General features: G+C 41.6%; 22 protein-coding genes, 6 long non-coding RNA genes and 7 pseudogenes across 39 annotated transcripts in view; 10 read left to right on the top strand and 25 right to left on the bottom strand.

The window, feature by feature from the left end:
* Positions 1 to 1,448: 1,448 nt before the first annotated feature.
* LOC117193530 lies at positions 1,449 to 2,761 on the bottom strand. 2 transcript variants are annotated; one of them, XM_033398277.1, is made up of 5 exons: positions 2,732 to 2,749; positions 2,473 to 2,673; positions 2,235 to 2,415; positions 1,923 to 2,181; positions 1,449 to 1,867 (listed from the first exon to the last, which is right to left on the bottom strand). In XM_033398277.1, coding segments are annotated over exons 2-5 (804 nt in total). In that variant the 5' UTR covers positions 2,475 to 2,673; positions 2,732 to 2,749; the 3' UTR covers positions 1,449 to 1,505. The 2 variants fall into 2 exon arrangements, with proteins under 2 accessions (XP_033254168.1, XP_033254167.1); XM_033398276.1 differs by having other exon boundaries at positions 2,473 to 2,761.
* Positions 2,762 to 5,603: 2,842 nt separating this feature from the next.
* On the bottom strand, positions 5,604 to 7,377 carry LOC117193570 (annotated as a pseudogene).
* A 3,067-nt stretch (positions 7,378 to 10,444) lies between these two features.
* On the bottom strand, positions 10,445 to 30,584 carry LOC117192607. Of its 5 annotated transcripts, XM_033397324.1 has the most exons (5): positions 11,728 to 11,785; positions 11,469 to 11,669; positions 11,231 to 11,411; positions 10,919 to 11,177; positions 10,445 to 10,863 (listed from the first exon to the last, which is right to left on the bottom strand). In XM_033397324.1, coding segments are annotated over exons 2-5 (804 nt in total). In that variant the 5' UTR covers positions 11,471 to 11,669; positions 11,728 to 11,785; the 3' UTR covers positions 10,445 to 10,501. The 5 variants fall into 5 exon arrangements, with proteins under 5 accessions (XP_033253215.1, XP_033253216.1, XP_033253214.1 ...); XM_033397325.1 differs by lacking the exons at positions 11,469 to 11,669; positions 11,728 to 11,785 and adding an exon at positions 30,462 to 30,584; XM_033397323.1 differs by having other exon boundaries at positions 11,469 to 11,760.
* Positions 15,802 to 16,097, bottom strand: LOC117192611. Its single transcript, XR_004474390.1, has 2 exons — positions 16,045 to 16,097; positions 15,802 to 15,987 (listed from the first exon to the last, which is right to left on the bottom strand). It is a non-coding gene; the product is annotated as an uncharacterized LOC117192611 (long non-coding RNA).
* Positions 30,585 to 33,378: 2,794 nt separating the features above from the next.
* On the bottom strand, positions 33,379 to 35,177 carry LOC117192609. 2 transcript variants are annotated; one of them, XM_033397328.1, is made up of 5 exons: positions 35,108 to 35,177; positions 34,851 to 35,049; positions 34,613 to 34,793; positions 34,301 to 34,559; positions 33,379 to 34,245 (listed from the first exon to the last, which is right to left on the bottom strand). In XM_033397328.1, coding segments are annotated over exons 2-5 (804 nt in total). In that variant the 5' UTR covers positions 34,853 to 35,049; positions 35,108 to 35,177; the 3' UTR covers positions 33,379 to 33,883. The 2 variants fall into 2 exon arrangements, with proteins under 2 accessions (XP_033253219.1, XP_033253218.1); XM_033397327.1 differs by having other exon boundaries at positions 34,851 to 35,145.
* A 2,182-nt stretch (positions 35,178 to 37,359) lies between these two features.
* Positions 37,360 to 39,066, bottom strand: LOC117192610 (annotated as a pseudogene).
* Positions 39,067 to 41,854: 2,788 nt separating this feature from the next.
* Positions 41,855 to 43,503, bottom strand: LOC117193235 (annotated as a pseudogene).
* A 2,823-nt stretch (positions 43,504 to 46,326) lies between these two features.
* Positions 46,327 to 48,089, bottom strand: LOC117193234 (annotated as a pseudogene).
* Positions 48,090 to 61,718: 13,629 nt separating this feature from the next.
* Positions 61,719 to 65,619, bottom strand: LOC117192741 (annotated as a pseudogene).
* Positions 65,620 to 67,805: 2,186 nt separating this feature from the next.
* LOC117193053 lies at positions 67,806 to 68,120 on the bottom strand. The gene has a single exon (XM_033397787.1). It carries the CDS (start codon positions 68,118 to 68,120, stop codon positions 67,806 to 67,808), a length of 315 nt encoding a protein of 104 aa, XP_033253678.1.
* Positions 68,121 to 72,624: 4,504 nt separating this feature from the next.
* Positions 72,625 to 79,569, bottom strand: LOC117192744. The gene is made up of 4 exons (XM_033397490.1): positions 79,445 to 79,569; positions 79,207 to 79,387; positions 78,895 to 79,153; positions 72,625 to 73,230 (listed from the first exon to the last, which is right to left on the bottom strand). Coding segments are annotated over exons 1-4 (804 nt in total). The 5' UTR covers positions 79,447 to 79,569; the 3' UTR covers positions 72,625 to 72,868.
* A 2,988-nt stretch (positions 79,570 to 82,557) lies between these two features.
* Positions 82,558 to 84,182, bottom strand: LOC117192747. Its single transcript, XM_033397493.1, has 4 exons — positions 84,003 to 84,182; positions 83,765 to 83,945; positions 83,453 to 83,711; positions 82,558 to 83,397 (listed from the first exon to the last, which is right to left on the bottom strand). Coding segments are annotated over exons 1-4 (804 nt in total). The 5' UTR covers positions 84,005 to 84,182; the 3' UTR covers positions 82,558 to 83,035.
* Positions 84,183 to 92,556: 8,374 nt separating this feature from the next.
* LOC117192743 lies at positions 92,557 to 94,219 on the bottom strand. The gene is made up of 5 exons (XM_033397489.1): positions 94,202 to 94,219; positions 93,943 to 94,143; positions 93,705 to 93,885; positions 93,393 to 93,651; positions 92,557 to 93,337 (listed from the first exon to the last, which is right to left on the bottom strand). Coding segments are annotated over exons 2-5 (816 nt in total). The 5' UTR covers positions 93,945 to 94,143; positions 94,202 to 94,219; the 3' UTR covers positions 92,557 to 92,963.
* Positions 92,892 to 103,033, top strand: LOC117192755. Its single transcript, XR_004474439.1, has 2 exons — positions 92,892 to 92,982; positions 102,906 to 103,033. It is a non-coding gene; the product is annotated as an uncharacterized LOC117192755 (long non-coding RNA).
* On the bottom strand, positions 102,901 to 104,201 carry LOC117192745. Its single transcript, XM_033397491.1, has 5 exons — positions 104,184 to 104,201; positions 103,925 to 104,125; positions 103,687 to 103,867; positions 103,375 to 103,633; positions 102,901 to 103,319 (listed from the first exon to the last, which is right to left on the bottom strand). Coding segments are annotated over exons 2-5 (804 nt in total). The 5' UTR covers positions 103,927 to 104,125; positions 104,184 to 104,201; the 3' UTR covers positions 102,901 to 102,957.
* An 8,792-nt stretch (positions 104,202 to 112,993) lies between these two features.
* On the bottom strand, positions 112,994 to 114,264 carry LOC117192746. Its single transcript, XM_033397492.1, has 4 exons — positions 114,018 to 114,264; positions 113,780 to 113,960; positions 113,468 to 113,726; positions 112,994 to 113,412 (listed from the first exon to the last, which is right to left on the bottom strand). Coding segments are annotated over exons 1-4 (804 nt in total). The 5' UTR covers positions 114,020 to 114,264; the 3' UTR covers positions 112,994 to 113,050.
* A 3,526-nt stretch (positions 114,265 to 117,790) lies between these two features.
* On the bottom strand, positions 117,791 to 125,574 carry LOC117192750 (annotated as a pseudogene).
* On the bottom strand, positions 121,877 to 122,512 carry LOC117192749. The gene is made up of 2 exons (XM_033397496.1): positions 122,172 to 122,512; positions 121,877 to 122,114 (listed from the first exon to the last, which is right to left on the bottom strand). Exons 1-2 carry the CDS (start codon positions 122,270 to 122,272, stop codon positions 121,892 to 121,894), a joined length of 324 nt encoding a protein of 107 aa, XP_033253387.1. The 5' UTR covers positions 122,273 to 122,512; the 3' UTR covers positions 121,877 to 121,891.
* A 7,755-nt stretch (positions 125,575 to 133,329) lies between the features above and the next one.
* On the bottom strand, positions 133,330 to 133,644 carry LOC117193059. The gene has a single exon (XM_033397792.1). The coding sequence runs from the start codon at positions 133,642 to 133,644 to the stop codon at positions 133,330 to 133,332; it is 315 nt and encodes a 104-aa protein (XP_033253683.1).
* Positions 133,645 to 134,478: 834 nt separating this feature from the next.
* On the bottom strand, positions 134,479 to 134,912 carry LOC117192754. Of its 2 annotated transcripts, XR_004474438.1 has the most exons (3): positions 134,895 to 134,912; positions 134,637 to 134,836; positions 134,479 to 134,579 (listed from the first exon to the last, which is right to left on the bottom strand). It is a non-coding gene; the product is annotated as an uncharacterized LOC117192754 (long non-coding RNA). The 2 variants fall into 2 exon arrangements; XR_004474437.1 differs by lacking the exon at positions 134,895 to 134,912 and having other exon boundaries at positions 134,637 to 134,879.
* A 5,709-nt stretch (positions 134,913 to 140,621) lies between these two features.
* Positions 140,622 to 140,936, bottom strand: LOC117193060. The gene has a single exon (XM_033397793.1). It carries the CDS (start codon positions 140,934 to 140,936, stop codon positions 140,622 to 140,624), a length of 315 nt encoding a protein of 104 aa, XP_033253684.1.
* A 339-nt stretch (positions 140,937 to 141,275) lies between these two features.
* On the bottom strand, positions 141,276 to 142,203 carry LOC117192752. Of its 2 annotated transcripts, XR_004474434.1 has the most exons (4): positions 142,187 to 142,203; positions 141,929 to 142,128; positions 141,442 to 141,871; positions 141,276 to 141,384 (listed from the first exon to the last, which is right to left on the bottom strand). It is a non-coding gene; the product is annotated as an uncharacterized LOC117192752 (long non-coding RNA). The 2 variants fall into 2 exon arrangements; XR_004474433.1 differs by lacking the exon at positions 142,187 to 142,203 and having other exon boundaries at positions 141,929 to 142,176.
* A 5,192-nt stretch (positions 142,204 to 147,395) lies between these two features.
* LOC117192742 lies at positions 147,396 to 149,283 on the bottom strand (annotated as a pseudogene).
* A 3,764-nt stretch (positions 149,284 to 153,047) lies between these two features.
* On the top strand, positions 153,048 to 153,362 carry LOC117193061. The gene has a single exon (XM_033397794.1). It carries the CDS (start codon positions 153,048 to 153,050, stop codon positions 153,360 to 153,362), a length of 315 nt encoding a protein of 104 aa, XP_033253685.1.
* Positions 153,363 to 163,201: 9,839 nt separating this feature from the next.
* Positions 163,202 to 164,127, top strand: LOC117192753. 2 transcript variants are annotated; one of them, XR_004474436.1, is made up of 4 exons: positions 163,202 to 163,218; positions 163,277 to 163,476; positions 163,534 to 163,963; positions 164,021 to 164,127. It is a non-coding gene; the product is annotated as an uncharacterized LOC117192753 (long non-coding RNA). The 2 variants fall into 2 exon arrangements; XR_004474435.1 differs by lacking the exon at positions 163,202 to 163,218 and having other exon boundaries at positions 163,232 to 163,476.
* A 333-nt stretch (positions 164,128 to 164,460) lies between these two features.
* LOC117193062 lies at positions 164,461 to 164,775 on the top strand. Its single transcript, XM_033397795.1, has one exon. It carries the CDS (start codon positions 164,461 to 164,463, stop codon positions 164,773 to 164,775), a length of 315 nt encoding a protein of 104 aa, XP_033253686.1.
* Positions 164,776 to 186,440: 21,665 nt separating this feature from the next.
* Positions 186,441 to 197,525, bottom strand: LOC117192751 (Fanconi anemia group I protein-like). Its single transcript, XM_033397497.1, is given in 17 exon segments — positions 186,441 to 187,792; positions 188,480 to 188,552; positions 188,610 to 188,667; positions 191,297 to 192,004; positions 192,074 to 192,138; positions 192,140 to 192,400; positions 192,460 to 192,803; positions 192,868 to 193,107; positions 194,996 to 195,099; positions 195,163 to 195,428; positions 195,506 to 195,612; positions 195,677 to 195,765; positions 195,819 to 196,269; positions 196,325 to 196,434; positions 196,502 to 196,737; positions 196,793 to 197,247; positions 197,375 to 197,525. Coding segments are annotated over 17 exon segments (4,419 nt in total). The 5' UTR covers positions 197,474 to 197,525; the 3' UTR covers positions 186,441 to 187,039.
* A 652-nt stretch (positions 197,526 to 198,177) lies between these two features.
* LOC117192748 lies at positions 198,178 to 199,540 on the bottom strand. 2 transcript variants are annotated; one of them, XM_033397495.1, is made up of 5 exons: positions 199,469 to 199,540; positions 199,210 to 199,410; positions 198,972 to 199,152; positions 198,660 to 198,918; positions 198,178 to 198,602 (listed from the first exon to the last, which is right to left on the bottom strand). In XM_033397495.1, coding segments are annotated over exons 2-5 (591 nt in total). In that variant the 5' UTR covers positions 199,212 to 199,410; positions 199,469 to 199,540; the 3' UTR covers positions 198,178 to 198,453. The 2 variants fall into 2 exon arrangements, with proteins under 2 accessions (XP_033253386.1, XP_033253385.1); XM_033397494.1 differs by having other exon boundaries at positions 199,210 to 199,509.
* Positions 199,541 to 202,147: 2,607 nt separating this feature from the next.
* On the top strand, positions 202,148 to 206,961 carry LOC117193362. Of its 2 annotated transcripts, XM_033398077.1 has the most exons (6): positions 202,148 to 202,195; positions 203,862 to 205,267; positions 205,443 to 205,575; positions 205,638 to 205,780; positions 205,842 to 206,186; positions 206,244 to 206,961. In XM_033398077.1, the coding sequence occupies exons 2-6, from the start codon at positions 203,908 to 203,910 to the stop codon at positions 206,780 to 206,782; spliced, it is 2,520 nt and encodes an 839-aa protein (XP_033253968.1). In that variant the 5' UTR covers positions 202,148 to 202,195; positions 203,862 to 203,907; the 3' UTR covers positions 206,783 to 206,961. The 2 variants fall into 2 exon arrangements, with proteins under 2 accessions (XP_033253968.1, XP_033253967.1); XM_033398076.1 differs by lacking the exon at positions 202,148 to 202,195 and having other exon boundaries at positions 203,878 to 205,267; positions 205,842 to 206,135.
* A 99-nt stretch (positions 206,962 to 207,060) lies between these two features.
* LOC117185918 lies at positions 207,061 to 208,459 on the top strand. Its single transcript, XM_033398079.1, has 4 exons — positions 207,061 to 207,185; positions 207,247 to 207,389; positions 207,455 to 207,802; positions 207,870 to 208,459. The coding sequence occupies exons 1-4, from the start codon at positions 207,067 to 207,069 to the stop codon at positions 208,208 to 208,210; spliced, it is 951 nt and encodes a 316-aa protein (XP_033253970.1). The 5' UTR covers positions 207,061 to 207,066; the 3' UTR covers positions 208,211 to 208,459.
* A 35,096-nt stretch (positions 208,460 to 243,555) lies between these two features.
* Positions 243,556 to 245,019, top strand: LOC117194087 (ejaculatory bulb-specific protein 1-like). The gene is made up of 2 exons (XM_033398726.1): positions 243,556 to 243,666; positions 243,725 to 245,019. The coding sequence occupies exons 1-2, from the start codon at positions 243,652 to 243,654 to the stop codon at positions 244,823 to 244,825; spliced, it is 1,116 nt and encodes a 371-aa protein (XP_033254617.1). The 5' UTR covers positions 243,556 to 243,651; the 3' UTR covers positions 244,826 to 245,019.
* A 726-nt stretch (positions 245,020 to 245,745) lies between these two features.
* Positions 245,746 to 246,319, top strand: LOC117193693 (glycine-rich cell wall structural protein-like). Its single transcript, XM_033398420.1, has 2 exons — positions 245,746 to 245,845; positions 245,908 to 246,319. The coding sequence occupies exons 1-2, from the start codon at positions 245,831 to 245,833 to the stop codon at positions 246,196 to 246,198; spliced, it is 306 nt and encodes a 101-aa protein (XP_033254311.1). The 5' UTR covers positions 245,746 to 245,830; the 3' UTR covers positions 246,199 to 246,319.
* A 2,125-nt stretch (positions 246,320 to 248,444) lies between these two features.
* Positions 248,445 to 248,930, top strand: LOC117193752. Its single transcript, XR_004474679.1, has 2 exons — positions 248,445 to 248,544; positions 248,609 to 248,930. It is a non-coding gene; the product is annotated as an uncharacterized LOC117193752 (long non-coding RNA).
* A 2,780-nt stretch (positions 248,931 to 251,710) lies between these two features.
* On the bottom strand, positions 251,711 to 273,937 carry LOC108158254. The gene is given in 6 exon segments (XM_033397806.1): positions 251,711 to 251,876; positions 271,978 to 272,148; positions 272,150 to 272,231; positions 272,288 to 272,398; positions 272,401 to 272,478; positions 273,440 to 273,937. Coding segments are annotated over 6 exon segments (795 nt in total). The 5' UTR covers positions 273,627 to 273,937.
* A 12,856-nt stretch (positions 273,938 to 286,793) lies between these two features.
* LOC108158330 (zinc finger CCHC domain-containing protein 10) overlaps positions 286,794 to 287,208 on the top strand; it is a 934-nt gene continuing 519 nt past the window's right edge. Inside the window, exons 1-2 of the mRNA XM_017290570.2 lie at positions 286,794 to 286,969; positions 287,019 to 287,208. The exon at positions 287,019 to 287,208 is cut by the window's right edge and continues 120 nt beyond it. Of these exons, the coding sequence (XP_017146059.2) occupies positions 286,854 to 286,969; positions 287,019 to 287,208 (306 nt within the window). The 5' untranslated portion in view covers positions 286,794 to 286,853. The remainder of the gene's footprint in view (positions 286,970 to 287,018) is intronic.

Consider the following 287,208-nt stretch of genomic DNA (forward strand, 5'->3'; position numbering starts at 1 on the left):
AACAATTCTAGAACATCCATTTCCCCAGGGTATCCAAAATGTTGCATGAGTCTGGCCCATACAAATTGAATGTTGGGACACTGTTGAGCTGAAAAAGGACATTGTGGCGAGGAAAAATCCCATCAGAGGAAATCCCAAAAAAATCCCACCAAACTTAAGCGCCAAATAGAAATTGGTTTTTGGTTTTCTCGTATCTTTAAAATTGTGGATGCCACAGATTTTCGTGCCTTGTGGGGGCGGGAGGGGGCGGGGGCGAAGTTTTGAAATATTTTTGTAGCAGTGACATATCACAGAAGTCTGGATACAAAACATCGTTGCTCTAGCTCTTATAGTCTTTGAGCACTAGGCGCTGAAGGGGACGGACAGACGGACAGACGGACGGACGGACAGACAGACATGGCTCAATCGACTCGGCTATTGATGCTGATCAAAAATATATATACTTTATGGGGTCGGAAACGATTCCTTCTGGACGTTACACACATCCACTTTTATCACAAATCTAATATACCCCAATACTCATTTTGAGTATCGGGTATAAAAATGAAATCCGCGCCAGCTGGCTTGCTCAGAAATATACCGAAATACACTTCACAGTTTCAAAAAATACCAATAATATACCAAACTCCATCATACTCCTCGTTTTCTATATTCGGTTCAATATTACTAGCTAGCTGGGACCCCCTTCCTTGGAAAAATAATTGTATCTGACTGATGAATCTACTCTCAACAAGATAGGTTAATTCTAAGGACACCTTTTATTTTATTGCTTATAAAATTAAAATTTGTACATTGCTGCATTGGACAAGAGGGTGACTCCAAAGCGCGTCTTGAAAAATACTTGAAAATTCTACAAAAAGCATACAAATTTGCAAGGTGTGTGAGCTAGACATGGTGTTTAAAATAAATTATAGAATTAAATATATTTAAAAATAGTAAAATCGTGACATATAGAGGCTCATATTTATGTTAATGCGCTTAAATTATATATGTGCAACTATATATATATGAACTTTATTTCATTTTGCAAGCCTAACTAGCAATACTATAAAAGCAGCTTATTTAAGAATTGTATAGTTCATAGTCATTAATGCATAATTTTCCCATTCATATGCTCATCAATAATTGTATTCGTGAGCCTCTGACCCGGAAACCGTTGAACGAAAGACCCAGAAACGATATTGGGATTAAAAAACAGTACACTACACAATTTTGACAAGAAAATTCAATTCAAAAGGTTCCCGCCAAAACCAACTGCGTGTCTGTTGAGTATCAAAATATTTGACAAAGCAAACAAATTGTTTATTTTATCGTTTGTCCAATCGACGTTTCACATCTCTCAAAAATGCCCATGGTTCCCCATTATGCGCCTAGTTTACATTAATTATAATAATCTTAAATGTTTGAAAAAGTGGACAGATCTTTCTTTCCTGGTCAAACATTAGGTCTTGAGGGACACTTTCAATATTTTCTTTAGCAAACCATAATTAAAATAGTGGAACTAGTTAGTCGGCTGTTTCGATTTTGAGAACAAATTTCTCCATTATAGCAATAAGACGCTTGCGCTCCTTGAGCTGTTGCTGCATTAGGTCTGAGATCTGTGTGCCTAGAGCCAAAAGCGCGTCCGTATTGGCTTCTGTGCGCTGGGCGTTCAAGCGAGTTTGTCTATTCATGTCCCGCATCTCCTTTGCAATGTCCATTAGCATCGGCACCGTGCTCTCGTGTTCAATTTCTAATTCATTTACATCATTTTGAACCAGCTTGCGCTTTTTGGCAGATGGAGTTTGCGAAGTGCTAGTGCGCTCCAATTTCACGCCCATATGTCTGTCATTGATCCGGCTGGAGCAGTCATCTTCTTCCTCATCATCTTTACATAAAAAAAAATAGTATACATTTTTTGCGGCTTGATATTTTTGTCTTACCGTCATCTGTGGCTGTGACCTCGTCGTGGTCGGTCTTGATGTCCTGCAGTTGCAAACGGTTGGAAATTTCAGGACGTGCCTTTGGACGAGATTCGACTACTCTGTCGGGCTTATCATACAAGTCACAGATCACGGCCACTGCATCCTCTAGAGCAGGGAGTGTATCCTGATACAGCGAGCCTTTGCCGCAGGCATTTGAATCTTCCAGCCTGTTATTGTTAATCTTTTTACGAATGCAGCTTTTCCAGTCTTTCCATACCTATCAAGAGCCAAGTGAGATGACGGAACATAGCGCAATTTCTCGGCACTTACTCTTTTCCACTCACAAACTTCTTTGACAGGCGGACCCACGCTATTTAACTCCTTTGAAAGCCGCTTCCAGGCGGCTTCAGCTGCCAGCTTATCACCCTTGAGGTAGTTTTTGGCTATCATTGGGTGTCTCTCCATAAATGCGATGAATATGGCATCTTGCTGCGCAGTTCTGTGTTTGCCCCTGTATACAATGAGGTGGTAAGTATAAATTTTTACGAACATTTTCAACATTATTTACATGTTCCGTGGTTTTTTGTTTGACTGATTGGTCAGTTTGGCCTTTGGATTCGTTGTCACAAATCTGTGTTTTTGTATCTATTAGCAGGAGTTGGACCCACTTTTACGCCCACTATCTCCACCACGCCAAGCAGCACAGCCTGCAGCGCACGGGGAGAGGACAATCCGGCGTTCACTTCAGCAGTAGCAGGGACTTGAATCTCTCCAGATTTACATAAATCGGATCTATTAATTTATTTATTTACGAAATATTTATTTACCTTATCAGTGTTACCGTGAACTTATCGATCAAATATACGGTCGGACTCTTAGAAATATACCAAAATACACCGTCTCATTTTAAAAATATACCGTAAATATACTGACGAATTCAAGTTCTATTTTATATATTCCTCGTTTTTGATATTCCGTCGAATATTACCAGCTATATAGAACATTTAGCCGTGCCCACATAATTTTAGCTCATTGATGAATACATTTTCTACACAATTGGTTAGTTTTTAGTCCTTGCTTTTATTGTATTTTGACTAAAACAAGGTTTAAACAAAATAGTTCAACAAAAAAAACAGTCGCAATGTTGCTAGTATTTGAAGACATGATACGTGTATAGGCCTTTGTGCACCCTATTTCGTTAATTTTATATGTAGATCAACCGCAATTTATTAAGACCTTTTCTCAAATTGATATGTTTTTGACTTATTCATGTGTATTATTAGTATCTTGTATATATTTATCTCGATCCTGATACCTACTGAGCCTTGGAAGACAAACATATTCACAAATCTATAACATCCAATTTCCCCCAGGTTATGTGTGCATGGAATTAGCAACATGTTTGTGTATGGAATGAGACTCATTATTGCAAAAGCGAAACTGCGGCGAATCGGGTGTTGCCTATATTTCAAGCTATATAGATGCCCACTTAGCTTTATCCCATAGATAAATACATTTTTTACAAGATTGCTTCTTTTAATTACCTTAATGTATTTTATTTTTACTAAAATACAGTTTTCAAGGAAATGGTGCCGCAACAGTGTGTATGGAATAGGACTCATTGTTGCTAAAGCGAACTGTGGCGAACTCAAAATCGATTCAAAAAACGACCAGTTCTTTGTTCCGTTGAATTATACTATCTATACAGAACATTTAGCCATGCCCACTCAATTTTGTACGATTGATGAATCAATTTTATACATGATTGGCCTATTCGAAATACTTGCTTTTATTGGATTTCTATATAGCATTGAAAATTAAATTAATAGATTGATGAAATTGACAAAAATACCATGCGAGCGCGGCGAAAACCAGTATTTCTACAGTATGACCCTCAGAACAGCACCGAAATATACCGCCTCATTTTAAAAATATACCGTAAATATACAGACGAATTCAAGTTCTATTTTACATATTCCTCGTTTTTGATATTCCGACGAATATTACTAGCTATATAGAACATTTATCCAGGCCCACATAATTTTATACGCTTTATCAATCAATTTTTTACTTAACTGGCTTATTCTTAATACTTGCTTTTATTGGATTTTGCGTAAAAAGAGGTTTTAGCGAAATAAGTTAAACAAAAAACAAGTAGCGAAATAGGTCTATCAAAACAAACGAAAAAGGAAATTGCTCAATTTTGATATCCCTTGAATAATGCTGACTAACTAAATCTCTCAGCAATGCCCACATAGTTTTATCCTGTTGATGAATAAATTTTCTACAAGATTGGATAGTTTTTAATCCTTGCTTTTATTGTATTTATTGTAAAAAAAGGTTAAAACGAAAAAGTTCACCAAAAAAAAGAGTCGCTATATTGCGTGTAAGCCGTAGTATAGGCCTTTGTACACACTATTTTGTTAATTTTATATGAAAGTATAAATATTGATATGAAGATAAAACGTAACTAATAAAGACCTTTTCTCAAATTTACATTTTTTTAGACATATTCATGTATATGATGAGTGTTTTGTATATATATCTCGATCCTGATACCTATTCTTGTAGGGACCAAGAAGACAATAAGCTTTAAAATATCGTTGAAATATTGAAAATAAAATTAAATAATATTGAATAATATTAAAATATATTGAAAATAAATTGTTTTTGCCTGGGATGACAAACATATTAACAATTCTAGAACATCCATTTCCCCAGGGTATCCAAAATGTTGCATGAGTCTGGCCCATACAAATTGAATGTTGGGACACTGTTGAGCTGAAAAAGGACATTGTGGCGAGGAAAAATCCCATCAGAGGAAATCGCAAAAAAATCCCACCAAACTTAGGCGCCAAATAGAAATTGGTTTTTGGTTTTCTCGTATCTTTAAAATTGTGGATGCCACAGATTTTCGTCCTTTGTGGGGGCGGAAGTGGGCGGGGCGAAGTTTTGAAATATTTTTGTAGCAGTGACATATCACAGAAGTCTGGATACAAAACATCGTTGCTCTAGCTCTTATAGTCTTTGAGCACTAGGCGCTGAAGGGGACGGACAGACGGACAGACGGACGGACGGACAGACAGACATGGCTCAATCGACTCGGCTATTGATGCTGATCAAAAATATATATACTTTATGGGGTCGGAAACGATTCCTTCTGGACGTTACACACATCCACTTTTACCACAAATCTAATATACCCCAATACTCATTTTGAGTATCGGGTATAAAAATGAAATCCGCGCCAGCTGGCTTGCTCAGAAATATACCGAAATACACTTCACAGTTTCAAAAAATACCAATAATATACCAAACTCCATCATACTCCTCGTTTTCTATATTCGGTTCAATATTACTAGCTAGCTGGGACCCCCTTCCTTGGAAAAATAATTGTATCCGATTGATGAATCTACTCTCAACAAGATTGGTTAATTCTAAGGACACCTTTTATTTTATTGCTTATAAAATTAAAATTTGTACATTGCTGCATTGGACAAGAGGGTGACTCCAAAGCGCGTCTTGAAAAATACTGGAAAATTCTACAAAAAGCATAAAAATTTGCAAGCATACAAATTTGTGAGCTAGACATGGTGTTTAAAATAAATTATAGAATTAAATATATTTAAACATAGTAAAATCGTGACATATAGAGGCTCATATTTATGTTAATGCGCTTAAATTATATATGTGCAACTATATATATATGAACTTTATTTCATTTTGCAAGCCTAACTAGCAATACTATAAAAGCAGCTTATTTAAGAATTGTATAGTTCATAGTCATTAATGCATAATTTTCCCATTCATATGCTCATCAATAATTGTATTCGTGAGCCTCTGACCCGGAAACCGTTGAACGAAAGACCCAGAAACGATATTGGGATTAAAAAACAGTACACTACACAATTTTGACAAGAAAATTCAATTCAAAAGGTTCCCGCCAAAACCAACTGCGTGTCTGTTGAGTATCAAAATATTTGCCAAAGCAAACAAATTGTTTATTTTATCGTTTGTCCAATCGACGTTTCACATCTCTCAAAAATGCCCATGGTTCCCCATTATGCGCCTAGTTTACATTAATTATAATAATCTTAAATGTTTGAAAAAGTGGACAGATCTTTCTTTCCTGGTCAAACATTAGGTCTTGAGGGACACTTTCAATATTTTCTTTAGCAAACCATAATTAAAATAGTGGAACTAGTTAGTCGGTTGTTTCGATTTTGAGAACAAATTTCTCCATTATAGCATTAAGACGCTTGCGCTCCTTGAGCTGTTGCCGCATTAGGTCTGAGATCTGTGTGCCTAGAGCCAAAAGCGCGTCCGTATTGGCTTCTGTGCGCTGGGCGGTCAAGCGAGTTTGTCTATTCATGTCCCGCAGCTCCTTTGCAATGTCCATTAGCATCGGCACCGTGCTCTCGTGTTCAATTTCTAATTCATTTACATCATTTTGAACCAGCTTGCGCTTTTTGGCAGATGGAGTTTGCGAAGTGCTAGTGCGCTCCAATTTCACGCCCATATATCTGTCATTGATCCGGCTGGAGCAGTCTTCTTCCTCATCATCTTTACATAAAAAAAAATAGTACATACATTTTTTGCGGCTTGATATTTTTGTCTTACCGTCATCTGTGGCTGTGACCTCGTCGTGGTCGGTCTTGATGTCCTGCAGTTGCAAACGGTTGGAAATTTCAGGACGTGCCTTTGGACGAGATTCGACTACTCTGTCGGGCTTATCATACAAGTCACAGATCACGGCCACTGCATCCTCTAGAGCAGGGAGTGTATCCTGATACAGCGAGCCTTTGCCGCAGGCATTTGAATCTTCCAGCCTGTTATTGTTAATCTTTTTACGAATGCAGCTTTTCCAGTCTTTCCATACCTATCAAGAGCCAAGTGAGATGACGGAACATAGCGCAATTGCTCGGCACTTACTCTTTTCCACTCACAAACTTATTTGACAGGCGGACCCACGCTATTTAACTCCTTTGGAAGCCGCTTCCAGGCGGCTTCAGCTGCCAGCTTATCACCCTTGAGGTAGTTTTTGGCTATCATTGGGTGTCTCTCCATAAATGCGATGAATATGGCATCTTGCTGCGCAGTTCTGTGTTTGCCCCTGTATACAATGAGGTGGTAAGTATAAATTTTTACGAACATTTTCAACATTATTTACATGTTCCGTGGTTTTTTGTTTGACTGATTGGTCAGTTTGGCCTTTGGATTCGTTGTCACAAATCTGTGTTTTTGTATCTATTAGCAGGAGTTGGACCCACTTTTACGCCCACTATCTCCACCACGCCAAGCAGCACAGCCTGCAGCGCACGGGGAGAGGACAATCCGGCGTTCACTTCAGCAGTAGCAGGGACTTGAATCTCTCCAGATTTACATAAATCGGATCTATTAATTTATTTATTTACGAAATATTTATTTACCTTATCAGTGTTACCGTGAACTTATCGATCAAATATACGGTCGGACTCTTAGAAATATACCAAAATACACCGTCTCATTTTAAAAATATACCGTAAATATACTGACGAATTCAAGTTCTATTTTATATATTCCTCGTTTTTGATATTCCGTCGAATATTACCAGCTATATAGAACATTTAGCCGTGCCCACATAATTTTAGCTCATTGATGAATACATTTTCTACACAATTGGTTAGTTTTTAGTCCTTGCTTTTATTGTATTTTGACTAAAACAAGGTTTAAACAAAATAGTTCAACAAAAAAAACAGTCGCAATGTTGCTAGTATTTGAAGACATGATACGTGTATAGGCCTTTGTGCACCCTATTTCGTTAATTTTATATGTAGATCAACCGCAATTTATTAAGACCTTTTCTCAAATTGATATGTTTTTGACTTATTCATGTGTATTATTAGTATCTTGTATATATTTATCTCGATCCTGATACCTACTGAGACTTGGAAGACAAACATATTCACAAATCTATAACATCCAATTTCCCCCAGGTTATGTGTGCATGGAATTAGCAACATGTTTGTGTATGGAATGAGACTCATTATTGCAAAAGCGAAACTGCGGCGAATCGGGTGTTGCCTATATTTCAAGCTATATACATAGATGCCCACTTAGCTTTATCCCATAGATAAATACATTTTTTACAAGATTGCTTCTTTTAATTACCTTAATGTATTTTATTTTGACTAAAATACAGTTTTCAAGGAAATGGTGCCGCAACAGTGTGTATGGAATAGGACTCATTGTTGCTAAAGCGAACTGTGGCGAACTCAAAATCGATTCAAAAAACGACCAGTTCTTTGTTCCGTTGAATTATACTATCTATACAGAACATTTAGCCATGCCCACTCAATTTTGTACGATTGATGAATCAATTTTATACATGATTGGCCTATTCGAAATACTTGCTTTTATTGGATTTCTATATAGCATTGAAAATTAAATTAATAGATTGATGAAATTGACAAAAGTACCATGCGAGCGCGGCGAAAAACAGTATTTCTACAGTATGACCCTCAGAACAGCACCGAAATATACCGCCTCATTTTAAAAATATACCGTAAATATACAGACGAATTCAAGTTCTATTTTACATATTCCTCGTTTTTGATATTCCGACGAATATTACTAGCTATATAGAACACTTATTCAGGCCCACATAATTTTATACGCTTTATCAATCAATTTTTTACTTAACTGGCTTATTCTTAATACTTGCTTTTATTGGATTTTGCGTAAAAAGAGGTTTTAGCGAAATAAGTTAAACAAAAAACAAGTAGCGAAATAGGTCTATCAAAACAAACGAAAAAGGAAATTGCTCAATTTTGATATCCCTTGAATAATGCTGACTAACTAAATCTCTCAGCAATGCCCACATAGTTTTATCCTGTTGATGAATAAATTTTCTACAAGATTGGATAGTTTTTAATCCTTGCTTTTATTGTATTTATTGTAAAAAAAGGTTAAAACGAAAAATTTCACAAAAAAAAAAAGAGTCGCTATATTGCGTGTAAGCCGTAGTATAGGCCTTTGTACACACTATTTTGTTAATTTTATATGAAAGTATAAATATTGATATGAAGATAAAACGTGGGACGACAAACATATTAACAATTCTAGAACATCCATTTCCCCAGGGTATCCAAAATGTTGCATGAGTCTGGCCCATACAAATTGAATGTTGGGACACTGTTGAGCTGAAAAAGGACATTGTGACGAGGAAAAATCCCATCAGAGGAAATCCCAAAAAAATCCCACCAAACTTAAGCGCCAAATAGAAATTGGTTTTTGGTTTTCTCGTATCTTTAAAATTGTGGATGCCACAGATTTTCGTCCTTTGTGGGGGCGGAAGTGGGCGGGGCGAAGTTTTGAAATATTTTTGTAGCAGTGACATATCACAGAAGTCTGGAAACAAAACATCGTTGCTCTAGCTCTTATAGTCTTTGAGCACTAGGCGCTGAAGGGGACGGACAGACGGACAGACGGACGGACGGACAGACAGACATGGCTCAATCGACTCGGCTATTGATGCTGATCAAGAATATATATACTTTATGGGGTCGGAAACGATTCCTTCTGGACGTTACACACATCCACTTTAACCACAAATCTAATATACCCCAATACTCATTTTGAGTATCGGGTATAAAAATGAAATCCGCGCCAGCTGGCTTGCTCAGAAATATACCGAAATACACTTCACAGTTTCAAAAAATACCAATAATATACCAAACTCCATCATACTCCTCGTTTTCTATATTCGGTTCAATATTACTAGCTAGCTGGGACCCCCTTCCTTGGAAAAATAATTGTATCCGATTGATGAATCTACTCTCAACAAGATTGGTTAATTCTAAGGACACCTTTTATTTTATTGCTTATAAAATTAAAATTTGTACATTGCTGCATTGGACAAGAGGGTGACTCCAAAGCGCGTCTTGAAAAATACTGGAAAATTCTACAAAAAGCATACAAATTTGCAAGGTGTGTGAGCTAGACATGGTGTTTAAAATAAATTATAGAATTAAATATATTTAAAAATAGTAAAATCGTGACATATAGAGGCTCATATTTATGTTAATGCGCTTAAATTATATATGTGCAACTATATATATATGAACTTTATTTCATTTTGCAAGCCTAACTAGCAATACTATAAAAGCAGCTTATTTAAGAATTGTATAGTTCATAGTCATTAATGCATAATTTTCCCATTCATATGCTCATCAATAATTGTATTCGTGAGCCTCTGACCCGGAAACCGTTGAACGAAAGACCCAGAAACGATATTGGGATTAAAAAACAGTACACTACACAATTTTGACAAGAAAATTCAATTCAAAAGGTTCCCGCCAAAACCAACTGCGTGTCTGTTGAGTTTCAAAATATTTGCCAAAGCAAACAAATTGTTTATTTTATCGTTTGTCCAATCGACGTGTCACATCTCTCAAAAATGCCCATGGTTCCCCATTATGCGCCTAGTTTACATTAATTATAATAATCTTAAATGTTTGAAAAAGTGGACAGATCTTTCTTTCCTGGTCAAACATTAGGTCTTGAGGGACACTTTCAATATTTTCTTTAGCAAACCATAATTAAAATAGTGGAACTAGTTAGTCGGCTGTTTCGATTTTGAGAACAAATTTCTCCATTATAGCATTAAGACGCTTGCGCTCCTTGAGCTGTTGCTGCATTAGGTCTGAGATCTGTGTGCCTAGAGCCAAAAGCGCGTCCGTATTGGCTTCTGTGCGCTGGGCGTTCAAGCGAGTTTGTCTATTCATGTCCCGCATCTCCTTTGCAATGTCCATTAGCATCGGCACCGTGCTCTCGTGTTCAATTTCTAATTCATTTACATCATTTTGAACCAGCTTGCGCTTTTTGGCAGATGGAGTTTGCGAAGTGCTAGTGCGCTCCAATTTCACGCCCATATGTCTGTCATTGATCCAGCTGGAGCAGTCATCTTCTTCCTCATCATCTTTACATAAAAAAAAATAGTATACATTTTTTGCGGCTTGATATTTTTGTCTTACCGTCATCTGTGGCTGTGACCTCGTCGTGGTCGGTCTTGATGTCCTGCAGTTGCAAACGGTTGGAAATTTCAGGACGTGCCTTTGGACGAGATTCGACTACTCTGTCGGGCTTATCACACAAGTCACAGATCACGGCCACTGCATCCTCTAGAGCAGGGAGTGTATCCTGATACAGCGAGCCTTTGCCGCAGGCATTTGAATCTTCCAGCCTGTTATTGTTAATCTTTTTACGAATGCAGCTTTTCCAGTCTTTCCATACCTATCAAGAGCCAAGTGAGATGACGGAACATAGCGCAATTGCTCGGCACTTACTCTTTTCCACTCACAAACTTCTTTGACAGGCGGACCCACGCTATTTAACTCCTTTGAAAGCCGCTTCCAGGCGGCTTCAGCTGCCAGCTTATCACCCTTGAGGTAGTTTTTGGCTATCATTGGGTGTCTCTCCATAAATGCGATGAATATGGCATCTTGCTGCGCAGTTCTGTGTTTGCCCCTGTATACAATGAGGTGGTAAGTATAAATTTTTACGAACATTTTCAACATTATTTACATGTTCCGTGGGTTTTTGTTTGACTGATTGGTCAGTTTGGCCTTTGGATTCGTTGTCACAAATCTGTGTTTTTGTATCTATTAGCAGGAGTTGGACCCACTTTTACGCCCACTATCTCCACCACGCCAAGCAGCACAGCCTGCAGCGCACGGGGAGAGGACAATCCGGCGTTCACTTCAGCAGTAGCAGGGACTTGAATCTCTCCAGATTTACATAAATCGGATCTATTAATTTATTTATTTACGAAATATTTATTTACCTTATCAGTGTTACCGTGAACTTATCGATCAAATATACGGTCGGACTCTTAGAAATATACCAAAATACACCGTCTCATTTTAAAAATATACCGTAAATATACTGACGAATTCAAGTTCTATTTTATATATTCCTCGTTTTTGATATTCCGTCGAATATTACCAGCTATATAGAACATTTAGCCGTGCCCACATAATTTTAGCTCATTGATGAATACATTTTCTACACAATTGGTTAGTTTTTAGTCCTTGCTTTTATTGTATTTTGACTAAAACAAGGTTTAAACAAAATAGTTCAACAAAAAAAACAGTCGCAATGTTGCTAGTATTTGAAGACATGATACGTGTATAGGCCTTTGTGCACCCTATTTCGTTAATTTTATATGTAGATCAACCGCAATTTATTAAGACCTTTTCTCAAATTGATATGTTTTTGACTTATTCATGTGTATTATTAGTATCTTGTATATATTTATCTCGATCCTGATACCTACTGAGCCTTGGAAGACAAACATATTCACAAATCTATAACATCCAATTTCCCCCAGGTTATGTGTGCATGGAATTAGCAACATGTTTGTGTATGGAATGAGACTCATTATTGCAAAAGCGAAACTGCGGCGAATCGGGTGTTGCCTATATTTCAAGCTATATAGATGCCCACTTAGCTTTATCCCATAGATAAATACATTTTTTACAAGATTGCTTCTTTTAATTACCTTAATGTATTTTATTTTGACTAAAATACAGTTTTCAAGGAAATGGTGCCGCAACAGTGTGTATGGAATAGGACTCATTGTTGCTAAAGCGAACTGTGGCGAACTCAAAATCGATTCAAAAAACGACCAGTTCTTTGTTCCGTTGAATTATACTATCTATACAGAACATTTAGCCATGCCCACTCAATTTTGTACGATTGATGAATCAATTTTATACATGATTGGCCTATTCGAAATACTTGCTTTTATTGGATTTCTATATAGCATTGAAAATTAAATTAATAGATTGATGAAATTGACAAAAATACCATGCGAGCGCGGCGAAAACCAGTATTTCTACAGTATGACCCTCAGAACAGCACCGAAATATACCGCCTCATTTTAAAAATATACCGTAAATATACTGACGAATTCAAGTTCTATTTTACATATTCCTCGTTTTTGATATTCCGACGAATATTACTAGCTATATAGAACATTGAGCCATGCCCACATAGTTTTATACGCTTTATCAATCAATTTTTTACTTAACTGGCTTATTCTTAATACTTGCTTTTATTGGATTTTGCTTAAAAAGAGGTTTTAGCGAAATAAGTCAAACAAAAAACAAGTAGCGAAATAGGTCTATCAAGACAAACGAAAGAGGAAATTGCTCAATTTTGATATCCCTTGAATAATGCTGACTAACTAAATCTCTCAGCAATGCCCACATTGCTCCTGCCCACATTCATCCTGTTGATGAATAAATTTTCTACAAGATTGGATAGTTTTTAATCCTTGCTTTTATTGTATTTATTGTAAAAAAAGGTTAAAACGAAAAAGTTCACCAAAAAAAAGAGTCGCTATATTGCGTGTAAGCCGTAGTATAGGCCTTTGTACACACTATTTTGTTAATTTTATATGAAAGTATAAATATTGATATGAAGATAAAACGTAACTAATAAAGACCTTTTCTCAAATTTACATTTTTTTAGACATATTCATGTATATGATGAGTGTTTTGTATATATATATCTCGATCCTGATACCTATTCTTGTAGGGACCAAGAAGACAATAAGCTTTAAAATATCGTTGAAATATTGAAAATAATATTAAATAATATTGAATAATATTAAAATATATTGAAAATAAATTGTTTTTGCCTGGGATGACAAACATATTCACAATTCTAGAACATCCATTTCCCCAGGGTATCCAAAATGTTGCATGAGTCTGGCCCATACAAATTGAATGTTGGGACACTGTTGAGCTGAAAAAGGACATTGTGGCGAGGAAAAATCCCATCAGAGGAAATCCCAAAAAAATCCCACCAAACTTAAGCGCCAAATAGAAATTGGTTTTTGGTTTTCTCGTATCTTTAAAATTGTGGATGCCACAGATTTTCGTCCTTTGTGGGGGCGGAAGTGGGCGGGGCGAAGTTTTGAAATATTTTTGTAGCAGTGACATATCACAGAAGTCTGGATACAAAACATCGTTGCTCTAGCTCTTATAGTCTTTGAGCACTAGGCGCTGAAGGGGACGGACAGACGGACGGACGGACAGACAGAGCTCAATCGACTCGGCTATTGATGCTGATCAAGAATATATATACTTTATGGGGTCGGAAACGATTCCTTCTGGACGTTACACACATCCACTTTTACCACAAATCTAATATACCCCAATACTCATTTTGAGTATCGGGTATAAAAATGAAATCCGCGCCAGCTGGCTTGCTCAGAAATATACCGAAATACACTTCACAGTTTCAAAAAATACCAATAATATACCAAACTCCATCATACTCCTCGTTTTCTATATTCGGTTCAATATTACTAGCTAGCTGGGACCCCCTTCCTTGGAAAAATAATTGTATCCGATTGATGAATCTACTCTCAACAAGATTGGTTAATTCTAAGGACACCTTTTATTTTATTGCTTATAAAATTAAAATTTGTACATTGCTGCATTGGACAAGAGGTTGACTCCAAAGCGCGTCTTGAAAAATACTGGAAAATACTACAAAAAGCATACAAATTTGCAAGGTGTGTGAGCTAGACATGGTGTTTAAAATAAATTATAGAATTAAATATATTTAAAAATAGTAAAATCGTGACATATAGAGGCTCATATTTATGTTAATGCGCTTAAATTATATATGTGCAACTATATATATATGAACTTTATTTCATTTTGCAAGCCTAACTAGCAATACTATAAAAGCAGCTTATTTAAGAATTGTATAGTTCATAGTCATTAATGCATAATTTTCCCATTCATATGCTCATCAATAATTGTATTCGTGAGCCTCTGACCCGGAAACCGTTGAACCAAAGACCCAGAAACGATATTGGGATTAAAAAACAGTACACTACACAATTTTGACAAGAAAATTCAGTTCAAAAGGTTCCCGCCAAAACCAACTGCGTGTCTGTTGAGTATCAAAATATTTGCCAAAGCAGACAAATTGTTTATTTTATCGTTTGGCCAATCGACGTTTCACATCTCTCAAAAATGCCCATGGTTCCCCATTATGCGCCTAGTTTACATTAATTATAATAATCTTAAATGTTTGAAAAAGTGGACAGATCTTTCTTTCCTGGTCAAACATTAGGTCTTGAGGGACACTTTCAATATTTTCTTTAGCAAACCATAATTAAAATAGTGGAACTAGTTAGTCGGTTGTTTCGATTTTGAGAACAAATTTCTCCATTATAGCATTAAGACGCTTGCGCTCCTTGAGCTGTTGCTGCATTAGGTCTGAGATCTGTGTGCCTAGAGCCAAAAGCGCGTCCGTATTGGCTTCTGTGCGCTGGGCGTTCAAGCGAGTTTGTCTATTCATGTCCCGCAGCTCCTTTGCAATGTCCATTAGCATCGGCACCGTGCTCTCGTGTTCAATTTCTAATTCATTTACATCATTTTGAACCAGCTTGCGCTTTTTGGCAGATGGAGTTTGCGAAGTGCTAGTGCGCTCCAATTTCACGCCCATATATCTGTCATTGATCCGGCTGGAGCAGTCTTCTTCCTCATCATCTTTACATAAAAAAAAATAGTACATACATTTTTTGCGGCTTGATATTTTTGTCTTACCGTCATCTGTGGCTGTGACCTCGTCGTGGTCGGTCTTGATGGCCTGCAGTTGCAAACGGTTGGAAATTTCAGGACGTGCCTTTGGACGAGATTCGACTACTCTGTCGGGCTTATCATACAAGTCACAGATCACGGCCACTGCATCCTCTAGAGCAGGGAGTGTATCCTGATACAGCGAGCCTTTGCCGCAGGCATTTGAATCTTCCAGCCTGTTATTGTTAATCTTTTTACGAATGCAGCTTTTTCAGTCTTTCCATACCTATCAAGAGCCAAGTGAGATGACGGAACATACTCTTTTCCACTCACAAACTTCTTTGACAGGCGGACCCACGCTATTTAACTCCTTTGAAAGCCGCTTCCAGGCGGCTTCAGCTGCCAGCTTATCACCCTTGAGGTAGTTTTTGGCTATCATTGGGTGTCTCTCCATAAATGCGATGAATATGGCATCTTGCTGCGCAGTTCTGTGTTTGCCCCTGTATACAATGAGGTGGTAAGTATAAATTTTTACGAACATTTTCAACATTATTTACATGTTCCGTGGTTTTTTGTTTGACTGTTTGGACTGTTTGTCCTTTGGATTCGTTGTCACAAATCTGTGTTTATTAGTTTATTATCTATTAGCAGCAGTTGGACTCACTTTTACGCCCACTATCTACACCACGCCAAGCAGCACAGCCTGCAGCGCACGGAGAGAGGACAATCCGGCGTTCACTTCAGCAGTAGCAGGGACTTGAATCTCTCCAGATTTACATAAATCGGATCTATTAATTTATTTATTTACGAAATATTTATTTACCTTATCAGTGTTACCGTGAACTTATCGATCAAATATACGGTCGGACTCTTAGAAATATACCAAAATACACCGTCTCATTTTAAAAATATACCGTAAATATACTGACGAATTCAAGTTCTCTTTTATATATTTCTCGTTTTTGATATTCCGTCGAATATTACCAGCTATATAGAACATTTAGCCGTGCCCACATAATTTTAGCTCATTGATGAATACATTTTCTACACAATTGGTTAGTTTTTAGTCCTTGCTTTTATTGTATTTTGACTAAAACAAGGTTTAAACAAAATAGTTCAACAAAAAAAACAGTCGCAATGTTGCTAGTATTTGAAGACATGATACGTGTATAGGCCTTTGTGCACCCTATTTCGTTAATTTTATATGTAGATCAACCGCAATTTATTAAGACCTTTTCTCAAATTGATATGTTTTTGACTTATTCATGTGTATTATTAGTATCTTGTATATATTTATCTCGATCCTGATACCTACTGAGCCTTGGAAGACAAACATATTCACAAATCTATAACATCCAATTTCCCCCAGGTTATGAGTGCATGGAATTAGCAACATGTTTGTGTATGGAATGAGACTCATTATTGCAAAAGCGAAACTGCGGCGAATCGGGTATTGCCTATATTTCAAGCTATATAGATGCCCACTTAGCTTTATCCCATAGATAAATACATTTTTTACAAGATTGCTTCTTTTAATTACCTTAATGTATTTTATTTTGACTAAAATACGGTTTTCAAGGAAATGTTGCCGCAACAGTGTGTATGGAATAGGACTCATTGTTGCTAAAGCGAACTGTGGCGAACGCAAATTTGATTCAAAAAACGACCAGTTCTTTGTTCCGTTGAATAATACTATCTATATAGAACATTTAGCCATGCCCACTCAATTTTGTACGATTGATGAATCAATTCTATACATGATTGTCCTATTCGAAATACTTGCTTTTATTGGATTTCTATATAGCATTGAAAATTAAATTAATAGATTGATGAAATTGACAAAAATACCATGGGAGCGCGGCGAAAACCAGTATTTCTACAGTATAACCCTCAGAACAGCACCGAAATATACCGCCTCATTTTAAAAATATACCGTAAATATACTGACGAATTCAAGTTCTATTTTACATATTCCTCGTTTTTGATATTCCGACGAATATTACTATCTATATATACCATTGAGCCATGCCCACATATTTTATACGCTTTATCAATCAATTTTTTACTTAACTGGCTTATTCTTAATACTTGCTTTTATTGGATTTTGCGTAAAAAAAGGTTTTAGCGAAATACGTCAAACAAAAAATAATTAGCGAAATGAAAAGGAAATTGCTCAATTTTGATATTCCCTTGAATAATGCTGACTAACTAAATCTCTCAGCAATGCCCACATAGTTTTATCCTGTTGATGAATAAATTTTCTACAAGATTGGATAGTTTTTAATCCTTGCTTTTATTGTATTTATTGTAAAAAAAGGTTAAAACGAAAAAGTTCACAAAAAAAAAAAGAGTCGCTATATTGCGTGTAAGCCGTAGTATAGGCCTTTGTACACACTATTTTGTTAATTTTATATGAAAGTATAAATATTGATATGAAGATAAAACGTAACTAATAAAGACCTTTTCTCAAATTTACATTTTTATAGACATATTCATGTATATGATGAGTGTTTTGTATATATATCTCGATCCTGATACCTATTCTTGTAGGGACCAAGAAGACAATAAGCTTTAAAATATCGTTGAAATATTGAAAATAATATTAAATAATATTGAATAATAATAAAATATATTGAAAATAAATTGTTTTTGCCTGGGATGCCAAACATATTAACAATTCTAGAACATCCATTTCCCCAGGGTATCCAAAATGTTGCATGAGTCTGGCCCATACAAATTGAATGTTGGGACACTGTTGAGCTGAAAAAGGACATTGTGGCGAGGAAAAATCCCATCAGAGGAAATCCAAAAAAAATCCCACCAAACTTAAGCGCCAAATAGAAATTGGTTTTTGGTTTTCTCGTATCTTTAAAATTGGGGATGCCACAGATTTTCGTCCTTTGTGGGGGCGGAAGTGGGCGGGGCGAAGTTTTGAAATATTTTTGTAGCAGTGACATATCACAGAAGTCTGGATACAAAACATCGTTGCTCTAGCTCTTATAGTCTTTGAGCACTAGGCTATTGATGCTGATCAAGAATATATATACTTTATGGGGTCGGAAACGATTCCTTCTAGACGTTACACACATCCACTTTTACTACAAATCTAATATACCCCAATACTCATTTTGAGTATCGGGTATAAAAATAAAGTTCAACCTCTCTGTTCATGTATTCATCATTTTTTTACTGGGTGTAAAGAGTGTAGTAGGATGTAGCCTTAGGATTCCTCTCATCGTCATCAGCACCTTTTGTCTTGCTCTTGTTTGCTAAAAAACTCAGAATCGTAGAAGATGACTATATCTTTAAGACTGCGGAATCTGAATTGGATCGTATTATTATTATAGCCAGCATCAAGAAAACAATTTCATTTTTTCTCGCCCTGTCTCTCTCTAACACACACGTAGCATAGGCGGCTTTGCTTAGAGTAAAACATTAGCGCCTAGATCTCAGAGACTACAAAAGCTAGTGCAACCAAATTTGGTATCCACACTCCTAATATATCGGACCGAGACGAGTTTGTTTCAAAATTTCGCCACACCCCCTTCCGCCCCCGCAAAGGACGAAAATCTGGGGATATTCAAAAATCTCAGAGACTATTAAGGCTAGAGTAACCAAATTTGGTATCCGCACTTCTGTTAGATCTCACTTTAAAACGTATATCTCAGAATTTCGCCCCACCCTTTTCCGCCCCCACAAAGGACGAAAATCTGTTGCATCCACAATATTGCACATCCGAGAAAACTAAAAACGCAGAATCAGTAAAAGTGGATGTGTGTAACGTCCAGAAGGAATCGTTTCCGACCCCATAAAGTATATATATTCTTGATCAGCATCAATAGCCGAGTCGATTGAGCCCTGTCTGTCTGTCCGTCTGTCCGTCCGTCCGTCCGTCCGTCCGTCCGTCCGTCCGTCCGTCCGTCCGTCCGTCCCCTTCAGCGCCTAGTGCTTAAAGACTATAAGAGCTAGAGCAACGATGTTTTGGATCCAGACTTCTGTGACATGTCACTGCTACAAAAATATTTCAAAACTTCGCCCCGCCCACTTCCGCCCCCACAAAGGACGAAAATCTGTGGCATCCACATTTTTAAAGATACGATAAAACAAAAAACGCAGAATCGGTGAGGATGACCATATCTTCTACAGTACAAAATCTGAACCAGATCGTATAATGATTATAGCCAGAATCAAAAAAACAATTTCATTCTTTCTCGCTCTGTCTCTCTCTAACACACAGGTTTCATGGTCGGTTTTGTCAATTGCAAAATATGAGTTCAAGGATCTCAGAACCTATAAGAGCCAGAGCAACCAAATTTGGTATCCACACTCCTGTGATATCGGACCTTGACCGTTTCGTGTTCCAAATTTCGCCACACCCCCTTCCGCCCCCGCAAAGGACGAAAATCTGGGGCATCCACAAATCTCAGAGACTATTAAGGCTAGAGTAACCAAATTTGGTATCCGCACTTCTGTTAGATCTCACTATAAAACATATATCTCAGAATTTCGCCCCACCCCCTTCCGCCCCCACAAAGAACGAAAATCTGTTGCATCCACAATATTGAACATTCGAGAAAACTAAAAACGCAGAATCATAGATAATGACCATATCTATCAGATTGCTGAATCTGGATCAGATCAGATCATTTTTATAGCCAATAGGAACAAATCAATTTGCAGTGGCTACGCAGCGCTCGACGTCACGCTCAGACTGATTTTCTGTCTCTCTCGCACGCACTCTTTGTCGTGTCGTTTAATATTAGCGGCGTCTGCCGGAGGAGAGCCATACTGACTAAGTATCGGGTATAAATGTAGAGTTGCGGTTCCACAGCAACTCACAAAGAACGAAAATCTGTTGCATCCACAATATTGCACATTCGAGAAAACTAAAAACGCAGAATCATAGATAATGACCATATCTATCAGATTGCTGAATCTGGATCAGATCGGATCATTTTTGTAGCCAAAAGCAAGAAATCAATTTTCAGTGGCTACGCAGCGCCCGACGTCACGCTCAGACTCATTTTTAGTATCGGGTATAAAAATAAAGTTCAAGCTCTCTGTTCATGTATGTATCATTTTTTTACTGGGTGTAAAGAGTGTAGTAGGATGTAGCCTTAGGATTCCTCTCATCGTCATCAGCACCTTTTGTCTTGCTCTTGTTTGCTTCGAATGAGTATTGGGGTATATTAGATTTGTGGTAAAAGTGGATGTGTGTAACGTCCAGAAGGAATCGTTTCCGACCCCATAAAGTATATATATTCTTGATCAGCATCAATAGCCGAGTCGATTGAGCCCTGTCTGTCTGTCCGTCCGTCCGTCCGTCCGTCCGTCCCCTTCAGCGCCTAGTGCTCAAAGACTATAAGAGCTAGAGCAACGATGTTTTGTATCCAGACTTCTGTGATATGTCACTGCTACAAAGATATTTCAAAACTTCGCCCCGCCCACTTCCGCCCCCACAAAGGACGAAAATCTGTGGCATCTACATTTTTAAAGATACGATAAAACCAAAAACGCAGAATCGTAGAGGATGACTATATACTCTAAAGTGTAAGATCTCAACCAGATCGTATAATTATTATAGCCAGAATCAAGAAAACAATTTCATTCTTTCTCGCTCTGTCTCTCTCTAACACACAGGTTTCAAAGTCGGTTTTGCCAATTGCAAAATATGAGTTCAAGGATCTCAGAACCTATAAGAGCCAGAGCAACCAAGTTTGGTGTCCACACTCCTAAGATATCGGACCTTGACCGTTTTGTGTCAAAATTTCGAAACACCCCCTTCCGCCCCCGCAAAGAACGAAAATCTGGGGCATCCACAAATCTCAGAGACTATTAAGGCTAGAGTAACCAAATTTGGTATCCGCACTTCTGTTAGATCTCACTATAAAACGTATATCTCAGAATTTCGCCCCACCCCCTTCCGCCCCCACAAAGAACGAAAATCTGTTGAACCCACAATATTGCACATTCGAGAAAACTAAAAACGCAGAATCATAGATAATGACCATATCTATCAGATTGCTGAATCTGGATCAGATCGGATCATTTTTGTAGCCAATAGGAACAAATCAATTTGCAGTGGCTACGCAGCGCCCGACGTCACGCTCAGACTGATTTTCTGTCTCTCTCGCACGCACTCTTTGTCGTGTGGTTCAATATTAGCGGCGTCTGCCGGAGGAGAGCCATACTGACTTAGTATCGGGTATAGCTATAGAGTTGCGGTGTCCGCAGCAACTCACAACGTTCCACCTCGTTTTGTTTTGCACTTTGCTACAAACTAATAATACTAATAAATTAATAATAATAATGCTTCGAATGCATATTGAGTTCTAATATTGAAAGCAATAAAAGCTTAAATAAATATGTATCGGAATTTAAATTCAATGTACTTTTATTGGGAAGCCCATCAAATGGGCAAAACTAAATTAATTTCCTTCGGACATTCAAGCACAGGGAACCTTGGCACCCAGTGCTCGTCAGAACTGCTGGCACTATGAATGTATGTATGTTATGTATGTGTTCGAGTTCTTAGACTGCAATGTTAACGAGGGGGAACGTTGTGAGTTGCTGTGGAACCGCAACTCTACATTTATACCCGATACTTAGTCAGTATGGCTCTCCTCCGGCAGACGCCGCTAATATTAAACGACACGACAAAGAGTGCGTGCGAGAGAGACAGAAAATCAGTCTGAGCGTGACGTCGAGCGCTGCGTAGCCACTGCAAATTGATTTGTTCCTATTGGCTACAAAAATAATCCGATCTGATCCAGATTCAGCAAGCTGATAGATATGGTCATTATCTATGATTCTGCGTTTTTAGTTTTCTCGAATGTGCAATATTGTGGATGCAACAGATTTTCGTTCTTTGTGGGGGCGGAAGGGGGTGGGGCGAAATTCTGAGATATACGTTTTGTAGTGTGATCTAACAGAAGTGCGGATACCAAATTTGGTTACTCTAGCCTTAATAGTCTCTGAGATTTGTGGATGCCCCAGATTTTCGTTCTTTGCGGGGGCGGAAGGGGGTGTGGCGAAATTTGGACACGGATCGGTCAAGGTCCGATATCACAGGAGTGTGGATACCAAAATTTGGTTGCTCTGGCTCTTATAGGTTCTGAGATCCTTGAACTCATATTTTGCAATTGGCAAAACCGACTTTGAAACCTGTGTGTTAGAGAGAGACAGAGCGAGAAAGAATGAAATTGTTTTCTTGATTCTGGCTATAATAATTATACGATCTGGTTGAGATCTTACACTCTAGAGTATATAGTCATCCTCTACGATTCTGCGTTTTTGGTTTTATCGTATCTTTAAAAATGTAGATGCCACAGATTTTCGTCCTTTGTGGGGGCGGAAGTGGGCGGGGCGAAGTTTTGAAATATCTTTGTAGCAGTGACATATCACAGAAGTCTGGATACAAAACATCGTTGCTCTAGCTCTTATAGTCTTTGAGCACTAGGCGCTGAAGGGGACGGACGGACGGACGGACGGACGGACAGACAGACAGGGCTCAATCGACTCGGCTATTGATGCTGATCAAGAATATATATACTTTATGGGGTCGGAAACGATTCCTTCTGGACGTTACACACATCCACTTTTACCACAAATCTAATATACCCCAATACTCATTCGAAGCAAACAAGAGCAAGACAAAAGGTGCTGATGACGATGAGAGGAATCCTAAGGCTACATCCTACTACACTCTTTACACCCAGTAAAAAAATGATGAATACATGAACAGAGAGCTTGAACTTTATTTTTATACCCGATACTCAAAATGAGTATTGGGGTATATTAGATTTGTGGTAAAAGTGGATGTGTGTAACGTCCAGAAGGAATCGTTTCAGACCCCATAAAGTATATATATTCTTGATCAGCATCAATAGCCGAGTCGATTGAGCCATGTCTGTCTGTCCGTCCGTCCCCTTCGGCGCCTAGTGCTCAAAGACTATAAGAGCTAGAGCAACGATGTTTTGGATCCAGACTTCTGTGATATGTCACTGCTACAAAAATATTTCAAAACTTCGCCCCGCCCACTTCCGCCTCCACAAAAGACGAAAATCTGTGGCATCCACAATTTCGACGATACGAGAAAACTAAAAACGCAGAATCGTAGAAGATGACTATATCTTCTAGAGTGCAAAATCTGAACCAGATCGTATAATTATTATAGCCATAATCAAGAAAACAATTTCATTTTTTCTCGCCCTGTCTCTCTCTAACACACACGTAGCATAGGCGGCTTTGCTTAGAGTAAAACATTAGCGCCTAGATCTCAGAGACTACAAAAGCTAGAGAAACCAAATTTGGTATCCACACTCCTAATATATCGGACCGAGACGAGTTTGTTTCAAAATTTCGCCACACCCCCTTCCGCCCCCGCAAAGGACGAAAATCTGGGGATATTCAAAAATCTCAGAGACTATTAAGGCTAGAGTAACCAAATTTGGTATCCGCACTCCTGTTAGATTTTACTATAAAACGTGTATCTCAAAATTTCGCCCCACCCCTTTCCGCCCACACAAAGAACGAAAATCTGTTGCATCCACAATCTTGCACATTCGAGAAAACTAAAAACGCAGAATCATAGATAATGACCATATCTATCAGATTGCTGAATCTGGATCAGATCGGATCAATTTTATAGCCAATAGGAACAAATCAATTTGCAGTGGCTACGCAGCGCTCGACGTCACGCTCAGACTGATTTTCTGTCTCTCTCGCACGCACTCTTTGTCGTGTCGTTTAATATTAGCGGCGTCTGCCGGAGGAGAGCCATACTGACTAAGTATCGGGTATAAATGTAGAGTTGCGGTTCCACAGCAACTCACAAAGAACGAAAATCTGTTGCATCCACAATATTGCACATTCGAGAAAACTAAAAACGCAGAATCATAGATAATGACCATATCTATCAGATTGCTGAATCTGGATCAGATCGGATCAATTTTATAGCCAATAGGAACAAATCAATTTGCAGTGGCTACGCAGCGCTCGACGTCACGCTCAGACTGATTTTCTGTCTCTCTCGCACGCACTCTTTGTCGTGTCGTTTAATATTAGCGGCGTCTGCCGGAGGAGAGCCATACTGACTTAGTATCGGGTATAACCGTAGAGTTGCGGTGTCCGCAGCAACTCACAACGTTCCCCCTCGTTTTGTTTTGCACTTTGCTACAAACTAATAATACTAATAAATTAATAATAATAATGCTTCGAATGCATATTGAGTTCTAATATTGAAAGCAATAAAAGCTTAAATAAATATGTATCGGAATTTAAATTCAATGTATTTTTATTGGGAAGCCCATCAAATGGGCAAAACTAAATTAATTTCCTTCGGACATTCAAGCACAGGGAACCTTGGCACCCAGTGCTCGTCAGAACTGCTGGCACTATGAATGTATGTATGTTATGTATGTGTTCGAGTTCTTAAACTGCAATGTTAACGAGGGGGAACGTTGTGAGTTGCTGTGGAACCGCAACTCTACATTTATACCCGATACTTAGTCAGTATGGCTCTCCTCCGGCAGACGCCGCTAATATTAAACGACACGACAAAGAGTGCGTGCGAGAGAGACAGAAAATCAGTCTGAGCGTGACGTCGAGCGCTGCGTAGCCACTGCAAATTGATTTGTTCCTTTTGGCTACAAAAATGATCCGATCTGATCCAGATTCAGCAATCTGATAGATATGGTCATTATCTATGATTCTGCGTTTTTAGTTTTCTCGAATGTGCAATATTGTGGATGCAACAGATTTTCGTTCTTTGTGGAGGCGAAAGGGGGTGGGGCGAAATTCTGAGATATACGTTTTGTAGTGAGATCTAACAGAAGTGCGGCTACCAAATTTGGTTACTCTAGCCTTAATAGTCCTTGAGATTTGTGGATGCCCCAGATTTTCGTCCTTTGCGGGGGCGGAAGGGGTGTGGCGAAATTTGGACACGATCAGCATCAATAGCCGAGACGATTGAGCCATGTCTGTCTGTCCGTCCGTCCGTCTGTCCGTCTGTCCGTCCCCTTCAGCGCCTAGTGCTCAAAGACTATAAGAGCTAGAGCAACGATGTTTTGGATCCAGACTTCTGTGATATGTCACTGCTACAAAAATATTTCAAAACTTCGCCCCGCCCACTTCCGCCCCCACAAAGGACGAAAATCTGTGGCATCCACAATTTCGACGATACGAGAAAACTAAAAACGCAGAATCGTAGAAGATGACTATATCTTCTAGAGTGCAAAATCTGAACCAGATCGTATAATTATTATAGCCAGAATCAAGAAAACAATTTCATTTTTTCTCACCCTGTCTCTCTCTAACACACACGTAGCATAGGCGGCTTTGCTTAGAGTAAAACATTAGCGCCTAGAACTCAGAGACTACAAAAGCTAGAGCAACCAAATTTGGTATCCACACTCCTAATATATCGGACCGAGACGAGTTTGTTTCAAAGCTTCGCCACACCCCTTCCGCCCCCGCAAAGGACGAAAATCTGGGGATATTCAAAAATCTCAGAGACTATTAAGGCTAGAGTAACCAAGTTTAATATCCGCACTCCTGTTAGATCTCACTATAAAACGTATATCTCAAAATTTCGCCCCACCCCCTTCCGCCCCCACAAAGGGCGAAAATCTGTGGAATCTACAATTTCGACGATACGAGAAAACTAAAAACGCAGAATCGTAGAAGATGACTATATCTTCTAGAGTGCAAAATCTGAACAAGATCGTATAATTATTATAGCCAGAATCAAGAAAACAATTTAATTTTTTCTCGCCCTGTCTCTCTCTAACACACACGTAGCATAGCCGGCTTTGCTTAGAGTAAAACATTAGCGCCTAGATCTCAGAGACTATAAAAGCTAGAGCAACCATATTTGGTATCCACACTCCTAATATATCGGACCGAGACGAGTTTGTTTCAAAATTTCGCCACACCCCCTTCCGCCCCCGCAAAGGATGAAAATCTGGGGATATGCACAAATCTCAGAGACTATTAAAGCTAGAGTAACCAAAATTAGTATCCGCACTCCTGTTAGATCTCACTATAAAACGTATATCTTAAATTTCGCCCCACCCCCTTCCGCCCCCACAAAGGACGAAAATCTGTTGCATCCACAATATTGAGGATACGAGAAAACTAAAAACGCAGAATCGTAGAAGATGACTATATCTTCTAGAGTGCAAAATCTGAACCAGATCGTATAATTATTATAGCCAGAATCAAGAAAACAATTTCATTTTTTCTCACCCTGTCTCTCTCTAACACACACGTAGCATAGGCGGCTTTGCTTAGAGTAAAACATTAGCGCCTAGAACTCAGAGATTACAAAAGCTAGAGCAACCAAATTTGGTATCCACACTCCTAATATATCGGACCGAGACGAGTTTGTTTCAAAGCTTCGCCACACCCCCTTCCGCCCCGCAAAGGACGAAAATCTGGGGATATTCAAAAATCTCAGAGACTATTAAGGCTAGAGTAACCAAGTTTGGTATCCGCACTCCTGTTAGATCTTACTATTAAACGTGTATCTCAAAATTAAGCCCCACCCCTTTTCGCCCACACAAAGGACGAAAATCTGTTGCATCCACAATATTGCACATTCGAGAAAACTAAAAACGCAGAATCATAGATAATGACCATATCTATCAGATTGCTGAATCTGGATCAGATCGGATCATTTTTGTAGCCAAAAGGAACAAATCAATTTGCAGTGGCTACGCAGCCACCGACGTCACGCTCAGACTGATTTTCTGTCTCTCTCGCACGCACTCTTTGTCGTGTCGTTTAATATTAGCGGCGTCTGCCGGAGGAGAGCCATACTGACTTAGTATCGGGTATAACCGTAGAGTTGCGGTGTCCGCAGCAACTCACAACGTTCCCCTCGTTTTGTTTTGCACTTTGCTACAAACTAATAATACTAATAAATTAATAATAACGAGGTGGAACGTTGTGAGTTGGTGCGGACACCGCAACTCTACAGTTATACCCGATACTAAGTCAGTATGGCTCTCTCCGGCAGACGCCGCTAATACTGAACGACAGTCTGAGCGTGACGTCGGTGGCTGCTTAGCCACTGCAAATTGATTTGTTCCTTTTGGCTACAAAAATGATCCGATCTGATCCAGATTCAGCAATCTGATAGATATGGTCATTATCTATGATTCTGCGTTTTTAGTTTTCTCGAATGTGCAATATTGTGGGTTCAACAGATTTTCGTTCTTTGTGGAGGCGGAAGGGGGTGGGGCGAAATTCTGAGATATACGTTTTGTAGTGAGATCTAACAGAAGTGCGGATACCAAATTTGGTTACTCTAGCCTTAATAGTCTCTGAGATTTGTGGATGCCCCAGATTTCCGTTCTTTGCGGGGGCGGAAGGGGGTGTGGCGAAATTTGGACACGAAACGGTCAAGGTCCGATATCACAGGAGTGTGGATACCAAATTTGGTTGCTCTGGCTCTTATAGGTTCTGAGATCCTTGAACTCATATTTTGCAATTGGCAAAACCGACTATGAAACCTGTGTGTTAGAGAGAGACAGAGCGAGAAAGAATGAAATTGTTTTCTTGATTCTGGCTATAATAATTATACGATCTGGTTGAGATCTTACACTCTAGAGTATATAGTCATCCTCTACGATTCTGCGTTTTTGGTTTTATCGTATCTTTAAAAATGTAGATGCCACAGATTTTCGTCTTTTGTGAGCGCGGAAGTGGGCGGGGCGAAGTTTTGAAATATTTTTGTAGCAGTGACATATCACAGAAGTCTGGATCCAAAACATCGTTGCTCTAGCTCTTATAGTCTTTGAGCACTAGGCGCTGAAGGGGACGGACGGACGGACGGACGGACGGACGGACGGACGGACGGACGGACGGACGGACGGACAGACGGACAGACAGACAGGGCTCAATCGACTCGGCTATTGATGCTGATCAAGAATATATATACTTTATGGGGTCGGAAACGATTCCTTCTGGACGTTACTCACATCCACTTTTACCACAAATCTAATATACCCCAATACTCATTTTGAGTATCGGGTATAAAAATGAAATCCGCGCCAGCTGGCTTGCTCAGAAATATACCGAAATACACTTCACAGTTTCAAAAAATACCAATAATATACCAAACTCCATCATACTCCTCGTTTTCTATATTCGGTTCAATATTACAAGCTAGCTGGGACCCCCTTCCTTGGAAAAATAATTGTATCCGATTGATGAATCTACTCTCAACAAGATTGGTTAATTCTAAGGACACCTTTTATTTTATTGCTTATAAAATTAAAATTTGTACATTGCTGCATTGGACAAGAGGGTGACTCCAAAGCGCGTCTTGAAAAATACTGGAAAATTCTACAAAAAGCATACAAATTTGCAAGGTGTGTGAGCTAGACATGGTGTTTAAAATAAATTATAGAATTAAATATATTTAAAAATAGTAAAATCGTGACATATAGAGGCTCATATTTATGTTAATGCGCTTAAATTATATATGTGCAACTATATATATATGAACTTTATTTCATTTTGCAAGCCTAACTAGCAATACTATAAAAGCAGCTTATTTAAGAATTGTATAGTTCATAGTCATTAATGCATAATTTTCCCATTCATATGCTCATCAATAATTGTATTCGTGAGCCTCTGACCCGGAAACCGTTGAACGAAAGACCCAGAAACGATATTGGGATTAAAAAACAGTACACTACACAATTTTGACAAGAAAATTCAATTCAAAAGGTTCCCGCCAAAACCAACTGCGTGTCTGTTGAGTATCAAAATATTTGCCAAAGCAAACAAATTGTTTATTTTATCGTTTGTCCAATCGACGTTTCACATCTCTCAAAAATGCCCATGGTTCCCCATTATGCGCCTAGTTTACATTAATTATAATAATCTTAAATGTTTGAAAAAGTGGACAGATCTTTCTTTCCTGGTCAAACATTAGGTCTTGAGGGACACTTTCAATATTTTCTTTAGCAAATCATAATTAAAATAGTGGAACTAGTTAGTCGGTTGTTTCGATTTTGAGAACAAATTTCTCCATTATAGCATTAAGACGCTTGCGCTCCTTGAGCTGTTGCTGCATTAGGTCTGAGATCTGTGTGCCTAGAGCCAAAAGCGCGTCCGTATTGGCTTCTGTGCGCTGGGCGTTCAAGCGAGTTTGTCTATTCATGTCCCGCAGCTCCTTTGCAATGTCCATTAGCATCGGCACCGTGCTCTCGTGTTCAATTTCTAATTCATTTACATCTTTTTGAACCAGCTTGCGCTTTTTGGCAGATGGAGCTTGCGAAGTGCTAGTGCACTCCAATTTCACGCCCATATGTCTGTCATTGATCCGGCTGGAGCAGTCATCTTCTTCCTCATCATCTTTACATAAAAAAAAATAGTACATACATTTTTTGCGGCTTGATATTTTTGTCTTACCGTCATCTGTGGCTGTGACCTCGTCGTGGTCGGTCTTGATGTCCTGCAGTTGCAAACGGTTGGAAATTTCAGGACGTGCCTTTGGACGAGATTCGACGACTCTGTCGGGCTTATCATACAAGTCACAGATCACGGCCACTGCATCCTCTAGAGCAGGGAGTGTATCCTGATACAGCGAGCCTTTGCCGCAGGCATTTGAATCTTCCAGCCTGTTATTGTTAATCTTTTTACGAATGCAGCTTTTCCAGTCTTTCCATACCTATCAAGAGCCAAGTGAGATGACGGAACATAGCGCAATTGCTCGGCACTTACTCTTTTCCACTCACAAACTTCTTTGACAGGCGGACCCACGCTATTTAACTCCTTTGAAAGCCGCTTCCAGGCGGCTTCAGCTGCCAGCTTATCACCCTTGAGGTAGTTTTTGGCTATCATTGGGTGTCTCTCCATAAATGCGATGAATATGGCATCTTGCTGCGCAGTTCTGTGTTTGCCCCTGTATACAATGAGGTGGTAAGTATAAATTTTTACGAACATTTTCAACATTATTTACATGTTCCGTGGTTTTTTGTTTGACTGATTGGTCAGTTTGGCCTTTGGATTCGTTGTCACAAATCTGTGTTTATTAGTTTATTATCTATTAGCAGCAGTTGGACCCACTTTTACGCCCACTATTTACACCACGCCAAGCAGCACAGCCTGCAGCGCACGGAGAGAGGACAATCCGGCGTTCACTTCAGCAGTAGCAGGGACTTGAATCTCTCCAGATTTACATAAATCGGATCTATTAATTTATTTATTTACGAAATATTTATTTACCTTATCAGTGTTACCGTGAACTTATCGATCAAATATACGGTCGGACTCTTAGAAATATACCAAAATACACCGTCTCATTTTAAAAATATACCGTAAATATACTGACGAATTCAAGTTCTCTTTTATATATTTCTCGTTTTTGATATTCCGTCGAATATTACCAGCTATATAGAACATTTAGCCGTGCCCACATAATTTTAGCTCATTGATGAATACATTTTCTACACAATTGGTTAGTTTTTAGTCCTTGCTTTTATTGTATTTTGACTAAAACAAGGTTTAAACAAAATAGTTCAACAAAAAAAACAGTCGCAATGTTGCTAGTATTTGAAGACATGATACGTGTATAGGCCTTTGTGCACCCTATTTCGTTAATTTTATATGTAGATCAACCGCAATTTATTAAGACCTTTTCTCAAATTGATATGTTTTTGACTTATTCATGTGTATTATTAGTATCTTGTATATATTTATCTCGATCCTGATACCTACTGAGCCTTGGAAGACAAACATATTCACAAATCTATAACATCCAATTTCCCAGGTTATGTGTGCATGGAATTAGCAACATGTTTGTGTATGGAATGAGACTCATTATTGCAAAAGCGAAACTGCGGCGAATCGGGTGTTGCCTATATTTCAAGCTATATAGATGCCCACTTAGCTTTATCCCATAGATAAATACATTTTTTACAAGATTGCTTCTTTTAATTACCTTAATGTATTTTATTTTGACTAAAATACAGTTTTCAAGGAAATGGTGCCGCAACAGTGTGTATGGAATAGGACTCATTGTTGCTAAAGCGAACTGTGGCGAACTCAAAATCGATTCAAAAAACGACCAGTTCTTTGTTCCGTTGAATAATACTATCTATACAGAACATTTAGCCATGCCCACTCAATTTTGTACGATTGATGAATCAATTTTATACATGATTGGCCTATTCGAAATACTTGCTTTTATTGGATTTCTATATAGCATTGAAAATTAAATTAATAGATTGATGAAATTGACAAAAATACCATGGGAGCGCGGCGAAAACCAGTATTTCTACAGTATGACCCTCAGAACAGCACCGAAATATACCGCCTCATTTTAAAAATATACCGTAAATATACTGACGAATTCAAGTTCTATTTTACATATTCCTCGTTTTTGATATTCCGACGAATATTACTAGCTATATAAAACATTTAGCCAGGCCCACATAATTTTATACGCTTTATCAATCAATTTTTTACTTAACTGGCTTATTCTTAATACTTGCTTTTATTGGATTTTGCGTAAAAAGAGGTTTTAGCGAAATAAGTCAAACAAAAAACAAGTAGCGAAATAGGTCTATCAAAACAAACGAAAAAGGAAATTGCTCAATTTTGATATCCCTTGAATAATGCTGACTAACTAAATCTCTCAGCAATGCCCACATTGCTCCTGCCCACATTCATCCTGTTGATGAATAAATTTTCTACAAGATTGGATAGTTTTTAATCCTTGCTTTTATTGTATTTATTGTAAAAAAAGGTTAAAACGAAAAAGTTCACCAAAAAAAAGAGTCGCTATATTGCGTGTAAGCCGTAGTATAGGCCTTTGTACACACTATTTTGTTAATTTTATATGAAAGTATAAATATTGATATGAAGATAAAACGTGGGATGACAAACATATTAACAATTCTAGAACATCCATTTCCCCAGGGTATCCAAAATGTTGCATGAGTCTGGCCCATACAAATTGAATGTTGGGACACTGTTGAGCTGAAAAAGGACATTGTGGCGAGGAAAAATCCCAAAAAAATCCCACCAAACTTAAGCGCCAAATAGAAATTGGTTTTTGGTTTTCTCGTATCTTTAAAATTGTGGATGCCACAGATTTTCGTCCTTTGTGGGGGCGGAAGTGGGCGGGGCGAAGTTTTGAAATATTTTTGTAGCAGTGACATATCACAGAAGTCTGGATACAAAACATCGTTGCTCTAGCTCTTATAGTCTTTGAGCACTAGGCGCTGAAGGGGACGGACAGACGGACAGACGGACGGACGGACAGACAGACATGGCTCAATCGACTCGGCTATTGATGCTGATCAAGAATATATATACTTTATGGGGTCGGAAACGATTCCTTCTGGACGTTACACACATCCACTTTTACCACAAATCTAATATACCCCAATACTCATTTTGAGTATCGGGTATAAAAATGAAATCCGCGCCAGCTGGCTTGCTCAGAAATATACCGAAATACACTTCACAGTTTCAAAAAATACCAATAATATACCAAACTCCATCATACTCCTCGTTTTCTATATTCGGTTCAATATTACCAGCTAGCTGGGACCCCCTTCCTTTGAAAAATAATTGTATCCGATTGATGAATCTACTCTCAACAAGATTGGTTAATTCTAAGGACACCTTTTATTTTATTGCTTATAAAATTAAAATTTGTACATTGCTGCATTGGACAAGAGGGTGACTCCAAAGCGCGTCTTGAAAAATACTGGAAAATTCTACAAAAAGCATACAAATTTGCAAGGTGTGTGAGCTAGACATGGTGTTTAAAATAAATTATAGAATTAAATATATTTAAAAATAGTAAAATCGTGACATATAGAGGCTCATATTTATGTTAATGCGCTTAAATTATATATGTGCAACTATATATATATGAACTTTATTTCATTTTGCAAGCCTAACTAGCAATACTATAAAAGCAGCTTATTTAAGAATTGTATAGTTCATAGTCATTAATGCATAATTTTCCCATTCATATGCTCATCAATAATTGTATTCGTGAGCCTCTGACCCGGAAACCGTTGAACGAAAGACCCAGAAACGATATTGGGATTAAAAAACAGTACACTCCACAATTTTGACAAGAAAATTCAATTCAAAAGGTTCCCGCCAAAACCAACTGCGTGTCTGTTGAGTATCAAAATATTTGCCAAAGCAGACAAATTGTTTATTTTATCGTTTGGCCAATCGACGTTTCACATCTCTCAAAAATGCCCATGGTTCCCCATTATGCGCCTAGTTTACATTAATTATAATAATCTTAAATGTTTGAAAAAGTGGACAGATCTTTCTTTCCTGGTCAAACATTAGGTCTTGAGGGACACTTTCAATATTTTCTTTAGCAAACCATAATTAAAATAGTGGAACTAGTTAGTCGGTTGTTTCGATTTTGAGAACAAATTTCTCCATTATAGCATTAAGACGCTTGCGCTCCTTGAGCTGTTGCTGCATTAGGTCTGAGATCTGTGTGCCTAGAGCCAAAAGCGCGTCCGTATTGGCTTCTGTGCGCTGGGCGTTCAAGCGAGTTTGTCTATTCATGTCCCGCAGCTCCTTTGCAATGTCCATTAGCATCGGCACCGTGCTCTTGTGTTCAATTTCTAATTCATTTACATCATTTTGAACCAGCTTGCGCTTTTTGGCAGATGGAGTTTGCGAAGTGCTAGTGCGCTCCAATTTCACGCCCATATGTCTGTCATTGATCCGGCTGGAGCAGTCATCTTCTTCCTCATCATCTTTACATAAAAAAAAATAGTATACATTTTTTGCGGCTTGATATTTTTGTCTTACCGTCATCTGTGGCTGTGACCTCGTCGTGGTCGGTCTTGACGTCCTGCAGTTGCAAACGGTTGGAAATTTCAGGACGTGCCTTTGGACGAGATTCGACTACTCTGTCGGGCTTATCATACAAGTCACAGATCACGGCCACTGCATCCTCTAGAGCAGGGAGTGTATCCTGATACAGCGAGCCTTTGCCGCAGGCATTTGAATCTTCCAGCCTGTTATTGTTAATCTTTTTACGAATGCAGCTTTTCCAGTCTTTCCATACCTATCAAGAGCCAAGTGAGATGACGGAACATAGCGCAATTGCTCGGCACTTACTCTTTTCCACTCACAAACTTCTTTGACAGGCGGACCCACGCTATTTAACACCTTTGAAAGCCGCTTCCAGGCGGCTTCAGCTGCCAGCTTATCACCCTTGAGGTAGTTTTTGGCTCTCATTGGGTGTCTCTCCATAAATGCGATGAATATGGCATCTTGCTGCGCAGTTCTGTGTTTGCCCCTGTATACAATGAGGTGGTAAGTATAAATTTTTACGAACATTTTCAACATTATTTACATGTTCCGTGGTTTTTTGTTTGACTGATTGGTCAGTTTGGCCTTTGGATTCGTTGTCACAAATCTGTTTTTGTATCTATTAGCAGGAGTTGGACCCACTTTTACGCCCACTATCTCCACCACGCCAAGCAGCACAGCCTGCAGCGCACGGGGAGAGGACAATCCGGCGTTCACTTCAGCAGTAGCAGGGACTTGAATCTCTCCAGATTTACATAAATCGGATCTATTAATTTATTTATTTACGAAATATTTATTTACCTTATCAGTGTTACCGTGAACTTATCGATCAAATATACGGTCGGACTCTTAGAAATATACCAAAATACACCGTCTCATTTTAAAAATATACCGTAAATATACTGACGAATTCAAGTTCTATTTTATATATTCCTCGTTTTTGATATTCCGTCGAATATTACCAGCTATATAGAACATTTAGCCGTGCCCACATAATTTTAGCTCATTGATGAATACATTTTCTACACAATTGGTTAGTTTTTAGTCCTTGCTTTTATTGTATTTTGACTAAAACAAGGTTTAAACAAAATAGTTCAACAAAAAAAACAGTCGCAATGTTGCTAGTATTTGAAGACATGATACGTGTATAGGCCTTTGTGCACCCTATTTCGTTAATTTTATATGTAGATCATCCGCAATTTATTAAGACCTTTTCTCAAATTGATATGTTTTTGACTTATTCATGTGTATTATTAGTATCTTGTATATATTTATCTCGATCCTGATACCTACTGAGCCTTGGAAGACAAACATATTCACAAATCTATAACATCCAATTTCCCCCAGGTTATGTGTGCATGGAATTAGCAACATGTATGTGTATGGAATGAGACTCATTATTGCAAAAGCGAAACTGCGGCGAATCGGGTGTTGCCTATATTTCAAGCTATATAGATGCCCACTTAGCTTTATCCCATAGATAAATACATTTTTTACAAGATTGCTTCTTTTAATTACCTTAATGTATTTTATTTTGACTAAAATACAGTTTTCAAGGAAATGGTGCCGCAACAGTGTGTATGGAATAGAACTCATTGTTGCTAAAGCGAACTGTGGCGACTGTACGCTTTATCAATCAATTTTTTACTTAACGGGCTTATTCTTAATACTTGCTTTTATTGGATTTTGCGTAAAAAGAGGTTTTAGCGAAATAAGTCAAACAAAAAACAAGTAGCGAAATAGGTCTATCAAAACAAACGAAAAAGGAAATTGCTCAATTTTGATATCCCTTGAATAATGCTGTCTAACTAAATCTCTCAGCAATGCCCACATAGTTTTATCCTGTTGATGAATAAATTTTCTACAAGATTGGATAGTTTTTAATCCTTGCTTTTATTGTATTTATTGTAAAAAAAGGTTAAAACGAAAAAGTTCACCAAAAAAAAGAGTCGCTATATTGCGTGTAAGCCGTAGTATAGGCCTTTGTACACACTATTTTGTTAATTTTATATGAAAGTATAAATATTGATATGAAGATAAAACGTGGGATGACAAACATATTAACAATTCTAGAACATCCATTTCCCCAGGGTATCCAAAATGTTGCATGAGTCTGGCCCATACAAATTGAATGTTGGGACACTGTTGAGCTGAAAAAGGACATTGTGGCGAGGAAAAATCCCAAAAAAATCCCACCAAACTTAAGCGCCAAATAGAAATTGGTTTTTGGTTTTCTCGTATCTTTAAAATTGTGGATGCCACAGATTTTCGTCCTTTGTGGGGGCGGAAGTGGGCGGGGCGAAGTTTTGAAATATTTTTGTAGCAGTGACATATCACAGAAGTCTGGATACAAAACATCGTTGCTCTAGCTCTTATAGTCTTTGAGCACTAGGCGCTGAAGGGGACGGACAGACGGACAGACGGACGGACGGACAGACGGACGGACGGACAGACAGACATGGCTCAATCGACTCGGCTATTGATGCTGATCAAGAATATATATACTTTATGGGGTCGGAAACGATTCCTTCTGGACGTTACACACATCCACTTTTACCACAAATCTAATATACCCCAATACTCATTTTGAGTATCGGGTATAAAAATGAAATCCGCGCCAGCTGGCTTGCTCAGAAATATACCGAAATACACTTCACAGTTTCAAAAAATACCAATAATATACCAAACTCCATCATACTCCTCGTTTTCTATATTCGGTTCAATATTACTAGCTAGCTGGGACCCCCTTCCTTGGAAAAATAATTGTATCCGATTGATGAATCTACTCTCAACAAGATTGGTTAATTCTAAGGACACCTTTTATTTTATTGCTTATAAAATTAAAATTTGTACATTGGACAAGAGGGTGACTCCAAAGCGCGTCTTGAAAAATACTGGAAAATTCTACAAAAGCATACAAATTTGCAAGGTGTGTGAGCTAGACATGGTGTTTAAAATAAATTATAGAATTAAATATATTTAAAAATAGTAAAATCGTGACATATAGAGGCTCATATTTATGTTAATGCGCTTAAATTATATATGTGCAACTATATATATATGAACTTTATTTCATTTTGCAAGCCTAACTAGCAATACTATAAAAGCAGCTTATTTAAGAATTGTATAGTTCATAGTCATTAATGCATAATTTTCCCATTCATATGCTCATCAATAATTGTATTCGTGAGCCTCTGACCCGGAAACCGTTGAACGAAAGACCCAGAAACGATATTGGGATTAAAAAACAGTACACTACACAATTTTGACAAGAAAATTCAATTCAAAAGGTTCCCGCCAAAACCAACTGCCCATGGTTCCCCATTATGCGCCTAGTTTACATTAATTATAATAATCTTAAATGTTTGAAAAAGTGGACAGATCTTTCTTTCCTGGTTAAACATTAGGTCTTGAGGGACACTTTCAATATTTTCTTTAGCAAACCATAATTAAAATAGTGGAACTAGTTAGTCGGTTGTTTCGATTTTGAGAACAAATTTCTCCATTATAGCATTAAGACGCTTGCGCTCCTTGAGCTGTTGCTGCATTAGGTCTGAGATCTGTGTGCCTAGAGCCAAAAGCGCGTCCGTATTGGCTTCTGTGCGCTGGGCGTTCAAGCGAGTTTGTCTATTCATGTCCCGCAGCTCCTTTGCAATGTCCATTAGCATCGGCACCGTGCTCTCGTGTTCAATTTCTAATTCATTTACATCTTTTTGAACCAGCTTGCGCTTTTTGGCAGATGGAGCTTGCGAAGTGCTAGTGCACTCCAATTTCACGCCCATATGTCTGTCATTGATCCGGAGCAGTCATCTTCTTCCTCATCATCTTTATATAAAAAAAAATAGTACATACATTTTTTGCGGCTTGATATTTTTGTCTTACCGTCATCTGTGGCTGTGACCTCGTCGTGGTCGGTCTTGATGTCCTGCAGTTGCAAACGGTTGGAAATTTCAGGACGTGCCTTTGGACGAGATTCGACTACTCTGTCGGGCTTATCATACAAGTCACAGATCACGGCCACTGCATCCTCTAGAGCAGGGAGTGTATCCTGATACAGCGAGCCTTTGCCGCCGGCATTTGAATCTTCCAGCCTGTTATTGTTAATCTTTTTACGAATGCAGCTTTTCCAGTCTTTCCATACCTATCAAGAGCCAAGTGAGATGACGGAACATAGCGCAATTGCTCGGCACTTACTCTTTTCCACTCACAAACTTCTTTGACAGGCGGACCCACGCTATTTAACTCCTTTGAAAGCCGCTTCCAGGCGGCTTCAGCTGCCAGCTTATCACCCTTGAGGTAGTTTTTGGCTATCATTGGGTGTCTCTCCATAAATGCGATGAATATGGCATCTTGCTGCGCAGTTCTGTGTTTGCCCCTGTATACAATGAGGTGGTAAGTATAAATTTTTACGAACATTTTCAACATTATTTACATGTTCCGTGGTTTTTTGTTTGACTGATTGGTCAGTTTGGCGTTTGGATTCGTTGTCACAAATCTGTGTTTTTGTATCTATTAGCAGGAGTTGGACCCACTTTTACGCCCACTATCTCCACCACGCCAAGCAGCACAGCCTGCAGCGCACGGGGAGAGGACAATCCGGCGTTCACTTCAGCAGTAGCAGGGACTTGAATCTCTCCAGATTTACATAAATCGGATCTATTAATTTATTTATTTACGAAATATTTATTTACCTTATCAGTGTTACCGTGAACTTATCGATCAAATATACGGTCGGACTCTTAGAAATATACCAAAATACACCGTCTCATTTTAAAAATATACCGTAAATATACTGACGAATTCAAGTTCTATTTTATATATTCCTCGTAATATTCGAATATTACCAGCTATATAGAACATTTAGCCGTGCCCACATAATTTTAGCTCATTGATGAATACATTTTCTACACAATTGGTTAGTTTTTAGTCCTTGCTTTTATTGTATTTTGACTAAAACAAGGTTTAAACAAAATAGTTCAACAAAAAAAACAGTCGCAATGTTGCTAGTATTTGAAGACATGATACGTGTATAGGCCTTTGTGCACCCTATTTCGTTAATTTTATATGTAGATCAACCGCAATTTATTAAGACCTTTTCTCAAATTGATATGTTTTTGACTTATTCATGTGTATTATTAGTATCTTGTATATATTTATCTCGATCCTGATACCTACTGAGCCTTGGAAGACAAACATATTCACAAATCTATAACATCCAATTTCCCCAGGTTATGTGTGCATGGAATTAGCAACATGTTTGTGTATGGAATGAGACTCATTATTGCAAAAGCGAAACTGCGGCGAATCGGGTGTTGCCTATATTTCAAGCTATATAGATGCCCACTTAGCTTTATCCCATAGATAAATACATTTTTTACAAGATTGCTTCTTTTAATTACCTTAATGTATTTTATTATGACTAAAATACAGTTTTCAAGGAAATGGTGCCGCAACAGTGTGTATGGAATAGGACTCATTGTTGCTAAAGCGAACTGTGGCGAACTCAAAATCGATTAAAAAAACGACCAGTTCTTTGTTCCGTTGAATAATACTATCTATACAGAACATTTAGCCATGCCCACTCAATTTTGTACGATTGATGAATCAATTCTATACATGATTGGCCTATTCGAAATACTTGCTTTTATTGGATTTCTATATAGCATTGAAAATTAAATTAATAGATTGATGAAATTGACAAAAATACCATGGGAGCGCGGCGAAAACCAGTATTTCTACAGTATGACCCTCAGAAGAGCACCGAAATATACCGCCTCATTTTAAAAATATACCGTAAATATACTGACGAATTCAAGTTCTATTTTACATATTCCTCGTTTTTGATATTCCGACGAATATTACTAGCTATATAGAACATTGAGCCATGCCCACATAGTTTTATACGCTTTATCAATCAATTTTTTACTTAACTGGCTTATTCTTAATACTTGCTTTTATTGGATTTTGCGTAAAAAAAGGTTTTAGCGAAATACGTCAAACAAAAAACAATTAGCGAAATGAAAAGGAAATTGCTCAATTTTGATATTCCCTTGAATAATGCTGACTAACTAAATCTCTCAGCAATGCCCACATAGTTTTTTCCTGTTGATGAATAAATTTTCTACAAGATTGGATAGTTTTTAATCCTTGCTTTTATTGTATTTATTGTAAAAAAAGGTTAAAACGAAAAAGTTCACAAAAAAAAAGAGTCGCTATATTGCGTGTAAGCCGTAGTATAGGCCTTTGTACACACTATTTTGTTAATTTTATATGAAAGTATAAATATTGATATGAAGATAAAACGTAACTAATAAAGACCTTTTCTCAAATTTACATTTTTATAGACATATTCATGTATATGATGAGTGTTTTGTATATATATCTCGATCCTGATACCTATTCTTGTAGGGACCAAGAAGACAATAAGCTTTAAAATATCGTTGAAATATTGAAAATAATATTAAATAATATTGAATAATAATAAAATATATTGAAAATAAATTGTTTTTGCCTGGGATGCCAAACATATTAACAATTCTAGAACATCCATTTCCCCAGGGTATCCAAAATGTTGCATGAGTCTGGCCCATACAAATTGAATGTTGGAACATTGTTGAGCTGAAAAAGGACATTGTGGCGAGGAAAAATCCCATCAGAGGAAATCCCAAAAAAATCCCACCAAACTTAAGCGCCAAATAGAAATTGGTTTTTGGTTTTCTCGTATCTTTAAAATTGTGGATGCCACAGATTTTCGTCCTTTGTGGGGGCGGAAGTGGGCGGGGCGAAGTTTTGAAATATTTTTGTAGCAGTGACATATCACAGAAGTCTGGATACAAAACATCGTTGCTCTAGCTCTTATAGTCTTTGAGCACTAGGCGCTGAAGGGGACGGACAGACGGACAGACGGACGGACGGACAGACAGACATGGCTCAATCGACTCGGCTATTGATGCTGATCAAGAATATATATACTTTATGGGGTCGGAAACGATTCCTTCTGGACGTTACACACATCCACTTTTACCACAAATCTAATATACCCCAATACTCATTTTGAGTATCGGGTATAAAAATGAAATCCGCGCCAGCTGGCTTGCTCAGAAATATACCGAAATACACTTCACAGTTTCAAAAAATACCAATAATATACCAAACTCCATCATACTCCTCGTTTTCTATATTCGGTTCAATATTACTAGCTAGCTGGGACCCCCTTCCTTGGACAAATAATTGTATTGATGAATCTACTCTCAACAAGATTGGTTAATTCTAAGGACACCTTTTATTTTATTGCTTATAAAATTAAAATTTGTACATTGCTGCATTGGACAAGAGGGTGACTCCAAAGCGCGTCTTGAAAAATACTGGAAAATACTACAAAAAGCATACAAATTTGCAAGGTGTGTGAGCTAGACATGGTGTTTAAAATAAATTATAGAATTAAATATATTTAAAAATAGTAAAATCGGGACATATAGAGGCTCATATTTATGTTAATGCGCTTAAATTATATATGTGCAACTATATATATATATGAACTTTATTTCATTTTGCAAGCCTAACTAGCAATACTATAAAAGCAGCTTATTTAAGAATTGTATAGTTCATAGTCATTAATGCATAATTTTCCCATTCATATGCTCATCAATAATTGTATTCGTGAGCCTCTGACCCGGAAACCGTTGAACGAAAGACCCAGAAACGATATTGGGATTAAAAAACAGTACACTACACAATTTTGACAAGAAAATTCAATTCAAAAGGTTCCCGCCAAAACCAACTGCCCATGGTTCCCCATTATGCGCCTAGTTTACATTAATTATAATAATCTTAAATGTTTGAAAAAGTGGACAGATCTTTCTTTCCTGGTCAAACATTAGGTCTTGAGGGACACTTTCAATATTTTCTTTAGCAAACCATAATTAAAATAGTGGAACTAGTTAGTCGGTTGTTTCGATTTTGAGAACAAATTTCTCCATTATAGCATTAAGACGCTTGCGCTCCTTGAGCTGTTGCTGCATTAGGTCTGAGATCTGTGTGCCTAGAGCCAAAAGCGCGTCCGTATTGGCTTCTGTGCGCTGGGCGTTCAAGCGAGTTTGTCTATTCATGTCCCGCAGCTCCTTTGCAATGTCCATTAGCATCGGCACCGTGCTCTCGTGTTCAATTTCTAATTCATTTACATCTTTTTGAACCAGCTTGCGCTTTTTGGCAGATGGAGCTTGCGAAGTGCTAGTGCACTCCAATTTCACGCCCATATGTCTGTCGTTGATCCGGAGCAGTCATCTTCTTCCTCATCATCTTTATATAAAAAAAAATAGTACATACATTTTTTGCGGCTTGATATTTTTGTCTTACCGTCATCTGTGGCTGTGACCTCGTCGTGGTCGGTCTTGATGTCCTGCAGTTGCAAACGGTTGGAAATTTCAGGACGTGCCTTTGGACGAGATTCGACTACTCTGTCGGGCTTATCATACAAGTCACAGATCACGGCCACTGCATCCTCTAGAGCAGGGAGTGTATCCTGATACAGCGAGCCTTTGCCGCAGGCATTTGAATCTTCCAGCCTGTTATTGTTAATCTTTTTACGAATGCAGCTTTTCCAGTCTTTCCATACCTATCAAGAGCCAAGTGAGATGACGGAACATAGCGCAATTGCTCGGCACTTACTCTTTTCCACTCACAAACTTCTTTGACAGGCGGACCCACGCTATTTAACTCCTTTGAAAGCCGCTTCCAGGCGGCTTCAGCTGCCAGCTTATCACCCTTGAGGTAGTTTTTGGCTATCATTGGGTGTCTCTCCATAAATGCGATGAATATGGCATCTTGCTGCGCAGTTCTGTGTTTGCCCCTGTATACAATGAGGTGGTAAGTATAAATTTTTACGAACATTTTCAACATTATTTACATGTTCCGTGGTTTTTTGTTTGACTGATTGGTCAGTTTGGCCTTTGGATTCGTTGTCACAAATCTGTGTTTTTGTATCTATTAGCAGGAGTTGGACCCACTTTTACGCCCACTATCTCCACCACGCCAAGCAGCACAGCCTGCAGCGCACGGGGAGAGGACAATCCGGCGTTCACTTCAGCAGTAGCAGGGACTTGAATCTCTCCAGATTTACATAAATCGGATCTATTAATTTATTTATTTACGAAATATTTATTTACCTTATCAGTGTTACCGTGAACTTATCGATCAAATATACGGTCGGACTCTTAGAAATATACCAAAATACACCGTCTCATTTTAAAAATATACCGTAAATATACTGACGAATTCAAGTTCTATTTTATATATTCCTCGTTTTTGATATTCCGTCGAATATTACCAGCTATATAGAACATTTAGCCGTGCCCACATAATTTTAGCTCATTGATGAATACATTTTCTACACAATTGGTTAGTTTTTAGTCCTTGCTTTTATTGTATTTTGACTAAAACAAGGTTTAAACAAAATAGTTCAACAAAAAAAACAGTCGCAATGTTGCTAGTATTTGAAGACATGATACGTGTATAGGCCTTTGTGCACCCTATTTCGTTAATTTTATATGTAGATCAACCGCAATTTATTAAGACCTTTTCTCAAATTGATATGTTTTTGACTTATTCATGTGTATTATTAGTATCTTGTATATATTTATCTCGATCCTGATACCTACTGAGCCTTGGAAGACAAACATATTCACAAATCTATAACATCCAATTTCCCCCAGGTTATGTGTGCATGGAATTAGCAACATGTTTGTGTATGGAATGAGACTCATTATTGCAAAAGCGAAACTGCGGCGAATCGGGTGTTGCCTATATTTCAAGCTATATAGATGCCCACTTAGCTTTATCCCATAGATAAATACATTTTTTACAAGATTGCTTCTTTTAATTACCTTAATGTATTTTATTATGACTAAAATACAGTTTTCAAGGAAATGGTGCCGCAACAGTGTGTATGGAATAGGACTCATTGTTGCTAAAGCGAACTGTGGCGAACTCAAAATCGATTCAAAAAACGACCAGTTCTTTGTTCCGTTGAATAATACTATCTATACAGAACATTTAGCCATGCCCACTCAGTTTTGTACGATTGATGAATCAATTCTATACATGATTGGCCTATTCGAAATACTTGCTTTTCTTGGATTTCTATATAGCATTGAAAATTAAATTAATAGATTGATGAAATTGACAAAAATACCATGGGAGCGCGGCGAAAACCAGTATTTCTACAGTATGACCCTCAGAAGAGCACCGAAATATACCGCCTCATTTTTAAAATATACCGTAAATATACTGACGAATTCAAGTTCTATTTTACATATTCCTCGTTTTTGATATTCCGACGAATATTACTAGCTATATAGAACATTGAGCCATGCCCACATAGTTTTATACGCTTTATCAATCAATTTTTTACTTAACTGGCTTATTCTTAATACTTGCTTTTATTGGATTTTGCGTAAAAAGAGGTTTTAGCGAAATAAGTCAAACAAAAAACAAGTAGCGAAATAGGTCTATCAAAACAAACGAAAAAGGAAATTGCTCAATTTTGATATCCCTTGAATAATGCTGACTAACTAAATCTCTCAGCAATGCCCACATTGCTCCTGCCCACATTCATCCTGTTGATGAATAAATTTTCTACAAGATTGGATAGTTTTTAATCCTTGCTTTTATTGTATTTATTGTAAAAAAAGGTTAAAACGAAAAAGTTCACCAAAAAAAAGAGTCGCTATATTGCGTGTAAGCCGTAGTATAGGCCTTTGTACACACTATTTTGTTAATTTTATATGAAAGTATAAATATTGATATGAAGATAAAACGTAACTAATAAAGACCTTTTCTCAAATTTACATTTTTTTAGACATATTCATGTATATGATGAGTGTTTTGTATATATATCTCGATCCTGATACCTATTCTTGTAGGGACCAAGAAGACAATAAGCTTTAAAATATCGTTGAAATATTGAAAATAATATTAAATAATATTGAATAATATTAAAATATATTGAAAATAAATTGTTTTTGCCTGGGATGACAAACATATTCACAATTCTAGAACATCCATTTCCCCAGGGTATCCAAAATGTTGCATGAGTCTGGCCCATACAAATTGAATGTTGGGACACTGTTGAGCTGAAAAAGGACATTGTGGCGAGGAAAAATCCCATCAGAGGAAATCCCAAAAAAATCCCACCAAACTTAAGCGCCAAATAGAAATTGGTTTTTGGTTTTCTCGTATCTTTAAAATTGTGGATGCCACAGATTTTCGTCCTTTGTGGGGGCGGAAGTGGGCGGGGCGAAGTTTTGAAATATTTTTGTAGCAGTGACATATCACAGAAGTCTGGATACAAAACATCGTTGCTCTAGCTCTTATAGTCTTTGAGCACTAGGCGCTGAAGGGGACGGACAGACGGACGGACGGACAGACAGAGCTCAATCGACTCGGCTATTGATGCTGATCAAGAATATATATACTTTATGGGGTCGGAAACGATTCCTTCTGGACGTTACACACATCCACTTTTACCACAAATCTAATATACCCCAATACTCATTTTGAGTATCGGGTATAAAAATGAAATCCGCGCCAGCTGGCTTGCTCAGAAATATACCGAAATACACTTCACAGTTTCAAAAAATACCAATAATATACCAAACTCCATCATACTCCTCGTTTTCTATATTCGGTTCAATATTACTAGCTAGCTGGGACCCCCTTCCTTGGAAAAATAATTGTATCCGATTGATGAATCTACTCTCAACAAGATTGGTTAATTCTAAGGACACCTTTTATTTTATTGCTTATAAAATTAAAATTTGTACATTGGACAAGAGGGTGACTCCAAAGCGCGTCTTGAAAAATACTGGAAAATACTACAAAAAGCATACAAATTTGCAAGGTGTGTGAGCTAGACATGGTGTTTAAAATAAATTATAGAATTAAATATATTTAAAAATAGTAAAATCGTGACATATAGAGGCTCATATTTATGTTAATGCGCTTAAATTATATATGTGCAACTATATATATATGAACTTTATTTCATTTTGCAAGCCTAACTAGCAATACTATAAAAGCAGCTTATTTAAGAATTGTATAGTTCATAGTCATTAATGCATAATTTTCCCATTCATATGCTCATCAATAATTGTATTCGTGAGCCTCTGACCCGGAAACCGTTGAACGAAAGACCCAGAAACGATATTGGGATTAAAAAACAGTACACTACACAATTTTGACAAGAAAATTCAATTCAAAAGGTTCCCGCCAAAACCAACTGCGTGTCTGTTGAGTATCAAAATATTTGCCAAAGCAGACAAATTGTTTATTTTATCGTTTGGCCAATCGTCGTTTCACATCTCTCAAAAATGCCCATGGTTCCCCATTATGCGCCTAGTTTACATTAATTATAATAATCTTAAATGTTTGAAAAAGTGGACAGATCTTTCTTTCCTGGTCAAACATTAGGTCTTGAGGGACACTTTCAATATTTTCTTTAGCAAACCATAATTAAAATAGTGGAACTAGTTAGTCGGTTGTTTCGATTTTGAGAACAAATTTCTCCATTATAGCATTAAGACGCTTGCGCTCCTTGAGCTGTTGCTGCATTAGGTCTGAGATCTGTGTGCCTAGAGCCAAAAGCGCGTCCGTATTGGCTTCTGTGCGCTGGGCGTTCAAGCGAGTTTGTCTATTCATGTCCCGCAGCTCCTTTGCAATGTCCATTAGCATCGGCACCGTGCTCTCGTGTTCAATTTCTAATTCATTTACATCATTTTAAACCAGCTTGCGCTTTTTGGCAGATGGAGTTTGCGAAGTGATAGTGCGCTCCAATTTCACGCCCATATGTCTGTCATTGATCCGGCTGGAGCAGTCATCTTCTTCCTCATCATCTTTACATAAAAAAAAATAGTATACATTTTTTGCGGCTTGATATTTTTGTCTTACCGTCATCTGTGGCTGTGACCTCGTCGTGGTCGGTCTTGATGTCCTGCAGTTGCAAACGGTTGGAAATTTCAGGACGTGCCTTTGGACGAGATTCGACTACTCTGTCGGGCTTATCATACAAGTCACAGATCACGGCCACTGCATCCTCTAGAGCAGGGAGTGTATCCTGATGCAGCGAGCCTTTGCCGCAGGCATTTGAATCTTCCAGCCTGTTATTGTTAATCTTTTTACGAATGCAGCTTTTCCAGTCTTTCCATACCTATCAAGAGCCAAGTGAGATGACGGAACATAGCGCAATTGCTCGGCACTTACTCTTTTCCACTCACAAACTTCTTTGACAGGCGGACCCACGCTATTTAACTCCTTTGAAAGCCGCTTCCAGGCGGCTTCAGCTGCCAGCTTATCACCCTTGAGGTAGTTTTTGGCTATCATTGGGTGTCTCTCCATAAATGCGATGAATATGGCATCTTGCTGCGCAGTTCTGTGTTTGCCCCTGTATACAATGAGGTGGTAAGTATAAATTTTTACGAACATTTTCAACATTATTTACATGTTCCGTGGTTTTTTGTTTGACTGATTGGTCAGTTTGGCCTTTGGATTCGTTGTCACAAATCTGTGTTTTTGTATCTATTAGCAGGAGTTGGACCCACTTTTACGCCCACTATCTCCACCACGCCAAGCAGCACAGCCTGCAGCGCACGGGGAGAGGACAATCCGGCGTTCACTTCGGCAGTAGCAGGGACTTGAATCTCTCCAGATTTACATAAATCGGATCTATTAATTTATTTATTTACGAAATATTTATTTACCTTATCAGTGTTACCGTGAACTTATCGATCAAATATACGGTCGGACTCTTAGAAATATACCAAAATACACCGTCTCATTTTAAAAATATACCGTAAATATACTGACGAATTCAAGTTCTATTTTATATATTCCTCGTTTTTGATATTCCGTCGAATATTACCAGCTATATAGAACATTTAGGCGTGCCCACATAATTTTAGCTCATTGATGAATACATTTTCTACACAACTGGTTAGTTTTTAGTCCTTGCTTTTATTGTATTTTGACTAAAACAAGGTTTAAACAAAATAGTTCAACAAAAAAAACAGTCGCAATGTTGCTAGTATTTGAAGACATGATACGTGTATAGGCCTTTGTGCACCCTGTTTCGTTAATTTTATATGTAGATCAACCGCAATTTATTAGGACCTTTTCTCAAATTGATATGTTTTTGACTTATTCATGTGTATTATTAGTATCTTGTATATATTTATCTCGATCCTGATACCTACTGAGCCTTGGAAGACAAACATATTCACAAATCTATAACATCCAATTTCCCCCAGGTTATGAGTGCATGGAATTAGCAACATGTTTGTGTATGGAATGAGACTCATTATTGCAAAAGCGAAACTGCGGCGAATCGGGTATTGCCTATATTTCAAGCTATATAGATGCCCACTTAGCTTTATCCCATAGATAAATACATTTTTTACAAGATTGCTTCTTTTAATTACCTTAATGTATTTTATTTTGACTAAAATACGGTTTTCAAGGAAATATTGCCGCAACAGTGTCTATGGAATAGGACTAATTGTTGCTAAAGCGAACTGTGGCGAACTCAAAATCGATTCAAAAAACGACCAGTTCTTTGTTCCGTTGAATAATACTATCTATATAGAACATTTAGCCATGCCCACTCAATTTTGTACGATTGATGAATCAATTCTATACATGATTGGCCTATTCGAAATACTTGCTTTTATTGGATTTCTATATAGCATTGAAAATTAAATTAATAGATTGATTAAATTGACAAAAATACCATGGGAGCGCGGCGAAAACCAGTATTTCTACAGTATGTCCCTCAGAAGAGCACCGAAATATACCGCCTCATTTTAAAAATATACCGTAAATATACTGACGAATTCAAGTTCTATTTTACATATTCCTCGTTTTTGATATTCCGACGAATATTACTAGCTATATAGAACATTGAGCCATGCCCACGTAGTTTTATACGCTTTATCAATCAATTTTTTACTTAACTGGCTTATTCTTAATACTTGCTTTTATTGGATTTTGCGTAAAAAAAGGTTTTAGCGAAATACGTCAAACAAAAAACAATTAGCGAAATGAAAAGGAAATTGCTCAATTTTGATATTCCCTTGAATAATGCTGACTAACTAAATCTCTCAGCAATGCCCACATAGTTTTATCCTGTTGATGAATAAATTTTCTACAAGATTGGATAGTTTTTAATCCTTGCTTTTATTGTATTTATTGTAAAAAAAGGTTAAAACGAAAAAGTTCACAAAAAAAAAGAGTCGCTATATTGCGTGTAAGCCGTAGTATAGGCCTTTGTACACACTATTTTGTTAATTTTATATGAAAGTATAAATATTGATATGAAGATAAAACGTAACTAATAAAGACCTTTTCTCAAATTTACATTTTTATAGACATATTCATGTATATGATGAGTGTTTTGTATATATATCTCGATCCTGATACCTATTCTTGTAGGGACCAAGAAGACAATAAGCTTTAAAATATCGTTGAAATATTGAAAATAATATTAAATAATATTGAATAATAATAAAATATATTGAAAATAAATTGTTTTTGCCTGGGATGCCAAACATATTAACAATTCTAGAACATCCATTTCCCCAGGGTATCCAAAATGTTGCATGAGTCTGGCCCATACAAATTGAATGTTGGAACATTGTTGAGCTGAAAAAGGACATTGTGGCGAGGAAAAATCCCATCAGAGGAAATCCCAAAAAAATCCCACCAAACTTAAGCGCCAAATAGAAATTGGTTTTTGGTTTTCTCGTATCTTTAAAATTGTGGATGCCACAGATTTTCGTCCTTTGTGGGGGCGGAAGTGGGCGGGGCGAAGTTTTGAAATATTTTTGTAGCAGTGACATATCACAGAAGTCTGGATACAAAACATCGTTGCTCTAGCTCTTATAGTCTTTGATGCTGATCAAGAATATATATACTTTATGGGGTCGGAAACGATTCCTTCTGGACGTTACACACATCCACTTTTACCACAAATCTAATATACCCCAATACTCATTCGAAGCAAACTAGAGCAAGACAAAAGGTGCTGATGACGATGAGAGGAATCCGAAGGCTACATCCTACTACACTCCTTACACCCAGTAAAAAAATGATGAATACATGAACAGAGAGGTTGAACTTTATTTTTATACCCGATACTCAAAATGAGTATTGGGGTATATTAGATTTGTAGTAAAAGTGGATGTGTGTAACGTCTAGAAGGAATCGTTTCCGACCCCATAAAGTATATATATTCTTGATCAGCATCAATAGCCTAGTGCTCAAAGACTATAAGAGCTAGAGCAACGATGTTTTGGATCCAGACTTCTGTGATATGTCACTGCTACAAAAATATTTCAAAACTTCGCCCCGCCCACTTCGGCCACCACAAAGAACGAAAATCTGTGGCATCCACAATTTCGACGATACGAGAAAACTAAAAACGCAGAATCGTAGAAGATGACTATATCTTTAAGACTGCGGAATCTGAATTGGATCGTATTATTATTATAGCCAGCATCAAGAAAACAATTTCATTTTTTCTCGCCCTGTCTCTCTCTAAACACACGTAGCATAGGCGGCTTTGCTTAGAGTAAAACATTAGCGCCTAGATCTCAGAGACTACAAAAGCTAGTGCAACCAAATTTGGTATCCACACTCCTAATATATCGGACCGAGACGAGTTTGTTTCAAAATTTCGCCACACCCCCTTCCGCCCCGCAAAGGACGAAAATCTGGGGATATTCAAAAATCTCAGAGACTATTAAGGCTAGAGTAACCAAATTTGGTATCCGCACTTCTGTTAGATCTCACTATAAAACGTATATCTCAGAATTTCGCCCCACCCTTTTCCGCCCCCACAAAGGACGAAAATCTGTTGCATCCACAATATTGCACATCCGAGAAAACTAAAAACGCAGAATCAGTAAAAGTGGATGTGTGTAACGTTCAGAAGTAATCGTTTCCGACCCCATAAAGTATATATATTCTTGATCAGCATCAATAGCCGAGTCGATTGAGCCCTGTCTGTCTGTCCGTCTGTCCGTCCGTCCGTCCGTCCGTCCGTCCGTCCGTCCGTCCGTCCCCTTCAGCGCCTAGTGCTCAAAGACTATAAGAGCTAGAGCAACGATGTTTTGGATCCAGACTTCTGTGATATGTCACTGCTACAAAAATATTTCAACACTTCGCCCCGCCCACTTCCGCCCCCACAAAGGACGAAAATCTGTGGCATCCACATTTTTAAAGATACGATAAAACAAAAAACGCAGAATCGGTGAGGATGACCATATCTTCTACAGTACAAAATCTGAACCAGATCGTATAATGATTATAGCCAGAATAAAAAAAACAATTTCATTCTTTCTCGCTCTGTCTCTCTCTAACACACAGGTTTCATGGTCGGTTTTGTCAATTGCAAAATATGAGTTCAAGGATCTCAGAACCTATAAGAGCCAGAGCAACCAAATTTGGTATCCACACTCCTGTGATATCGGACCTTGACCGTTTCGTGTCCAAATTTCGCCACACCCCCTTCCGCCCCCGCAAAGGACGAAAATCTGGGGCATCCACAAATCTCAGAGACTATTAAGGCTAGAGTAACCAAATTTGGTATCCGCACTTCTGTTAGATCTCACTATAAAACATATATCTCAGAATTTCGCCCCACCCCCTTCCGCCCCCACAAAGAACGAAAATCTGTTGCATCCACAATATTGCACATTCGAGAAAACTAAAAACGCAGAATCATAGATAATGACCATATCTATCAGATTGCTGAATCTGGATCAGATCAGATCATTTTTATAGCCAATAGGAACAAATCAATTTGCAGTGGCTACGCAGCGCTCGACGTCACGCTCAGACTGATTTTCTGTCTCTCTCGCACGCACTCTTTGTCGTGTCGTTTAATATTAGCGGCGTCTGCCGGAGGAGAACCATACTGACTATGTATCGGGTATAAATGTAGAGTTGCGGTTCCACAGCAACTCACAACTCACAACTCATTTTGAGTATCGGGTATAAAAGTTCAAGCTCTCTGTTCATGTATTCATCATTTTTTTACTGGGTGTAAAGAGTGTAGTAGGATGTAGCCTTAGGATTCCTCTCATCGTCATCAGCACCTTTTGTCTTGCTCTTGTTTGCTTCGAATGAGTATTGGGGTATATTAGATTTGTGGTAAAAGTGGATGTGTGTAACGTCCAGAAGGAATCGTTTCCTACCCCATAAAGTATATATATTCTTGATCAGCATCAATAGCCGAGTCGATTGAGCCCTGTCTGTCTGTCCGTCCGTCCGTCCGTCCGTCCGTCCCCTTCAGCGCCTAGTGCTCAAAGACTATAAGAGCTAGAGCAACGATGTTTTGTATCCAGACTTCTGTGATATGTCACTGCTACAAAGATATTTCAAAACTTCGCCCCGCCCACTTCCGCCCCCACAAAGGACGAAAATCTGTGGCATCTACATTTTTAAAGATACGATAAAACCAAAAACGCAGAATCGTAGAGGATGACTATATACTCTAGAGTGTAAAATCTCAACCAGATCGTATAATTATTATAGCCAGAATCAAGAAAACAATTTCATTCTTTCTCGCTCTGTCTCTCTCTAACACACAGGTTTCATGGTCGGTTTTGCCAATTGCAAAATATGAGTTCAAGGATCTCAGAACCTATAAGAGCCAGAGCAACCAAATTTGGTATCCACACTCCTGTGATATCGGACCTTAACCGTTTCGTGTCCAAATTTCGCCACACCCCCTTCCGCCCCCGCAAAGGACGAAAATCTGGGGCATCCACAAATCTCAGAGACTATTAAGGCTAGTGTAACCAAATTTGGTATCCGCACTTCTGTTGGAACTCACTATAAAACGTATATCTCAGAATTTCGACCCACCCTTTTCCGCCCCCACAAAGGACGAAAATCTGTTGCATCCACAATATTGCACATCCGAGAAAACTAAAAACGCAGAATCAGTAAAAGTGGATGTGTGTAACGTCCAGAAGGAATCGTTTCCGACCCCATAAAGTATATATATTCTTGATCAGCATCAATAGCCGAGTCGATTGAGCCCTGTCTGTCTGTCCGTCTGTCCGTCCGTCCGTCCGTCCGTCCCCTTCAGCGCCTAGTGCTCAAAGACTATAAGAGCTAGAGCAACGATGTTTTGGATCCAGACTTCTGTGATATGTCACTGCTACAAAAATATTTCAAAACTTCGCCCCGCCCACTTCCGCCCCCACAAAGGACGAAAATCTGTGGCATCCACATTTTTAAAGATACGATAAAACAAAAAACGCAGAATCGGTGAGGATGACCATATCTTCTACAGTACAAAATCTGAACCAGATCGTATAATGATTATAGCCAGAATCAAAAAAACATATTCATTCTTTCTCGCTCTGTCTCTCTCTAACACACAGGTTTCATGGTCGGTTTTGTCAATTGCAAAATATGAGTTCAAGGATCTCAAGAACTGCTGCGGACACCGCAACTCTACAGTTATACCCGATACTAAGTCAGTATGGCTCTCCTCCGGCAGACGCCGCTAATATTGAACCACACGACAAAGAGTGCGTGCGAGAGAGACAGAAAATCAGTCTGAGCGTGACGTCGGGCGCTGCGTAGCCACTGAAAATTGATTTCTTGCTTTTGGCTACAAAAATGATCCGATCTGAACTTGATTCAGCAATCTGATAGATATGGTCATTATCTATGATTCTGCGTTTTTAGTTTTCTCGAATGTGCAATATTGTGGATGCAACAGATTTTCGTTCTTTGTGGGGGCGGAAGAGGGTGGGGCGAAATTCTGAGATATACGTTTTGTAGTGAGATCTAACAGAAGTGCGGATACCAAATTTGGTTACTCTAGCCTTAATAGTCTCTGAGATTTGTGGATGCCCCAGATTTTCGTTCTTTGCGGGGGCGGAAGGGGGTGTGGCGAAATTTTGAAACAAACTCGTCTCGGTCCGATATATTAGGAGTGTGGATACCAAATTTGGTTGCACTAGCTTTTGTAGTCTCTGAGATCTAGGCGCTAATGTTTTACTCTAAGCAAAGCCGCCTATGCTACGTGTGTGTTAGAGAGAGACAGGGCGAGAAAAAATGAAATTGTTTTCTTGATGCTGGCTATAATAAAAATACGATCCAATTCAGATTCCGCAGTCTTAAAGATATAGTCATCTTCTACGATTCTGCGTTTTTAGTTTTCTCGTATCGTCGAAATTGTGGATGCCACAGATTTTCGTCCTTTGTGGGGGCGGAAGTGGGCGGGGCGAAGTTTTGAAATATTTTTGTAGCAGTGACATATCACAGAAGTCTGGATCCAAAACATCGTTGCTCTAGCTCTTATAGTCTTTGAGCACTAGGCTATTGATGCTGATCAAGAATATATATACTTTATGGGGTCGGAAACGATTCCTTCTGGACGTTACACACATCCACTTTTACCACAAATCTAATATACCCCAATACTCATTTTGAGTATCGGACTTGAGACTGATTTTCTGTCTCTCTCGCACGCACTCTTTGTCGTGTCGTTTAATATTAGCGGCGTCTGCCGGAGGAGAGCCATACTGACTTAGTATCGGGTATAACCGTAGAGTTGCGGTGTCCGCAGCAACTCACAACGGAATCTGAATTGGATCGTATTATTATTATAGCCAGCATCAAGAAAATAATTTCATTTTTCTCGCCCTGTCTCTCTGTAACACACACGTAGCATAGGCGGCTTTGCTTAGAGTAAAACATTAGCGCCTAGATCTCAGAGACTACAAAAGGTAGAGCAACCAAATTTGGTGTCCACACTCCTAAGATATCGGACCTTGACCGTTTCGTGTCAAAATTTCGAAACACCCCCTTCCGACCCGCAAAGAACGAAAATCTGGGGCATCCACAAATCTCAGAGACTATTAAGGCTAGAGTAACCAAATTTGGTATCCGCACTTCTGTTAGATCTCACTACAAAACGTATATCTCAGAATTTCGCCCCACCCCCTTCCGCCCCCACAAAGAACGAAAATCTGTTGCATCCACAATATTGCACATTCGAGAAAACTAAAAACGCAGAATCATAGATAATGACCATATCTATCAGTTTGATGAATCTGGATCAGATCGGATCATTTTTGTAGCCAATAGGAACAAATCAATTTGCAGTGGCTACGCAGCGCCCGACGTCACGCTCAGACTGATTTTCTGTCTCTCTCGCACGCACTCTTTGTCGTGTGGTTCAATATTAGCGGCGTCTGCCGGAGGAGAGCCATACTGACTTAGTATCGGGTATAGCTATAGAGTTGCGGTGTCCGCAGCAACTCACAACGTTCCACCTCGTTTTGTTTTGCATTTTGCTACAAACTAATAATACTAATAAATTAATAATAATAATGCTTCGAATGCATATTGAGTTCTAATATTGAAAGCAATAAAAGCTTAAATAAATATGTATCGGAATTTAAATTCAATGTATTTTTATTGGGAAGCCCATCAAATGGGCAAAACTAAATTAATTTCCTTCGGACATTCAAGCACAGGGAACCTTGGCACCCAGTGCTCGTCAGAACTGCTGGCACTATAAATGTATGTATGTTATGTATGTGTTCGAGTTCTTAAACTGCAATGTTAACGAGGGGGAACGTTGTGAGTTGCTGTGGAACCGCAACTCTACATTTATACCCGATACTTAGTCAGTATGGCTCTCCTCCGGCAGACTCCGCTAATATTAAACGACACGACAAAGAGTGCGTGCGAGAGAGACAGAAAATCAGTCTGAGCGTGACGTCGAGCGCTGCGTAGCCACTGCAAATTGATTTGTTCTTATTGGCTATAAAAATGATTTGATCTGATCCAGATTCAGCAATCTGATAGATATGGTCATTAACTATGATTCTGCGTTTTTAGCTTTCTCGAATGTGCAATATTGTGGATGCAACAGATTTTCGTTCTTTGTGGGGGCGGAAGGGGGTGGGGCGAAATTCTGAGATATACGTTTTGTAGTGAGATCTAACAGAAGTGCGGACACCAAATTTGGTTACTCTAGCCTTAATAGTCTCTGAGATTTGTGGATGCCCCAGATTTTCGTTCTTTGCGGGGGCGGAAGGGGGTGTGGCGAAATTTGGACACGAAACGGTCAAGGTCCGATATCACAGGAGTGTGGATACCAAAATTTGGTTGCTCTGGCTCTTATAGGTTCTGAGATCCTTGAACTCATATTTTGCAATTGGCAAAACCGACTTTGAAACCTGTGTGTTAGAGAGAGACAGAGCGAGAAAAAATGAAATTGTTTTCTTGATTCTGGCTATAATAATTATACGATCTGGTTGAGATTTTACACTCTAGAGTATATAGTCATCCTCTACGATTCTGCGTTTTTGGTTTTATCGTATCTTTAAAAATGTAGATGCCACAGATTTTCGTCCTTTGTGGGGGCGGAAGTGGGCGGGGCGAAGTTTTGAAATATCTTTGTAGCAGTGACATATCACAGAAGTCTGGATACAAAACATCGTTGCTCTAGCTCTTATAGTCTTTGAGCACTAGGCGCTGAAGGGGACGGACGGACGGACGGACGGACGGACAGACAGACAGGGCTCAATCGACTCGGCTATTGATGCTGATCGTGTCCAAATTTCGCCACACCCCCTTCCGCCCCCGCAAAGGACGAAAATCTGGGGCATCCACAAATCTCAAAGACTATTAAGGCTAGAGTAACCAAATTTGGTATCCGCACTTCTGTTAGATCTCACTACAAAACGTATATCTCAGAATTTCGCCCCACCCCCTTCCGCCCCCACAAAGGACGAAAATCTGTTGCATCCAGAATATTGCACATTCAAGAAAACTAAAAACGCAGAATCATAGATAATGACCATATCTATCAGATTGCTGAATCTGGATCAGATCAGATCATTTTTATAGCCAATAGGAACAAATCAATTTGCAGTGGCTACGCAGCGCTCGACGTCACGCTCAGACTGATTTTCTGTCTCTCTCGCACGCACTCTTTGTCGTGTCGTTTAATATTAGCGGCGTCTGCCGGAGGAGAGCCATACTGACTTAGTATCGGGTATAACCGTAGAGTTGCGGTGTCCGCAGCAACTCACAACGTTCCCCCTCGTTTTGTTTTGCACTTTGCTACAAACTAATAATACTAATAAATTAATAATAATAATGCTTCGAATGCATATTGAGTTCTAATATTGAAAGCAATAAAAGCTTAAATAAATATGTATCGGAATTTAAATTCAATGTATTTTTATTGGGAAGCCCATCAAATGGGCAAAACTAAATTAATTTCCTTCGGACATTCAAGCACAGGGAACCTTGGCACCCAGTGCTCGTCAGAACTGCTGGCACTATGAATGTATGTATGTTATGTATGTGTTCGAGTTCTTAAACTGCAATGTTAACGAGGGGGAACGTTGTGAGTTGCTGTGGAACCGCAACTCTACATTTATACCCGATACTTAGTCAGTATGGCTCTCCTCCGGCAGACGCCGCTAATATTAAACGACACGACAAAGAGTGCGTGCGAGAGAGACAGAAAATCAGTCTGAGCGTGACGTCGAGCGCTGCGTAGCCACTGCAAATTGATTTGTTCCTATTGGCTATAAAAATGATCTGATCTGATCCAGATTCAGCAATCTGATAGATATGGTCATTATCTATGATTCTGCGTTTTTAGTTTTCTTGAATGTGCAATATTCTGGATGCAACAGATTTTCGTCCTTTGTGGGGGCGGAAGGGGGTGGGGCGAAATTCTGAGATATACGTTTTGTAGTGAGATCTAACAGAAGTGCGGATACCAAATTTGGTTACTCTAGCCTTAATAGTCTTTGAGATTTGTGGATGCCCCAGATTTTCGTCCTTTGCGGGGGCGGAAGGGGGTGTGGCGAAATTTGGACACGATCAGCATCAATAGCCGAGACGATTGAGCCATGTCTGTCTGTCCGTCCGTCCGTCTGTCCGTCTGTCCGTCCCCTTCAGCGCCTAGTGCTCAAAGACTATAAGAGCTAGAGAAACGATGTTTTGGATCCAGACTTCTGTGATATGTCACTGCTACAAAAATATTTCAAAACTTCGCCCCACCCACTTCCGCCCCCACAAAGGACGAAAATCTGTGGCATCCACAATTTCGACGATACGAGAAAACTAAAAACGCAGAATCGTAGAAGATGACTATATCTTCTAGAGTGCAAAATCTGAACCAGATCGTATAATTATTATAGCCAGAATCAAGAAAACAATTTCATTTTTTCTCGCCCTGTCTCTCTCTAACACACACGTAGCATAGGCGGCTTTGCTTAGAGTAAAACATTAGCGCCTAGATCTCAGAGACTACAAAAGCTAGAGCAACCAAATTTGGTATCCACACTCCTAATATATCGGACCGAGACGAGTTTGTTTCAAAGCTTCGCCACACCCCCTTCCGCCCCCGCAAAGGACGAAAATCTGGGGATATTCAAAAATCTCAGAGACTATTAAGGCTAGAGTAACCAAGTTTGGTATCCGCACTCCTGTTAGATCTTACTATTAAACGTGTATCTCAAAATTAAGCCCCACCCCTTTCCGCCCACACAAAAGACAAAAATCTGTTGCATCCACAATATTGCACATTCGAGAAAACTAAAAACGCAGAATCATAGATAATGACCATATCTATCAGATTGCTGAATCTGGATCAGATCAGATAATTTTTATAGCCAATAGGAACAAATCAATTTGCAGTGGCTACGCAGCGCTCGACGTCACGCTCAGACTGATTTTCTGTCTCTCTCGCACGCACTCTTTGTCGTGTCGTTTAATATTAGCGGCGTCTGCCGGAGGAAAGCCATACTGACTTAGTATCGCGTATAACCGTAGAGTTGCGGTGTCTGCAGCAACTCACAACGTTCCCCCTCGTTTTGTTTTGCACTTTGCTACAAACTAATAATACTAATAAATTAATAATAACGAGGTGGAACGTTGTGAGTTGGTGCGGACACCGCAACTCTACAGTTATACCCGATACTAAGTCAGTATGGCTCTCTCCGGCAGACGCCGCTAATATTGAACGACACGACAAAGAGTGCGTGCAAGAGAGACAGAAAATCAGTCTGAGCGTGACGTCGGTGGCTGCGTAGCCACTGCAAATTGATTTGTTCCTTTTGGCTACAAAAATGATCCGATCTGATCCAGATTCAGCAAACTGATAGATATGGTCATTATCTATGATTCTGCGTTTTTAGTTTTCTCGAATGTGCAATATTGTGGATGCAACAGATTTTCGTTCTTTGTGGAGGCGGAAGGGGGTGGGGCGAAATTCTGAGATATACGTTTTGTAGTGAGATCTAACAGAAGTGCGGATACCAAATTTGGTTACTCTAGCCTTAATAGTCTCTGAGATTTGTGGATGCCCCAGATTTTCGTTCTTTGCGGGGGCGGAAGGGGGTGTGGCGAAATTTGGACACGAAACGGTCAAGGTCCGATATCACAGGAGTGTGGATACCAAATTTGGTTGCTCTGGCTCTTATAGGTTCTGAGATCCTTGAACTCATATTTTGCAATTGGCAAAACCGACTATGAAACCTGTGTGTTAGAGAGAGACAGAGCGAGAAAGAATGAAATTGTTTTCTTGATTCTGGCTATAATAATTATACGATCTGGTTGAGATTTTACACTCTAGAACATATAGTCATCCTCTACGATTCTGCGTTTTTGGTTTAATCGTATCTTTAAAAATGTAGATGCCACAGATTTTCGTCCTTTGTGGGGGCGGAAATGGGCGGGGCGAAGTTTTGAAATATTTTTGTAGCAGTGACATATCACAGAAGTCTGGATCCAAAACATCGTTGCTCTAGCTCTTATAGTCTTTGAGCACTAGGCGCTGAAGGGGACGGACGGACGGACGGACAGACGGACAGACAGACAGGGCTCAATCGACTCGGCTATTGATGCTGATCAAGAATATATATACTTTATGGGGTCGGAAACGATTCCTTCTGGACGTTACACACATCCACTTTTACCACAAATCTAATATACCCCAATACTCATTTTGAGTATCGGGTATAATAATGCTTCGAATGCATATTGAGTTCTAATATTGAAAGCAATAAAAGCTTAAATAAATATGTATCGGAATTTAAATTCAATGTATTTTTATTGGGAAGCCCATCAAATGGGCAAAACTAAATTAATTTCCTTCGGACATTCAAGCACAGGGAACCTTGGCACCCAGTGCTCGTCAGAACTGCTGGCACTATAAATGTATGTATGTTATGTATGTGTTCGAGTTCTTAAACTGCAATGTTAACGAGGGGGAACGTTGTGAGTTGCTGTGGAACCGCAACTCTACATTTATACCCGATACTTAGTCAGTATGGCTCTCCTCCGGCAGACTCCGCTAATATTAAACGACACGACAAAGAGTGCGTGCGAGAGAGACAGAAAATCAGTCTGAGCGTGACGTCGAGCGCTGCGTAGCCACTGCAAATTGATTTGTTCTTATTGGCTATAAAAATGATTTGATCTGATCCAGATTCAGCAATCTGATAGATATGGTCATTATCTATGATTCTGCGTTTTTAGTTTTCTCGAATGTGCAATATTGTGGATGCAACAGATTTTCGTTCTTTGTGGGGGCGGAAGAGGGTGGGGCGAAATTCTGAGATATACGTTTTGTAGTGAGATCTAACAGAAGTGCGGATACCAAATTTGGTTACTCTAGCCTTAATAGTCTCTGAGATTTGTGGATGCTCCAGATTTTCGTCCTTTGCGGGGGCGGAAGGGGGTGTGGCGAAATTTGGACACGAAACGGTCAAGGTCCGATATCACAGGAGTGTGGATACCAAATTTGGTTGCTCTGGCTCTTATAGGTTCTGAGATCCTTGAACTCATATTTTGCAATTGGCAAAACCGACTTTGAAACCTGTGTGTTAGAGAGAGACAGAGCGAGAAAGAATGAAATTGTTTTCTTGATTCTGGCTATAATAATTATACGATCTGGTTGAGATTTTACACTCTAGAGTATATAATCATCCTCTACGATTCTGCGTTTTTGGTTTTATCGTATCTTTAAAAATGTAGATGCCACAGATTTTCGTCCTTTGTGGGGGCGAAAGTGGGCGGGGCGAAGTTTTGAAATATTTTTGTAGCAGTGACATATCACAGAAGTCTGGATACAAAACATCGTTGCTCTAGCTCTTATAGTCTTTGAGCACTAGGCGCTGAAGGGGACGGACAGACGGACAGACGGACGGACGGACAGACGGACAGACCGACAGACAGACATGGCTCAATCGACTCGGCTATTGATGCTGATCAAGAATATATATACTTTATGGGGTCGGAAACGATTCCTTCTGGACGTTACACACATCCACTTTTACCACAAATCTAATATACCCCAATAGTCATTTTGAGTATCGGGTATAAAAATTGCAATGATTCCAAATTTCACTATACTTTCGAAGTATCGAATATACTTCGAATTAGCGACATACTGAATTTTCAAAAGATTAAACAGTTTTGCCGGTAATACAAAAAGTGTGAAGTAAAAGCAAATATGAGCAACAACTGCAAGAACGCAAAATGCCCTTCGAGGAGCAAAATTGCGCAAAAAGTGAGTAGAGAACAAGTGAGCAAAAATGAACAAGTGAACAACAAAGAACAAGTGAGCAAAAAAGAACAAGTGAACATGTTCAGTTGCTCATTTAAGTGAACAACTCTTTTTTGTTCACTCACTCATGAGCAACACAACACTACTTGTCAGGTTCTTCAGGCATATATAGTGCTGTACCAACAATTTCATTAGTCCATCCATAGACGATCCCAGAGGAATGCAGACATTGGTGAGAGCCAGTAGCGTGCGCGTAATATGAATTATTTGAGTGCAAATAGAACGCTCCATGACATCTAGATTTCCCCGCCAATAACTTTGATCTGATTCAGGCACTAGCTGACATTTGTAGCTTAAATTGTTGGCCTTTACGACGAAATATTCTACATTTAGGAGCTGCTTCTGGACGGCAACATGGAGATGCTGCAAGCAGCTCTCAGCGGTGATTGTGCTTATCGACTTTAGACCTGGATCTGGGAGATCTATTGATATGTCATCATTAAGAGCGCCAAGCACATGCCCCAATTGTCTGGCAATGTTTTCAAAAAAGGGTCCCGAGTGCGTTTTCTGACGCTGTATAAATAGAAGGTAATGCACTAAGCCCATTTCGGGATTAACCAACTCGTGAGTACGACAAAAATTGAGGAGCCAAGTATAGGAGCCCTGTTGCCGCACGTTCTCCATAATCTATATGGTCAAAGAGAATTTCCAATGACTCCAGAAGGTATACCGGCAATTTCGCGATAAAGGTATCTTTGTTGAGTGAGTCATCACTGGCATACTCTTTCATAAACTCGTCCACCACATCCTGGATAACGTACGTCACTGCTTTGCTTCTGTTCAGGGATGCCATATCTACGATTAATAAAACGTTATTAGTTTATAAGAGTTCTGTTTCAAAAATAGTTTTTTCATTTGACTTACCAAATCCCTTGACAAATTCTTTGAACTTCTTGCTATAGGTTTCGTGGGCTGTTCGTAGGCACTCAACAAAACATTGAGCCGCCAGAGAGGATGTCTGCATGTCACAGTCTCGCCACAGCTCAGGCAACCGTCGAATGCAGCGCTCGTAAATAATCTTGGTGATGTCTGTTAACTGCTTAAAGGTACGTTTGCTGTAAGCTAGTTGCTTGTAATCAGGTTCAAGCCGAATGTTTTTCACTTTTTCGGCGGTAATCTGCACAACATAACGAACCAGGGACTCGTTGGACCGCAACTGAATGGTTTTCTCGGACGCGGCAAATGGAACGACGTCACTGAAAAGTAATTTTCAAAGCATGTACATTGGAATCGGCGCAGTCGAAATGGCACTCACTCGAGGAGTAGATTAAGAAGCTTATCCAATATAGACAAGTCCCATATATTCTCAGGTTGTGTGCACATGCTCTTCATTTGGATACCATTTACAGTAAGATTGAAAATGGAAGTTGTGGTATCATTGCTGACAGTTTTCTTTGATTGTTTCTGTAGCTTCTTGGAGGAGCCAGCCAAAGTCTTAAGATCGACTAATAACTTGCAATGCTGCTTAAATAGGGGCAGAACTTGACATATGTCATCGTTGTTTGGCTTGGAGCTGAGCAATAAGTGGGAAACGATTCCTTCAATAAGATTGAGTTGTTGCAGAACTAGAGCGCATTTCAGGTGGGTGGCTGGAGGGGACTGGGAAAATATGTATGTATGTATTAGTTGAATATATGAGTTATGAGACAACGCCCAAACTTACAACGTCGTCTATTGGCAATCTGTTGGCCACCATTCGTTGCACGCATAAGGCCAGGAGACGACTTATCTCACGTGTGTCATAGCCCGACGGAGCACGCTCAAAGGTTACCAAGCAGTTAGCCACGAATTAAACCAACTTTCCCAGGTTATCTTTCAGCTGAATTTCCATATGTTGTTGATCGCTGGCAGTAACCAGCTGATCGTAGCGTATACGAAATACTGTGTCTAAATCGTCGCCAGCCTCCTCTGCAGAGGGAGTGTCAAAAAAGCTTCGAAAATGCCAATCAATTACTTGCAACACGTGAGGCACAAGCTTTGCATTTAGCTCCACGGCCCTTTGCAGATCTGTGAGAGGTACATTCCAAAATAATCAAAAGATTATCGGCTGTATGCACTTCGGTTACTTACTTTCATAAAGCGTACATCGTATGTCAAACTGCTGCTGCAAACAATTTCGCAACATTCCTATAATCTCCAGAGTAAGCATGTCGAAATTGCGCTGCGGATTGCTTCGACTTCCTAGGCTATTTTGTGTCATCATTGAATACCCGGAAATGCTCTGCTGAGTACAGAAGCTGGTTGCACTGGAGGTCTACCGCAGTGCGTTACTGTTGTTAAGCTGTTTAAGGATCATGCAAAATCCGTAAATGGCCATCCGACGTTTTTGCATGCCGCTAGATATTATTAGGTAACAAATGACAAAGGCTATAAAATATATAACGATTTTTGATTAATTGGGTCTGGTTGCTTTGCACAGCACATCAATCAGGGCATCCCGAACTCGATTCGAAGTCTTCAGCAGGGGCAAAAGAAAGTTCATCATGCGCATGGCTTGTTCTCCAGGCAGCTTTAACAAAATGAATAATTTGTTAATAGAAGAAAAAATATATACATGTATTTGAATGACTTGCCCATAGCATATGCTCCATAACTGTTTGGATGGTTTTAATGCTTTCTGAGACGGTGTACGTCTCAGCTACACTTAATAGTGTTAAACATTCTAGAAAAAATACATAGTTATTTAAGAATTATTATGGGGAATCCAATACCAACCCGAAAACTGGTTTTTCTCTTGATGTACAATCATCCACTCAGAGAGGAGTCTAATGATGCCTTGCCCAAAGATAAAACGTTTGCGAATGAACTTTGTTAAAAAAAGTAATTGCTAGAGTATGCATTTTGGGCGAATGCGATTTAAGCAGAAAAAAAACTAGGTGGACTAGTCCTGGAGTGATCACATCTTTTCCATCTTTGTTCTGATCTATGAGCACCGTTAAGACCTGCTGCAAGTCGACTTGTTTGCGCTGTAACGAATCACGATACCAAACGGAATAGTCTGCCAAAGTTATCTCTTCATTATTCTTTATGACATTTCGTAAGAATGGCAGCAAAATGGATCGAGAGATGCGCGCAGATTCTGGATCACGATTCACACTTGTCATCGAAATAATGGCGCTGAGCATGAATGGCGTGAGAATGACATCGGGCAAATGCGAGAAGTTCTGCAAATACAAACTAACATTAGAGTTCATTCAATTTAGGAGAGCCCATATTCACCCTCAACATTACAGCCAGATGTTTCTCAGTTGGCTTATACATAGTACAGTAATTCAAATGATGAAGTATAGTCTCTTCGGCCTCCCGCAGCTCTTTGTCCGAAAATGGATCTGATGGTAAAAATGAACAAATTATAGAAAGAGACACACAGTAAATTATTGAAATAATTAGGCGAACCTATGCTGTCGAAGTCTGTAGAATTGCTGCTCATGTCTGAGAACAAGCGCTTATAGTAATTGCGTTGAAAATACTACTCTAATGTCAGCAGCGGTAAAATCAGTTGTGAGGCATTTTGGCACATGGAAAAGAGCTGGAAGCACGGAGCTGGTAGCTCCATTGTCGATAGCTCCTGCAGAGCCCCGGAGAATTTATTTAATACGGTCAAAATTTCTCCGTTGCCGAGATTTATGGCCCTAAACAAATGGAAATTTTAGTAGAATTTTTTAGCATTTTATGGGCGCAATTGAAATTGATACCTTCACTTCGGGATATCGTGGCATTCAGAGTGTCTGTTAACTGATGAAACAATATTAGTCGATGGGGAGCATGCCAGACGCGGTGCTGGTGAAATGCACGGAGGCAGCACAAACGTCTATGGTAAGGACGACTTGTTGATGCCTTGCACACACAATTTGAGACCTACCTGTTTTACTGAAGTATTTTTAATAAGCAACTCCAGTTCCGCTAATATTGAACGACACGACAAAGAGTGCGTGCGAGAGAGACAGAAAATCAGTCTGAGCGTGACGTCGGGGGCTGCGTAGCCACTGCAAATTGATTTGTTCCTTTTGGCTACAAAAATGATCCGATCTGATCCAGATTCAGCAATCTGATAGATATGGTCATTATCTATGATTTTTTTAGTTTTCTCGAATGTGCAATATTGTGGATGCAACAGATTTTCGTCTTTTGTGGGGCGGAAGGGGGTGGGGCGAAATTCTGAGATATACGTTTTATAGTGAGATCTAACAGAAGTGCGGATACCAAATTTGGTTACTCTAGCCTTAATAGTCTCTGAGATTTGTGGATGCCCCAGATTTTCGTCCTTTGCGGTCAAGGTCCGATATCACAGGAGTGTGGATACCAAATTTGGTTGCTCTGGCTCTTATAGGTTCTGAGATCCTTGAACTCATACTTTGCAATTGGCAAAACCGACCATGAAACCTGTGTGTTAGAGAGAGACAGAGCGAGAAAGGATGAAATTGTTTTCTTGATTCTGGCTATAATAATTATACGATCTGGTTGCGATCTTACATTCTAAAACATATAGTCATCCTCTACGATTCTGCGTTTTTGGTTTTATCGTATCTTTAAAAATGTGTATGCCACAGATTTTCGTCCTTTGTGGGGGCGGAAGGGGGTGTGGCGAAGTTTTGAAATATTTTTGTAGCAGTGACATATCACAGAAGTCTGGATACAAAACATCGTTGCTCTAGCTCTTATAGTCTTTGAGCACTAGGCGCTGAAGGGGACGGACAGACGGACAGACGGACGGACGGACAGACGGACAGACAGACATGGCTCAATCGACTCGGCTATTGATGCTGATCAAGAATATATATACTTTATGGGGTCGGAAACGATTCCTTCTGGACGTTACACACATCCACTTTTACCACAAATCTAATATACCCCAATACTCATTTTGAGTATCGGGTATAAAAATGAAATCCGCGCCAGCTGGCTTGCTCAGAAATATACCGAAATACACTTCACAGTTTCAAAAAATACCAATAATATACCAAACTCCAACATACTCCTCGTTTTCTATATTCGGTTCAATATTACTAGCTAGCTGGGACCCCCTTCCTTGGACAAATAATTGTATCCGATTGATGAATCTACTCCCAACAAGATTGGTTAATTCTAAGGACACCTTTTATTTTATTGCTTATAAAATTAAAATTTGTACATTGCTGCATTGGACAAGAGGGTGACTCCAAAGCGCGTCTTGAAAAATACTGGAAAATACTACAAAAAGCATACAAATTTGCAAGGTGTGTGAGCTAGACATGGTGTTTAAAATAAATTATAGAATTAAATATATTTAAAAATAGTAAAATCGTGACATATAGAGGCTCATATTTATGTTAATGCGCTTAAATTATATATGTGCAACTATATATATATGAACTTTATTTCATTTTGCAAGCCTAACTAGCAATACTATAAAAGCAGCTTATTTAAGAATTGTAATGCATAATTTTCCCATTCATATGCTCATCAATAATTGTATTCGTGAGCCTCTGACCCGGAAACCGTTGAACGAAAGACCCAGAAACGATATTGGGATTAAAAAACAGTACACTACACAATTTTGACAAGAAAATTCAATTCAAAAGGTTCCCGCCAAAACCAACTGCGTGTCTGTTGAGTATCAAAATATTTGCCAAAGCAAACAAATTGTTTATTTTATCGTTTGTCCAATCGACGTTTCACATCTCTCAAAAATGCCCATGGTTCCCCATTATGCGCCTAGTTTACATTAATTATAATAATCTTAAATGTTTGAAAAAGTGGACAGATCTTTCTTTCCTGGTCAAACATTAGGTCTTGAGGGACACTTTCAATATTTTCTTTAGCAAACCATAATTAAAATAGTGGAACTAGTTAGTCGGCTGTTTCGATTTTGAGAACAAATTTCTCCATTATAGCATTAAGACGCTTGCGCTCCTTGAGCTGTTGCTGCATTAGGTCTGAGATCTGTGTGCCTAGAGCCAAAAGCGCGTCCGTATTGGCTTCTGTGCGCTGGGCGTTCAAGCGAGTTTGTCTATTCATGTCCCGCATCTCCTTTGCAATGTCCATTAGCATCGGCACCGTGCTCTCGTGTTCAATTTCTAATTCATTTACATCATTTTGAACCAGCTTGCGCTTTTTGGCAGATGGAGTTTGCGAAGTGCTAGTGCGCTCCAATTTCACGCCCATATGTCTGTCATTGATCCGGCTGGAGCAGTCATCTTCTTCCTCATCATCTTTACATAAAAAAAAATAGTACTGTAAACTTTTAATAGCACGGTTTTATTATATGTTCTTCTTTCTTGATCGTCGTATTCGAATGAATGTGTGTTCGCATATCGATGTCGAGGACAAGTATCGATATATCGAGTACATTGGTATTTCTTATAATATTATCGATGAGTAAATCTTAAACTAATATTCAAATCTTATAAACTAATATTCATATCTTACATTCGGGCAACCTGACTACAGATCGCCCACGATCTACACACTAAGGCATACAGTTGGTTAAACATTTCTTATTCGGTATTGTCTTACTTAACATACTATTTCATCGATTAACAACATGAGACCATGGTTTTAACCTTACACTCTACCCAGGGTTTAAGCCTTGCTGGTTCTAATATACTTCGGAATGGCATTTGCGTCAACTGACAGTCCTCAATGTCGACAACCTCATAACGATCATTATCCAATACTCTATTGATCCTGTACGGTCCTCGATACTTTGGTGCGAACTTCTTATTGATCCCCGGTGTTGTGTCCACATGCCGGACTGCTACATAGTCACCAGGTTCATACTTTAATGGGGCTCTATGTTTATGGGCATACATCTTCTCATTTCTTTTCTGCGACAACCGTATGTTCTCACTTGCTATTTCTCTTATAGTTTCCAACTCTCTAAGTTCTGACGCTAACTTCTCCTCTAGGTATTCGGTTAATTCATCTACAACGGGTCCTTTCTGGGGTATTCCAAATAACAATGTGCTAGGTGTCTTTTTCGTACTGCTGTTAACGGAGTTATTAATGGCGTGCTCTACCTTGCTCATCAACCTATACCAATCGGCTTGCTCAAGGGGATCTGACAGTTTTCCTAACATAGGAGTAAGAACACGATTCACCCGCTCCACTTGGCCATTCGCCTGCGGTGCACCTGTTGCTACCTTAATGTGCTCTATCCCTCTCTCCTGCAGAAAACTAGAGAACTCTAACGAGGTGAAACAGGTCCCACGATCTGATATTATCCTAGTAGGGCGACTATAGAAATCAAAATATTTACTTAAGGCATCCTTCGCTTCCCGCGTGCTGCTACTATTAACCGGGAACAATTTGACAAACTTAGTGAATGAATCTATTACCACAAGGAGGTGTTTTCGCTTAGATCTAATACTCGGCAACGGACCCAAATGATCAACATGTAGGGTATGAAAAGGAACACACGACTTTGGGATACTATGGAGCGTTCTGTTATGGATTGTTTTAGGCATCGAGTGTAGTATACACGGTAGACAGTTTCTGATGAACCTTGCCACTTTACTTCTAATTGACGGAAACCAGTAGGTCCTCAAAAGGTCACTCACGCACTTCTCTGCGGCCAGATGTCCTAGTTTTTCGTGTGACCGCCTTATCAACTGCTCTTCCATACACATTGGTACATAGAAACATAGTTTGTTTTCACAACTCCTCTTGTAAACAATACCATCTATCATTTCAAAATCTACTTCAATTCCATCCTCTAGCATTTTTCGAATCCTAACTACTTCCTTGTCTCGCATCTGTTCTGTTTGCAATATCAAATCAACATCTTCTGGCGTTGCACCTACTACCCCAACTATCAATGATTTTAGTAATCTTTCCTCCTGAAACTCTAACTTGTCCCTCTCTACTGTATCCTCAACACATTTTTTCTCTTTATCTGAATTCCTCTTACTAATGTACTTTACTCCCCCCACCACATCGTTAACGCTTCTTCTACATTGGCTCAAATCTCTAATTTCAATCTTCGATCCATCCTCTTCCCTATATTCACTATTCTCTATGTTATCTCTACAATCACTACCAAGGTTCTCTCTATCATCAGACTTCCACCTATTTCCCAATCTACTTCCTACTGCACTTGATTCTCCACACTCAATCGCAGGGTTCTGTACGGTACTACTACGCTCTCTACTGATATTTAATTCTCTACACTTAATCACAGGGTTCTCTACGGTACCTCTATGCTCACTACCAGGGTTGTCTCTACTTACACTATTCCTTGTATATTGCTTTCTACTCTCATCTTTTTCTAAATTAGACTTTTCTAAACCGTATTTGACTCTATAACCATCCTCTAACATATTCGTCACTTGATCTTGTCTGCTCAGCGCATCAACGTGCGCCATACTGGCTCCAGGTCTGTGCATAATGGAGTAATCATAGTTCTCTAACTCTAGGGACCACCGTGCTATTTTAGGACTAATTGACTTTCTGGTTAACGTCTGTACTAACGAATTACAATCCGTGATTATTTTGAAGGACCTATGCTCCAAATATGCTCTAAAACGCCTCAATGCATAAATTATAGCCAATGTCTCTAGTTCGAAACTATGATAACGTGATTCTCTTTCTGTTGTTTTGCCGGAATAATAGGACACAGGGTGCATCTTCCCATCATCTTGTCTTTGCATCAGTATTGCGCCATAACCGTATGAACTTGCGTCTGTATGTAATTCCGTTGCTCTATTTGGGCTAAAAATGGCTAATACCGGAGGATTTGCCAACGCATTCTTAAGAGTTTCAAACGTCTTCACCTGTTCTCTATTCATGGGAAACGGACCACCTTCTTTTAACAACTGCACCAAGGGCTTAGCTGTCGTCGCAAATGACAACATGAAACGTCGAAAATACGAAAAGAATCCCAAGCATGAGTGCAGTGCTTTTACATTTTGAGGGACTGGGTATTTTTTCAAGGCCTCAATATGGGAATCACTAGGAACTATTCCGTTTTGATTAACTTTATACCCCAGGAAATCGATGTTTCGATTGACAAACCTACACTTTTTTAGATTTATCTCTAAATTTTGCTCGCTAACCTGACAAACCTACACTTTTTTAGATTTATCTCTAAATTTTACTCGCTAAATTTTTCTCGAATGTGCAATATTGTGGATGCAACAGATTTCGTCTTTTGTGGGGTCGGAAGGGGGTGGGGCGAAATTCTGAGATATACGTTTTATAGTGAGATCTAACAGAAGTGCGGATACCAAATTTGGTTACTCTAGCCTTAATAGTCTCTGAGATTTGTGGATGCCCCAGATTTTCGTCCTTTGCGGGGGCGGAAGGGGGTGTGGCGAAATTTGGACACGAAACGGTCAAGGTCCGATATCACAGGAGTGTGGATACCAAATTTGGTTGCTCTGGCTCTTATAGGTTCTGAGATCCTTGAACTCATACTTTGCAATTGGCAAAACCGACCATGAAACCTGTGTGTTAGAGAGAGACAGAGCGAGAAAGGATGAAATCGTTTTCTTGATTCTGGCTATAATAATTATACGATCTGGTTGAGATCTTACATTCTAAAACATATAGTCATCCTCTACGATTCTGCGTTTTTGGTTTTATCGTATCTTTAAAAATGTGCATGCCACAGATTTTCGTCTTTTGTGGGGGCGGAAGGGGGTGTGGCGAAGTTTTGAAATATTTTTGTAGCAGTGACATATCACAGAAGTCTGGATACAAAACATCGTTGCTCTAGCTCTTATAGTCTTTGAGCACTAGGCGCTGAAGGGGACGGACAGACGGACAGACGGACGGACGGACAGACGGACAGACCGACAGACAGACATGGCTCAATCGACTCGGCTATTGATGCTGATCAAGAATATATATACTTTATGGGGTCGGAAACGATTCCTTCTGGACGTTACACACATCCACTTTTACCACAAATCTAATATACCCCAATACTCATTTTGAGTATTGGGTATAAAAATGAAATCCGCGCCAGCTGGCTTGCTCAGAAATATACCGAAATACACTTCACAGTTTCAAAAAATACCAATAATATACCAAACTCCAACATACTCCTCGTTTTCTATATTCGGTTCAATATTACTAGCTAGCTGGGACCGCCTTCCTTGGACAAATAATTGTATCCGATTGATGAATCTACTCTCAACAAGATTGGTTAATTCTAAGGACACCTTTTATTTTATTGCTTATAAAATTAAAATTTGTACATTGCTGCATTGGACAAGAGGGTGACTCCAAAGCGCGTCTTGAAAAATACTGGAAAATACTACAAAAAGCATACAAATTTGCAAGGTGTGTGAGCTAGACATGGTGTTTAAAATAAATTATAGAATTAAATATATTTAAAAATAGTAAAATCGTGACATATAGAGGCTCATATTTATGTTAATGCGCTTAAATTATATATGTGCAACTATATATATATGAACTTTATTTCATTTTGCAAGCCTAACTAGCAATACTTTAAAAGCAGCTTATTTAAGAATTGTATAGTTCATAGTCATTAATGCATAATTTTCCCATTCATATGCTCATCAATAATTGTATTCGTGAGCCTCTGACCCGGAAACCGTTGAACGAAAGACCCAGAAACGATATTGGGATTAAAAAACAGTACACTACACAATTTTGACAAGAAAATTCAATTCAAAAGGTTCCCGCCAAAACCAACTGCGTGTCTGTTGAGTATCAAAATATTTGCCAAAGCAAACAAATTGTTTATTTTATCGTTTGTCCAATCGACGTTTCACATCTCTCAAAAATGCCCATGGTTCCCCATTATGCGCCTAGTTTACATTAATTATAATAATCTTAAATGTTTGAAAAAGTGGACAGATCTTTCTTTCCTGGTCAAACATTAGGTCTTGAGGGACACTTTCAATATTTTCTTTAGCAAACCATAATTAAAATAGTGGAACTAGTTAGTCGGCTGTTTCGATTTTGAGAACAAATTTCTCCATTATAGCATTAAGACGCTTGCGCTCCTTGAGCTGTTGCTGCATTAGGTCTGAGATCTGTGTGCCTAGAGCCAAAAGCGCGTCCGTATTGGCTTCTGTGCGCTGGGCGTTCAAGCGAGTTTGTCTATTCATGTCCCGCATCTCCTTTGCAATGTCCATTAGCATCGGCACCGTGCTCTCGTGTTCAATTTCTAATTCATTTACATCATTTTGAACCAGCTTGCGCTTTTTGGCAGATGGAGTTTGCGAAGTGCTAGTGCGCTCCAATTTCACGCCCATATGTCTGTCATTGATCCGGCTGGAGCAGTCATCTTCTTCCTCATCATCTTTACATAAAAAAAAATAGTACTGTAAACTTTTAATAGCACGGTTTTATTATATGTTCTTCTTTCTTGATCGTCGTATTCGAATGAATGTGTGTTCGCATATCGATGTCGAGGACAAGTATCGATATATCGAGTACATTGGTATTTCTTATAATATTATCGATGAGTAAATCTTAAACTAATATTCAAATCTTATAAACTAATATTCATATCTTACATTCGGGCAACCTGACTACAGATCGCCCACGATCTACACACTAAGGCATACAGTTGGTTAAACATTTCTTATTCGGTATTGTCTTACTTAACATACTATTTCATCGATTAACAACATGAGACCATGGTTTTAACCTTACACTCTACCCAGGGTTTAAGCCTTGCTGGTTCTAATATACTTCGGAATGGCATTTGCGTCAACTGACAGTCCTCAATGTCGACAACCTCATAACGATCATTATCCAATACTCTATTGATCCTGTACGGTCCTCGATACTTTGGTGCGAACTTCTTATTGATCCCCGGTGTTGTGTCCACATGCCGGACTGCTACATAGTCACCAGGTTCATACTTTAATGGGGCTCTATGTTTATGGGCATACATCTTCTCATTTCTTTTCTGCGACAACCGTATGTTCTCACTTGCTATTTTTCTTATAGTTTCCAACTCTCTAAGTTCTGATGCTAACTTCTCCTCTAGGTATTCGGTTAATTCATCTACAACGGGTCCTTTCTGGGGTATTCCAAATAACAATGTGCTAGGTGTCTTTTTCGTACTGCTGTTAACGGAGTTATTAATGGCGTGCTCTACCTTGCTCATCAACCTATACCAATCGGCTTGCTCAAGGGGCTCTGACAGTTTTCCTAACATAGGAGTAAGAACACGATTCACCCGCTCCACTTGGCCATTCGCCTGCGGTGCACCTGTAGCTACCTTAATGTGCTCTATCCCTCTCTCCTGCAGAAAACTAGAGAACTCTAACGAGGTGAAACAGGTCCCACGATCTGATATTATCCTAGTAGGGCGACTATAGAAATCAAAATATTTACTTAAGGCATCCTTCGCTTCCCGCGTGCTGCTACTATTAACCGGGAACAATTTGACAAACTTAGTGAATGAATCTATTACCACAAGGAGGTGTTTTCGCTTAGATCTAATACTCGGCAACGGACCCAAATGATCAACATGTAGGGTATGAAAAGGAACACACGACTTTGGGATACTATGGAGCGTTCTGTTATGGATTGTTTTAGGCATCGAGTGTAGTATACACGGTAGACAGTTTCTGATGAACCTTGCCACTTTACTTCTAATTGACGGAAACCAGTAGGTCCTCAAAAGGTCACTCACGCACTTCTCTGCGGCCAGATGTCCTAGTTTTTCGTGTGACCGCCTTATCAACTGCTCTTCCATACACATTGGTACATAGAAACATAGTTTGTTTTCACAACTCCTCTTGTAAACAATACCATCTATCATTTCAAAATCTACTTCAATTCCATCCTCTAGCATTTTTCGAATACTAACTACTTCCTTGTCTCGCATCTGTTCTGTTTGCAATATCAAATCAACATCTTCTGGCGTTGCACCTACTACCCCAACTATCAATGATTTTAGTAATCTTTCCTCCTGAAACTCTAACTTGTCCCTCTCTACTGTATCCTCAACACATTTTTTCTCTTTATCTGAATTCCTCTTACTAATGTACTTTACTCCCCCCACCACATCGTTAACGCTTCTTCTACATTGGCTCAAATCTCTAATTTCAATCTTCGATCCATCCTCTTCCCTATATTCACTATTCTCTATGTTATCTCTACAATCACTACCAAGGTTCTCTCTATCATCAGACTTCCACCTATTTCCCAATCTACTTCCTACTGCACTTGATTCTCCACACTCAATCGCAGGGTTCTGTACGGTACTACTACGCTCTCTACTGATATTTAATTCTCTACACTTAATCACAGGGTTCTCTACGGTACCTCTATGCTCACTACCAGGGTTGTCTCTACTTACACTATTCCTTGTATATTGCTTTCTACTCTCATCATTTTCTAAATTAGACTTTTCTAAACCGTATTTGACTCTATAACCATCCTCTAACATATTCGTCACTTGATCTTGTCTGCTCAGCGCATCAACGTGCGCCATACTGGCTCCAGGTCTGTGCATAATGGAGTAATCATAGTTCTCTAACTCTAGGGACCACCGTGCTATCTTAGGACTAATTGACTTTCTGGTTAACGTCTGTACTAACGAATTACAATCCGTGATTATTTTGAAGGACCTATGCTCCAAATATGCTCTAAAACGCCTCAATGCATAAATTATAGCCAATGTCTCTAGTTCGAAACTATGATAACGTGATTCTCTTTCTGTTGTTTTGCCGGAATAATAGGACACAGGGTGCATCTTCCCATCATCTTGTCTTTGCATCAGTATTGCGCCATAACCGTATGAACTTGCGTCTGTATGTAATTCCGTTTCTCTATTTGGGCTAAAAATGGCTAATACCGGAGGATTTGCCAACGCATTCTTAAGAGTTTCAAAAGTCTTCACCTGTTCTCTATTCATGGGAAACGGACCACCTTCTTTTAACAACTGCACCAAGGGCTTAGCTGTCGTCGCAAATGACAACATGAAACGTCGAAAATACGAAAAGAATCCCAAGCATGAGTGCAGTGCTTTTACATTTTGAGGGACTGGGTATTTTTTCAAGGCCTCAATATGGGAATCACTAGGAACTATTCCGTTTTGATTAACTTTATACCCCAGGAAATCGATGTTTCGATTGACAAACCTACACTTTTTTAGATTTATCTCTAAATTTTGCTCGCTAAACCGAATGCATAGTCTTTTTAATATATTCATGTGTTCTTCAACTGTTTTAGTCGCTACTAATATATCATCCATGTACACTACAATGCTTTTGTTCCTAATAAAGTCTTTCAAGAGCTCCGAAATAAATCTCTGAAAAATAGCGGATCCATTTTTTAACCCAAAGGGCATTCTCAAGTACTCATACTGTCCTTGCGGTGTCACAAACGATGTATACGGAACTGATTTTTCTTCTACGCCTTTTTGATGATACCCACTTTTCAAATCTATAATGGAAAAACAGCACTTGTTTTCTAAAAACTCAAGACAGTCCTCAATAAGGGGCAATGGGAAATTATCTTTAACAATTCGTTTGTTCAGACCACGGTAATCGACGCACATTCGAAGTTCTCCTGATTTTTTTTTTACTAGGACCAACGAGGAAGCATAAGGAGACTCACTATGACGGATTACTTTCTTTTCTAACAGATCATCTACTATTTCAGCTACTTTCTCTCTCTCATGGTAGGATAAACGACGCGGAGTACAATGAAATGGTGTTGTTTCTGTTACACGAATCTGCATCTGATACTTTGGTGGTGCTTTAAAGTCAAATTCTTTGTGTAAATAGTATGTCTTAATAACTTCCCTACACTTTTCTGCAAGAGTGAGGCCAAATTCGAAACCTACGTTAATATGTTCCTCTTCATCAATCTCTACCGACGCACAAAAGTTACTGAATTCGTCGCCTTGATTCATATTCTCGATGGCCATTTTGTCATTCCTTGAGTTTTCTTGTGTCTGATTTTTAAATGGATTAGAACGTTTGATTAGCTCGCTTCTTTCTGATTGATTACCATCTAACTTATCATATAGTCTTATGTTAATATTATTTTTACGTTCGGTGAATAAAGACGCGCAGGTTAAACTAATAGCTTTTTGCTTTAACGAGCTTAATGGTGTGTGTTGCTTCGCATTGATATTTTTCTTATGAACGAATTTTACTTCAATAACTTTAAGGTCATCGCGTCCCAACAATGCCGGCAAAGGCAGCATGTTATCATCTACGATGTTTAATAAAACGATATATTTCTTTGTGCAAAATTCAATATGGCACTTAAATTTTCCCCATATGGGAATTGGTTGTCCTCCTAATCCATAGTATTTCCTAACTTCATTATAGGCTTCAACTATAGCCGACTTCGGTATCAAAGACTTATGAATAAAACTTACAGGGCTACCTGTATCAAATAGACTAAAAATACTGACGCCTCTTTGTTCACCAAACGGAAGTCATAAAGTGATTAACTGGACAGCCGCTAAATCGTCGTTGTTTTTTTCTCCTGGTCGCTCCTCATCTTGAACTGCAGCTACCCTAGTGGACATCTTTCGTTTCGGGCACTGCGAATATAGGTGGCTGGTACTCCAACAGTTAAAACATGCCCCATCCGGTCTCTTTGGCTGACTGCATTCCTTCATAACGTGCCCAAATTGCCGACAGTTGTAGCAACGCATTGCGCCACCACCTTGCTGCTGCCCAACTGCCATACTCACATTTAGTTTTCCCTTTGTCATACCTTCGCTACGAATTGCTACGACGCCAGGAGCTCTTCTGACCTTATCATAGGTGACCATCTTGTCACGCAACTCGTTGAGTGTGCTGCAATATAGCATGGATGCTGCCATGCCCGTCTAGTCCTGCAGTCCCTCTACGATGAATTTGACCACATCGCTCGTGGCCATGTCTGCTTGCGACGCTATGCTGCACATTGCGACGAAATATTGCAATGCGCTTTCATTATTTGCAATTTTCCGTGCCTCCAGTCGCTTTCCAATGTCCCACGCTGTCACTTTCTGCTCAAAGACGTTGAGCAATTCTGCTCGCATCAATTGCCAAGTCAAAGGCGCCACATGGTCGATGTACGCCTTCGCCGATCCGCATAGCAGCCGCTTCGCTAATATCCAGCATTTGTACTCGGATACACCATGGAAATTCATAATGTCCTCAAAGTTACTTATCCAACTGGTTACAGCCTGGTCGTCATCTCCAGAAAATGGACGCATCAACGCCTCAATGTGTGTCAAGTCGATGCAATCTCTCGGCGTTTCCAACTCCATAGCCTCTTTCTCCGTTTTCAATATGCTTAATTTGAGATCAGCTAAGCGCTTGCGAGAAACGTACAATTGTTCCAACTGCTGCAAACGGCGCGATTCTTCTTCGTATTCATCTGATCGCATGGTCAATTTCGAACAAGCGTTGTCTTGTCGCGGCATGAATGCTTCTCGAGCCTTCTGCACATTTTCACCATATTCTTCTGGCGCCGCTTTTACTGCGTGTTGTGCACTACGGTTGTCTCTATCTATCTCGCGCTCAACCGGGACTGCAAAAATGTCTGCCTGCATAGTCTCGTCTGCGCTTGGCGCCGTATTTCCTAGCTCATGCGTGTCTTCCATGATTTTTTTTACTGCTGTACGTAATTGGTGTATGTTGGCATCTTGATCAATATATACGTTTTGCCTACGCAATATGTCGCTAAGTTCACTTTTGGTTTTCGCTCTTATGTCTGCATAGTTCATCACAGAGTTTTTTTTTGGGCAAACCCCACACCTGATATGTAAACTTTTAATAGCACGGTTTTATTATATGTTCTTCTTTCTTGATCGTCGTATTCGAATGAATGTGTGTTCGCATATCGATGTCGAGGACAAGTATCGATATATCGAGTCCATTGGTATTTCTTATAATATTATCGATGAGTAAATCTTAAACTAATATTCAAATCTTATAAACTAATATTCATATCTTACAGTACATACATTTTTTGCGGCTTGATATTTTTGTCTTACCGTCATCTGTGGCTGTGACCTCGTCGTGGTCGGTCTTGATGTCCTGCAGTTGCAAACGGTTGGAAATTTCAGGACGTGCCTTTGGACGAGATTCGACTACTCTGTCGGGCTTATCATACAAGTCACAGATCACGGCCACTGCATCCTCTAGAGCAGGGAGTGTATCCTGATGCAGCGAGCCTTTGCCGCAGGCATTTGAATCTTCCAGCCTGTTATTGTTAATCTTTTTACGAATGCAGCTTTTCCAGTCTTTCCATACCTATCAAGAGCCAAGTGAGATGACGGAACATAGCGCAATTGCTCGGCACTTACTCTTTTCCACTCACAAACTTCTTTGACAGGCGGACCCACGCTATTTAACTCCTTTGAAAGCCGCTTCCAGGCGGCTTCAGCTGCCAGCTTATCACCCTTGAGGTAGTTTTTGGCTATCATTGGGTGTCTCTCCATAAATGCGATGAATATGGCATCTTGCTGCGCAGTTCTGTGTTTGCCCCTGTATACAATGAGGTGGTAAGTATAAATTTTTACGAACATTTTCAACATTATTTACATGTTCCGTGGTTTTTTGTTTGACTGATTGGTCAGTTTGGCCTTTGGATTCGTTGTCACAAATCTGTGTTTTTGTATCTATTAGCAGGAGTTGGACCCACTTTTACGCCCACTATCTCCACCACTTCAGCAGTAGCAGGGACTTGAATCTCTCCAGATTTACATAAATCGGATCTATTAATTTATTTATTTACGAAATATTTATTTACCTTATCAGTGTTACCGTGAACTTATCGATCAAATATACGGTCGGACTCTTAGAAATATACCAAAATACACCGTCTCATTTTAAAAATATACCGTAAATATACTGACGAATTCAAGTTCTATTTTATATATTCCTCGTTTTTGATATTCCGTCGAATATTACCAGCTATATAGAACATTTAGCCGTGCCCACATAATTTTAGCTCATTGATGAATACATTTTCTACACAATTGGTTAGTTTTTAGTCCTTGCTTTTATTGTATTTTGACTAAAACAAGGTTTAAACAAAATATTTCAAAAAAAAAAACAGTCGCAATGTTGCTAGTATTTGAAGACATGATACGTGTATAGGCCTTTGTGCACCCTATTTCGTTAATTTTATATGTAGATCAACCGCAATTTATTAAGACCTTTTCTCAAATTGATATGTTTTTGACTTATTCATGTGTATTATTAGTATCTTGTATATATTTATCTCGATCCTGATACCTACTGAGCCTTGGAAGACAAACATATTCACAAATCTATAACATCCAATTTCCCCCAGGTTATGTGTGCATGGAATTAGCAACATGTTTGTGTATGGAATGAGACTCATTATTGCAAAAGCGAAACTGCGGCGAATCGGGTGTTGCCTATATTTCAAGCTATATAGATGCCCACTTAGCTTTATCCCATAGATAAATACATTTTTTACAAGATTGCTTCTTTTAATTACCTTAATGTATTTTATTATGACTAAAATACAGTTTTCAAGGAAATGGTGCCGCAACAGTGTGTATGGAATAGGACTCATTGTTGCTAAAGCGAACTGTGGCGAACTCAAAATCGATTCAAAAAACGACCAGTTCTTTGTTCCGTTGAATAATACTATCTATACAGAACATTCAGCCATGCCCACTCAATTTTGTACGATTGATGAATCAATTCTATACATGATTGGCCTATTCGAAATACTTTCTTTTATTGGATTTCTATATAGCATTGAAAATTAAATTAATAGATTGATGAAATTGACAAAAATACCATGGGAGCGCGGCGAAAACCAGTATTTCTACAGTATGACCCTCAGAAGAGCACCGAAATATACCGCCTCATTTTAAAAATATACCGTAAATATACTGACGAATTCAAGTTCTATTTTACATATTCCTCGTTTTTGATATTCCGACGAATATTACTAGCTATATAGAACATTGAGCCATGCCCACATAATTTTATACGCTTTATCAATCAATTTTTTACTTAACTGGCTTATTCTTAATACTTGCTTTTATTGGATTTTGCGTAAAAAGAGGTTTTAGCGAAATAAGTCAAACAAAAAACAAGTAGCGAAATAGGTCTATCAAAACAAACGAAAAAGGAAATTGCTCAATTTTGATATCCCTTGAATAATGCTGACTAACTAAATCTCTCAGCAATGCCCACATTGCTCCTCCCCACATTCATCCTGTTGATGAATAAATTTTCTACAAAATTGGATAGGTTTTAATCCTTGCTTTTATTGTATTTATTGTAAAAAAAGGTTAAAACGAAAAAGTTCACCAAAAAAAAGAGTCGCTATATTGCGTGTAAGCCGTAGTATAGGCCTTTGTACACACTATTTTGTTAATTTTATATAAAAGTATAAATATTGATATGAAGATAAAACGTAACTAATAAAGACCTTTTCTCAAATTTACATTTTTTTAGACATATTCATGTATATGATGAGTGTTTTGTATATATATCTCGATCCTGATACCTATTCTTGTAGGGACCAAGAAGACAATAAGCTTTAAAATATCGTTGAAATATTGAAAATAATATTAAATAATATTGAATAATAATAAAATATATTGAAAATAAATTGTTTTTGCCTGGGATGACAAACATATTAACAATTCTAGAACATCCATTTCCCCAGGGTATCCAAAATGTTGCATGAGTCTGGCCCATACAAATTGAATGTTGGGACACTGTTGAGCTGAAAAAGGACATTGTGGCGAGGAAAAATCCCATCAGAGGAAATCCCAAAAAAATCCCACCAAACTTAAGCGCCAAATAGAAATTGGTTTTTGGTTTTCTCGTATCTTTAAAATTGTGGATGCCACAGATTTTCGTCCTTTGTGGGGCGGAAGTGGGCGGGGCGAAGTTTTGAAATATTTTTGTAGCAGTGACATATCACAGAAGTCTGGATACAAAACATCGTTGCTCTAGCTCTTATAGTCTTTGAGCACTAGGCGCTGAAGGGGACGGACAGACGGATGGACGGACAGACGGACAGACGGACAGACAGACATGGCTCAATCGACTCGGCATGATGCTGATCAAGAATATATATACTTTATGGGGTCGGAAACGATTCCTTCTGGACGTTACACACATCCACTTTTACCACAAATCTAATATACCCCAATACTCATTTTGAGTATCGGGTATAAAAATGAAATCCGCGCCAGCTGGCTTGCTCAGAAATATACCGAAATACACTTCACAGTTTCAAAAAATACCAATAATATACCAAACTCCATCATACTCCTCGTTTTCTATATTCGGTTCAATATTACTAGCTAGCTGGGACCCCCTTCCTTGGACAAATAATTGTATTGATGAATCTACTCTCAACAAGATTGGTTAATTCTAAGGACACCTTTTATTTTATTGCTTATAAAATTAAAATTTGTACATTGCTGCATTGGACAAGAGGGTGACTCCAAAGCGCGTCTTGAAAAATACTGGAAAATACTACAAAAAGCATACAAATTTGCAAGGTGTGTGAGCTAGACATGGTGTTTAAAATAAATTATAGAATTAAATATATTTAAAAATAGTAAAATCGGGACATATAGAGGCTCATATTTATGTTAATGCGCTTAAATTATATATGTGCAACTATATATATATATGAACTTTATTTCATTTTGCAAGCCTAACTAGCAATACTATAAAAGCAGCTTATTTAAGAATTGTATAGTTCATAGTCATTAATGCATAATTTTCCCATTCATATGCTCATCAATAATTGTATTCGTGAGCCTCTGACCCGGAAACCGTTGAACGAAAGACCCAGAAACGATATTGGGATTAAAAAACAGTACACTACACAATTTTGACAAGAAAATTCAATTCAAAAGGTTCCCGCCAAAACCAATTGCGTGTCTGTTGAGTATCAAAATATTTGCCAAAGCAAACAAATTGTTTATTTTATCGTTTGTCCAATCGACGTTTCACATCTCTCAAAAATGCCCATGGTTCCCCATTATGCGCCTAGTTTACATTAATTATAATAATCTTAAATGTTTGAAAAAGTGGACAGATCTTTCTTTCCTGGTCAAACATTAGGTCTTGAGGGACACTTTCAATATTTTCTTTAGCAAACCATAATTAAAATAGTGGAACTAGTTAGTCGGTTGTTTCGATTTTGAGAACAAATTTCTCCATTATAGCATTAAGACGCTTGCGCTCCTTGAGCTGTTGCTGCATTAGGTCTGAGATCTGTGTGCCTAGAGCCAAAAGCGCGTCCGTATTGGCTTCTGTGCGCTGGGCGTTCAAGCGAGTTTGTCTATTCATGTCCCGCAGCTCCTTTGCAATGTCCATTAGCATCGGCACCGTGCTCTCGTGTTCAATTTCTAATTCATTTACATCATTTTGAACCAGCTTGCGCTTTTTGGCAGATGGAGTTTGCGAAGTGCTAGTGCGCTCCAATTTCACGCCCATATGTCTGTCATTGATCCGGCTGGAGCAGTCATCTTCTTCCTCATCATCTTTACATAAAAAAAAATAGTATACATTTTTTGCGGCTTGATATTTTTGTCTTACCGTCATCTGTGGCTGTGACCTCGTCGTGGTCGGTCTTGATGTCCTGCAGTGGCAAACGGTTGGAAATTTCAGGACGTGCCTTTGGACGAGATTCGACTACTCTGTCGGGCTTATCATACAAGTCACAGATCACGGCCACTGCATCCTCTAGAGCAGGGAGTGTATCCTGATACAGCGAGCCTTTGCCGCAGGCATTTGAATCTTCCAGCCTGTTATTGTTAATCTTTTTACGAATGCAGCTTTTCCAGTCTTTCCATACCTATCAAGAGCCAAGTGAGATGACGGAACATAGCGCAATTGCTCGGCACTTACTCTTTTCCACTCACAAACTTCTTTGACAGGCGGACCCAAGCTATTTAACTCCTTTGAAAGCCGCTTCCAGGCGGCTTCAGCTGCCAGCTTATCACCCTTGAGGTAGTTTTTGGCTATCATTGGGTGTCTCTCCATAAATGCGATGAATATGGCATCTTGCTGCGCAGTTCTGTGTTTGCCCCTGTATACAATGAGGTGGTAAGTATAAATTTTTACGAACATTTTCAACATTATTTACATGTTCCGTGGTTTTTTGTTTGACTGATTGGTCAGTTTGGCCTTTGGATTCGTTGTCACAAATCTGTGTTTTTGTATCTATTAGCAGGAGTTGGACCCACTTTTACGCCCACTATCTCCACCACGCCAAGCAGCACAGCCTGCAGCGCACGGGGAGAGGACAACCCGGCGTTCACTTCAGCAGTAGCAGGGACTTGAATCTCTCCAGATTTACATAAATTGGATCTATTAATTTATTTATTTACGAAATATTTATTTACCTTATCAGTGTTACCGTGAACTTATCGATCAAATATACGGTCGGACTCTTAGAAATATACCAAAATACACCGTCTCATTTTAAAAATATACCGTAAATATACTGACGAATTCAAGTTCTATTTTATATATTCCTCGTTTTTGATATTCCGTCGAATATTACCAGCTATATAGATCATTTAGCCGTGCCCACATAATTTTAGCTCATTGATGAATACATTTTCTACACAATTGGTTAGTTTTTAGTCTTTGCTTTTATTGTATTTTGACTAAAACAAGGTTTAAGCAAAATAGTTCAACAAAAAAAACAGTCGCAATGTTGCTAGTATTTGAAGACATGATACGTGTATAGGCCTTTGTGCACCCTATCCGAATCGGGTATTGCCTATATTTCAAGCAATATAGATGCCCACTTAGCTTTGGGCCGTCAGCCATCGGGTGCTACAGGGGGACAAACGGATGACGGGTCGGCTGGCACAACTGTGAACTCGGAACTGAGGCGCAGCCGCTCCGGTTAGTAATACCCGGTGCGGTCTGCGTCTCACACCCCCCCTAGGACACAGAGGGTTGCGAGCGAACCGTCACCCGCCGTAACTGTGCACACCGGTGGAAGTGCGACTATACTCTCCCCGTGAGGGCGGCTGGAAACAGGTCCTAGCACGGTCATGTCTCTGCTAGGATGCTGGCGAATGGTAGTCGGGTGGAGAGAAGAAAACTCTCAGTGAAATTACCCCAATCCAAGGTGACACTGTTATATGCCGAGGGATGCATGGCCGGGGGGGTGCCCGGTCGCTAATATGCGGACTCTGGATACCTGCCGACCTCCAGTTTAAATCAGGCTTCCCGGGGCAAGCGGGCTATGCCTCGGGTGACCATCCCCTTCCCGCCTACTCGTGGAACTACTATGTCAAACACTCTAAATATAAAAACCAACAAAACCGCAAAGGAGCTCGGTACTCCTCTTAAAGTCCCGGAGGGACAAGCCAATCCCTCTGCACCAGCGCCTGGGAAACCGGGTCCAAAGAAGACGGGGAAGGAGACTGAGTCGGTCCACCGTCTTCAGGCAGCAGCCGCAGCGAGGGGGGCCCGAAAAGCCAATCGGGTCCTTCCAAGTCGGGTGGTTCCAAGGGCGAAGCGGATACCGGGGTGGCTGCCAAGCAGAGCGTAATCGCGGCTGGTAAGCGCACCGGGACCGAAGAACCCATGGGAGCCCCGGCGGGCAGCGTCTCTGCACCACGGGGAGGAAAGCCGTCGTACCAGGACAGGAGACGAGCGGCTTTCATCCTGTCCAACGAAGACCCGAACTTAAGGGCGTCAGCCGAAGGAAAGGAGCAGAGGCTGTGGGCCTCCTCAATCCTTCCACTGTTCCAGCCAGCCAAAGCCGGAAAGGGCGCAACCAAGGCCCCCAACAAGCGGCAACGCTCAGCGGAGGACCCCGCAAATCAGTCAGGCCAAGCCCAGCAAGCCAAGCGGGTGAAGACCCACCTCACGAAGCGGTCGTTCGCTGAGGTGGCGAGGGGCAAAACCCTGATCGGTGTCCTGGACAGGGGCGCCGAGGACGGCCATGTCCCTCGCGATAAGTGGCACCTGGTGGAGAACGAGCTCCAGGACCGGTTCCTACTGGAACTGGAGGAGAACGGCGGACCACCGCCAAAGTGTGAGGACGCAGGGTGGCATCAAGGCAAGGTGAAAGCCATCGCCTGCCAAGACGCTCGCTCTGCGGCCCTCTACATGAAGGCGGTGGCGGCCCTAAAAGAGGTCTATCCAGGGGCGAAACTGGAGGCCGTGAAGTGGGAAGATGTCCCTAGTCGCCCGAGAGCCAGAGCGTGGGTCTCGGCTAAGCCTGCAGAGCCTGAGAAGATCCTCAGGTTACTGCAGGTCTGCAACCCCCACCTTCCTACAGCCGATTGGAAGGTGGCAAAGGTGGAGGATATCCAAGGGCAGAGGCGCCAGATTATCCTCGTCCTAAATGAGGAATCTATTGATCTCCTCGCAAAGTCGGACGGTGTAGTGGATTATGGCTTCAAGAAGGTCACCATATCCACTTACAAGTCCGATCGCAAGGGCAGGCAAGCGGAGGTCGAGCCAGACCCGGAGCTGCCGGAGATCCCGAAAGAGGGGGCCTCGTGCGAGGAAGACAACCCGGCGTCGGATGCGGCGTCCATGATGTCGGACGATATCTTGGACGACTACGCGTTCGACGAGAGCGACCTAGCCAGAGGTCTCAGCCACATCGTTGTCGGGGAGGAGCCGGAGTCCCCTGACAGCGATCTAGAAGCAACAATGGTGGAGGCGAGCCTCAGGAATGTCGTTGACGCTCCTGCAGATAAACCTCCACCATTGTAAGGCAGCATGCGCTGCTCTAGTGCTCCACCTGGCCAAGGGTGGAGCCGACATAGTCCTCATTCAGGAGCCCTGGATCCTCGGAAACAGGGTCTCCGGTCTGAGGACTTCTGACTACAAGCTATATGTAGCTGAAACCGCAGGTAAAATTCGTACCTGCATTCTTGCAAAAAGAGAGTTGCACTTATTTTTGCTCCCAAATTTCAGCAATGAAGACCACACCGCAGTGAGCCTCGAAGGCCAGGAGCGCTTACTGAGGATCTGCTCCGCATACATGGGGCATGAACAACCAGACCCCCTCCACACGCGCCTCTCCGGGCTCTAATCGCAGACTGCTCGGCCAAGGACATCGGCCTAATTGTGGGGTGCGATGCCAATGCACATCACTGTCAGTGGGGAAGCACTGACACAAACGAAAGGGGTGAGTACCTTTTCAGTTACTTACTGACCACTCAGATGGTCTTACTAAACCGGGGTAGTGATCCCACCTTTATCATTAAAAACCGCAAGGAGGTCCTGGACCTCACGCTTGCCTCTCATGAGATACAGCGTAACATTGTATCCTGGAGGGTCCTGGAAGAGCACTCCTTCTCGGACCACAGGTACGTGGAAACTGTCTTCTCCTTCTCAGTACCGAAGCCAGTCCGATTCCGGAACATCAGGCGGACAAACTGGACTCGGTACTCTGATTACCTCTGTCGTGTTCTCCCTGAGCCCCCATCTGAGGAGGAGTTCTCCACGGAGGCCACGACTCGTCTTCTTAAGATCTTTACCGACGCCTGCAATAAGGCGCTCGACAAAGCATGCCCCTCTGGCAAGAACAGAGGCCGGAAGAAACCTGAATGGTGGAATCCGAAACTGGGTGAACTCCGGAAAGCCTCCCGGAGACTCTTCAATAAAGCTAAGGCTGAAAACGTTGAGCAAAACTGGGCCGAATACAAGGCCAGTCTGTCAACCTACAACAAAGAACTAAGAAAAGCCAAACGCGCCTCCTGGCGTAAGTTCTGCAGCGAAATCGAGAGTAACTCAGAAGCCTCACGCTTGCGCAGAGTTCTCTCGAAGACAACACCCACCCTGGGCTACTTGAAGAACACCGACCAGTCGTGGACTACGTCCAGCGAGGAGTCGCTAAATCTTCTCCTAAATACCCACTTCCCTGGCTGCGATGAAAACAGACCCAACTACCTCGCCCCTCCTTCTGTCGCCTCAAATGCCATCTTGAGACTGCTAAGCCAGGAGAACATTTCCTGGGCGATCAGAAGCTTTAAACCCTAAAAGTCCGCGGGGCCAGACGGCATTTTCCCTGCCCAACTGATTCACGCGGGACATAAAGCCATTAACTGGCTCAAAATAATTTACGAGGGAATCTTCTCACACGGGTGCATTCCTGTCCTGACACCTGGCTTCAGACCAAAGTCGTATTCATACCCAAGGCAGGCAAGCCCTCGCACACTGCCCCAAAAGATTTCAGACCCATAAGTCTATCGTCTTTTCTTCTAAAGGCGATGGAGCGGCTCCTGGGGCTGAATCTAACGGCGTGCATTCCGTCCAGTCTGATCTCAGACTCCCAGCATGCCTATCGGAAGGGAAGATCCACCGAAACGGCCCTACACTCGATCACATCGATCATCGAAGCATCCCTTAATTTTAAGGAGTACACCCTAGTAGCCTTCCTCGACATAGAAGGCGCCTTTAACAACATCCTTCCGACCGCCATCACGGGCGCACTGACGGATCTGGGCGTTGACTCCAGGACGGTGAGCCTGATCGATCAGATGCTACAATGCAGGACGGTTGAGGCATCACTGGGGACGTCAACGTGTACCAGATTTGTCAGCAGAGGCACACCGCAGGGCGGAGTCCTCTCGCCCCTCCTATGGAACGTGCTAGTGAACACACTGCTGCGGGAGATAGAGGGGGGTGGCTGCCGTGTGGTGGCGTACGCGGACGATGTTGCCATAGCATTCTCCGGAAAATTTCCGCAGACATTGTGTGAGTGCATGACAAGTACTCTCACGAAAATGTCGAAATGGGCAGACAAATGCGGGTTAGGCGTCAACCCGTCTAAAACGGAACTGGTGCTTTTCACTAGGAAGTACAAAGTTCCGGTACTGATTCCCCCAAGACTATGTGGGGAAACGCTAGTCTTCAGCAACAACGCCAAGTATCTTGGCCTAATCCTCGATAGAAAGCTCGATTGGAAATTGAGCATAGAGGATAGAGTAAAGAAGGCCACAGTGGCCCTCTATACTTGCAGGAAAGCCATCGGACTAAAATGGGGAATGACCCCCTATATAGTTCGGTGGCTCTACACCGCCATCATACGACCAATCATGCTCTATGGAGTGGTGGTATGGTGGCCAGCCTTGGACAGAAGGACATGCCTCAATAAACTCAGCAGAGTTCAGCGCATGGCAGAGCTATGCATAACTGGCGGGCTACGCACTACTCCAGGGGAAGCCCTGGATACTGTGCTGGACCTCCTCCCTGTGGATCTCATGGGAAAGAAGGTGGCAACACTTTCCGCCCTCAGAATGAGAGAAGCCAGACTGTGGAAAGCATCCGCGGTTGGGCACTCGGGAATCCTGATGAGACTCCCGCAATTACCAGAGAGGACAGATTACTGTATCCCCAGTGATCACCTCTCGACGCCCTTCCAGGTATCAATCCCATCTAGGGAGGACTGGGAGATGGGCGAACCAGGACCTGCAAATGCGGTCCACTTCTACACTGATGGCTCAAAGCTAGACGGCCGCGTGGGAGGCGGAGTCTACTGCAGCGAGCTGAACATCAGTCATTGCTTCAGGCTCCCGGATCACTGTAGTGTGTTCCAAGCGGAGGTTGAAGCCATCAAGGAGGCCATTTCGATCGTCTCCAAATTACTTCTAGATACGCACTTAGTGTGCGTCTTCTCGGACAGCCAAGCAGCTATCAAAGCTCTAGGCTCAATATCGTCGAACTCAGCGACTGTAAATGACTGCCGCAGGTCTCTGCACGAGATCGCAGAGCAGTTAGATCTCTTCCTTATATGGGTCCCCGGCCACAGGGACATCGAGGGGAATGACGCCGCCGACGAGCTAGCCAGGCAGGGTACTACGATTCCTCTCCTACCGGAGAGGGAGCAAGTAGCGATGCCCTTGGCTACGTGCAGGCTCCTAACGCACGAATTGTTCGAGAAAAATGCCAATAGGAGATGGCAGCAAACCGTTTCCTGTAAAGTCTCAAGATTGATATGGCCATATCGATCGAAGAAGCGCTCAGCAGAGCTGTATAAACTCAGCAGAGCACAGTGCTCTGCAGTTACTAGAGCCATTACGGGACACTGGCAGATCGGCACTCACGCCTCTAGACTGTCAATCCCTCATAACGACTTCTGCAGGAGTTGTCGCGACGAGGAGGAGGAGGAATCGGTCCCCCACTTCTTCTGCCACTGCCCAGCCCTTGGAAATCGTCGTCTTCGTATTCTCGGGGCCGCTTTCCTCACGGACATTTCGGACCTGTCCGTAATCAAACCAGGGACCTTGTCCAAATACATCCAAGCCACCGGATGGGACTGCCCTTAACCTGCAGTAGTATGCTCTCACGGTTCGGGCAACGCGAAGGGGCACATGCCCATGCGGCAACACAACGGACCTTTTATAGGTCCAAGTGAGCTTGGGGGCGGGAGGCTCTTATCCACCCCCTCCCGGCTACCGCCTTAACCTAACCTAACCTTTATCCCATAGATAAATACATTTTTTACAAGATTGCTTCTTTAAATTACCTTAATGTATTTTATTTTGACTAAAATACGGTTTTCAAGGAAATGTTGCCGCAACAGTGTGTATGGAATAGGACTCATTGTTGCTAAAGCGAACTGTGGCGAACTCAAATTCGATTCAAAAAACGACCAGTTCTTTGTTCCGTTGAAGAATACTATCTATATAGAACATTTAGCCATACCCACTCAATTTTGTACGATTGATGAATCAATTCTATACATGATTGGCCTATTCGAAATACTTGCTTTTATTGGATTTCTATATAGCATTGAAAATTAAATTAATAGATTGATGAAATTGACAAAAATACCATGGGAGCGCGGCGAAAACCAGTATTTCTACAGTATGACCCTCAGAACAGCACCAAAATATACCGCCTCATTTTAAAAATATACTGTAAATATACTGACGAATTCAAGTTCTATTTTACATATTCCTCGTTTTTGATATTCCGACAAATATTACTAGCTATATAGAACATTTAGCCATGCCCACATATTTTTATACGCTTTATCAATCAATTTTTTGCTCAACTGGTTTATTCTTAATACTTGCTTTTATTGGATTTTGCGTAAAAAGAGGTTTTAGCGAAATAAGTCAAACAAAAAACAAGTAGCGAAATAGGTCTATCAAAACAAACGAAAAAGGAAATTGCTCAATTTTGATATTCCCTTGAATAATGCTGACTAACTAAATCTCTCAGCAATGCCCACATAGTTTTATCCTGTTGATGAATAAATTTTCTACAAGATTGGATAGTTTTTAATCCTTGCTTTTATTGTATTTATTGTAAAAAAAGGTTAAAACGAAAAAGTTCACCAAAAAAAAGAGTCGCTATATTGCGTGTAAGCCGTAGTATAGGCCTTTGTACACACTATTTTGTTAATTTTATATAAAAGTATAAATATTGATATGAAGATAAAACGTAACTAATAAAGAGCTTTTCTCAAATTTACATTTTTTTAGACATATTCATGTATATGATGAGTGTTTTGTATATATATCTCGATCCTGATACCTATTCTTGTAGGGACCAAGAAGACAATAAGCTTTAAAATATCGTTGAAATATTGAAAATAATATTAAATAATATTGAATAATAATAAAATATATTGAAAATAAATTGTTTTTGCCTGGGATGACAAACATATTAACAATTCTAGAACATCCATTTCCCCAGGGTATCCAAAATGTTGCATGAGTCTGGCCCATACAAATTGAATGTTGGGACACTGTTGAGCTGAAAAAGGACATTGTGGCGAGGAAAAATCCCATCAGACGAAATCCCAAAAAAATCCCACCAAACTTAAGCGCCAAATAGAAATTGGTTTTTGGTTTTCTCGTATCTTTAAAATTGTGGATGCCACAGATTTTCGTCCTTTGTGGGGCGGAAGTGGGCGGGGCGAAGTTTTGAAATATTTTTGTAGCAGTGACATATCACAGAAGTCTGGATACAAAACATCGTTGCTCTAGCTCTTATAGTCTTTGAGCACTAGGCGCTGAAGGGGACGGACAGACGGACAGACGGATGGACGGACAGACGGACAGACGGACAGACAGACATGGCTCAATCGACTCGGCATGATGCTGATCAAGAATATATATACTTTATGGGGTCGGAAACGATTCCTTCTGGACGTTACACACATCCACTTTTACCACAAATCTAATATACCCCAATACTCATTTTGAGTATCGGGTATAAAAATGAAATCCGCGCCAGCTGGCTTGCTCAGAAATATACCGAAATACACTTCACAGTTTCAAAAAATACCAATAATATACCAAACTCCATCATACTCCTCGTTTTCTATATTCGGTTCAATATTACTAGCTAGCTGGGACCCCCTTCCTTGGACAAATAATTGTATCCGATTGATGAATCTACTCTCAACAAGATTGGTTAATTCTAAGGACACCTTTTATTTTATTGCTTATAAAATTAAAATTTGTACATTGCTGCATTGGACAAGAGGGTGACTCCAAAGCGCGTCTTGAAAAATACTGGAAAATACTACAAAAAGCATACAAATTTGCAAGGTGTGTGAGCTAGACATGGTGTTTAAAATAAATTATAGAATTAAATATATTTAAAAATAGTAAAATCGGGACATATAGAGGCTCATATTTATGTTAATGCGCTTAAATTATATATGTGCAACTATATATATATATGAACTTTATTTCATTTTGCAAGCCTAACTAGCAATACTATAAAAGCAGCTTATTTAAGAATTGTATAGTTCATAGTCATTAATGCATAATTTTCCCATTCATATGCTCATCAATAATTGTATTCGTGAGCCTCTGACCCGGAAACCGTTGAACGAAAGACCCAGAAACGATATTGGGATTTAAAAACAGTACACTACACAATTTTGACAAGAAAATTCAATTCAAAAGGTTCCCGCCAAAACCAATTGCGTGTCTGTTGAGTATCAAAATATTTGCCAAAGCAAACAAATTGTTTATTTTATCGTTTGTCCAATCGACGTTTCACATCTCTCAAAAATGCCCATGGTTCCCCATTATGCGCCTAGTTTACATTAATTATAATAATCTTAAATGTTTGAAAAAGTGGACAGATCTTTCTTTCCTGGTCAAACATTAGGTCTTGAGGTTGTTTCGATTTTGAGAACAAATTTCTCCATTATAGCATTAAGACGCTTGCGCTCCTTGAGCTGTTGCTGCATTAGGTCTGAGATCTGTGTGCCTAGAGCCAAAAGCGCGTCCGTATTGGCTTCTGTGCGCTGGGCGTTCAAGCGAGTTTGTCTATTCATGCCCCGCAGCTCCTTTGCAATGTCCATTAGCATCGGCACCGTGCTCTCGTGTTCAATTTCTAATTCATTTACATCATTTTGAACCAGCTTGCGCTTTTTGGCAGATGGAGTTTGCGAAGTGCTAGTGCGCTCCAATTTCACGCCCATATGTCTGTCATTGATCCGGCTGGAGCAGTCATCTTCTTCCTCATCATCTTTACATAAAAAAAAATAGTATACATTTTTTGCGGCTTGATATTTTTGTCTTACCGTCATCTGTGGCTGTGACCTCGTCGTGGTCGGTCTTGATGTCCTGCAGTTGCAAACGGTTGGAAATTTCAGGACGTGCCTTTGGACGAGATTCGACTACTCTGTCGGGCTTATCATACAAGTCACAGATCACGGCCACTGCATCCTCTAGAGCAGTGAGTGTATCCTGATACAGCGAGCCTTTGCCGCAGGCATTTGAATCTTCCAACCTGTTATTGTTAATCTTTTTACGAATGCAGCTTTTCCAGTCTTTCCATACCTATCAAGAGCCAAGTGAGATGACGGAACATAGCGCAATTGCTCGGCACTTACTCTTTTCCACTCACAAACTTCTTTGACAGGCGGACCCACGCTATTTAAATCCTTTGAAAGCCGCTTCCTGGCGGCTTCAGCTGCCAGCTTATCACCCTTGAGGTAGTTTTTGGCTATCATTGGGTGTCTCTCCATAAATGCGATGAATATGGCATCTTGCTGCGCAGTTCTGTGTTTGCCCCTGTATACAATGAGGTGGTAAGTATAAATTTTTACGAACATTTTCAACATTATTTACATGTTCCGTGGTTTTTTGTTTGACTGATTGGTCAGTTTGGCCTTTGGATTCGTTGTCACAAATCTGTGTTTTTGTATCTATTAGCAGGAGTTGGACCCACTTTTACGCCCACTATCTCCACCACGCCAAGCAGCACAGCCTGCAGCGCACGGGGAGAGGACAATCCGGCGTTCACTTCAGCAGTAGCAGGGACTTGAATCTCTCCAGATTTACATAAATCGGATCTATTAATTTATTTATTTACGAAATATTTATTTACCTTATCAGTGTTACCGTGAACTTATCGATCAAATATACGGTCGGACTCTTAGAAATATACCAAAATAAACCGTCTCATTTTAAAAATATACCGTAAATATACTGACGAATTCAAGTTCTATTTTATATATTCCTCGTTTTTGATATTCCGTCGAATATTACCAGCTATATAGAACATTTAGCCGTGCCCACATAATTTTAGCTCATTGATGAATACATTTTCTACACAATTGGTTAGTTTTTATTGTATTTTGACTAAAACAAGGTTTAAACAAAATAGTTCAACAAAAAAAACAGTCGCAATGTTGCTAGTATTTGAAGACATGATACGTGTATAGGCCTTTGTGCACCCTATTTCGTTAATTTTATATGTAGATCAACCGCAATTTATTAAGACCTTTTCTCAAATTGATATGTTTTTGACTTATTCATGTGTATTATTAGTATCTTGTATATATTTATCTCGATCCTGATACCTACTGAGCCTTGGAAGACAAACATATTCACAAATCTATAACATCCAATTTCCCCCAGGTTATGTGTGCATGGAATTAGCAACATGTTTGTGTATGGAATGAGACTCATTATTGCAAAAGCGAAACTGCGGCGAATCGGGGATTGCCTACATTTCAAGCAATATAGATGCCCACTTAGCTTTGGGCCGTCAGCCATCGGGTGCTAAGCGGGGGACAAACGGATGACGGGTCGGCTGGCACAACTGTGAACTCGGAACTGAGGCGCAGCCGCTCCGGTTAGTAATACCCGGTGCGGTCTGCGTCTCACACCCCCCCTAGGACACAGAGGGTTGCGAGCGAACCGTCACCCGCCGTAACTGTGCACACCGGTGGAAGTGCGACTATACTCTCCCCGTGAGGGCGGCTGGAAACAGGTCCTAGCACGGTCATGTCTCTGCTATGATGCTGGCGAATGGTAGTCCGGTGCAGAGAAGAAAACTCTCAGTGAAATTACCCCAATCCAAGGTGACACTGTTATATGCCGAGGGATGCATGGCCGGGGGGTGCCCGGTCGCTAATATGCGGACTCTGGATACCTGCCGACCTCCAGTTTAAATCAGGCTTCCCGGGGCAAGCGGGCTATGCCTCGGGTGACCATCCCCTTCCCGCCTACTCGTGGGAACTACTATGTCAAACACTCTAAATATAAAAACCAACAAAACCGCAAAGGAGCTCGGTACTCCTCTTAAAGTACCGGAGGGACAAGCCAATCCCTCTGCACCAGCGCCTGGGAAACCGGGTCCAAAGAAGACGGGGAAGGAGACTGAGTCGGTCCACCGTCTTCAGGCAGCAGCCGCAGCGAGGGGGGGCCCGAAAAGCCAATCGGGTCCTTCCAAGTCGGGTGGCTCCAAGGGCGAAGCGGATACCGGGGTGGCTGCCAAGCAGATCGTAATCGCGGCTGGTAAGCGCACCGGGACCGAAGAACCCATGGGAGCCCCGGCGGGCAGCGTCTCTGCACCACGGGGAGGAAAGCCGTCGTACCAGGACAGGAGACGAGCGGCTTTCATCCTGTCCAACGAAGACCCGAACTTAAGGGCGTCAGCCGAAGGAAAGGAGCAGAGGCTGTGGGCCTCCTCAATCCTTCCACTGTTCCAGCCAGCCAAAACCGGAAAGGGCGCAACCAAGGCCCCCAACAAGCGGCAACGCTCAGCGGAGGACCCCGCAAATCAGTCAGGCCAAGCCCAGCAAGCCAAGCGGGTGAAGACCCACCTCACGAAGCGGTCGTTCGCTGAGGTGGCGAGGGGCAAAACCCTGATCGGTGTCCTGGACAGGGGCGCCGAGGACGGCCATGTCCCTCGCGATAAGTGGCACCTGGTGGAGAACGAGCTCCAGGACCGGTTCCTACTGGAACTGGAGGAGAACGGCGGACCACCGCCAAAGTGTGAGGACGCAGGGTGGCATCAAGGCAAGGTGAAAGCCATCGCCTGCCAAGACGCTCGCTCTGCGGCCCTCTACATGAAGGCGGTGGCGGCCCTAAAAGAGGTCTATCCAGGGGCGAAACTGGAGGCCGTGAAGTGGGAAGATGTCCCTAGTCGCCCGAGAGCCAGAGCGTGGGTCTCGGCTAAGCCTGCAGAGCCTGAGAAGATCCTCAGGTTACTGCAGGTCTGCAACCCCCACCTTCCTACAGCCGATTGGAAGGTGGCAAAGGTGGAGGATATCCAAGGGCAGAGGCGCCAGATTATCCTCGTCCTAAATGAGGAATCTATTGATCTCCTCGCAAAGTCGGACGGTGTAGTGGATTATGGCTACAAGAAGGTCACCATATCCACTTACAAGTCCGAATGCAAGGGCAGGCAAGCGGAGGTCGAGCCAGACCCGGAGCTGCCGGAGATCCCGAAAGAGGGGGCCTCGTGCGAGGAAGACAACCCGGCGTCGGATGCGGCGTCCATGATGTCGGACGATATCTTGGACGACTACGCGTTCGACGAGAGCGACCTAGCCAGAGGTCTCAGCCACATCGTTGTCGGGGAGGAGCCGGAGTCCCCTGACAGCGATCTAGAAGCAACAATGGTGGAGGCGAGCCTCAGGAATGTCGTTGACGCTCCTGCAGATAATCCTCCACCATTGTAAGGCAGCATGCGCTGCTCTACTGCTCCACCTGGCCAAGGGTGGAGCCGACATAGTCCTCATTCAGGAGCCCTGGATCCTCGGAAACAGGGTCTCCGGTCTGAGGACTTCTGACTACAAGCTATATGTAGCTGAAACCGCAGGTAAAATTCGTACCTGCATTCTTGCAAAAAGAGAGTTGCACTTATTTTTGCTCCCAAATTTCAGCAATGAAGACCACACCGCAGTGAGCCTCGAAGGCCAGGAGCGCTCACTGAGGATCTGCTCCGCATACATGGGGCATGAACAACCAGACCCCCCTCCACACGCGCCTCTCCGGGCTCTAATCGCAGACTGCTCGGCCAAGGACATCGGCCTAATTGTGGGGTGCGATGCCAATGCACATCACTGTCAGTGGGGAAGCACTGACACAAACGAAAGGGGTGAGTACCTTTTCAGTTACTTACTGACCACTCAGATGGTCTTACTAAACCGGGGTAGTGATCCCACCTTTATCATTAAAAACCGCAAGGAGGTCCTGGACCTCACGCTTGCCTCTCATGAGATACAGCGTAACATTGTATCCTGGAGGGTCCTGGAAGAGCACTCCTTCTCGGACCACAGGTACGTGGAAACTGTCTTCTCCTTCTCAGTACCGAAGCCAGTCCGATTCCGGAACATCAGGCGGACAAACTGGACTCGGTACTCTGATTACCTCTGTCGTGTTCTCCCTGAGCCCCCATCTGAGGAGGAGTTCTCCACGGAGGCCACGACTCGTCTTCTTAAGATCTTTACCGACGCCTGCAATAAGGCGCTCGACAAAGCATGCCCCTCTGGCAAGAACAGAGGCCGGAAGAAACCTGAATGGTCGAATCCGAAACTGGGTGAACTCCGGAAAGCCTCCCGGAGACTCTTCAATAAAGCTAAGGCTGAAAACGTTGAGCAAAACTGGGCCGAATACAAGGCCAGTCTGTCAACCTACAACAAAGAACTAAGAAAAGCCAAACGCGCCTCCTGGCGTAAGTTCTGCAGCGAAATCGAGAGTAACTCAGAAGCCTCACGCTTGCGCAGAGTTCTCTCGAAGACAACACCCACCCTGGGCTACTTGAAGAACACCGACCAGTCGTGGACTACGTCCAGCGAGGAGTCGCTAAATCTTCTCCTAAATACCCACTTCCCTGGCTGCGATGAAAACAGACCCAACTACCTCGCCCCTCCTTCTGTCGCCTCAAATGCCATCTTGAGACTGCTAAGCCAGGAGAACATTTCCTGGGCGATCAGAAGCTTTAAACCCTACAAGTCCGCGGGGCCAGACGGCATTTTCCCTGCCCAACTGATTCACGCGGGACATAAAGCCATTAACTGGCTCAAAATAATTTACGAGGGAATCTTCTCCCACTGGTGCATTCCTGTCCTGACACCTGGCTTCAGACCAAAGTCGTATTCATACCCAAGGCAGGCAACATCCTTCCGACCGCCATCACGGGCGCACTGACGGATCTGGGCGTTGACTCCAGGACGGTGAGCCTGATCGATCAGATGCTACAATGCAGGACGGTTGAGGCATCACTGGGGACTTCAACGTGTATTTGTTTTGTCAGCAGAGGCACACCGCAGGGCGGAGTCCTCTCGCCCCTCCTATGGAACGTGGCAGTGAACACACTGCTGCGGGAGATAGAGGGGGGTGGCTGCCGTGTGGTGGCGTACGCGGACGATGTTGCCATAGCATTCTCCGGAAAATTTCCGCAGACATTGTGTGAGTGCATGACAAGTACTCTCACGAAAATGTCGAAATGGGCAGACAAATGCGGGTTAGGCGTCAACCCGTCTAAAACGGAACTGGTGCTTTTCACTAGGAAGTACAAAGTTCCGGTACTGATTCCCCCAAGACTATGTGGGGAAACGCTAGTCTTCATCAACAACGCCAAGTATCTTGGCCTAATCCTCGATAGAAAGCTCGATTGGAAATTGAGCATAGAGGATAGAGTAAAGAAGGCCACAGTGGCCCTCTATACTTGCAGGAAAGCCATCGGACTAAAATGGGGAATGACCCCCTATATAGTTCGGTGGCTCTACACCGCCATCATACGACCAATCATGCTCTATGGAGTGGTGGTATGGTGGCCAGCCTTGGACAGAAGGACATGCCTCAATAAACTCAGCAGAGTTCAGCGCATGGCAGAGCTATGCATAACTGGCGGGCTACGCACTACTCCAGGGGAAGCCCTGGATACTGTGCTGGACCTCCTCCCTGTGGATCTCATGGGAAAGAAGGTGGCAACACTTTCCGCCCTCAGAATGAGAGAAGCCAGACTGTGGAAAGCATCCGCGGTTGGGCACTCGGGAATCCTGATGAGACTCCCGCAATTACCAGAGAGGACAGATTACTGTATCCCCAGTGATCACCTCTCGACGCCCTTCCAGGTATCAATCCCATCTAGGGAGGACTGGGAGATGGGCGAACCAGGACCTGCAAATGCGGTCCACTTCTACACTGATGGCTCAAAGCTAGACGGCCGCGTGGGAGGCGGAGTCTACTGCAGCGAGCTGAACATCAGTCATTGCTTCAGGCTCCCGGATCACTGTAGTGTGTTCCAAGCGGAGGTTGAAGCCATCAAGGAGGCCATTTCGATCGTCTCCAAATTACTTCTAGATACGCACTTAGTGTGCGTCTTCTCGGACAGCCAAGCAGCTATCAAAGCTCTAGGCTCAATATCGTCGAACTCAGCGACTGTAAATGACTGCCGCAGGTCTCTGCACGAGATCGCAGAGCAGTTAGATCTCTTCCTTATATGGGTCCCCGGCCACAGGGACATCGAGGGGAATGACGCCGCCGACGAGCTAGCCAGGCAGGGTACTACGATTCCTCTCCTACCGGAGAGGGAGCAAGTAGCGATGCCCTTGGCTACGTGCAGGCTCCTAACGCACGAATTGTTCGAGAAAAATGCCAATAGGAGATGGCAGCAAACCGTTTCCTGTAAAGTCTCAAGATTGATATGGCCATATCGATCGAAGAAGCGCTCAGCAGAGCTGTATAAACTCAGCAGAGCACAGTGCTCTGCAGTTACTAGAGCCATTACGGGACACTGGCAGATCGGCACTCACGCCTCTAGACTGTCAATCCCTCATAACGACTTCTGCAGGAGTTGTCGCGACGAGGAGGAGGAGGAATCGGTCCCCCACTTCTTCTGCCACTGCCCAGCCCTTGGAAATCGTCGTCTTCGTATTCTCGGGGCCGCTTTCCTCACGGACATTTCGGACCTGTCCGTAATCAAACCAGGGACCTTGTCCAAATACATCCAAGCCACCGGATGGGACTGCCCTTAACCTGCAGTAGTATGCTCTCACGGTTCGGGCAACGCGAAGGGGCACATGCCCATGCGGCAACACAACGGACCTTTTATAGGTCCAAGTGAGCTTGGGGCGGGAGGCTCTTATCCACCCCCTCCCGGCTACCGCCTTAACCTAACCTAACCTTTATCCCATAGATAAATACATTTTTTACAAGATTGCTTCTATAAAATAACCTTAATGTATTTTATTTTGACTAAAATACGGTTTTCAAGGAAATGTTGCCGCAACAGTGTGTATGGAATAGGACTCATTGTTGCTAAAGCGAACTGTGGCGAACTCAAATTCGATTCAAAAAACGACCAGTTCTTTGTTCCGTTGAAGAATACTATCTATATAGAACATTTAGCCATACCCACTCAATTTTGTACGATTGATGAATCAATTCTATACATGATTGGCCTATTCGAAATACTTGCTTTTATTGGATTTCTATATAGCATTGAAAATTAAATTAATAGATTGATGAAATTGACAAAAATACCATGGGAGCGCGGCGAAAACCAGTATTTCTACAGTATGACCCTCAGAACAGCACCGAAATATACCGCCTCATTTTAAAAATATACCGTAAATATACTGACGAATTCAAGGTCTATTTTACATATTCCTCGTTTTTGATATTCCGACAAATATTACTAGCTATATAGAACATTTAGCCATGCCCACATATTTTTATACGCTTTATCAATCAATTTTTTGCTCAACTGGTTTATTCTTAATACTTGCTTTTATTGGATTTTGCGTAAAAAGAGGTTTTAGCGAAATAAGTCAAACAAAAAACAAGTAGCGAAATAGGTCTATCAAAACAAACGAAAAAGGAAATTGCTCAATTTTGATATTCCCTTGAATAATGCTGACTAACTAAATCTCTCAGCAATGCCCACATAGTTTTATCCTGTTGATTAATAAATTTTCTACAAGATTGGATAGTTTTTAATCCTTGCTTTTATTGTATTTATTGTAAAAAAAGGTTAAAACGAAAAAGTTCACCAAAAAAAAGAGTCGCTATATTGCGTGTAAGCCGTAGTATAGGCCTTTGTACACACTATTTTGTTAATTTTATATAAAAGTATAAATATTGATATGAAGATAAAACGTAACTAATAAAGAGCTTTTCTCAAATTTACATTTTTTTAGACATATTCATGTATATGATGAGTGTTTTGTATATATATCTCGATCCTGATACCTATTCTTGTAGGGACCAAGAAGACAATAAGCTTTAAAATATCGTTGAAATATTGAAAATAATATTAAATAATATTGAATAATAATAAAATATATTGAAAATAAATTGTTTTTGCCTGGGATGACAAACATATTAACAATTCTAGAACATCCATTTCCCCAGGGTATCCAAAATGTTGCATGAGTCTGGCCCATACAAATTGAATGTTGGGACACTGTTGAGCTGAAAAAGGACATTGTGGCGAGGAAAAATCCCATCAGACGAAATCCCAAAAAAATCCCACCAAACTTAAGCGCCAAATAGAAATTGGTTTTTGGTTTTCTCGTATCTTTAAAATTGTGGATGCCACAGATTTTCGTCCTTTGTGGGGCGGAAGTGGGCGGGGCGAAGTTTTGAAATATTTTTGTAGCAGTGACATATCACAGAAGTCTGGATACAAAACATCGTTGCTCTAGCTCTTATAGTCTTTGAGCACTAGGCGCTGAAGGGGACGGACAGACGGACAGACGGATTGACGGACAGACGGACAGACGGACAGACAGACATGGCTCAATCGACTCGGCATGATGCTGATCAAGAATATATATACTTTATGGGGTCGGAAACGATTCCTTCTGGACGTTACACACATCCACTTTTACCACAAATCTAATATACCCCAATACTCATTTTGAGTATCGGGTATAAAAATGAAATCCGCGCCAGCTGGCTTGCTCAGAAATATACCGAAATACACTTCACAGTTTCAAAAAATACCAATAATATACCAAACTCCATCATACTCCTCGTTTTCTATATTCGGTTCAATATTACTAGCTAGCTGGGACCCCCTTCCTTGGACAAATAATTGTATCCGATTGATGAATCTACTCTCAACAAGATTGGTTAATTCTAAGGACACCTTTTATTTTATTGCTTATAAAATTAAAATTTGTACATTGCTGCATTGGACAAGAGGGTGACTCCAAAGCGCGTCTTGAAAAATACTGGAAAATACTACAAAAAGCATACAAATTTGCAAGGTGTGTGAGCTAGACATGGTGTTTAAAATAAATTATAGAATTAAATATATTTAAAAATAGTAAAAACGGGACATATAGAGGCTCATATTTATGTTAATGCGCTTAAATTATATATGTGCAACTATATATATACATGAACTTTATTTCATTTTGCAAGCCTAACTAGCAATACTATAAAAGCAGCTTATTTAAGAATTGTATAGTTCATAGTCATTAATGCATAATTTTCCCATTCATATGCTCATCAATAATTGTATTCGTGAGCCTCTGACCCGGAAACCGTTGAACGAAAGACCCAGAAACGATATTGGGATTAAAAAACAGTACACTACACAATTTTGACAAGAAAATTCAATTCAAAAGGTTCCCGCCAAAACCAATTGCGTGTCTGTTGAGTATCAAAATATTTGCCAAAGCAAACAAATTGTTTATTTTATCGTTTGTCCAATCGACGTTTCACATCTCTCAAAAATGCCCATGGTTCCCCATTATGCGCCTAGTTTACATTAATTATAATAATCTTAAATGTTTGAAAAAGGGGACAGATCTTTCTTTCCTGGTCAAACATTCGGTCTTGAGGGACACTTTCAATATTTTCTTTAGCAAACCATAATTAAAATAGTGGAACTAGTTAGTCGGTTGTTTCGATTTTGAGAACAAATTTCTCCATTATAGCATTAAGACGCTTGCGCTCCTTGAGCTGTTGCTGCATTAGGTCTGAGATCTGTGTGCCTAGAGCCAAAAGCGCGTCCGTATTGGCTTCTGTGCGCTGGGCGTTCAAGCGAGTTTGTCTATTCATGTCCCGCAGCTCCTTTGCAATGTCCATTAGCATCGGCACCGTGCTCTCGTGTTCAATTTCTAATTCATTTACATCATTTTGAACCAGCTTGCGCTTTTTGGCAGATGGAGTTTGCGAAGTGCTAGTGCGCTCCAATTTCACGCCCATATGTCTGTCATTGATCCGGCTGGAGCAGTCATCTTCTTCCTCATCATCTTTACATAAAAAAAAATAGTATACATTTTTTGCGGCTTGATATTTTTGTCTTACCGTCATCTGTGGCTGTGACCTCGTCGTGGTCGGTCTTGATGTCCTGCAGTTGCAAACGGTTGGAAATTTCAGGACGTGCCTTTGGACGAGATTCGACTACTCTGTCGGGCTTATCATACAAGTCACAGATCACGGCCCCTGCATCCTCTAGAGCAGTGAGTGTATCCTGATACAGCGAGCCTTTGCCGCAGGCATTTGAATCTTCCAACCTGTTATTGTTAATCTTTTTACGAATGCAGCTTTTCCAGTCTTTCCATACCTATCAAGAGCCAAGTGAGATGACGGAACATAGCGCAATTGCTCGGCACTTACTCTTTTCCACTCACAAACTTCTTTGACAGGCGGACCCACGCTATTTAAATCCTTTGAAAGCCGCTTCCTGGCGGCTTCAGCTGCCAGCTTATCACCCTTGAGGTAGTTTTTGGCTATCATTGGGTGTCTCTCCATAAATGCGATGAATATGGCATCTTGCTGCGCAGTTCTGTGTTTGCCCCTGTATACAATGAGGTGGTAAGTATAAATTTTTACGAACATTTTCAACATTATTTACATGTTCCGTGGTTTTTTGTTTGACTGATTGGTCAGTTTGGCCTTTGGATTCGTTGTCACAAATCTGTGTTTTTGTATCTATTAGCAGGAGTTGGACCCACTTTTACGCCCACTATCTCCACCACGCCAAGCAGCACAGCCTGCAGCGCACGGGGAGAGGACAATCCGGCGTTCACTTCAGCAGTAGCAGGGACTTGAATCTCTCCAGATTTACATAAATCGGATCTATTAATTTATTTATTTACGAAATATTTATTTACCTTATCAGTGTTACCGTGAACTTATCGATCAAATATACGGTCGGACTCTTAGAAATATACCAAAATAAACCGTCTCATTTTAAAAATATACCGTAAATATACTGACGAATTCAAGTTCTATTTTATATATTCCTCGTTTTTGATATTCCGTCGAATATTACCAGCTATATAAAACATTTAGCCGTGCCCACATAATTTTAGCTCATTGATGAATACATTTTCTACACAATTGGTTAGTTTTTAGTCTTTGCTTTTATTGTATTTTGACTAAAACAAGGTTTAAACAAAATAGTTCAACAAAAAAAACAGTCGCAATGTTGCTAGTATTTGAAGACATGATACGTGTATAGGCCTTTGTGCACCCTATTTCGTTAATTTTATATGTAGATCAACCGCAATTTATTAAGACCTTTTCTCAAATTGATATGTTTTTGACTTATTCATGTGTATTATTAGTATCTTGTATATATTTATCTCGATCCTGATACCTACTGAGCCTTGGAAGACAAACATATTCACAAATCTATAACATCCAATTTCCCCCAGGTTATGTGTGCATGGAATTAGCAACATGTTTGTGTATGGAATGAGACTCATTATTGCAAAAGCGAAACTGCGGCGAATCGGGTATTGCCTACATTTCAAGCAATATAGATGCCCACTTAGCTTTGGGCCGTCAGCCATCGGGTGCTACAGGGGGACAAACGGATGACGGGTCGGCTGGCACAACTGTGAACTCGGAACTGAGGCGCAGCCGCTCCGGTTAGTAATACCCGGTGCGGTCTGCGTCTCACACCCCCCCCTAGGACACAGAGGGTTGCGAGCGAACCGTCACCCGCCGTAACTGTGCACACCGGTGGAAGTGCGACTATACTCTCCCCGTGAGGGCGGCTGGAAACAGGTCCTAGCACGGTCATGTCTCTGCTATGATGCTGGCGAATGGTAGTCCGGTGCAGAGAAGAAAACTCTCAGTGAAATTACCCCAATCCAAGGTGACACTGTTATATGCCGAGGGATGCATGGCCGGGGGGGTGCCCGGTCGCTAATATGCGGACTCTGGATACCTGCCGACCTCCAGTTTAAATCAGGCTTCCCGGGGCAAGCGGGCTATGCCTCGGGTGACCATCCCCTTCCCGCCTACTCGTGGGAGCTACTATGTCAAACACTCTAAATATAAAAACCAACAAAACCGCAAAGGAGCTCGGTACTCCTCTTAAAGTACCGGAGGGACAAGCCAATCCCTCTGCACCAGCGCTTGGGAAACCGGGTCCAAAGAAGACGGGGAAGGAGACTGAGTCGGTCCACCGTCTTCAGGCAGCAGCCGCAGCGAGGGGGGGCCCGAAAAGCCAATCGGGTCCTTCCAAGTCGGGTGGCTCCAAGGGCGAAGCGGATACCGGGGTGGCTGCCAAGCAGATCGTAATCGCGGCTGGTAAGCGCACCGGGACCGAAGAACCCATGGGAGCCCCGGCGGGCAGCGTCTCTGCACCACGGGGAGGAAAGCCGTCGTACCAGGACAGGAGACGAGCGGCTTTCATCCTGTCCAACGAAGACCCGAACTTAAGGGCGTCAGCCGAAGGAAAGGAGCAGAGGCTGTGGGCCTCCTCAATCCTTCCACTGTTCCAGCCAGCCAAAGCCGGAAAGGGCGCAACCAAGGCCCCCAACAAGCGGCAACGCTCAGCGGAGGACCCCGCAAATCAGTCAGGCCAAGCCCAGCAAGCCAAGCGGGTGAAGACCCACCTCACGAAGCGGTCGTTCGCTGAGGTGGCGAGGGGCAAAACCCTGATCGGTGTCCTGGACAGGGGCGCCGAGGACGGCCATGTCCCTCGCGATAAGTGGCACCTGGTGGAGAACGAGCTCCAGGACCGGTTCCTACTGGAACTGGAGGAGAACGGCGGACCACCGCCAAAGTGTGAGGACGCAGGGTGGCATCAAGGCAAGGTGAAAGCCATCGCCTGCCAAGACGCTCGCTCTGCGGCCCTCTACATGAAGGCGGTGGCGGCCCTAAAAGAGGTCTATCCAGGGGCGAAACTGGAGGCCGTGAAGTGGGAAGATGTCCCTAGTCGCCCGAGAGCCAGAGCGTGGGTCTCGGCTAAGCCTGCAGAGCCTGAGAAGATCCTCAGGTTACTGCAGGTCTGCAACCCCCACCTTCCTACAGCCGATTGGAAGGTGGCAAAGGTGGAGGATATCCAAGGGCAGAGGCGCCAGATTATCCTCGTCCTAAATGAGGAATCTATTGATCTCCTCGCAAAGTCGGACGGTGTAGTGGATTATGGCTTCAAGAAGGTCACCATATCCACTTACAAGTCCGATCGCAAGGGCAGGCAAGCGGAGGTCGAGCCAGACCCGGAGCTGCCGGAGATCCCGAAAGAGGGGGCCTCGTGCGAGGAAGACAACCCGGCGTCGGATGCGGCGTCCATGATGTCGGACGATATCTTGGACGACTACGCGTTCGACGAGAGCGACCTAGCCAGAGGTCTCAGCCACATCGTTGTCGGGGAGGAGCCGGAGTCCCCTGACAGCGATCTAGAAGCAACAATGGTGGAGGCGAGCCTCAGGAATGTCGTTGACGCTCCTGCAGATAAACCTCCACCATTGTAAGGCAGCATGCGCTGCTCTAGTGCTCCACCTGGCCAAGGGTGGAGCCGACATAGTCCTCATTCAGGAGCCCTGGATCCTCGGAAACAGGGTCTCCGGTCTGAGGACTTCTGACTACAAGCTATATGTAGCTGAAACCGCAGGTAAAATTCGTACCTGCATTCTTGCAAAAAGAGAGTTGCACTTATTTTTGCTCCCAAATTTCAGCAATGAAGACCACACCGCAGTGAGCCTCGAAGGCCAGGAGCGCTCACTGAGGATCTGCTCCGCATACATGGGGCATGAACAACCAGACCCCCCTCCACACGCGCCTCTCCGGGCTCTAATCGCAGACTGCTCGGCCAAGGACATCGGCCTAATTGTGGGGTGCGATGCCAATGCACATCACTGTCAGTGGGGAAGCACTGACACAAACGAAAGGGGTGAGTACCTTTTCAGTTACTTACTGACCACTCAGATGGTCTTACTAAACCGGGGTAGTGATCCCACCTTTATCATTAAAAACCGCAAGGAGGTCCTGGACCTCACGCTTGCCTCTCATGAGATACAGCGTAACATTGTATCCTGGAGGGTCCTGGAAGAGCACTCCTTCTCGGACCACAGGTACGTGGAAACTGTCTTCTCCTTCTCAGTACCGAAGCCAGTCCGATTCCGGAACATCAGGCGGACAAACTGGACTCGGTACTCTGATTACCTCTGTCGTGTTCTCCCTGAGCCCCCATCTGAGGAGGAGTTCTCCACGGAGGCCACGACTCGTCTTCTTAAGATCTTTACCGACGCCTGCAATAAGGCGCTCGACAAAGCATGCCCCTCTGGCAAGAACAGAGGCCGGAAGAAACCTGAATGGTCGAATCCGAAACTGGGTGAACTCCGGAAAGCCTCCCGGAGACTCTTCAATAAAGCTAAGGCTGAAAACGTTGAGCAAAACTGGGCCGAATACAAGGCCAGTCTGTCAACCTACAACAAAGAACTAAGAAAAGCCAAACGCGCCTCCTGGCGTAAGTTCTGCAGCGAAATCGAGAGTAACTCAGAAGCCTCACGCTTGCGCAGAGTTCTCTCGAAGACAACACCCACCCTGGGCTACTTGAAGAACACCGACCAGTCGTGGACTACGTCCAGCGAGGAGTCGCTAAATCTTCTCCTAAATACCCACTTCCCTGGCTGCGATGAAAACAGACCCAACTACCTCGCCCCTCCTTCTGTCGCCTCAAATGCCATCTTGAGACTGCTAAGCCAGGAGAACATTTCCTGGGCGATCAGAAGCTTTAAACCCTACAAGTCCGCGGGGCCAGACGGCATTTTCCCTGCCCAACTGATTCACGCGGGACATAAAGCCATTAACTGGCTCAAAATAATTTACGAGGGAATCTTCTCCCACGGGTGCATTCCTGTCCTGACACCTGGCTTCAGACCAAAGTCGTATTCATACCCAAGGCAGGCAAGCCCTCGCACACTGCCCCAAAAGATTTCAGACCCATAAGTCTATCGTCTTTTCTTCTAAAGGCGATGGAGCGGCTCCTGGGGCTGAATCTAACGGCGTGCATTCCGTCCAGTCTGATCTCAGACTCCCAGCATGCCTATCGGAAGGGAAGATCCACCGAAACGGCCCTACACTCGATCACATCGATCATCGAAGCATCCCTTAATTTTAAGGAGTACACCCTAGTAGCCTTCCTCGACATAGAAGGCGCCTTTAACAACATCCTTCCGACCGCCATCACGGGCGCACTGACGGATCTGGGCGTTGACTCCAGGACGGTGAGCCTGATCGATCAGATGCTACAATGCAGGACGGTTGAGGCATCACTGGGGACGTCAACGTGTACCAGATTTGTCAGCAGAGGCACACCGCAGGGCGGAGTCCTCTCGCCCCTCCTATGGAACGTGGTAGTGAACACACTGCTGCGGGAGATAGAGGGGGGTGGCTGCCGTGTGGTGGCGTACGCGGACGATGTTGCCATAGCATTCTCCGGAAAATTTCCGCAGACATTGTGTGAGTGCATGACAAGTACTCTCACGAAAATGTCGAAATGGGCAGACAAATGCGGGTTAGGCGTCAACCCGTCTAAAACGGAACTGGTGCTTTTCACTAGGAAGTACAAAGTTCCGGTACTGATTCCCCAAGACTATGTGGGGAAACGCTAGTCTTCAGCAACAACGCCAAGTATCTTGGCCTAATCCTCGATAGAAAGCTCGATTGGAAATTGAGCATAGAGGATAGAGTAAAGAAGGCCACAGTGGCCCTCTATACTTGCAGGAAAGCCATCGGACTAAAATGGGGAATGACCCCCTATATAGTTCGGTGGCTCTACACCGCCATCATACGACCAATCATGCTCTATGGAGTGGTGGTATGGTGGCCAGCCTTGGACAGAAGGACATGCCTCAATAAACTCAGCAGAGTTCAGCGCATGGCAGAGCTATGCATAACTGGCGGGCTACGCACTACTCCAGGGGAAGCCCTGGATACTGTGCTGGACCTCCTCCCTGTGGATCTCATGGGAAAGAAGGTGGCAACACTTTCCGCCCTCAGAATGAGAGAAGCCAGACTGTGGAAAGCATCCGCGGTTGGGCACTCGGGAATCCTGATGAGACTCCCGCAATTACCAGAGAGGACAGATTACTGTATCCCCAGTGATCACCTCTCGACGCCCTTCCAGGTATCAATCCCATCTAGGGAGGACTGGGAGATGGGCGAACCAGGACCTGCAAATGCGGTCCACTTCTACACTGATGGCTCAAAGCTAGACGGCCGCGTGGGAGGCGGAGTCTACTGCAGCGAGCTGAACATCAGTCATTGCTTCAGGCTCCCGGATCACTGTAGTGTGTTCCAAGCGGAGGTTGAAGCCATCAAGGAGGCCATTTCGATCGTCTCCAAATTACTTCTAGATACGCACTTAGTGTGCGTCTTCTCGGACAGCCAAGCAGCTATCAAAGCTCTAGGCTCAATATCGTCGAACTCAGCGACTGTAAATGACTGCCGCAGGTCTCTGCACGAGATCGCAGAGCAGTTAGATCTCTTCCTTATATGGCAGGCTCCTAACGCACGAATTGTTCGAGAAAAATGCCAATAGGAGATGGCAGCAAACCGTTTCCTGTAAAGTCTCAAGATTGATATGGCCATATCGATCGAAGAAGCGCTCAGCAGAGCTGTATAAACTCAGCAGAGCACAGTGCTCTGCAGTTACTAGAGCCATTACGGGACACTGGCAGATCGGCACTCACGCCTCTAGACTGTCAATCCCTCATAACGACTTCTGCAGGAGTTGTCGCGACGAGGAGGAGGAGGAATCGGTCCCCCACTTCTTCTGCCACTGCCCAGCCCTTGGAAATCGTCGTCTTCGTATTCTCGGGGCCGCTTTCCTCACGGACATTTCGGACCTGTCCGTAATCAAACCAGGGACCTTGTCCAAATACATCCAAGCCACCGGATGGGACTGCCCTTAACCTGCAGTAGTATGCTCTCACGGTTCGGGCAACGAGACGGGGCACATGCCCATGCGGCAACACAACGGACCTTTTATAGGTCCAAGTGAGCTTGGGGGCGGGAGGCTCTTATCCACCCCTCCCGGCTACCGCCTTAACCTAACCTAACCTTTATCCCATAGATAAATACATTTTTTACAAGATTGCTTCTTTAAATTACCTTAATGTATTTTATTTTGACTAAAATACGGTTTTCAAGGAAATGTTGCCGCAACAGTGTGTATGGAATAGGACTCATTGTTGCTAAAGCGAACTGTGGCGAACTCAAATTCGATTCAAAAAACGACCAGTTCTTTGTTCCGTTGAAGAATACTATCTATATAGAACATTTAGCCATACCCACTCAATTTTGTACGATTGATGAATCAATTCTATACATGATTGGCCTATTCGAAATACTTGCTTTTATTGGATTTCTATATAGCATTGAAAATTAAATTAATAGATTGATGAAATTGACAAAAATACCATGGGAGCGCGGCGAAAACCAGTATTTCTACAGTATGACCCTCAGAACAGCACCGAAATATACCGCCTCATTTTAAAAATATACCGTAAATATACTGACGAATTCAAGTTCTATTTCTATTTCTATTTCTATAGAACATTTAGCCATGCCCACATAATTTTATACGCTTTATCAATCAATTTTTTACTTAACTGGCTTATTCTTAATACTTGCTTTTATTGGATTTTGCGTAAAAAGAGGTTTTAGCGAAATAAGTCAAACAAAAAACAAGTAGCAAAATAGGTATGTCAAAACAAACGAAAAAGGAAATTGCTCAATTTTGATATTCCCTTGAATACTGCTGACTAACTAAATCTCTCAGCAATGCCCACATAGTTTTATCCTGTTGATTAATAAATTTTCTACAAGATTGGATAGTTTTTAATCCTTGCTTTTATTGTATTTATTGTAAAAAAAAGGTTAAAACGAAAAAGTTCACCAAAAAAAAGAGTCGCTATATTGCGTGTAAGCCGTAGTATAGGCCTTTGCACACACTATTTTGTTAATTTTATATGAAAGTATAAATATTGATATGAAGATAAAACGTAACTAATAAAGACCTTTTCTCAAATTTACATTTTTTTAGACATATTCATGTATATGATGAGTGTTTTGTATATATATCTCGATCCTGATACCTATTCTTGTAGGGACCAAGAAGACAATAAGCTTTAAAATATCGTTGAAATATTGAAAATAATATTAAATAATATTGAATAATATTAAAATATATTGAAAATAAATTGTTTTTGCCTGGGATGACAAACATATTCACAATTCTAGAACATCCATTTCCCCAGGGTATCCAAAATGTTGCATGAGTCTGGCCCATACAAATTGAATGTTGGGACACTGTTGAGCTGAAAAAGGACATTGTGGCGAGGAAAAATCCCATCAGAGGAAATCCCAAAAAAATCCCACCAAACTTAAGCGCCAAATAGAAATTGGTTTTTGGTTTTCTCGTATCTTTAAAATTGTGGATGCCACAGATTTTCGTCCTTTGTGGGGCGGAAGTGGGCGGGGCGAAGTTTTGAAATATTTTTGTAGCAGTGACATATCACAGAAGTCTGGATACAAAACATCGTTGCTCTAACTCTTATAGTCTTTGAGCACTAGGCGCTGAAGGGGACGGACAGACGGACGGACGGACAGACGGACAGACGGACAGACAGACATGGCTCAATCGACTCGGCATGATGCTGATCAAGAATATATATACTTTATGGGGTCGGAAACGATTCCTTCTGGACGTTACACACATCCACTTTTACCACAAATCTAATATACCCCAATACTCATTTTGAGTATCGGGTATAAAAATGAAATCCGCGCCAGCTGGCTTGCTCAGAAATATACCGAAATACACTTCACAGTTTCAAAAAATACCAATAATATACCAAACTCCATCATACTCCTCGTTTTCTATATTCGGTTCAATATTACTAGCTAGCTGGGACCCCCTTCCTTGGACAAATAATTGTATTGATGAATCTACTCTCAACAAGATTGGTTAATTCTAAGGACACCTTTTATTTTATTGCTTATAAAATTAAAATTTGTACATTGCTGCATTGGACAAGAGGGTGACTCCAAAGCGCGTCTTGAAAAATACTGGAAAATACTACAAAAAGCATACAAATTTGCAAGGTGTGTGAGCTAGACATGGTGTTTAAAATAAATTATAGAATTAAATATATTTAAAAATAGTAAAATCGGGACATATAGAGGCTCATATTTATGTTAATGCGCTTAAATTATATATGTGCAACTATATATATATATGAACTTTATTTCATTTTGCAAGCCTAACTAGCAATACTATAAAAGCAGCTTATTTAAGAATTGTATAGTTCATAGTCATTAATGCATAATTTTCCCATTCATATGCTCATCAATAATTGTATTCGTGAGCCTCTGACCCGGAAACCGTTGAACGAAAGACCCAGAAACGATATTGGGATTAAAAAACAGTACACTACACAATTTTGACAAGAAAATTCAATTCAAAAGGTTCCCGCCAAAACCAATTGCGTGTCTGTTGAGTATCAAAATATTTGCCAAAGCAAAGAAATTGTTTATTTTATCGTTTGTCCAATCGACGTTTCACATCTCTCAAAAATGCCCATGGTTCCCCATTATGCGCCTAGTTTACATTAATTATAATAATCTTAAATGTTTGAAAAAGTGGACAGATCTTTCTTTCCTGGTCAAACATTAGGTCTTGAGGGACACTTTCAATATTTTCTTTAGCAAACCATAATTAAAATAGTGGAACTAGTTAGTCGGTTGTTTCGATTTTGAGAACAAATTTCTCCATTATAGCATTAAGACGCTTGCGCTCCTTGAGCTGTTGCTGCATTAGGTCTGAGATCTGTGTGCCTAGAGCCAAAAGCGCGTCCGTATTGGCTTCTGTGCGCTGGGCGTTCAAGCGAGTTTGTCTATTCATGTCCCGCAGCTCCTTTGCAATGTCCATTAGCATCGGCACCGTGCTCTCGTGTTCAATTTCTAATTCATTTACATCATTTTGAACCAGCTTGCGCTTTTTGGCAGATGGAGTTTGCGAAGTGCTAGTGCGCTCCAATTTCACGCCCATATGTCTGTCATTGATCCGGCTGGAGCAGTCATCTTCTTCCTCATCATCTTTACATAAAAAAAAATAGTATACATTTTTTGCGGCTTGATATTTTTGTCTTACCGTCATCTGTGGCTGTGACCTCGTCGTGGTCGGTCTTGATGTCCTGCAGTTGCAAACGGTTGGAAATTTCAGGACGTGCCTTTGGACGAGATTCGACTACTCTGTCGGGCTTATCATACAAGTCACAGATCACGGCCACTGCATCCTCTAGAGCAGTGAGTGTATCCTGATACAGCGAGCCTTTGCCGCAGGCATTTGAATCTTCCAACCTGTTATTGTTAATCTTTTTACGAATGCAGCTTTTCCAGTCTTTCCATACCTATCAAGAGCCAAGTGAGATGACGGAACATAGCGCAATTGCTCGGCACTTACTCTTTTCCACTCACAAACTTCTTTGACAGGCGGACCCACGCTATTTAAATCCTTTGAAAGCCGCTTCCTGGCGGCTTCAGCTGCCAGCTTATCACCCTTGAGGTAGTTTTTGGCTATCATTGGGTGTCTCTCCATAAATGCGATGAATATGGCATCTTGCTGCGCAGTTCTGTGTTTGCCCCTGTATACAATGAGGTGGTAAGTATAAATTTTTACGAACATTTTCAACATTATTTACATGTTCCGTGGTTTTTTGTTTGACTGATTGGTCAGTTTGGCCTTTGGATTCGTTGTCACAAATCTGTGTTTTTGTATCTATTAGCAGGAGTTGGACCCACTTTTACGCCCACTATCTCCACCACGCCAAGCAGCACAGCCTGCAGCGCACGGGGAGAGGACAATCCGGCGTTCACTTCAGCAGTAGCAGGGACTTGAATCTCTCCAGATTTACATAAATCGGATCTATTAATTTATTTATTTACGAAATATTTATGATGAAATGATGAATACATGAACAGAGAGGTTGAACTTTATTTTTATACCCGATACTCAAAATGAGAATTGGGGTATATTAGATTTGTGGTAAAAGTGGATGTGTGTAACGTCCAGAAGGAATCGTTTCCGACCCCATAAAGTATATATATTCTTGATCAGCATCAAAGACTATAAGAGCTAGAGCAACGATGTTTTGGATCCAGACTTCTGTGATATGTCACTGCTACAAAAATATTTCAAAACTTCCCCCCGCCCACTTCCGCCCCCACAAAGGACGAAAATCTGTGGCATCCACAATTTTAAAGATATGAGAAAACCAAAAACGTAGAATTGTAGAAAATGACCATATCTTTAAGACTGCGGAATCTGAATTGGATCGTATTATTATTATAGCCAGCATCAAGAAAACAATTTCATTTTTTCTCGCCCTGTCTCTCTGTAACACACACGTAGCATAGGCGGCTTTGCTTAGAGTAAAACATTAGCGCCTAGATCTCAGAGACTACAAAAGGTAGAGCAACCAAATTTGGTGTCCACACTCCTAAGATATCGGACCTTGACCGAAACACCCCCTTCCGCCCCCGCAAAGAACGAAAATCTGGGGCATCCACACATCTCAGAGACTATTAACGCTAGAGTAACCAAATTTAGTATCCGCACTCCTGTTAGATCTCACTATAAAACGTATATCTCAAAATTTCGCCTCACCCCCTTCCGCCCAAACAAAGGACGAAAATCTGTTGCATCCACAATATTAAGGATACGAGAAAACTAAAAACGCAGAATCATAGATAATGACCATATCTATCTAATAGGAACAAATCAATTTGCAGTGGCTACGCAGCGCCCGACGTCACGCTCAGACTGATTTTCCGTCTCTCTCGCACGCACTCTTTGTCGTGTCGTTTAATATTAGCGGCGTCTGCCGGAGGAGAGCCATACTGACTAAGTATCGGGTATAAATGTAGAGTTGCGGTTCCACAGCAACTCACAACGTTCCCCCTCGTTAACATTGCAGTTTAAGAACTCGAACACATACATAACATCCGTCCGTCCGTCCCCTTCAGCGCCTAGTGCTCAAAGACTATAAGATCTAGAGCAACGATGTTTTGGATCCAGAGTTCTGTGATATGTCACTGCTACAAAAATATTTCAAAACTTCGCCCCGCCCACTTCCGCCCCCACAAATGACGAAAATCTGTGGCATCCACATTTTTAAAGATACGATAAAACCAAAAACGCAGAGTCGTAGAGGATGACTATATGTTCTAGAGTGTAAAGTCTCAACCAGATCGTATAATTATTATAGCCAGAATCAAGAAAACAATTTCATTCTTTCTCGCTCTGTCTCTCTCTAACACACAGGTTTCATGGTCTGTTTTGCCAATTGCAAAATATGAGTTTAAGGATCTCAGAACCTATAAGAGCCATTGCAACCAAATTTGGTATCCACACTCCTGTGATATCGGACCTTGACCGTTTCGTGTCCGAATTTCGCCACACGCCCTTCCGCCCCCGCAAAGGACGAAAATCTGGGGCATCCACAAATCTCAGAGACTATTAAGGCTAGAGTAACCAAATTTGGTATCCGCACTTCTGTTAGATCTCACTATAAAACGTATATATCAGAATTTCGCCTCACCCCCTTCCGCCCCCACAAAGGACGATAATCTGTTGCATCCACAATATTGCACATTCGAGAAAACTAAAAACGCAGAATCATAGATAATGACTATATCTATCAGATTGCTGAATCTGGATCAGATCGGATCATTTTTGTAGCCAAAAGCAAGATATCAATTTGCAGTGGCTACGCAGCGCCCGACGTCACGCTCAGACTGATTTTCTGTCTCTCTCGCACGCACTCTTTGTCGTGTCGTTTAATATTAGCGGCGTCTGCCGGAGGAGAGCCATACTGACTTAGTATCGGGTTTAACCGTAGAGTTGCGGTGTCCGCAGCAACTCACAACGGAATCTGAATTGGATCGTATTATTATTATAGCCAGCATCAAGAAAATAACTTCATTTTTCTCGCCCTGTCTCTCTGTAACACACACGTAGCATAGGCGGCTTTGCTTAGAGTAAAACATTAGCGCCTAGATCTCAGAGACTACAAAAGGTAGAGCAACCAAATTTGGTGTCCACACTCCTAAGATATCGGACCTTGACCGTTTCGTGTCAAAATTTCGAAACACCCCCTTCCGCCCCCGCAAAGAACGAAAATCTGGGGCATCCACAAATCTCAGAGACTATTAACGCTAGAGTAACCAAATTTAGTATCCGCACTCCTGTTAGATCTCACTATAAAACGTATATCTCAAAATTTCGCCTCACCCCCTTCCGCCCAAACAAAGGACGAAAATCTGTTGCATCCACAATATTAAGGATACGAGAAAACTAAAAACGCAGAATCATAGATAATGACCATATCTATCTAATAGGAACAAATCAATTTGCAGTGGCTACGCAGCGCCCGACGTCACGCTCAGACTGATTTTCCGTCTCTCTCGCACGCACTCTTTGTCGTGTCGTTTAATATTAGCGGCGTCTGCCGGAGGAGAGCCATACTGACTAAGTATCGGGTATAAATGTAGAGTTTCGGTTCCACAGCAACTCACAACGTTCCCCCTCGTTAACATTGCAGTTTAAGAACTCGAACACATACATAACATCCGTCCGTCCGTCCCCTTCAGCGCCTAGTGCTCAAAGACTATAAGATCTAGAGCAACGATGTTTTGGATCCAGAGTTCTGTGATATGTCACTGCTACAAAAATATTTCAAAACTTCGCCCCGCCCACTTCCGCCCCCACAAATGACGAAAATCTGTGGCATCCACGTTTTTAAAGATACGATAAAACCAAAAATCGTAGAGGATGACTATATGTTCTAGAGTGTAAAATCTCAACCAGATCGTATAATTATTATAGCCAGAATCAAGAAAACAATTTCATTCTTTCTCGCTCTGTCTCTCTCTAACACACAGGTTTCATGGTCTGTTTTGCCAATTGCAAAATATGAGTTCAAGGATCTCAGAACCTATAAGAGCCATAGCAACCAAATTTGGTATCCACACTCCTGTGATATCGGACCTTGACCGTTTCGTGTCCAAATTTCGCCACACCCCCTTCCGCCCCCGCAAAGGACGAAAATCTGGGGCATCCACAAATCTCAGAGACTATTAAGGCTAGAGTAACCAAATTTGGTATCCGCACTTCTGTTAGATCTCACTATAAAACGTATATATCAGAATTTCGCCTCACCCCCTTCCGCCCCCACAAAGGACGAAAATCTGTTGCATCCACAATATTGCACATTCGAGAAAACTAAAACTGCTGAATCTGGATCAGATCGGATCATTTTTGTAGCCAAAAGCAAGATATCAATTTGCAGTGGCTACGCAGCGCCCGACGTCACGCTCAGACTGATTTTCTGTCTCTCTCGCACGCACTCTTTGTCGTGTCGTTTAATATTAGCGGCGTCTGCCGGAGAAGAGCCATACTGACTAAGTATCGGGTATAAATGTAGAGTTGCGGTGTCCGCAGCAACTCACAACGTTCCCCCTCGTTAGTTCTGTTACGCAGCTGCGTTGTCTGAACGGTTTCCCGTTGCTCTTCATTGCTTTCCTGCTCATCATTGCTTTGTGGTTTGGCACTCTGTACTTCTTTCGCTTTTCGACCCCGTCTACGCTTTGGTTGCGATTCCTCCGTATCACTGATAGGAGCTCGTCTCTGTCGTTGTCTCTTGTTAGGGGCTTGTATTATTTCCGTCTCTGCCTCTTCTTCCTCATCATTGCTTGGATCATTAGAGTGATCAATATCCTCCATATCCTCTGTAGTGCAGTCATCTTCAGCGACCTCATGGGTGTCCGTTAAACTACGTTCTATTGCCGCTTTGAGATCAGTTGATTTGATATCAAAGTCCCGCATGGTTCCAAGATGCAGATAATCTGTTAGTCTATTAAAGGTTTTGGTCTTCTTAGACAATAGAATTATGTGCTTGTTGAAGTCCTCAATAACCATTATTACTTTGGGAATAAGGCGAGTCTCTCTCAGAACTTTTGCGCGCTGTGCTTGTACGTTGCGTGTCTTCAAATGCTGATTTTCCTCATCGAGAGTATTAGCTTCTATGTAAGTAATAAGTTCATAGACATTGGCCGGCAGTTGCTTTCCTACTTCCCGTAGTAGCAGTTCGAATCTGTAAGGAGTGAATATAATAGTCGTACAATAATAAATATTTCCATACTGGACTTACTTGGTGCTTCGCATGTTAGCGTTCCTGACGTCTGATGTGCAGCAGGACAAATAGTGCCTTGTCAGTAGTGTTGGGTAAACATTGCTCATTTTGGGGAACATGTTCACCTGTTCTTTTTTAGTAAGTGAGTCAACTCACTCATATTGCTCACTTGTTCACCTAGATTGCTCAGTTGCTTATTGCTCACTTGCTCACTTAGATTGCTCAGTTGCTCACTTGGTCGCTGTTCACGCACAGATCACTAAGCACCACAGATTTTGACACAAATAAAATACGTTACATTTCAGTTTTAATCAAACATTTAAAACTAAAACGAGGGGGAACGTTGTGAGTTGCTGCGGACACCGCAACTCTACGGTTATACCCGATACTAAGTCAGTATGGCTCTCCTCCGGCAGACGCCGCTAATATTAAACGACACGACAAAGAGTGCGTGCGAGAGAGACAGAAAATCAGTCTGAGCGTGACGTCGAGCGCTGCGTAGCCACTGCAAATTGATTAGTTCCTATTGGCTATAAAAATGATCTGATCTGATCCAGATTCAGCAATCTGATAGATATGGTCATAATCTATGATTCTGCGTTTTTAGTTTTCTCGAATGTGCAATATTGTGGATGCAACAGATTTTCGTTCTTTGTGTTCTTTGATGCTGGCTATAATAATAATACGATCCAATTCAGATTCCGCAGTCTTAAAGATATGGTCATTCTCTACAATTCTACGTTTTTGGTTTTCTCATATCTTTAAAATTGTGGATGCCACAGATTTTCGTCTTTTGTGGGGGCGGAAGTGGGCGGGGCGAAGTTTTGAAATATTTTTGTAGCAGTGACATATCACAGAAGTCTGGATCCAAAACATCGTTGCTCTAGCTCTTATAGTCTTTGAGCACTAGGCGCTGAAGGGTCGGACAGACGGACGGACGGACAGACGGACAGACAGACAGACAGACAGGGCTCAATCGACTTGGTTATTGATGCTGATCAAGAATATATATACTTTATGGGGTCGGAAACGATTCCTTTTGGACGTTACACACATCCACTTTCACCACAAATCTAATATACCCCAATACTCATTTTGAGTATCGGGTATAAAAATTGCAATGATTCCAAATTTCACTATACTTTCGAAGTATCGAATATACTTCGAATTAGCGACATACTGAATTTTCAAAAGATTAAACAGTTTTGCCGGTAATACAAAAAGTGTGAAGTAAAAGCAAATATGAGCAACAACTGCCAGAACGCAAAATGCCCTTCGAGGAGCAAAATTGGGCAAAAAGTGAGTAGAGAACAAGTGAGCAAAAATGAACAAGTGAACAACAAAGAACAAGTGAGCAAAAAAGAACAAGTGAACATGTTCAGTTGCTCATTTAAGTGAACAACTCTTTTTTGTTCACTCACTCATGAGCAACACAACACTACTTGTCAGGTTCTTGAGGCATATATAGTGCTGTACCAACAATTTCATTAGTCCATCCATAGACGATCCCAGAGGAATGCAGACATTGGTCAGAGCCAGTAGCATGCGCGTAATATGAATTATTTGAGTGCAAATAGAACGCTCCATGACATCTAGATTTCCCCGCCAATAACTTTGATCTGATTCAGGCACTAGCTGACATTTGTAGCTTAAATTGTTGGCCTTTACGACGAAATATTCTACATTTAGGAGCTGCTTCTGGACGGCAACATAGAGATGCTGCAAGCAGCTCTCAGCGGTGATTGTGCTTATCGACTTTAGACCTAGATCTGGGAGATCTATTGATATGTCATCACTAAGAGCGCCAAGCACATGCCCCAATTGTCTGGCAATGTTTTCAAAAAAGGGTCCCGAGTGCGTTTTCTGACGCTGTATAAATAGAAGGTTATGCACTAAGCCCATTTCGGGATTAACCAACTCGTGAGTACGACAAAAATTGAGGAGCCAAGTATAGGACCCAGTTGCCGCACGTTCTCCATAATCTATACGGTCAAAGAGAATTTCCAATGACTCCAGAAGGTATACCGGCAATTTCGCGATAAAGGTATCTTTGTTGAGTGAGTCATCACTGGCATACTCTTTCATAAACTCGTCCACCACATCCTGGATAACGTACGTCACTGCTTTGCTTCTGTTCAGGGATGCCATATCTACGATTAATAAAACGTTATTAGTTTATAAGAGTTCTGTTTCAAAAATAGTTTTTTCATTTGACTTACCAAATCCCTTGACAAATTCTTTGAACTTCTTGCTATAGGTTTCGTGGGCTGTTCGTAGGCACTCAACAAAACATTGAGCCGCCAGAGAGGATGTCTGCATGTCACAGTCTCGCCACAGCTCAGGCAACCGTCGAATGCAGCGCTCGTAAATAATCTTGGTGATGTCTGTTAACTGCTTAAAGGTACGTTTGCTGTAAGCTAGTTGCTTGTAATCAGGTTCAAGCCGAATGTTTTTCACTTTTTCGGCGGTAATCTGCACAACATAACGAACCAGGGACTCGTTGGACCGCAACTGAATGGTTTTCTCGGACGCGGCAAATGGAACGACGTCACTGAAAAGTAATTTTCAAAACATGTACATTGGAATCGGCGCAGTCGAAATGGCACTCACTCGAGGAGTAGATTAAGAAGCTTATCCAATATAGACAAGTCCCATATATTCTCAGGTTGTGTGCACATGCTCTTCATTTGGATACCATTTACAGTAAGATTGAAAATGTAAGTTGTGGTATCATTGCTGACAGTTTTCTTTGATTGTTTCTGTAGCTTCTTGGAGGAGCCAGCCAAAGTCTTAAGATCGTCCAATAACTTGCAATGCTGCTTAAATAGGGGCAGAACTTGACATATGGCATCGTTGTTTGGCTTGGAGCTGAGCAATAAGTGGGAAACGATTCCTTCAATAAGATTGAGTTGTTGCAGAACTAGAGCGCATTTCAGGTGGGTGGCTGGAGGGGACTGGGAAAATATGTATGTATGTATTAGTTGAATATATGATTTATGAGACAACGCCCAAACGTCTATTGGCAATCTGTTGGCCACCTTTCGTTGCACGCATAAGGCCAGGAGACGACTTATCTCACGTGTGTCATAGCCCGACGGAGCACGCTCAAAGGTTACCAAGCAGTTAGCCACGAATTGAACCAACTTTCCCAGGTTATCTTTCAGCTGAATTTCCATATGTTGTTGATCGCTGGCAGTAACCAGCTGATCGTAGCGTATACGAAATACTGTGTCTAAATCGTCGCCAGCCTCCTCTGCAGAGGGAGTGTCAAAAAAGCTTCGAAAATGCCAATCAATTACTTGCAGCACGTGAGGTGTTTTGATATCAAAGTCCCGCATGGTTCCAAGATGCAGATAATCTGTTAGTCTATTAAAGGTTTTGGTCTACTTAGACAATAGAATTATGTGCTTGTTGAAGTCCTCAATAACCATTATTACTTTGGGAATAAGGCGAGTCTCTCTCAGAACTTTTGCGCGCTGTGCTTGTACGTTGCGTGTCTTCAGATGCTGATTGTCCTCATCGAGAGTATTAGCTTCTATGTAAGTAATAAGTTCATAGACATTGGCCGGCAGTTGCTTTCCTACTTCCCGTAGTAGCAGTTCGAATCTGTAAGGAGTGAATATAATAGTCGTACAATAATAAATATTTCCATACTAGACTTACTTGGTGCTTCGCATGTTAGCGTTCCTGACGTCTGATGTGCAGCAGGACAAATAGTGCCTTGTCAGTAGTGTTGGGTAAACATTGCTCATTTTGGGGAACATGTTCACTTGTTCTTTTTTAGTAAGTGAGTCAACTCACTCATATTGCTCACTTGTTCACCTAGATTGCTCAGTTGCTTATTGCTCACTTGCTCACTTAGATTGCTCAGTTGCTCACTTGGTCGCTGTTCACGCACAGATCACTAAGCACCACATATTTTGACACAAATAAAATACGTTACATTTCAGTTTTAATCAAACATTTAAAACTAAAACGAGGGGGAACGTTGTGAGTTGCTGCGGACACCGCAACTCTACGGTTATACCCGATACTAAGTCAGTATGGCTCTCCTCCGGCAGACGCCGCTAATATTAAACGACACGACAAAGAGTGCGTGCGAGAGAGACAGAAAATCAGTCTGAGCGTGACGTCGAGCGCTGCGTAGCCACTGCAAATTGATTTGTTCCTATTGGCTATAAAAATGATCTGATCTGATCCAGATTCAGCAATCTGATAGATATGGTCATTATCTATGATTCTGCGTTTTTAGTTTTCTCGAATGTGCAATATTGTGGATGCAACCGATTTTCGTCCTTTGTGTGAGCGGAAGGGGGTGGGGCGAAATTTTGAGATACACGTTTTATAGTAAGATCTAACAGGAGTGCGGATACCAAATTTGGTTACTCTAGCCTTAATAGTCTCTGAGATTAAACCAACTTTCCCAGGTTATCTTTCAGCTGAATTTCCATATGTTGTTGATCGCTGGCAGTAACCAGCTGATCGTAGCGTATACGAAATACTGTGTCTAAATCGTCGCCAGCCTCCTCTGCAGAGGGAGTGTCAAAAAAGCTTCGAAAATGCCAATCAATTACTTGCAACACGTGAGGCACAAGCTTTGCATTTAGCTCCACGGCCCGTTGCAGATCTGTGAGAGGTACATTCCAAAATAATCAAAAGATTATCGGCTGTATGCACTTCGGTTACTTACTTTCATAAAGCGTACATCGTATGTCAAACTGCTGCTGCAAACAATTTCGCAACATTCCTATAATCTCCAGAGTAAGCATGTCGAAATTGCGCTGCGGATTGCTTCGACTTCCTAGGCTATTTTGTGTCATCATTGAATACCCGGAAATGCTCTGCTGAGTACAGAAGCTGGTTGCACTGGAGGTCTGCCGCAGTGCGTTACTGTTGTTAAGCTGTTTAAGGATCATGCAAAATCCGTAAATGGCCATCCGACGTTTTTGCATGCCGCTAGATATTATTAGGTTACAAATGACAAAGGCTATAAAATATATAACGATTTTTGATTAATTGGGTCTGGTTGCTTTGCACAGCACATCAATCAGGGCATCCCGAACTCGATTCGAAGTCTTCAGCAGGGGCAAAAGAAAGTTCATCATGCGCATGGCTTGTTCTCCAGGCAGCTTTAACAAAATGAATAATTTGTTAATAGAAGAAAAAATATATACATGTATTTGAATGACTTGCCCATAGCATATGCTCCATAACTGTTTGGATGGTTTTAGTGCATTCTGAGACGGTGTACGTGTCAGCTACACTTAATAGTGTTAAACATTCTAGAAAAAATACATAGTTATTTAAGAATTATTATGGGGAATCCAATACCCACCCGAAAACTGGTTTTTCTCTTGATGTACAATCATCCACTCAGAGAGGAGTCTAATGATGCTTGCCCAAAGATAAAACGTTTGCGAATGAACTTTGTTAAAAAAAGTAATTGCTAGAGTATGCATTTTGGGCGAATGCGATTTAAGCAGAAAAAAAACTAGGTGGACTAGTCCTGGAGTGATCACATCTTTTCCATCTTTGTTCTGATCTATGAGCACCGTTAAGACCTGCTGCAAGTCGACTTGTTTGCGCTGTAACGAATCACGATACCAAACCGAATAGTCTGCCAAAGTTATCTCTTCTTCATTATTCTTTATGACATTTCGCAAGAATGGCAGCAAAATGGATCGAGAGATGCGCGCAGATTCTGGATCACGATTCACACTTGTCATCGAAATAATGGCGCTGAGCATGAATGGCGTGAGAATGACATCGGGCAAATGCGAGAAGTTCTGCAAATACAAACTAACATTAGAGTTCATTCAATTTAGGAGAGCCCATATTCACCCTCAACATTACAGCCAGATGTTTCTGAGTTGGCTTATACATAGTACAGTAATTCAAATGATGAAGTATAGTCTCTTCGGCCTCCCGCAGCTCTTTGTCCGAAAATGGATCTGATGGTAAAAATGAACAAATTATAGAAAGAGACACACAGTAAATTATTGAAATAATTGGGCGAACCTATGCTGTCGAAGTCTGTAGAATTGCTGCTCATGTCTGAGAACAAGCGCTTATAGTAATTGCGTTGAAAATACTTCTCTAATGCCAGCAGCGGTACAATCAGTTGTGAGGCATTTTGTCACATGGAAAAGAGCTGGAAGCACAGAGCTGGTAGCTCCATTTGCGATAGCTCCTGCAGAGCCCCGGAGAATTTATTTAATACGGTCAAAATGTATCCGTTGCTGAGATTTATGGCCCTAAACAAATTGAAATTTTAGTAGAATTTTTTAGCATTTTATGGGCGCAACTTACTTGAACATGTCAGCAATGGTGGTCAGGATTGAAGACGGCCATCGCATGGTACATATACTTTTCACTGTATTGTTTCTATACTCGGTTCCATCGGTTCCCACCCCATTTAGTATAAAACGTGGAGTTGCCGAAAGCAGAGCCAGTGAATCTGGCAACAAATCCTTCCAACCAACGCACTTGGCGTCTCCCTGTCGCATGCCATCCACACAGTGCTCAATAATCCAGGCCAGTTCATCAGCAGAGAAGGTGTGCAAGTCCTGGGCCAATCGTGTGATCAAATCGAAGGATTGTTTATTGTTCAGCTCTACACTACGCAGCCCATCCATAAAACATTGGACGAGCGCGAAACGTTTCTTCTTGGACTCCTCGCTCTCAGTGTCGCAGGCTAGCAGAAAGTAGTTCCAGAAATTGATACCTTCACTTCGGGATATCGTGGCATTCATAGTGTCTGTTAACTGATGAAACAATATTAGTCGATTGGGAGCATGCCAGACGCGGTGCTGGTGAAATGCACGGAGGCAGCACAAACGTCTATGGTAAGGACGACTTGTTGATGCCTTGCACACACAATTTAAGACCTACCTGTTTTACTGAAGTATTTTTAATAAGCAACTCCAGTTCATCTCTCTGCCCTCTTTCGCCGTACTTTCGCACCTGCAGCTCTAGTGAATCCCGCGACATTTTTTCGCAATAAACAAATTTATAAATTGAAAAATGAAATCCGCGCCAGCTGGCTTGCTCAGAAATATACCGAAATACACTTCACAGTTTCAAAACATACCAATAATATACCAAACTCCATCATACTCCTCGTTTTCTATATTCGGTTCAATATTACTAGCTAGCTGGGACCCCCTTCCTTGGAAAAATAATTGTATCCGATTGATGAATCTACTCTCAACAAGATCGGTTAATTCTAAGGACACCTTTTATTTTATTGCTTATAAAATTAAAATTTGTACATTGCTGCATTGGACAAGAGGGTGACTCCAAAGCGCGTCTTGAAAAATACTGGAAAATACTATAAAAAGCATACAAATTTGCAAGGTGTGTGAGCTAGACATGGTGTTTAAAATAAATTATAGAATTAAATATATTTAAAAATACTCATTTTGAGTATCGGGTATAAAAAATAGTGAAAATCGTGACATATAGAGGCTCATATTTTTGTTAATGCGCTTAAATTATATATGTGCAACTATATATGTATATAAGTTAACACCATAAGAGTTCAATACTCTTATTTCCAATTAAAACAGAAAAAAGTATAAAAATTCTTGCCCAATAGTTTATTACCCAATTGTAATAACAATGCGCAAGAATTCTGTCACAATTTACACAAAAAGTAAAAACCATTTCCTGCCTAAAACAAGAACCGAAACATTGTATTTCTGGAAGTGCTTATGCGCTCCACTTCAAGTCAGCACTTCACGAGAAACCATCGCCCCCACCCCGCCTTCGACGTCGCGACTGCGATAATGTCGACAATGCATTTCTGATGACTCCGCTGTTCTTAACCCCTAACATCGACCAGCAACATTGACTTCCTATTGCCGGTCAATAACTGCAACTCCGCTGTCGCCACTGACGCCGCCGCCTACAATAATTCTGAAGACCCCAACAATTCGGCCTCTGCCGAAGTTCCTCTGCCGCGTTCATCGATAGGTTTCTTTAAGAATTATAATTCTAGATTTAAGCAGTCACATTCTGATATTCAATAAAAGCACTTCGCTAATGTGAACAGAATCAAAATAATCTTTTATTTTGTCCTTTGAATAAGGATAAAATTAACTGGCGCCCGAGCAGGGACCTGACTAGTGAACAACACAGCAAAAAGTTTAGTACGTTCGCGAAAACTGCAAAAACTTGCAGCCGTCGGTCTCAATAATAATTACCGGTGTGACTCACAATATTTCGTAATATTGTCCGGTATAACCCATCGGTGACTCCAATTCCTGAAAGTTCCGTACTCAGGAAAACCAACCAAAAAGGAGCGAAGTCCAGGAACCTCAGTAAGGTGATACCATCATAAAAGGGACCAATTCCGGATCGCCCGTTGGAGGAGCCACATCCAACATGTTAAGGTAAGTAAAACAAAAACAAAACGACGAAAACCAAAAAACATTTTTTTCAAGTGAAAATAAAATAAAGTGAAGAAAAAAATTCACAAAAGTGAAACAATTAAAAAAAAATAATTTTCCGCGCGATACAAAAAATTATAAAACGGGAAACAAAAACCCCAAAGGGAAAAAGAAAATAAAAACCCAAACCTACGAAAGCTAAAACAAACAAAATACCTATTCACATATTTCAAAAACCATATTCATATCTTACAAATACTTAATACTTGCACATAATGGCAAATCCTAATACCCTAATCAGACCTGCCGTTCTGGTTCAAGACCCAATGCTGGTACAAATATGAGTAGGCAAGAAATTACATCCTTGGTAACCAATTTAGTGAACACTTTATTCGAACGAGCCTCACCTAACCCTAACACCGACTTCCTCAACGCAGTTGATCAAGAAGTAAACCCTGCACTTCCTCACAATGCGAGTGACTACGACAAAATCCCAGACTTAGTGAAAAGTATTCGGGAATTTTCGGGAAGCTTAAACGAATTTAGTTCCTGGAAGAAGGGAGTAGATAGGATTCTAGGGGACTTTGCAGACATAGTAGGAACCCGAAAGTACGATGGGATCCTTCAAGTCATTCGAAACAAGGTTGTCGGAAATGCCGATACGGCATTATAATCATACAACATTCCTCTTAATTGGAATGCTATTTCCAAATGTTTAACCCTACACTATGGTGACAAGAGAGACCTGAGTACATTAGAGTACCAGATGACCATGCTAGTGCAGGGAAATCAACAGTCAGTGGAAGATTATCATCAAGTCGTTTATCACCAAATGTCACTGATTCTAAATAAAATAGGTTGCATGGAATTAGGAAGGGAAGCAGAACAATTAATGACCAAACTATACCGCGATAAAGCTTTAGATACTTTTGTCAGAGGACTACGAGGAGATATTCCTCGACTCCTGGGTATGAAAGAACCAGCAGACCTCCCATCAGCTCTACACCTTTGTTTAAAATTAGAAAACCAGAACTATCGTTCCAATTATGCTAACGCCAAAGCACCCACTATTGGATTTAGGGGATCAAACCAAAAACCAATTCCAGCACCCCGATCAAATATCAACTATAATAACTTTAGGCAACCTCTTCAGTACCACCAGTATAATCAATATAAACCTTCAATTCCTCCCAGACAAAACTATAATTACCAAACACCTCAAGTTACACAGAGTTATCCCCGTCAACAATTCCCTCAGAATAACATTCCGAATCGTCCGATCGCACCAAAGCCAATGCCAAAACCAGAACCAATGGAGATAGATCCAAGTCTCCATACTAGAAATGTCAACTATATGAATCGTCCGCATTTTCAAGCAGGAAAACGACCCCCAACAACTCAAAATGTAGTAGAAAAAAGACAAAGACAATTCAATATCCAAACTGGCGAAACCGACGAAACTCAAACGAACTCTTCGCCTGATGCAATAAATTACGCAACTTTGGCTGAATACGAACAACTGAAAGATGAGTATGAAAACGAAAATGACTTTGAACAAACCCTTGAGGAGTATGCTCAAGAACCAGATACAGACAATAACGACTCGAATCTCGAACAACTTAGTGACTTACATTTTTTAGAATAAAAAACTCCTCACTACCCTATATAGAGTGTAGATTGAGGAGTGGACAGACCTTAAAAATCTTAGTAGATACCGGCTCTAATAAAAGCAATATTCAACCCCAACATGTTAATAACCCAATTTTAAACCAAAAACCTTTTAACGCTATCACCGTTAGTGGTAGCATAAAAATAACACACCATAAAATTGCAAACCTTTTCAATATCCCTAATATTAATGTAAAATTCTTCCTGTTACCCACCTTAAAATCATTTGACGCCATACTAGGAAATGACTACCTCAAAGAATTAGGAGCAGTCATTGACATAAAAAAACGAACACTAACAATAAACAATGGTCATGTTATTCCGATAAAGGAAAAATTCTTGGAAGCAGTGAATGTCATATTCAATAGGACAGAACATCTAACAGAAACACAAAAACTAACCCTTGAAAACCTCTTTAAAACACACTCTAATTTGTTCGCAGATCCAAACAGAAAACTTACTTACACCACAAACATTAAAGCAGATATCCGCACCACCTCTGATACTCCAGTTTATTCACGATGTTACCCCCTACCAGTGGGATCCAAAACAGAAGTAGAGAAACAAATAAAAGAACTACTAGATGACGGGATAATTAGACCATCTAGGTCCCCGTACAATTCCCCCGTATGGCTGGTTCCGAAAAAAATGGATGCCTCTCAAAAAAAAAAATTCAGAGTAGTTATCGACTACAGGAAACTAAATTTAGTTACTTTTGCCGATAAATATCCCATTCCAAACATAAATGAAGTTTTAGCACAACTAGGAAACAACAAGTTCTTTTTAGTACTAGATCTTAAAAGTGGTTTCCATCAAATTCTATTAAAACGAGGGGGAACGTTGTGAGTTGCTGCGGAGACCGCAACTCTACAGTTATACCCGATACTAAGTCAGTATGGCTCTCCTCCGGCAGACGCCGCTAATATTAAACGACACGACAAGGAGTGCGTGCGAGAGAGACAGAAAATCAGTCTGAGCGTGACGTCGGGTGCTGCGTAGCCAGTGCAAATTGATTTGTTCCTTTTGGCTATAAAAATGATCTGATCTGATCCAGATTCAGCAATCTGATATATATGATCATTATCTATGATTCTGCGTTTTTAGTTTTCTCGTATCCTCAATATTGTGGATGCAACAGATTTTCGTCCTTTGTGGGGGCGGAAGGAGGTGGGGCGAAATTTTGAGATATACGTTTTATAGTGAGATCTAACAGGAGTGCGGATACCAAATTTGGTTAATCTAGCCTTAATAGTCTTTGAGATTTGTGAATATCCCCAGATTTTCATCCTTTGCGGGGGCGGAAGGGGGTGTGGCGAAATTTTGAAACAAACTCGTCTCGGTCCGATATATTAGGAGTGTGGATACCAAATTTGGTTGCTCTAGCTTTTATAGTCTCTGAGATCTAGGCGCTAATGTTGTACTCTAAGCAAAGCCGGCTATGCTACGTGTGTATTAGAGAGAAACAGGGCGAGAAAAAATTAAATTGTTTTCTTGATTCTGGCTATAATAATTATACGATCTGGTTCAGATTTTGCACTCTAGAAGATATAGTCATCTTCTACGATTCTGCGTTTTTAGTTTTCTCGTATCGTCGAAATTGTGGATTCCACAGATTTTCGCCTTTTGTGGGGGCGGAAGGGGGTGGGGCGAAATTTTGAGATATACGTTTTATAGTGAGATCTGACAGGAGTGCGGATACTAAATTTGGTTACTCTTGCCTTAATAGTCTCTGAGATTTGTGAATATCCCCAGATTTGCATCCTTAGCGGGGGCGGAAGGGGTGTGGCGAAATTTTGAAACAAACTCGTCTCGGTCCGATATATTAGGAGTGTGGATACCAAATTTGGTTGCTCTAGCTTTTATAGTCTCTGAGATCTAGGCGCTAATGTTTTACTCTAAGCAAAGCCGCCTATGCTACGTGTGTGTTAGAGAGAGACAGGGCGAGAAAAAATGAAATTGTTTTCTTGATTCTGGCTATAATAATTATACGATCTGGTTCAGATTTTGCACTCTAGAAGATATAGTCATCTTCTACGATTCTGCGTTTTTAGTTTTCTCGTATCGTCGAAATTGTGGATGCCACAGATTTTCGTCTTTTGTGGGGGCGGAAGTGGGCGGGGCGAAGTTTTGAAATATTTTTGTAGCAGTGACATATCACAGAAGCCTGGATCCAAAACATCGTTGCTCTAGCTCTTATAGTCTTTGATCACTAGGCGCTGAAGGGGACGGACGGACGGACGGACAGACGGACAGACAGACAGGGATCAATCGACTCGGCTATTGATGCTGATCAAGAATATATATACTTTATGGGGTCGGAAACGATTCCTTCTGGACGTTACACACATCCACTTTTACCACAAATCTAATATACCCCAATACTCATTTTGAGTATCGGGTATAAAAATAATGAATTTTATAATACCTTGGACCATGAAATAAACCAAACTTACCTTATATTAAATACACTTACACCCACTCGACACAGTAGATCTATAGATATGATCGGCACGGCATGGAAATATATAGCCGGAAGTCCCGATCATGATGACCTAAATATTATCCAAAATAATCTTAATGATATAATTTCAAATTATAATAAGCAAATAGTAATAAATACACAATTTGAGAAACGAATAAACAAACTCACAGAAATAAACAATAGACTCTTGAATACAATAAAAAAAAGACGAGGTGGAACGTTGTGAGTTGCTGCGGACACCGCAACTCTACAGTTATACCCGATACTAAGTCAGTATGGCTCTCTCCGGCAGAAGCCGCTAATATTGAACGACACGACAAAGAGTGCGTGCGAGAGAGACAGAAAATCAGTCTGAGCGTGACGTCGGGGGCTGCGTAGCCACTGCAAATTGATTTGTTCCTTTTGGCTACAAAAATGATCCGATCTGATCCAGATTCAGCAATCTGATAGATATGGTCATTATCTATGATTCTGAGTTTTTAGTTTTCTCGAATGTGCAATATTGTGGATGCAACAGATTTTCGTTTTTTGTGGGGGCGGAAGGGGGTGGGGCGAAATTCTGAGATATACGTTTTATAGTGAGATCTAACAGAAGTGCGGATACCAAATTTGGTTACTCTAGCCTTAATAGTCTCTGAGATTTGTGGATGCCCCAGATTTTCGTCCTTTGCGGGGGCGGAAGGGGGTGTGGCGAAACTTGGACACGAAACGGTCAAGGTCCGATATCACAGGATTGTGGATACCAAATTTGGTTGCTCTGGCTCTTATAGGTTCTGAGATCCTTGAACTCATATTTTGCAATTGGCAAAACCGACCATGAAACCTGTGTGTTAGAGAGAGACAGAGCGAGAAAGAAATTGTTTTCTTGATTCTGGCTATAATCATTATTCGATCTGGTTCAGATTTTGCACTGTAGAAGATATGGTCATCCTCACCGATTCTGCGTTTTTGGTTTTATCGTATCTTTAAAAATGTGGATGCCACAGATTTTCGTCCTTTGTGGGGGCGGAAGTGGGCGGGGCGAAGTTTTGAAATATTCTTGTAGCAGTGACATATCACAGAAGTCTGGATACAAAACATCGTTGCTCTAGCTCTTATAGTCTTTGAGCACTAGGCGCTGAAGGGGACGGACAGACGGACGGACGGACAGACGGACAGACGGACAGACAGACATGGCTCAATCGACTTGGCTATTGATGCTGATCAAGAATATATATACTTTATGGGGTCGGAAACGATTCCTTCTGGACGTTACACACATCCAATTTTACCACAAATCTAATATACCCCAATACTCATTTTGAGTATCGGGTATAAAAATGAAATCCGCGCCAGCTGGCTTGCTCAGAAATATACCGAAATACACTTCACAGTTTCAAAAAATACCAATAATATACCAAACTCCATCATACTCCTCATTTTCTATATTCGGTTCAATATTACTAGCTAGCTGGGACCCCCTTCCTTGGACAAATAATTGTATCCGATTGATGAATCTACTCTCAACAAGATTGGTTAATTCTAAGGACACCTTTTATTTTATTGCTTATAAAATTAAAATTTGTACATTGCTGCATTGGACAAGAGGGTGACTCCAAAGCGCGTCTTGAAAAATACTGGAAAATACTACAAAAAGCATACAAATTTGCAAGGTGTGTGAGCTAGACATGGTGTTTAAAATAAATTATAGAATTAAATATATTTAAAAATAGTAAAATCGTGACATATAGAGGCTCATATTTATGTTAATGCGCTTAAATTATATATGTGCAACTATATATATATGAACTTTATTTCATTTTGCAAGCTTAACTAGCAATACTATAAAAGCAGCTTATTTAAGAATTGTATAGTTCATAGTCATTAATGCATAATTTTCCCATTCATATGCTCATTAATAATTGTATTCGTGAGCCTCTGACCCGGAAACCGTTGAACGAAAGACCCAGAAACGATATTGGGATTAAAAAACAGTACACTACACAATTTTGACAAGAAAATTCAATTCAAAAGGTTCCCGCCAAAACGAACTGCGTGTCTGTTGAGTATAAAAATATTTGCCCAAGCAAACAAATTGTTTATTTTATCGTTTGTCCAATCGACGTTTCACATCTCTCAAAAATGCCCATTGTTCCCCATTATGCGCCTAGTTTACATTAATTATAATAATCTTAAATGTTTGAAAAAGTGGACAGATCTTTCTTTCCTGGTCAAACATTAGGTCTTGAGGGACACTTTCAATATTTTCTTTAGCAAACCATAATTAAAATAGTGGAACTAGTTAGTCGGTTGTTTCGATTTTGAGAACAAATTTCTCCATTATAGCATTAAGACGCTTGCGCTCCTTGAGCTGTTGCTGAATTAGGTCTGAGATCTGTGTGCCTAGAGCCAAAAGCGCGTCCGTATTGGCTTCTGTGCGCTGGGCGTTCAAGCGAGTTTGTCTATTCATGTCCCGCAGCTCCTTTGCAATGTCCATTAGCATCGGCACCGTGCTCTCGTGTTCAATTTCTAATTCATTTACATCATTTTGAACCAGCTTGCGCTTTTTGGCAGATGGAGTTTGCGAAGTGCTAGTGCGCTCCAATTTCACGCCCATATGTCTGGGAGTCTGTCTGTCCCAATCCTAAATCTTATTGACCTGCCATCGTTGCACCATCGCAGAATATGCAATGGCGTAATGTTCGTGCACAAGCTCCTTCTTGGGACTGTTGACTCCCAAACTCTCTTGGGTCAGATTGACTTGGCCGTTCCATCTAGACCTACCCGTACTTTGAAGACCATCCGTCCACCCATATGTAGGTCTAATTATGCTGAACATGAACCTTTTAGGGTTTTATGCCATAATTATAACTCCCTCTGTCAAACCCTATCCCCTGAACTGTCTCTTAAACTAATTGCATGCAATATTTATAATCATTTAAATTTAGCTAACTTTTAACTTATCTTTTTCCGCCTTTAGTAACTAAGCACCATTATTAACAGATAATTTGTTAATTTAATAAATAAATTGATCCGGCTGGAGCAGTCATCTTCTTCCTCATCATCTTTACATACAAAAAAATAGTACATACATTTTTTGCGGCTTGATATTTTTGTCTTACCGTCATCTGTGGCTGTGACCTCGTCGTGGTCGGTCTTGATGTCCTGCAGTTGCAAACGGTTGGAAATTTCAGGACGTGCCTTTGGACGAGATTCGACTACTCTGTCGGGCTTATCATACAAGTCACAGATCACGGCCACTGCATCCTCTAGAGCAGGGAGTGTATCCTGATACAGCGAGCCTTTGCCGCAGGCATGTTATTGTTATTGTTGTTATTGTTAATCTTTTTACGAATGCAGCTTTTCCAGTCTTTCCATACCTATCAAGAGCCAAGGCCAGGCGGACCCACGCTATTTAACTCATTTGAAAGCCGCTTCCTGGCGGCTTCAGCTGCCAGCTTATCACCCTTGAGGTAGTTTTTGGCTATCATTGGGTGTCTCTCCATAAATGCGATGAATATGGCATCTTGCTGCGCAGTTCTGTGTTTGCCCCTGTATACAATGAGGTGGTAAGTATACATTTTTACGAACATTTTCAACATTATTTACATGTTCCGTGGTTTTTTGTTTGACTGATTGGTCAGTTTGGCCTTTGATTCGTTGTCACAAATCTGTGTTTTTGTATCTATTAGCAGGAGTTGGACCCACTTTTACGCCCACTATCTCCACCACGCCAAGCAGCACAGCCTGCAGCGCACGGGGAGAGGACAATCCGGCGTTCACTTCAGCAGTAGCAGGGACTTGAATCTCTCCAGATTTACATAAATCGGATCTATTAATTTATTTTTTTACGAAATATTTATTTACCTTGTCAGTGTTACCGTGAACTTATCGATCAAATATACGGTCGGACTCTTAGAAATATACCAAAATACACCGTCTCATTTTAAAAATATACCGTAAATATACTGACGAATTCAAGTTCTATTTTATATATTCCTCGTCTTTGATATTCCGTCAAATATTACCAGCTATATAGAACATTTAGCCGTGCCCACACAATTTTAGCTCATTGATGAATAAATTTTCTACACAATTGGTTAGTTTTTAGTCCTTGCTTTTATTGTATTTTGACTAAAACAAGGTTTAAACAAAATAGTTCAACAAAAAAAACAGTCGCAAAAACAAACATTAAAGCAGATATCCGCACCACCTCTGATACTCCAGTTTATTCACGATGTTACCCCCTACCAGTGGGATCCAAAACATAAGTAGAGAAACAAATAAAAGAACTACTAGATGACGGGATAATTAGACCATCTAGGTCCCCGTCCAATTCCCCCGTATGGCTGGTTCCGAAAAAAATGGATGCCTCTCAAAAGAAAAAATTCAGAGTAGTTATCGACTACAGGAAACTAAATTTAGTTACTGTTGCCGATAAATATCCCATTCCAAATATAAATGAAGTTTTAGCACAACTAGGAAACAACAAGTTCTTTTCAGTACTAGATCTTAAAAGTGGTTTCCATCAAATTCTATTAATAAAATCAGATATCGAAAGAACTGCATTCTCCATCAACAACGGTAAATACGAATTCACACGTCTCCCCTTTGGACTAAAAAATGCACCGGCAATATTCCAACGCACCCTTGACGATATCCTACGACCACATATTGGTGAAATCTGCTATATTTATATTGACGACATAATTATTTTTGGAAAAGATGAAAAAACACATGCTAACAATCTCGCGACCATACTCGATACCCTTGAACAAGCCAATATTAAATGCCAACTCGACAAATGCGAGTTCTTTAAAAATAAAGTCGAATTTTTAGGATCTATTATTTCCGATAGAGGCATAGAAACCAATCCTGCAAAGGTGGAAGCCATTTCCAAGTATCCTTGTCCGAAAACATTAATGGATCTCAGATCCTTCCTAGGATTGTCCGGTTACTATAAAAGATTCATAAATAACTATGCAATGCTAGCCAAACCACTTACCTCATTATTAAGAGGGGAAGATGGTCGCGTATCTAAAAACAATTCGAGCAAAAAAATCATTCACCTTGACCCAGAGGCAATGAAAGCTTTCAAAAAACTCAAGAACACCCTCATTTCGACAGAAGTCATTTTACAATACCCAGATTTCAATAAAGAGTTTCAACTCACAACAGATGCCTCAAATTTCGCATTAGGAGCAGTTCTTGCTCAAAATGACAAACCAATATCCTTCATTTCCCGAACCCTTTCGAAAGCCGAAGAAAATTATGCAGCAAACGAAAAAGAAATGCTAGCAATAATATGGTCATTGAAGTCTTTGAAAAATTATCTCTATGGGGGAGCAAAGGTAAAAATTTACACCGACCATCAACCCTTAACCCATTCCATGAGCGATTGGAATGGAAACGCGAGAATAAAACGATGGAGAACATTTTTGGAAGAGTACGACTATCAGCTAATCTACAAACTAGGAAAAGCCAATGTAGTAGCTGACTCTTTGTCCAGAATCAAGGAAATAAACTCCATCACGACACAACATAGTAACCAAAGTTCCTCCGAAAGGTTAATTCATAGTATGGAAATACCAATAAATGCTTTTAAAAACCAAATCTTTATAATTCCAGGAAACGAAAATAATTACAAATTTAGTATACCATTTCCAACATTTCATCGACATGAAATTACACAAAACACATTCACAAATATTAAAAAAATACCTTAACCCCTCCGGTATTAATGGAATTCAAACAACCGAACATATTATGGGACAAATCCAAAAAATATACCCATCAAATTTCTTCCAATACAAAGTTAGATTCACACAAAGTAGAGTAGAAGATCTAAGTAACGAAAGCCAACAAGAAGAAGAGATCTTAAAAGATCACAACAGGGCCCACAGGAATGCCGTAGAAAACCAAAAACAACTCATCGAAAAATTCTATTTTTCAAAAATGAAACAGAAAATTTCCACTATAGTAAAGCAGTGTCAGATTTGTAAGGAAGTAAAATACGACAGACACCCCACTAATCCCGAAATCGTGGAAACACCAATACCACAATATCCAGGTCACACTATTCACATTGATATTTATTCCACAGAAAGAAATTTAGTTTTGACAGCAATAGACAAATTTTCCAAATTAGCCCAAGGAAGAATCATCAAATCCAAATCCATCGAAGATATAAAACCATCCCTGCATGATATTCTGTTTTATTTCGGCGTACCAAAAAATGTAGTAATTGACAATGAAAAATCCTTAAAATCAGCTTCCATACCGTTTATGATGAAAGACCAATTGGGAATTCAGATATTTACAGCTCCACCCTACAAAAGCTCAGTAAATGGACAGGTAGAAAGATTCCATTCAACCCTCTCAGAAATAATGCGGTGTTTAAAAAGTAAAGGAATCTATAGCACATTTCAAGAATTACTGAATCAGGCCATTTACGAGTACAATTTCTCGATACACTCAGTAACCAACAGAAAACCGTTAGAAGTATTCTTTGGTAGAAACGTAACAACAAATCCTGACCAATACGAAATAAGCCGACAAAATAATATTGACAAACTTAAAAACAAACAGGACTCGGATTTGAAAAATCACAACAAGAAAAAAAAACCGATAATACTATACTCACCAGGTCAAGAAATATTCGTAAAAATAAACACACGGTTAGGATCAAAATTGTCTCCAAGATTTAAAAAAGAAATAGTAAAAGAAGACAATAACACTACAATTAAAACTGTGTCAGGAAAAATTGTTCACAAAAGTAACATAAAAAGTTAATAACTGTCCGATATTCATAGGTCCATGTCCATGTCCGTATTAAAATGACTAAAGGTTATATTATATGAAATAACTACACCCAAAACTAAAAGATTTATCCGATTGCGGGTTCCATCCGATTATAGCACCACGAATCGGAAAATACAATTTTTTTACGATATTCTTCATTCTCTTCCAGATTGATAACATCATTACTCCTCCTACAATTAGTAGCTGGATCTATCGAAATAACCAACTATACCGATAGCCATGTTTTAACCATTCATACTAAAACAGGCAAACTAACCTCAGAACATACAAAACTAATTCATGTCATAGATTTAACACTAATAAAACAAACTCTAGACCAAACTCTTTGGTACATAGAAAAAGACCTAAAAAATAATGAATTTTATAATACCTTGGACCATGAAATAAACCAAACTTGCCTTATATTAAATACACTTACACCCACTCGACACAGTAGATCTATAGATATGATCGGCACGGCATGGAAATATATAGCCGGAAGTCCCGATCATGATGACCTAAATATGATCCAAAATAATCTTAATGAAATAATTTCAAATTATAATAAGCAAATAGTAATAAATACACAATTTGAGAAACGAATAAACAAACTCACAGAAATAAACAATAGACTCTTGAATACAATAAAAAAAGACAATTCATTCAGCAACGAAATAGCCATTAGTCTACAAATTCAAACCCGACTTATAAAAGAAGAACTAATCAATGTAAAATATGCAATTCAATGGGCAAAAATAAATATAGTAAACACATTCCTTTTTAACGAAAACGAAATAGAGACAATTAAAGAAAACTTTAAGGAAATACTAACCCCACTCAATTCAATAGAAGAAATGCTTGAGTTTGCAGACGTCTCAATTTTATATAATAAAAACACATTACTCTATATTATTAAGATCCCTAAGTTAGAAAAAGAAACCTATAAAGATATCATTATTCGACCGGTCGTCCGAAAAAACCTCATTGTTAATTTACCTTTCCAAGAAATATTTATTAATGAATTGAACACTTACGGAATTAGTAAACCATGTAAAGACTACAATAACGTAAAAATTTGCAAAACAAATAATGTAATCAACTTAAACCACGATAACTGTATTAGTAGATTATTGATAGGGAAAGATTCCTCGTGTAACTACAGCAATACAGAACACATCGAACCTATAGAAGAAATAGATTCCGACTCACTCCTCCTAAATAACTTCAACGGAACAATAAAATGGCAAAACGGCTATGAAAAACTAAGGGGCACGTACATACTAAAGTACTGGAACGATACAATAAACATTAGCGAAAAGAAATTTACAAGCATTCACAAAACTATAACCAAACCACAAACTCCAATCGTACAAGTAGGCCCATTGCAAGAAAAACCCATAAAAATACTTTCTCTCAAAGCACTCGATGAACTTCACATCAACAATACGAAACACTTAAACTTCCTTCAAACTCACTCCTCAATAAATAGTATGACTCTTATTACGCTATTTATAACTGCAATAATACTGATCATAATATCACATGTGTGTCGAAAACCACAAAAAGTGATACTCAACATTCCTCCAGAAATACCAGACATCAAAATCAAAACCGATACAAAGATACCAACAAACACAAACCAAAATCTTGAATTTAATAACATACCATATTTCTAAAAATTCATTTGAGGACAAATGAAATAAGAGGGGAAGAGTTAACACCCTAAGAGTTCAATACTCTTATTTCCAATTAAAACAGAAAAAAGTATAAAAATTCTTGCCCAATAGTTTATTACCCAATTGTAATAACAATGCGCAAGAATTCTGTCACAATTTACACAAAAAGTAAAAACCATTTCCTGCCTAAAACAAGAACCGAAACATTGTATTTCTGGAAGTGCTTATGCGCTCCACTTCAAGTCAGCACTTCACGAGAAACCATCGCCCCCACCCCGCCTTCGACGTCGCGACTGCGATAATGTCGACAATGCATTTCTGATGACTCCGCTGTTCTTCACCCCCAACATCGACCAGCAACATTGACTTCCTATTGCCGGTCAATAACTGCAACTCCGCTGTCGCCACTGACGCCGCCGCCTACAATAATTCTGAAGACCCCAACAATTCGGCCTCTGCCGAAGTTCCTCTGCCGCGTTCATCGATAGGTTTCTTTAAGAATTATAATTCTAGATTTAAGCAGTCACATTCTGATATTCAATAAAAGCACTTCGCTAATGTGAACAGAATCAAAATAATCTTTTATTTTGTCCTTCGAATAAGGATAAAATTAACTTATATGAACTTTATTTCATTTTGCAAGCCTAACTAGCAATACTATAAAAGCAGCTTATTTAAGAATTGTATAGTTCATAGTCATTAATGCATAATTTTCCCATTCATATGCTCATCAATAATTGTATTCGTGAGCCTCTGACCCGGAAACCGTTGAACGAAAGACCCAGAAACGATATTGGGATTAAAAAACAGTACACTACACAATTTTGACAAGAAAATTCAATTCAAAAGGTTCCCGCCAAAACCAACTGCGTGTCTGTTGAGTATAAAAATATTTGCCCAAGCAAACAAATTGTTTATTTTATCGTTTGTCCAATCGACGTTTCACATCTCTCAAAAATGCCCATGGTTCCCCATTATGCGCCTAGTTTACATTAATTATAATAATCTTAAATGTTTGAAAAAGTGGACAGATCTTTCTTTCCTGGTCAAACATTAGGTCTTGAGGGACACTTTCAATATTTTCTTTAGCAAACCATAATTAAAATAGTGGAACTAGTTAGTCGGTTGTTTCGATTTTGAGAACAAATTTCTCCATTATAGCATTAAGACGCTTGCGCTCCTTGAGCTGTTGCTGAATTAGGTCTGAGATCTGTGTGCCTAGAGCCAAAAGCGCGTCCGTATTGGCTTCTGTGCGCTGGGCGTTCAAGCGAGTTTGTCTATTCATGTCCCGCAGCTCCTTTGCAATGTCCATTAGCATCGGCACCGTGCTCTCGTGTTCAATTTCTAATTCATTTACATCATTTTGAACCAGCTTGCGCTTTTTGGCAGATGGAGTTTGCGAAGTGCTAGTGCGCTCCAATTTCACGCCCATATGTCTGGGAGTCTGTCTGTCCCAATCCTAAATCTTATTGACCTGCCATCGTTGCACCATCGCAGAATATGCAATGGCGTAATGTTCGTGCACAAGCTCCTTCTTGGGACTGTTGACTCCCAAACTCTCTTGGGTCAGATTGACTTGGCCGTTCCATCTAGACCTACCCGTACTTTTAGGCCTATCCGTCTACCCATATGTAGGTCTAATTATGCTGATCATGAACCTTTTAGGGTTTTATGCCATAATTATAACTCCCTCTGTCAAACCCTATCCCCTGAACTGTCTCTTAAACTAATTGCATGCAATATTTATAATCATTTAAATTTAGCTAACTTTTAACTTATCTTTTTCCGCCTTTAGTAACTAAGCACCATTATTAACAGATAATTTGTTAATTTAATAAATAAATTAATCCGGCTGGAGCAGTCATCTTCTTCCTCATCATCTTTACATACAAAAAAATAGTACATACATTTTTTGCGGCTTGATATTTTTGTCTTACCGTCATCTGTGGCTGTGACCTCGTCGTGGTCGGTCTTGATGTCCTGCAGTTGCAAACGGTTGGAAATTTCAGGACGTGCCTTTGGACGAGATTCGACTACTCTGTCGGGCTTATCATACAAGTCACAGATCACGGCCACTGCATCCTCTAGAGCAGGGAGTGTATCCTGATACAGCGAGCCTTTGCCGCAGGCATGTTATTGTTATTGTTGTTATTGTTAATCTTTTTACGAATGCAGCTTTTCCAGTCTTTCCATACCTATCAAGAGCCAAGGCCAGGCGGACCCACGCTATTTAACTCATTTGAAAGCCGCTTCCTGGCGGCTTCAGCTGCCAGCTTATCACCCTTGAGGTAGTTTTTGGCTATCATTGGGTGTCTCTCCATAAATGCGATGAATATGGCATCTTGCTGCGCAGTTCTGTGTTTGCCCCTGTATACAATGAGGTGGTAAGTATACATTTTTACGAACATTTTCAACATTATTTACATGTTCCGTGGTTTTTTGTTTGACTGATTGGTCAGTTTGGCCTTTGATTCGTTGTCACAAATCTGTGTTTTTGTATCTATTAGCAGGAGTTGGACCCACTTTTACGCCCACTATCTCCACCACGCCAAGCAGCACAGCCTGCAGCGCACGGGGAGAGGACAATCCGGCGTTCACTTCAGCAGTAGCAGGGACTTGAATCTCTCCAGATTTACATAAATCGGATCTATTAATTTATTTTTTTACGAAATATTTATTTACCTTGTCAGTGTTACCGTGAACTTATCGATCAAATATACGGTCGGACTCTTAGAAATATACCAAAATACACCGTCTCATTTTAAAAATATACCGTAAATATACTGACGAATTCAAGTTCTATTTTATATATTCCTCGTCTTTGATATTCCGTCAAATATTACCAGCTATATAGAACATTTAGCCGTGCCCACACAATTTTAGCTCATTGATGAATAAATTTTCTACACAATTGGTTAGTTTTTAGTCCTTGCTTTTATTGTATTTTGACTAAAACAAGGTTTAAACAAAATAGTTCAACAAAAAAAACAGTCGCAAAAACAAACATTAAAGCAGATATCCGCACCACCTCTGATACTCCAGTTTATTCACGATGTTACCCCCTACCAGTGGGATCCAAAACAGAAGTAGAGAAACAAATAAAAGAACTACTAGATGCCGGGATAATTAGACCATCTAGGTCCCCGTCCAATTCCCCCGTATGGCTGGGTCCGAAAAAAATGGATGCCTCTCAAAAGAAAAAATTCAGAGTAGTTATCGACTACAGGAAACTAAATTTAGTTACTGTTGCCGATAAATATCCCATTCCAAATATAAATGAAGTTTTAGCACAACTAGGAAACAACAAGTTCTTTTCAGTACTAGATCTTAAAAGTGGTTTCCATCAAATTCTATTAATAAAATCAGATATCGAAAGAACTGCATTCTCCATCAACAACGGTAAATACGAATTCACACGTCTCCCCTTTGGACTAAAAAATGCACCGGCAATATTCCAACGCACCCTTGACGATATCCTACGACCACATATTGGTGAAATCTGCTATATTTATATTGACGACATAATTATTTTTGGAAAAGATGAAAAAACACATGCTAACAATCTCGCGACCATACTCGATACCCTTGAACAAGCCAATATTAAATGCCAACTCGACAAATGCGAGCTCTTTAAAAATAAAGTAGAATTTTTAGGATTTATTATTTCCGATAGAGGCATAGAAACCAATCCTGCAAAGGTGGAAGCCATTTCCAAGTATCCTTGTCCGAAAACATTAATGGATCTCAGATCCTTCCTAGGATTGTTCGGTTACTATAGAAGATTCATAAATAACTATGCAATGCTAGCCAAACCACTTACCTCATTATTAAGAGGGGAAGATGGTCGCGTATCTAAAAACAATTCGAGCAAAAAAATCATTCACCTTGACCCAGAGGCAATGAAAGCTTTCAAAAAACTCAAGAACACCCTCATTTCGACAGAAGTCATTTTACAATACCCAGATTTCAATAAAGAGTTTCAACTCACAACAGATGCCTCAAATTTCGCATTAGGAGCAGTTCTTGCTCAAAATGACAAACCAATATCCTTCATTTCCCGAACCCTTTCGAAAGCCGAAGAAAATTATGCAGCAAACGAAAAAGAAATGCTAGCAATAATATGGTCATTGAAGTCTTTGAGAAATTATCTCTATGGGGGAGCAAAGGTAAAAATTTACACCGACCATCAACCCTTAACCCATTCCATGAGCGATTGGAATGGAAACGCGAGAATAAAACGATGGAGAACATTTTTGGAAGAGTACGACTATCAGCTAATCTACAAACTAGGAAAAGCCAATGTAGTAGCTGACTCTTTGTCCAGAATCAAGGAAATAAACTCCATCACGACACAACATAGTAACCAAAGTTCCTCCGAAAGGTTAATTCATAGTATGGAAATACCAATAAATGCTTTTAAAAACCAAATCTTTATAATTCCAGGAAACGAAAATAATTACAAATTTAGTATACCATTTCCAACATTTCATCGACATGAAATTACACAAAACACATTCACAAATATTAAAAAAATACCTTAACACCTATGTTATTAATGGAATTCAAACAACCGAACATATTATGGGACAAATCCAAAAAATATACCCATCAAATTTCTTCCAATACAAAGTTAGATTCACACAAAGTAGAGTAGAAGATCTAAGTAACGAAAGCCAACAAGAAGAAGAGATCTTAAAAGATCACAACAGGGCCCACAGGAATGCCGTAGAAAATCAAAAACAACTCATCGAAAAATTCTATTTTTCAAAAATGAAACAGAAAATTTCCACTATAGTAAAGCAGTGTCAGATTTGTAAGGAAGTAAAATACGGCAGACACCCCACTAATCCCGAAATCGTGGAAACACCAATACCACAATATCCAGGTCACACTATTCACATTGATATTTATTCCACAGAAAGAAATTTAGTTTTGACAGCAATAGACAAATTTTCCAAATTAGCCCAAGGAAGAATCATCAAATCCAAATCCATCGAAGATATAAAACCATCCCTGCATGATATTCTGTTTTATTTCGGCGTACCAAAAAATGTAGTAATTGACAATGAAAAATCCTTAAAATCAGCTTCCATACCGTTTATGATGAAAGACCAATTGGGAATTCAGATATTTACAGCTCCACCCTACAATAGCTCAGTAAATGGACAGGTAGAAAGATTCCATTCAACCCTCTCAGAAATAATGCGGTGTTTAAAAAGTAAAGGAATCTATAGCAAATTTCAAGAATTACTGAATCAGGCCATTTACGAGTACAATTTCTCGATACACTCAGTAACCAACAGAAAACCGTTAGAAGTATTCTTTGGTAGAAACGTAACAACAAATCCTGACCAATACGAAATAAGCCGACAAAATAATATTGACAAACTTAAAAACAAACAGGACTCGGATTTGAAAAATCACAACAAGAAAAAAAAACCGATAATACTATACTCACCAGGTCAAGAAATATTCGTAAAAATAAACACACGGTTAGGATCAAAATTGTCTCCAAGATTTAAAAAAGAAATAGTAAAAGAAGACAATAACACTACAATTAAAACTGTGTCAGGAAAAATTGTTCACAAAAGTAACATAAAAAGTTAATAACTGTCCGATATTCATAGGTCCATGTCCATGTCCGTATTAAAATGACTGTGGAGATAATGTTTTTTATCCCCAATCGGCCGACTAATTATTTCGAATTAAATAAAACTCGGCGCAGAAATAAAATTACGATATGTTCTTTAATGCGTGACATCCAAATTGCAAGTGTGGCTTGCCTGCCCTTTACATTGCCGCTCCGCCGACGTCGGTAGGCAGACGCAAAGCGGAGATAGCGAAGAGCGAGCTGGCAGAGACCGTTTAGCAGGGCAAGCAAGCGCAGAGCTTTAACAAAAAAATGAGTGACATAGACATAAGTAACAAACAAAATAAGCGGCTGAGGTCCAAGAATTAGGTGCTATTTGGCAAGCAGCTAATCGGCTGGGTTCTGCTCCGAACATTCACCCCCCGTTGGAAGGCAAAGGCTTTCAACAGATCCATCCTGAAGGGGCAGAACCGCTATTTTTCCAACGGCCCTCTTGAAAAGGCCTTTTTGAGTGCGGATGACGGCTACTCTGATGGTTCCATCTTTTCCTGGGATGACGCTCTCAATGCGGCCAAGCGGCCACCTTAATGGTGGCAGCGTTTCCTCCTTGATCATGACGAGCGCTCCTAGCTTGATGTTTGGAGACGATGACCGCCACTTGCTCCGCTCCTGAAGAATCGAAAGATACGCCGTACTCCATTTTCTCCAAAACGCCTGCTTCATTTGACACAGCCGCTGCCATCGACTAAGTAGGTTGACCCGGAGATGCGCCACATCTGGCTCGTCGAATGCAGCTTTCGGGGCTCCATTGAGAAAGTGGTTTGGCGTGAGCACATCTAGATCATCGGGACTTTCTGTAATTGCATAAAGCGGACGGGAATTTAACAAAGCAGAGATTTCACAAGCCAAGGTCTGAATTTCATCAAGAGTAAAAATGTAGGTCCCGACGATGCGATGAGAATGATATTTAGCTGCTTTAACAGCCGCCTCCCACAAACCCCCAAAATGAGGTGAGCGAGGGGGGATGAATTTCCAGTCGATTCCACTAGAAACGCAGAGATGTGACACAGCCGACGTATGAGGATCGCTGAGGAACATTTGCCGAAGCTCCAAAAGCTAATTTTTTGCTCCTACAAAATTTGTAGCGTTGTATTTGTGTACCAAGGATAGCTCCTTTTTATACCCGATACTCAAAATGAGTATTGGGGTATATTAGATTTGTGGTAAAAGTGGATGTGTGTAACGTCCAGAAGGAATCGTTTCCGACCCAATAAAGTATATATATTCTTGATCAGCATCAATAGCCGAGTCGATTGAGCCCTGTCTGTCTGTCCGTCTGTCCGTCCGTCCGTCCGTCCGTCCGTCCCCTTCAGCGCCTAGTGCTCAAAGACTATAAGAGCTAGAGCAACGATGTTTTGGATCCAGACTTCTGTGATATGTCACTGCTACAAAAATATTTCAAAACTTCGCCCCGCCCACTTTCGCCCCCACAAAGGACGAAAATCTGTGGCATCCCCATTTTTAAAGATACGATAAAACCAAAAACGCAGAATCGGTGAGGATGACCATATCTTCTACAGCGCAAAATCTGAACCAGATCGAATAATGATTATAGCCAGAATCAAGAAAACAATTTCATTCTTTCTCGCTCTGTCTCTCTCTAACACACAGGTTTCATGGTCGGTTTTGTCAAACTCAAATATGAGTTCAAGGATCTCAGAACCTATAAGAGCCAGAGCAACCAAATTTGGTATCCACACTCCTGTGATATCGGACCTTGACCGTTTCGTGTCCAAATTTCGCCACACCCCCTTCCGCCCCCGCAAAGGACGAAAATCTGGGGCATCCACAAATCTCAGAGACTATTAAGGCTAGAGTAACCAAATTTGGTATCCGCACTTCTGTTAGATCTCACTATAAAACGTATATCTCAGAATTTCGCCCCACCCTTTTCCGCCCCCACAAAGGACGAAAATCTGTTGCATCCACAATATTGCACATTCGAGAAAACTAAAAACGCAGAATCATAGATAATGACCATATCTATCAGATTGCTGAATCTGGATCAGATCAGATAATTTTTATAGCCAAAAGGAACAAATCAATTTGCACTGGCTACGCAGCCCCCGACGTCACGCTCAGACTGATTTTCTGTCTCTCTCGCACGCACTCTTTGTCGTGGCGTTTAATATTAGCGGCGTCTGCCGGAGGAGAGCCGTACTGACTTAGTATCGGGTATAAATTTAGAGTTGCGGTCTCCGCAGCAACTCACAACGTTCCCCCTCGTTTATATACTTTTTGTTCTTTTCAAAAGAATTTAGTTGTTGATTAATAAATTTAAACAATTAATACAGATAAACATAAGTAGATGAGGCGATTCGCAGGTGTTCGTGAGAAAATAGCAAAGCGAAGGGGATGTGTGAAAAATCTATGTCTGGGTGCTGATCGATGTGTGTTGCGTGGCGAGGGCACTCAGAAAGTTCTCTACATGCTACCATCGTTCTTAGATCGCACGTCATCGATCTTGAGTATCATTTTGACGAGCTGGGTGGACAACAAGATTTGCTGTTTCTTCGAGTTCAACGACTCTACAACATTGTGGCTCTTCATGTCCGAATCGCCGGTCAGCATGCAGTCAACACCCAAGCTAGGTTTCTTCTCAGCTACCTGACTGGCCTTTAATTCCGACAGCGTTTCAATCGGATGGAGACCGCTGTTCTCGGCCAGGGCCAGGGGAATGCTCTCTTAGGCCACGGAAAAGGCGCGGAATGCGTACTGCTCCAGGGTAGACAGCTGATCGACCTCCTTGGCCACAGCCAGGGAGCAACTGATCTCTGCGGCTCCACCACCGTACACAATACGCGAGTCCTTGACTAACGAGCGCACCACACAGATCGCATCGTGGATAGAGCGTTTGGCCTCGGCAATGATCATTGCGTTGCCTCCACGCAGAAAGATTGTGACTGCCTTTGAGTTTTTGCACTCCTCAATCACAAGCATTTTGTCCTTCGACGTGCCGAAAGCCATCTCACGCACGAGACCGGCTGATCCGAACTTTTCAGGAGTCAGCTCCTCAAACCGCGGAACAATGCGACCGCCAGTTGCAATAGCGATGAGCTCTATCTCAGGACCACCCACCCAGCGTACTGCGGGGAGATCCTGCTGCAGCATTAGATGGTTGGCTTCGTCGTCAAAGCCCCACTGACAGATGGCCAGAGTGGCACCGGCGTCTTTCACTTGCTTGACCATCAGCGTAAACTTCTCCTGCTCGTACTCGCGCAGCGCCCTGTAGTCCTCGGCAGAGGTAAGGTCCAACTTATGCTTGTTCTTGGGCTTGGGAGGCTCAAATGGGCAGGTGAGGATGGCCAGCTTAACATTTTTCAACTCTTTCGGCATTTGCGAGTGGCTAAGAGTCTTGTCCACAATGACGCCCTTCACCAGCATCGAGTCCTCCATGCGACCTCCGACCTTAGTCTCGATCTTGATGAGCTCAAAGTTGACATCCTTCTTTTCAATATCGGCCACATTGAGAACAGCGTCTACTGCCATCTCGACCATTTGACGATGGCATTTGTTCACAATCTTGCTTCCCAGCGTGGTCATAGCTATCTGAATGAGTTGCTCCTTATTGTTAGGATCCACGGGGAAGGGTTCAGCAATTGCATCGAGTTGCTTAATGGCTCACTGAGCAGCCAGCTCGAAGCCATCTGCAATGCGAATGGGATGAATGCCACGGTCGATCAAGCTCTCTGCCTGCTCTAGCAGTGCACCGGCTAAGACAACAACGCCAGTGGTGCCGTCGCCAATTTCATCGTCCTGCGACTGCGACAACTGCACCATTAGCTTCCACCTCCATCAGTTTCATAATAGTGGCACCGTCATTGGTGACAGTCACATCGCCATCAGAGCTGACCATGATCTTGTCTAGACCCTTCGGTCCCAGAGACGTCTTCACAGTCGAGGCGATCTGACGTGCAGCCATGATATGCGTCTTGATGGCATCTGTTCCTGTGATGCGCTTCTGGCTCTCCTGGTCACGCAAAATAATGAAAGGCCGACCATATTCGTCAAACGCAAACGTACCTGGGAAGGCGTTCATGGTTTTTAAGTTTTAAGGATCGCGGATTTCTTCGAATTTTCGAGATTAAATTTTTCTTCAATCTTATACTTTTCGCTTTTAATTTCGTTTTTTCCGTCTGACCAGATGATTCGAGGTTTGGGACGTAGACTTATAAAACGCCTTAATGCTGCCAGAAAGTATTCTGTAGATAGATCCCGAACGACTTCCAAATGAGTTGCTTTGGTGCTAAAGCATACGAAGACAGCGATGTAACATTTGATAGGAGGCCTGCTTCTGACTTCCGACTTGTGATAAAAGGGTCCGCAAAAATCAACGCCCGTTGTGTGGAATGCTGGATTAGTCCTTACGCGATCCGCAGGCAAGTTTCCCATGATATGTTCCCTCAGCACTGGCTTCAAACGAAAGCATCCAACACATTTGCGAATGATTCCCGCAACATATTTGCGTCCACCAATAGGCCAGAATTTTTGCCGAAGCAGTCCGAGCAATCCTTGAGCTCCTGCGTGGAGAAACCTTTCGTGAAAGAAGATAATAATAGAGACAGTGACAGGATGTCCCTTAGGAAGCAGGATCGGGTGCTTCGCGTCGTAGTCCAATTCGGCATTTTGGAGGCGGCCTCCAACACGCAGCAATCCAAAGCTATCCAGAAATGGATTCAGTGAGGCCATCGTGCTTTTTGGGGGTAGGGCCTGTTTGCTGGCGAGGGCCCTTATCTCTTCCGAAAATTGTTGCTGCTGTATTGCCCTTATGAGCAAATGCGTACCATTTTTGATGTCGATTACGGTAAGTTGACCCTTTGACCGCGCTATGCCTTTGTCCTTGAGAATGTAGAATCGATATATGTAAGCAAAGACGCGCTGCATGGATCCGAATGAGTTTTGAAATTTGCAATCGTACGATACAACCCTTTCGTTTGAAACAACCAATGCTGCATGACGACGTTCTGGGACATCGGTCGGCAATTGCAAGCCTGCAGGCCACTCTGAGCTCTCAAGACGCAAGAATGGTGGTCCAGAGATCCAAAGGCTGCTATCCATTAGTTCAGCGGGCGTGGATCCACGTGATATGATGTCGGAAGGATTCAACTTTGTGGGCACGTGATGCCAAGTCATTCCAGCGGTGAGCTCCTGAATCCGCTGAACTCGATTAGAAACAAATATATTAAAATTCAATGGTGATTCTCGAATCCAGGCAAGGGCTATGGACGAATCCGACCAGCAATGTATTTGGCATGGAGCTGATAATCCCTTAACTATGGTGGACACTAGTTCGGCTAATACGAGGGCAGCGGACAGCTCAAGCTTGGGGATAGTCATACTTTTCAAGGGCGCGACTCTGGATTTAGAGCATAAGAGATGACTTTGCACAATGCCAAGAGCTTCCGAACGCATGTATACACAGGCGCCATATGCTGCTTGGCTCGCATCACAAAACGCGTGCATTTCTAATCTGGCTTGCTGCCGAAGCACGTAACGTGGAAACTTAAAGTTTTTAGCCATCGACAACTACGAAGTCAGCTCAATCCAAGTCGTATGGCTTGGCTTCGTTCCATAGCGACTGCATAAATATTTTAGCTTTTGTGATGATGGGAGAGATGAGCCCTAGAGGATTGTAGAACCTAGCTAGTGTAGACAGGACCGAACGCTTCAAGGTTGTGCCTGCAGCGGTTCCGACGTGAGCGAAGCTAAACAGAAGATTGTCCGTGGTGGGATCCCAAACTAGACCAAGCGCCTTGGTTACTTCAGTCCCGTCATGAAAGGTAAGGAACTTTTCGCGATCCGCCTCCGATACGCCTTCCAAAGCAGCGGGTTCATTGGAACACCATTTACGTATGGGAAAACATCCTTTCGAAAGTAGCTCCTTTACCTGCTGACGAATCTTGATGACAGAATCAATGCTGTCCCCTCCAGATATGAGATCATCGACATAGAAATCTCTTCGAACAACATCAGCGCCAAGCGGAAAACGCAACTCTTCATCATTTGCCAATTGATGCATAGCACGAATTGCTAAGAAAGCGGCAGGTTTGGTTCCGTAAGTAACAGTCTCCGACTTGAACACCTGAATCTCCTCCTTCGGGTCATTGCGCCATAGGATGCACTGCACGAGCGTATCGGGATGGGAAACGCGTACACAGCGGTACATTTTGCAGATATCGCCACACAAGGCGACTTTAAACGAGGTGGAACGTTGTGAGTTGCTGCGGACACCGCAACTCTACAGTTATACCCGATAATAAGTCAGTACGGCTCTCCTGCGGCAGACGCCGCTAATATTGAACCACACGACAAAGAGTGCGTGCGAGAGAGACAGAAAATCAGTCTGAGCGTGACGTCGGGCGCTGCGTGGCCACTGCAAATTGATTTCTTGCTTTTGGCTACAAAAATGATCCGATCTGATCCAGATTCAGCAATCTGAAAGATATAGTCATTATCTATGATTCTGCGTTTTTAGTTTTCTCGAATGTGCAATATTGTGGATGCAACAGATTTTCGTCCTTTGTGGGGGCAGAAGGGGGTGGAGCGAAATTCTGAGATATACGTTTTATAGTGAGATCTAACAGAAGTGCGGATACCAAAGTTGGTTACTCTAGCCTTAATAGTCTCTGAGATTTGTGGATGCCCCAGATTTTCGTCCTTTGCGGGGGCGGAAGGGGGTGTGGCGAAATTTGGACACGAAACGGTCAAGGTCCGATATCACAGGAGTGTGGATACCAAATTTGGTTGCTCTGGATCTTATAGGTTCTGAGATCCTTGAACTCATATTTTGCAATTGGCAAAGCCGACCATGAAACCTGTGTGTTAGAGAGAGACAGAGCGAGAAAGAATGAAATTGTTTTCTTGATTCTGGCTATAATAATTATACGATCTGGTTGAGATTTTACACTCTAGAACATATAGTCTTCCTCTACGATTCTGCGTTTTTGGTTTTATCGTATCTTTAAAAATGTGGATGCCACAGATTTTAGTCCTTTGTGGGGGCGGAAGTGGGCGGGGCAAAGTTTTGAAATATTTTTGTAGCAGTGACATATCACAGATGTCTGGATCCAAAACATCGTTGCTCTAGCTCTTATAGTCTTTGAGCACTAGGCGCTGAAGGGACGGACGGACGGACGGACGGACGGACGGACGGACGGACGGACGGACAGACGGACAGACAGACAGGGCTCAATCGACTCGGCTATTGATGCTGCTGTATCAGGATACACTCCCTGCTCTAGAGGATGCAGTGGCCGTGATCTGTGACTTGTATGATAAGCCCGACAGAGTAGTCGAATCTCGTCCAAAGGCACGTCCTGAAATTTCCAACCGTTTGCAACTGCAGGACATCAAGACCGACCACGACGAGGTCACAGCCACAGATGACGGTAAGACAAAAATATCAAGCCGCAAAAAATGTATGTACTATTTTTTTATATGTAAAGATGATGAGGAAGAAGATGACTGCTCCAGCCGGATCAATTTATTTATTAAATTAACAAATTATCTGTTAATAATGGTGCTTAGTTACTAAAGGCGGAAAAAGATAAGTTGAAAGTTAGCTAAATTTAAATGATTATAAATATTGCATGCAATTAGTTTAAGAGACAGTTCAGGGGATAGGGTATGACAGAGGGAGTTATAATTATGGCATAAAACCCTAAAAGGTTCATGATCAGCATAATTAGACCTACATATGGGTAGACGGATAGGCCTAAAAGTACGGGTAGGTCTAGATGGAACGGCCAAGTCAATCTGACCCAAGAGAGTTTGGGAGTCAACAGTCCCAAGAAGGAGCTTGTGCACGAACATTACGCCATTGCATATTCTGCGATGGTGCAACGATGGCAGGTCAATAAGATTTAGGATTGGGACAGACAGACTCCCAGACATATGGGCGTGAAATTGGAGCGCACTAGCACTTCGCAAACTCCATCTGCCAAAAAGCGCAAGCTGGTTCAAAATGATGTAAATGAATTAGAAATTGAACACGAGAGCACGGTGCCGATGCTAATGGACATTGCAAAGGAGCTGCGGGACATGAATAGACAAACTCGCTTGAACGCCCAGCGCACAGAAGCCAATACGGACGCGCTTTTGGCTCTAGGCACACAGATCTCAGACCTAATTCAGCAACAGCTCAAGGAGCGCAAGCGTCTTAATGCTATAATGGAGAAATTTGTTCTCAAAATCGAAACAACCGACTAACTAGTTCCACTATTTTAATTATGGTTTGCTAAAGAAAATATTGAAAGTGTCCCTCAAGACCTAATGTTTGACCAGGAAAGAAAGATCTGTCCACTTTTTCAAACATTTAAGATTATTATAATTAATGTAAACTAGGCGCATAATGGGGAACCATGGGCATTTTTGAGAGATGTGAAACGTCGATTGGACAAACGATAAAATAAACAATTTGTTTGCTTGGGCAAATATTTTTATACTCAACAGACACGCAGTTGGTTTTGGCGGGAACCTTTTGAATTGAATTTTCTTGTCAAAATTGTGTAGTGTACTGTTTTTTAATCCCAATATCGTTTCTGGGTCTTTCGTTCAACGGTTTCCGGGTCAGAGGCTCACGAATACAATTATTGATGAGCATATGAATGGGAAAATTATGCATTAATGACTATGAACTATACAATTCTTAAATAAGCTGCTTTTATAGTATTGCTAGTTAGGCTTGCAAAATGAAATAAAGTTCATATAAGTTAATTTTATCCTTATTCGAAGGACAAAATAAAAGATTATTTTGATTCTGTTCACATTAGCGAAGTGCTTTTATTGAATATCAGAATGTGACTGCTTAAATCTAGAATTATAATTCTTAAAGAAACCTATCGATGAACGCGGCAGAGGAACTTCGGCAGAGGCCGAATTGTTGGGGTCTTCAGAATTATTGTAGGCGGCGGCGTCAGTGGCGACAGCGGAGTTGCAGTTATTGACCGGCAATAGGAAGTCAATGTTGCTGGTCGATGTTGGGGGTGAAGAACAGCGGAGTCATCAGAAATGCATTGTCGACATTATCGCAGTCGCGACGTCGAAGGCGGGGTGGGGGCGATGGTTTCTCGTGAAGTGCTGACTTGAAGTGGAGCGCATAAGCACTTCCAGAAATACAATGTTTCGGTTCTTGTTTTAGGCAGGAAATGGTTTTTACTTTTTGTGTAAATTGTGACAGAATTCTTGCGCATTGTTATTACAATTGGGTAATAAACTATTGGGCAAGAATTTTTATACTTTTTTCTGTTTTAATTGGAAATAAGAGTATTGAACTCTTAGGGTGTTAACTCTTCCCCTCTTATTTCATTTGTCCTCAAATGAATTTTTAGAAATATGGTATGTTATTAAATTCAAGATTTTGGTTTGTGTTTGTTGGTATCTTTGTATCGGTTTTGATTTTGATGTCTGGTATTTCTGGAGGAATGTTGAGTATCAATTTTTGGGGTTTTCGACACACATGTGATATTATGATCAGTATTATTGCAGTTACAAATAGCGTAATAAGAGTCATACTATTTATTGAGGAGTGAGTTTGAAGGAAGTTTAAGTGTTTCGTATTGTTGATGTGAAGTTCATCGAGTGCTTTGAGAGAAAGTATTTTTATGGGTTTTTCTTGCAATGGGCCTACTTGTACGATTGGAGTTTGTGGTTTGGTTATAGTTTTGTGAATGCTTGTAAATTTCTTTTCGCTAATGTTTATTGTATCGTTCCAGTACTTTAGTAAGTACGTGCCCCTTAGTTTTTCATAGCCGTTTTGCCATTTTATTGTTCCGTTGAAGTTATTTAGGAGGAGTGAGTCGGAATCTATTTCTTCTATAGGTTCGATGTGTTCTGTATTGCTGTAGTTACACGAGGAATCTTTCCCTATCAATAATCTACTAATACAGTTATCGTGGTTTAAGTTGATTACATTATTTGTTTTGCAAATTTTTACGTTATTGTAGTCTTTACATGGTTTACTAATTCCGTAAGTGTTCAATTCATTAATAAATATTTCTTGGAAAGGTAAATTAACAATGAGGTTTTTTCGGACGACCGGTCGAATAATGATATCTTTATAGGTTTCTTTTTCTAACTTAGGGATTCTAATAATATAGAGTAATGTGTTTTTATTATATAAAATTGAGACGTCTGCAAACTCAAGCATTTCTTCTATTGAATTGAGTGGGGTTAGTATTTCCTTAAAGTTTTCTTTAATTGTCTCTATTTCGTTTTCGTTAAGAAGGAATGTGTTTACTATATTTATTTTTGCCCATTGAATTGCATATTTTACATTGATTAGTTCTTCTTTTATAAGTCGGGTTTGAATTTGTAGACTAATGGCTATTTCGTTGCTGAATGAATTGTCTTTTTTTATTGTATTCAAGAGTCTATTGTTTATTTCTGTGAGTTTGTTTATTCGTTTCTCAAATTGTGTATTTATTACTATTTGCTTATTATAATTTGAAATTATATCATTAAGATTATTTTGGATCATATTTAGGTCATCATGATCGGGACTTCCGGCTATATATTTCCATGCCGTGCCGATCATATCTTTAGATCTACTGTGTCGAGTGGGTGTAAGTGTATTTAATATAAGGCAAGTTTGGTTTATTTCATGGTCCAAGGTATTATAAAATTCATTATTTTTTAGGTCTTTTTCTATGTACCAAAAGTTTGGTCTAGAGTTTGTTTTATTAGTGTTAAATCTATGACATGAATTAGTTTTGTATGTACTGAGGTTAGTTTGCCTGTTTTAGTATGAATGGTTAAAACATGGCTATCGGTATAGTTGGTTATTTCGATAGATCCAGCTACTAATTGTAGGAGGAGTAATGATGTTATCAATCTGGAAGAGAATGAAGAATATCGTAAAAAAATTGTATTTTCCGATTCGTGGTGATATAATCGGATGGAACCCGCAATCGGATAAATCTTTTAGTTTTGGGTGTAGTTATTTCATATACTATAACCTTTAGTCATTGTTCGGAGCAGAACCCAGCCGATTAGCTGCTTGCCAAATAGCACCTAATTCTTGGCCCTCAGCCGCTTATTTTGTTTGTTACTTATGTCTATGTCACTCATTTGTTTGTTAAAGCTCTGCGCTTGCTTGCCCTGCTAAACGCTCTCTGCCAGCTCGCTCTTCGCTATCTCCGCTTTGCGTCTGCCATTTCTGGATATTCCATGTCGTGCCATTTTAGATTCCGCTTCTCAGGTTAACTTTATAACATCGAGACTCGCCAATCAGCTGCAGTTAGATCCTCACCCGTCTCACGTTCAAATCGCCGGTATTGGAGAGTCAATTCTACCATCCAGCAAGGCTGTGGACATCGTCCTGCAATCTCAAGACGAAAGCTATCGCGGTTTCCTCTCTGCAATTATCACTGCCTCAATCACAGGAATGCAGCCTAACTTCGGCCTAGACGCAAAGGATTGGCCAATGCCAAATAATCTAAAACTGGCTGATCCTAATTTCGCCAAGCCCCAGCGTGTCGATCTGTTGATAGGTGCTGGTTTGTTCTTCGAATTAATGTGCGTTGGACAGATTCGACTGTCAGACCAATTGCCAACATTGCAGAAGACGAAACTTGGCTGGATAGTGTCAGGAAGTATTAAAAACTCTGAGAAAGCCCGTGCGGCGCTAGCAGCCGTTGAATATCCCCCTGTCATCTCCGCTTGCGAGACTAATTTGTGCTATAGTGTAAGGCGGTTTTGGGAAGTCGATGGAGATTATTCGCCCTCATCAATTTCGGAGGAAGATATTCATTGCGAACAGCATTTCGTCACAAACTGCATTCGCCTAGAGTCCGGAGCTTACTCCGTGCGTTTGCCAACCAAATTCAGTCTAGAGGAATGAAGAGAATCGTATCAGCAGGCGCTACGTAGATTTCTCAATTTGGAGAGGAAGCTAGCAAAAAATGCACAGCTTAAGCCAAAATATATGGAGTTTCTCCAGGAGTATCGTGATTAGGACACATGTCGCCAGCTTCGCGGCAGTCAGACCTCCTGCAGTACTTCTTGCCTCACCATTGCGTCCACAAGCAGGATAGTACAACCACCAAATTACGCGTAGTGTTCGATGGATCTGCCAAGACAAAATGGCTGGACCCACCATCCAACCTAAAATTCTGATAACTCTGCTTCGTTTCCGCTTTTTATACCCGATACTCAAAATGAGTATTGGGGTATATTAGATTTGTGGTAAAAGTGGATGTGTGTAACGTCCAGAAGGAATCGTTTCCGACCCCATAAAGTATATATATTCTTGATCAGCATCAATAGCCGAGTCGATTGAGCCATGTCTGTCTGTCCGTCCGTCCGTCTGTCCGTCTGTCCGTCCCCTTCAGCGCCTAGTGCTCAAAGACTATAAGAGCTAGAGCAACGATGTTTTGGATCCAGACTTCTGTGATATGTCACTGCTACAAAAATATTTCAAAACTTCGCCCCGCCCACTTCCGCCCCCACAAAGGACGAAAATCTGTGGCATCTACATTTTTTAAGATACGATAAAACCAAAAACGCAGAATCGTAGAGGATGACTATATGTTCTAGAGTGTAAAATCTCAATCAGATCGTATTATTATTATAGCCAGAATCAAGAAAACAATTTCATTTTTTCTCGCCCTGTCTCTCTCTAACACACAGGTTTCATGGTCGGTTTTGTCAATTGCAAAATATGAGTTCAAGGATCTCAGAACCTATAAGAGCCAGAGCAACCAAATTTGTTATCCACACTCCTGTGATATCGGACCTTGACCGTTTCGTGTCCAAATTTCGCCACACCCCCTTCCGCCCCCGCAAAGGACGAAAATCTGGGGGCATCCACAAATCTCAGAGACTATTAAGGCTAGAGTAATCAAATTTGGTATCCGCACTTCTGTTAGATCTCACTATAAAACGTATATCTCAGAATTTCGCCATACCCTTTTCCGCCCCCACAAAGGACGAAAATCTGTTGCATCCACAATATTGCACATTCGAGAAAACTAAAAACGCAGAATTATAGATAATGATCATATCTATCAGATTGCTGAATCTGGATCAGATCGGATCATTTTTGTAGCCAAAAGGAACAAATAAATTTGCAGTGGGTACGCAGCCCCCGACGTCACGCTCAGACTGATTTTCTGTCTCTCTCGCACGCACTTTTTGTCGTGTCGTTTAATATTAGCGGCGTCTGCCGGAGGAGAGTCATACCTACTTAGTATCGGGTATAACTGTAGAGTTGCGGTCTCCGCAGCAACTCACAACGTTCCCCCTCGTTTTGAGTATCGGGTATAAAAATAAAGTTCAACCTCTCTGTTCATGTATTCATCATTTTATTACTGGGTTTAAAAAGTGTAGTAGGATGTAGCCTTAGGATTCCTCTCATCGTCATCAGCACCTTTTGTCTTGCTCTTGTTTGCTTCGAATGAGTATTGGGGTATATTAGATTTGTGGTAAAAGTTGATGTGTGTAACGTCCAGAAGGAATCGTTTCCGACCCCATAAAGTATATATATTCTTGATCAGCATCAATAGCCGAGTCGATTGAGCCCTGTCTGTCTGTCCGTCTGTCCGTCCGTCCGTCCGTCCCCTTCAGCGCCTAGTGCTCAAAGACTATAAGAGCTAGAGCAACGATGTTTTGGATCCAGACTTCTGTGATATGTCACTGCTACAAAAATATTTCAAAACTTCGCCCCGCCCACTTCCGCCCCCACAAAGGACGAAAATCTGTGGCATCTATATTTTTTAAGATACGATAAAACCAAAAACGCAGAATCGTAGAGGATGACTATATGTTCTAGAGTGTAAAATCTCAACCAGATCGTATAATTATTATAGCCAGAATCAAGAAAACAATTTCATTCTTTCTCGCTCTGTCTCTCTCTAACACACAGGTTTCATAGTCGGTTTTGCCAATTGCAAAATATGAGTTCAAGGATCTCAGAACCTATAAGAGCCATAGCAACCAAATTTGTTATCCACACTCCTGTGATATCGGACCTTGACCGTTTCGTGTCCAAATTTCGCCACACCCCCTTCCGCCCCCGCAAAGGACGAAAATCTGGGGCATCCACAAATCTCAGAGACTATTAAGGCTAGAGTAACCAAATTTGGTATCCGCACTTCTGTTAGATCTCACTACAAAATGTTTATCTCAGAATTTCGCTCCACCCCTTTCCGCCCCCACAAAGAACGAAAATCTGTTGCATCCACAATATTGCACATTCGAGAAAACTAAAAGCGCAGAATCATAGATAATGACCATATCTATCAGATTGCTGAATCTGGATCAGATCGGATCATTTTTGTAGCCAAAAGGAACAAATAAATTTGCAGTGGCTACGCAGCCCCGACGTCACGCTCAGACTGATTTTCTGTCTCTCTCGCACGCACTCTTTGTCGTGTCGTTCAATATTAGCGGCTTCTGCCGGAGAGAGCCATACTGACTTAGTATCGGGTATAACTGTAGAGTTGCGGTGTCCGCAGCAGCTCACAACGTTCCACCTCGTCTTTTTTTATTGTATTCAAGAGTCTATTGTTTATTTCTGTGAGTTTGTTTATTCGTTTCTCAAATTGTGTATTTATTACTATTTGCTTATTATAATTTGAAATTATATCATTAAGATTATTTTGGATCATATTTAGGTCATCATGATCGGGACTTCCGGCTATATATTTCCATGCCGTGCCGATCATATCTATAGATCTACTGTGTCGAGTGGGTGTAAGTGTATTTAATATAAGGTAAGTTTGGTTTATTTCATGGTCCAAGGTATTATAAAATGCATTATTTTTTAGGTCTTTTTCTATGTACCAAAGAGTTTGGTCTAGAGTTTGTTTTATTAGTGTTAAATCTATGACATGAATTAGTTTTGTATGTTCTGAGGTTAGTTTGCCTGTTTTAGTATGAATGGTTAAAACATGGCAATCGGTATAGTTGGTTATTTCGATAGATCCAGCTACTAATTGTAGGAGGAGTAATGATGTTATAAATCTGGAAGAGAATGAAGAATATCGTAAAAAAATTGTATTTTCCGATTCGTGGTGCTATAATCGGATGGAACCCGCAATCGGATAAATCTTTTAGTTTTGGGTGTAGTTATTTCCTATAATATAACCTTTAGTCATTTTAATACGGACATGGACATGGACCTATGAATATCGGACAGTTATTAACTTTTTATGTTACTTTTGTGAACAATTTTTCCTGACACAACTTTAATTGTAGTGTTATTGTCTTCTTTTACTATTTCTTTTTTAAATCTTGGAGACAATTTTGATCCTAACCGTGTGTTTATTTTTACGAATATTTCTTGACCTGGTGAGTATAGTATTATCGGTTTTTTTTTCTTGTTGTGATTTTTCAAATCCGAGTCCTGTTTGTTTTTAAGTTTGTCAATATTATTTTGTCGGCTTATTTCGTATTGGTCAGGATTTGTTGTTACGTTTCTACCAAAGAATACTTCTAACGGTTTTCTGTTGGATACTGAGTGTATCGAGAAATTGTACTCGTAAATGGCCTGATTCAGTAATTCTTGAAATGTGCTATAGATTCCTTTACTTTTTAAACACCGCATTATTTCTGAGAGGGTTGAATGGAATCTTTCTACCTGTACATTTACTGAGCTTTTGTAGGGTGGAGCTGTAAATATCTGAATTCCCAATTGGTCTTTCATCATAAACGGTATGGAAACTGAATTTAAGGATTTTTCATTGTCAATTACTACATTTTTTGGTACGCCGAAATAAAACAGAGTATCATGCAGGGATGGTTTTATATCTTCGATGGATTTGGATTTGATGATTCTTCCTTGGGCTAATTTGGAAAATTTGTCTATTGCTGTCAAAACTAAATTTCTTTCTGTGGAATAAATATCAATGTGAATAGTGTGACCTGGATATTGTGGTATTGGTGTTTCCACGATTTCGGGATTAGTGGGGTGTCTGTCGTATTTTACTTCCTTACAAATCTGACACTGCTTTACTATAGTGGAAATTTTCTGTTTCATTTTTGAAAAATAGAATTTTTCGATGAGTTGTTTTTGATTTTCTACGGCATTCCTGTGGGCCCTGTTGTGAACTTTTAAGATCTCTTCTTCTTGTTGGCTTTCGTTACTTAGATCTTCTACTCTACTTTGTGTGAATCTAACTTTGTATTGGAAGAAATTTGATGGGTATATTTTTTGGATTTGTCCCATAATATGTTCGGTTGTTTGAATTCCATTAATAACGGAGGGGTTAAGGTATTTTTTTAATATTTGTGAATGTGTTTTGTGTAATTTCATGTCGATGAAATGTTGGAAATGGTATACTAAATTTGTAATTATTTTCGTTTCCTGGAATTATAAAGATTTGGTTTTTAAAAGCATTTATTGGTATTTCCATACTATGAATTAACCTTTCGGAGGAACTTTGGTTACTATGTTGTGTCGTGATGGAGTTTATTTCCTTGATTCTGGACAAAGAGTCAGCTACTGCATTGGCTTTTCCTAGTTTGTAGATTAGCTGATAGTCGTACTCTTCCAAAAATGTTCTCCATCGTTTTATTCTCGCGTTTCCATTCCAATCGCTCATGGAATGGGTTAAGGTTTGATGGTCGGTGTAAATTTTTACCTTTGCTCCCCCATAGAGATAATTTCTCAAAGACTTCAATGACCATATTATTGCTAGCATTTCTTTTTCGTTTGCTGCATAATTTTCTTCGGCTTTCGAAAGGGTTCGGGAAATGAAGGATATTGGTTTGTCATTTTGAGCAAGAACTGCTCCTAATGCGAAATTTGAGGCATCTGTTGTGAGTTGAAACTCTTTATTGAAATCTGGGTATTGTAAAATGACTTCTGTCGAAATGAGGGTGTTCTTGAGTTTTTTGAAAGCTTTCATTGCCTCTGGGTCAAAGTGAATGATTTTTTTGCTCGAATTGTTTTTAGATACGCGACCATCTTCCCCTCTTAATAATGAGGTAAGTGGTTTGGCTAGCATTGCATAGTTATTTATGAATCTTCTATAGTAACCGGACAATCCTAGGAAGGATCTGAGATCCTTTAATGTTTTCGGACAAGGATACTTGGAAATGGCTTCCACCTTTGCAGGATTGGTTTCTATGCCTCTATCGGAAATAATAAATCCTAAAAATTCTACTTTATTTTTAAAGAACTCGCATTTGTCGAGTTGGCATTTAATATTGGCTTGTTCAAGGGTATCGAGTATGGTCGCGAGATTGTTAGCATGTGTTTTTTCATCTTTTCCAAAAATAATTATGTCGTCAATATAAATATAGCAGATTTCACCAATATGTGGTCGTAGGATATCGTCAAGGGTGCGTTGGAATATTGCCGGTGCATTTTTTAGTCCAAAGGGGAGACGTGTGAATTCGTATTTACCGTTGTTGATGGAGAATGCAGTTCTTTCGATATCTGATTTTATTAATAGAATTTGATGGAAACCTCTTTTAAGATCTAGTACTGAAAAGAACTTGTTGTTTCCTAGTTGTGCTAAAACTTCATTTATATTTGGAATGGGATATTTATCGGCAACAGTAACTAAATTTAGTTTCCTGTAGTCGATAACTACTCTGAATTTTTTCTTTTGAGAGGCATCCATTTTTTTCGGAACCAGCCATACGGGGGAATTGGCCGGGGACCTAGATGGTCTAATTATCCCGTCATCTAGTAGTTCTTTTATTTGTTTCTCTACTTCTGTTTTGGATCCCACTGGTAGGGGGTAACATCGTGAATAAACTGGAGTATCAGAGGTGGTGCGGATATCTGCTTTAATGTTTGTTTTTGCGACTGTTTTTTTTGTTGAACTATTTTGTTTAAACCTTGTTTTAGTCAAAATACAATAAAAGCAAGGACTAAAAACTAACCAATTGTGTAGAAAATTTATTCATCAATGAGCTAAAATTGTGTGGGCACGGCTAAATGTTCTATATAGCTGGTAATATTTGACGGAATATCAAAGACGAGGAATATATAAAATAGAACTTGAATTCGTCAGTATATTTACGGTATATTTTTAAAATGAGACGGTGTATTTTGGTATATTTCTAAGAGTCCGACCGTATATTTGATCGATAAGTTCACGGTAACACTGACAAGGTAAATAAATATTTCGTAAAAAAATAAATTAATAGATCCGATTTATGTAAATCTGGAGAGATTCAAGTCCCTGCTACTGCTGAAGTGAACGCCGGATTGTCCTCTCCCCGTGCGCTGCAGGCTGTGCTGCTTGGCGTGGTGGAGATAGTGGGCGTAAAAGTGGGTCCAACTCCTGCTAATAGATACAAAAACACAGATTTGTGACAACGAATCAAAGGCCAAACTGACCAATCAGTCAAACAAAAAACCACGGAACATGTAAATAATGTTGAAAATGTTCGTAAAAATGTATACTTACCACCTCATTGTATACAGGGGCAAACACAGAACTGCGCAGCAAGATGCCATATTCATCGCATTTATGGAGAGACACCCAATGATAGCCAAAAACTACCTCAAGGGTGATAAGCTGGCAGCTGAAGCCGCCAGGAAGCTGCTTTCAAAGGAGTTAAATAGCGTGGGTCCGCCTGGTCTTGGCTCTTGATAGGTATGGAAAGACTGGAAAAGCTGCATTCGTAAAAAGATTAACAATAACAACAATAACAATAACATGGCTGCGGCAAAGGCTCGCTGTATCAGGATACACTCCCTGCTCTAGAGGATGCAGTGGCCGTGATCTGTGACTTGTATGATAAGCCCGACAGAGTAGTCGAATCTCGTCCAAAGGCACGTCCTGAAATTTCCAACCGTTTGCAACTGCAGGACATCAAGACCGACCACGACGAGGTCACAGCCACAGATGACGGTAAGACAAAAATATCAAGCCGCAAAAAATGTATGTACTATTTTTTTGTATGTAAAGATGATGAGGAAGAAGATGACTGCTCCAGCCGGATTAATTTATTTATTAAATTAACAAATTATCTGTTAATAATGGTGCTTAGTTACTAAAGGCGGAAAAAGATAAGTTAAAAGTTAGCTAAATTTAAATGATTATAAATATTGCATGCAATTAGTTTAAGAGACAGTTCAGGGGATAGGGTTTGACAGAGGGAGTTATAATTATGGCATAAAACCCTAAAAGGTTCATGATCAGCATAATTAGACCTACATATGGGTAGACGGATAGGCCTAAAAGTACGGGTAGGTCTAGATGGAACGGCCAAGTCAATCTGACCCAAGAGAGTTTGGGAGTCAACAGTCCCAAGAAGGAGCTTGTGCACGAACATTACGCCATTGCATATTCTGCGATGGTGCAACGATGGCAGGTCAATAAGATTTAGGATTGGGACAGACAGATATATGGGCGTGAAATTGGAGCGCACTAGCACTTCGCAAACTCCATCTGCCAAAAAGCGCAAGCTGGTTCAAAATGATGTAAATGAATTAGAAATTGAACACGAGAGCACGGTGCCGATGCTAATGGACATTGCAAAGGAGCTGCGGGACATGAATAGACAAACTCGCTTGAACGCCCAGCGCACAGAAGCCAATACGGACGCGCTTTTGGCTCTAGGCACACAGATCTCAGACCTAATTCAGCAACAGCTCAAGGAGCGCAAGCGTCTTAATGCTATAATGGAGAAATTTGTTCTCAAAATCGAAACAACCGACTAACTAGTTCCACTATTTTAATTATGGTTTGCTAAAGAAAATATTGAAAGTGTCCCTCAAGACCTAATGTTTGACCAGGAAAGAAAGATCTGTCCACTTTTTCAAACATTTAAGATTATTATAATTAATGTAAACTAGGCGCATAATGGGGAACCATGGGCATTTTTGAGAGATGTGAAACGTCGATTGGACAAACGATAAAATAAACAGTTTGTTTGCTTTGGCAAATATTTTTATACTCAACAGACACGCAGTTGGTTTTGGCGGGAACCTTTTGAATTGAATTTTCTTGTCAAAATTGTTTAGTGTACTGTTTTTTAATCCCAATATCGTTTCTGGGTCTTTCGTTCAACGGTTTCCGGGTCAGAGGCTCACGAATACAATTATTGATGAGCATATGAATGGGAAAATTATGCATTAATGACTATGAACTATACAATTCTTAAATAAGCTGCTTTTATAGTATTGCTAGTTAGGCTTGCAAAATGAAATAAAGTTCATATAAGTTAATTTTATCCTTATTCGAAGGACAAAATAAAAGATTATTTTGATTCTGTTCACATTAGCGAAGTGCTTTTATTGAATATCAGAATGTGACTGCTTAAATCTAGAATTATAATTCTTAAAGAAACCTATCGATGAACGCGGCAGAGGAACTTCGGCAGAGGCCGAATTGTTGGGGTCTTCAGAATTATTGTAGGCGGCGGCGTCAGTGGCGACAGCGGAGTTGCAGTTATTGACCGGCAATAGGAAGTCAATGTTGCTGGTCGATGTTGGGGGTGAAGAACAGCGGAGTCATCAGAAATGCATTGTCGACATTATCGCAGTCGCGACGTCGAAGGCGGGGTGGGGGCGATGGTTTCTCGTGAAGTGCTGACTTGAAGTGGAGCGCATAAGCACTTCCAGAAATACAATGTTTCGGTTCTTGTTTTAGGCAGGAAATGGTTTTTACTTTTTGTGTAAATTGTGACAGAATTCTTGCGCATTGTTATTACAATTGGGTAATAAACTATTGGGCAAGAATTTTTATACTTTTTTCTGTTTTAATTGGAAATAAGAGTATTGAACTCTTAGGGTGTTAACTCTTCCCCTCTTATTTCATTTGTCCTCAAATGAATTTTTAGAAATATGGTATGTTATTAAATTCAAGATTTTGGTTTGTGTTTGTTGGTATCTTTGTATCGGTTTTGATTTTGATGTCTGGTATTTCTGGAGGAATGTTGAGTATCACTTTTTGTGGTTTTCGACACACATGTGATATTATGATCAGTATTATTGCAGTTATAAATAGCGTAATAAGAGTCATACTATTTATTGAGGAGTGAGTTTGAAGGAAGTTTAAGTGTTTCGTATTGTTGATGTGAAGTTCATCGAGTGCTTTGAGAGAAAGTATTTTTATGGGTTTTTCTTGCAATGGGCCTACTTGTACGATTGGAGTTTGTGGTTTGGTTATAGTTTTGTGAATGCTTGTAAATTTCTTTTCGCTAATGTTTATTGTATCGTTCCAGTACTTTAGTAAGTACGTGCCCCTTAGTTTTTCATAGCCGTTTTGCCATTTTATTGTTCCGTTGAAGTTATTTAGGAGGAGTGAGTCGGAATCTATTTCTTCTATAGGTTCGATGTGTTCTGTATTGCTGTAGTTACACGAGGAATCTTTCCCTATCAATAATCTACTAATACAGTTATCGTGGTTTAAGTTGATTACATTATTTGTTTTGCAAATTTTTACGTTATTGTAGTCTTTACATGGTTTACTAATTCCGTAAGTGTTCAATTCATTAATAAATATTTCTTGGAAAGGTAAATTAACAATGAGGTTTTTTCGGACGACCGGTCGAATAATGATATCTTTATAGGTTTCTTTTTCTAACTTAGGGATTCTAATAATATAGAGTAATGTGTTTTTATTATATAAAATTGAGACGTCTGCAAACTCAAGCATTTCTTCTATTGAATTGAGTGGGGTTAGTATTTCCTTAAAGTTTTCTTTAATTGTCTCTATTTCGTTTTCGTTAAGAAGGAATGTGTTTACTATATTTATTTTTGCCCATTGAATTGCATATTTTACATTGATTAGTTCTTCTTTTATAAGTCGGGTTTGAATTTGTAGACTAATGGCTATTTCGTTGCTGAATGAATTGTCTTTTTTTATTGTATTCAAGAGTCTATTGTTTATTTCTGTGAGTTTGTTTATTCGTTTCTCAAATTGTGTATTTATTACTATTTGCTTATTATAATTTGAAATTATATCATTAAGATTATTTTGGATCATATTTAGGTCATCATGATCGGGACTTCCGGCTATATATTTCCATGCCGTGCCGATCATATCTTTAGATCTACTGTGTCGAGTGGGTGTAAGTGTATTTAATATAAGGCAAGTTTGGTTTATTTCATGGTCCAAGGTATTATAAAATTCATTATTTTTTAGGTCTTTTTCTATGTACCAAAAGTTTGGTCTAGAGTTTGTTTTATTAGTGTTAAATCTATGACATGAATTAGTTTTGTATGTTCTGAGGTTAGTTTGCCTGTTTTAGTATGAATGGTTAAAACATGGCTATCGGTATAGTTGGTTATTTCGATAGATCCAGCTACTAATTGTAGGAGGAGTAATGATGTTATCAATCTGGAAGAGAATGAAGAATATCGTAAAAAAATTGTATTTTCCGATTCGTGGTGATATAATCGGATGGAACCCGCAATCGGATAAATCTTTTAGTTTTGGGTGTAGTTATTTCATATACTATAACCTTTAGTCATTGTTCGGAGCAGAACCCAGCCGATTAGCTGCTTGCCAAATAGCACCTAATTCTTGGCCCTCAGCCGCTTATTTTGTTTGTTACTTATGTCTATGTCACTCATTTGTTTGTTAAAGCTCTGCGCTTGCTTGCCCTGCTAAACGCTCTCTGCCAGCTCGCTCTTCGCTATCTCCGCTTTGCGTCTGCCATTTCTGGATATTCCATGTCGTGCCATTTTAGATTCCGCTTCTCAGGTTAACTTTATAACATCGAGACTCGCCAATCAGCTGCAGTTAGATCCTCACCCGTCTCACGTTCAAATCGCCGGTATTGGAGAGTCAATTCTACCATCCAGCAAGGCTGTGGACATCGTCCTGCAATCTCAAGACGAAAGCTATCGCGGTTTCCTCTCTGCAATTATCACTGCCTCAATCACAGGAATGCAGCCTAACTTCGGCCTAGACGCAAAGGATTGGCCAATGCCAAATAATCTAAAACTGGCTGATCCTAATTTCGCCAAGCCCCAGCGTGTCGATCTGTTGATAGGTGCTGGTTTGTTCTTCGAATTAATGTGCGTTGGACAGATTCGACTGTCAGACCAATTGCCAACATTGCAGAAGACGAAACTTGGCTGGATAGTGTCAGGAAGTATTAAAAACTCTGAGAAAGCCCGTGCGGCGCTAGCAGCCGTTGAAGATCCCCCTGTCATCTCCGCTTGCGAGACTAATTTGTGCGATATTGTAAGGCGGTTTTGGGAAGTCGATGGAGATTATTCGCCCTCATCAATTTCGGAGGAAGATATTCATTGCGAACAGCATTTCGTCACAAACTGCATTCGCCTAGAGTCCGGAGCTTACTCCGTGCGTTTGCCAACCAAATTCAGTCTAGAGGAATGAAGAGAATCGTATCAGCAGGCGCTACGTAGATTTCTCAATTTGGAGAGGAAGCTAGCAAAAAATGCACAGCTTAAGCCAAAATATATGGAGTTTCTCCAGGAGTATCGTGATTAGGACACATGTCGCCAGCTTCGCGGCAGTCAGACCTCCTGCAGTACTTCTTGCCTCACCATTGCGTCCACAAGCAGGATAGTACAACCACCAAATTACGCGTAGTGTTCGATGGATCTGCCAAAACAGCGTCTGGAGTATCACTGAATGATGCGCTAATGGCTGGACCCACCATCCAACCTAAAATTCTGATAACTCTGCTTCGTTTCCGCTTTTTATACCCGATACTCAAAATTAGTATTGGGGTATATTAGATTTGTGGTAAAAGTGGATGTGTGTAACGTCCAGAAGGAATCGTTTCCGACCCCATAAAGTATATATATTCTTGATCAGCATCAATAGCCGAGTCGATTGAGCCCTGTCTGTCTGTCCGTCTGTCCGTCCGTCCGTCCGTCCGTCCGTCCGTCTGTCCGTCTGTCCGTCCCCTTAAGCGCCTAGTGCTCAAAGACTATAAGAGCTAGAGCAACGATGTTTTGGATCCAGACTTCTGTGATATGTCACTGCTACAAAAATATTTCAGAACTTCGCCCCGCCCACTTCCGCCCCCACAAAGGCCGAAAATCTGTGGCATCCACATTTTTAAAGATACGATAAAACCAAAAACGCAGAATCGTAGAGGATGACTATATGTTTTAGAATGTAAGATCTCAACCAGATCGTATAATTATTATAGCCAGAATCAAGAAAACAATTTCATTCTTTCTCGCTCTGTCTCTCTCTAACACACAGGGTTTATGGTCGGTTTTGCCAATTGCAAAATATGAGTTCAAGGATCTCAGAACCTATAAGAGCCAGAGCAACCAAATTTGGTATCCACACTCCTGTGATATCGGACCTTGACCGTTTCGTGTCCAAATTTCGCCACACCCCCTTCCGCCCCCGCAAAGGACGAAAATCTGGGGCATCCACAAATCTCAGAGACTATTAAGGCTAGAGTAACCAAATTTGGTATCCGCACTTCTGTTAGATCTCACTATAAAACGTATATCTCAAAATTTCGCCCCAGCCCCTTCCGCCCCCACAAAGGACGAAAATCTGTTGCATCCACAATATTGAGGATACGAGAAAACTAAAAACGCAGAATCATAGATAATGATCATATATATTAGATTGCTGAATCTGGATCAGATCAGATCATTTTTATAGCCAATATGAACAAATCAATTTGCACTGGCTACGCAGCGCCCGACGTCACGCTCAGACTGATTTTCTGTCTCTCTCGCACGCACTCTTTGTCGTGTCGTTTAATATTAGCAGCGTCTGCCGGAGGAGAGCCATACTGACTTAGTATCGGGTATAACTGTAGAGTTGCGGTGTCCGCAGCAACTCACAACGTTCCACCTCGTTTATTTTTATACCCGATACTCAAAATGAGTATTGGGGTATATTAGATTTGTGGTAAAAGTGGATGTGTGTAACGTCCAGAAGGAATCGTTTCCGACCCCATAAAGTATATATATTCTTGATCAGCATCAATAGCCGAGTCGATTGAGCCATGTCTGTCTGTCCGTCTGTCTGTCCGTCCGTCTGTCCGTCCCCTTCAGCGCCTAGTGCTCAAAGACTATAAGAGCTAGAGCAACGATGTTTTGTATCCAGACTTCTGTGATATGTCACTGCTACAAAAACATTTCAAAACTTCGCCCCGCCCACTTCCGCCCCCACAAAGGACGAAAATCTGTGGCATCCACATTTTTAAAGATACGATAAAGCCAAAAACGCAGAATCGTAGAGGATGACTATATGTTCTAGAGTGTAAAATCTCAACCAGATCGTAGAATTATTATAGCCAGAATCAAGAAAACAATTTCATTCTTTCTCGCTCTGTCTCTCTCTAACACACAGGTTTCATGTTCGGCTTTGTCAATTGCAAAATATGAGTTCAAGGATCTCAGAACCTATAAGAGCCAGAGCAACCAAATTTGGTATCCACCCTCCTGTGATATCGGACCTTGACCGTTTCGTGTCCAAATTTCGCCACCCCCCCTTCCGCCCCCGCAAAGGACGAAAATCTGGGGCATCCACAAATCTCAGAGACTATTAAAGCTAGAGTAACCAAATTTGGTATCCGCACTTCTGTTAGATCTCAACAACACTTGCTGGCGAGGCGAGGCAAATATGCACTTTTCGCCAGGGTAGTTTCTTGCCAGTTTTCTCGGCGCACGGTTATTAATTTTCGCCCGATTTTTGCGGCGCGCCCACCGTGTGGGATTTTCCCCGTTCCGTTTTATTTCTTTTCGGTTTGTCTTTGTGGCACTTATTTGGGTTACTTTTCTTTTCTTTTGGGCTTACACGTGGTCGATTTAGTTATATATTTGCTACCGACGCGGAGATAGCCACCGGCTGCACAGATTCAAATTTTCGAAAGAGAACGTTCTGGTGCTTTTGCACTGCTTAAATAAGAGCTTACCGATCTTAAAGCTCTGCTTAGAAAGCTCCGTTGCGATGCGCTGCACAGCACTTACGGCAGCTCAGCTCAGCTGTTCCCTACCTCGAGCTTGCTTGCACCCACCCCAACTATACTATGCCCTGCAGCGATAATTGGCCCAAGGTTATTGCATACGATATCCGAGCACCATAGCGATAACCTATTTTGAACCGGTGTTGTCCAACCGCAACCGTTACACCACCCGATAATATGCCACCGTTAGACGGAATATTAGCGGGAATCAGGATCGAATGTCTTTCGCATGAAAGGTTCCTATTTCTCGGCCCTGCAGATTTTCCAGGCGGTAGAAACAATTACCCAGTTTTTTCCGCACGCGACATTTCAGAAATTTGGGAGCCAATTTGGCATTAAAACTTTGCGTGAATTTGCTCAAGGAAAAATTTCGGTGAAATACTTCCTGACCTTCTCGGTCGAATATCTAAGCATATCTAAGCCAAACAGGGCTCGATATGGTGAACAACCTAAGGACTGATGTAGTGACGATCGCAGCGAACAAGATATACTTGAGAGATGCTGATCCCAGTATGTCTGATCCTGCTGAAGATATGCTCGCACGGCAGCTAACAATGAACGATTTACTCGTTCCGCCGCATTACTTTGGGGAGAGTATAGTGCCGTGTACATATGTTTAATTCCCAGCTGTGTCAAGAATGCGTTGAATTCTGTAGCTTTGAATTGTTTTCCATTGTCGCTAACAATAGTTTCAGGCACCCCATATGCATGAAAGATATGCTTTAGCAGAAATTCTTGGATTACTACGGAAGTAAATTTCTTCAGGGGGTGTAGCCAATGGTATTTACTGAAGTGATCTAAAACAAGTTGGTATGTGGTTTCCCATGGGTGGCCGCAGAGTATAATTAGGAGCTTTGCATGCTTTGCACCCCTCACAACTACGAATATACTCTCGAACATCTTTAGCTAAGCCGGGCCAAAACAGTCTTCTTCGAACTTTTTCCATGGTCTTTTGCATGCCGGCATGCGCTGAAGTAGGATTGTCATGAGCTTGTTTAAGAACGTCGGTCTTCAATCGCTCGGGAACCCATAACTTCCAAGTTCGACTGTCTTGCTCCGCCTTTCCATCTGCGTGTTTGGTTCGAATGTAAAGAAATTGGTCGATAATCTTCAGATCGGGCAGTTGAGAGGAATTTTTCTGATACTGTTCTTTTAACTGTTGGTAGCTCTCATCCTGAAAGGCATCGGATTCGAGATCTATCACAGGACTCATCTCTACTGCGGATACTTCAGGTTCATGTAATCGGGAAAGAGCATCGGGGACAATGTGATCTTTTCCTTTTCGGTGCGATATCGAGAATTTAAATTGCTGCAATCTAAAAATCCATCGAGCTAACCTCCCCGACACGTTTTGCTGGCGCATTAGCCACAACAAACTGGAATGATCAGTAACCACTTCGAATTCCTGCAGTTCCAGATAGCAACGGAACTTTTCGATGGCCAGAATTACGGCCAAGCACTCGCGCTCCGTAACGCTATATGTACGTTGCGCACGACTTAGTTTTTTCGACATAAACGCTATTGGCTTTTCCTGCAGATCCACCAATTGCACGAGCACGGCTCCTATACCAAAATCACTAGCATCACAGTGGAGGAAAAATTTCTGTTCGAAGTCTGGGTTTTCGAGCACTGGAGCAGAAGTCACCACGGTTTTTAAAGAGTCCATTGCGACTTGTGCTTCCGGGGTCTAAATAAATTTCTATTTGTTGGAAAGAAGCTCGGTGATAGGACAGGATAGCTCAGAGAAATTCTGGATGAATCTCCGGTACCAGCCACAGACCCCAAGAAGGCCGCGAACCTGTTTTAGATTCCTTGGCGGTGGCCAGTTCACTATACAAGCTACTTTGGAGGGATCAGTGCAAATACCTCCATTACTGATGACGTATCCAAGATAATTTACGCTGGTGACACAGAACTGACTCTTCTTAATAGTCAGGTTGGCTTTTCTGAACTGTTCAGCGAGTCGTACCAGCACGGCTAGATGGGAAGAGAAATCTGCTGATACGATGCAGAGATCGTCCAAGTATCCAAAGACGCAGTAACGCAAATCCGGGGGAATGATCTCATCCATCAAACGACACATAGTGGATGGAGCGTTACACAGTCCAAAAGGCATAACCTTAAACTGATATAAAGGCCTTCCCGGGACAGTAAAAGCAGTTAGTGACTTGGAATCCTCAGAGAGTTCGATCTGCCAATATGCATCTTTTAGGTCCAGCTTGGTTATGATATTTGCCTTGGGCAACCGGGCAAAAATACCATCGATACTTGGTAATGGGTAGGCATCCTTACGGGTGACTTAATTCAGTCTTCGAGCATCGAGACACAGACGGACTTTGTTGGGCTTGAGAACCAGTCGCATTGGCGAACTCCAAGCACTGGATGACGGTTCGATAACGCCTAGTTGGAGCATGCGATCTACCTCAGCCTAGTTAAAGGATACCGTAAGGGATCTGGTTCGGCTGCCTCATCGTCTTTCGAGCTTATCTCGACAGCTGCAATGATGTCTGGGGCCAGCGCAAAGGATCTCCAAAAATCGTGACCTAGGATTAGATTTTGTGTCAGGGATGGAATTATATATAACTTCATGGGTTTCTCGATAGTTCGATAACGCATGATGACATTTAATACCCCCAGTATCTGTTGACTTTGGCCATCTGCAGTTTTTGCAGTGGCTTTTATTAGTTTATATACAGAAAAGGATGAAAAATCAGTCTGAGCTATTTCAGCACCTATACAGCTGATACTTGCGCCGGTGTCTAACAGCCCCTGTTCTGTTCGACCCAGAAAGGATACTTCGGCATAACTGCGCATATCCTTGGGACTATTAATAATAGCGGAAACTAACAGTCTACGGTTATTTTTGACATTATCATAATATTTTCTTAAACGCTGGATTCGTTTTGGGCTTCATGTGGTTTTTCATTAAAAATTCTGTTTCGAACCTCTAAATATTTATGAATCCGTTCGGGATAGGGTAAAAACCGACAACTTCTCTTTACGATCGTATTCGTTTCCTTTCTTTTCTCACAACAAGAAGCCAAACTCTTCTTGTCTCGCTCTAAGTCAACGGGCAAGATTAATGGTGGTTTTTTGGGGGCATCCGGCTGTTGTTGGATGCACCCTTCTGACGGTTTTCCGAAGCTCTACGAATGCATGTTTGGCACTGCGGCTTATAGACATTCGGAGCTCCACAGCCGTAACAAAATATCCGCCTATCTGCCATACAATTTTCCCACACATGTCCAAGCTCCTCACAATTCCAACAAGAACGCTTAGCCGTCGAACTTTGAATGGCCTCTACGCTGATATCCTCATACTCTTCTTGATCGCTTTCAGGGCGCGATTCCTCCAGACTATGTATCGAACGGCGGCCGACCGGTGGCCGAGACTTGTCAGATTTCTGTAACTCCTGCACTAGATTTTCAAGCATCTGTACTAATCTTCTCAATGGACCAACTGAGCTAATGGACTGATATAAGATTTTGTGACGGGTTTCGGGAAGCAAATTTGCTTTTAATATTTATATTAATTCCTCTTCCGCCATTTTAATGCCAAATTTATCTATAAGACCAGCCACGGCGTCGTGAAAAGCGACGAAGGGTTCTCCGACGTGTTTCTTTCGAGCTCGAATCAATTCCTTGCTCATAAACTCAGAACGATAGTCTTTATATTGTTGTCTAAGTGCTGCACAAAATTCTGTCCAAACGATGCGATCTACCTGCTTGTGGTATCTCCAATACCACTCGCGTGCTTTGCCAACCAGCAAGATGTGCAAATGTTTGCAAAGGCCGAGAAAATCGCTATCCAAGGTTTCATCGGTTAATGTTTTGAATCGGTAAATGAATTCTTCTACCCCTAAACCTTCGGTAGAACCATCAAAAGGAACATTCCACTTTTGCATAATGTTGGCCGTCTTGGCCGTTCGCAGGCTAGTCATGCTGTTTATACATGAAACTGGTGTTGGGATATTTGCCCTTCCTGCGGACTCGCTGGCGGCTGAATCTGCAAAGTGGATATGGCTCTGGCCACAGTGCGCTCAATTATCTGTGGAGGACATCCAAGTCCAACTCCTGGCTTAGAGGGGCTGTCCGTGCATTGGGTGCTTCCCAAGGGCTAGAGTGAGTGGCGACATTAGCTGACGGAGCTTCAGTCTGGTTGGAGCTACGGCTAGCATCCAATCCCGACAAACACACTACTTCCGGACCGGAACTAGTTGGCCTAGTGGTTCGTTCTACCGGGACTGAACCTACAGTTGGAATTTGGCTCAATTGGGTATTCTTGCCATTTCGCTCGGATATCTTTCCCGTCTCTGGCTGAAAATGTCCATTTGCCGGGGTCTGTACGACCTCCAAAGCTTTGGCAAGACTTCGAGTAGTAATTCCCGAGGGACCGGGTAATTCTGTTGGTTCCGGCTGCGGCTTTTTTGGAGAACAATTGCCAACAACTAGTTTTGCTTGAGATAACGTACATACTCGGCTACAGTTCGGACAATCATCGTGATGAGGGAACCATTCTTCCAGACATGCTTTATGGAAAACGTGATTGCACGGAGTACAAAAACACGGCTGAGTATTGGACATTTCGGAGCAACAAATGCCGCAGAAGTTTTCCGAACTCAGCGGATTGTTTTGCTGAGGACTATGTCGCAGCGGCATTTTTTATAAGATTTTTTTATTATTTTTTTTTGTTGCTATATTCTACCAAATTTTTTATAGGGTGACATTTAATGGGTGACATAATAAGATAGGGATAGGAGTTGCGAATCTTTGGAACAGCGACAAAAGAATTGATTTTGTTTGGACTATGGTTTCTAATTTGCATTGTCTTAGTATCAGTGCACTGGTTTCGGCAAGGATACGCAAGCAGCATACGCGCTAGTTCCAGACAACCATATGCAGCCACCGCTGCCGCTGGAATAATACCCGCCAATGGTAATGGGGGGGGGGTTCGTTTGACCGCGTCTCGACTCCTACTACATAAACTTTAAATTTTTAGAATCCCGTGACTCTACCGGGAGCGAACTCCGAAAACAACACTATGCCTATTCCGAGCATAACGGACATTAAATGGCACAATCATAGGGCGTACCCGAAAGTACTAGGGGCTTTCGTCGGCGTGTTCCAAACTCTCGCGGGCGTGAGGTCTTGCGATGGAAGTCGACACACACGATTCTATACCCATCCTTCCATGATTTCCAGTGGTGCGAAGGTTCTGGAAATCCCTAACATTCTTACCCTACCCCATTACGTCACCCTGTCCCTAGGAAATTATAAGTCTACTCCATGTTCATTGCTAATAAAATTCAATATATTTCGTTGTACTTCATCATAGACATGTTGCTTCAATCAAAAACTATCAAACAAAGTTTCAGTTCCAAAAATAACACAAGTATGGAACTACAATCAGCAGGCAACTCAAGAAAAAAAAATTAGTGGAATGAAAAAAAAAACGAGGTGGAACGTTGTGAGTTGCTGCGGACACCGCAACTCTACAGTTATACCCGATACTAAGTCAGTATGGCTCTCTCCGGCAGACGCCGCTAATATTGAACGACACGACAAAGAGTGCGTGCAAGAGAGACAGAAAATCAGTCTGAGCGTGACGTCGGGCGCTGCGTAGCTACTGACAATTGATTTCTTGCTTTTGGCTACAAAAATGATCCGATCTGATCCAGATTCGGCAATCTGATAGATATGGTCATTATCTATGATTCTGCGTTTTTAGTTTTCTCGAATGTGCAATATTGTGGATGCAACAGATTTTCGTTTTTTGTGGGGGCGGAAGGGGTGGGGCGAAATTCTGAGATATACGTTTTGTAGTGAGATCTAACAGAAGTGCGGATACTAAATTTGGTTACTCTAGCCTTAATAGTCTCTGAGATTTGTGCATGCCCCAGATTTTCGTTCTTTGCGTGGGCGGAAGGGGGTGTGGCGAAATTTGGACACGAAACGGTCAAGGTCCGATATCACAGGAGTGTGGATACCAAATTTGGTTGCTCTGGCTCTTATAGGTTCTGAGATCCTTGAACTCATATTTTGCAATTGGCAAAACCGACTATGAAACCTGTGTGTTAGAGAGGGACAGAGCGAGAAAGAATGAAATTGTTTTCTTGATTCTGGCTATAATATTTATACGATCTGGTTGAGATTTTACACTCTAGAACATATAGTCATCCTCTACGATTCTGCTTTTTTGGTTCTATCGTATCTTTAAAAATGTAGATGCCACAGATTTTCGTCCTTTGTGGGGGCGGAAATGGGCGGGGCGAAGTTTTGAAATATTTTTGTAGCAGTGACATATCACAGAAGTCTGGACCCAAAACATCGTTGCTCTAGCTCTTATAGTCTTTGAGCACTAGGCGCTGAAGGGGACGGACGGACGGACGGACGGACGGACGGACGGACGGACGGACGGACGGACGGACAGACGGACAGACAGACAGGGCTCAATCGACTCGGCTATTGATGCTGATCAAGAATATATATACTTTATGGGGTCGGAAACGATTCCTTCTGGACGTTACACACATCCACTTTTACCACAAATCTAATATACCCCAATACTCATTTTGAGTATCGGGTATAACAATAACGAGGTGGAACGTTGTGAGTTGCTGCGGACACCGCAACTCTACAGTTATACCCGATACTAAGTCAGTATGGCTCTCTCCGGCAGACGCCGCTAATATTGAACGACACGACAAAGAGTGCGTGCGAGAGAGACAGAAAATCAGTCTGAGCGTGACGTCGAGGGCAGCGTAGCCACTGCAAATTGATTTGTTCCTTTTGGCTACAAAAATGATCCGATCTGATCCAGATTCAGCAATCTGATAGATATGGTCATTATCTATGATTCTGCCTTTTTAGTTTTCTCGAATGTGCAATATTGTGGATGCAACAGATTTTCGTCCTTTGTGGGGGCGGAAGGGGGTGGAGCGAAATTCTGAGATAAACATTTTGTAGTGAGATCTAACAGAAGTGCGGATACCAAATTTGATTACTCTATCCTTAATAGTCTCTGAGATTTGTGGATGCCCCAGATTTTCGTCCTTTGCGGGGGCGGAAGGGGGTGTGGCGAAATTTGGACACGAAACGGTCAAGGTCCGATATCACAGGAGTGTGGATACCAAATTTGGTTGCTCTGGATCTTATAGGTTCTGAGATCCTTGAACTCATATTTTGCAATTGGCAAAGCCGACCATGAAACCTGTGTGTTAGAGAGAGACAGAGCGAGAAAGAATGAAATTGTTTTCTTGATTCTGGCTATAATAATTATACGATCTGGTTGAGACTTTACACTCTAGAACATATAGTCATCCTCTACGATTCTGCGTTTTTGGTTTTATCGTATCTTTAAAAATGTGGATGCCACAGATTTTCGTCCTTTGTGGGGGCGGAAGTGGGCGGGGCAAAGTTTTGAAATATTTTTGTAGCAGTGACATATCACAGATGTCTGGATCCAAAACATCGTTGCTCTAGCTCTTATAGTCTTTGAGCACTAGGCGCTGAAGGGGACGGACGGACGGACGGACGGACGGACGGACGGACGGACGGACGGACAGACGGACGGACGGACGGACGGACGGACGGACAGACGGACAGACAGACAGGGCTCAATCGACTCGGCTATTGTTGCTGATCAAGACTATATATATACTTTATGGGGTCGGAAACGATTCCTTCTGGACGTTACACACATCCACTTTAACCACAAATCTAATATACCCCAATACTCATTTTGAGTATCGGGTATAACAATAACGAGGTGGAACGTTGTGAGTTGCTGCGGACACCGCAACTCTACAGTTATACCCGATACTAAGTCAGTATGGCTCTCCTGCGGCAGGCGCCGCTAATATTGAACCACACGACAAAGAGTGCGTGCGAGAGAGACAGAAAATCAGTCTGAGCGTGACGTCGGGCACTGCGTAGCCACTGCAAATTGATTTGTTCCTTTTGGCTATACAAATAATCTGATCTGATCCAGATTCAGCAGTCTGATAGATATGGTCATTATCTATGATTCTGCGTTTTTAGTTTTCTCGAATGTGCAATATTGTGGATGCAACAGATTTTCGTCTTTTGTGGGGGCGGAAGGGGGTGGGGCGAAGTTATGAGATAGTCGTTTTATAGTGAGTTCCAACAGAAGTGCGGATACCAAATTTGGTTACACTAGCCTTAATAGTCTCTGAGATTTGTGGATGCCCCAGATTTTCGTCCTTTGCGTGGGCGGAAGGGGGTGTGGCGAAATTTGGACACGAAACGGTCAAGGTCCGATATCACAGGAGTGTGGATACCAAATTTGGTTGCTCTGGCTCTTATAGGTTCTGAGATCCTTGAACTCATATTTTGCAATTGACAAAACCGACCATGAAACCTGTGTGTTAGAGAGAGACAGAGCGAGAAAGAATGAAATTGTTTTGTTGTTTCTCGCTATAATCATTATACGATCTGGTTCAGATTTTGCACTCTAGAAGATATGGTCATCCTCACCGATTCTGCGTTTTTGGTTTTATCGTATCTTTAAAAATGTGGATGCCACAGATTTTCGTCCTTTGTGGGGGCGGAAGTGGGCGGGGCGAAGTTTTGAAATATTTTTGTAGCAGTGACATATCACAGAAGTCTGGATCCAAAACATCGTTGCTCTAGCTCTTATAGTCTTTGAGCACTAGGCGCTGAAGGGGACGGACGGACGGACGGACGGACGGACGGACGGACGGACGGACAGACGGACGGACGGACGGACGGACAGACGGACAGACAGACAGGGCTCAATCGTCTCGGCTATTGATGCTGATCAAGAATATATATACTTTATGGGGTCGGAAACGATTCCTTCTGGACGTTACACCCATCCACTTTTACCACAAATCTAATATACCCCAATACTCATTTTGAGTATCGGGTATAAAAAAAAATTTCAAAAGCAGCGGGGGTCATACCAGCGATCAGCAATGGTGAGCCAAAACGAAATTTAATTAAACATTATAAATTTTTTTTTTTTTTTTTTTCTGGGTTGAGGAGATTTTCGCCACACCCCCTTCCGCCCCCGCAAAGGACGAAAATCTGGGGCATCCACAAATCTAAGAGACTTTTGTGGGGGCGGAAGGGGGTGGGGTGAAATTCTAAGATATACGTTTTATAGTGAGATCTAACAGAAGTGCGGATACCAAATTTGGTTACTCTAGCTTTAATAGTCTCTGAGATTTGTGGATGCCCCAGATTTTCGTCCTTTGCGGGGGCGGAAGGGGGTGTGGCGAAATTTGGACACGAAACGGTCAAGGTCCGATATCACAGGAGTGTGGATACCAAATTTGGTTGCTCTGGCTCTTATAGGTTCTGAGACCCTTGAACTCATTTTTTCCAATTGACAAAACCGACCATGAAACCTGTGTGTTAGAGAGAGACAGAGCGAGAAAGAATGAAATTGTTTTGTTGTTTCTCGCTATAATCATTATACGATCTGGTTCAGATTTTGCACTCTAGAAGATATGGTCATCCTCACCGATTCTGCGTTTTTGGTTTTATCGTATCTTTAAAAATGTGGATGCCACAGATTTTCGTCCTTTGTGGGGGCGGAAGTGGGCGGGGCGAAGTTTTGAAATATTTTTGTAGCAGTGACATATCACAGAAGTCTGGATCCAAAACATCGTTGCTCTAGCTCTTATAGTCTTTGAGCACTAGGCGCTGAAGGGGACGGACGGACGGACGGACAGACGGACAGACAGACAGGGCTCAATCGACTCGGCTATTGATGCTGATCAAGAATATATATACTTTATGGGGTCGGAAACGATTCCTTCTGGACGTTACACACATCCACTTTTACCACAAATCTAATATACCCCAATACTCATTTTGAGTATCGGGTATAAAAATAAACGAGGTGGAACGTTGTGAGTTGCTGCGGACACCGCAACTCTACAGTTATACCCGATACTAAGTCAGTATGGCTCTCTCCGGCAGACGCCGCTAATACTGAACGACACGACAAAGAGTGCGTGCGAGAGAGACAGAAAATCAGTCTGAGCGTGACGTCGGGCGCTGCGAAGCCACTGCAAATTGATTTGTTCCTATTGGCTATAAAAATGATCTGATCTGATCCAGATTCAGCAATCTGATAGATATGGTCATTATCTATGATTCTGCGTTTTTAGTTTTCTCGAATGTGCAATATTGTGGATGCAACAGATTTTCGTCTTTTGTGGGGGCGGAAGGGGGTGGGGCGAAATTCTAAGATATACGTATTATAGTGAGATCTAACAGAAGTGCGGATACCAAATTTGGTTACTCTAGCTTTAATAGTCTCTGAGATTTGTGGATGCCCCAGATTTTCGTCCTTTGCGGGGGCGGAAGGGGGTGTGGCGAAATTTGGACACGAAACGGTCAAGGTCCGATATCACAGGAGTGTGGATACCAAATTTGGTTGCTCTGGCTCTTATAGGTTCTGAGATCCTTGAACTCATATTTTGCAATTGGCAAAACCGACTATGAAACCTGTGTGTTAGAGAGGGACAGAGCGAGAAAGAATGAAATTGTTTTCTTGATTCTGGCTATAATATTTATACGATCTGGTTGAGATTTTACACTCTAGAACATATAGTCATCCTCTACGATTCTGCGTTTTTGGTTCTATCGTATCTTTAAAAATGTAGATGCCACAGATTTTCGTCCTTTGTGGGGGCGGAAATGGGCGGGGCGAAGTTTTGAAATATTTTTGTAGCAGTGACATATCACAGAAGTCTGGATCCAAAACATCGTTGCTCTAGCTCTTATAGTCTTTGAGCACTAGGCGCTGAAGGGGACGGACGGACGGACGGACGGACGGACGGACGGACGGACAGACGGACAGACAGACAGGGCTCAATCGACTCGGCTATTGATGCTGATCAAGAATATATATACTTTATGGGGTCGGAAACGATTCCTTCTGGACGTTACACACATCCACTTTTACCACAAATCTAATATACCCCAATACTCATTTTGAGTATCGGGTATAAAAAAAAATTTCAAAAGCAGCGGGGGTCATACCAGCGATCAGCAATGGTGAGCCAAAACGAAATTTAATTAAACATTATAAATTTTTTTTTTTTTTTTTTTCTGGGTTGAGGAGATTTTTCCGTTTCCGACCCCATAAAGTATATATATTCTTGATCAGCATCAATAGCCGAGTCGATTTAGCCCTGTCTGTCTGTCCGTCTGTCCGTCCGTCCGTCCGTCCGTCCGTCCGTCCCATTCAGCGCCTAGTGCTCAAAGACTATAAGAGCTAGAGCAACGATGTTTTGGATCCAGACTTCTGTGATATGTCACTGCTACAAAAATATTTCAAAACTTCGCCCCGCCCACTTCCGCCCCCACAAAGGACGAAAATCTGTGGCATCCACATTTTTAAAGATACGATAAAACCAAAAACGCAGAATCGGTGAGGATGACCATATCTTCTACAGTGCAAAATCTGAGCCAGATCGAATAATGAATATAACCAGAATCAAGAAAACAATTTCATTCTTTCTCGCTCTGTCTCTCTCTAACACACAGGTTTCATGGTCGGTTTTGTCAATTGCAAAATATGAGTTCAAGGATCTCAGAACCTATAAGAGCCAGAGCAACCAAATTTGGTATCCACACTCCTGTGATATCGGACCTTGACCGTTTCGTGTCCAAATTTCGCCACACCCCCTTCCGCCCACGCAAAGGACGAAAATCTGGGGCATCCACAAATCTCAGAGACTATTAAGGCTAGTGTAACCAAATTTGGTATCCGCACTTCTGTTGGAACTCACTATAAAACGACTATCTCATAACTTCGCCCCACCCCCTTCCGCCCCCACAAAAGACGAAAATTTGTTGCATCCACAATATTGCACATTCAAGAAAACTAACGAGGGGGAACGTTGTGAGTTGCTGCGGACACCGCAACTCTACAGTTATACCCGATACTAAGTCAGTATGGCTCTCCTGCGGCAGACGCCGCTAATATTGAACCACACGACAAAGAGTGCGTGCGAGAGAGACAGAAAATCAGTCTGAGCGTGACGTCGGGCGCTGCGTAGCCACTGAAAATTGATTTCTTGCTTTTGGCTACAAAAATGATCCGATCTGATCCAGATTCAGCAATCTGATAGATATGGTCATTATCTATGATTCTGCATTTTTAGTTTTCTCGAATCTGCAATATTGTGGATGCAACAGATTTTCGTCCTTTGTGGGGGCGGAAGGGGGGGGGGCGAAATTCTGAGATATACGTTTTATAGTGAGATCTAACAGAAGTGCGGATACCAAATTTGGTTACTCTAGCCTTAATAGTCTCTGAGATTTGTGGATGCCCCAGATTTTCGTCCTTTGCGGGGGCGGAAGGGGGTGTGGCGAAATTTGGACACGAAACGGTCAAGGTCCGATATCACAGGAGTGTGGATACCAAATTTGGTTGCTCTGGCTCTTATAGGTTCTGAGATCCTTGAACTCATATTTTGCAATTGACAAAACCGACCATGAAACCTGTGTGTTAGAGAGAGACAGAGCGAGAAAGAATGAAATTGTTTTCTTGATTCTGGCTATAATACTAATACGATCTGGTTCAGATTTTGCACTGTAGAAGATATGGTCATCCTCACCGATTCTGCGTTTTTGGTTTTATCGTATCTTTAAAAATGTGGATGCCACAGATTTTCGTCCTTTGTGGGGGCGGAAGTGGGCGGGGCGAAGTTTTGAAATATTTTTGTAGCAGTGACAAATCACAGAAGTCTGGATCCAAAACATCGTTGCTCTAGCTCTTATAGTCTTTGAGCACTAGGCGCTGAAGGGGACGGACGGACGGACGGACGGACAGACGGACAGACAGACAGGGCTCAATCGACTCGGCTATTGATGCTGATCAAGAATATATATACTTTATGGGGTCGGAAACGATTCCTTCTGGACGTTACACACATCCACTTTTACCACAAATCTAATATACCCCAATACTCATTTTGAGTATCGGGTATAAAAACGCAGAATCATAGATAATGACCATATCTATCAGATTGCTGAATCTGGATCAGATCGGATCATTTTTGTAGCCAAAAGCAAGAAATCAATTTTCAGTGGCTACGCAGCGCCCGACGTCACGCTCAGACTGATTTTCTGTCTCTCTCGCACGCACTCTTTGTCGTGTCGTTTAATATTAGCGGCGTCTGCCGGAGGAGAGTTATACTGACTTAGTATCGGGTATAACCGTAGAGTTGCGGTGTCCGCAGCAACTCACAACGTTCCCCCTCGTTTTTATACCCGATACTCAAAATGAGTATTGGGGTATATTAGATTTGTGGTAAAAGTGGATGTGTGTAACGTCCAGAAGGAATCGTTTCCGACCCCATAAAGTATATATATTCTTGATCAGCATCAATAGCCGAGTCGATTGAGCCATGTCTGTCTGTCCGTCTGTCCGTCCGTCCGTCCGTCCGTCCGTCCCCTTCAGCGCCTAGTGCTCAAAGACTATAAGAGCTAGAGCAACGATGTTTTGGATCCATACTTCTGTGATATGTCACTGCTACAAAAATATTTCAAAACTTCGCCCCGCCCACTTCCGCCCCCACAAAGGACGAAAATCTGTGGCATCCACATTTTTAAAGATACGATAAAATTAAAAACGCAGAATCGGTGAGGATGACCATATCTTCTACAGTGCAAAATCTGAACCAGATCGAATAATGATTATAGCCAGAATCAAGAAAACAATTTCTTTCTCGCTCTGTCTCTCTCTAACACACAGGTTTCATGGTCGGCTTTGCCAATTGCAAAATATGAGTTCAAGGATCTCAGAACCTATAAGAGCCAGAGCAACCAAATTTGGTATCCACAATCCTGTGATATCGGACCTTGACCGTTTCGTGTCCAAGTTTCGCCACACCCCCTTCCGCCCCCGCAAAGGACGAAAATCTGGGGCATCCAAAAATCTCAGAGACTATTAAGGCTAGAGTAACCAAATTTGGTATCCGCACTTCTGTTAGATCTCACTATAAAACGTATATCTCAGAATTTCGCCCCACCCCCTTCCGCCCCCACAAAAAACGAAAATCTGTTGCATCCACAATATTGCACATTCGAGAAAACTAAAAACGCAGAATCATAGATAATGACCATATCTATCAGATTGCCGAATCTGGATCAGATCGGATCATTTTTGTAGCCAAAAGCAAGAAATCAATTGTCAGTAGCTACGCAGCGCCCGACGTCACGCTCAGACTGATTTTCTGTCTCTCTCGCACGCACTCTTTGTCGTGTCGTTCAATATTAGCGGCGTCTGCCGGAGGAGAGTTATACTGACTTAGTATCGGGTATAACCGTAGAGTTGCGGTGTCCGCAGCAACTCACAACGTTCCCCCTCGTTTCTATGTTGGTTAGTGTATGGCTTGGCTACGTTTCCATGCATTAAAAGAAATACTATCTGTATAGAACATTTAGCCATGCCCACTCAATTTTGTACGATTGATGAATCAATTCTATACATGATTGGCCTATTCGAAATACTTGCTTTTATTGGATTTTGCGTAAAAAGAGGTTTTAGCGAAATAAGTCAAACAAAAAACAAGTAGCGAAATAGGTCAATCAAAACAAACGAAAAAGGAAATTGCTCAATTTTGATATTCCCTTGAATAATGCTGACTAACTAAATCTCTCAGCAATGCCCACATAGTTTTATCCTGTTGATGAATAAATTTTCTACAAGATTGGATAGTTTTCAATCCTTGCTTTTATTGTATTTATTGTAAAAAAAGGTTAAAACGAAAAAGTTCACCAAAAAAAAGAGTAATTAATAAGCTTTAAAATATCGTTGAAATATTGAAAATAATATTAAATAATATTGAATAATATTAAAATATATTGAAAATAAATTGTTTTTGCCTGGGATGACAAACATATTCACAATTCTAGAACATCCATTTCCCCAGGGTATCCAAAATGTTGCATGAGTCTGGCCCATACAAATTGAATGTTGGGACACTGTTGAGCTGAAAAAGGACATTGTGGCGAGGAAAAATCCCATCAGAGGAAATCCCAAAAAAATCCCACCAAACTTAACCGCCAAATAGAAATTGGTTTTTGGTTTTCTCGTATCTTTAAAATTGTGGATGCCACAGATTTTCGTCCTTTGTGGGGGCGGAAGTGGGCGGGGCAAAGTTTTGAAATATTCTTGTAGCAGTGACATATCACAGAAGTCTGGATCCAAAACATCGTTGCTCTAGCTTTTATAGTCTTGGAGCACTAGGCGTTGAAGGGGACGGACAGACGGACGGTCGGACAGACGGACGGACGGACAGACAGACAGGGCTCAATCGACTCGGCTATTGATGCTGATCAAGAATATATATACTTTATGGGGTCGGAAACGATTCCTTCTGGACGTTACACACATCAATTTTCACCACAAATCTAATATACCCCAATACTCATTTTGAGTACCGGGTATAAAAATGAATTTAAACAGAATATACATATATTTGAAACTAAGAGCTTCGTTTAGTCGATAATCCGAGGGAAAGCCTACAGTAAGTGCGCACCCTCTCAGCTCAAATCAAAAGTTACCTGGTCATAAAACCTGCCACGCATTTCGATGACGGACCCATGGAAAAAAAAAAGAAAACAGTTGGCAGACCATCAGAAAAAGCAGGTCCACCTACCATCCCCTATCATACAGCTGTTCTTTTATTTATCCCGTTTTCAAGAAAATAGAAACACATCAAATTTGTAACAAATTACATTTGATGCGTGTAATAAAAATCTCGCACAGCTGGCAAACGAAAATATTCTCTCTTGCACAAAACAGGCGTTCACACCGCATTTTGGCCTAATTAAGTTTTCAAGTGCAATAAAATGATGGCTGGACCCTGCTATGATGTTGAGGGTGGGGTGAGTGCGCGGCAAAGTCTCTATTGCGTGCGGGCATCAAATTTGCGCACAAGTACATAAAACACAAGTTAAAAACTTAAATGGATTTACCTCAAAATGACCAAAAACAGTGATGAAGAAGATGATGGTCACAGTACACGCGTTGAGAGTATCCTCTCATGTCATGATTCAGTCAGAAATCGCATTTATGTATTTCTTTCCAGAACGTAACAAACCGAGCCTACGCGGCTTTACCCCCGTATCGCGTTCCTGTGATTTACGCATGTCTTTTGTGCGCTGCTCGGTTGGACCTCTTTCCTCAGCTGACTCCTCCTCATTCGAAAGGCGAGTGGACTTTTTTGTTTGGCGCTTTTTAGTTCTGTTACGCAGCTGCGTTGTCTGAACGGTTTCCCGTTGCTCTTCATTGCTTTCCTGCTCATCATTGCTTTGTGGTTTGGCACTCTGTACTTCTTTCGCTTTTCGACCCCGTCTACGCTTTGGTTGCGATTCCTCAGTATCACTGATATGAGCTCGTCTCTGTCGTTGTCTCTTGTTAGGGGCTTGTATTATTTCCGTCTCTGCCTCTTCTTCCTCATCATTGCTTGGATCATTAGAGTGATCAATATCCTCCATATCCTCTGTAGTGCAGTCATCTTCAGCGACCTCATGGGTGTCCGTTAAACTACGTTCTATTGCCGCTTTGAGATCAGTTGATTTGATATCAAAGTCCCGCATGGTTCCAAGATGCAGATAATCTATTAGTCTATTAAAGGTTTTGGTCTTCTTAGACAATAGAATTATGTGCTTGTTGAAGTCCTCAATAACCATTATTACTTTGGGAATAAGGCGAGTCTCTCTCAGAACTTTTGCGCGCTGTGCTTGTACGTTGCGTGTCTTGAGATGCTGATTGTCCTCATCGAGAGTATTAGCTTCTATCAAAGACTATACAATACCAAGATGTTGCATGAGGAACAAATGCTTTTTCAATTTTCGTTTGACGCTTCATGGTACGGGCGCGCGGGGCTAGTACTTCAATTCTTTTTTACGCTACCTTCGCCTCCGAAATGCTACTCGGCTTAGTCAATGCCTCGGTCAGCGTCGAGACGGTGTGAAAGCATGTCAGTGACTGCGTGCCGAAACGGCACAGTGGGGACTCAGCCGAAATAGTCAAAAAATTGTATGAGTGCTTTAGATAAATTTAATGTACGCATCTAATAGAGAATTTTCCAATCGAATTTTCAAGATAGTTTTAGTTTAGGAGATATAAGCACTCAAAGTTTAACATTTTTTCAGTGTGCAAATATTTACTGAACTCATATTCACTAACTAATTTAGCAAGCTGAGACGGTCAAAGGTCCCACTGTGCCGCTCCAAAGACATCGGCGATCCGCGACCACCGCTTCGACGTTGCTGAGGCTCGAGAGTCCAGAATTATTTCGTTGCTGGTGAAGGCATTGCCGAACAGACGAAACCGATGGGCAGCGGGGTCGCAGTAGAGACGAAGTACAGGCGAAAAGGGAATTGAAACCCCGCGCGCTCCCTCGTGCCTTTTGGGTCCTAATGTTAGGACCCGCCATAGAACAGCTTTTTGGTCGCTCATGCAACATCTTGGTATTGTATAGTCTTTGCTTCTATGTAAGTAATAAGTTCATAGACATTGGCCGGCAGTTGCTTTCCTACTTCCCGTAGTAGCAATTCGAATCTGTAAGGAGTGAATATAATAGTCGTACAATATTAAATATTTCCATACTGGACTTACTTGGTGCTTCGCATGTTAGCGTTGCTGACGTCTGATGTGCAGCAGGACAAATAGTGCCTTGTCAGTAGTGTTGGGTAAACATTGCTCATTTTGGGGAACATGTTCACCTGTTCTTTTTTATTAAGTGAGTCAACTCACTCATATTGCTCACTTGTTCACCTAGATTGCTCAGTTGCTTATTGCTCACTTGCTCACTTAGATTGCTCAGTTGCTCACTTGGTCGCTGTTCACGCACAGATCACTAAGCACCACAGATTTTGACACAAATAAAATACGTTACATTTCAGTTTTAATCAAACATTTAAAACTAAAACGAGGGGGAACGTTGTGAGTTGCTGCGGACACCGCAACTCTACGGTTATACCCTATTCTAAGTCAGTTTGGCTCTCCTCCGGCAGACGCCGCTAATATTAAACGACACGACAAAGAGTGCGTGCGAGAGAGACAGAAAATCAGTCTGAGCGTGACGTCGGGCGCTGCGTAGCCACTGCAAATTGATTTGTTCCTATTGGCTATAAAAATGATCTGATCTGATCCAGATTCAGCAATCTGATAGATATGGTCATTATCTATGATTCTGCGTTTTTAGTTTTCTCGAATGTGCAATATTGTGGATGCAACAGATTTTCGTCCTTTGTGTGAGCGGAAGGGAGTGGGGCGAAATTTTGAGATACACGTTTTATAGTAAGATCTAACAGGAGTGCGGATACCAAATTTGGTTACTCTAGCCTTAATAGTCTCTGAGATTTTTGAATATCCCCAGATTTTCGTCCTTTGCGGTGGCGGAAGGGGGTGTGGCGAAATTTTGAGACAAACTCGTCTCGGTCCGATATATTAGGAGTGTGGATACCAAATTTGGTTGCTCTAGCTTTTATAGTCTCTGAGATCTAGGCGCTAATGTTGTACTCTAAGCAAAGCCGGCTATGCTACGTGTGTGTTAGAGAGAGACAGGGCGAGAAAAAATTAAATTGTTTTCTTGATTCTGGCTATAATAATTATACGATCTGGTTCAGATTTTGCACTCTAGAAGATATAGTCATCTTCTACGATTCTGCGTTTTTAGTTTTCTCGTATCCTCAATATTGTGGATGCAACAGATTTTCGTCCTTTGTGGGGGCGGAAGGGGGTGGGGCGAAATTTAAGATATACGTTTTATAGTGAGATCTAACAGGAGTGCGGATACTAATTTTGGTTACTCTAGCCTTAATAGTCTCTGAGATTTGTGCATATCCCCAGATTTTCATCCTTTGCGGGGGCGGAAGGGGGTGTGGCGAAATTTTGAAACAAACTCGTCTCGGTCCGATATATTAGGAGTGTGGATACCAAATATGGTTGCTCTAGCTTTTATAGTCTCTGAGATCTAGGCGCTAATGTTTTACTCTAAGCAAAGCCGGCTATGCTACGTGTGTGTTAGAGAGAGACAGGGCGAGAAAAAATTAAATTGTTTTCTTGATTCTGGCTATAATAATTATACGATCTGGTTCAGATTTTGCACTCTAGAAGATATAGTCATCTTCTACGATTCTGCGTTTTTAGTTTTCTCGTATCGTCGAAATTGTGGATTCCACAGATTTTCGCCCTTTGTGGGGGCGGAAGGGGGTGGGGCGAAATTTTGAGATATACGTTTTATAGTGAGATCTGACAGGAGTGCGGATACTAAATTTGGTTACTCTAGCCTTAATAGTCTCTGAGATTTGTGAATATCCCCAGATTTGCATCCTTAGCGGGGGCGGAAGGGGGTGTGGCGAAATTTTGAAACAAACTCGTCTCGGTCCGATATATTAGGAGTGTGGATACCAAATTTGGTTGCTCTAGCTTTTATAGTCTCTGAGATCTAGGCGCTAATGTTTTACTCTAAGCAAAGCCGGCTATGCTACGTTTGTGTTAGAGAGAGACAGGGCGAGAAAAAATTAAATTGTTTTCTTGATTCTGGCTATAATAATAATAAGATCCAATTCAGATTCCGCAGTCTAAAAGATATGGTTATTCTCTACGATTCTGCATTTTTGGTTTTATCGTATCTTTAAAAATGTGGATGCCACAGATTTCCGTCCTTTGTGGGGGCGGAAGTGGGCGGGGCGAAGTTTTGAAATATTTTTGTAGCAGTGACATATCACAGAAGTCTGGATCCAAAACATCGTTGCTCTAGCTCTTATAGTCTTTGAGCACTAGGCGCTGAAGGGGACGGACAGACGGACGGACGGACAGACGGACAGACAGACAGACAGACAGGGCTCAATCGACTTGGTTATTGATGCTGATCAAGAATATATATACTTTATGGGGTCGGAAACGATTCCTTTTGGACGTTACACACATCCACTTTCACCACAAATCTAATATACCCCAATACTCATTTTGAGTATCGGGTATAAAAATTGCAATGATTCCAAATTTCACTATACTTTCGAAGTATCGAATATACTTCGAATTAGCGACATACTGAATTTTCAAAAGATTAAACAGTTTTGCCGGTAATACAAAAAGTGTGAAGTAAAAGCAAATATGAGCAACAACTGCCAGAACGCAAAATGCCCTTCGAGGAGCAAAATTGCGCAAAAAGTGAGTAGAGAACAATTGAGCAAAAATGAACAAGTGAGCAAAAAAGAACAAGTGAACATGTTCAGTTGCTCATTTAAGTGAACAACTCTTTTTTGTTCACTCACTCATGAGCAACACAACACTACTTGTCAGGTTCTTCAGGCATATATAGTGCTGTACCAACAATTTCATTAGTCCATCCATAGACGATCCCAGAGGAATGCAGACATTGGTCAGAGCCAGTAGCGTGCGCGTAATATGAATTATTTGAGTGCAAATAGAACGCTCCATGACATCTAGATTTCCCCGCCAATAACTTTGATCTGATTCAGGCACTAGCTGACATTTGTAGCTTAAATTGTTGGCCTTTACGACGAAATATTCTACATTTAGGAGCTGCTTCTGGACGGCAACATAGAGATGCTGCAAGCAGCTCTCAGCGGTGATTGTGCTTATCGACTTTAGACCTAGATCTGGGAGATCTATTGATATGTCATCACTAAGAGCGCCAAGCACATGCCCCAATTGTCTGGCAATGTTTTCAAAAAAGGGTCCCGAGTGCGTTTTCTGACGCTGTATAAATAGAAGGTTATGCACTAAGCCCATTTCGGGATTAACCAACTCGTGAGTACGACAAAAATTGAGGAGCCAAGTATAGGACCCAGTTGCCGCACGTTCTCCATAATCTATATGGTCAAAGAGAATTTCCTATGACTCCAGAAGGTATACCGGCAATTTCGCGATAAAGGTATCTTTGTTGAGTGAGTCATCACTGGCATACTCTTTCATAAACTCGTCCACCACATCCTGGATAACGTACGTCACTGCTTTGCTTCTGTTCAGGGATGCCATATCTACGATTAATAAAACGTTATTAGTTTATAAAAGTTCTGCTTCAAAAATAGTTTTTTCATTTGACTTACCAAATCCCTTGACAAATTCTTTGAACTTCTTGCTATAGGTTTCGTGGGCTGTTCGTAGGCACTCAACATTGAGCCGCCAGAGAGGATGTCTGCATGTCAAAGTCTCGCCACAGCTCAGGCAACCGTCGAATGCAGCGCTCGTAAATAATCTTGGTGATGTCTGTTAACTGCTTAAAGGTACGTTTGCTGTAAGCTAGTTGCTTGGAATCAGGTTCAAGCCGAATGTTTTTCACTTTTTCGGCGGTAATCTGCACAACATAACGAACCAGGGACTCGTTGGACCGCAACTGAATGGTTTTCTCGGACGCGGCAAATGGAACGACGTCACTGAAAAGTAATTTTCAAAACATGTACATTGGAATCGGCGCAGTCGAAATGGCACTCACTCGAGGAGTAGATTAAGAAGCTTATCCAATATAGACAAGTCCCATATATTCTCAGGTTGTGTGCACATGCTCTTCATTTGGATACCATTTACAGTAAGATTGAAAATGGAAGTTGTGGTATCATTGCTGACAGTTTTCTTTGATTGTTTCTGTAGCTTCTTGGAGGAGCCAGCCAAAGTCTTAAGATCGTCTAATAACTTGCAATGCTGCTTAAATAGGGGCAGAACTTGACATATGGCATTGTTGTTTGGCTTGGAGCTGAGCAATAAGTGGGAAACGATTCCTTCAATAAGATTGAGTTGTTGCAGAACTAGAGCGCATTTCAGGTGGGTGGCTGGAGGGGACTGGGAAAATATGTATGTATGTATTAGTTGAATATATGAGTTATGAGACAACGCCGAAACTTACAACGTCGTCTATTGGCAATCTGTTGGCCACCATTCGTTGCACGCATAAGGCCAGGAGACGACTTATCTCACGTGTGTCATAGCCCGACGGAGCGTGCTCAAAGGTTACCAAGCAGTTAGCCACGAATTGAACCAACTTTCCCAGGTTATCTTTCAGCTGAATTTCCATATGTTGTTGATCGCTGGCAGTAACCAGCTGATCGTAGCGTATACGAAATACTGTGTCTAAATCGTCGCCAGCCTCCTCTGCAGAGGGAGTGTCAAAAAAGCTTCGAAAATGCCAATCAATTACTTGCAGCACGTGAGGTGTTTTGATATCAAAGTCCCGCATGGTTCCAAGATGCAGATAATCTGTTAGTCTATTAAAGGTTTTGGTCTTCTTAGACAATAGAATTATGTGCTTGTTGAAGTCCTCAATAACCATTATTACTTTGGGAATAAGGCGAGTCTCTCTCAGAACTTTTGCGCGCTGTGCTTGTACGTTGCGTGTCTTCAGATGCTGATTGTCCTCATCGAGAGTATTAGCTTCTATGTAAGTAATAAGTTCATAGACATTGGCCGGCAGTTGCTTTCCTACTTCCCGTAGTAGCAGTTCGAATCTGTAAGGAGTGAATATAATAGTCGTACAATAATAAATATTTCCATACTGGACTTACTTGGTGCTTCGCATGTTAGCGTTCCTGACGTCTGATGTGCAGCAGGACAAATAGTGCCTTGTCAGTAGTGTTGGGTAAACATTGCTCATTTTGGGGAACATGTTCACCTGTTCTTTTTTAGTAAGTGAGTCAACTCACTCATATTGCTCACTTGTTCACCTAGATTGCTCAGTTGCTTATTGCTCACTTGCTCACTTAGATTGCTCAGTTGCTCACTTGGTCGCTGTTCACGCACAGATCACTAAGCACCACAGATTTTGACACAAATAAAATACGTTACATTTCAGTTTTAATCAAACATTTAAAACTAAAACGAGGGGGAACGTTGTGAGTTGCTGCGGACACCGCAACTCTACGGTTATACCCGATACTAAGTCAGTATGGCTCTCCTCCGGCAGACGCCGCTAATATTAAACGACACGACAAAGAGTGCGTGCGAGAGAGACAGAAAATCAGTCTGAGCGTGACGTCGAGCGCTGCGTAGCCACTGCAAATTGATTTGTTCCTATTGGCTATAAAAATGATCTGATCTGATCCAGATTCAGCAATCTGATAGATATGGTCATTATCTATGATTCTGCGTTTTTAGTTTTCTCGAATGTGCAATATTGTGGATGCAACAGATTTTCGTCCTTTGTGTGAGCGGAAGGGAGTGGGGCGAAATTTTGAGATACACGTTTTATAGTAAGATCTAACAGGAGTGCGGATACCAAATTTGGTTACTCTAGCCTTAATAGTCTCTGAGATTTTTGAATATCCCCAGATTTTCGTCCTTTGCGGTGGCGGAAGGGGGTGTGGCGAAATTTTGAGACAAACTCGTCTCGGTCCGATATATTAGGAGTGTGGATACCAAATTTGGTTGCTCTAGCTTTTATAGTCTCTGAGATCTAGGCGCTAATGTTGTACTCTAAGCAAAGCCGGCTATGCTACGTGTGTGTTAGAGAGAAACAGGGCGAGAAAAAATTAAATTGTTTTCTTGATTCTGGCTATAATAATTATACGATCTGGTTCAGATTTTGCACTCTAGAAGATATAGTCATCTTCTACGATTCTGCGTTTTTAGTTTTCTCGTATCCTCAATATTGTGGATGCAACAGATTTTCGTCCTTTGTGGGGGCGGAAGGGGGTGGGGCGAAATTTAAGATATACGTTTTATAGTGAGATCTAACAGGAGTGCGGATACTAATTTTGGTTACTCTAGCCTTAATAGTCTCTGAGATTTTTGAATATCCCCAGATTTTCGTCCTTTGCGGTGGCGGAAGGGGGTGTGGCGAAATTTTGAGACAAACTCGTCTCGGTCCGATATATTAGGAGTGTGGATACCAAATTTGGTTACTCTAGCCTTAATAGTCTCTGAGATTAAACCAACTTTCCCAGGTTATCTTTCAGCTGAATTTCCATATGTTGTTGATCGCTGGCAGTAACCAGCTGATCGTAGCGTATACGAAATACTGTGTCTAAATCGTCGCCAGCCTCCTCTGCAGAGGGAGTGTCAAAAAAGCTTCGAAAATGCCAATCAATTACTTGCAACACGTGAGGCTCAAGCTTTGCATTTAGCTCCACGGCCCGTTGCAGATCTGCGAGAGGTACATTCCAAAATAATCAAAAGATTATCGGCTGTATGCACTTCAGTTACTTACTTTCATAAAGCGTACATCGTATGTCAAACTGCTGCTGCAAACAATTTCGCAACATTCCTATAATCTCCAGAGTAAGCACGTCGAAATTGCGCTGCGGATTGCTTCGACTTCCTAGGCTATTTTGTGTCATCATTGAATACCCGGAAATGCTCTGCTGAGTACAGAAGCTGGTTGCACTGGAGGTCTGCCGCAGTGCGTTACTGTTGTTAATCTGTTTAAGGATCATGCAAAATCCGTAAATGGCCATCCGACGTTTTTGCATGCCGCTAGATATTATTAGGTTACAAATGACAAAGGCTATAAAATATATAACGATTTTTGATTGATTGGGTCTGGTACCCACCTAGAACCCATTGCTTTGCACAGCACATCAATCAGGGCATCCCGAACTCGATTCGAAATCTTCAGCAGGGGCAAAAGAAAGTTCATCATGGCTTGTTCTCCAGGCAGCTTTAACAAAATGAATAATTTGTTAATAGAAGAAAAAATATATACATGTATTTGAATGACTTGCCCATAGCATATGCTCCATAACTGTTTGGATGGTTTTAGTGCATTCTGAGACGGTGTACGTGTCAGCTACACTTAATAGTGTTAAACATTCTAGAAAAAATACATAGTTATTTAAGAATTATTATGGGGAATCCAATACCAACCCGAAAACTGGTTTTGATCTTGATGTACAATCATCCACTCAGAGAGGAGTCTAATGATGCCTTGCCCAAAGATGAAACGTTTGCGAATGAACTTTGTTAAAAAAGTAATTGCTAGAGTATGCATTTTGGGCGAATGCGATTTAAGCAGAAAAAAAACTAGGTGGACTAGTCCTGGTGTGATCACATCTTTTCCATCTTTGTTCTGATCTATGAGCACCGTTAAGACCTGCTGCAAGTCGACTTGTTTGCGCTGTAACGAATCACGATACCAAACGGAATAGTCTGCCAAAGTTATCTCTTTTTCATTATTCTTTATGACATTTCGCAAGAATGGCAGCAAAATGGATCGAGAGATGCGCGCAGATTCTGGATCACGATTCACACTTGTCATCGAAATAATGGCGCTGAGCATGAATGGCGTGAGAATGACATCGGGCAAATGCGAGAAGTTCTGCAAATACAAACTAACATTAGAGTTCATTCAATTTAGGAGAGCCCATATTCACCCTCAACATTACAGCCAGATGTTTCTCAGTTGGCTTATACATAGTACAGTAGGTCAAATGATGAAGTATAGTCTCTTCGGCCTCCCGCAGCTCTTTGTCCGAAAATGGATCTGATGGTAAAAATGAACAAATTATAGAAAGAGACACACAGTAAATTATTGAAATAATTAGGCGAACCTATGCTGTCGAAGTCTGTAGAATTGCTGCTCATGTCTGAGAACAAGCGCTTATAGTAATTGCGTTGAAAATACTTCTCTAATGCCAGCAGCGGTACAATCAGTTGTGAGGCATTTTGGCACATGGAAAAGAGCTGGAAGCACAGAGCTGGTAGCTCCATTGGCGATAGCTCCTGCAGAGCCCCGGAGAATTTATTTAATACGGTCAAAATTTCTCCGTTGCTGAGATTTATGGCCCTAAACAAATGGAAATTTTAGTAGAATTTTTTAGCATTTTATGGGCGCAACTTACTTGAACATGTCAGCAATGGGGGTCAGGATTGAAGACGGCCATCGCATGGTACATATACTTTTCACTGTATTGTTTCTATACTCGGTTCCATCGGTTCCCACCCCATTTAGTATAAAACGTGGAGTTGCCGAAAGCAGAGCCAGTGAATCTGGCAACAAATCCTTCCAACCAACGCACTTGGCGTCTCCCTGTCGCATGCCATCCACACAGTGCTCAATAATCCAGGCCAGTTCATCAGCAGAGAAGGTGGGCAAGTCCTGGGCCAATCGTGTGATCAAATCGAAGGATTGTTTATAGTTCAGCTCTACACTACGCAGCCCATCCATAAAACATTGGACGAGCGCGAAACGTTTCTTCTTGGACTCCTCGCTCTCAGTGTCGCAGGCTAGCAGAAAGTAGTTCCAGAAATTGATACCTTCACTTCGGGATATCGTGGCATTCAGAGTGTCTGTTAACTGATGAAACAATATTAGTCGATGGGGAGCATGCCAGACGCGGTGCTGGTGAAATGCACGGAGGCAGCACAAACGTCTATGGTAAGGACGACTTGCTGATGCCTTGCACACACAATTTGAGACCTACCTGTTTTACTGAAGTATTTTTAATAAGCAACTCCAGTTCATCTCTCTGCCCTCTTTCGCCGTACTTTCGAACCTGCAGCTCTAGTGAATCCCGCCACATTTTTTCGCAATAAACAAATTTATAAATTGAAAAATGAAATCCGCGCCAGCTGGCTTGCTCAGAAATATACCGAAATACACTTCACAGTTTCAAAACATACCAATAATATACCAAACTCCATCAAACTCCTCGTTTTCTATATTCGGTTCAATATTACTAGCTAGCTGGGACCCCCTTCCTTGGAAAAATAATTGTATCCGATTGATGAATCTACTCTCAACAAGATTGGTTAATTCTAAGGACACCTTTTATTTTATTATTATAAAATTAAAATTTGTACATTGCTGCATTGGACAAGAGGGTGACTCCAAAGCGCGTCTTGAAAAATACTGGAAAATACTATAAAAAGCATACAAATTTGCAAGGTGTGTGAGCTAGACATGGTGTTTAAAATAAATTATAGAATTAAATATATTTAAATATAGTAAAATCGTGACATATAGAGGCTCATATTTATGTTAATGCGCTTATGTGCAACTATATATATATGAACTTTATTTCATTTTGCAAGCCTAACTAGCAATACTTTAAAAGCAGCTTATTTAAGAATTGTATAGTTCATAGTCATTAATGCACAATTTTCCCATTCATATGCTCATCAATAATTGTATTCGTGAGCCTCTGACCCGGAAACCGTTGAACGAAAGACCCAGAAACGATATTGGGATTAAAAAACAGTACACTACACAATTTTGACAAGAAAATTCAATTCAAAAGGTTCCCGCCAAAACCAACTGCGTGTCTGTTGAGTATAAAAATATTTGCCAAAGCAAACAAATTGTTTATTTTATCGTTTGTCGACGTTTCACATCTCTCGAAAATGCCCATGGTTCCCCATTATGCGCCTAGTTTACATTAATTATAATAATCTTAAATGTTTGAAAATGTGGACAGATCTTTCTTTCCTGGTCAAACATTAGGTCTTGAGGGACACTTTCAATATTTTCTTTAGCAAACCATAATAAAAATAGTGGAACTAGTTAGTCGGTTGTTTCGATTTTGAGAACAACATTTTGAACCAGCTTGCGCTTTTTGGCAGATGGAGTTTGCGAAGTGCTAGTGCGCTCCAATTTCACGCCCATATGTCTGTCATTGATCCGGCTGGAGCAGTCATCTTCTTCCTCATCATCTTTACATAAAAAAAAATAGTACATACAATTTTTGCGGCTTGATATTTTTGTCTTACCGTCATCTGTGGCTGTGACCTCGTCGGGGTCGGTCTTGATGTCCTGCAGTTGCAAACGGTTGGAAATTTCAGGACGTGCCTTTGGACGAGATTCGACTACTCTGTCGGGCTTATCATACAAGTCACAGATCACGGCCACTGCATCCTCTAGAGCAGTGAGTGTATCCTGATACAGCGAGCCTTTGCCGCAGGCATTTGAATCTTTCAACCTGTTATTGTTAATCTTTTTACGAATGCAGCTTTTCCAGTCTTTCCATACCTATCAAGAGCCAAGTGAGATGACGGAACATAGCGCAATTGCTCGGCACTTACTCTTTTCCACTCACAAACTTCTTTGACAGGCGGACCCACGCTATTTAAATCCTTTGAAAGCCGCTTCCTGGCGGCTTCAGCTGCCAGCTTATCACCCTTGAGGTAGTTTTTGGCTATCATTGGGTGTCTCTCCATAAATGCGATGAATATGGCATCTTGCTGCGCAGTTCTGTGTTTGCCCCTGTATACAATGAGGTGGTAAGTATAAATTTTTACGAACATTTTCAACATTATTTACATGTTCCGTGGTTTTTTGTTTGACTGATTGGTCAGTTTGGCCTTTGGATTCGTTGTCACAAATCTGTGTTTTTGTATCTATTAGCAGGAGTTGGACCCACTTTTACGCCCACTATCTCCACCACGCCAAGCAGCACAGCCTGCAGCGCACGGGGAGAGGACAATCCGGCGTTCACTTCAGCAGTAGCAGGGACTTGAATCTCTCCAGATTTACATAAATCGGATCTATTAATTTATTTATTTACGAAATATTTATTTACCTTATCAGTGTTACCGTGAACTTATCGATCAAATATACGGTCGGACTCTTAGAAATATACCAAAATAAACCGTCTCATTTTAAAAATATACCGTAAATATACTGACGAATTCAAGTTCTATTTTATATATTCCTCGTTTTTGATATTCCGTCGAATATTACCAGCTATATAGAACATTTAGCCGTGCCCACATAATTTTAGCTCATTGATGAATACGTTTTCTACACAATTGGTTAGTTTTTAGTCCTTGCTTTTATTGTATTTTGACTAAAACAAGGTTTAAACAAAATAGTTCAACAAAAAAAACAGTCGCAATGTTGCTAGTATTTGAAGACATGATACGTGTATAGGCCTTTGTGCACCCTATTTCGTTAATTTTATATGTAGATCAACCGCAATTTATTAAGACCTTTTCTCAAATTGATATGTTTTTGACTTATTCATGTGTATTATTAGTATCTTGTATATATTTATCTCGATCCTGATACCTACTGAGCCTTGGAAGACAAACATATTCACAAATCTATAACATCCAATTTCCCCCAGGTTATGTGTGCATGGAATTAGCAACATGTTTGTGTATGGAATGAGACTCATTATTGCAAAAGCGAAACTGCGGCGAATCGGGTATTGCCTATATTTCAAGCTATATAGATGCCCACTTAGCTTTATCCCATAGATAAATTCATTTTTTACAAGATTGCTTCTTTTAATTACCTTCATGTATTTTATTTTGACTAAAATACGGTGTTCAAGGAAATGTTGCCGCAACAGTGTGTATGGAATAGGACTCATTGCTGCTAAAGCGAACTGTGGCGAACTCAAATTCGATTCAAAAAACGACCAGTTCTTTGTTCCATTAAATAATACTATCTATATAGAACATTTAGCCATGCCCACTCAATTTTGTACGATTGATGAATCAATTCTATACATGATTGGCCTATTCGAAATACTTGCTTTTATTGGATTTCTATATAGCATTGAAAATTAAATTAATAGATTGATGAAATTGACAAAAATACCATGCGAGCGCGGCGAAAACCAGTATTTCTACAGTATGACCCTCAGAACAGCACCGAAATATACCGCCTCATTTTAAAAATATACCGTAAATATACTGACGAATTCAAGTTCTATTTTACATATTCCTCGTTTTTGATATTCCGACGAATATTACTAGCTATATAGAACATTTAGCAATGCCCACATAGTTTTATCCTATTGATGAATAAATTTTCTACAAGATTGGATAGTTTTTAATCCTTGCTTTTATTGTATTTATTGTAAAAAAAGGTTAAAACGAAAAAGTTCACCAAAAAAAAGAGTCGCTATATTGCGTGTAAGCCGTAATATAGGCCTTTGTACACCCTATTTTGTTAATTTTATTTCCGCATCATAAAGCTGCGAAAGTAATTTTCCACTTGAAAGCACAGCGCAGCCAAAAAGTGTGAAACGATAGGAGGCAGGAGGCATACAACCGAGCAGGAGATGGGGTCAGACATTGGACCAGGCTAAGACCCCAAGCTGTCTGCCTCTGTATGTGTGTGTGTTGTTGGTTTTTGTTCGGTAATGTCGATGGGAGCTTGTTTTTTGCCACATTGAGCATTTTGTGTTGTCACCTTTTGGGCGCACGGGAATGCAAATAAGACCAGGCCAAAACTCTGATTCCTTCGCATTAAGTTGTGGAAGCAGCAGGGAGCATCTGGAGCAGAAGCTGGAGCTGGAGGCAACTCCAATGACATCTCTTTAAGGCGACATAAGATTAGGCTAAGCAGCTGGGCACACCCCGGAGCACACACACAACACAGCGAGAGGGAGGACACGACCGAAACACACACACAGACAATAGGGAGTGGCCGCCGTGTCGGGGCAGCAAATTTCATTATGCGGCTCACGTGCGAGACAACCAAATTCACTGGGAAATAAAGAAAAAATCCAAGCGAGCCACAGTTGGAGTCTAAGGACTAGAAGATACCCAAATATTCCAACACCAAATTCACCAACACCAATATTCACCAAAAAAAAGAGTCGCTATATTGCGTGTAAGCCGTAATATATGCCTTTGTACACCCTATTTTGTTAATTTTATATGAAAGTAGAAATAATGATATGAAGATAAAACGTAACTAATAGAGACCTTTTCTCAAATTTACATTTTTTAGACATATTCATGTATATGATGAGTGTTTTGTATATATATCTCGATCCTGATACCTATTCTTGTAGGGACCAAGAAGACAATAAGCTTTAAAATATCGTTGAAATATTGAAAATAATATTAAATAATATTGAATAATATTAAAATATATTGAAAATAAATTGTTTTTGCCTGGGATGACAAACATATTCACATCCTAGAACATCCATTTACCCAGGGTATCCAAAATGTTGCATGAGTCTGGCCCATACAAATTGAATGTTGGGACATTGTTGAGCTGAAAAAGGACATTGTGGCGAGGAAAAAATCCCATCAGAGGAAATCCCAAAAAAATCCCACCAAACTTAAGCGCCAAATAGAAATTGTTTGAAAGTGAATGAGCGAAAAGGATATAAATGCACTCTATTGGAATAAATGATACTCGTAAGTACGATTTGTGATCGAAAATTCAAAAAACCTGAGTATGGAAGTTTTTATACCCTTTCTTCTTAAATATACCCTTGAAAAAATAGATTGATCAACAACGGCACCGATCTAGACGATCCTGCTTATGGGTATAAGTATGGGTATGTATTTGGGGTGGTTCCATAATGAAATTTAAAAATTAATTTTGAAAATTAACTTTCCGTTAATTTCAAAACGAACATAAAAAAAACCGATTAATTTAATCGTCAGTGCTGTGAATTATTTTTATTTCCACTGGAAATTCAACAGCACTAAATAAGCATGCGCTAGTAGATTATTTAAAATTTGAAAATCGCGCCATTCTTTTTTGAAAATAGATGAATGATATTAAATGAGATATTAAAGCTATATAAGAAAACATATTTAACTGAATTAATATGAAGAACTGATTTGCACATTTTGCTCAGAGTTATACACCCAGTCCCAAACGGGCCATATCTTATCACTGATTTGCACATTTTGCTCAGAGTTATACACCCAGTCCCAAACGGGCCATATCTTATCACTGATATTAGTATAACTACTGATAAGCTTCTCTCAAAGATTACCACACTTGCCTCAGTTTGCACATGGGCGAGGCACTAACTTGCTCAAAGAACCCAACTTCAGTACGAACATTCCAACAGGTGGAACAAGGTAATGCTGGAAAGCGCTGTGCACATCGGTAGATGGAAAAAAGACTTTCAAAGAGTGACGGATCGAAAAAAAGGAATTATTCTGTAATAAAAGTGTGAACTGTGCTATGGGTTACGTTAAGAAAAAGAAATAAAGGAAGAAATCATCAGCTTAAAGCAATTGCAAGGACTGCCTCGAAAACTAAATGTTAAGAGTTTCCACAAGTTAGTTTGTTATCTAATCGCAGTGGCTTCAATTGTAGTGTGTTGGCTTATATATAGTGAATCCATAAATTGGGGCGCAGGTCTGAAGTGTTCTTTTTGTGAGTTTTACACCTGACTCATTTTCCTGTGTACGCATAGTATTCATAGTTGTCGGTACCCCCGTATCGCAAGCTAGCGGTATTATCTGTTGTATGGCAATGCCAATAAATATCAGCTAGCAGTCCGAAGAAAAGGGTACAAAAATTCGTTGTTGATCTTATAACAACTGATAACCGATATCGGTATCACTGCAGTACATACATACCATATACATATGTGTGTATGTGTGCTCTGCACTTGACTCATTCTCGTTTACAGTGCCTTTTTTCGGGGTGGAGTGAGGGAATGTTCGGGACATGACGTCACCCTCCCTTCGATAATCTAGGCTGTAATATGGATCTATATCAGCTAGCCGACGTACGTGTTGTAAGGGCGGACGCGACAAGAACCGGAAGTGACACATTATTGCTTTCCAACTACGGATCTCAATTTAACTGTACCTATTCACTCAGATATTACCAGTACTCATCCCTTAGTCATTTATCAACCGATTAGTAACGTTTTTAAGGAATTATTGTTTTTATTTACAATGAGGTTATCAATATTGTATCTTGGCATTTACAACGAGTAAACATTGAGACACCTAAAAGCCCATTCTGCTTGCTGTTCATTGATAAGGCCACTGCGATACGGACTGGGAGAGTGAGCCATTGGAATGTGAAAAATAGGTCTAATTTCAAAACTAATTTCTGTCACTGGCAGGCCAACGATATCAGGATTTATTACTGGCTAGAATGTTTTTGGGTCAGGGCTAACCAAAAGGTTAACCATATGTGCATGTGTAATTGTAAAACCAATCGAAAGCTTAATCGAGATCAATTTTTTCTAGGTTTCCAAACGAAAACGACATACCACACCATGATACCACAAATTGCATGGCAGCAGCCCTCTGCCTGGGTCTGACCCTTATATTGGGGACTGTGCAGGCACAGGAAAATGCAATGCTGCAGATACCACCGTCACTCGTGGAGTGCTACAACACATCATATTTCATGAATCGAGACAATCGACTACCAGCCAACATGGACACGCTGATTTCGCTGATCGAGAAGGTGGAAAACAGCTACCCCACGTCCGGCGTACAGGCGGACATTAGAACAGTGGCGGTGTCCTTGCTCCATCGCTTCCGTCAGGACGGCATCAAAAGGGCCCCTGGGGTGACTGCCATCGATGGTGTTATTCCATACAGTCCGACCGGCTTCCAGTTTCCCAAGTTTCGGATTTTGCTTTCGCGCCTCATCCCCGGCAATGCCAACAGTTTTCCCAACAGCTCGCTGACCAGTGGGGAACGATGCTCTCTACACTTCATGCTCTCCAGCACCTTCGACACGAGGGTGCGCGGCGACGAGAACCCCGTTTGTAGCCAGCTCTCCCAATATCGGGCGCACCGACTGCCGCGGTCAGCGAAGAACGACGACGAGAACAACTTCATCGGCGATGTTGAGTGGTTAAGTGAAGACACTCGTCCGAAGCGGGGACGCTCAGCCATCCCAGACTCGAAATATGTTCAGTTCGGAGAATTGGACTACGAGACCGACTGGGCTTATTCGGGCACGGAAGGCACCAGCCAGTGTCCCGTTGAAGACGGCCTTGTTCGTACCCCCTGGGGGACCGTTTCCGCCGGCACCGTGATAGCTGGAATTGCGGCTGGCGTTCAGCAGCAGACAGTCCAGCTAAACACCTTGCTGGCTCTGGCCAGCCAACGACGTGGGCGAGGACGCAGTCAGTCCCAGATAACCAACAGCATTGACAATCGCTGGGCGGCTACTCTGGCCGGAGACTTGGCCGAAGTCACGCTGGTGCAGGTGCCGGTGTCCACCAACAATGCAGCTTCTGTCGGCGCCACTGGGGGCTGGAACGACACGGTTCTACCGCACTGGTATTTCTTGTCGCAGCGCACCAATCTGGAAGCTACCGATGCCGAGATTCGCGGAGGCCTTGATGGCTTAATTCTGGCCAAAAATGTGGCCACCTGGAGGACGCAGGCGTCCAGCTTAAAGTTGTCCCAGCTGCTTCGAATGTACTACTCCACGAATGGAGTGCTAAGCTCTGGGGTCAACGCGTGCAGTCGGCAGAGCCAGTTCCCCAATGTGGCCCCATCGGCAGAAATGGCAGAGCAGACCAGTGCCTTCGCACAGGTACTGGATCGGGAGATGCAGTTGCGTGTCACCCTCCAGCCGTTGGCCATCACCCAATTTGCTTCAACCGCCGCCCTTTCCCTGGTGACGTATGTGCGTAAGTAATCTTGATCATCATTTGAAAACTATCGCGAAACCACTCAGTACAATCATATAGCACATTTCCAAAGGATCTTTGCGAGCTTATTAGATTAACGACGCAATCAAGCAATGCATTGCGTTTCTGTCCTTGTGGATTACCCTTTTTCTTCTTATTTCTCCCACTGACTCAGCGCAATCCCTGAACGATGTTTCCTGCACGGCGACCAGCCGCCTGGACTTGACGGATGGCATCACTCCCATGACCAATTTATACATTTTCCTGGATACCTCCTGGCAGTACAGCTCCATTGTTGACTATGTGTTGTAAGTTGGCTTCCCATTGCGCTATTAACTTTTATTTTATTATACTCGATGGTCCCTTTCAGCTACGTCATGCAGCAGCTAAATATCCATCCCTATGCCAGCACAGTTACTTTGCTGTCGGCGCAGGACGGGTCGGTGATTGTGAACACCACCCACTACATCACAGATGTCTCCCAACAGTGGAATGTGACGACACAGGCGACATGTAGGTCATTGCTGGCAAGGCATTTGGATCCAAGTCTAACTTTATTTGGTTCCTCCCACAGATGCCCAGGGTCTGAACTTGCCCAATGTGCTGCGTACGATTCAGAAAATTACCCAGAACCTAATGAACGCGGAGCAGACGAATTCGAGTCTGAGCGGCCACTCTTTGGTGGCCCTGATAATACCAAATCAGCAGACCATCAACGATGGTGACTCGTCCTACGCCACCACGGAAATCCAGTACATTCAAGAGCAGATACCAGATCTGCGCTTCATCTACTATGGTGGTGGGAGCATTCAGCGTTTCGCCAGCTTTGTGCGTGATTCCACCCAGGATTTGTTCTCACTAACCTTAGGTAGTACGGTCGCCACTTCGGCAGGACCAGTTGCCAAGCGCATTGCAAAAAGTTGGAAGATAGTTTCGTTTTGATTGAGTTGTTGCAATGACAATGTTTGTCTTTCAGTACCTCGTCGCATCATCAATCCACGCTGCGGATCGACCTGGATCACAAGCAGCTGGGGCACTGACCAGATGGACCAGTACGTCGGCCCGGGCATGGTCAACTTCTATCGTGTGTCAGCCAACTACTTCTTCGGCACTGGCTCCAACCGCCTCGTGACTATTCAGGCCCAGAATGGTGGGAGCTATACTATCTGCACCTCGCGAAGCTTTGAGTGGCCCCAGCAGAACTCAACGACAAGCTCGACCAACACGAGCACCATTGAACAGACCTGCTCTCAGATCACCGGCAACAGATTTTCGTATGACCTGTCCAGCGCTTGCAACGGCTATTACACCATCACACAGTGTCCTGATCTGTATCTGTCAGTTCAGGCCACCACCAACACCACATCCTGCACACAGGACGCATGCCAGACACCAGATCAATGGCGTTACAATGTTTCTATGACCAACATGGGCTGCTACAGCGGAGTCTCGGGACTCGCAGCCAGCCTTTTGACAATAATGTTCGCTTTGATTCTGCAAAAGTTGTTGCAATAGTTGCATTAGTGGTACAGTAGTGCAGTAGTACTGTGGTGCAGTCGCAGAGTTCAAAATAGATATACCTTCCCGTCCCTAACCGTGGGGTTAATTATTGTATAGTTTTACATTAATCCTATACTTTTTTTTAAACATTAGTTGTATGTTCCAGTGAAATGGAATAAAGTCCCCAACTAGAACTATGCACACCCCTTTTATTTCAACAGTGGTTCCCGATAGTTAGGCCCCTTACAGGCAGCGAAACTAATCAAAGTTTATTGTTCTTTGTTTCATTTTCAGCGATAATGGACTTCTTTCCGTTTCAGCAATGGTCCGATTTCTCCAATATGACAACAGTAACCACAGATATCTATGTGTTTGTCGACACATATTGGCCCTACAATTGGGTGGTGGACTACGTGGCGTAAGTTTTTCTTTACTGGGATTCCTTCATTGTGTGATTGTGATTGAATAATTCGTTGTAGGTATGTACTCCAGGGCATCAACATACATCCCTATGCCAGCAAGGTAACCCTTTTTGCAGCTTCCGATGCCTCGGTCCTTGTTAACACCACGGACTACATTATCAATGTGTATGAAGAATGGAATTCCACATCGCACTACTGGCGTAAGTTCTCGTACACATCTAGATCGTACACAGAATCGTATGACTTACTATTATTGGCATCTCAGACCCGCCTGGATTCAATCTTACGCTCATCCTGAATACGTTAAGCAACAGAGTGGAGGATTTACTGGAGGAGGACCGAGTCGCTGACAATCTTGGCGGACGTTCACTAATTTCTCTGCTAATCCCAAGTCCCACATCCTTTGTGAATGAGCGCGACTACGACTACTGCCAAAGTTATATAGAGCGTCTCGGGCAGAGTCTTCCGAACCTGCATTTCATTTACTACGGCGGTGGGGCTTTAGTGAGGTTCCACGACTTTGTGCAAGACCCCAGTAAAGATTTGTTTGTGCTGAACACTGAAAAGTCACCCGAGCTGTGTGGCGACCCTGTCATTACACGCATTCGGCAGGGTAAGAGCTTGGCTTCTCTTGGCCTCACATTGGACAACATTTCACCTATGTCTTATGTTATTTGCAGTTCCCCGTCGCCTTTCCAATCCACGTTGCTATTCCAACGGAGCCATAAGTGAGTTTGGCATGAACTCTCTGAAGCAATTTGAGCGTTTGGTCAGCATTAATTTCTACCGACTGGATTCGCTCTACCTGCCGGTCAGGCAGAGCATGCGCTACCTCAAAATATCACCAATATCATCAATAACGTTTACAGTCTGCACGTCACGGAGTCTTGCACTGCCGTTCCGAAATCTAAGCGCCCCACTGAGGGATGGGGAGAGCTGCGAGTCAACGGCCTTGGGATCGTATAGCTATGATCTGACCGATGCCTGCACTGGATATGACTTTGAGCCGTGTCCCCCTTAATTCTTTCCCGTGCAAGCTCAAAGTTTTGGAGAGATCTCGTGCACTGATCCGGAATGCCAGACGCCCGACGAAGCCCAATATGTCATCAGCTTAAACAATCTCGGCTGTAATGGCGCTGTGGCCCAGCAGTTTACTCTATCATTGGTGGTATCAGCTCTACTAATTGTATCCTTAGGTCACCCTTAAGGGAAAACTAATGTGCCATACGGAAAAGTCGAATAGGCTGAACAAATATGAATAAATATAGGTGCAAATAAGTAATATAATATATTAATTGTAATAATTGTAATATATTTGGGTACAAAAGTACCGTTTTAGGTACCATGGTAGATCAAGTTCCATCCGTGCGTTGAAAATTTGAGGACATGTAGAATATGCGACCATCGACACGACACGAAAACAGTGGCGCGGCAGGGATATAACGGCATCTTCTGCTTCGCAGGACTACCACCAGAGGTCTAGAGGGCTGGGATATAACGGGATATTCTGCCCCGCAGGACTACCGCTAGAGGGCTAGAGGGCGACAACAAAATTGAAAAACCATTTTACGATAAAAATCACATAAAAGTTTTCGTTACAAGAAGTGATTTTTTAGGTATCGATACTTAATACTTTCATCGTTTTTAAATTGTGGAAAAAGTACTCGCACGACAAAAAAACTAAGTAAAAATGTGGATAATCTTGGGTTTCTTGATGTTTATATCGAATACATTCATCAATAATACTATATTTTAATACTAGTCCCTGGGGTCAGTTAAATTGACCTGAAACATGGAAAGTACCCAGCTGAATAGAATATCCTTTGGGTGGGAAAAAAACCCAGACAGAGCAGGCACAGCGGGCCGGTACGCAGATAACTGGGAAGAAGTGACAATCGCTCCTAGTGGACAAGGGAAAACTCCAGGGGGCGAGTTATTTATGTGGGGGGGTATGAACCGTCGCGGCAGTGTTTAGTGGGTTTTGAAGTCCTCGAGGATCGAGGTATTTTTCGCATAGGCCAGTAGTTGCTGTGGCGTCCTCTTGGAGGCATCTTCCAGTGATGCCAGCACTGGGGCGCCCAGGTACTTCCTCCTTGCCCTTAAGAGAGCAGGACAGTTGCAGATGAGATGTTCCAGGGTTTCGGTTGCCCCAGGTTCGTCACATTTCCTACAACTGTCTCTGTTTGTGATGACTAGCTTTGTTGCATGCGCCGCAGCCAGGCAATGGCCCGCTAATATTCCCACTAATAATCTGCAGTCCTTCCGTGGTAGGTGCAGCAGGTAGTGGCTGAGTTTGTCATTGCGTTCCTTGCACATGATTTTCGAGGTTCTGCAGGCGGTGGTACTGCTCCACCTACATTCGGTTTGTGATCCGGCCTGCTTTTCTAGATCGCTTTGCAGCGTTCTGAGGGAGACAGGCACGTTCTCGGTTCTCGTATTCGCCAGCCCGACGCCTTCCTTAGCTAGTACGTCCGCCGTCTCGTTCCCTTCGATGCCCTGGTGGCTGGGAATCCAGTAGATCCGCACTGACTTTGTCGTGCTTAGGGTATCTAGTGCCTCCATGCTCGCCAAGACATTTCTGGAACTGACTGCGGACGACTGCATGGATCTTATCGCCGCTTGGCTGTCGACGAATAGGTTGACCGCATCGTGTGCTCTTTCAGTGAGAAGCGCTAATAAGGAAGAGGAGGTCAATATCAGAGACATCAAATGATGGAATTGCATTAGGTTGAGCATGTCCACCGGGTGTTAATGGGCATTTCCGAAGAGGCACAACGATTTTGGAGATTCTGTGGGCCCTGCAAGGACTGCTGATTAATGCCAGCGACTCCAAAAGCCACAAGATGCGACTACTTGGACTCGAATCTAAGAACACTTTCGCTTCTCGTTCGTTTTTTATACCCGATACTCAAAATGAGTATTGGGGTATATTAGATTTTTGGTAAAAGTGGATGTGTGTAACGTCCAGAAGGAATCGTTTCCGACCCTATAAAGTATATATATTCTTGATCAGCATCAATAGCCGAGTCGATCGAGCCATGTCTGTCTGTCCGTCTGTCCGCCCGTCCGTCTGTCCGTCCCCTTCAGCGCCTAGTGCTCAAGGACTATAAGAGCGAGAGCAAAGATGTTTTGGATCCAGACTTCTGTGATATGTCACTGCTACAAGAATATTTCAAAACTTTGCCCCGCCCACTTCCGCCCCCACAAAGGGCGAAAATCTGTGGCATCCACAATTTTGACGATACGAGAAAACTAAAAACGCAGAATCGTAGAAGATGACTATATCTTCTAGAGTGCAAAATCTGAACCAATAATTATTATAGCCAGAATCAAGAAAACAAGGACGAAAATCTGAGGCATCCACAAATCTCAGAGACTATTAAGGCTAGAGTAACCAAATTTGGTACACACACTCCTTTAAGATGTCACTATAAAACGTATATCTTAAAATTTCGCCCCACCTGTTGCTGAAAATCTGTTGCATCCACAATATTGAGGATACGAGAAAACTAAAAACGCAGAATCATAGATAATGACCATATCTATCAGATTGCTGAGTCTGGATCAGATCAGATCATTTTTATAGCCAATAGGAACAAATCAATTTGCAGTGGCTACGCAGCGCTCGACGTCACGCTCAGACTGATTTTCTGTCTCTCTCGCACGCACTTTTTGTCGTGTCGTTTAATATTAGCGGCGTCTGCCGGAGGAGAGCCATACTGACTTAATATCGGGTATAACTGTAGAGTTGCGGTGTCCGCAGCAATTCACAACGTTCCCCCTCGTTTTTTTATAATTTTTATAATTTTCACGAGGTGCCAGGAGTAAAAGCCAAAAGTAAAATGAAAGCCGTGAGGCGACAAGTCACTTTAATTTACGAAACGTCAACATTTTCTAGTAGGAGTGCTGTCGTCCTGCCAGTGCAACATTTTTAATAATCTAAAGATCTTTGGAGTTCCGTTCCACACTACCGACTAGCATTCAAGTGCTCGGAGTGTTCGAGGAAAAACAAAAATCATCAATTTTATTTTTGGCTTTCAGATGTCATTCTTGTCAGGAGCATGTTGAATGTCGACTGTTGACTGTTGACAACCCCGCGAGTAGGCAACGGTTTTGCTATTGTTGCTTTGGCAGCAAACCAAATTTTGGGGCACAAAAGGCGCTTTGTTGGAGGCGGACAGGAGCAAGGAGGTGTTTTTGTGGGGCTTTGTAATCTTTGTAATCAAGCGAAAGGATGCACAGACAGAAGTGCTGATGCGAGGCGAGGGGTAAAGTAGCAGAGAGTGAGAGAGAGAGGGGTGTGCCTAATCGAATGTGTAACTTTAAATTATTATATTTCAAACAAATAAGTACACAACTCTTATCTATATAGACTATAGAAACCTGTCAGCTAACATGCATATGACAAAGTGGAGTCAGCCCCCCCCCCGTCTGGCATGCACTCTGTCTGGATGCAACACCCCAAACATCGCTCAGGGCATATGCAGATGTCAAGTGTTGCATTTGCCCCTCCACAAATTGTAAAATGTAAGCACGAGCCGCAAAAAAAAATGTCAGGCAACCAATTGGCATCATCCCTGACCCATGTCCAGGAGCAGTTTTCGAGTGACGCCTCCCCGCCTTAGTGGTTGCATTGTGTGCAAGGGCGAATGGGAATGGGTATTGAAACTGGTTTCCTATCGCAGCACGGACTGAGCCGGTTATTAAATGACCTTAGGTCAACTTTAATGTTGCGTAAAATTGAAAAACATGAAAGCACAAGTACAAATTGGTCAACACTTATGTTATCCTTTTAATGAGCGTTGTCGTTGTTCGTTGTCACACGTGCCACTATGTTTTGGAAACCTGTCAACTGGACAATGAGCCTTAGCCAGGACTAACCGGTTCGCGCATAAATTCCATCTTTGAAGCCTCGTAGAAAAGTCACCGGAACGTAAGCGCAAACATACTTAAGGGGGGAGGGTACGGCACGCTCCAAGTACTTTTGACTTTGGTCGTGGCAGGCTTCTGGTGAAAATTTATATACTAACAGTTGAAAAATATAACAGAAAGGCTATGTAAATAAGGACCGCATACTTGAGCTAAAGTGCGCGAATGCCGCTAGAAAAAAGATCTGCAAAAAGAACGCCACAAAACTTTTTGCAATGTTTATTTCCCTTTTTGTTTGTAAACTCTATGGCTGTTTATTTGTTTGTTTTTTGTTGACTGCGGAGCATTCTATTTCTATTTCTATTTATTTTTTAAGCAGTTTTTAGAAATAAGTTTATTTATGTTTTAATTACATTTTTTGTAGCGTCACAAAGTGATGATAATATGAAATTATATCTTCACATTGACGAGCCAAGGCATACGCTCCAGTTCCAGAAAGGAGCAGAGCGCAGAATGTATAAAATGCTCTTTTAATCGAGCCCAACACTTACTACCACATTACGCATACGCAAGCCAAACTTTTCGTCTTGGCTGACGCGAAAAGTTTTCCGTTTAGCGGTGGGTGGACGATTTTTGGGTACTGAGGCTGTGGAAGAAGGACGTTGGGAGCTCAGCTCAGAGTTATTTAACTTCCGATTAACTTACGTCTGTGAAACCATAAAGACAGTGTTGAAAAATCGAGTCAGGTAGGAGGTTTTTTAAAAAAACACAAGACATATCCCAGTAAAACGAAGGGGAATTATTTATGCCGTGTATCATGTGGCCCGGCTGACCACTTGGCTGTTCCATTCGGGCAAATAAACTTAATCAAATCTGTCAGAAAGCCACAGCCGCAGCAGCAGCCCAACTCATTTTACTTTAGCTGGCGTCTGACAAATGTCGCCCCGAGATACAGAAGCTCGAGTTTCTATATGCACTTCTCTCGCCCGTCTTGAAGGAGCCCCACTCTATGCATGCTCGACTAAGCCGACCGACCGGCTGTGACCGCAAAGCAGACCCGAGCCTCGCCTCGCCTCGCCTCTCCTCTCCTACATTTGCAGTCGAGAATGTGTCTAAGACAATATTATTGCTGACTGTGCATCGAAAGTTGATGAAATACTTAAATAACATGCGATCTAGGACCAGAGCCTGAGTCGCATATCAGTGGCCTGACAGGCGGAGGCTCAGGAGTGGGGATACAGGAGTATACAGAACAAAGCCAGGACGACCGCAAATCAAACTGGCTGCAAAAGTTTTTGGCCCCGAGCAATGGGTAACATGTGATAAGTTTATTGTCTTACCGCATGACGCACACACTCACATTCGAAACTTCAAATGGAAGTGAAAAAGGACCAGGGACCAGGGACCAAGGACCAATATCACATTTCATACAAGAAAATATGCTTTCTTGGTAAATTAAGTTGTCTCGCCCACAAATATTAATTGCCTAATTAGCATATGCGTCTGGCGTGACCGGAGACCCAAAAATCCTTTTCTGACCTGAATGGGCAGACGAGAAACCGACAAGGACGAAGCGAAGCGAAGCTCAGCTCAGTGACATTCTGAAAAGAGGAGTGCTCCCGGCAGCTTCATTATGAAGCTCACATGTTGACGGAACAGGGCACGTGACTTTGTTTGCTTCATAATTTGCCATTCATATATTATGGTGTAATGTGACCTGGAAAACCTGGGATTTATTTGGATTGAAGGCGAAAGAAATGAAGGAGCTGGCCAGCTGATATTAGCGGGTGTTGAATCGCGAGGAAGTTTACAGCTTTCTTTAGATCCAAATCCAAGCGTCTGAGGCTGGAGCACATATTTGGCTTAGTCGTTTCCCTTTCATCAAAAAAGGACAAAACAAAAAACATACTCGTTCATGCACCGCGCATCGTACAAGAACTTCAGTGTCTGAATTGGGGGTTGTTAACCATTTCGGGCCCTTAATTATTGTACTTCCTTTTTTGTTCTTTGGGTGTTGTTCCCAGCTCGCAGGTTCCTTTTTTTCTGGCCTGGAGATGCTTCAAATGTAGGCTATCGATTTTTGTTCCATTCAAATATGACATGTCCATAAAATTGAATACGCTGTTAAAGCCATCGAAATGGAATGCCTTAAAGGTTTTAAAAAAGTAATAATATTGAATATGTTAAATGTTAAACTGTTTTGGGAGGAACGGTCTTTCCCATCTTCCAGGGCGCTCCAATGAAAGAGCTATGTATGTTAGCTTTAGCTTAAAGATAGAAAGTTTCAAAGTAGGTTTCTACAACATACACTCTAGATTATTGCATAATGATGGCTGTAATATGTTGTACGACGGTCTGTGAGGGACAGAGGCTACATGAAAGAATCTCGAAAGGCAGAAAATATCACATTTTGTTTAATTTTTTCAAGCGAGGCAAATCTGGTTCGTAAAAAAAGTTTGGCGACTTGGGCATGGGGCGAGAAGCCGGTAACTGAAACTTTTCGGTGAATGCAGACACTCGCATGCGCGTATTCCGCAGATGGATCACAAGCAGCTGGGGCACTGACCAGATTGACCAGTACGTCCGCCCGTGCATGGTCAACTTCTATCGTGTGTCAGCCAACTACTTCTTCGGCACTGGCTCCAACCGCCTCGTGACTATTCAGTCCCAGAATGGTGGGAGCTATACTATCTGCACCTCGCGCAGCTATGAGTGGCCCCAGCAGAACTCAACGACAAGCTCGACCAACACGAGCACCATTGAACAGACCTGCTCTCAGATCACCGGCAACAGCTTTTCGTATGACCTGTCCAGCGCTTGCAACGGCTATTACACCATCACACAGTGTCCTGATCTGTATCTGTCAGTTTAGGCCACCACCAACACCACATCCTGCACACAGGAGGCATGCCAGACACCAGATCAATGGCGTTACATTGTTTCTATGACCAACATAACCTGCTACAGCGGCGTCTCGGGACTCGCAGCCAGTCTTTTGACAATAATGTTTGCTTTGATTCTGCAAAAGCTGTTGCAATAGTTGCATTAGTGGTACAGTAGTGCAGTAGTACTGTGGTGCAGTCGCAGAGTTCAAAATACATATACCTTCCCGTTCCTAACCGTGGGGTTAATTATTGTGTCGTTTTACATTAATCCTATACGTTTTTTAAACATTAGTTGTATGTTCCAGTGAAATAGAATAAAGTCCCCAACTAGAACTATGCACACCCCTTTTATTTCAACAGTGGTTCCCGATAGTTAGGCCCCTTACAGGCAGCGAAACTAATCAAAGTTTATTGTTCTTTGTTTCCTTTTCAGCGATAATAGACTTCTTTCCGTTTCAGCAATGGTCCGATGTTTCCGATATGACGACAGTAATCACGGATATCTATGTGTTTGTCGACACATATTGGCCCTACATTTGGGTGAAGGACTATGTGGCGTAAGTTTTTGTTTGCTGCGATTCCTTCATTGTGTGATTGTGATTGAATAATTCGTTGTAGGTATGTACTCCAAGGCATCAACATACATCCCTATGCCAGCAAGGTAACCTTTTTTGCAGCTTCCGATGCCTCGGTCCTTGTTAACACCACAGACTACATTATCACATGGAATGGAATTCCACATCGCACTACTGGCGTAAGTTCTCGTACACATCTAGATCGTACACAGAATCGTATGACTTACTATTATTGTCATCTCAGACCCGCCTGGAAGCGAATATTTTGACCTGCCTGACCGGCAGGTAGAGCGAATCCAGTCGGTAGAAATCAGATCATTTTTATAGCCAAAAGGAACAAATCAATTTGCACTGGCTACGCAGCGCCCGACGTCACGCTCAGACTGATTTTCTGTCTCTCTCGCACGCACTCTTTGTCGTGTCGTTTAATATTAGCGGCGTCTTCCGGAGGAGAGCCATACTGACTTAGTATCGGGTATAACTGTAGAGTTACGGTGTCCGCAGCAACTCACAACGTTCCCCCTCGTTTTTTTATATATTTTGTAATTTTCACGAGGTGCCAGGAGTAAAAGCCAAAAGTAAAATGAAAGCCGTGAGGCGACAAGTCACTTTAATTTACGAAACGTCAACATTTTCTAGTAGGAGTGCTGTCGTCCTGCCAGTGCAACATTTTTAATAATCTAAAGATCTTTGGAGTTCCGTTCCACACTACCGACTAGCATTTAAGTGCTCGGAGTGTTCGAGGAAAAACAAAAATCATCAATTTTATTTTTGGCTTTCAGATGTAATTCTTGTCAGGAGTATGTTGAATGTCGACTGTTGACTGTTTTTTTTAGTGGTGAATATAATATGGTAGAGGGAATTATAATCCGAGCATAAGACCCTAAACGGTTCATGCAAGGAATAATTCGATCTACAAAGTGGAAGGAACAACGGTATAAAATTTCTAGTCAGTCTAATAGGAATCGTGAAGTTTATGCGGCTCAACAGATCAGGGCTCTCTATGTCACCCCTGATCAAGTTGTGCATAAATATCACACCAAGCATTTTTCTACGTTTAACTAAGGATGGGAGGTTTACTAATAGTAGTCTACTAGAGTAAGATGGGAGTCTTACACCCGCATCCCAGTTAAGGCCCCGCAGAGCAAAGAGTAAAAAGTTTTTCTGTACTGATTCTATACGGTCCTGGTGTACTTTGTACTGAGGGCACCATACACAGGAGCCGTATTCTAAGATCGGACGAACAAGCGAGGTATAGAGAGTCTTTGTTATATAGGGGTCGTCAAATTCCTTTGACCACCTCTTTATAAACCCAAGCACGCCCATGGCCTTATTTACCATGGTAGAAATGTGTTCGGAAAACTTTAACTTGGGGTCTAACATAACACCCAGATCATCCACCAGGGTAATTCTCTCAAGAGAACCACCAAATAGGGTGTAGGTAGCCAACAAAGGGCTAGAACGATGAAATGTCATAACTTTGCATTTCGAGGCATTAAGGTGTAACAAGTTTGCACAACACCATGACTGAAAGTTATTGAGATCGGATTGCAAGCGAGAATGAAATGAAATGTCCTTGTACTGGACACAGAGTTTAACATCATCCGCATACATAAGTACTCGAGAGTATGTTAATACTGAAGGTAAGTCATTAATAAAGAGTGTGAAGAGTAAGGGGCCTAGATGGCTGCCTTGTGGTACTCCCGAAGAAACCTTTACTGGGAAAGAGAGGGAGTTTTTGAAGAGGACTCTTTGAGATCTAGAACAAAGATAGCTAGAAATCCATCTCAGGAGGTTGGGCGGAAACCCTAAAAGGTCAAGTTTATGCGCTACAGAGTCGAATGCTTTACTAAAGTCGGTGTAAATAACATCCGTCTGTAAGTTACATTGAAAGCCTTTAATAATGAAAGAGGTAAACTCTAACAAGTTCGTGGTGGTTGATCGCCGCCTTATAAATCCATGCTGAGTTGGAAATATAAGTGACTTTCAGAGATGTTGCAAGTGCGGAGTTAAAACCCTCTCAAACATTTTAGGAATAGCGGATAACTGTGCTATACCTCTATAATTTTTTGCATCAGACTTGCTACCTTTTTTATGGAGAGGAATTATAAACGATTCCTTCCAGATCGGGGGAAGCAAGAAGAATCAATGGATAGGGTGAATAGTTTAAGCAAAGGTCCACACAGAGCCTCGGCGCAGTACCTGAGTACACAACTTGGAACCCCGTCTGGACCCGGTGAAAACACCGGCTTAACTAGTCGAAGATCATGAAGTAGGGAACATTCATTTAACAAGGGACTGAAAATGCCGTTCGACCTCGGTAAACCGTATGGGTACGGATGACCAGAGTAGCTTTCCTCAGAATAGGTGGTTTGGAAGAATTGGGCAAAAAGATCGGCAATTGCCTGATCATTATTTGCCGACGTATTACAAAATGATAGCGAGGATGGGTGTGCGGACGTTCTACGCTTACTGTTTACGAAGCTGTAAAACTGTTTAGGGTCCTGAGAAAAACGTATCCTGCATCGAGATAGGTAGTTCTTATAGCATTGAGCATTAAGAACTGAAAAGTTTGACCGAGCTAATACATAGCGAGAGTGAGAAGTAGGAGAACCCACTTTTTGAAATTTTTTATAAAGTCTTGATTTTAAGTTTTTTAGACTGGATAACTCTTTGGTAAACCAAGGGGGGTTTCCAGATCTAGTCGGACAAGAAAGCGGGACACAAGAATCGAAAAATGTGCCAAGAGCATTGTAAAAAATGTTTGTGCCTTTTATGATATCAGTGCACAAGTACAAAGCGGACCAATCAAAATCCCTAATGAGGTTATTAAGCTTCGCAAACTCGGCTTTACGAAAGCAGCGGACACGTTCGGGCAGCCTACTCGAACGATCCAATACAGTTGGTCCTATATCTAGCGACACCTCGAAAGTAGGGTGGTGGGTGGTAGGCGTCTTCAGGTATAGTGAGCGAAAGGGCTCGGGTTAACAACACTATGGTCGTATCCGATACAAAGCACAGATCAAGCAATCGACCCAAGGAATTTTTCACATGGTTGACTTGAGACAGGGATAGGTCAAGCAAGCTGTCAACAAAGTCATGTCGTGACATGGGCACTAGGATACTAGACTCGTTTACCAAAGACCAAACAGTTCCTGGCAAGTTGAAGTCATCAAGAACTATCATACGATCTTTATCAGATAGCGAGGAAGAAACAGCGGTTAAAGCGGACAAGTGCTGCTCATAAATTGAAATATCCGAAGAAGGTGGGATATACGAGCAAGTAATGAATATAGCGAAAGCGGGAAGAATCAGTTTTACACACAGGAATTCCAGTTCCTGTTGAACTTGGACTGTGAAGTGTTCCGACGTGAAGTAAGAGTCCACTGCAATTAGAACCCCCCTGCCCGTCGAGACGAACGGTCCTTTCTAAAAGTTGTGTACCGACCTGCCAAAACCTCGGAACTAAGAATGTCCGGCTTTAACCAGGTTTCAGTAAACACAATAACGTGGGAAGCAAATGCAACACTATCCCGGAAAAGAATTCTGAGCTTACTACGCAAGCCTCTTACATTCTGATAGGTTACTAAAAGAGAAGTTAGTTTTTTGGAAAGGTGGAAGCAAGACGGGAAGTTGAGGAAGAGGAAGTTGAGGTTGAGGGTGGCACACTGGAAAGATTTGGAAGGGATATGGGGGTCCTATTCTTCTTCTTAGCCTTAAACTCCTTCACCACCAAATGCTCCGGCCAAAATTTGGCGGAGCAAATGGTGTCAAATTGAGTTGGGGAGATGCTTATCTTAAACGAGGCTATCTCCCTGGCATAAGAGAAGTTAAATTTCTCCACCTTTAAACCCACGGCTTTTATTTTGCTTTGAATAAAAGCAATTACATCATTAGATGTGAGGTCAGGGGCCAGCCGTGAAACAAAAACTTGTCGTTTTGGTGGGACTCCCACCAGTGGTTTAGTCACCACAGGCCTAGTACCTGTGGTGGCAATATCCGGAGGTCCGGAACGTCTATTTACTGGTGGGATCGGGATAGACGGGACAACTAGTGAACTTGCGGACACCACGGACACGGACGCTGCAGACGTACTTGGCTGCACATTCTCCGAGGCGATGAATTCGGCTACCGAATCTGCATCTGCAGCAACTGTCGTTGCCCTTGGAGTGGCAAACGAGATCAACTGCTGCACACTTGGAGTGGTCGGAGTCAGTTTTTCGGCGGCGCACGGCTGAGTGACGGTTGGCAATTGCAGATCCCGCGGAGTGACCTTTTTGCGCCTCGGATACTCATTCAGCAGTTTTAAACCGCTAAACTGAGCCTCCATGGCTAGGAGCCGATCGTATTGGTTTTTAAAACCAACGGTCAGCTCCTTAAAGCCACTCCGCGTCTGCCTCATGAAAGCCACCATGTCTTTCTCCACCGCACGGCATGCCTCGCAACTGTAATGCAAGCCATTACGTTTGGCTATAGCAGCACTCACGAGGCCAGAAAATCCAGCGCATTTTGCGTGCACTACGCTGTCGCAGAGCCAGCAGGGGACATTAGGCTGTTCATGGGTGATCTGCTTCTTACAGCTTTTTTTGGCACAGACCACAGCGTATTCCATTTTATTATTTATTTATATACTATTATTTGCAAAACAAATTGGTATCAGACCAATGTGCCAGACAACGCTCAAAGCGGAATTGGTAAAAAAAAGAGAGCAGAGTGGAGAGCGGTTATAGCGAGAGCTACTAAGCAGAGAGCGCTATTGCTCGGAAAGTTTGAAGAGCGAGAGAGAAAGAACAGTTATTGAAGTTGAGGTGATAGCGAGAGAGTGATAAAACAACAAAAGCTACCAGACGAGAGCGGACTGCAATGCAATGTAATGCGTACTCACTCACTGCAACAACACAAACACAAGCACAAGCACAAGCCGACGCCGAAAAATAAAAAGTTAAATAATGTTTTAACACAAATCAAAAGGCATGCACTCGCGTAATAGAATAGGTTTCCAGATTGTTATCTGGTTAGGAAGTATAATTAGAATTTAGTTAGGAAAACACCGGCTGTATATTCAAAACAAAAGGAAAAAATGCGGAGCGCAGAACAAAAACACGTCTGATCACTACGAAAGATAATCGGAGACCCGCCCCGCGAGTAGGCAACGGTTTTGCTATTGTTGCTTTGGCAGCAAACCAAATTTTGGGGCACAAAAGGCGCTTTGTTGGAGGCGGACAGGAGCAAGGAGGTTTTTTTGTGGGGCTTTGTAATCTTTGTAATCAAGCGAAAGGATGCACAGACAGAAGTGCTGATGCGAGGCGAGGGGTAAAGTAGAAGAGAGTGAGAGAGAGAGGGGTGTGCCTAATCGAATGTGTAACTTTAAATTATATTATATTTCATTATATTTATATTATTTCAAACAACCTGTCAGCTAACATGCATATGACAAAGTGGAGTCAGACGCCCCCCCCCCCCCCCCCCCCCCCCCCCCCCCCCGTCTGGCATGCACTCTGTCTGGATGCAACACCCCAAACATCGCTCAGGGCATTTGCACATGTCAAGTGTTGCATTTGCCCCTCCACAAATTGGAAAACGTAAGCACGAGCCGCAAAACAAAATGTCAGGCAACCAATTGGCATCATCCCTGACCCATGTCCAGGAGCAGTTTTCGAGTGACGCCTCCCCGCCTTGGTGGTTGCATTGTGTGCAAGGGCGAATGGGAATGGGTATTGAAACTGGTTTCCTATCGCAGCACGGACTGAGCCGGTTATTAAATGACCTTAGGTCAACTTTAATGTTGCGTAAAATTGAAAAACATGAAAGCACGAGTACAAATTGGTCAACACTTATGATATCCTTTTAATGAGCGTTGTCGTTGTTCGTTGTCACACGTGCCACTATGTTTTGGAAACCTGTCAACTGGACAATGAGCCTTAGCCAGGACTAACCGGTTCGCGCATAAATTCCATCTTTGAAGCCTCGTAGAAAAGTCACCGGAACGTAAGCGCAAACATACTTAAGGGGGGAGGGTACGGCACGCTCCAAGTACTTTTGACTTTGGTCGTGGCAGGCTTCTGGTGAAAATTTATATACTAACAGTTGAAAAATATAACAGAAAGGCTATGTAAATAAGGACCGCATACTTGAGCTAAAGTGCGCGAATGCCGCTGGAAAAAAGATCTGCAAAAAGAACGCCACAAAACTTTTTGCAATGTATATTTCCCTTTTTGTTTGTAAACTCTATGGCTGTTTATTCGTTTGTTTTTTGTTAACTGCAGAGCATTCTATTTCTATTTCTATTTATTTTTTAATTAGTTTTTAGAAATAAGTTTATTTATGTTTTAATTACATTTTTTGTAGCGTCACAAAGTGATGATAATATGAAATTATATCTTCACATTGACGAGCCAAGGCATACGCTCCAGTTCCAGAAAGGATCAGAGCGCAGAATGTATAAAATGCTCTTTTAATCGAGCCCAACACTTACTACCACATTACGCATACGCAAGCCAAACTTTTCGTCTTGGCTGACGCGAAAAGTTTTCCGTTTAGCGGTGGGTGGACGATTTTTGGGTACTGAGGCTGTGGAAGAAGGACGTTGGGAGCTCAGCTCAGAGTTATTTAACTTTCGATTAACTTACGTCTGTGAAACCATAAAGACAGTGTTGAAAAATCGAGTCCGGTAGGAGGTTTTTTAAAAAAAAACAAGACATATCCCAGTAAAACGAATGGGAATTATTTATGCCGTGTATCATGTGGCCCGGCTGCCCACTTGGCTGTTCCATTCGGGCAAACAAACTTAATCAAATCTGTCAGAAAGCCACAGCCGCAGCAGCAGCCCAACTCATTTTACTTTAGCTGGCGTCTGACAAATGTCGCCCCGAGATACAGAAGCTCGAGTTTCTATATGCACTTCTCTCGCCCGTCTTGAAGGAGCCCCACTCTATGCATGCTCGACTAAGCCGACCGACCGGCTGTGACCGCAAAGCAGACCCGAGCCTCGCCTCGCCTCTCCTCTCCTACATTTGCAGTCGAGAATGTGTCTAAGACAATATTATTGCTGACTGTGCATCGAAAGTTGATGAAATACTTAAATAACATGCGATCTAGGACCAGAGCCTGAGTCGCATATCAGTGGCCTGACAGGCGGAGGCTCAGGAGTGGGGATACAAGAGTATACAGAACAAAGCCAGGACGACCGCAAATCAAACTGGCTGCAAAAGTTTTTGGCCCCGAGCAATGGGTAACATGTGATAAGTTTATTGTCTTACCGCATGACGCACACACACACATTCGAAACTTCAAATGGAAGTGAAAAAGGACCAGGGACCAGGGACCAAGGACTAATATCACATTTCATACAAGAAAATATGCTTTCTTGGTAAATTAAGTTGTCTCGCCCACAAATATTAATTGCCTAATTAGCATATGCGTCTGGCGTGACCGGAGACCCAAAAATCCTTTTCTGACCTGAATGGGCAAGCAGACGAGAAACCGACAAGGACGAAGCGAAGCGAAGCTCAGCTCAGTGACATTCTGAAAAGAGGAGTGCTCCCGGCAGCTTCATTATGAAGCTCACATGTTGACGGAACAGGGCACGTGACTTTGTTTGTTTCATAATTTGCCATTCATATATTATGGTGTAATGGGGCCTGGAAAACCTGGGATTTATTTGGATTGAAGGCGAAAGAAATGAAGGGCTGGCCAGCTGATATTAGCGGGTGTTGAATCGCGAGAAAGTTTACAGTTTTCTTTAGATCCAAATCCAAGCATCTGAAGCTGGAGCACATATTTGGCTTAGTCGTTTCCCTTTCATCAAAAAAGGACAAAACAAAAAACATACTCGTACATGCACCGCGCATCGTACAAGAACTTCTGTGTCTGAATTGGGGGTTGTTAACCTTTTCGGGCCCTTAATTATTGTACTTCCTTCTTTGTTCTTTGGGTATTGTTCCCAGCTCGCAGGTTCCTTTTTTTCTGGCCTGGAGATGCTTCAAATGTAGGCTATCGATTTTTGTTCCATTCAAATATGACATGTCCATAAATTTGAATACGCTGTTAAAGCAATCGGAATGGAATGCCTTAAAGGAATTAAAAAAGTAATAATATTGAATATGTTAAATGTTAAACTGTTTTGGGAGGAACGGTCTTTCCCATCTTCCAGGGCGCTCCAATGAAAGAGCTATGTATGTTAGCTTTAGCTTAAAGATAGAAAGTTTCAAAGAAGGTTTCTACAACATACACTCTAGATTATTGCATAATGATGCCTGTAATATGTTGTACGACGGTCGGTGAGGGACAGAGGCTACATGAAAGAATCTCGAAAGGCAGAAAATATCACATTTTGTTTGGCAAAATGAGATTTCCCACTTTTTAAGTTGTTAAATGCACTTTTTTGCGTTTGTTTTGACTTTTTTCTTAAAATTAAAAACAGGGCAGGGACAAACACTTTAACAGAAGTTAGCTCTTAGAAGTAATACACGACAATCAGAGTCGATTTGAATACTGCATGCAGCCTAATCCTTGTTTCCTTTCTCTGCATCATCTGTTTCGGTCTTAAAGGGATGTGCTGTCACGGTCACGGCCAACCCATGTGCTAAGCGGCATGTGGTCAAATGGGCAAGTTTCGGTTCCAGAATGGTCAAGAATAGTTTCAATTTACGCCTCATGAGCAAACATTCATCAAATGTGCTCCAAAAATGTGAAATGTCAAAAATTCGGGCACACACCCCCGCACACAACGACCCCTTCTGCAGCTGTTAGTGCAACCCTCATCCAGGCCGAAGTGGGTTAACTGTACGGTTTGCGAGCTCGAGCGGGTGTGAGTGTCCGGTTTTGGAATAATTAATCACAGACTCACATGCGATTTGTAAAGTAAATTGCCGTGGCGAAAGCTCATTCCAGAGGAGAAGGGTTCGCTGCGGTTGTGTGTAGCTTTCAGAGGGGGATCGGCTGTGAGATGTCTGTGTATGGCTAAGTGCTCGGCGTGTCTCCAATTACTGACAGTTTAGCACATATTGCTCGAGCATTTATTATTCATGTCCTGCCCCCTCTCCGCTACTTCTGCTTTGGTCCATGATCCAGGCGACAGCTTCGTTGAGTGTATCCTGTGCCTGGCTGCTGCCAGTACAATCTTGGTCGGATGCGACTGCAGTGTTTGCTGACGGTTGCTGAGGTGCCTTGCTGCTATAACAGTAACCAGCTATTATTCTTATACTCCGGCATGGCCAGGACCTGCTTGGCTTAAAAAGGTGTCATGAAAAATGCATGGCCAGACACCGCATGGAGGTGCTTAAATGGAAAGATAAACTCAGATAGGAGTGCTGCACCCAGCTCCCAGCAAGACCCAAATAAATCAAAATTCAATTCCATCAACTTTAAAGAGTCCAAACAAAAAGGCAATAAGCAAAGTTTAGAAGCCATTTATTGATTTTATTATACAAATGCGAAAGGATATACAACTTCGAAGGACCTACGAGCAGAGCAGCATTGCCCAGAGGCATGACAATTCGAAAGATGTGTGGGAAATAGTTATTTTTTTTTTTTTTTTTCATGTGGAAAATTTGTATTTTATTGTAAACAAGTTTACTGCTACCTTTCGTGGCAACTTAATCTAGTTTTACATTTAAGGGGAAAAACAATTGATCACAGGAGATACATACTTAAACTTAATGTTACATATATGGAGTAGGAGGTACATACATTATTTAGAATATTTACAAAAAGTTAATGAGATGTTATAGGAGGGATCTAGTAGGGAGATCCAGTGGATGACTCCTTTTGAGTCTTCTTTTCCTTGGCGGGTTAATTAGACGTCTGGCTAGCGCATTAGGGTGACCACCAAGTCGTTGCAAGTACCTTGCTGCATGTAATTGTATAACATCGCCCACTTTGGGAACCTTTAGGTCCCTCTCGATGTCGCTGTTTCGTATGTACCATGGAGCATTGCATATTCGTCGTAGAATTTTTGACTGAGCAACTCTAATTTTATTTAAGTTGGTTTTTGACGCGATGCCGTAAACTTGAAGTGCGTGTTTCCATATGGGGCTGAGGATGGACTTGTATATCGTGACTTTGCTGTACAGCGATAGCTTATTTCTTGGTGCAAGTAGCCACGCCATCTTTCCCGCTTTCGCCATCACAGACTGTCGAACCATGGTAGTATGGGTTTTGAAATTTAGTGACCTGTCGAGTACAACACCCAGGTATTTGTACGAGCTCTTGTGCGTAAGTGTGGAGCCCAGCATATTAATGCCTCCGCAAGAAAGTGTTCTCGTAGCAAAAGTAACATTAGCACATTTGCTGCTGTTGATGCCTATGTTCCATTTCTGAGCCCAGACCTCAAAGCTGCTCACATATTGTTGCAGAGCTTCCGTAGCTAGATTTATGCTTGGACTTCTGGTCAGCACTGCAGTGTCATCCGCGTAGGTTGCTATCAACACATCGTCCTCGTCCAACCCAGTTATTACCCTTGAGGAAGGCATATCGGCTGTATATAGGGTATATAACGTTGGTCCAAGAACGCTGCCTTGTGGGACGCCTGCACAGATTGGTCGCTTCGATGATTTTGCTCCATTTACAACAACTCTAAAACTTCTGTCCATTAGAAAGCTACTCACCAGCTGGAATAGCTGCGGCGGCAATATGTTTCTCAGCTTAAAGAGGAGGCCTTCATGCCACACCCTGTCAAACGCTTGTTGAATGTCCATAAACACAGCTACCGAATACATTTTTTGCTCCATTGCATCAAGCGCGAAGTTGACCACTCGATGAAGTTGTTCTGGCGTGCCGTGACCTTGTCTAAATCCAAACTGCCACTTTGGAATTCTTTTCTTTACAGGTTCAAGCTGCATGATGCGGTTCAGTATCATTCTTTCCGCCATCTTCCCTAGCGCTGAGAGCAGGCTAATTGGTCTGTAGCCATCGACTTCTGTGTGTTGTTTTTCTGGCTTAGGTACCATGGAGATTAGCGCCATCTTCCAGCAGGTAGGAAAGTGTCCTATCCTAAGAATGCTGTTGAGGAGCAGCACTATAAATAGCAGCGCTTTTTTAGGCAGAAGTTTTAAAGTCCTGTTGTCCAGCAGGTCCTCACCAGGGGATTTTTTGGCCTTCAGCTTCTTAATTTGCTGCACCACCTCTTGAAATGTGACTGGGCTTGCTGGCAAGGACATTTGAAATGGCATTTCCAATTGTAGCTTGACGGCCCTTCGTGTAACAGCAGACGTAAGATTAAATGGCTTAAATCTTTGCTCTAAACTGTCTGCGAAGATATCAGCCTTTTGCTGACTGGAGTAGCACCAACCGCCTGCTGGATTTTTAATTGGCGATTTAGGCATGACTACTCTTTTAAATCGGCTTGTAAGCTTCCAGAGAGTATAGTTGAAAGATGCATCGGGGCCAGCTTTTTCTAAAATGTTATCAATGCTCGTCTGCTTGACTTTTGCAAGTACCTTTTGCAAACGGTTTGATAGTCTCAAGTAGATTTGATGAACTCGAGTATCACCCGTTCTCGCATACTCTCTTCTTACTCTTCTTTTCAGGCGCAGGAGAGCTACGGCACTTGGGGGAAGAGTATCTTGTCGTCGTTGGCTTGGTGAACATTGGTTTACAGGCGCAGCAGAAGATGCAGCCAATATTACGTTTCTCATAAATATCGAGATTGCATCTTCTATATCATCGGGACTTTTTATTTCCGTGTTGAGGTTGATTCTACTATCTAGTTCGGCTTGAAATACTTCAACGCAAGAGCCTCGAGGGAGAATTTGTTGCTTCATAGTTTTGATTTGAGGAGAATGATGCACTGATGCTACAATTGGCAGGTGATCCGAGGAGAGTTCATATTTAGTTTCGACTGACAGCTTGTTTTGCGCAATCCCGTTGACAATGAAAAAGTCGAGAAAGTTGCTTCGCCAGTGGCAAGGATTTCGCATGTGCTACTGACGATGGCCTCTTGCAATCGCTTCCCTCGACAGCATGATCTGACGTTACCCCACCATGGGTGCTTTGCGTTAAAGTCACCGCCTGCGATGAATCTGTTCCCCAGGCTAAGAAAAAGTTGCTCAAAATCAGTTGTACTCCAAGGTTGGTTGGGTGGCAGGTATATTGAGGAGATCTTGATGCATCCAACATTAGTCGGCACACTCACTCTGGCAACTTGTATGTTTATCCTGGACATAGGTTCGTTCTGAGTATGGGCAATGGACGATCGTATGAACAGAGCAGAGCCACTTTTCGATGTTCCGCTGGGATGATCAGCGTAATATTGATCGTATCCTGGTACGAATGCTCTCCGACCAGGGCGCATATGTGTCTCTATTATCAACATTACATCGATTTTATTAGCATTAAAAGTCTAAGTTCTTCAATGTTCTTGACTAGCCCTCGTGCATTCCATAATCCGATTTTTAATTGAAGCTTGTTCATTTTGAAATAAGCTTCTGTACCAGGTCGCGGAAGGCTTTGTTTGCCTCCATCGTATCCTGTATTAGTTTGAACATTTGATCCATTCTACTATTAAGGTCGTTTATAGCTTTTTCTAATATTTTGAATTTGCTACTAAAATGTTGATCTTCAGCACCATTAAACAACCGGGAGCTGTCATGTAATGTGTTCACGTTAATATTTTTCTCTGCTCGCGGTCTTGTTATGTCTGCATAGGAGAACCCACTCCTCACATTGGCATTTGAGATGACTTGCGATCCGACTGGGTGATTTTTATTTTTGCTACTGGCAGGCATTCCATCTTCTGGTAGTCTGGCTGTCGGCTTAAGCTTCTTGCTGAGTTCAATTCGGACTGAACAACTTTTATAGCTAGATAGGTGATCTTCGCCGCAGTTTGCACAAATGGATTTGTTACTAAGACTTAGTTCGCACGATTTTGATCCAGTATAGTGGTCGCCAGAGCATTTTCCACAGACTGGCTTTTTAAGGCAGTAGTTTCGCGTATGTCCAAAATCTTGGCATCTAAAGCACTGCACCAATTCTTTACTTTGCTTTGCCTTAATTACTGTTACTCTGTGCCTTCCAATTTGAGTAATCTTAAGTGCCTCTGCAATATTTGGTGTTTTCTTTAGGTTCACGTAGAACATACTCTGTCTTGTTTTTAAGTTATTTATTTCATGATCATCCTCTTCATTTATTTCAATATTACGCCAGTTTGGCTTCCTGGGGCAGTAGATGTTCATGACTGTGAAACCCTTGTCGGTGAAAGTGTGCTCAATTAAGTGTTTTGGTACATTTGGATGGATATCTCGAATAATCAATCTGTACGGCGTATCCTCTCTCAACTGATGGTGCCAGAATTCACAGTTTTGCTTCGTCAGCATATAAATAACTGTTCGAAAAGCTTGGGAATTTTTTGCATATATACGCGAAACTCCAAATCTGGATGTGCGAATGTCATACTCATCAGCTGGAATTACAGAATTAAGGGCGTCTTCGAGTTTGTCCATTTTATTCACTTGCGGCACGCAAATAGCTGGAGGCTTAGGCACTATGCTTGGCTGCTGCTCATTGCTAGCTTCGTTTGCTACTAGCCCATGTTGCTCTTCTTCGTCCAGTTCCATGACAGATTCAGCTTCTTCAGATAGCGCTGCATAGCGATTATTTAGAAGTGCTACTGAAGGGGTAGTAACAGGTGTAAAATTTTGGCGGCCCTTGAATGGGTGATTTTTTGGAATAGCTGGGTGTGTAGTTTTTTTAATTGTTTTTGAGACTTTATCAGCTCTTTTTTGCTTTTTACTAATAGAGACCATCGGCATCTGAAAGCTACAATCTTTTCCTTGGGATACTTTTTTGGCTAAGCTTGAAGTAGACGCCTCAGCTCTCGAGGTGCTCGGTACTGAACATATGCTGCCAGTTACGGTATTTGCCATTGAGTAATTCGCTGGACATTTCCCTGTTGAAAAAGATAGTGTGCTCGTGGTAATAGTGCTTGTAGTCGTTGCGATCAAGCTACTATTGTAGTTAGGCGTTCCAATTGCCTTATATAGGTCTTTAGCCAAGCTGGCACGGAATTCTGCAGGTGCACCAGCTATTTTCCTCATCTTATCAGTCGCTGAAAGCTTATCACTAAGCTGGGAATGATCAGGTGAGTCTACGTCCATTTTTTGGCACTTCACGAAATTTGCTTGTTACAAATTTGTGATTGCCTAGCATCAAGAATTCTTGCTACTAAGAAAAGTTGAGCTTTTGTTGCCCTTCGTTTGCGGCTGCGCGCAGGGCGAGGGCAAAAGCTTGCCCGCTGTACGACAGCTTACTTCGCTTACTGTTCTTTGTTGTTCTCGTGTTACAGACACCGCTACGCAGTGTCTAAAAATAGATTCTCGTGCGAGATAAGCACACAGAATGCTCTTTGCGATTATTTAGAAACTTCAATGCGCGACACGTCCGTCTTCGACGAATGTATGGAAAGAACTGATCGTTTTATTAGGGAAATAGTTCTAGACTTCTAATTTGATTTCGGAAATAGTTTGGCCACCATCACATGACAAACCCTTGAGGGAGTGAGTGCCTAGTGTATCCCCGTTCTGTCTGCTCAGATTTTGTTGCAATACCCTTTGTACAGTGGGGATTTTTAGGTCCTAGATCGGCCCAAAGTAAGCCAGGTCTGGGCTGTATAAGCGGCAGTACATAAATAATTAAACCCCCATAAAATAACGAATTTGAGTTCCACAATTAGTAGCAAAGCGCCTTACTTTATCGTTATATAACAATTATAGACGATAAACGTGTAATTACCTACAATTCCTCTCATTAAACTTGAACTTTTATGGGCAGCACGCAATGTTGATCCATGCAGGCATAAATAAATAGAAAACACAGGGAATTTCACACGAATATTCATAAATTAATCAAAAATATTGTTTGCTGACAAAGAGAGGAGAGTCCTCCAGCCCGAGCAGCCCTACAATACGAATACGAATGAGAGGAGGGAGGACAAAGGTCGCTGCCCACACGCGACAATTGACCCTTTTGTTAATTAAATTTCAGAGACAATGGAAGGACATTTCGTATGTGTGTGGCACGATGATATGCAAACAAGCAAACAAATTGGTAAGAAGCAGGGGCCACTGTTTGCACAGCTAATACGAAATGTATCGCCTGCCCCGATATCCATCGCAGGGCCCTCCATATAAATATACACAACAAACGATGGTGTGGCTGGTGGTCAAAGACAACGTCCCATAAATTTACGGCTGGAACTAACAAAAAAAAAAAAGGGTTGCCGTTGACAGAGACTCGGCGGGCAGTGACACCCTCCCCAGCCTTCACTTTCAGCTACCATTGATATCCAGATACTTAGATAGATAGAGCAGAGGGATATGGATGCCCTGCATATGATGTTTATACTGGCGTCTTAGCCCACATAAATTATTAACGCGCATTCGGAAGGAATATGCAAGTTAACACCCTAAGAGTTCAATACTCTTATTTCCAATTAAAACAGAAAAAAGTATAAAAATTCTTGCCCAATAGTTTATTACCCAATTGTAATAACAATGTGCAAGAATTCTGTCACAATTTACACAAAAAGTAAAAACCATTTCCTGCCTAAAACAAGAACCGAAACATTGTATTGTATTCTAGATTTAAGCAGTCACATTCTGATATTCAATAAAAGCACTTCGCTAAAGTGAACAGAATCAAAATAATCTTTTATTTTTTCCTTTGAATAAGGATAAAATTAACTGGCGCCCGAGCAGGGACCTGACTAGTGAACAACACAGCAAAAAGTTTAGTACGTTCGCGAAAACTGCAAAAACTTGCAGCCGTCGGTCTCAATAATAATTACCGGTGTGACTCACAATATTTCGTAATATTGTCCGGTATAACCCATCGGTGATCCAATTCCTGAAAGTTCCGTACTCAGGAAAACCAACCAAAAAGGAGCGAAGTCCAGGAACTTCAGTAAGGTGATACCATCATAAAAGGGACCAATTCCGGATCGCCCGTTGGAGGAGCCACATCCAACATGTTAAGGTAAGTAAAACAAAAACAAAAGGACGAAAACCAAAAAACGTTTTTTTCAAGTGAAAATAAAATAAAGTGAAGGAAAAAATTCACAAAAGTGAAACAATAAAAAAAAAAAATAAATTTTCCGCGCGATACAAAAAATTATAAAACGGGAAACAAAAACCCCAAAAGGAAAAAGAAAATAAAAACCCAAACCTACGAAAGCTAAAACAAACAAAATACCTAACATATTTCAAAAACCATATTCATATCTTACAAATACTTAATACTTGCACATAATGGCAAATCCTAATAACCTAATCAGACCTGCCGTTCTGGTTCAAGACCCCAATGCTGGTACAAATATGAGTAGGCAAGAAATTACATCCTTGGTAACCAATTTAGTGAACACTTTATTCGAACAAGCCTCACCTAACCCTAACACCGACTTCCTCAACGCAGTTGATCAAGAAGTAAACCCTGCACTTCCTCACCATGCGAGTGACTACGACAAAATCCCAGACTTAGTGAAAAGTATTCGGGAATTTACGGGAAGCTTAAACGAATTTAGTTCCTGGAAGAAGGGAGTAGATAGGATTCTAGGGGACTTTGCAGACATAGTAGGAACCCGAAAGTACGTTGGGATCCTTCAAGTTATTCGAAACAAGATTGTCGGAAATGCCGATACGGCATTAGAATCATACAACATTCCTCTTAATTGGAATGCTATTTCCAAATGTTTAACCCTACACTATGGTGACAAGAGAGACCTGAGTACATTAGAGTACCAGATGACCATGCTAGTGCAGGGAAATCAACAGTCAGTGGAAGAGTATCATCAAGTCGTTTATCACCAAATGTCACTGATTCTAAATAAAATAGGTTGCATGGAATTAGGAAGGGAAGCAGAACAATTAATGACCAAACTATACCGCGATAAAGCTTTAGATACTTTTGTCAGAGGACTACGAGGAGATCTTCCTCGACTCCTGGGTATGAAAGAACCAGCAGACCTCCCATCAGCTCTACACCTTTGTTTAAAATTAGAAAACCAGAACTATCGTTCCAATTATGCTAACGCCAAAGCACCCACTATTGGATTTAGGGGATCAAACCAAAAACCAATTCCAGCACCCCGATCAAATATCAACTAAAATAACTTTAGGCAACCTCTTCAGTACCACCAGTATAATCAATATAAACCTTCAGTTCCTCCCAGACAAAACTATAATTACCAAACACCTCAAGTTACACAGAGTTATCCCCGTCAACAATTCCTTCAGAATAACATTCCGAATCGTCCGATCGCACCAAAGCCAATGCCAAAACCAGAACCAATGGAGATAGATCCAAGTCTCCATACTAGAAATGTCAACTACAGATACAGAAAATAACGACTCAAATCTCGAACAACTAAGTGACTTACATTTTTTAAAATATAACAAACTCCTCACTACCCTATATAGAGTGTAGATTGAGGAGTGGACAGTCCTTAAAAATCTTAGTAGATACCGGCTCTAATAAAAGCTATATTTAACCCCAACATGTTAATAACCCAATTTTAAACCAAAAACCTTTTAACGCTATCACCGTTAGTGGTAGCATAAAAATAACACACCATAAAATTGCAAACCTTTTCAATATCCATAATATTAATGTAAAATTCTTTCTGTTACCCACCTTAAAATCATTTGACGCCCTACTAGGAAATGACTACCTCAAAGAAATAGGAGCAGTCATTGACATAAAAAATTGAACACTAACAATAAACAATTGTCATGTTATTCCGATAAAGGAAAAATTCTTGGAAGCAGTGAATGTCATATTCAATAGGACAGAACATCTAACAGAAACACAAAAACTAACCCTTGAAAACCTCTTTAAAACACACTCTAATTTGTTCGCAGATCCAAACAGAAAACTTACTTACACCACAAACATTACAGCAGATATCCGCACCACCTCTGATACTCCAGTTTATTCACGATGTTACCCCCTACCAGTGGGATCCAAAACAGAAGTAGAGAAACAAATAAAAGAACTACTAGATGACGGGATAATTAGACCATCTAGGTCCCCGTACAATTCCCCCGTATGGCTGGTTCCGAAAAAAATGGATGCCTCTCAAAAGAAAAAATTCAGAGTAGTCATCGGACTACAGGAAACTAAATTTAGTTACTGTTGCCGATAAATATCCCATTCCAAATATAAATGTAGTTTTAGCACAACTAGGAAACAACAAGTTCTTTTCAGTACTAGATCTTAAAAGTGGTTTCCATCAAATTCTATTAAAAAAATCAGATATCGAAAAAACTGCATTCTCCATCAACAACGGTAAATACGAATTCACACGTCTCCCCTTTGGACTAAAAAATGCACCGGCAAAATTCCAACGCACCCTTGACGATATCCTACGACCACATATTGGTGAAATCTGCTATATTAATATTGACGACATAATTAATTTTGGGAAAGATGAAAAAACACATGATAACTATCTCGCGACCATATTCGATACCCTTGAACAAGGAAATATTAAATGCCAACTCGACAAATGCGAGTTCTTTAAAAATAAAGTAGAATTTTTAGGATTTATTATTTCCGATAAAGGCATAGAAACCAATCCTGCAAAGGTGGAAGCCATTTCCAAGTATCCTTGTCCGAAAACATTAAAGGATCTCAGATCCTTCCTAGGATTGTCCGGTTGCTATAGAAGATTCATAAAGGACTATGCAATTCTAACCAAACCACTTACCTCATTATTAAGAGGGGAAGATGGTCGCGTATCTAAAAACAATTCGAGCAAAAAAATCATTCACCTTGACCCAGAGGCAATGGAAGCTTTCAAAAAACTCAAGAACACCCTCATTTCGACAGAAGTCATTTTACAATACCCAGATTTCAATAAAGAGTTTCAACTCACAACAGATGCCTAAAATTTCGCATTAGGAGAAGTTCTTGCTCAAAATGACAAACCAATATCCTTCATTTCCCGAACCCTTTCGAAAGCCGAAGAAAATTATGCAGCAAACGAAAAAGAAATGCTAGCAATAATATGGTCATTGAAGCCTTTGAGAAATTATCTCTATGGGGGAGCAAAGGTAAAAATTTACACCGACCATCAACCCTTAACCCATTCCATGAGCGATTGGAATGGAAACGCGAGAATAAAACGATGGAGAACATTTTTGGAAGAGTACGACTATCAGCTAATCTACAAACTAGGAAAAGCCAATGTAGTAGCTGACTCTTTGTCCAGAATCAAGGAGATAAACTCCATCACGACACAACATAGTAGCCAAAGTTCCTCCGAAAGGTTAATTCATAGTATGGAAATGCTTTTAAAAACCAAATCTTTATTATTCCAGGAAACGAAAATAATTACAAATTTAGTATACCATTTCCAACATTTCATCGACATGAAATTACACAAAACACATTCACCGAAGCTGATTTATTACAAATATTAAAAAAATACCTTAACCCCTCCGTTATTAATGAAATTCAAACAACCGAACATATTATGGGACAAATCCAAAAGTAGAGTAGAAGATCTAAGTAACGAAAGCCAACAAGAAGAAGAGATCTTAAAACCAAAAAATGTAGTAATTGACAATGAAAAATCCTTAAATTCAGCTTCCATAACGTTTATGATGAAAGACCAATTGGGAATTCAGATATTTACAACTCCACCCTACAAAAGCTCAGTAAATGGACAGGTAGAAAGATTCCATTCAATCCTCTCAGAAATAATGCGGTGTTTAAAAAGTAAAGGAATCTATAGCACATTTCAAGAATTACTGAATCAGGCCATTTACGAGTACAATTTCTCGATACACTCAGTAACCAACAGAAAACCGTTAGAAGTATTCTTTGGTAGAAACGTAACAACAAATCCTGACCAATACGAAATAAGCCGACAATATTGACAAACTTAAAAACAAACAGGACTCGGATTTGAAAAATCACAACAAGAAAAAAAAACCGATAATACTATACTCACCAGGTCAAGAAATATTCGTAAAAATAAACACACGGTTAGGATCAAAATTGTCTCCAAGATTTAAAAAAGAAACAGTAAAAGAAGACAATAACACTACAATTAAAACTGTGTCAGGAAAAATTGTTCACAAAAGTAACATAAAAAGTTAATAACTGTCCGATATTCATAGGTCCATGTCCATGTCCGTATTAAAATGACTAAAGGTTATATTATATGAAATAACTAAACCCAAAACTAAAAGATTTATCCGATTGCGGGTTCCATCCGATTATAGCACCACGAATCGGAAAATACCCGAAAATACAATTTTTTTACGATATTCTTCATTCTCTTCCAGATTGATAACATCATTACTCCACCTACAATTAGTAGCTGGATCTATCGAAATAACCAACTATACCGATAGCCATGTTTTAACCATTCATACTAAAACAGGCAAACTAACTTCAGAACATACAAAACTAATTCATGTCATAGATTTAACACTAATAAAACAAACTCTAGACCAAACTCTTTGGTACATAGAAAAAGACCTAAAAAATAATGATTTTTATAATACCTTGGACCGTGAAATAAACCAAACTTACCTTATATTAAATACACTTACACCCACTCGACACAGTAGATCTATAGATATGATCGGCACGGCATGGAAATATATAGCCGGAAGTCCCGATCATGATGACTTAAATATGATCCAAAATAATCTTAATGATATAATTTCAAATTATAATAAGCAAATAGTAATAAATACACAATTTGAGAAACGAATAAACAAACTCACAGAAATAAACAATAGACTCTTGAATACAATAAAAAACGAGGGGGAACGTTGTGAGTTGCTGCGGACACCCCAACTCTACAGTTATACCCGATACTAAGTCAGTATGGCTCTCCTCCGGCAGACGCCGCTAATATTAAACGACACGACAAAGAGTGCGTGCGAGAGAGACAGAAAATCAGTCTGAGCGTGACGTCGGGCGCTGCGTAGCCACTGCAAATTGATTTGTTCCTATTGGCTATAAAAATGATCTGATCTGATCCAGATTCAGCAATCTGATAGATATGGTCATTATCTATGATTCTGCGTTTTTAGTTTTCTCGAATGTGCAATATTGTGGAAGCAACAGATTTTCGTCCTTTGTGTGGGCGGAAGGGGGTGGGGCGAAATTTTGAGATACACGTTTTATAGTAAGATCTAACAGGAGTGCGGATACCAAATTTGGTTACTCTAGCCTTAATAGTCTGTGAGATTTTTGAATATCCCCAGATTTTCGTCCTTTGCGGGGGCGGAAGGAGGTGTGGCGAAATTTTGAAACAAACTCGTCTCGGTCTGATATATTAGGAGTGTGGATACTAAATTTGGTTGCTCTAGCTTTTGTAGTCTCTGAGATCTAGGCGCTAATGTTTTACTCTAAGCAAAGCCGCCTATGCTACGTGTGTGTTAGAGAGAGACAGGGCGAGAAAAAATGAAATTGTTTTCTTGATGCTGGCTATAATAATAATACGATCCAATTCACATTCTGCAGTCTAAAAGATATGGTCATTCTCTACGATTCTGCGTTTTTGGTTTTCTCATATCTTTAAAATTGTGGATGCCACAGATTTTCGTCCTTTGTGGAGGCGGAAGTGGGCGGGGCGAAGTTTTGAAATATTTTTGTAGCAGTGACATATCACAGAAGTCTGGGTCCAAAACATCGTTGCTCTAGCTCTTATAGTCTTTGAGCACTAGGCGCTGAAGGGGACGGACAGACGGACGGACGGACAGACGGACAGACGGACAGACAGACAGGGCTCAATCGACTCGGCTATTGATGCTGATCAAGAATATATATACTTTATGGGGTCGGAAACGATTTCTTCTGGACGTTACACACATCCACTTTTACCACAAATCTAATATACCCCAATACTCATTTTGAGTATCGGGTATAAAAGAGACAATTCATTCAGCAACGAAATAGCCATTAGTCTACAAATTCAAACCCGAGTTATAAAAGAAGAACTAATCAATGTAAAATATGCAATTCAATGGGCAAAAATAAATATAGTAAACACATTCCTTCTTAACGAAAACGAAATAGAGACAATTAAAGAAAACTTTAAGGAAATACTAACCCCACTCAATTCAATAGAAGAAATGCTTGAGTTTGCAGACGTCTCAATTTTATATAATAAAAACACATTACTCTATATTATTAAGATCCCTAAATTAGAACGAGGGGGAACGTTGTGAGTTGCTGCGGACACCGCAACTCTACAGTTATACCCGATACTAAGTCAGTATGGCTCTCCTCCGGCAGACGCCGCTAATATTGAACCACACGACAAAGAGTGCGTGCGAGAGACAGAAAATCAGTCTGAGCGTGACGTCGGCGCTGCGTAGCCACTGAAAATTGATTTCTTGCTTTTGGCTACAAAAACGATCTGATCTGATCCAGATTCAGCAATCTGATAGATATGGTCATTATCTATGATTCTGCGTTTTTAGTTTTCTCGAATGTGCAATATTGTGGATGCAACAGATTTTCGTCTTTTGTGGGGGCGGAAGGGGGTGGGGCAAAATTCTGAGATATACGTTTTATAGTGAGATCTAACAGAAGTGCGGATACCAAATTTGGTTACTCTAGCCTTTATAGTCTCTGAGATTTGTGGATGCCCCAGATTTTCGTCCTTTGCGGGGGCGGAAGGGGGTGTGGCGAAATTTGGACACGAAACGGTCAAGGTCCGATATCACAGGAGTGTGGATACCAAATTTGGTTGCTCTGGCTCTTATAGGTTCTGAGATCCTTGAACTCATATTTTGCAATTGACAAAACCGACCATGAAACCTGTGTGTTAGAGAGAGACAGAGCGAGAAAGAATGAAATTGTTTTCTTGATTCTGGCTATAATCATTATACGATCTGGTTCAGATTTTGCACTGTAGAAGATATGGTCATCCTCGCCGATTCTCGAAAAATGGTGTGTCAAACATTCCCTTAAATGAAATGTGTAAAACTCTAGTTATAGTTCAATTCCAAACTGAAGCAATTTATTGCTGGCTATATTACACATCAATTAACTTTCAGTTCCCTCTTAGATTTCTCAATACATTCAGTTACCGAAATTCCTTGCAATTTCTCGCATCAGCATGTCCTTCTGGTGTGCATGCCAAGTGTTGAATAATTTGTTGCGAAATATTTCTAGTCACACGTTTTCGGGCGACTCCAGCACACCCCACAAATGAGCCCAAGACGATCTCAGAGATTGGTGAAGTCAAATATTTGATGGAGGATGCAGTTGAAAACTGAAAAGACTGAGTGACTGTTTTTTGAGACTGATTTTTATTATTCTTGTTTTTATTCATTAAAATTCAAAATTCAAGGCGCTCTTTATTCAATTTTGTTATATCGTTTTTTGGGAATGTCACATTGTTCGTCTAAGGATTATTGTCATTGCAGCTTGTTACCTTTTGATTTGTCGGGTGCACTACTGGTTTCCTTAGTTACCAGTGCTGTACCCTGCTCTGTGGCGTGCTTTTTAGTGTGCAACATGCTGTTGCAACGCCGGCGACTGCGGCTGCAACGGCGACGGTGACGGTGACGACGATTGCGACTGCGTTTCTGCGTAATTAAGTGGGCGACAGTCTGGTAAATGCAAATTTCTTAGCCTTGTCGCGCGGCTGCTCGTTGCAGGACATGGCCAAGGCAGATGGAGTCGACCGATATGCCCGATAAGCTGTCTCCTTGGCGCTGTTGCTGCTGCTGTTGCTGTTCCTGTTGCTGCCTCAGCGGCAGCGACTGCTTGTAGACGGAGCGGCGATAAGCATTCGCCTATGATCTATGATCTTGACCTTGGCAGCTTTAGGCAGTTGAAGTTGCAGGGGGAAAGAAGCAGCACAGAATTCGCATACGCAATGTGGCACATTCTTAATTAAAATGTCAAAACGGGTTTAATGGCGTTAATGAACGAACAGCAGCGGCGCAGCAGCTCTCTGCAGCTCGTTAGCAATGTGTACCCGTACCGGGCCACTACAACTTCCCGAATTTGACAATTCTGTGTCCCCCCGCAGAATAGTTGAAATTCCTTGGGTCTGTTGCTCGTTTGTTTGTGGTTCGCGGTTCTGCCCCAGATTTTCGTCCTTTGCGGGGGCGGAAGGGGGTGTGGCGAAATTTGGACACGAAACGGTCAAGGTCCGATATCACAGGAGTGTGGCTACCAAATTTGGTTGCTCTGGCTCTTATAGGTTCTGAGATCCTTGAACTCATATTTTGCAATTGACAAAACCGACCATGAAACCTGTGTGTTAGAGAGAGACAGAGCGAGAAAGAATGAAATTGTTTTCTTGATTCTGGCTATAATCATTATACGATCTGGTTCAGATTTTGCACTGTAGAAGATATGGTCATCCTCGCCGATTCTGCGTTTTTGGTTTTATCGTATCTTTCAAAATGTGGATGCCACAGATTTTCGTCTTTTGTGGGGGCGGAAGTGGGCGGGGCGAAGTTTTGAAATATTTTTGTAGCAGTGACATATCACAGAAGTCTGGATCAAAAACATCGTTGCTCTAGCTCTTATAGTCTTTGAGCACTAGGCGCTGAAGGGGACGGACGGACGGACGGATGGACGGACGGACGGACGGACGGACGGACGGACGGACGGACGGACGGACGGACGGACAGACGGACAGACAGACAGGGCTCAATCGACTCGGCTATTGATGCTGATCAAGAATATATATACTTTATGGGGTCGGAAGCGATTCCTTCTGGACGTTACACACATCCACTTTTACCACAAATCTAATATACCCCAATACTCATTTTGAGTATCGGGTATAAAAAGAAAAAAACTCATTGTTAATTTACCTTTCCAAGAAATATTTATTAATGAATTGAACACTTACGGAATTAATAAACCATGTAAAGACTACAATAACGTAAAAATTTGCAAAACAAATAATGTAATCAACTTAAACCACGATAACTGTATTAGTAGATTATTAATAGGGAAAGATTCCTCGTGTAACTACAGCAATGCAGAACACATCGAACCTATAGAAGAAATAGATTCCGACTCACTCCTCCTAAATAACTTCAACGGAACAATAAAATGGCAAAACGGCTATGAAAAACTAAGGGGCACGTACTTACTAAAGTACTGGAACGATACAATAAACATTAACGAAAAGAAATTTACAAACATTCACAAAACTATAACCAAACCACAAACTCCAATGGTACAAGTAGGCCCATTGCAAGAAAAACGCATAAAAATACTTTCTCTCAAAGCACTCGATGAACTTCACATCAACAATACGAAACACTTAAACTTCCTTCAAACTCACTCCTCAATAAATAGTATGACTCTTATTACGCTATTTACAATTGCAATAATACTGATCATAATATCACATGTGTGTCGAAAACCACAAAAAGTGATACTCAACATTCCTCCAGAAATACCAGACATCAAAATCAAAACCGATACAAAGATACCAACAAACACAAACCAAAATCTTGAATTTAATAACATACCATATTTCTAAAAATTCATTTGAGGACAAATGAAATAAGAGGGGAAGAGTTAACACCCTAAGAGTTCAATACTCTTATTTCCAATTAAAACAGAAAAAAGTATAAAAATTCTTGCCCAATAGTTTATTACCCAATTTAGACAAAAAGTAAAAACCATTTCCTACCTAAAACAAGAACCGAAACATTGTATTTCTGAAAGTGCTTATGCGCTCCACTTCAAGTCAGCACTTCACGAGAAACCATCGCCCCCACCCCGTCTTCGACGTCGCGACTGCGATAATGTCGACAATGCATTTCTGATGACTCCGCTGTTCTTCACCCCCAACATCGACCAGCAACATTGACTTCCTATTGCCGGTCAATAACTGCAACTCCGCTGTCGCCACTGACGCCGCCGCCTACAATAATTCTGAAGACCCCAACAATTCGGCCTCTGCCGAAGTTCCTCTGCCGCGTTCATCGATAGGTTTCTTTAAGAATTATAATTCTAGATTTAAGCAGTCACATTCTGATATTCAATAAAAGCACTTCGCTAAAGTGAACAGAATCAAAATAATCTTTTATTTTGTCCTTCGAATAAGGATAAAATTAACTTGCATGTAGTTTATTAGCACTTGAGGGCCCGAACCCGGACTCGCACTCGGACTCGTCCTCGAACTCTTGCGTGTGCCCTTTTGATGTCCTTTGCATGTCTGCTCCTCTCGCCAAATGTACCCGTTTCTCTATTTGTCTTAATTTACATACGACACGCAGTCTCGCACTTTGGCCAGCGTCTGAGGATGTCATTCGGTCTAATGGCCCGACATTTATGATATATGCGTGCGGACAAATGTTGGGCCGCTTTCAATTAGTTTAGGATACGTTTTATGTAAATGGTGTGTCTGAGTGCCTTAGGCCGTCTAGCAAATTGATTTTAAATAATGTTTTCCTAGAATATTACCTTCTTATAGAGTTCTTTAGGAGAACAAAAGGTAATTATAGTCCCATTCCAAGACCCATATGCCCATACACTCGTCGTGTAGGGATGCACAGTTCCAGCAAGGAAATTTAACTATGTCAATCAGCATAAATTAAAGTCGATAAAAGTCTGAAGCAAGCACAAATAATATTATTAGATAAATGATATCAAGACTTCTTTAGATGCGGCCGGCAAACGAAACCCCAAGTACCAAAATCAAATCAACGGCCAGCGCGGGGAGCGAACGCCGTCGCCAACAGGAAAACTGAGAAGGACATCGCCAACGCCATCAACGAGGGCCAGAAAACGCCCGAAGCTCCCACTGCCAGAGTCTTGTCAATAATTCAACTTATACCGGCGGATATTAGAATGGAAAGCCCAAAGAACAACACATCCGGACCCCCTCAAGCGGCGCGTCAATAAAAACACATTCGAATGTTGCAGTTTGAAATTTCGTCCTGGTGCCTGGTGCCTGCTGCCCGTTGTCCTGGTCTTATGGAAAGGTGTTGACGCTTATCAAAGCCAAGTGGGCCAGTATCTTTAGCGCTAAGTGAAGCTCACGCACTTCACCTTCAAACTTTTTTGTCACTTCTTTGAATTTGGGAGTGGGTTGGCGTCTTGACGTACCGTGTCCCGTGTCTCGTGTCCACCACCGAATTCTTATTCAAAATGGAAATCCTTTAAAAAAGCCAACAAGAAACTCACCCTGTCTGGGTGAAGCGAACCTTCTATTTAAATTCGTTTACTTCGATCTGTGTTTCAGCTTTTCCTCTCTTTGGCTGTTGTGTGCTTTGGAGCATCCTTTAAAGTGCCAAGGTGCCGGTTTGTAAATATTTTCCTTGCACAAACTTGACATTTTGGTGGGGCCAGAGCACCACTGTGGTTTGGAGTGTGTGAGGCATATTAAAGATAACTCCAAAACTTACCAAATCAATTAAAATTCAGTCATTGACTATCATGTCCTTACATGCACGAGTATTTTAGAAGCAATTTACCAGCAATTTGCAGGTTTGAAAAGTCTAGCAGGACTAGCAGTAAACACCAAATGGATGGCAATAAAAAATATATGAAATATATATTATGCTTCACTTATTATTTAGGAGCATTTTATATTGCTGGAGCGGTTGACGGTGACTCTTCCAGTGCTTCCCCGATTAATGGCCGTGCCAGTCAAAGGCCGTTAATTTTCAAACTGGGACCATCAATATTCGGAAAATAACAATGAAAATATCTGGAAGACTTTAAAAACAGCTCTTTTAAGATGGCTGCACTAAGGGCTCAAAGATCCACCCTCGACTCCGTGAATAGTCCGAAAGTTCAGGCACAGTTTTTATCTGTAATATTTTGGGGAGGGCTGCAAACACTTCCATCTTTGTGTTTGTATAAGTCTCCATCCATGAGTACTGCCATATATTTGGGTACTCTCAGCTCACTGCAGCAGTCAGCAGCTCTGCAACTGCCTTTCTTTTTCGGCCCCAACACTGGGCCCGCGCTGAATAGCTGTTCAATAATTCAAATAATTCGCTGCAGCTATAAAAACGACACCTCTAACGGTTTCTGAACTCTAAAGTCTAGTGTGCATAATCACAGTTCTAATCTATATTCTAATTACCCCGTGGTTCGACTATAAAAACTACACCTCCGAATTCGGAAAATATCAGTCTTGTGTCTCGTTGGCCTATCATCGAGTCTCCGGAGTCTCCAGTTCTGCCATGGCTCGACAATTGGTAGGATATTCTGCAAGATAGTTGCATATATAATGCCTGGTGAACTGGTTACTTGCAGATACTCATCGTGCTGCTGGCCCTGCTCCGTGGGAGCTCCAATGCCATTATTACCGAGCTAGCCCGCCAGGGCGAAAGTGCAGTTCAGAGCCTGGCGAACCTTCACTTGGCCCCGTTGCGCTATCTTGACGTACTTTTCGGCACCAACCATGGGATAGTGCCATTTTCAAGGGGCATTCAGTTGTCCAAAACTGCTACCATCGGCTCTCAGACCGGCGACTATCATCCGTACAGTAAGATCTCCGCTGGAGTGGGTCAGGGAAGTGATTTGATAACCATTATCAAGAACCCACGCTCCCCGTATAGCTACGGAATTCCAGGGTATGATTATCCCACATACCTCAAGCCCTTCTATAGAAAGGGCGTCCGTGTTGGAGCCGGTGGGGTTCTTATTGGACCCAATGGACTGCCTCTCGCACCCAACGGCCTGCCGATTGGAACTGATGGGCTACCTATTTCACCTTTCGGTCCCAACGGTCTCCCCTACGGGCCTTTGGGTCCAAACGGTTATCCTTATCTACCTTTCGGTCCCACCCCGATTCCCCATATAGTGCCGGTTCCAGTCATTGCCGGTAATAACATTAGGAGTCCCAGGGGTGACCTTACTGTGGACAGAACTATCGGCATTAACACTCCCTTCGGTGGAGGTAGTATTAATCTGGACACATCTGTCGGGCTCAATAGGATCCATGGGCCAGGGGTGCAGGCGACTGCAGGTGGTGGAGCCGGTGTTGGTAGTGGTGGCGGTTGGTTTGGGAACGGGGGTGTCCTTGGAACAGGACTCTTCGGCGCTAAGGGACTCTTAGGCACCGGAGTCTTAAGCAGTAAAAGCTTGAGCCTGGGATTCCTCAACCCATTCGGACTACCATTGCCAAGCTTTATAATAAACCCATTCGGAAACATATTTGGGTCCTTGGGCAATTTGTTTGGCTTCGGTGGAGGAGTGCAAGCCAACGTAGGGTCACAGATTGTAAAGGCCCCAAGATCACATCCACTGCTTCCAGGCGTCGAAGGAAGTATCACTGTCGATGTCGGCGGCTCGCTGGCCCCCCCAACGGGACTACTCGGAATGATCCACCCCCTGCTGAATATATTCGGGTAGAGGATTCATCCCGCACTCACACCCGCAACGAACACTGGATTGAATATTGCAATGAAAACGGCTCCGATGGTTTAACGCTTAGGATTAATCTTTTAGTATTAAGAAACGACAAGTGTCTGGGTTGAATTAGCATTTGTCTTGGCCCAGCTTTGTAATTGTAATACCCAATAATAAAATTAAGCAGCATTCCAAATCCAACCTGATTATTTCTCAGCATCGACCATCGACCATCGTTCTATCGGTTTCTATTTCAGCTACAAAATGATTCATTTACTCCTGAAATTGTCCCCTTTCCTCAAATGGGATGGGAGAATACCACATAAGGTGCGCCCCAGAGAAGCAGTATAGACGTCAATGGAATATCAGTGAAAATCCGATCCTTAGGGAACAAGTTTCTGGTACTTTTGACTCTCAAAGAAAGCCGGTAACTTTCGTCAAACAAATTGTTGCCTTGAAGAGGCTTGGAGAACAAAACACTTGCAAACCTCAGACACATCTGTAAGAGTAAGTGTCATATGTCGGATTTCTAATCAAATTAAATGGTCCACTCCAATGCTAGGTATACGATATGCTGGTATATGCTATAGCTACCAGAAAGGGCGCCAACTACCAGGCTATTGAGTTCGTATTTGGCATAGCAGAAAGAATGCCGTATTGGTAGATAAAACTTCATTGGACTTCAAACTTTTCACACCAATCCACATTAGTAAAGGTTTAAAAAAGACATCTTAATTATTCTTTCGATTAAATATATATATACTATATGTATATACTATATACTAATATTCTATAGCAGTCAATAGGTTTATGGAAATTATTGGAAAGCTCTACACGACGTTTTTAAGTGTGAACTGCTACGACTGAACTTTTCTCCTAAAAGGTTTACGATTCCCATCATGCATTATGCATGCAATATGCATTTGAGTGCATTGCACGAGTTATTTGGTATATAAACGCCCGCCGGAGTCTCAGTTGTGGAATTATTTTCGAAGTACAATTTCAAAAATGAGAGGTCTGCTGGTAAGTTGAGAGCCCCATATATACTTTATGTGCATATATCCAGCTTTAAATATTCTTCGCAGGTGCTGGTCCTAACGTTGGCTCTGATGACTGGCAGTGCCCTTGGCTCTCTAGCATTTTGGCAGGCTTTGCTGGGAGGAGGATCCAGCGCTGGATCTGGAGCCAAGGCTTCTGCGATCAGTGGATCTAGCGGATTTGGCGGAAGCTTAGGTGGTGGCTTAGGGGGCTTAGGTGGGGGCTTAGGTGGTAGCTTAGGGGGTGGCATAGGTGGTTTGAACGGTGGTTTGAACGGTGGTTTGTCCTATGGTGTTCCCCAAAAATCGTTTCAGGTGGGGCTTGGCTACTCACATTAATTCCTCAAATTTGTCGCCAGAATCTCCAGCAGTTCCTTTGCGCTGTGGTTAGACATTCTCAAATAAAATTTATTTGTGTATGAATATTGAAATATAATAATTACTCAATTCAAACTGTAAATGGCTAACTATTTAATAATGAAGGTGGAGGAATAATGTTTTCACTGGTGGGATTCACTGATATGGCCGCTAAAACCCCGAGCGAGGCACAAATTCTGGTGCCTCGCCGGATGCCAGTCAGGGTACATATGATTTTCAGCATTTTGACCCATTTTCACCCGATTGTATATCGAATCTTGCATCGTCAAAGGAAGCTACTGAGAAACATTTAACATTCTATACTCCTCTTGCAAGTCAGAAGAGTTCTGTGAAGAAATATGCTGACTGGTCTGGTTATAGGGTTTCAAACATCTGATTCAAGCTTTATCGAAAGTAAGTGGTAGGGTTCATCCATAAAAAACCCTTTCCATTTTTAGTAAAGTCTTACCCTGAAACTTTTGCATTATAATGGTGTTAGAGCTTCTATACCATATTTATACCCGATACTTAGAATGCGTATAGGGGTATTTTATATTTGTGGTGAAAGTGGATGTGTGTAACACCCAGAAGGAAGCGTTTCCGACCCTATCAAGTATATAATTTCTTGATCAGCATCATTGGCCGAGTCGATTGAGGCATGTGTGTCTGTCCGTCTTGTTCGACGGCTAGACCTCAGAGACTATAGTAGAGCAAGAGAGCTAGAGTAGCCCCCACAAATGCCGAAAATCTGTGGCATCCACATATTTAAAGATACAAGAAAATAAAAAAACGCAGAATCATAGAGATTAACCATATCTAGCAGATTGCTGAATCTGGATCAGATCGTATTATGATTATAGCCAGAAGGAACAAATCAATTTTCAAGGGCTACGGCTCTCTCTCTCTCTCTCTCTCTCTCTCACACACACTCTTCGTCGTGCAATGTGTGCGGACTCTGGCGGGTAAAAATGCGCTCACAACATGCCCCCTCATTATACCCGATACTCAAATTAGTATTGGGGTATATTAGATTTGTGGTAAAAGTGGATGTGTGTAACGTCCAGAAGGAATCGTTTCCGACCCCATAAAGTATATATATTCTTGATCAGCATCAATAGCCGAGTCGATTGAGCCCTGTCTGTCTGTCCGTCCGTCCGTCTGTCCGTCTGTCCGTCCCCTTCAGCGCCTAGTGCTCAAAGACTATAAGAGCTAGAGCAACGATGTTTTGGATCCAGACTTCTGTGATATGTCACTGCTACAAAAATATTTCAAAACTTCGCCCCGCCCACTTCCGCCTCCACAAAGGACGAAAATCTGTGGCATCCACAATTTTAAAGATATGAGAAAACCAAAAACGTAGAGTTGTAGAGAATTACCATATCTTTAAGACTACGGAATCTGAATTGGATCGTATTATTATTATAGCCAGCATCAAGAAAACAATTTCATTTTTTCTCGCCCTGTCTCTCTCTAACACACACGTAGCATAGGCGGCTTTGCTTAGAGTAAAACATTAGCGCCTAGATCTCAGAGACTATAAAAGCTAGAGCAACCAAATTTGGTATCCACACTCCTAATATATCGTACCGAGACGAGTTTGTTTCAAAATTTCACCACACCCCCTTCCGCCCCCGCAAAGGATGAAAATCTGGGGATATTTACAAATCTCAGAGACTATTAAGGCTAGAGTAACCAAATTTGGTATCCGCACTCCTGTTAGATCTCACTTTAAAACGTATATCTCAAAATTTCGCCCCACCCCCTTCCGCCCCGCAAAGGACGAAAATCTGTTGCATCCACAATATTGAGGATACGAGAAAACTAAAAACGCAGAATCATAGATAATGATCATATCTATCAGATTGCTGAATCTGGATCAGATCAGATCATTTTTATAGCCAATAGGAACAAATCAATTTGCAGTGGCTACGCAGCGCCCGACGTCACGCTCAGACTGATTTTCTGTCTCTCTCGCACGCACTCTTTGTCGTGTCGTTTAATATTAGCGGCGTCTGCCGGAGGAGAGCCATACTGACTTAGTATCGGGTATAACCGTAGAGTTGCGGTGTCCGCAGCAACTCACAACGTTCCCCCTCGTTTTAAGTGTGAAATGTTAATATTAACATCGTAACGAATCAACTTTTCTTGAATATAGAACTCTGCAAAAGATTTACGACTCACATTATCATATTTTCACTATGCATTTAAATCGGAACTATAGGATTTCGTTTCTATATAAACGCTAGCCGAGTTCCCTCTGGTTATCAGTCCCGGAGCTGTCTAGCAAGAAGACTCTCCCGTAAAGTTTCTAGAATGATGCGTCCGTTTGTAAGAACACATCTCCAAATACGCTTTAACCTGCAATATACCCACCTCTAAATATTTCTTCCAGGTGCTGGTCCTGACATTGGCTTTGCTGACTGGCAGTGCCCTTGGCTCCCTTGCATTTTGGCAGGCTTTGCTGGGAGGAGGTGCAGCTGCAGGTTCTGCATCCTCTGCAAATGCTGTATCGAATTCCTATACCCTAAACACTCCCAATTTAATCGTTGGCGGTCCCCGAAAACAATTTTCGCTTGGGATTGGGGGGGGCTATAAATAATTTCATGATCTGGTCGCGAGAACCTGCAGCAGTGCCCTGGCACTGTGTTTTGTCATATAAATTGGATTCTGTATGGATATTTAACTATAATAACTACTGATAAACTATTGTATAATGGAGGTTCTTTGATTGGGGGTGGTGCCAAGGATGCTGAGGATGTAAGCCCTTTTCTTGGCCAATGTATTGATTACGAGCTCTACACCAGAGCCACCAAGGAGAAGGGATTTTGGATGCCAGCATGAATGCGTAATGACGGAGTCCTCTTTCCATGATAACAAACGACAAAGAGTAAAAATTGACACATAAAATTTAAGATGCCCGTTGGTGGCCATTTTCATTTCGGGCCACATAAACCGACAACACGCGCCATCCACGGCTGCATCCTTTCGCATTCCCCCCGCAACACTCATCGCTCTCTCCCCCGGTTTCTAGGTATTGTCACCCTCACCCTCAGCCTCTCTATGCTTTGTTCTCCCACTTCGTTAGTTATGTAAATGACTTTGTTTAGTCTCTCCATTGTTGTCCCATCCTCTGCTTTGGCTCCCAAAGATAACTCTCTCGACAATCTGGAGACGCTGTCATCACACACACACACAGACACCGCATGTTTTCGCTTTTAGAGTAGGCACAGATTTTAACCCTTTTTGAAAGCATTACCACCCCCCGAAAACGAGGAATCCCTTCGCCTGCCTATTTACTTGCCTATGTACAAAAGAGGGGAAATTTCGACGCTCATCGTACATGAAAGTCGTGTACATGGGCCTGTACATAAGCTGTACATATGTACCTCGACTTAAGCAGTATATGTTTCCCTTATATTCGACAGACTTTTCACAGACCTCGCAGGTATCATTTTCATTCAAAAAATTGAGCTGACCAGAACCTATGGGAAGGCCCAGACCCAGGCTTCTGCTCTGTTAAACCTCTGTCTTTAAAGGACTTATTACTCCTATTTATCTTTTTGGGTATACTACAGTCATATTTTTCATTTTCTCATCATCATCCGTCTGGAACGTGAACCTCCCGAGTCCCACCCCACATTTGCTCTAAGCGCAATTTTCAAATTTAAAAGAAATTAAACCCCAAGGACAGTGTCTCTGTCTCTGTATCTGTCTCTGTCTCTGTCCGTGCTGTCTCCTTGTATTTTTATATATTCTGCTTTGATTAACATTCGCCGCTGGATGCTAGATGCTGGTTGCTGGTGGCTGGTGGCTGGATGGAGGCGACAGTCTTCCACCTAAAACTGGGGGCTTTAATTACTTACACACAGAGGGGCAGCGACAGAGTCGGCGGCACAAAACTTTAAGTAATGGAATTTTTCTATGCATCATAGGCATATGCTCCCAACAATTATCCCTTATGCTTCCACACCCTGGCCAGAGGTAGAGACTCCTGTCTCCTGCCGACGAAATAAAAGCCTCCAAGCGTGTCCTATTCAATTACCTTTTTCTCTATCTATTCACAGAAAGAGGTGGCGGGGAAGCGAAAATTCAATCCGCTTTTATGTGTGGCATGCTCGTGTTCCCTGGGGTTCATTTTGCCACGGATCTAACCACTTGACCATGATATTTCAATTTTTTTTTACCCGTTGACCACATGAAACCGGAAATAACCTAATTGACCTCGGGGAATGGACAAACACAGGGGGCGGGGGGAAGCGTTAGGTATCATTGCAAATCGCATCAACTGACCAAAGCCTCAAGTGATTTGTATCTCCATCTGTTGCGCCGGACAACAAGGATGGTCGTCCTGGTCAGTCGAGCCCTCCCCTTTATTGTGCCTTACCTCCCCTGAGGGTCGGGTCTTTGTTATGAGGTCTACTCTGGTCTGTCGGCCGGTCAGTTGTCGTGTCTGCCGTGTTGCGTGCGTGCTGTTTAAACAAATCAATTACTGCCGCTAAATGCATTTCGTGAATTTGAATTTTAAATTAGACATGTTCCCCCCATTCTTTCAGTGCTTTGTTCACAGCTCTGCATGTCCGAGGGGTCACTCGTGTTTGATTGTCATTTAAATGGACGAATGGGCTGGTAATTTGAAGGCTTAACGTCCGAGTGACAGGGTGAAGCTAATTATCAAGCTAATTAAGCCTCTTCCATTGTCATCTGATATTCACACCTTCAGAGCCACTTCACGTACACTTGTTCCACAATTAATCTCTCATCTTACTTCTCATTCATTGCTCATTGTTCATTATCATCGTTTGCCTCGTCAAAGGCCTCCCTTCTGTGGCAGGGACAAGTGCCGTGCTGACAAGTGTTCAGCATGTGATGCATTTCCCCTGCCCCTGCCTCTTGCGGGCTTTTATTGCTCAGCACTCGACTAAAGGCTGACTCGCATTTAAAGCATTCAAGTGCGAACTCCACTCCACCCCGCTCCACTCCTCCTGCTGCTCCCTGAATTGCATCCTTGCATCGTTGCTGCCTAAATAGTCCTTTATTACAGTCAACTGCCGGTCAAACGAAGTGCAACAGTCAACGTGCTTGTGCATATGCATTTCAATGCAACCTAAAAGGTCTGCCCTCGTCCTCGTCCATAATGCCACACCGAGGCAAGGCCTCTGCTCGACGTGTTACACAGGCGGTGCAGCCGCAACCCCAGTCCCTCGCCCGGCCAGGGCACAACCTCTGCTTGCATTATCCTTTACAATTTGTTTGCTCTTTGCTTTGTTTTGCATTTTTGCATTTTGCACTTGAATGCGCTCCAGCCTGGCTGGAAGTGGCGTCTAGAGGGGGGGCACCACACATCCCTTTTGCAGTTTTCGCACAACTAGATGTCTCTTTGACTCTCTGTCTCTCAGGTGAGGGCCTTGAGGGTCTTTTGCAGTTCTATTTTATTAGTTGCTAGTGTGGGAATTTGTGTAAATAAATAAGAAAACATTTAGTCGGGGCGCGCTGGTCAGCCCATCATCTTTTCTGCTAAGCTGCGGACAACTTTCTCATCGTAGTCTTCAATCACGTCATCTCCCTCGTGGATGTCCACCCCGTTGGGTCTCGACGGATAGCTCTGCTCTGGCGGGACGATCTTGACGCCGTGATCGCCGAACAGAAGACAATCAAAGTTCCTGCAAGTGCACAGACGGTGTGGGTATGTATGTAGTAGTTTAAGTTGCTTGATGGCAACGAGTAACATTTATTTGATAAGTATGTTGGACTTAAAATTATAACAGCTCCAAGTTTTACAAGTATGTTTGTGACTAATTATATGCGTGTACGTCTGATGCGTGGCTGAACTGACAACTGACTCATCTCTCTCTCTCTTGCTATCGGCTCTCTCAGAGCCGATTACTGCTCTATCCCGACGACACGACGAAAACACGACCGCTTCGTGTCTCTCTCTTTCCTTCGTTTCCTACATTCGGCTGTCCTGACGGACCATTCGCCTCGGATGGGTCTAGCCAAGGTTTCATATATTCTGAAACTGTAGAGGTCTTATAGGGACCCTCAGTATCCCCAATCTTCTCGACTTCGTACCTTCCATGATTCTTTACCCTAACCACCTTATACGGCCCTAGATACTCTCCTTTTAGCTTTAATCCAGTACCATACTGAGTACGCTTGATAGCTACTAGCTCATTAACCTCATACTGTCTATCTAGTTTCCTTTTTAAGTCAAAACTCTTCTTGTTTTCCTGCTGTAACCGTGCAATGTTTTCAACTACTTCCTTTCTAATTTTTTCGCGGTCCTTGTTCAACTCTTCGATAAGTGATTCTTCCAATATTTCTTTTATTTTTGGATCCATTCCTATACGCATGTCTAGCCCAGTCAATATCTTGAAAGGTGTTACCTTGGTACTTCGCGGCTCAACACTGTTGATCATTTGCTGTACTTTTCCTAGATGCTTATACCAACTACCGGAATTACCCTGACACAATTTCGACAACATAGGCACCATTATCTTGTGCATCCTTTCGACTTGACCATTCCCACCTGGAACGCCTGTGGCAATCATTAAATGCTGTATTTTCTCTCTCTCACAATATTCACGAAACAAATTGGACATAAACGCTGCACCCCTATCCGTCACTATTCTGTTCGGATTACCAAAACTAGTCCCCTGAATTTCCAAACACTTAAAGACCTCTTCAACACCTGTACTACGTGTAGAATATAGCCAAACAAACTTAGAAAATCCATCAACGACAACCAGTATATAATTGTACTGTTTTTTAGTCATTTCCATTGCTCCAACGTGATCAATGTGATACGTTTGTAACGGCCTATCACCCTTGTCTATTGGTTGCAAATAACCCTCACGTTTTCCTGTCTTTTCATTGACAATGATACACTCGACACAATGTCCTTGCTTATGTGCTATTGATATAATCTCATTTTCCAACTGAGCTGGTACTACGATGAGCTCCTTATCCGGATCCTTAAACAAAATCTGATTCTGAATATAATAATCCTCATATTCCTTGTCCTCCACAATACTTTTAACAGCCTTAACCCAATCGTCGGTTAGCTGAGCTTCTTTCAAACGATGAGCTATACTTTCGGTCACCATAAAACAAGATACACGACTCAACGCGTCAACGTGCCTCATCTTCGTTCCTGAGCGATGTTCTATAACATAATTAAAATCTTGTAGGTACATGGCCCAACGTGCTACTCTCAAAGGAACGTCTTTCTTTTTGATCGTCATTGTAAATGCATTACAATCTGTGACAATTTTGAACTTTATACCCAAAACGTATACACGCCATTTAGCTAAAGCTTCGATAATTGCCAGAACCTCAAGGTCATAAGCAGGATATTTCTCTTCACATGGCTTAGTCCTACGGCTCATATATTGAACTGGATGGAATTGGCTGTCTTCCAAACTCTTTTGCAGTAACACGGCTCCATACCCCCATTTTGATGCATCAGTATGGATTTCTGTCTCCAACTTCGGGTTGTACATTTCTAAAACAGGTCTACTAATCAATGCTACCTTTAGTTGTTCAAACGCAACCTGATGTATCTCCTTAAATTCAAATTTAACATCCTTCCGCAGCAGATCTGTCAATGGTTTTGCAATAACAGCATAACCCTCAATAAACTTTCGGAAATAAGAAGTCAATCCTATGAAACGCTGCACTGCTTTTTTATCAACTGGCACTGGGAACTTTTCGACTGCCCTCGTCTTCTCATCACTTGGTCTTATCGTATTCTTTTCTATTATATACCCCAGAAAATTAATCTTTTGTCGTAACAGCTGAAACTTTCTCCAATTTATACGTAGCCCATTCATTTCCGCTATCTTCAGTACTTTTCTCAACTTTAACAAACCCTCTTCTATATCTTGACTACAAATAATAACGTCATCCATATAGACTGCTGCTTCATTATTCTTTACCAAATCTCTCAACACAGCCATTATAAATCTGGTAAACACCGCTGTAGAATTTGAAATTCCAAATGGTACATATAAAAATTCGAACTGACCATTCTGAGTCACAAAAGACGTATATTTTTGAGACTCGACTTCAACAGGCACATGGAAAAAACCATTCGTTAAATCCAACGTGGTGAAATACTTTGCACCCTGCAGTTTCTCCAACACTGTATCCATATGTGACATTGGAAAGTTATCGCGAAATATTTTCTCATTCAGCTTTCGGTAATCACAGCATAGTCTCTTGCTACCGTTCTTTTTGGGTACCAACACTACTGGTGATGCATACTCCGATGTACTTGGCTTTATAATCTTCTGAGCCAGCCACTCTTCCACTTGCTTGTCCACGATTTCCTGTTCACACATTGGTAATCGTCTCGGATGCTGGAAAACTGGTATCTCATCCACTAATACAATTTTCATTTTTATCGGCGCTTCTACATTTCTCTGAGGTTGGTACTTTCCTACCATACCCCTACCCTCTCTAGCATGTACTTCACTGAGATGACCAACATCAATTGAAAACTCCTTCTCAACTTCGTCAATACTTGACATGCAAATGCCTTTATATTCATTAAACAATTCCACGCATGAGGACGATGCTACCTGATCAAGTTTCTTATCTTTATCCTCGCCACAAACTCTACGAACAAATCTTGTTCCTGTCTTAGAAACTTGCATGTCAACATTATCCAGAATAGTCCTTCCTAAAATGGCTTCAAAACCAATATCCTCGTCTGGAATGACATGAAATTCTACCTCCATTTCAATCTCATCGATTTTCACTGGTATCGAAAAGCTACCAAAAGTTACAACTTGACTATCTCCAATACCTGTTAAAAACTTCTCCTGGCCGATCAGTTCAAGATTTCCAAATTTCAAAAATACCCTCCTGCGAATAAACACAAATCTGCTCCAGTATCAATCAAACCTTGGAATACCAAATTCGCGTACCTAATATCCTTTAATTCCAAACCTGATGGAGTGAAAATACCTGACGGCTTATCAACGACTTCCTTATCTCGAATAATGTTCGTATTCGATCTCTTTTCTTGTCTGGTTTCGACCTTGACATTACAGCTTGCAGCACGGTGTCCTGGTTGGCCACATTTGAAACAACAAAAATCAATGATGCATACTCCGATGTACTTGGCTTTATAATCTTCTGAGCCAGCCACTCTTCCACTTGCTTGTCCACGATTTCCTGTTCACACATTGGTAATCGTCTCAGATGCTGGAAAACTGGTATCTCATCCACTAATACAATTTTCATTTTTATCGGCGCTTCTACATTTCTCTGAGGTTGGTACTTTCCTACCATACCCCTACCCTCTCTAGCATGTACTTCACTGAGATGACCAACATCAATTGAAAACTCCTTCTCAACTTCGTCAATACTTGACATGCAAATGCCTTTATATTCATTAAACAATTCCACGCATGAGGACGATGCTACCTGATCAAGTTTCTTATCTTTATCCTCGCCACAAACTCTACGAACAAATCTTGTTCCTGTCTTAGAAACTTGCATGTCAACATTATCCAGAATAGTCCTTCCTAAAATGGCTTCAAAACCAATATCCTCGTCTGGAATGACATGAAATTCTACCTCCATTTCAATCTCATCGATTTTCACTGGTATCGAAAAGCTACCAAAAGTTACAACTTGACTATCTCCAATACCTGTTAAAAATTTCTCCTGGCCGATCAGTTCAAGATTTCCAAATTTCAAAAATACCCTCCTGCGAATAAACACAAATCTGCTCCAGTATCAATCAAACCTTGGAATACCAAATTCGCGTACCTAATATCCTTTAATTCCAAACCTGATGGAGTGAAAATACCTGACGGCTTATCAACGACTTCCTTATCTCGAATAATGTTCGTATTCGATCTCTTTTCTTGTCTGGTTTCGACCTTGACATTACAGCTTGCAGCACGGTGTCCTGGTTGGCCACATTTGAAACAACAAAAATCATTTTTGGGACAATCTTTCCTCAAATGCGATTTGTCTCCACACTTAAAACATTTCCTAAAAAATTCTCTGCCATCGACCCTATCACCGAACTCTCACTTTTATTACTCAGCGGCCAATTCTTACTCATCGGCTTGGATCCGCCTCTAGCTTTCTGGTAAACATCGATCTGAAATTGAAGCTCCTTTAAGTTTCTAGCTTGGTACAGCATTGCCTTACTTGCCCTAGCGTCTGGTATACCATCCACAAAATATTCGATTAAACTCTCTTCATCTAGTTTAATTGGCTTGGCTATCTCCATTAACGCATACAAAAACTCATGCAACGACTCTCCTTTTTTCTGCTGGCGCTTTTGCAACATTCTATGTACTTCTACGGACGACAGTTTAACACTAAACTCATCCAACAGAGCTGCCTTCAACGAATTCCAGTTACGAATATCACGTAAACTACGAGCGAAAGATTTTGCTGCACCAACTAACAACTGCTTGGCATAAATGAATAATTGTAATTGACTCCATTGAACAGTAGCTGCGCATTCTTCTAATTCCTCTATCCATTGATTGATGTCGGGGTTATTAGAACCAGAAAATTATGACACACTATGACACACGTCTTTTAGCGTAAACCAAGTACCTGGTTGAACTGCTACGGTATCATCCACTGCTGTTACTACGGACTCATTCTCTGACTCTTCTTCATCCTCAACTGGAAAGCCGTGATGTATTAATAGTCTATATTGCAAATCGCGCTTTCGTCCCGTCGTCTGCAACGCAAGCTCTCTTAACTTCTCTCGCAAATCTGCGACTCTCAGTGTCATTATCTCTTCAACTTGCATCGTGACGATTTAAATACAAAATAATCGATATTAGCTTATATCTAAGAAAATGTAATTAAATCAACTTAAACAACCTTATTACTCCTTATTAACATCGACTCCGAAAACGCCTTTAAAGTCGTCACTGTTAACGATCGCTTCTCTGTTAACGCTCACCTTACTATGGGTTTACCCTTGTTAACTCTCGCTTCTGCTGTTACAAAATGGTCGTCTCCTTGCTGCTTGTCTCTTCTTGTAGTTGTAGTCTCCGTCCGACGCAGTGCAACAAAACAACAATCCAAGTTCTTTGATTCTTGCTGTTTGCTGCCGTCGTTTTGTCGCTTCTGCTTCCTTTGGAACGAACGCACTCAGATTGTCGTCTCTGTGCCGCTTGTCTCCTTGTAGCTCTAGCCTCTCAGACGCAATGCACAACAACAACAACGAAGGTTTTGATTCTTGCTGTGTTTGCTGCCGTCTGCCGTCGTTTTGTCGCTTCTGCTCTCTTTGGAACGAACGCGCTCAGATTGTCGTCTCTGTGCCGCTTGTCTCCTTGTAGCTCTAGCCTCTCAGACGCAATGCACAACAACAACAACGAAGGTTTTGATTCTTGCTGTGTTTGCTGCCGTCTGCCGTAGTTTTGTAGCTTCTGCTCTCTTTGGAACGAACGCGCTCAGATTGTCGTCTCTGTGCCGCTTGTCTCCTTGTAGCTCTAGCCTCTCAGACGCAATGCACAACAACAACAACGAAGGTTTTGATTCTTGCTGTGTTTGCTGCCGTCTGCCGTAGTTTTGTCGCTTCTGCTCTCTTTGGAACGAACGCGCTCAGATTGTCGTCTCTGTGCCGCTTGTCTCCTTGTAGCTCTAGCCTCTCAGACGCAATGCACAACAACAACAACGAGGGTTTTGATTCTTGCTGTGTTTGCTGCCGTCTGCCGTCGTTTTGTCGCTCCAGCTCTCTTGAATGTCTGCTCACACTAATGCGCCTTCTTCGACAAGTGTCTCTCTCGCATTTATAGGCCAGACTGCAATTCAATTTCGCACCGCGACCGATCTCTTGTGTCACCAGTCTCGTGTTCGCCAAAATTTCCAAATACACGCACAAATCTCACTTGCAAATGTTGTTGTCTTGGGCTTATTTTCGGACGAGCCCCCAATTTGTAGTAGTTTAAGTTGCTTGATGGCAACGAGTAACATTTATTTGATAAGTATGTTGGACTTAAAATTATAACAGCTCCAAGTTTTACAAGTATGTTTGTGACTAATTATATGCGTGTACGTCTGATGCGTGGCTGAACTGACAACTGACTCATCTCTCTCTCTTGCTATCGGCTCTCTCAGAGCCGATTACTGCTCTATCCCGACGACACGACGAAAACACGACCGCTTCGAGTCTCTCTCTTTCCTTCGTTTCCTACATTCGGCTGTCCTGACGGACCATTCGCCTCGGATGGGTCTAGCCAAGGTTTCATATATTCTGAAACTGTAGAGGTCTTATAGAGACCCTCAGTATCCCCAGTCTTCTCGACTTCGTACCTTCCATGATTCTTTACCCTAACCACGTTATACGGCCCTAGATACTTTCCTTTTAGTTTTAATCCAGTACCATACTGAGTACGCTTGATAGCTACTAGCTCATTAACCTCATACTGTCTATCTAGTTTCCTTTTTAAGTCAAAACTCTTCTTGTTTTCCTGCTGTAACCGTGCAATGTTTTCAACTACTTCCTTTCTAATTTTTTCGCGGTCCTTGTTCAACTCTTCGATAAGTGATTCTTCCAATATTTCTTTTATTTTTGGATCCATTCCTATACGCATGTCTAGCCCAGTCAATATCTTGAAAGGTGTTACCTTGGTACTTCGCGGCTCAACACTGTTGATCATTTGCTGTACTTTTCCTAGATGCTTATACCAACTACCGGAATTACCCTGACACAATTTCGACAACATAGGCACCACTATCTTGTGCATCCTTTCGACTTGACCATTCCCACGTAGAACGCCTGTGGCAATCATTAAATGCTGTATTTTCTCTCTCTCACAATATTCACGAAACAAATTGGACATAAACGCTGCACCCCTATCCGTCACTATTCTGTTCGGATTACCAAAACTAGTCCCCTGAATTTCCAAACACTTAAAGACCTCTTCAACACCTGTACTACGTGTAGAATATAACCAAACAAACTTAGAAAATCCATCAACGACAACCAGTATATAATTGTACTGTTTTTTAGTCATTTCCATTGCTCCAACGTGATCAATGATACGTTTGTAACGGCCTATCACCCTTGTCTATTGGTTGCAAATAACCCTCACGTTTTCCTGTCTTTTCATTGACAATGATACACTCGACACAACTATTTATTACGCGCCATACTTTGTCTTTTAACTTCGGAATATAATACGACTTTTCAATGATATCTTGTGTCTTTTTAACTGAAAAATGTCCTTGCTTATGTGCTATTGATATAATCTCATTTTCCAACTGAGCTGGTACTACGATGAGCTCCTTATCCGGATCCTTAAACAAAATCTGATTCTGAATATAATAATCCTCATATTCCTTGTCCTCCACAATACTTTTAACAGCCTTAACCCAATCGTCGGTTAGCTGAGCTTCTTTCAAACGATGAGCTATACTTTCGGTCACCATAAAACAAGATACACGACTCAACGCGTCAACGTGCCTCATCTTCGTTCCTGAGCGATGTTCTATAACATAATTAAAATCTTGTAGGTACATGGCCCAACGTGCTACTCTCAAAGGAACGTCTTTCTTTTTGATCGTCATTGTAAATGCATTACAATCTGTGACAATTTTGAACTTTATACCCAAAACGTATACACGCCATTTAGCTAAAGCTTCGATAATTGCCAGAACCTCAAGGTCATAAGCAGGATATTTCTCTTCACATGGCTTAGTCCTACGGCGCATATATTGAACTGGATGGAATTGGCTGTCTTCCAAACTCTTTTGCAGTAACACGGCTCCATACCCCCATTTTGATGCATCAGTATGGATTTCTGTCTCCAACTTCGGGTTGTACATTTCTAAAACAGGTCTACTAATCAATGCTACCTTTAGTTGTTCAAACGCAACCTGATGTATCTCCTTAAATTCAAATTTAACATCCTTCCGCAGCAGATCTGTCAATGGTTTTGCAATAACAGCATAACCCTCAATAAACTTTCGGAAATAAGAAGTCAATCCTATGAAACGCTGCACTGCTTTTTTATCAACTGGCACTGGGAACTTTTCGACTGCCCTCGTCTTCTCAGCACTTGGTCTTATCGTATTCTTTTCTATTATATACCCCAGAAAATTAACCTTTTGTCGTTACAGCTGACACTTTCTCCAATTTATACGTAGCCCATTCATTTCCGCTATCTTCAGTACTTTTCTCAACTTTAACAAACCCTCTTCTATATCTTGACTACAAATAATAACGTCATCCATATAGACTGCTGCTTCATTATTCTTTACCAAATCTCTCAACACAGCCATTATAAATCTGGTAAACACCGCTGGAGAATTTGAAATTCCAAATGGTACATATAAAAATTCGAACTGACCATTTTGAGTCACAAAAGACGTATATTTTTGAGACTCGACTTCAACATGCACATGGAAAAAACCATTCGTTAAATCCAACGTGGTGAAATACTTTGCACCCTGCAGTTTCTCCAACACTGTATCCATATGTGACATTGGAAAGTTATCGCGAACTATTTTCTCATTCAGCTTTCGGTAATCACAGCATAGTCTCTTGCTACCGTTCTTTTTGGGTACCAACACTACTGGTGATGCATACTCCGATGTACTTGGCTTTATAATCTTCTGAGCCAGCCACTCTTCCACTTGCTTGTCCACGATTTCCTGTTCACACAATGGTAATCGTCTCGGATGCTGGAAAACTGGTATCTCATCCACTAATACAATTTACATTATTATCGGCGCTTCTACATTTCTCTGAGGTTGGTACTTTTCTACCATACCCCTAACCTCTCTAGCATGTACTTCACTGAGATGACCAACATCAATTGAAAACTCCTTCTCAACTTCGTCAATACTTGACATGCAAATGCCTTTATATTCATTAAACAATTCCACGCATGAGGACGATGCTACCTGATCAAGTTTCTTATCTTTATCCTCGCCACAAACTCTACGAACAAATCTTGTTCCTGTCTTAGAAACTTGCATGTCAACATTATCCAGAATAGTCCTTCCTAAAATGGCTTAAAAACCAATATCCTCGTCTGGAATGACATGAAATTCTACCTCCATTTCAATCTCATCGATTTTCACTGGTATCGAAAAGCTACCAAAAGTTACAACTTGACTATCTCCAATACCTGTTAAAAATTTCTCCTGGCCGATCAGTTCAAGATTTCCAAATTTCAAAAATACCCTCCTGCGAATTAAACACAAATCTGCTCCAGTATCAATCAAACCTTGGAATACCAAATTCGCGTACTTAATATCCTTTAATTCCAAACCTGATGGAGTGAAAATACCTGACGGCTTATCAACGACTTCCTTATCTCGAATAATGTTCGTATTCGATCTCTTTTCTTGTCTGGTTTCGACCTTGACATTACAGCTTGCAGCACGGTGTCCTGGTTGGCCACATTTGAAACAACAAAAATCATTTTTGGGACAATCTTTCCTCAAATGCGATTTGTCTCCACACTTAAAACATTTCCTAAAATTCTCTGCCATCGACCCTTTCACCGAACTCTCACTTTTATTACTCAGCGGCCAATTCTTACTCATCGGCTTGGATCCGCCTCTAGCTTTCTGGTAAACATCGATCTGAAATTGAAGCTCCTTTAAGTTTCTAGCTTGGTACAGCATTGCCTTACTTGCCCTAGCGTCTGGTATACCATCCACAAAATATTCGATTAAACTCTCATCATCTAGTTTAATTGGCTTGGCTATCTCCATTAACGCATACAAAAACTCATGCAACGACTCTCCTTTTTTCTGCTGGCGCTTTTGCAACATTCTATGTACTTCTACGGACGACAGTTTAACACTAAACTCATCCAACAGAGCTGCCTTCAACGAAACTGTAGAGGTCTTATAGGGACCCTCAGTATCCCCAATCTTCTCGACTTCGTACCTTCCATGATTCTTTACCCTAACCACCTTATACGGCCCTAGATACTTTCCTTTTAGCTTTAATCCAGTACCATACTGAGTACGCTTGATAGCTACTAGCTCATTAACCTCATACTGTCTATCTAGTTTCCTTTTTAAGTCAAAACTCTTCTTGTTTTCCTGCTGTAACCGTGCAATGTTTTCAACTACTTCCTTTCTAATTTTTTCGCGGTCCTTGTTCAACTCTTCGATAAGTGATTCTTCCAATATTTCTTTTATTTTTGGATCCATTCCTATACGCATGTCTAGCCCAGTCAATATCTTGAAAGGTGTTACCTTGGTACTTCGCGGCTCAACACTGTTGATCATTTGCTGTACTTTTCCTAGATGCTTATACCAACTACCGGAATTACCCTGACAAAATTTCGACAACATAGGCACCACTATCTTGTGCATCCTTTCGACTTGACCATTCCCACGTAGAACGCCTGTGGCAATCATTAAATGCTGTATTTTCTCTCTCTCACAATATTCACGAAACAAATTGGACATAAACGCTGCACCCCTATCCGTCACTATTCTGTTCGGATTACCAAAACTAGTCCCCTGAATTTCCAAACACTTAAAGACCTCTTCAACACCTGTACTACGTGTAGAATATAACCAAACAAACTTAGAAAATCCATCAACGACAACCAGTATATAATTGTACTGTTTTTTAGTCATTTCCATTGCTCCAACGTGATCAATGTGATACGTTTGTAACGGCCTATCACCCTTGTCTATTGGTTGCAAATAACCCTCACGTTTTCCTGTCTTTTCATTGACAATGATACACTCGACACAACTATTTATTACGCGCCATACTTTGTCTTTTAACTTCGGAATATAATACGACTTTTCAATGATATCTTGTGTCTTTTTAACTGAAAAATGTCCTTGCTTATGTGCTATTGATATAATCTCATTTTACAACTGAGCTGGTACTACGATGAGCTCCTTATCCGGATCCTTAAACAAAATCTGATTCTGAATATAATAATCCTCATATTCCTTGTCCTCCACAATACTTTTAACAGCCTTAACCCAATCGTCGGTTAGCTGAGCTTCTTTCAAACGATGAGCTATACTTTCGGTCACCATAAAACAAGATACACGACTCAACGCGTCAACGTGCCTCATCTTCGTTCCTGAGCGATGTTCTATAACATAATTAAAATCTTGTAGGTACATGGCCCAACGTGCTACTCTCAAAGGAACGTCTTTCTTTTTGATCGTCATTGTAAATGCATTACAATCTGTGACAATTTTGAACTTTATACCCAAAACGTATACACGCCATTTAGCTAAAGCTTCGATAATTGCCAGAACCTCAAGGTCATAAGCAGGATATTTCTCTTCACATGGCTTAGTCCTACGGCGCATATATTGAACTGGATGGAATTGGCTGTCTTCCAAACTCTTTTGCAGTAACACGGCTCCATACCCCCATTTTGATGCATCAGTATGGATTTCTGTCTCCAACTTCGGGTTGTACATTTCTAAAACAGGTCTACTAATCAATGCTACCTTTAGTTGTTCAAACGCAACCTGATGTATCTCCTTAAATTCAAATTTAACATCCTTCCGCAGCAGATCTGTCAATGGTTTTGCAATAACAGCATAACCCTCAATAAACTTTCGGAAATAAGAAGTCAATCCTATGAAACGCTGCACTGCTTTTTTATCAACTGGCACTGGGAACTTTTCGACTGCCCTCGTCTTCTCAGCACTTGGTCTTATCGTATTCTTTTCTATTATATACCCCAGAAAATTAACCTTTTGTCGTAACAGCTGACACTTTCTCCAATTTATACGTAGCCCATTCATTTCCGCTATCTTCAGTACTTTTCTCAACTTTAACAAACCCTCTTCTATATCTTGACTACAAATAATAACGTCATCCATATAGACTGCTGCTTCATTATTCTTTACCAAATCTCTCAACACAGCCATTATAAATCTGGTAAACACCGCTGGAGAATTTGAAATTCCAAATGGTACATATAAAAATTCGAACTGACCATTCTGAGTCACAAAAGACGTATATTTTTGAGACTCGACTTCAACAGGCACATGGAAAAAACCATTCGTTAAATCCAACGTGGTGAAATACTTTGCACCCTGCAGTTTCTCCAACACTGTATCCATATGTGACATTGGAAAGTTATCGCGAAATATTTTCTCATTCAGCTTTCGGTAATCACAGCATAGTCTCTTGCTACCGTTCTTTTTGGGTACCAACACTACTGGTGATGCATACTCCGATGTACTTGGCTTTATAATCTTCTGAGCCAGCCACTCTTCCACTTGCTTGTCCACGATTTCCTGTTCACACAATGGTAATCGTCTCGGATGCTGGAAAACTGGTATCTCATCCACTAATACAATTTTCATTTTTATCGGCGCTTCTACATTTCTCTGAGGTTGGTACTTTTCTACCATACCCCTAACCTCTCTAGCATGTACTTCACTGAGATGACCAACATCAATTGAAAACTCCTTCTCAACTTCGTCAATACTTGACATGCAAATGCCTTTATATTCATTAAACAATTCCACGCATGAGGACGATGCTACCTGATCAAGTTTCTTATCTTTATCCTCGCCACAAACTCTACGAACAAATCTTGTTCCTGTCTTAGAAACTTGCATGTCAACATTATCCAGAATAGTCCTTCCTAAAATGGCTTAAAAACCAATATCCTCGTCTGGAATGACATGAAATTCTACCGCCATTTCAATCTCATCGATTTTCACTGGTATCGAAAAGCTACCAAAAGTTACAACTTGACTATCTCCAATACCTGTTAAAAATTTCTCCTGGCCGATCAGTTCAAGATTTCCAAATTTCAAAAATACCCTCCTGCGAATTAAACACAAATCTGCTCCAGTATCAATCAAACCTTGGAATACCAAATTCGCGTACTTAATATCCTTTAATTCCAAACCTGATGGAGTGAAAATACCTGACGGCTTATCAACGACTTCCTTATCTCGAATAATGTTCGTATTCGATCTCTTTTCTTGTCTGGTTTCGACCTTGACATTACAGCTTGCAGCACGGTGTCCTGGTTGGCCACATTTGAAACAACAAAAATCATTTTTGGGACAATCTTTCCTCAAATGCGATTTGTCTCCACACTTAAAACATTTCCTAAAAAATTCTCTGCCATCGACCCTATCACCGAACTCTCACTTTTATTACTCAGCGGCCAATTCTTACTCATCGGCTTGGATCCGCCTCTAGCTTTCTGGTAAACATCGATCTGAAATTGAAGCTCCTTTAAGTTTCTAGCTTGGTACAGCATTGCCTTACTTGCCCTAGCGTCTGGTATACCATCCACAAAATATTCGATTAAACTCTCATCATCTAGTTTAATTGGCTTGGCTATCTCCATTAACGCATACAAAAACTCATGCAACGACTCTCCTTTTTTCTGCTGGCGCTTTTGCAACATTCTATGTACTTCTACGGACGACAGTTTAACACTAAACTCATCCAACAGAGCTGCCTTCAACGAATTCCAGTTACGAATATCACGTAAACTACGAGCGAAAGATTTTGCTGCACCAACTAACAACTGCTTGGCATAAATGAATAATTGTAATTGACTCCATTGAACAGTAGCTGCGCATTCTTCTAATTCCTCTATCCATTTATTGATGTCGGGGTTATTAGAACCAGAAAATTATGACACACTACCTTCCACGTCTTTTAGCGTAAACCAAGCACCCGGTTGAACTGCTACGGTATCATCCACTGCTGTTACTACGGACTCATTCTCTGACTCTTCTTCATCCTCAACTGGAAAGCCGTGATGTATTAATAGTCTATATTGCAAATCGCGCTTTCGTCCCGTCGTCAGCAACGCAAGCTCTCTTAACTTCTCTCGCAAATCTGCGACTCTCAGTGTCATTATCTCTTCAACTTGCATCGTGACGATTTAAATACAAAATAATCGATATTAGCTTATATCTAAGAAAATGTAATTAAATCAACTTAAACAACCTTATTACTCCTTATTAACATCGACTCCGAAAACGCCTTTAAAGTCGTCACTGTTAACGATCGCTTCTCTGTTAACGCTCACCTTACTATGGGTTTACCCTTGTTAACTCTCGCTTCTGCTGTTACAAAATGGTGGTCTCCTTGCTGCTTGTCTCTTCTTGTAGTTGTAGTCTCCGTCCGACGCAGTGCAACACAACAACAATCAATGTTCTTTGATTCTTGCTGTTTGCTGCCGTCGTTTTGTCGCTTCTGCTTCCTTTGGAACGAACGCACTCAGATTGTCGTCTCTGTGCCGCTTGTCTCCTTGTAGCTCTAGCCTCTCAGACGCAATGCACAACAACAACAACGAAGGTTTTGATTCTTGCTGTGTTTGCTGCCGTCTGCCGTCGTTTTGTCGCTTCTGCTCTCTTTGGAACGAACGCGCTCAGATTGTCGTCTCTGTGCCGCTTGTCTCCTTGTAGCTCTAGCCTCTCAGACGTAATGCACAACAACAACAACGAAGGTTTTGATTCTTGCTGTGTTTGCTGCCGTCTGCCGTCGTTTTGTCGCTTCTGCTCTCTTTGGAACGAACGCGCTCAGATTGTCGTCTCTGTGCCGCTTGTCTCCTTGTAGCTCTAGCCTCTCAGACGCAATGCACAACAACAACAACGAAGGTTTTGATTCTTGCTGTGTTTGGTGCCGTCTGCCGTAGTTTTGTCGCTTCTGCTCTCTTTGGAACGAGCGCGCTCAGATTGTCGTCTCTGTGCCGCTTGTCTCCTTGTAGCTCTAGCCTCTCAGACGCAATGCACAACAACAACAACGAAGGTTTTGATTCTTGCTGTGTTTGCTGCCGTCTGCCGTCGTTTTGTCGCTCCAGCTCTCTTGAATGTCTGCTCACACTAATGCGCCTTCTTCGACAAGTGTCTCTCTCGCATTTATAGGCCAGACTGCAATTCAATTTCGCACCGCGACCGATCTCTTGTGTCACCATTCTCGTGTTCGCCAAAATTTCCAAATACACGCACAAATCTCACTTGCAAATGTTGTTGTCTTGGGCTTATCTTCGGACGAGCCCCCAATTTGTAGTAGTTTAAGTTGCTTGATGGCAACGAGTAACATTTATTTGATAAGTATGTTGGACTTAAAATTATAACAGCTCCAAGTTTTACAAGTATGTTTGTGACTAATTATATGCGTGTACGTCTGATGCGTGGCTGAACTGACAACTGACTCATCTCTCTCTCTTGCTATCGGCTCTCTCAGAGCCGATTACTGCTCTATCCCGACGACACGACGAAAACACGCCCGCTTCGTGTCTCTCTCTTTCCTTCGTTTCCTACATTCGGCTGTCCTGACGGACCATTCGCCTCGGATGGGTCTAGCCAAGGTTTCATATATTCTGAAACTGTAGAGGTCTTATAGGGACCCTCAGTATCCCCAATCTTCTCGACTTCGTACATTCCATGATTCTTTACCCTAACCACCTTATACGGCCCTAGATACTCTCCTTTTAGCTTTAATCCAGTACCATACTGAGTACGCTTGATAGCTACTAGTTCATTAACCTCACACTGTCTACCTAGTTTCCTTTTTAAGTCAAAACTCTTCTTGTTTTCCTGCTGTAACCGTGCAATGTTTTCAACTACTTCCTTTCTAATTTTTTCGCGGTCCTTGTTCAACTCTTCGATAAGTGATTCTTCCAATATTTCTTTTATTTTTGGATCCATTCCTATACGCATGTCTAGCCCAGTCAATATCTTGAAAGGTGTTACCTTGGTACTTCGCGGCTCAACACTGTTGATCATTTGCTGTACTTTTCCTAGATGCTTATACCAACTACCGGAATTACCCTGACACAATTTCGACAACATAGGCACCACTATCTTGTGCATCCTTTCGACTTGACCATTCCCACGTGGAACGCCTGTGGCAATCATTAAATGCTGTATTTTCTCTCTCTCACAATATTCACAAAACAAATTGGACATAAACGCTGCACCCCTATCCGTCACTATTCTGTTCGGATTACCAAAACTAGTCCCCTGAATTTCCAAACACTTAAAGACCTCTTCAACACCTGTACTACGTGTAGAATATAACCAAACAAACTTAGAAAATCCATCAACGACAACCAGTATATAATTGTACTGTTTTTTAGTCATTTCCATTGCTCCAACGTGATCAATGTGATACGTTTGTAACGGCCTATCACCCTTGTCTATTGGTTGCAAATAACCCTCACGTTTTCCTGTCTTTTCATTGACAATGATACACTCGACACAACTATTTATTACGCGCCATACTTTGTCTTTTAACTTCGGAATATAATACGACTTTTCAATGATATCTTGTGTCTTTTTAACTGAAAAATGTCCTTGCTTATGTGCTATTGATATAATCTCATTTTCCAACTGAGCTGGTACTACGATGAGCTCCTTATCCGGATCCTTAAACAAAATCTGATTCTGAATATAATAATCCTCATATTCCTTGTCCTCCACAATACTTTTAACAGCCTTAACCCAATCGTCGGTTAGCTGAGCTTCTTTCAAACGATGAGCTATACTTTCGGTCACCATAAAACAAGATACACGACTCAACGCGTCAACGTGCCTCATCTTCGTTCCTGAGCGATGTTCTATAACATAATTAAAATCTTGTAGGTACATGGCCCAACGTGCTACTCTCAAAGGAACGTCTTTCTTTTTGATCGTCATTGTAAATGCATTACAATCTGTGACAATTTTGAACTTTATACCCAAAACGTATACACGCCATATAGCTAAAGCTTCGATAATTGCCAGAACCTCAAGGTCATAAGCAGGATATTTCTCTTCACATGGCTTAGTCCTACGGCTCATATATTGAACTGGATGGAGTTGGCTGTCTTCCAAACTCTTTTGCAGTAACACGGCTCCATACCCCCATTTTGATGCATCAGTATGGATTTCTGTCTCCAACTTCGGGTTGTACATTTCTAAAACAGGTCTACTAATCAATGCTACCTTTAGTTGTTCAAACGCAACCTGATGTATCTCCTTAAATTCAAATTTAACATCCTTCCGCAGCAGATCTGTCAATGGTTTTGCAATAACAGCATAACCCTCAATATACTTTCGGAAATAAGAAGTCAATCCTATGAAACGCTGCACTGCTTTTTTATCAACTGGCACTGGGAACTTTTCGACTGCCCTCCTCTTCTCATCACTTGGTCTTATCGTATTCTTTTCTATTATATACCCCATAAAATTAACCTTTTGTCGTAACAGCTGACACTTTCTCCAATTTATACGTAGACCATTCATTTCCGCTATCTTCAGTACTTTTCTCAACTTTAACAAACCCTCTTCTATATCTTGACTAAAAATAATAACGTCATCCATATAGACTGCTGCTTCATTATTCTTTACCAAATCTCTCAACACAGCCATTATAAATCTGGTAAAAACCGCTGGAGAAATTCCGACCATTCTGAGTCACAAAAGACGTATTTTTTTGAGACTCGACTTCTACAGGCACATGGAAAAAAACATTCGTTAAATCCAACGTGGTGAAATACTTTGCACCCTGCAGTTTCTCCAACACTGTATCCATATGTGACATTGGAAAGTTATCGCGAACTATTTTCTCAATCAGCTTTCGGTAATCACAGCATAGTCTCTTGCTACCGTTCTTTTTGGGTACCAACACTACTGGTGATGCATACTCCGATGTACTTGGCTTTATAATCTTCTGAGCCAGCCACTCTTCCACTTGCTTGTCCACGATTTCCTGTTCACACAACGGTAATCGTCTCGGATGCTGGAAAACTGGTATCTCATCCACTAATACAATTTTCATTTTTATCGGCGCATCTACATTTCTCTGAGGTTGGTACTTTCCTACCATACCCCTAACCTCTCTAGCATGTGCTTCACTGAGATGACCAACATCAATTGAAAACTCCTTCTCAACTTCGTCAATACTTGACATGCAAATGCCTTTATATTCATTAAACAATTCCACGCATGAGGACGATGCTACCTGATCAAGTTTCTTATCTTTATCCCCGCCACAAACTCTACGAACAAATCTTGTTCCTGTCTTAGAAACTTGCATGTCAACATGATCCAGAATAGTCCTTCCTAAAATGGCTTCAAAACCAATATCCTCGTCTGGAATGACATGAAATTCTACCTCCATTTCAATCTCATCGATTTTCACTGGTATCGAAAAGCTACCAAAAGTTACAACTTGACTATCTCCAATACCTGTTAAACATTTCTCCTGGCCGATCAGTTCAAGATTTCCAAATTTCAAAAATACCCTCCTGCGAATTAAACACAAATCTGCTCCAGTATCAATCAAACCTTGGAATACCAAATTCGCGTACTTAATATCCTTTAATTCCAAACCTGATGGAGTGAAAATACCTGACGGCTTATCAACGACTTCCTTATCTCGAATAATGTTCGTATTCGATCTCTTTTCTTGTCTGGTTTCGACCTTGACATTACAGCTTGCAGCACGGTGTCCTGGTTGGCCACATTTGAAACAACAAAAATCATTTTTGGGACAATCTTTCCTCAAATGCGATTTGTCTCCACACTTAAAACATTTCCTAAAATTCTCTGCCATCGACCCTTTCACCGAACTCTCACTTTTATTACTCAGCGGCCCATTCTTATTCATCGGCTTGGATCCGCCTCTAGCTTTCTGGTAAACATCGATCTGAAATTGAAGCTCCTTTAAGTTTCTAGCTTGGTACAGCATTGTCTTACTTGCCCTAGCGTCTGGTATACCATCCACAAAATATTCGATTAAACTCTCATCATCTAGTTTAATTGGCTTGGCTATCTCCATTAACGCATACAAAAACTCATGCAACGACTCTCCTTTTTTCTGCTGGCGCTTTTGTAACATTCTATGTATGTACTTCTACGGACGACAGTTTAACACTAAACTCATCCAACAGAGCTGCCTTCAACGAATTCCAGTTACGAATATCACGCAAACTACGAGCGAAAGATTTTGCTGCACCAACTAACAACTGCTTGGCATAAATGAATAATTGTAATTGACTCCATTGAACAGTAGCTGCGCATTCTTCTAATTCCTCTATCCATTGATTGATGTCGGGGTTATTAGAACCAGAAAATTGTGACACACTACCTTCCACGTCTTTTAGCGTAAACCAAGATGTATACTCTGCCTGTCGCGTACCTGGTTGAACTGCTACGGTATCATCCACTGCTGTTACTACGGACTCATTCTCTGACTCTTCTTCATCCTCAACTGGAAAGCCGTGATGTATTAATAGTCTATATTGCAAATCGCGCTTTCGTCCCGTCGTCTGCAACGCAAGCTCTCTTAACTTCTCTCGCAAATGTGCGACTCTCAGTGTCATTATCTCTTCAATTTGCATCGTGACGATTTAAATACAAAATAATCGATATTAGCTTATATCTAAGAAAATGTAATTAAATCAACTTAAACAACCTTATTACTCCTTATTAACATAGACTCCGAAAACGCCTTTAAAGTCGTCACTGTTAACGATCGCTTCTCTGTTAACGCTCACCTTACTATGGGTTTACCCTTGTTAACTCTCGCTTCTGCGCAGAACTTTCCACACTCCAAATTTGACGCACACACACCACCACATCCAGATCTCGCTTGCCTGTCGATGTCGCTGTTGCCGTCCTCTCTTTGTTGCCTTGCCATGCTCTCGCTGTTCGCCGTTAACTCGTTGTCGCTTCCCGAATCGTCGCTGCTTCTGCTGTTACAAAATGGTCGTCTCCTTTCTGCTTGTCTCTTCTTGTAGTTCTTCTTGTCTCTTTCCTTCGTTTCCTACATGTATTAATACTCCCATGCCTCCCTCTCACCTCTCGAACAATTCGAAGCCCTGGAACTCGCCGGACATGTACATGCAGACGTGCATGTTGCGGCCCACAAGCCAAATGTCATGGAACTGAATGCAGGCCCGGGCAAATTTGAACCGTGGCGGCCTGAAGCAGAACGGCGGCGGATTCTGACCAGAAACCTTTGGCCGGAACGCGCATGCGCAGCTCAAAGGAGAACTCATCCGGACGGTAGGCCACTTCCGTGCAGCTGTTCATGCCGATCACCGCGAGGAAACCTAGGGGATTAGAGGGGGTTATCCTCTGCTGTGTACGAGTGGGGCTTTTGACTCACCCGCACAGCATGTGCACAGTCCAGTGTCGCAGCTACAGGGTACGCGATTCACGAGATTGTTCAGCGTTATATTCGGCAAACTGAGTTGCCGCGACTCCTCTTCGTGGCCTGCAGGTTGAGACGGTGGTTGAGTAGGCCCAACTGTAGAGCAGCGTCGTAGGCTAGATCGTCGGCCGGGGACTGCAGCGGCTCTAAGGTGGGGGTGGCATAAGAGAAGCGTAACGATACGGCGGCTACTTGGCTTAAGACCTAATTTTCCCCTCTTCCAAGCCAACGGTGTATTAGTAAATATGTACAGAATTCTGGGCACCAACTAACTTCCGTTTTATATTGAGATTAGTAGCTCAAAACCGCCAACAAAAAGTAACAAAAAACGTAAACAAACGGTTTGCCTAATCATCTTCCACGAACTTCAGCATGTCCAACAGTTCCGCATCAAGACAGCAGCCAGCAGCCGGCTGACGTAGCCCGCAGCAGCGCATAACAGTTTAAACTATTAACCTTGACTGGAGCCCCAGCCAACGCCACAGAGACAGAGACAGGCAAACCAGTCGTACGGGCCAAAAGAAGCGAAAAGATTTTTGATGTCAATGAAACCGACGAAACAGCCAGCCGCTCGAGCGAGAGCCAAGTGGTCAAGATCATGGACAACAGAGAGCCGACAGAGTCGCTGAGAGAGTGGCTTCTCTCTTCAAGATGATGTATGTTTTCGTGGTGTAATTATGAGCACAGATAATCGGAAATAGCACTCCCCCACCGTGTGGGGAATCGGGTATTGGGCGAGTCCAAGGCTGGCATTGGCACGTCTCTTTTTGTTCGACAATTGTACAATACTTAATTGGCTTCGTGGTCTTCAAAGTTTGCCGGCCTTTGGTATGTACGTGCTATCAGTGCAACTAGAACTGCTGCTGGAAAAACAAATGATTAATTTAGGCCATTCCATATATAACAACAAAGATAACATGTTTATTGTACAGCTTAGATAACACAGTGCCTCATATTAAATATCACAAATATTACGAGTATTTAGATCGAACTACCACGTAGTGCTGGTCGCTAAAAGGTATTTACAAGCTTAAGATATTTACATATGTACATCCATCGGCTATATTTACATAATTGAAATTCCACTAACGGTACCTTACGTAAGGCAAACATTTACAAAGCGATAGAATATCGGCATTGCAAACGGATTAATAAAGTTAATGGCTAGATAGTAGAAATAAGACGTGAAATAGGAGTTCTTTGTACTACCGGTGTCCGATTTGGAGACGGCGAAAAGCGAGGCGGCGCACAGCAAGTAGAAGAACAAGCGGGGATGGGAGCTGGCGGCAGGCATCTTGAGATCAGGAAATAGAATCGGAATCAAATTGAAGGTTACTGCTGACCCGCTTTTGTCTTTCCGTATTGTCTCTCTCTCGTGTTTTATAGATTTTTTTGGGTTCTTTTGGGTGTACTCCACTCCACTGGGGGCACGCAACTTTCGCTCTTGTGCAAAACAACCGACGAAAGTGTGTTAAACACCAACTTCAATTAACTTTTAGTTTCTATATAGCGTTTATATGTTTTTCACACTTGGCTCGGACTTCGATTCGGACTCAAGGCGCGGGCGCAGCTCCGTACGTGCTAATAGCCAAAATACAACTGGCCAAGAAAACGGTAGCGCATGCGCATGCCAAGCTCCGAGCGGACCATCGAGCGCTGGCTATCGAGAGATCCAATAGTCAGAGACGGGCTCCAGCCGATGGCGATACCGCCTTGGCTAAAGACTCTTTTGGGGCGACAGTTTCTTGCTTATACACTGCCAAGGGGGGCACATCTTAACGGTGGTTAAAAGAGTGCACGTTGTGTTCCTCTCGCCTTTCAGGGTATCCACGCTTCGACCATTCGCATTCGCTCACACACCATACCATATGTATCTTTTAAGGCAAGAGTAAGAACCAGTATTTTTATGCTCGTCGTTAAGTCTCCGTCTCCGGCTCAAGCTCAAGCTCTGTTATAATTTCTCTGAGAGCGTCTTCGAGGCAGACGCGACTCTCACTTTTTAGTGTGCGGCTGAAAAATGTACGAAATTTTAATCAATCTGTCACCTTAAACGGCGGTCTTCTGGGGCTGTTGCACTTTTCGGAATCTGTTGGAATCTCATTAAGTGTTTGGTGACTATCTCTAACGTTTTTTAGTCGGCCTTTTGCGGTCCGTTACCATTGTGTTAAGACGGGGCGGGCCATTTCAGTGTCGTAGGAAATTAGTCGATTGACCAGGCCAAAGTTTGTTTTCTCGTAACAAGAGAGGGCTTGTCGGAAATAGCACACTTTCATTGCCCCAAGATATTTGCACCGTACTCGAAGATATACCCCGAAGGGCTGATTGCTTCATTCTTTGCTGAAGATATTGTCTGGAACCCGTTTGCCGAATGATTGTGTGGAATTTAATTAGAGCGCGAAAACACTGCCTTCCATTTCTCAGTGCACAACGTCGGGGTGTACTCTTTTCTGGCTTAAAACAGAACGAATACCACGATTTCGATAAGGCATACGTGAAGCCATACGATTTTGATGGCGTATTCGGATATCGCTAGGGCAAAACTCTGCTTTGGGTTCCTCTTTCATTCATTTATGGATATGCACTTTGGGTTTGGGTTAACTTTCGATTTGGTTACGATCTTGGCATCCTTCAATCAGCCATTGCGTGACTGGCTAGCGCCAGTCCGAGACCGTAAGACCGTCCCGGAGTCCCGTCCCCGGCCACGACCATACGATTATCTTTTGTGGTGCAATCGAAAATTGATTTGTGAAGCTGGAAAAGCGGCCACCCCGAACAGCAGCCCCGGCATGACATTCAAAATTTTCTGCACGTAAATCATGTGAAATCAATTTCTCTTGCACAATTTTCCACTTTTGGCCAAATATGTCAAAAAAAAAGGCCCCGCGAAAAGTCGTGAGCAAACATTTGGTTTGGCCCAGGCTCGTTTCTGCTGTTGCTTGGTAGCATCTTGTGGCCTAATAATAGCATGTTTGCTCATAACGTGCTATCAATCACTCAAATTTCGGATCTGCTTCGGATCTGTGGAGTATCCCCATCCGTTTGGGGCGTTGCAGGCGGATAATTCGCATGTGAAAAGTGGAAAATCGCTGCTTGGCCTGGGCTGGAGTCGGTTGCATGCATGATTCAGTGGAATATGATTTGTGCGGTTCTACGACTCGTACTCGTGGCGCCACACCGTCAGACAGTCCGTTGCAGACTTATAAATTTCAACCGCATTCACGAGCAGTTTCCATCTTTCCCAAATTAATTTATGCAGTAACTCTCCTTCCCTCCTCCTGCCCTCCTGCCCTCCTACCCTACCCTCTTGCCGCCCTTTGTTCATTAAAATATACTACAAATCGGAAAAACACATCTTTCCTTCATGTCCGCTCTTCAGTTTTCGCTCTTTTGCTTTTATGCGCTTTGCATTTTCATTTTTATACCCGATACTCAAAATGAGTATTGGGTATATTAGATTTGTGGTAAAAGTGGGTGTGTGTAACGTCCAGAAGGAATCGTTTCCGACCCCATAAAGAAAATATATTCTTGATCAGCATCAATAGCCGAGTCGATTGAGCCATGTCTGTCTGTCCGTCTGTCCGTCCGTCCGTCTGTCCGTCCCTATTAGCGCCTAGTGCTCAAAGACTATAAGAGCTAGAGCAACAATGTTTTGGATCCAGACTTCTGTGATATGTCACTGCTACAAAAATATTTTAAAACTTCGCCCGGCCCACTTCCGCCCCCACAAAGGGCGAAAATCTGTGGCATCCACAATTTTAAAGATATGAGAAAACCAAAAACGCAGAATCGTAGAGAATGACCATATCTTTAAGACTGCGGAATCTAAATTGGATCGTATTTTTATTATAGCCAGCATCAAGAAAACAATTTCATTTTTTCTCGCCCTGTCTCTCTCTAACACACACGTAGCATAGGCGGCTTTGCTTAGAGTAAAACATTAGCGCCTAGATCTCAGAGACTACAAAAGCTAGAGCAACCAAATTTGGTATCCACACTCCTAATATATCGGACCGAGACGAGTTTGTTTCAAAATTTCGCCACACCCCATCCGCCCCCACAAAGGATGAAAATCTGGGGATATTCACAAATCTCAGAGACTATTAAGGCTAGAGTAACCAAATTTGGTATCCGCACTCCTGTTAGATCTAACTATAAACGCAGAATCATAGATAATGATCATATATATCAGATTGCTGAATCTGGATCAGATCAGATCATTTTTATAGCCAAAAGGAACAAATCAATTTGCACTGGCTACGCAGCACCCGACGTCACGCTCAGACTGATTTTCTGTCTCTCTCGCACGCACTCCTTGTCGTGTCGTTTAATATTAGCGGCGTCTGCCGGAGGAGAGCCATACTGACTTAGTATCGGGTATAACTGCAGAGTTGCGGTGTCCGCAGCAACTCACAACGGTCCCCCTCGTTTTATTTGGCTTTAAGTATGCCCTGAGTGCGCTATACAAAATTTGTCTACAATTTTGTTGTTCATTTGTTTTTGGGACTCGCCAAAAAAAACGGAATATCAAAATGAAAAGAAAACATAAATCTTTTTGTCTGTCGTTGGCGCAGGTTCTTTAGGGGTGGGGGGAGGAGGCAGTCTCTGGCATTGTGGGAGCACACCTAACACATTCTCCCCCAACCCCCCCCCCCCCTTCCCCCCCCCCCCCCCCCCCCCCCCCCCCCCCCCCCCCACCACCCACTCCATCTCCCGTCAGGTGGTAATGCAAGATGCCTCCATAGGGAACACTTTTGTTGCCTTGTTTCCCAAATTCTGGCAAATTCTGTTTCTGTCATTGCTTTGTTGTGTTAATTAAGCCAAAAATTGTATTAAAAGCACCCTCCAGGACGGCGGCGCAAGCCCTCAATTAGGACAGCCCCAAAGAGCTGCTCCGTTTCTGGAAATCGTTTCTTCTACTGGAGTTTCTTTGCCCCAAAGTGTTCATATGCTAGCCATCGACTAGTGACAGCTACTACTGCACAGCCTTTGCCTAGAGACTGGTACGAACCCAACCCTTAGTCACCTTAAAGCTCCCCTGTAATTAGCCCTTTATTATGTCTGCTTTCTGCATGAGCAACATGCAAGAGGCCTTCCCTAAGCCACTCAGCCACGAGAGCCACCCAAAAGGAGGATATAAAACAAGGTTTGAAGAACCAAAAAATTAGTTTCTTCGTTTTTTGCCTGTGAACTGCCGAAAAATGAAAGAATTGCAAAATGCAAGCCACATATTCTACAAGGACACTTGACTTTCGGCTTTTTGTTGCCATCTAGAGGGCTGCTCCCCGTTCCCGTTCCGCTTTTCCCATTCCCGTTCCCCTCTCGTTGTTGACAGCTTCCTCGCATCATTCTAGACTTTTGGTGCTGCCAATTAATTAAGCGAAATAAAGGCCAAACGGAGAGGGGGGAGCGGCAGCCTGCCGTAGGTGGCAGGGGGTGTTGTTTGCTACTCATGCAATTTGTTGCCTCAAAATGCTGAGCTTTAATATGCAATTAGTGCAATTCAATCAGCGGAGCGCAGCCCGGCTCCGAGGGAGAAGCGCCCTGCCACGGAGGCAGGCGGACGGCGCTGGGGTTACCCACGACGACGCCTTTTACCACCTGCGGCTTGCGGTGATTACGAGCAACATGAGCATAAAAATTGCTTACGCTTTGAAGACACAATCTTGGGCATCCAGGAACCAGAAACCAGAGACCAGAAACCAGGCACTTGCCGATACCTCTGGTGGTTCTGTGGTGTCGTTTATGGAAATCGGAAAACTGGAACTGCAGATCTGCATTGGCCTTCATTGGGTCTTCAAGCCATCGATGGGCGCGTGACAACTCGTGAAATGGTCGGATTGGCTCTCCATCGAGTGCACCGAGGCTAGACGCCTGTAGGCCGTGTCACGCGCCCATCGTAAGGGGAAACAGAGCTTTGTCGGCGCCTTGCAACTCGTCTATGACACATGATGCAGCAGAGGGGGTGAGCAGAGGGGTGAGCCGAGGGAGATTGCCGTTCGATCTGAGCGCAAGATACAGATACTAGCGCTTAATTTGGATTAAGCGACTTACGGCACACAATTTATTGGCATAAACTTTAATTGAACGCAAAAAAGCCGCGAGTGGAGCGGAGGCCCGAAAACAAATATTTGTAGGTGGTCAGTCAGCTGCCTCATGGCTGCTGTGCCTCATGTGCCCCTCCGTGGCCATTGATCACGACTCTATTGCCGGCGATAAGAGAACTACTGCCTTCTGGTCTGGCCCTTGACCCGTTTGCGACACTGCGACGACTGGGGCGCCATTTGCCAGCGATTCTCCTCCTGCGAGAGGCCTTTTGAGGCATGTTCTGTGATTTGCCAAATGTGCTTACATGTGGGCTGAAGAAATGTGGGATTGTGGGACTGCGGGATTTCCTGGGCAGCCTGTCGCTGAGTAGGAGCCGGGACATTGTACCACCTGTTGAGCGGATAGTCGGGGTCATGTCCACACTGGGGCGCCTGGGCATCCGAAGCTTGTTAACTTGATGATCACCGACGAATAATTTCGTGCAACTGAAAGGCAAACGGAGCCGGAGAGCTCATCAGTAATATGGTAGGTCTCGAAGGTGGGACTCGAAGCGTTGCCAATCGATTCGGCAAACGCAATGCACAATCCACAATGCACATGATTGAAGTGCACTAGTTTTAAGGTATCCGTATCTGTATCTGTATCTGTATCTCTCCGCCAGTACGAGTAAATCCAACCTTAAGTTCAACACAATTTGTAGTGGATCAAATGAAATGCTATCGGCACGATCTGTGCAATCGATCGGGCATCGATCGGTGCGTTGCGTTGCTGTGGCAACACGTAGAGACCCAATTCTTTGCCATTTCGCCAGCTACTTGTTACGGTGCGGGTCAGGCTTCATCGTAAGTTTTCCAGCCTCAGCCTTTTCGGTCTCATAACCCCATGTTTGTTTGCATTAGCCACCGCAGACAGGCTGCAATTATGTCGTTTGGGGCTTCGATGGCAACTGCGACTGGGACTGGGACTGATGCCGAGTGCCTTGTTCATCGCGGAGGTGGAGCATCAATGACCAGACCTCAGTGTCTGGAAACCCCCTGCCATGGCAGAGACAATCCATTCAAATTCGGCAGGCAGTGCCCTCGAAGGGTATCCCGTCTTTCGAGCTCTTTCGTGGCATTTTGATTGCCACAGACTTTGTGGCGCATATGAATTATGGGCTCAGTTGGCTTTTGGAATCGCTAGTCGAGTCACATTCCTTCGGTCTGCACTTTGGCTCTGTGACTCAATTGCGCCATTGTCGGTTAGTGGACCATGGGAAGCGTTGTAGCTGGGACGCGCTAAAACGCGTGCAAAACGCGTGAAAAACGCGTGCAAAACGCGTGCAAAACGCGTGCAAAACGCCTCAGAGCAGCAGTCAACGAACCGCACGCTTCGTTGCCTCAACAGCCATGTGTTTTTTTTTGCACATTTCTCAAAATTAACACTTGGCCACACACACCTCCTGCCCGAAAGCATAAAATGTGCATAAATTATGCCAAAAACACAAGCCAACCCCGCGCTAGCTTCTGCCGTGCGGTTTCCCTTTTCTTTTATTTTTTTTGCTGCAATGTTAATGAGTGAAAAATCATGTTAAACATTTAATGCACATGTCTGCTGCTACACGTGCTCTCTTCTACACTCTCCTGTGTGTGGAAGTGGGAGTGCGTTAAGGAAAGGGTATCACAGGCTTCCGGTTTTTTTTTTTTTATCGCCGCTTGTGGTCGCGTGTTGTTTTCCTTTTTTTCCATTTTCATCTTTTTGTTTTTTTGGATAAGTGGATTGTGTTTGCTCGGGTTTTTTGTCATTAAATTAGCTTCATTTTGGGGATCCCTGTCTTTATGTGCAGGCAGGCAGTGCATGGCAGGGCAGGGCAGTGCTGGGCTCTCCGCTCCGTTTTCTATTTGAGTGCATTTTCAAAAATTCTTGGCCGTGTTTCGGGCTGGAGGATGGAGGCTTAAATGAGCTAATCTCACAGTATGAAATACTTTAAAATGCCTGTCTGTGCCTCTCTGTGTTCATCAACTTTAAAGCAATTCTCCTTCATAATAAATTGATTTCCATCGATTTTGAGCAAATATTTTCGCAAATTCATACGCACTCGAGAGAGAGAGAGAGATCTCGTCTGAACAGCAAAGTCATCAATATGTTGTATCAAATCTCAATTTGTTTTTTGCAATTTATTTTTCACGGTTCACTATGGTCCGAACGACCACTTTTGTTGGCCAAAATCTAATTTTTAAAAGTCACAACTAAAACTTGGTTTTGATCACTCTGCATTAGAAAAAGATGGACCATTAAAGCTGCGTACCAGAAATTTCCATAGATGGCGCCACATTCGCAAAATCAGCTGTGCAACCCAACTGTTTTTATAGTAAAGCACGTGAAGGGAAAAAGTGCCAAATTAATAACCATTTTAGATCTCTCAAAAATTGAAAAACGCCAAGAAGTGATGAAATTTTTTTGATGAATCTTAATCTGTCGGGTTCTTACTACGTGTTTTGAGTTTTTAACTGTCTCTAGTAGTTGTGATGTCTTCGTAATTGAAGGTTAAAGTGAGGCCTTCAACATGTGCCAACATGTAATGAAAACTAATTTTTGAAAAGGTGTACAGAGTGAGTCCTACCTAGTCCCACCCTGAAACCTTTTGTGTCTCGTAGATTAATAAATTCTTTTTGAAATGTATATAGTAAGAAATGCCACTTTTCACCACAATACTTAGAATTTGCATTAATAGAGCATAACCTCAAATTCGAAAATGCAGAGTTGTTTGCCGTATGGAATTCAGAGAAGGGTAAAATTATCAATTAATTGAAAACGGATCTTAAGGCGACATATCATATGAAATTAATAAAGCTTTTGAAGATACCAGCAAGAAAATTTTGTTATCGCTTGGCAACATACCGGAACAAATGCAAGTAAAATTCAAAGATGTTTGAACGAAAATATGTGGATTGGCCACAAGCCTTTATTTCACTACTATTATCTTTATGCCCAGAGAATGCTAACTAAGTTCGAAAGGCTTTCCCAGTCGGAAAGCCGGCACATATATCACCTAACGAGGCGTTAACCTTGCTTCTAGACAAGGATCTCAGCAATAATTTACGGAAACCTTTAAACGATTTTATTTTTATTTAAATCAAAATTTTGTTTAGGCGTGCAACGCCGTTTTCTTAAATAAAATATGCTTAATACTTTTTTTCACTATAACTAATAATTTAAATATGCATTAATAAAAAAAGGGGCGGTGCCACACCCATTTTTTTTTTCTTAACTCCACTTCTTATTGATTATATATATCCAATACAAAAAACTAAATGAAAAAATCTTGTTCCGTTCGGGAGTTATTAATTTTGGCCAACAAAAGTTGTCGTTCGGACCATAGTGCGGTGGTTCGGGCCAAGTTTAATTACTTTCTTACGTGCAGCGCGCATCTGTGCGCTGTTGTGGGTGTTTTTCTGTGGGCTGCTTTTAGGCGCCTCTTAAAGAGCCGAACTATGGCCCCCCCCCCCCCCCCCCCCCCCCTCCGCATGATATAGGTACTTCTTCTTTCCGTTTTGTCGGCAAACAAAGAAAAAATTTGATTTAAGCCAGACGCCCAGGAGTCCTGCCTTCCAGCCCGTCTTGCCCGAAGGAATTCGAAGCCTGCACAAAAGTGAAAATTATTAGCAGATGAAAGTGCCTTGTGCTCAAGCAGTCTCGCTGCCTTCTAGTGTTTGCCTGGCTTATTCAACTTTGCTTCAACTCGGGTCCAAAAGGAAATAAAAATCCCCGAAACAAGTGTCTATGTGAGGCCGGGCTTCGGACGCAGGACGGGGGCTGGGACGTAGGTTCGGCGGCGGCTCTTTTAGGCGTCTGTGAATCTCGAAAATGTGCACAGACTCCGTTTCAGCCGTTCAGACGTTCATCCGTTTCCGCCCGCTTATCAAGGACGGCCCCCCGAACGCCCCCTGCTCCCGGCGACGATTTCTGGCAAGGCGATTTAGCAAATTAAAAGGTTTTTAATGCATGGAGGGCTCTCTTACTTATTTCATAATTTGATGCCGACTGTGCCATGCAAATGCCGAAATATGGGAAAACGGGAATCCACGGGACGGGCAGGCATCCGGCTGTGCATCAGAGCTGTCTTTTATTTTTCTCAAAAAGTTTTTGGTTTTTTTTTAGAGTTTCTTTTCTTATAGAAGGGTTTCCGTGCCCACCCCCTTTCCAGGGACTGTGAATAAACCTTGCTTAATTTCCTTTTCGTAGGTGAAAAATATATGCATTCACAGGATCCCAGTATCCCAGGCTCCCAGGATATGCGAAATTGGTTTTTTTAATTGAAATAATAATTTATTTGCTGGAAAGATTGCAAGATTACTTGCAGATTAGCCCCCATTCCCTCCTTCTGAATCCACCAAAATCTTAATGAGGAAATCTATCCAGAACTCTCTTGAAAACCCCCTTGAAAACGCAACCGCAAATCACACACTTGACTGGGACGATCCGCGGGTCTGGGGAAATGGAAAATCGCAATATTTTTTCGCGAGCACAACACCCCTCCCCACCCCACCCCCGGCGAGTGTCACGTGTCCCTGCCGAGTGTTTTCTTCTGGAAAATTTCGCCAGTGAGAAAATTACCAAGTGGCTTGCAGGCGTTGCACCCCTCTTCCCTCCCCCTTTGCGAATTTTGGGTTAGTGGGTTTGGTATTTTGTGTACTTTTGCGGGTTCCGGCACAAGTGGCGGCGAGGCTTATTGTTCAATTGCGTGTTTCGGCTAAGAAGTTAAAAAATTAAACAAATGCAATAAATGACAGCTCAAAATTTTGATAAATGTCAACGCGTGTGCGTTGCCAGAGCCAGAGCATGGGGTGGTGGGGTGGTAATGATTTGATTGTTGGGGGAAATGGCAACAAGCCTTCGGCTATTTAAGGTGATTTAGGGGCGGCAGTTTGTGCAAATTAAGCCAATTTAAAAAAGAAATTTTCCAAAAGCAATAAACCATAAGATGATGCTCTTCAGTGCATATACTCGGAAATGTGGCAGTGAAAGCCAAATTAAGAAAGAAATAAAACGAGTTTGAGTAGGGGTTTACAAGTCTCGGGAAAACTAGTCCAGTCGATGCCATTTCCAGGTTTCTTAAAGGGCAAACACGAGGAGGGAGGACAACCCTTCGGTCGGGCCTTGAGTGTGAAAAATTGAACAACAAAAATTGCATTATTTTTCGCATTTGCCGAAGCTCCTTCTAACCCCATAGCAGATTGGCATTCACAAAGGTCCTGCTGTCGTCGAGCGCATCTCAAAGAACCTTCTTTCATAATTAATGCTCACACAGAGAAATGTTCAAAGATATTTTTGCAACCCCCTCTGCAGCGCCCCACCCCCCTCCCCAACAGTTCATGTACCTTTCAAGATCTGCTGTCAAAAGCAGCCCGAAACAAAACAAAACAAAAACGAGCGGGAACGTTGTGAGTTGCTGCGGACACCGCAACTCTACATTTATACCCGATACTTAGTCAGTATGGCTCTCCTCCGGCAGACGCCGCTAATATTAAACGACACGACAAGGAGTGCGTGCGAGAGAGACAGAAAATCAGTCTGAGCGTGAAGTCGGGGGCTGCGTAGCCAGTGGAGAGCCATACTGACTTAGTATCGGGTATAACCGTAGAGTTGCGGTGTCCGCAGCAACTCACAACGTTCCCCTTCGTTAGTTTTCTCGAATGTGCAATATTGTGGATGCAACAGATTTTCGTTCTTTGTGGGGGCGGAAGGGGGTCGGGGCGAAATTCTGAGATATACGTTTTATAGTGAGATCTAACAGAAGTGCGGATACCAAATTTGGTTACTCTAGCCTTAATAGTCTCTGAGATTTGTGGATGCCCCAGATTTTCGTCCTTTGCGGGGGCGGAAGGGGGTGTGGCGAAATTTGGACACGAAACGGTCAAGGTCCGATATTACAGGAGTGTGGATACCAAATTTGGTTGCTCTGGCTCTTATAGGTTCTGAGATCCTTGAACTCATATTTTGCAATTGGCAAAGCCGACCATGAAACCTGTGTGTTAGAGAGAGACAGAGCGAGAAAGAATGAAATTGTTTTCTTGATTCTGGCTATAATAATTATACGATCTAGTTGAGATTTTACACTCTAGAACACATAGTCATCCACTACGATTCTGCGTTTTTGGTTTTATCGTATCTTTAAAAATGTGGATGCCACAGATTTTCGTCTTTTGTGGGGGCGGAAGTGGGCGGGGCGAAGTTTTGAAATATTTTTAAAGCAGTGACATATCACAGAAGTCTGGATCCAAAACATCGTTGCTATAGCTCTTATAGTCTTTGAGCACTAGGCGCTGAAGGGGACGGACGGACGGACGGACGGACGGACGGACGGACGGACAGACGGACAGACAGACAGGGCTCAATCGACTCGGCTATTGATGCTGATCAAGAATATATATACTTTATGGGGTCGGAAACGATTCCTTCTGGACGTTACACACATCCACTTTTACCACAAATCTAATATACCCCAATACTCATTTTGAGTATCGGGTATAACAAAATGCTAAATGCGGTAAAAAATCAAAAAGGAAAATGCGCAAAAATAAAACATGTTTACCTCAACAATTTGACTGCTACTTTTTCTTTCTTTCCTTTTTTTGGGGAAACGGATGGATGGATATGCAAATTTTTGGCTTGCATTTCGGGGGCCCGTTTCCCCATTTCCCCATTTGGCAGGACGGAGTGGCTCTGCTGCTGCTGCTGCTCTGCCCTCTGCCTACTGCCTGCTGCTGGTGCCATGATTTATTTACTCACGGCGTGCGCGTATTTATCAAACTCTAATTAATTGGTGATAAACCGATCAAGACGCTAAATGCTGCACTACACGAAGCCGCCGAAGACACCGCAGCTCCCAGGGGACTGGACTCGCCTGCAAACGGGTTTTCGCAAACACCTCTTCCTCTACCCCAAAAGTTGGCTTTTCTTCGATTGCTTATTGGGTTTCTGTTTCGTAGTGTTCCGCCGATTACCATGTGATTTCCTCCTCCACCTCCTCCTCCCGTCAACAGTCCCCTCCTTGCCTCTCCGTCCCATCGCTCTGCAGAAGAACGAGTACTCGTATTTGTTGAAGCAATTTGCTTTTCTGAATCTTCTGGCTGACTGACCAGGCGACTGCGATGCAATCAATATATGCTCGTGTCCAGCAAATAATAGACTTCAAGCTGGCATTTTAAGCGTTTCTATTTCTCTCCCCCAACCCCCCGCCCCTCCAGCCGAATGTGAGTGGGTCTCCGAGGAGTGCAGTTCTCTCCCAAACACCGTACAGGGTCCAGGTGCCTGTACCACCTGCCTGTTCGGCCCCACGAGCCGTGCAACACCCTGTATATGCCGCTAATCCACTTTAGCAAATCAATTTATTAGCCACGTATGACTTATGCCTTTTTAAATGTGCGCTTGCATGTGTTGTCTGCTCTAAAGTTGAACGTTTGCAGCATTTGGAGGCTGGCCCTCTGTCTGCCAGATGGAAGGTCAGCAAGGGGCAGGACCGGGCTGGACCGGGCTGGGGTGGCAGGCCCAACTGAGGAGGCGCAAGAAATTTATGTTAACATGGTCTGCGTAGCGCCCTCTTGTATGTAATTTGGCGTTGTTTAGGTATCACGATTACCCTTTGCTGGCCATAAAATACGAGTGTGCATGTGGGCAATGCCACGGATACAGTGCTCGGGTGTAAGCCATGATTATCGCGGCCAGGCCATCAATGATATGTGTGCGAGGAGCTCCAGAGCGAAAAGGACCGTTTACAGTCGACTCCGAGCGTGTGAAATGGGCATGGGGCCGGTCTGGTATTGTATTTATTTATGGCTCCCCCCGAGAGAATATCAATTGCCCGGCCAGGCGCCACTTGTTGCCAAAAAAAAAGGACTGAGGGGAACTGAGGGGGCATGGAGAAACTGTTGCAACTTTTGGGTGCATATACCCGCATATAAACGTTGAGTATAAATTGAAAAAGCCATTTTGCTGCCAATTTAGCAAACACTTAAACCAATTTTGCACTTCAATCCACACAAAAAACTCCCACAGCTCCACAGCTTCGCTCCGCCGCAGCCGAAGCCACACATTTGCACATCCCAGAGCCCTGAACCCGGACGGAGAACTGACAGTCCGTGCCGTGCAGGCTTGCATCGATGCGGACGCGAGGATGAGGCAGAAGTCGGAATGTGTCGGAAGCGTTCAAAGCGTTGCCAACAAAGTGTGAAAATGTCAAGTCGTAAAGTGTTCACAGGCCAGGACCCGGACACGGACGGAGTCTGTAAAATGGAGTACATTTGAGGGGGGCGGGGCAAGAGTCCTTATCTGGCCATGGAGTTTCCATTTAATAGTTTACTTTGGGAGCAACAGTGGGGGGAACACCGTCCAAACGCTGCCAAGTCTGTCAAGTGGTGGGTGTCCCCCTACTCTATCTAGTTACCTGATCAGCCCCCTTCAAATCGGCCACAGACCCTACAAGTGGCCCCCAAATATGTCCTGTATTTGCCAATACTTTGCGCCTGTCTCGGACAGCGGCGTGGATCAAGTGGAGGCCTTTCCCTTGGCCACTGACGAGGAAAGCCCCAGCCCGGAGAACACCAACAAAGAGTGAGCTTTACTGTGATTTCCGAACCGAGTGTTATGTGATGTCTCTTAGGGCGGACCAGGAGACTGCGGAGAGGACAGTCTCGGCCTCTGACCTGGTCGACTGTCGGGCCGAGAACTGGCTCCTGAAGAAGAAGCTGGCCGACTATGAGGTCACCATCGAGAACCTCGAGCAGCTGGTGAGCATAATAGTGGACAAGCAGCACCGGATCCTCAGCGAAATGTTCCAGCTGAGCAAGGAA

This window comes from Drosophila miranda (genome assembly GCF_003369915.1).
Source record: "Drosophila miranda strain MSH22 chromosome Y unlocalized genomic scaffold, D.miranda_PacBio2.1 Contig_Y2_pilon, whole genome shotgun sequence".
NCBI classification, from domain to species: domain Eukaryota; kingdom Metazoa; phylum Arthropoda; class Insecta; order Diptera; family Drosophilidae; genus Drosophila; species Drosophila miranda.

What these genes read in the sequence shown, in the direction of transcription:
- LOC117193530 (XM_033398276.1), bottom strand. An exon ending in AAGTTTGTGAGTGGAAAAGA is followed by an intron (nt 2,182 to 2,234) that starts GTAAGTGCCGAG and finishes GGCTCTTGATAG; the next exon opens with GTATGGAAAGACTGGAAAAG. An exon ending in GGTCACAGCCACAGATGACG is followed by an intron (nt 1,868 to 1,922) that starts GTAAGACAAAAA and finishes TTTTATGTAAAG; the next exon opens with ATGATGAGGAAGAAGATGAC.
- LOC117192607 (XM_033397325.1), bottom strand. An exon ending in AAGTTTGTGAGTGGAAAAGA is followed by an intron (nt 11,178 to 11,230) that starts GTAAGTGCCGAG and finishes GGCTCTTGATAG; the next exon opens with GTATGGAAAGACTGGAAAAG. An exon ending in GGTCACAGCCACAGATGACG is followed by an intron (nt 10,864 to 10,918) that starts GTAAGACAAAAA and finishes TTTTATGTAAAG; the next exon opens with ATGATGAGGAAGAAGATGAC.
- LOC117192609 (XM_033397328.1), bottom strand. An exon ending in AAGTTTGTGAGTGGAAAAGA is followed by an intron (nt 34,560 to 34,612) that starts GTAAGTGCCGAG and finishes GGCTCTTGATAG; the next exon opens with GTATGGAAAGACTGGAAAAG. An exon ending in GGTCACAGCCACAGATGACG is followed by an intron (nt 34,246 to 34,300) that starts GTAAGACAAAAA and finishes TTTTATGTAAAG; the next exon opens with ATGATGAGGAAGAAGATGAC.
- LOC117193053 (XM_033397787.1), bottom strand. Translation starts at nt 68,120, where the DNA reads ATGGGCGTGAAATTGGAGCGCACTAGCACTTCGCAAACTCCATCTGCC.
- LOC117192744 (XM_033397490.1), bottom strand. An exon ending in AAGTTTGTGAGTGGAAAAGA is followed by an intron (nt 79,154 to 79,206) that starts GTAAGTGCCGAG and finishes GGCTCTTGATAG; the next exon opens with GTATGGAAAGACTGGAAAAG. An exon ending in GGTCACAGCCACAGATGACG is followed by an intron (nt 73,231 to 78,894) that starts GTAAGACAAAAA and finishes TTTTATGTAAAG; the next exon opens with ATGATGAGGAAGAAGATGAC.
- LOC117192747 (XM_033397493.1), bottom strand. An exon ending in AAGTTTGTGAGTGGAAAAGA is followed by an intron (nt 83,712 to 83,764) that starts GTAAGTGCCGAG and finishes GGCTCTTGATAG; the next exon opens with GTATGGAAAGACTGGAAAAG. An exon ending in GGTCACAGCCACAGATGACG is followed by an intron (nt 83,398 to 83,452) that starts GTAAGACAAAAA and finishes TTTTATGTAAAG; the next exon opens with ATGATGAGGAAGAAGATGAC.
- LOC117192743 (XM_033397489.1), bottom strand. An exon ending in AAGTTTGTGAGTGGAAAAGA is followed by an intron (nt 93,652 to 93,704) that starts GTAAGTGCCGAG and finishes GGCTCTTGATAG; the next exon opens with GTATGGAAAGACTGGAAAAG. An exon ending in GGTCACAGCCACAGATGACG is followed by an intron (nt 93,338 to 93,392) that starts GTAAGACAAAAA and finishes TTTTATGTAAAG; the next exon opens with ATGATGAGGAAGAAGATGAC.
- LOC117192745 (XM_033397491.1), bottom strand. An exon ending in AAGTTTGTGAGTGGAAAAGA is followed by an intron (nt 103,634 to 103,686) that starts GTAAGTGCCGAG and finishes GGCTCTTGATAG; the next exon opens with GTATGGAAAGACTGGAAAAG. An exon ending in GGTCACAGCCACAGATGACG is followed by an intron (nt 103,320 to 103,374) that starts GTAAGACAAAAA and finishes TTTTATGTAAAG; the next exon opens with ATGATGAGGAAGAAGATGAC.
- LOC117192746 (XM_033397492.1), bottom strand. An exon ending in AAGTTTGTGAGTGGAAAAGA is followed by an intron (nt 113,727 to 113,779) that starts GTAAGTGCCGAG and finishes GGCTCTTGATAG; the next exon opens with GTATGGAAAGACTGGAAAAG. An exon ending in GGTCACAGCCACAGATGACG is followed by an intron (nt 113,413 to 113,467) that starts GTAAGACAAAAA and finishes TTTTATGTAAAG; the next exon opens with ATGATGAGGAAGAAGATGAC.
- LOC117192749 (XM_033397496.1), bottom strand. Translation starts at nt 122,272, where the DNA reads ATGTTCCCCAAAATGAGCAATGTTTACCCAACACTACTGACAAGGCAC. An exon ending in GCTAACATGCGAAGCACCAA is followed by an intron (nt 122,115 to 122,171) that starts GTAAGTCTAGTA and finishes CACTCCTTACAG; the next exon opens with ATTCGAACTGCTACTACGGG.
- LOC117193059 (XM_033397792.1), bottom strand. Translation starts at nt 133,644, where the DNA reads ATGGGCGTGAAATTGGAGCGCACTAGCACTTCGCAAACTCCATCTGCC.
- LOC117193060 (XM_033397793.1), bottom strand. Translation starts at nt 140,936, where the DNA reads ATGGGCGTGAAATTGGAGCGCACTAGCACTTCGCAAACTCCATCTGCC.
- LOC117193061 (XM_033397794.1), top strand. Translation starts at nt 153,048, where the DNA reads ATGGGCGTGAAATTGGAGCGCACTAGCACTTCGCAAACTCCATCTGCC.
- LOC117193062 (XM_033397795.1), top strand. Translation starts at nt 164,461, where the DNA reads ATGGGCGTGAAATTGGAGCGCACTAGCACTTCGCAAACTCCATCTGCC.
- LOC117192748 (XM_033397495.1), bottom strand. An exon ending in AAGTTTGTGAGTGGAAAAGA is followed by an intron (nt 198,919 to 198,971) that starts GTAAGTGCCGAG and finishes GGCTCTTGATAG; the next exon opens with GTATGGAAAGACTGGAAAAG. An exon ending in GGTCACAGCCACAGATGACG is followed by an intron (nt 198,603 to 198,659) that starts GTAAGACAAAAA and finishes TTTTATGTAAAG; the next exon opens with ATGATGAGGAAGAAGATGAC.
- LOC117193362 (XM_033398077.1), top strand. Translation starts at nt 203,908, where the DNA reads ATGGCAGCAGCCCTCTGCCTGGGTCTGACCCTTATATTGGGGACTGTG. An exon ending in TTCCCTGGTGACGTATGTGC is followed by an intron (nt 205,268 to 205,442) that starts GTAAGTAATCTT and finishes CCACTGACTCAG; the next exon opens with CGCAATCCCTGAACGATGTT. An exon ending in TCCATTGTTGACTATGTGTT is followed by an intron (nt 205,576 to 205,637) that starts GTAAGTTGGCTT and finishes GGTCCCTTTCAG; the next exon opens with CTACGTCATGCAGCAGCTAA.
- LOC117185918 (XM_033398079.1), top strand. Translation starts at nt 207,067, where the DNA reads ATGGACTTCTTTCCGTTTCAGCAATGGTCCGATTTCTCCAATATGACA. An exon ending in TGGGTGGTGGACTACGTGGC is followed by an intron (nt 207,186 to 207,246) that starts GTAAGTTTTTCT and finishes AATTCGTTGTAG; the next exon opens with GTATGTACTCCAGGGCATCA. An exon ending in CATTACACGCATTCGGCAGG is followed by an intron (nt 207,803 to 207,869) that starts GTAAGAGCTTGG and finishes TGTTATTTGCAG; the next exon opens with TTCCCCGTCGCCTTTCCAAT.